Below are 288,358 nucleotides of genomic sequence, written 5' to 3'. Positions count from 1 at the left end.
GGGACAGTGGGGGGGGTGGGGGGAGGGCATCAGGCACAATTCTGGGAGCTGGAAGAGAGGGACTTAACCCTTGCCAATAAAAACTTGGGACACACCTCTTCATCCCTTCAGTGAATGCCTATGCTCCCAATTTAATAGACTCAATTTAGCAGGCTGTGTTGGTATAATGACCATGCACATCCCTCTTACTTCCACAGTTTGTTTTGAATATCTCAGACTTATTACCTGTATATCAAACACTGGAGGATACATGGGACGCCCTCCTCTGATAGGCATAAAATAACATGTCGTCAGACCAATGCACACACGCTAAATTACTTTGTCAGTTTTATTTTAAGGTTCTCTGAAGACAGTGCTATCAATCACCCACGATCAAAAACACAGTACCATAGAACCATAGAAAAGATACAGCACAGAAGGGGGCCGTTCGGCCCATCGTGTCCGCGCCGGCTCGAAGAACAACCTGGTGCCAATTCTAATCCCACCTTCCAGCACCCGTAGCCCTGCAGCTTACAGCACTTTAGGTGCAGGTCCAGGTACTTTTTATAAAAAGAGATTGTGTAGAATCATATTGAACAATTTATCACATATGGTCCCAGTGTCAAATATCCGCTAAGAACCCAAAACGCATAATTCAGTTTGTACCTACAACAGAGACCCCGTATCTTAAGTTCCAGTTAAATGAATATGGCCTTGTTCCCACTAGATAACCTGTTCCCCATCCTCCATTTTAAAACTTAAGGAAGACTAGTTATTTCAAAAACTGCACGAAATAAAGACTGACATTTCCCTACTTGTCGCACCAAGTTTGCTCCTCTCCTCATCCACCACCCATACATTTGCACTTTCAAGATCGGATCATTGGATAGCGATGAGGAGTGGGCAGCCTGGCTGATTTTTCCTTTTTGCCAGGGGCAATGAGGCCAATAGAAAGAAAGACTTGCATTTATATAGCGCCTTTCATGACTTCAGGATGCCCCAAAGCGCGTTACAGCCAATTAAATACTTTTGAAGTGTAGTCACTGCTGCAATGTAGGAAACGCGGCAGCCAATTTGCAAGATCCCACAAACAACAACGAGATAATGACCAGATAATCTGCTTTAGTGATGTTGGTTGAGAGATAGATGCTGGCCAGGACACAGTAAGTAGGGACGATTGTACCAGAGGCGAGAGTGGTGGGGATAAAAGGTGCAGCGACCCGAGGCCCGAGACAGGAGGCCCAAGGCTAGAGGCGGGACCCGAGGAGGGAGCGGGACCCGAGGAGGGAGCGGGACCCGAGGAGGGAGCGGGACCCGAGGAGGGAGCGGGACCGGAGGAGGGAGCGGGACAGGAGGAGAGAGCTGCGGGGGGAATGGGACCCGAGGAGAGAGCGGGGGGAGAGTGGGGGGAGAGTGGGACCGGAGGGGAGAGCGGGGGGGGAGAGCGGGACCGGAGGGGAGAGCGGGGGGGAGAGCGGGACCGGAGGGGAGAGCGGAGGGGAGAGCGGGACCGGAGGGGAGAGCGGAGGGGAGAGCGGGACCGGAGGGGAGAGCGGAGGGGAGAGCGGGACCGGAGGGGAGAGCGGAGGGGAGAGCGGGACCGGAGGGGAGAGCGGAGGGGAGAGCGGGACCGGAGGGGAGAGCGGAGGGGAGAGCGGGACCGGAGGGGAGAGCGGAGGGGAGAGCGGGACCGGAGGGGAGAGCGGAGGGGAGAGCGGGACCGGAGGGGAGAGCGGAGGGGAGAGCGGGACCGGAGGGGAGAGCGGAGGGGAGAGCGGAGGGGAGAGCGGGACAGGAGGGGAGAGCGGGGTGGAGAGCGGGACCGGAGGGGAGAGTGGTAAACAAACACCTAAAGTAATGTCAGCACAAGGGAAGGAGCTGATTCGTGAGTAGCTGGTGAGTGCTTTGGTTTTTTTCTGTCCAGTTCAGGGACAAGTCTTAAGTCCATTAGTAGTCTAATAAATAGAGGCATGGCAGGGCACCCCGGTCCCGTCAAATGCACACACTGTACCATGTGGGAACTCCAGGATGTTCTCGGAAGTGCAGGAAGTGTCGTCAGCTGGAGGAGCTCGAGCTCCGGGTTTCGGAGTTTAAGCAGCAGTTGACGTCACTGCAGTGCATCCGTGAGGCTGAGAGCTATGTGGATAGCACGTTTCTGGAGGTGGTCACCGCACAGCTTAAGAGAGTGCAGGCAGAGGGGGAATGGGTGACCGCCAGACAGACAAGGAGGATCAGGCAGGTTGTGCAGGAGTCCCCTGAGTGCAACTTGCTCTCTAACCGTATGTTGAGGGCAATGGTTCCTCTGGGGAGTGCAGCTAGAGCCATGTCCACGGCACCACGGGTGGCTCAGCTGTACGGGGGGGGGGGGGGGGGAGAAAGGTCAGGAAAGCAATATGGATTGGGGATACTATGGTTAGGGGAACAGATAGGCATTTCTGCAGCCACAGACGTGATTCCAGGGCGGTACGTTGCCTTCCTGGTGCTAGGGTCAAGGATGTCGCTGAATGGCTGCAGGACATTCTGAGGGTGAACAGCCAGAGGTCGTGGTCCATATCGCTACCAACGACATAGGTAGAAAAAGGGATGAGGTCCTGCAGGCAGATTTTAAGGAGATAGGAAAGTGATTAATAAGCAGGATCTCAAAGGTAGTAATCCTTGGATTAGTCCCGGTACCACGTGCTAGTGAATATAGAAATAGGAGGATAGTGCAGATGAAAGCATGGCTGGAGAGGTGGTGCAGGAGGGAGGGCTTTAGATTTCTGAAGCATTGGGACTGGTGTACAAGTCGGATGGGTTGCACCTCAATTTTGTCGTGGGGACGTTTGCTTGTGCTGTTGGGGAGGGTTTAAACAAGCTTGGCAGGTTGGTGGGAACCTGAGGGTAGATTCAGAAGGGAGAGAAGCAAAGCTGGAGATGGAAGACAAAAAAATTAGGAAGTGAGTTTGGAAAGCAGAGGAAACAAAAGCTAGAAAATAGACAACAAAGGAGTTTGGCAGTGCTTAATGCAAGGAGTCTGGTGAATAAGGTAGACGAGCTGAGGGCACAGATAGACACATGGAAGTATGATATCATAGGTATTACTGAAACATGGCTTAAAGAGAGGCAGGAGTGGCAGCTCAATGTTCCTGGTTACAGGGTTTTCAGACGAGATAAAGAGGGGGATAAAAAAGGAGGGGGGTGGGGGTCGCAATATTGATTAAAGAAACAATTACAGCTGTGGGGAGGGATGATATGTTAGAATGATCATCAAAGGAGGCCATAAGGGGCAATCACACTGCTGGGACTGTACCATAGACCAGTGTTTTTCAAACTTATTTTCTCGTGACCAGTTGAAGAAAGACACTTCCCCCAGGGACCCAAAACAATAATATCTTCTGACTAGAGTTTTCATAAAATCACAATAAAGGCCAATACATGCTCGCTTGAGCCACTTCACTTCAAGTAACAACTAAAATTAGACATCAACGTTACTTGAAAAACATTTTAAATACAGTATAAATCTTAGAATAAGGGGCTGCTCTTTCAAAACTGAGATGAGGAGAAACTTCTTCACTCAGAGGGTAGTAGGTCTGTGGAATTTGCTGCCCCAGGAAGCTGTGGAAGCTACATCATTAAATAAATTTAAAACAGAAATAGACAGTGTCCTCGAAGTAAAGGGAATTAGGGGTTACGGGGAGCGGGCAGGAAATTGGACATGAATTTAGATTTGAGGTTAGGATCAGATCAGCCATGATCTTATTGAATGGCGGAGCAGGCTCGAGGGGCCGATTGGCCTACTCCTGCTCCTATTTCTTATGTTCTTATGTAAATACAGTAAAAAATGAACAGGTTGAATTTCACTTACGTGATTTTTTCTTACTGTATTTATACTGTTTTTAAATGTGACGGGTGGGCCTGCCTGTTGTTCATGATCTCAATCCAATCTGGATCACAAGATGAAAGCGCTTCACGCATATCAGGTGCGCTGTTGAGGCGGTTTCTCTCTCTTGTTTTTAACCTTGTCAAAGTCGAAAATCCCAGTTCGCACATGTCGGTTGTTATGAACGGCAGCAAAAACAGAACACTAATCTTACTTAACAGTGGATATTCTTTGAAAGCACTGATCCAAGAAGATGACAAACTTAATGACTGGTGGTGTGTTTTCAGTGTGCTATCACAGGTGAGTTGCACCAGCTTATTTTATTGCTCAGGCATCTAGTTTAGCTTCACTATTGATTCAGGATTATCTTATTAAAGTATATATATTTTTTTAAATAATCCAGGCTTTCTTTGCTGCTGGATTGCATCTAAATTTCTCAGCTGATAAACATAGCTCTGTGCACCCATTTGGATCTATGCACAGGCAGAGCTCTGCTCTTCCCCAATTTGAGTGAAGCATGCAGAGCAATATAACTTGATACTACCAACTTGCTGCAGTCTCAAATCTACACCAGTGCAAAACAAATACAGGGTGGTAATAGTACAAATAAATTATAGTAGCTGAGACAACATTGATGCTGAAGACTTCAACAGTAAATTTCCAAATGCTTTTTTGGAGAGGTGGGGGTGAAGGATTGACGAGGTACCTTCACAATAGTTTCAACTTGTAAATGTCAGATATGCTCACGTTTGCCAGCTGTATGTGGAAGAACAAACTTTTAGGTTGTAAACTGCTACTGTTTCCCGTGGGGAAAAGAACAGGGCCACTTCTTAAAAAGAGGCCAACACTGCAGCACAAGGTGAAGCCAATTCAATCCCGTTTGTATCTGAGATCAGGTAGCTAGAATGTAAAATTGCCTTGAGGAGGATTATATTTTCAGTTCTTTGTGCACGCCTGACGAGGTGACTGGTAGCTCATTGGTTCAGGAAGAAACTTTTTAAGAGGAGTTGGAGTCAGAGTCAACCTCCGCCCTCCCCAAAAAAACTCCAGGATAAACAGACTGCCTGGAGTGTCCCTCTGGGTTGCTCAGTTGAAGGAGGAGCCGCCATGCTGCTCCCAGCTCACAGGCCAGGATGTGGTGGGTGTTTTCTTTTTAAAGAACAGCAGGACCAGGCCTGTTTTCTGAGCCCAACAAAAGGCGCGGGGGCGAGTGAATAAAACGGACTGTAATTAAACTCCCGATTGGAAACCCAGATTTCTCTTTACAAACGTGTTACTCCAGGTCCGCCTCCTATTTTAACCCGGAGGCTTCACAGCCGCCGGGATCAGGTCGAAAACGGTTTAAAATTTACCGAGAACATGAAGCACATCACCCACATAAAAAAAACTATTGTATTGTTTTCTCCTTCTGCGCCCCCCCATCCAGTGCCCCCTTCGTTTTTAAAAAAAATCGAACCTGCCCCCCCTCCGCCTTACATCTGCAGCTTTTCGCCCTCTATCTCCTTTATCTTCTTTACCACAAAAGAACAGAAGATCTCCTCGATGTTGGTTGCCATGGTTGCTGTCCAGCCTGCGGCCTACAGCACCCACAATGCACCTGCTCGTCATGTCCGCTCCCTGCCGCTGGGGGAACAGCGAGTAGCAGCAATAAGGGAGTGAGAGGGCTCAGCGCACGTCAGGGCAGCTCTTCATGATGAGCTTGACGGGGGTCAGAGGGAGCGCGATCGTGGCGGGTGGGGGAACTCGGCCTCGCAGGGAAGTGACCCAGTAATTAATATTCCGCGACCCAGTATTGGGTCACGACCCGAACTTTGAAAACCCCTTCTGTAGACCCCCAAACAGTCAGAGGGAGTTAGAAGAGCAAACATGTAGGCAAATTTCTGAGAAGTGCAAAAATAATAGGGCAGTAATAGTAGGGGATTTCCACTACCCTAATATGAACTGGGATAGAATAAGTGTAAGATGTATAGAGGGCACAGAATTCTTAAAATGCATTCAGGAGAACTTTTTTATCCAGTACGTAGCAAGGCCAACAAGAGAGGGGGCAGTTCTGGACTTAGTTTTAGGGAATGAAGCTGGGCAGGCAGAAGGGGAATCACTAGGAGAGCATTTTGGTGGTAGTAATCATAATTCAGTTAGATTTAGCGTAGTTATGGAAAAGGACAAAGATAGGCCAGGAGTAAAAGTTGTCAATTGAGGAAAGGCCAATTTTACTAAGCTGAGATGTCAGATACCGAGAGCTCAATACTGCCTAGAGGAATATAGAAAGTGCAGGGGTGAAATTAAAAAGGAAATTAGGAAAGCAAAAAGAGGGTATGAAAAAATATTGGCCAGTAAAATCAAGGAAAACCCAAAGATGTTTTATAAATATATAAAGAGCAAGAGGATAACTAAGGAAAGAGTAGGGTCTATTTGAGACCAAAAAGGTAACCTGTGTGTGGAGGCGGAAGACGTGGGTATGGTTCTGAATGAATACTTTGCATTTGTCTTCACAAAAGAGGGGGATGATGCAAAAATTCCAGTTAAGGAAGAGGATTATGAAATATTAGATGGGTAAACATGAGAGAGGAAATATTAAGGGGTTTAGCACCTTTGAAAGTAGATAAATTGCCAGGCCCGGATGAAATGTATCCCAGACTGTTAAGAGAAGCAAGGGAGGAAATAGTAGAGGCTCTGACTATCATTTTCAATCCTTTCTGGCTACAGGCATGGTGCCGGAGGATTGGAGGACTGCTAATGTTGTATCGTTGTTTAAAAAGGGAGAAAGGGATAGACCGAGTAATTGCAGGCCTGTCAGCCGAACCTTGGTGGTGGGCAAATTATTGGAAAAAATTCTGAGGGACAGTATTAATTGTCATTTAGAAAGACATGGATTAATGAAGGACAGTCAGCATGGATTTCTTAAGGGAAGGTCTTGCCTGACTAACTTGATTGAAGTTTTTGAGGAGGTAACAAGGAGGGCTGATGAGGGTAGTGTGTTTGATGTAGTCTTCAAATTTTAGCAAGGCTTTTGACAAGGTCCCACAAGGCAGACTGGTCAGAAAAGTAAAAGCCCATGGGATCCAAGGGAAAGTGGCAAGTTCGATCCAAAATTGGATCAGTGACAGGAAGCAAAGGGTAATGGTCGACGAGTGTTTTAGTGACTGGAAGTCTGTTTCCCGTGGGGTTCCCCAGGGTTCAGTATGAGGTCCCTTTCTTTTTGTGGTGAATATCAATGATTTAGACTTAAATGTAGGGGCATGATCAAGAAGTTTGCAGATGATACAATAATTGGCCGTGTGGTTGATAGTGAGGAAGAAAGCTGTAGACTGCAGGAAGCTATCAATGGACTGGTCAGGTGGGCAGAAAAGTGGCAAATGGAATTCAATCCAGAGAAGTGTGAGGTAATGCATTTAGGGAGGGCAAACAAGGCAAGGGAATACACAATAAATGGTAGGATACTGAGAAGTGTGGAGGAACAGAGGGACCTTGGAGTGCATGTCCACAGATCCCTGAAGGTAACAGGACAGGTAGATAAGGTGGTTAAGAAGGCATACGGGATACTTTCCTTTATTAGCCAAGGCATAGAATATAAGAACAGGGAGGTTATGCTAGAACTGTATAAAACTGTATATAGGCCATAGCTAGAGTACTGCGTACAGTTCTGGTCACTACATTACAGGAAAGATGTGATTGCACTAGAGAGGGTACAGAGGAGATTTACAAGGATGTTGCCAGGACTGAAGAATTTTAGCTATGAGGAAAGATTGGATAGGCTGGGGTTGTTTTCTTTGGAATAGAGGAGGCTGAGGGGAGATTTAATTGAGGTGTATAAAATTATGAGGGGCCTAGATAGAGTGGATAGGAAGGACCTATTTCCCTTAGCGGAGGTCTATCGCCAGGGGGCATAGATTGGTAGAAGGATTAGAGGTGAGTTGAGGAGAATTTTTTTCACCCAGAAGGCAGTGGGGGTCTGGAGCTCATTGTCTGAAAGGGTGGTAGAGGCAGAAACCCTCATCGCATTTAAAGGGTACTTAGATATGCACTTGAGGTGCTGTAACCTACAAGGCTAGGGACCAAGAGCTGGAAAGTGGGATTAGGTTGGATAGCTCTTTTTCGGCCGGTACAGACACGATGAGCCAAATGGCCTCCTTCTGTGCCGTAAATTTCTATGATTGTACAGAATCTTACTGAACAATTTATCACACGATAGTAGCACTCCAGTTGCTGCCACAGCAGAGATCAGCAAACGTAGCAGGGTTTGGTGAATGAATCTAGTCTATTTTCAGGCCAGTAGGAAGTGCCTGAACTGACCCAGGATGCCTGGATCTCTTAATTTCCCTCCTGTGGGGAAACATCTACTCAGTATTTCCCCACAATACCACAGCCGACCGACCAAGTGGGGAAATGCTGGCATGAACTCATGTTTTAAATGCTCCATGTCACATTGTTAGAGCTCCAAAGCTTTCTGCCACCTCATGGTGTTGTACCTGCAGCAACTTTCAACACATTTATCAGAATCCAAGTGTGGGAAAATCTCAGTGCTCAATAACAAAATCAAAAAGGAGGCAATGTTTCTAGGTGGATCCCAAATATTTAGATAAAACATAAAATGTCAATTTTAAAAGACAAATGGAAACAACACATAATTTTGTGCTGTAATTTGTGAACAGTTGCACAAAATGAGGGTTAAAACAGCCCTATTTAATTCATACTGAAATCTGGTCAATATAGTGGACCAGCCATTTGTTTTAGTCATCTATTGCTGTCAGTAGAGAATCATGTTGAAATCATATCATTCACACATTCAGGTTAATGGGGATTATATAAAAGAAAGAAGACACTCATTCTCTAATAGGATTTACAAAGTCATGCCAGAATGTCACACGCTGACCTGATGTTTTCAATAGAAGGCATGAGCCACTGTTGAAAATAGCCTCAATCTATCTGCCAAAACCAGCGTGAAGTCTGTTATTCTGCATTCAAGGGGCCTGCAGCACAATGGCTGCCCTAGGACCTGGAAGGTGAAAGATATGATGAACTTGCTGGTGGAACCAGCATACTCCAGCAGTTTTTCTATATGCCTGTAGTACACGACTGTACCGATGTGTGCTGCATCAAGGTTAGAAAGCTGATGAATAAAATGGGACTCAAGGGATTAGAGTACAATTTATTTTTATTCATTCATGGGATGTGGGCATTGCTGGCGAGGCCAGCATTTATTGCCCATGCCTAATTGCCCTAGAGAAGGTGGTGGTGAGCCGCTTTCTTGAACCGCTGCAGTCCATTTGGTGAAGGTTGCACACCACATGCAGCAGCAGATTCTTCTGGATGTGCATGATATTTGCTCACTTACCTTATTATTGGACTGTAGTTAATCACAAGTATCTAGTAATCACAATTATGTCACAGCAAGGGAGTGAAATGTAAATTTATCGAAAAGGGAACAAAACTATAGAAGAAGTACTTTCTACTCAAAGTATTCCCTCCCACTGTCTATGTGAAAACATAATCAAAAAAACATTGGTTACTGTTTTAAAAGATGCTCTAAGCTCTTAGCCCGATGGAGAACTGTCTTTCAGGTCTCCTTCCCCCGCTAGACTGCTCTTGCAGTATCACTGAGGAGGAGAAACCGTCCGGGTTCCCAGGAAAATAAGCTGCTGGCACTAAGGGAGTATATCTAACTGATAACATGTTTTCTCTGGGGTTGGGTGGGGTGGGAAGATCCATTTACTTTTCTCCAACAATGTGCCACAACCTCATCATCCCCGACTGTGCCGTTTTCCACATCAATCATCCTGTGACACTGCCAATTTAGGGGTCATTTTGTTCAATGGGCCCAAGCCATGAGGAAGTACTTTGCAACTACTCAATTCTACACAAGACTTTTACAGCCAACAGAGGAGATTATCCCATTGGTATAGGCTGGTCCCAGAGCTGAACAGCCAACATGTTATCTTGCTATTAAAATAAATGTAATTATTCCATAATCGTTACAAATTCCTTTGTGATTTGACGCTAATGTTTCGTAAGTCTTGTATTAAAGAATGGTTGAATGGCTCATGAACTTGCAGGCTTGTGACAAAGTTTTAATGGCATTTGGCCCCTAAAAATCCATGCTGGGGTAACACTGCTGGAGAACTAGGTGCACAATTTACAACAAGGAAGCTGTGGTTCACTGAGCCCAAATTAAAACCTATCGTTGTCAGGGTGTTCAGGAGGTAGGCTGCAGCTCTTGGCACATAAAGCAACACACCCTATCCAGAGGCTGTGGAGCTGCTTGGGAGGAGGTCATTGGGTGGTTAAATTTGATCTTGTGCAATTAGTAAAATTGGAAAGATGTCAAAAAAAGAGTTTAATTTCCAGGCTTGCACGGACATGGCAGAATGTCCCCAAAGCGCAAGAACCTCAAATTTTACCTACAAAATGGTTGTAGAACTATTTGAATTGGGATGAGTTGGTGGCTATCAAATTACTGCTCGAAATGCAGATTCTAGCAAAGTGACATATATGTTTCCTTACAAAGTGTTCATTAACCATTTCCATCTTCAAGTCATGCCATTGTATTTACAAACATGTAGTATACAGAAATTCCAATTGCATGCAACTATCTCATTTTATTTTGGCCAAGAATCCAAAGACAATGGTCCCTACATGTGCCATCATCAAACACACCACTAGCACAAGCACCGTGAACTTGACAAAATTACAATCATCACTGTAGGGGCTCTTACCAATGCCCGAGGAAGTGGCACACCCAGTCTAGGAAGGAGATACAAACCATTTTTTGGAATCAGGTGATAGAAGGCACCTGTTGGGATAGATAATACCAGCACAGGAACGACTAGCATCATCTTTTAGAAAGATTCCTGTGGAGACAGGAGGAAGGGAATGGTGATACAAGAGACTCAGTTCAGTGCAAGAATGACATGCATCAGATTGAAACAATAACATTGTCATGAGAAATTAATTAAATTTGGTGCTGCCATACATTCACATTTTAATTGTATACAGAAGTCTCTGTCCCCTCCCCCTCACTGATAGCACTAAGAAAATCTGGAAAGTATAGCCAACCCGAGTTAGACTTCCTCAGGATTTGGTACTTCACTGGGATTGAAATGCAACAAAAATGAAGCATTTTGCCTATGATGTACAGTGAAATCTGTACAAAGGGACACCTGCAAAATAGGGACACTCATTGACAGTCCCAAATAATTTACTGTACATACAATGACCATTTTGAAAAATAGGGACACCTGCAAAAAAGGGCACCTGATGTAAGTCTCTTAGGTGTCCCTAATTTACAGGTTTCACTGTATGTTGTTATTAGCTTCTGTCTTTCTCTCACTGCATTTGGCTTAGAAATCAGGTTCACTCATAGAAAATGACCCAGCCCATTTTGATATATAACAGGCCCAGAACAGATACTATGGGTGTAATTTTAACCTAATCGGCCCAATGGGAAACTGATAGGATCGGATCATATGCTGGTTTTACACTGCGCTCGATTTTACTCTTCGTTTAAGTCAATGATCGGGGTGTAAAACCAGCATTCGGGCAGGCGCGTTAGGATAAAATTACCCCCTATGCTTGTGACAACCATCCAAGGGAGGGGCAAAGGCATTCAATTCAAATACAAGCATCCCGTAGGGGGGGTTGTTTGATTATAATTGTTATTAGCAGCTCTAGCAGGAGTGATCTAATATGCTAAACCTGAGGAGAAAATTTAGAGTAAAAACCGAACAAATGTAACAATATAATCATGAAGGATCTAGTGTTACAACCAATTTAAAATAATAATACTTGCACTTCTATAATGCCTTATCAACTCGTGAAATGTCTCAAAGCACTTCACACAATGAATTACTTTTGAAGTTCAGTGATTGTTGTGACATAAAGAAAGAAAGAATTTGCATTTATATAGCACCTTTCACAACCTTAGGACATCCCAAAGCGCTTTACAGCCAATGAAGTACTTTTGAAGTGTAGTCACTGTTGTAATGTAGGAAAGGTGCCAGCCAATTTGTGCACAGCAAGGTCCCACAAATAGCAATGAGATAAATGACCAGATAATCTGTTTTAGGTATTGGTTGAGGGATAAATATTGGCCAGGACACTGTGGAGAACACCCCTGCTTTTCTTCGAAATAGTGCCATGGAGTTTTTTACTTCTACTTAAGAAGGCAGACGGAGCCTCAGTTTAACATCTCATCTGAAAGATGGCATCTCCGACAGTGCAGCACTCCCTCAGTACTGCACTGGAGTGTCAGCCTAGATTTTGAGTTCAAGTCCCTAGAGTGGGACTTGAACCCACAACCTTCTGACTCAGAGACGAGACTGCTAACACGGAGCCACAGCTGACACACATATAGGTAAACGTTGCAGCCACTATGCACCAGCAATTTCCCGTAGACAGCAATGAAATGAATGAGTAAGTAATCTATTTTTTGGTCCACTGGTTCAGGGTGGAATGTTGGCCAGAACACAGAGAACTCCCTGATCTTCTTCAAATAGTGTCATGGGATCTTTACGCCCACCTGAAGAGGGATGGGATCTTAGGGTGATGCATCTCTTCCGAAGGATGCCAGCTCTGACAGTGCAGCACATTAGTACACTTGAGTATTAAACTAGATAATGAACTCGATATGGTGTAGGATTTGAACCCATAACCTTCTGACCCCGAAGTGAAAGTGCTATTGACCGAGCCAAGCTTGACTTTTCAACTCCCTTCTCTTACAAGTGGTAGGGTTTAGAGAATGCTACCGTGGGTTTACTCCATCTGAAACTATAGCAGAAGTTCCCTACATAAAAATATAGACAAATTGCCTCCTGCAATAAGGATTCTTATGTACAATTTCTCACATATCAAGGAGAAACCTTATATCAGGTCATGAACTCTGTTATTCATAGTGACTAGAGCAGGTCAAAGCTGCCAAGTGGAAAAAAATTTCATATGGTGTATGGAATTTTCAAAACTTTCTGGCTACAGCACAGAAAGAAAAATTGTCAAGAAATTGAGATCATTGAACAAGGCACACAGTAACGACCAGAAAGATCAAAACTACATAGCAGAGTGATGCCATACAGGGCTTTGTCAGAGGAAAAAGGCAGATTTGCCATCGGCAAGATGGCAGAGAACAGCTTCACCAATATTGCCAACAAATATCACTCTTCAGCAGCCACAATGAGCCACGTACAGGGAAATGGAGGAGGAGAATAAGTTATGCCAGGTGGAAAACTATAATTCAGACGCTTGGTGAGCCTGTTACTGAACCTGATTGAAGATGGACTAGTTACAAGCTGACAGACAGATGGAAACTGTATGAAAAGCACCTTTGAATAAGGTACTGTTGTTAGTATTCTGTGTCTGGGTCTAATCCAAGAAATCCCTAATACAACAAAAAGCAGATCAGGGTAAAATGAATTCAGGAACAGCATTTCATAGTAGGCATGGGAACACAATTTAAGTGTTCAGTTAAAGAGTTAGACTGCCTAATATCAAATCCCTAAATATACTTAGAACAACCTAATGAAAATGAAAAACAATGAAGGGAAAGAGTTAAGCAATTCTCTTAAGCGGTGCCTTTCTAACACTCTCTCAAACTCATTGTGTTTTTCTTCCTTTCTTCTAGTTACCTGCTAGCTATAAGGGCAGTCACTGGAAAGACATCCTGATAGCTCAGTTCCAAACAGCAGACACTGTGACTCTGCCTTCCTATGGTCTCAGATATCCCAGAGAGTCTTACCATTGTCTACTGTTCCCCCAAGGTCATTTTAAGTATTACTCTGAGTTGACTTTTATTCTGTCAGTAATCTGATACTGAATAGAACCCAACTGCTTTGCATTGTCTCCAAATCTCATCAAGAATTTTACAACAATTACTTTATTAATGTAATCTGCACCCTTGAGATTCTTAAAGTGCTGTTTATACTAGCTACATATTATTAAGTCTTATATCTGTGTGCACTTCCTGTCTATAAAAACCTGTTGTCACATTTTTCCATCATAAATTCTTATGTCCACATTTATAATGGAAACTGCCTATGTCAACTTCTAATGTTGCAAATACACCCTTCTGCCAGCAGTGGCACTGTAGTGCCTTGGCTTTGTATCCCCCAGTTCTTCAGCCTGTACTGCGGAGAAACATCTATGCTCCCAACGAGTTTGCTTCTCTGCTTCCCAAATTGCCATTATTTTTCCATTTAATTATAAATAATAATAGATTAAAAATATTCTATAAAAATAAGGACAGAATGTATGGCTTTAAAATATATATTTTATATTACATATCTTTCTATATCTTATTAAAAGTCTTATGTATGAGCATCCTGGTCCAAAGAACCCTTGCTTTCTAATCCCACTTCACCTGAAGACTACATTTGATCTCGAGTCCCTTTCATGTTTTGGTATTGTTGCCTATGCCATCGTAGGAAGATCTTGGTGTAATCCATGTTAAAAATTCAAATGAATTTCTGGACCAGAGTACTTTAGGCAATGGAAGTTAGTGTATGCTCTCCTGGCTGGCCTCCCATCCTCCACCGTCTGTAAACTTCAGCTCATCCAAAACTCTGCTGCCTGTATCCTATCCCGCACCACCTGTACATCACACATTCTACCCCATTGTCTATTCCCTTACAAATCTTGAGTGATGTCTTCCTGAGCCTTCTCCTCTCCAGCGTGAACAATCCCAGACTTCAACCTCTCCTCATAGCTCAAATGCCTTAAGTTCAGTATCAGTTTGGTTGCCTTTTTCTGCACTGCCTCTGATGCTTTGATATCCTTGCAGTAGTACAACCAGAATTTAACACAGTGCTCCAGGTGTGGCTGTACCAGTGTCTTGCACAGATTCATCATCAGCTCCTGGGATTTGTACATCCCAAGAACAATTTCGCTTTCTTTGCAGCTGCCTTACGCTGTGCTGTTGGTTTCAATGAACTATTTACAAATACCCCCCAGTTCCTCTTGTGTTGTGTATTGTAGCCCAGAGCCACTTAGTTTATATGCCTATTATTAATTCCCTTGCCTTGTCTCATTACCTTGAATTTGTTCACATGAAGTTCCATTTGCCTCTCATCAGTCCACCTTCCCACCCCCACCAGTTCCCTTTGTGTTTGGATCACCTGTTCCCCATTGTTCAAAGCCCCAAACTCTACATTTAGTGTCATCTGCAAAATTGATTTCTGTTCCCAGTTCCAAATCATTTACAAACATTGTAAGCAACAATGGTGCCAGTACTGACTCCCCACTAGTAATCTCATCATATCAAAGCAGCTCCATTCACATCCACCCTTTCATTTCTCTGGCTTAGCCAATTTTCAATCCACCTCAGAAATTTGCCTTTTATTTCATAACTGTACCTTTTGGAGTAATCGCTTGTCTGGCACAGCCTGCTGAAAACTAAAGACATTGTATCCAACGAATTCCCATTGTCAACAAGATATGTCATTTACTTGAACTACACCAGCAAGTTTATTAAGCAAGACCTCCCTCCAATAAATCCATGTTGACTCTCTCTTAGCCTATCATACCTATCTAAGTATTTCATCATCCCCCTTTCATGATATCTGTGACACTTTGCCTACAACAGACATTTGGCTCACAGGGCTGTCATTTTCCTGGGTTGCCCTTTTTAAAAGATTTGGTGTATTGTTAGTTACTTTCCAATCTTCAGGTAGTTCTCCCATTTCTAATGGTTCTCTAAAAATAGTGGCAAGGGCATGCCTGTTGTCGTTAGCCACTACTTGAAGTACCCTTGGATGAATCAATCCGGACCTGATGCCTTTAACGTCTTCATTTACTCCTCATTATAAATTTAGATACGTGTTGCTACTTGGTGACATATTACTTTTGCATTTTGGCTGAGAGTGCGATCGGATACTGAATACGAAAGAATGCAGTACTATATACAGTACAGGTTTTCACCAGATGTGTTTAGACCAAGTTGAATTCCAAATTGGCAGGGAAATAAAGGACATATCGTGTAAGGAGAGTTACAGTGCATTAAACTGCAGGTTTTCAGAAGCTAAGTCTCTCTTCTTAAGGTAATAGAACTGGGCTAACCAGAGGATGTGGTGTTTCTCCTGCCTGAAGTGTGCAAGCTTGCATTCCTGTGGTCCATACTCACCACTAGCCACATTCAATAGCAAGCACATTAAACTTGTTGGCACTCATTTTGCTCATTTAACATCTTTTCAGCTCAGTTACTGATACAAAAAACCTTGTTGCAAGCAATAAAATAATTACCAATGCACAAACATATCTTTGAATCACCTTCATTTTCCATTAAAATTAATGGAAAACGGAACGTAATTCTGCTGCCCAGTTGGCACAGTGATATCAGAGATGTATTTCACAGTTGATGACAGCTATATTTTTTCTGGCCTGTTATGAGATGAGAGTAGGCCAACCTGGGGCTTAATAAATATTTGTACTTTCATCGCACAGCCTATGCTGTAATTTTCAATTTTATTTTCTACTTAACATATGCTTAATTGAGGATAAGCAAAAGGAATGAGTGGAACCAAATCAAAAACAGATCACTTCTGAAATGACCTGAATTGAGCCAGTTGAAACATCAAACATATAAATTTTGCCAATTTTGATCATTTCTGGTTCGCCAGTTCCTTAAACTAAAACAATATCGACACACAGTATCACGGTAGATACAGCACAGGAGGAGAACATTCGGTCCATCATGCCTGTGCTGGCTCTTTGAAATAGCTATCCAATTAATCCCATTTCCCTACTCTTTCCCCATAACCCTGTACATTTTTTCCCTTCAAGTATTTATCCAATTCCCTTTTGAAAGTTACCATTGTATCTGCTTCCACCACCCTTTCAGGGAATGCATTCCAGGTCATTACAACTCGCTGTGTAAAAATATGTTTCCTCATGTTGCCCTCTGGCTCTTTTGCTAATCACTTTAAATCTGTGCCCTCTGATTACTGGAAACAGTTTCTCCTTATTTACTCTATCAAAACCGGTCATGATCTTGAACACCTCTATCAAATCTCCCCTGAACCTTCTCTGTTCTAAGGAGAACAACCCCAGCTTCTCCACATAACTAAATTCCCTCATTCCTGGTAGCATTCTAGTAAATCTCTCCTGCACCCTCGCTAAGGCCTTGACATCCTTCCTAAAGTGTGGTGCCCAGAATTGAACACAATACTCCAGCTGAGGCCTAACCCAGTGTATCATAAAGGTTTGGCCTAACTTCCTTGCTTTTGTACTCTATGCCTCTATTAATAAAACCCAGGATCCCATCTGCTTTTTTAACAGCCTTCTTAACTTGTTCTGCTACCGTCAAAGATTTGTGTATGTGCAGCCCCAGGTCTCTCTGTTCCTGCACCCCCTTTAAAATTGTACCATTTAGTTTATGTTGTCTCTCCTCATCCTTCCTGCCAAATGCATCATTTCACATTTCTCTGCATTAAATTTCACCTGCCACATGTCTGCCCATTTCACCAGTTTGTCCGTGTCCTCCTGAAGTCTGTTACTAGCCTCCTCATTGTTTACTACATTTCCGAGTTTCATGTCATCTGCAAACTTTGAAATTATACCCTCTATACTCAAGTCCAAGTCATTAACAAACATCAAAAAGAGCAGTGGTCCTAATACTGGCCCCTGGGGAACACCACTGTATACTTCCCTTCAGTTTGAGAAACAACCATTCACCACTACTCTCTGCTTTCTGTCTCCTAGGCAATTTTGTATCCATGCTGCCACTGTCCTTTTAATCCCATAGGCTTTAATTTTGCTAACAGGTCTATTATGTAGTCCTTTATCAAACGACTTTTGAAAGTCCATATACGTAATATCAACTGCACTACCCTCATCAATGCTCTTCGATATTTCATCAAAGAACTCAATCAGGTTAGTCAAAACGATTTTCCTTTAACAAATCCATGCTGACTTTCATTTATTAGCCCATACTTTTCCAAGTGCCAATTAATTTTGTCCCAGATTATTGTCTCTAAAAGTTTCTCCATCACTGACCTTAGGCTGACTGTCCTGTAATTGCCGGGTTTATCCCTCTCCCCTTTTTTGAACAGGGGTGTAGCATTTTCAATCCTCCAGTCCTCCGGCACCGACCCCATATCTAAGGAGGATTGAAAGATTGTGGCCAGAGCCTCTGCAATTTCCACCCTTACTTCCCTCAGTAACCTAGGAAGCATCCCATCTGGATCGGGGGATTTTTCTACTTTGAGTACTGCCAATCTTTTAAGTACCTCCTCTTTATCTATTTTTATCATATCCAATATCACTATTACCTTTTCCTTTACTGCTACAATGGCAGCATCCTCTTCTCTAGTGAAGACAGATGCGAAGTATTCATTTAATACCTCAGCGTGCCCTCTGCCTCTACAAGAAGATCTCCTTTTTTGTCCCTAATTGGTCCCACTCTTCCTTCGACTATCCTTTTACTATTTATATGTTTATAAAAGACTTTTGGGTTTGCTTTTCTTTTAGCCACTAATACATTCTCACACTCTCTCTTTGTCACTTTTATTCCCTTTTTTAGATCCCCTCTGTACTTTCTGTATTCAGCCTGGTTCTCTACAGTACTATAAACCTTCGATTCGTCATAAGCCTTCTTTTTCTATTTCATTTTAATCTCTATCTCTTTAGTCATCCAGGGAGCTCTAGCTTTGGATGGCCTTCCTTTCCCCCTCTTAGGGACGTGTCTACTTTATACCTGAACAAGCTCCTCCTTGAAGATCTCCCGTTGTTCAATTGCTGGTTTGCCTACTAATTTTTGATTCCAATCCACCAGGGCAAGATCCTTTTTTAAAACTCACTGAAATTTTGCCCTCCTCCAGTTAAGCATTTTCACACTTGATTGTTCCTTGTCCTTTTCCATAATTATTCTAAACCTAATGATATTATGATCACTGTTCCCCAAATGCTCCCCCACTGAAACATGCACTGCCTACCCCACTTCATTCCCCACAACTAGATCCAGCACTGTTTCCTTCCTGGTTGGGCTGGAAACACACTGTTCCAGAAAGTTATCTTGAACACATTTCAGGAATTCCTCCCCCCCTTTTGCCCTTTACATTATTACTATCCAAGTCTTTATTGGGATAATTCATGTCTGCCATTATCACTACCCTATAGTTGTCACAGCTTTCTGTAATTTGCCTGCAAATTTACTGCTCTATCTCCTTCCCACTATTTGGTGGCCTATAGTATACACCCAGTAGTGTAATAGCTCCTCTATTGGTCTTCAATTCTAACCAAATAGATTCTGTCTTTGACCTCTCAACTACATTGTCCCTTTCCAGTTCTATAATAATTTCTTTGATCAATACTGCCACTGCCCCCCCAACCTACACACTTTCTTTCCTTCCCTTTCTTTCGTGAATACCTTGTAGCCGGGAATATTAAGTACCTAATCCTCCCCTTCTTTGAGCCAGATCTCTATTATTGCCACTATATCATAGTCCCATATAGCGACTTGAGCCTGCAGCTCACCAATCTTATTTACCACGTTATGTGCGTTTACCCACATGTACTCCAAACTCATCTTAGATTGCCTTGCATTTGCCCCCTGTCTGATCTCTCCTATATCTGAACTATTCTTTACTCTAGTGCTACTTGTCCCTCCCGGTCCTCTGTGCACTTTGTTTCTCCTCTCTAATGTTTCATCCTGATGCCCATCCCTCTGCCAAATTAGTTTAAACCCTCTGCCACAGCACTAGTTAACCTCCCCGCGAGAATATTGTCCCCAGCTCTGTTGAGGTGCAACCCGTCCATCTTGAACAGATCCCCCCCTGCCCCAGAACTGGCCCAATGCCCCAGGAATCTGAAGCTCTCCCTCGGGCACCTTTACTCCAGCCACGAATTATCCTACTATTCCTATACTCACTAGTGCGTGGCACTGGGAGTAATCCAGAGATTACTACCTTTGAGGTCCTGCTTTGTGAGCTCCTGAAACTCTGACTGCAGGACCCCGACCCTTTTCCTTCCTATGTTGTTGGTTCCCACATGGACCACAACTTCTAGCTGTTCCCCTTCTCCCCTCAAAATGTTCTGCACCCTCTCAGTGATGTCCTTCACCCCGGCACCAGGGAGGCAACACACCATGTGGGACTTACTTCGGCGGTTGCAGAAACGTCTGTCGATCCCCGACTATCAAATCCCCGATAACAACTGCATATCTTTTGCAGAAAGATGCAGGGTGCCCCTCTGACCATTCATGTTGCACATTCCTTATCCTGCCACACAATTCATTGCAGCAACGCAATAAGTAATTGCTTTAAAGTCATTAAAAATTGTTGTGCATCTAATGCCGGTGGAATGAGCATCACATTTCTGGAGATTCAGTGGTGGAGCATGGCTCTCTATTCCTTATTTGTTTTGGAATGTTGCTCAATTTTCCAGGGACTGTGTTTACTCATTGGCAATGTGCAGGCAAGTATGCATCCAGATTTCTTAATGATATAATTAGATGATTTATTCCCTGGTGGTCTATGGGAGTTTTATGCACCATCCAATGAGATTATTTTTGATTTGTTACTGTCCGAGATGTGTGTGTCCTGGATTAGTCTTAGCCTATTGAAAGAAAGAATGAACTTGCATTTATACAGCGCGTTTCATGTTCTCAGCATATTCCAAATTGCTTCACAGCCAATAAAGTACTTCTGAAGTGTAGCCACGGTTGTAATGTAGGCAAACGAGGCAGCTAATTTGGACACAATAAGGTCCTACAAACACCAATGAGATAAATGACTAGATCATTTGTGGCTGAGGGATAAATGTTGGCCAGGACACCAGGAGAACTCTCTGCTCTTCTTCAAATTGTGCCGTAGCATCTTTTATGTCCACCTGCGAGGGCAGATTGGTCCTCGGTTTATCATTTCATCCAAAAGACAGCACCTCTGACAGTGCAGTACTCACTCAGTACTGCGCCGAAGTGATAGCCCAGATTATGTGCTCATGTCTCTGGAGTGAGGCTTGAAACCATGACCTACTGACTCAAGAGATGGGAGGGCTATCACTGAGCAAAGGCTGACAATTGAGTTCTGGCCTGAGTCCGAACCACTCAATTTTCTGTCATAATCAATAGCATTGGTCTGGATTTCTTGATCCCTATATGTCCCGTTAGATATTGTAAACATTTAATGTACCACCTACAGCTTCAAATGAGCCATACTTAGGTCGCTTTGAATTTTTATTAGCAGTATTAAATAGATATGTTTATAATTCTTCCAAAAATAATATTCAGGCTTTTTTAATAGGATGTCCCAATAGAGATTGTAAACATTTAATGTACCACCTACAGCTTGGGTATGGTGGAATAGTGGTGACGTTACTGGACTAGTAATTCAGAGGCCTGGACTAATAATCCAGAGAACATGAGTTGAAATCCCACCATTGAGAATTTGAATTCAGTTTTTTTTTCAATCTGGAAAAGTACCAGCAAAAAAGTGACCATGAAGCTGTTGGATTGTCGTAAAAACCCAACTGGTCCAAAAATGCCATCCTTACCCGGTCTGGCCTGTATGTGACTCCAGTCCCACGCCAATGTGGTTAACTCTTAACTACCTTTTGAAGATGCCTAGGAAGTAACTCAGTTGTATCAAATTGCTAGAAAGAAAAACAACTATAAAAATCAAACAAACGGACCACTCGGCTGAGATCTTGGCATCAAATCAGAACGTGACAAAGGTACACCCAAGCCCAGTCAACGCTCCAAAGTCCTCCTCACCAACATCTGGGGACTGGTGCCAAAGTTGGGAGAGCTGTCCCACAGAATAGTCAAGCAACAGCCTGACATAATCATACTTACAGAATCATATCTGTCAGCCAATGTACTGGATTCCTCCATCACACTAGAGGTGGGGGCACAGTGGTATACAGGTGGAGGAGGGGGGGCAGACTCAAACATGAGCATGGAAATCTCCTACTGATTACCACCTACTGCCCGCATGCAGCAAGACCTGGACAACATCCAGGCTTGCACTGATAAGTGGCAAGCAGCATTTGCGCCACACAAGTGCCAGACAATCTCCAACAAAAAGAAAATAACCGCCTCCCCATGAAATCCAATGGCATTACCATCACCGATTCAACCACTTTCAACATCCTAGGGGTGCGTTCACCATTGACCAGAAACTTAAATGGACCAGTCACATCAATGCCGTGGCTATGAGAACAGCTCAAAGGTCGGGTATTCTGCCTCCTGACTCCCCAACATTTACAAGGTACAAATCAGGAATATTTTCCACTTGCCTGGATGGTGTAGTACTCAAGAAGTTCGATACCATCCAGGACAAAGCAACCTGTTCGATCAGCATTTAATCTGCCAACTTAAACATCCATTCTCTCCATCACCGGTGTGCAGTGTGTACTATCTGCAGGATGAACCGCAGCAAGTCACCAAGGCTTCTTCGCCAGCACCACCCAAATGCACGACCTCCACCACCTAAAAAGGACAAGGGCAGCAGGTACATGGGAACACCATCACCTCCAAGTTCTGCTCCAAGTCACACACCATCCTGACTTGGACATATATCGCCGTTCCTTCATCATCGCTGGAACTCTCTACCTTTCAGTACTGTGGGAGCATCTTCACCACACGGACTGCAGCGTTTCAAGGTGGCGTCTCACCACCACCTTCTCATGGGCAACTAGGGATGGGCAATAAATGCTGGCCTTGCCAATGATGCCCACATCCTGAGGATGAATTTTTAAAAATATATATGCTATTGTATGTGGTAGGTATAGTATGTGTATGAGCAGTACTTCTTTGTTGCACTGGGCAGCATATACAGAGGATCCACAGGGAGCATTAAGGGCTAGAGACTCTTGCTAACTGTGTAAACTGAAACATTCAGAAAAGACTGATCCAGAGCCATGCAATTGGGAGACACTCATCTTGTTTTGGCTCCCCCCCAGACCCACTCTCCTTTTCACAAGAAAGATATGAATGAGAATGGCAATTTGGTCCATGTTAGCCCACCTATCCTGAAAAACAAATACCCCTCCTTACAGCTTCCAACTATTTCTTAAATGATTCCAAGGCTTTGCTACCTTATGACAGTGACTTCATCAGCTGTAAAGCGCTTTGGGATGTCCTGAGGTCATGAAAGGCACTATATAAATGCAAATCAGTCTTTCTTTTGCTTTTACTACTATGCCTGTAAATAATGGATCAACGATACAGCCACACCATAAAGATCTCTACCACAAAACTCAGTAAGCCTGAAGTGCATTGGTTACAGGAAGGAAGCACTATATGAAAGACTTTTAATATATTGCAGATATGTACCACATTTGCTGGACTCAATATTTGTAGTTTTAACATTTTACGTGCACTCTTTAGTTTCTTGTAAAGGGGGTTGTTTCATTAAACTTACTTTCCGAACATTCTTTTGTGTCAGATCAACAAATAAATGTGAACAGAACTAGGATTTTAATTAACAGAGTTGTTCACTGCTAATAGAGATTCTGGGGAACAATTCAAGTTTCTGTAGATGTCTATTTAAGCTGCCTTGCAAGACACTTCAAAAGACGGCAGTGCTTGTTTAATATGTAATTAACTCTGAGAAAAACAGGAGCTTTGCATCCATGCTCCAACCTCTAAAAAAATTACAATTTTTAAATTTAGGCCATGACAATAATTTCACCAAGAGAATTTTCTAATTCTGTAGTAGTCATCATCTAGAAATTTACAGAAAATTTTTTGTAGTCGCCACTTTATAGCAAGTGTGCCCATTTTTAAATTTGCAAAATGTGAAATGCTGCCCCACATTTCCAACGTGATAGCACAGCAGTAGAAAAAGTCAACACACGACAAAATAAATTCGCAACTGAACTATAAATATTATTTTCAAAACTCTGCTAAGTAACATGTCCTTATTCAAACCAAGTCCCAATAAGTTCAAAATGTTTTAACCTACACCAACTCTATTTTTCCCAAATTCTGTTGCTCCCCCTTCTTTTGGTATGAGCTGTCCCAAGTGGATGATGATGATGTGAGTTGGGAATAATGCGGACATCGCTGAGATTAAACCCATCGCAGCAGTGGAACAGTCCACTGAGAACAGGGGAACTACTGTTGAGTTTATATAGGATATTGTCATACATCCTTTACCCAATACAATACTACATGGATTGATCAATGCCTTCCTGTGTTTGAGGTTGCAGCACATTGTTGAGGCAATACAGAGGAAGCTTTACTCTGCATCTCCTTGAGCTGTATCTGACCTGGGAATGCTTGATGTTGAAAAAGCACTTAAAAAAAAATTAACTCCACTGGTCTACCCGGACAGCAGTGTGAATTAGTTTGTGAAAGAGAAGTGAAGTAGCAAACCTCAACTCAAAACTAAAAGGTTTCAATTGTGTCCCTATTTTGTGCAAATTTCCTCACAGTCTTTTAGAAATAACCAAAAGAGAGCAATGAATGAACATTATGCTAAACAACTGAGACAGGAGACTGATCCTTTATTTCACTGAAGATTGTGTAATTGCATAAAATTCTCCAGCCGTGATGTTTTTGCAGGAAGAGAGCAGGAACTGAGTGCCAAAAACACAGTTTCAAGAGCGTTCATTTGATTTTTTTTAAATGGAAGAAAACGTCTTATAGAATAAAACAAAAACATTTGGTGGACGGCAAGGAAAATGTGGGTTACCAAAAATATTATATAAACAGGCGTACAAGCAGAGAGAGATTAGCACAATTATGTTGCAATTCTGAAACCCTTCAATCTGTTGACAAGAATAGCTCTCTTGTTCCTTTTATTTGGCACCGTTCATTTGCGTGACTGACAAAGACTGTATTTTCAGGATTTCAAGGACCGCTGAGTCTTGTTTGATGTCCAAAGAGGTGTACACTAGCGTGTGCATTGTCTGTAAATTGATCCATCGTCATAGTGACTCAGAGAAACAAAAAGCTTTTGGTGTCTTCAAATGCCTCACAGCGACAAATTATGAGAGATCGCTAAAAATTACTGTTATCCAAACACACAATTATAATGTCATGATGCTTTGCTCCCAATCCCATGAAACTGAGATTATGCTCACAATATGCTGTTCAATATGTCTGTAATTATAGCCATGATGTAACTAAGTCCATGAGAACGTTCCAGGAAAGCCAAATGTAAATATATTGAAAGCCCACTTTGCTGTAGTATGGACTCCTGTAAACCTGACCAGCTAGGTTGAAATGATGCAGTGTCTAACACCAAAAACAGATCCAAAAATATTTTGCAGAGATTGAATAAAACCAACAGTTCAAAATTAAAGTCCCCTCAGGTCTGAAACTTCAAACCATATGCAATTTGAGAGGCGTTTTGGTGAGTATAGGCTGATTGGAAAACAAAGTAGAAACTTTGGTGCTGGAAGTGTTAAACCACTACCTCTGTTTAGCCCCCTTTCCTCTGTGCTTTGCACCGTGCTGCTACTGTAACCCTGACAGGGTAGGAAGTGTAAACATTAGCTTGTTCTCTGCATCGCACTTCATGAATTTTATGTCTTCCTTGAAATCCAAACTTGGAATATTTAGCTTCAGTCAAAATGCATAGAGTTTTGGTCTCCATACTTAAGAAAAGACATACTTGCTCTCGAGGCAGTACAAAGAAGGTTCACTCGGTTAATCCCGGGGATGAGGGGGTGGACATATGAGGAGAGGTTGAGTAGATTGGGACACTACTCATTGGAGTTCAGAAGAATGAGAGGCGATCTTATTGAAACATATAAGATTGTGAAGGGGCTTGATCGGGTGGATGCGGTAAGGATGTTCCCAAGGATGGGTGAAACTAGAACTAGGGGGCATAATCTTACAATAAGGGGCTGCTCTTTCAAAACTGAGATGAGGAGAAACTTCTTCACTCAGAGGGTAGTAGGTCTGTGGAATTTGCTGCCCCAGAAAGCTGTGGAAGCTACATCATTAAATACATTTAAAACAGAAATAGACAGTTTCCTATTAGCAAAGGGAATTAGGGGGTACGGGGAGCGGGCAGGAAATTGGACATGAATTTAGATTTGAGGTTAGGATCAGATCAGCCATGATCTTATTGAATGGCGGAGCAGGCTCGAGGGACCGATTGGCCTACTCCTGCTCCTATTTCTTATGTTCTTATGTTCTTAAATAGGGCTTTCTTCCAATCCTTTAATTCAATTTGTAGCAAAGTGACTGGCTGGACTAAACGTACTTCATCGCTTCATTCCCCCAATGGAATGCTGGCTTATGCCCCATTCCACCACACATCCCATTGACAATCCATGCCCCATCTGCGGCAGGATGCCCTTACCTGACTGCTTCCCTTTTCTCCTCTCCCCGACCCCCATTGCTGGCTGATCGTGTGGCTCCCAAATGCTAACCCCAAACTACAGTCATCGATATCAGAAAGTGCCCAAAATCATCAGCAACTCCTGTGCAAAACCGAATGTCTCTTGATACACACGTACATGAACTAGTGAACCTATGGAACACATTTATGCACTTAAGTCAGTAGTTTAGCACCAAATCAGTGCCACTGACATTTCAGCCCTTCTGAATTCTGACTTTCCTTGCACAATCCTACAGCTGAACGCAAATGTTAGAAGAGAATAAGAATAAGTAAACTTCAACAAATTCAGAAAATGTTAAAATTCTGTGCAATAGTACAAGAGACATTAAACCTTACAGGAAATATCAGGCAGAAATCACTCATATCTTTAACAAAATACATCTCCTTTAATGAAACATAAACACAGACCCAGTGGAACCAGGTTTTCATTTCTCTCCAGATAACTGGGGCGTTCGAATCACTGAGGTAAAAATTAAACAAAGCACAACAGTAAAAATGTTTTAACTGGGCCGCATCCCTTCTTGTTGACAAACCATTGACACATTGGAGTGGATATAAACCACCTTTAAACTTGGTTCAAGTTACAAAAGAACTGCGGCAGCTTCTGAAACAGACACAGCAGGAGTACTCCGGAGTCACACTGTACCAAAACAAACCAAAATAAATACCATTGTCCTGTCCTGTCAGTAGCTTAGTACAAAATGCATTACATTTCAGGCAAATTCATGAGATTTTAAAAAGTATTCTGGATACCTGGGGCTAGATGCTTTTTAACATCAGTGTGTTTACAAGGCTAGCTTGACAATTTTGTAACAAACATAGCTGATAAATAAATTACAGCTTGCATTCTCTTATTTCTCCCTTCTTCACACACAGTAATATAATTACAGACTCAATGCATTGCACATACTTGGAGAAGGTTTCACAAGATTAATAACCATAAATGATTAATTTGGTGAAAACACTCTTTGCATGTGCAGAGTACAGTTTTTCCCAAAGTTCTATTATCTTCAGCGTTTCTTTCTTGGAACAATTTTTTTTTAGCTTACACTACAAGGGGTCACCAAGGGTCATGATTTTTGACCTCGGGCTGAACCCGTGGACCCTTTTCTTTTCCCACTGATGCTACGGCAGGGTCATTGATCCAAAGCCTATTATTGGTGTCCGTGGCTAAGAGGCATAACCTATCAAAAACAATCTTCAAATTATCAGTGGCATGAGAATGTCTGAGTTCTGAAGCAGAAACAGAAGGATGGTAGCTGAGACTGTCTAGACTCTGTGGTATGCCAAGACAAGCTCCCCTGTAGCTGACATGCTCTGAACTCAAGGGGGTCAGAGAAGCAGGCCAAAGTTTCTCTGGAACTCCCAGGCTGAAAGACAACCCTCCCAGAATGCAGTCTGATTGCTCCAGGGGTTCTACCACAGCAGAGTAAAAGAATAAAGAACAAAGACTTTACTAGTCCTACAGCAGCCTGTCACATCTTTTCTTTTTACTGCTTCATTGTCTATCACCTCTCCTGGGCCCTAATGCCCACATGTAGATTTTTACAGCCTCTTAAATCACACCATTTTAATCTGTACCTTTTTATTATATATCTGTACGATTTGAGGGTGTACAGTACAATATACAGGGCTGTATACGAGTTTGATAAAGGGTACAGCGCTTGTACTCTTATCGGAGGTGGTGGTGCACATTGGAATACATCTCTACATGTGATTTGTAGCTAAATATGATCAACCTCCCAAGTAAGAAGTTACATGTTATAAACGCAATGATGTCCTCCACAGTCACCAGTCTGTATTGAAACACTAACCAGAACTATTCCAGCACCTCTCACACTCAGTAAATGGCTGACAGGACAACTTGAGGGATTTAATTGTTTAACTCGCAACGAGGGTAATTTTCACCTTCACCGCTTGGGTGGAGTGGTTTGTCTTCTCGTTGTAGAACCTGCCCGATTTTAATTTCCATCGGGCGCGGTCTATAACGGGTGGGCGATCAGCTCTGCCAGTTTACCGGCCAATTAGTGAAGGTGAAAATTACCCCCAATATCTTCAACTCCCACTCGACATCACTTTACCTTATCCCATCTCTGTACCCTGAGGGAGGGAGGAGGGGGAAATGTAATATTTTGCTGATCATTAAATCTTTCCTTATTCATTTTTGTCCATTACAACAAAAGATCTTTTGTTGGGAATAGTTTAGGCATTTAAACTTATAAGATGAACCTGGATCAAAGTTAAACATTTTTGAGGTGCACCTCCTTTTCAGCTGGTTGGGAATGGGGCGGTGTGTGTCTGGAGCACGACTCAGGTGTTCCAGTCAAGTTTTGGGGAGGGGACCTTATTTGCATAATTTCTAGGACCTTAATGAGCTTGTGTACAGCTCATGACATACTCTGAGGTGACACTCTGTGCATTAGACATATGATAGGACTGAGGTCTCTGCGCCACATAACACAGGGCAGCTACCATTGCATTATCTACCCAATAATGAGTAGCAGTAGGATATCTTTGTTCTTTCCCCCTCCTCTCCTGAAGGTGTTGACTCTTACTTGGGTACAGTACCATAGGCATCATTCACCCTCTTGTGCCCTTTCCAAGTGACCATTCTTCGGGTGTGAGCTTAGACGATACGTGTTGTGAAGCTATTTCACCATCTTATCATCAATTGGCTGGATTACTGCATATCAAGGATGAGCAGGAACCCTGGATGATTTTCCCCTCTCTCTCCCAAGGGCACGGAGACAGAATATAGACAAAGAATTTCTTTTTGGTCATGTATGGATCAGTTATGTTCTGGGTTTACCAAATGAGTTACCAGAGGAACTGTGTGGGATATCATTAATATCGTGTATGTGAGCTGACCCAATAATGTTTGATGGATGATGATGCAACTGCATCACAAAGGTACGAGTAGGATAAAATGTATACCCTGTGGATCTTCACTGTGTTAGGCAAGTAATCAGATGGGGTAGAATTTCCTGGTAGTTCCCTGATTTCTATAACTTCAATGGAAGATTGGTAGAAACCTCAGAGAAATGGTGGAATCAACAGGAAATTGGGTGAACGGAAGTTGTGGAAGTTACTAGCTATGAACTTTAAACTCTACAGACTACATTACAGTGGTGCCACTGTCAACAACCTTTTCTCACAATCCCATCTGCTATGTACAATGGTGTCATCTCCATAATCTCTCAAATCCCAACCACATCATTACATGTGCTACAACATGGTGGCCTACCGTTACCTGAGACTGTAGCACTGTCATTTTCAAGTGTTGAATCAAGCTGCAGCTCAAATGCTGAACCTGCTGTGAAGCGTTCACTGTGGGTGGAGAGGTTCATGAAATGAGTTATATCTCATCAGCTCGACAATTTAGTAGGAGATAGGCAGAGGAAGAGGGACAATGCACCCAATTTGTGAAAGGTGTGTATGAGTGGATGTATGAGTTGAGGTGAGATGAGGTGAGTTGAGTGAACGAGTAAGTGAACGAGTGAGGGAATGAGAGAAATAATGAGCTGAAGCTCCACTTTCCACTAACAAAATGCCCACAGACAACAGGCTCTTGGCCATTATTGGCTACCTATGCACCTTTTTCCACTGGATAAGTGTAGCTTACACCAACATGGTTTCTCTTTCGTTTAGTGTTGCACAGACACAAAAAGGGTATTCACACCAGCTTCTCTATCTGTGTCATGAACAGGGGACATGTTGGTTCAACTTGGAGGGATTGGCACTCATTGTGCCTCAGCCAAGAATTTAGTCTTTTTTTTTTTAAAAGCCAAATCAAAAAAGGAAACAATCCAGTCCCAACCACCACCAAGGATGAGATGGAATATTATACTACAAAATACTTTTTCTTCCATTTTGTCAAAACATGAGTTCACAAACTATGCAAGATTTTTTTTTAGTAAGGAAATACAAAAGTTGGGTTGGCAAGCAGTTGATTGGCGCGGCTGGACAGCATTGTTCAGCTGAAGGTGCTCCAGCATTCATTCAGAATCAGTGGCAAAGAATGGTCAAAATAATCCACACTGAAAAGAAATTAATTTTACATGCTACAGATCAAAAAAAAAACTTTTCCAAACACTACCACCTTTTTATTTGTAGTTTAAAACCCAGCTCTTCACTTTTTAGCCTCTTCATTTCCTACTCAAGCTCATCACACGTGACTGGCGAGAAGTGCAATGCTATAGAGTTGTGAAGCAATTGCAGATAAAGCCATCTCCACTACTTAGTGATAGGAACTATCAGACATGTTACTGTTGGTGCTATGGCAGTGAGTATCAATAAGTCAGATATGATGTTCCACACATGAACCCGCAGCCCAAAAATGATGAGATGGAGTACCACTCCTTAAATAATATATTTAATACCTACATCTTTTCGGTTAACAATTAATACATTTTTTCACCTGCTTCATGCACAGTCAATAAAATTGGCACTAGGGGCTAACCTAACCGGCAGTGATGACTGATGCAAGGTCATATGATGTGATTCCACCATGTGATCCTTGACCCACGCAGAATATAAGCCTGTATCTGACATACTATGAACTTGCTGGTTATTTGCTACGAATATCCTGCAGTGGATGAAATAACAGCACTGATTGTCTTGCTTCCTCTGTAGGGATATGTGCCTCATCTTTCTTCATCTCTGTAAATATCTATTATTTTAAGGATCTGCTTTCTCAATTAGTGGGTTCCAAAAGCTCAGGTTTAGCGTGTTTATCTTACAGCTGATGTTGCATTGGAAGAAAAATAAACCCTTCAGTGTTGATTATTGTAAAGCAGACCTTGTTGTGGCTGGGACGAGCTTACAAATCAGCAAAGTTCATCAAGAAGACTGATGGTATTTACCTCAGAATGCTTATTTTGGAGGCAAATTCTATGGTTGCTATAGTAATTTCTCATTTAGCCGGCAGACTTGATTAGTTTGAAATATGGGTGACTAATAAGATCTGTCCATAGCTCCAATCATCTAATCACACATTCAGGAACTCAGTGCTGCATGGGGGTGATATAAAATATATTTTTTACTTCCACAGGTCCTGATGATGAAGAATGGTTCAAAACATAGCATTCCCTGAAGAATAAAATCCCTTTAGATGAGGTATCATTCTTTGATTAGAACGTTTCACAATAGAACAAAACAGTTACGATGCCATCAAGACTAAAGTAATCTTTGCCAACTAGTTTGAATCTAATTTGATAATTGCCTGTTTATTAGATTAAAAACCTAAGTTTGGTTGACAAATTTTTAGGTCAAAATCAGATTTAAAAACAGTTCTGAACTAGCTCAAGGATTTGAGGTCATTTGGGGCATATATGAAGCCAAAAAGCTGTCAACAAATGTCTGCCACAAGCAAAATTTGACAGTTTACTGATTAGTTGCCACTGTTTGCACAAACAGAAGCAGCTATTATTTTAGCTGGTGTTGCCAATCTTCCCAATTAAATAGGGAATAACCAACGTCTGCCAAGATATCATTTAATCCAATGTACTAAATGCCAGGGTACAAAAGTGACAAACCCATCATCGCTAAATTAGTTGTTTCTCAATGGTTCAATTTAAACTGCCATTCAATATATTGCTACACCTGATGGCGCATTAGCGAAACAAAGACAATGGGAACTGATAAAAGTTAACCTGTTATTAGACGTTCAGAGGATTTGAGGCAGGCTCCCCACTTAAACACACAGCACAACAATAATCATCGAGAAACCAAATCCTCAGACATCTTTAAAACATCCATTCAACTCAGGCACCAATAATGAAAGGAATCTGGGCCAAACAGATTATTAACTATGTATACATTAATTGTTAACTTGTTATATATGAACATGCCTTCTTCGACAGCACCTCCCAAACCCATGACCTCTACACACCTAGAAGGACAAGGGCAGCAGGCACATGGGAACAACACCACCTGCATGTTCCCCTCCAAGTCACACACCATCCCGACTTGGACATATATTGCCATTCCTTCATCGTCACTGGGTCAAAATCCTGGAACTCCCTACCGAACAGTACTGTGGGAGAACCTTCACCGCATGGACTGCAGCGGTTCAAGAAGGCGGCTCACCACCACCTTCTCAAGGGCAATTAGGGATGGGCAATAAATGCTGGCCTTCCCAGCAACACCCACATCCCATGAACGAATAAAAAAAAGTGTTTGGGGGGGAAAATTCCATGCATAAATCACGAGATGGCTCTTATGCTTCCTGCCTTTAAAAAAAATGTTTGCCCTGGTAGGATGCTTAAAACCCATTAGGCTCAACCAAGACTTGCCTAATCCCATGGAATCAAGTGAATGCATACAATGGAGCATTGCCAGATTTACTTTTCAGGGTCAAGTGAGCTGTCAGTAGAGTCCCTGGAACAAACTTTAAATCATTTAAGGACTGAAGGAGGACTTTAGCAATTTTTAATACAGTTTTCCAATGCATTCTTGTTCCAAGCACAATTTTGACCAAGTGGAGAATTTCGATGACCAAAACCATTCACTCTTATTGTACAGAATTCTTCATCCAAGGAGAAAAGTTCAATACAAAGATACTCATTCAAGTGTAAAAGATTCCTGACAATTTCAATGTTAAAGTAGTTGGTGCAGTACAAATCACACAAAGTTACAAAGCTTAATAAACTGACTGCTATTTTTCTGCAGGTCACAGGAATCCCCATCAAAGGGAAGAATTTATTGATGAACCATTTATAGCTGAATATCACAAATTGACTATTTCCAGAATACTACGAATTCGGAAATTTTTGTTTATTCCTTTCAATTTAGTGGATTGATTTTAATGGAAAAAACCATGGCAGTTATTTTTTTGCTTGCAGACAGAAGTTGCACTGAGTGCGACTGGGATGTTCAGTGCTCAGAAGGGTTTGAATCAGGGCTGTCAAGATGACCACATTCTTTCACACGGGTGGGATAAATAACATTTAAATAGCTTGCTGCACAGTGGTTACCATTTTACATTATAAAGATGATCTTCCTATAGCTATCTGCTGTGAAGATTTGCACCTTCTGCCAGGCTTCTCTCCTCACTACACTACAACGGAGCTAAAAAGGAGCAAAGCCTTTTACGTTGGCCCAGATAGAGAATTATGGAATCTTAGAATCATACAGCACAGGAGGAGGCCATTCGGCCCATCGAGTCTGTGACAGCTCTGTGAAAGAGCTATCCAATTAGTCCCACTCCCCTGTTCTTGCCCCATAGCCTTGCAGGCTTTTCCAATTCAAGTATTTAACCAATCCCCTTTTGAAAGTCACTATTGAGTCTGCTTTCACCACCCTTTCAGGCAGTGTATTCCAGATCATTACAACTCGCTGGGTAAAAGAATGTATCCTCATCTCCCTTCTGGTTATTTTGCCAATTATCGTAAATCTGTGTCCTCTGGTTACCGACCCTCCTGCCAGTAGAAACAGTTTCTCTTTATTTACTCGATCAAAACCCTTCATATTATTTGTTTTGTTTTCAAAAGAAAGTTTACACTATTTTCCTGTTGTTCTAGTTGCCAAACAGTAGACACAGAAATGTGTTCCGAGTTCATATAGTTCAGTTTCAGCAGCCAAGTTGCTCTTCACTTTGGAATTGAAAACCATTCATCAAGTTACCACTGATCTCCCCAACAACCCCCCTTGCGCCCCCTACCTTCCTTGCTGGTCAAACAAGTTGTAATTGATAGCAAAAGTAATGAGATGCATAGTGTTGAAATGTGCATCAAATTTTTAGCTTCAATCATCGTGACGAAAGGGTCAGTCACCCACCAGAAAGTACTTTGGAGTCGAACAATAAATGGTCTTGGCTCAGAAGTGGCTGCATTGCTCATGTGGAGCCAAAGCTGTTCCCTACTTGGCTCCAGCCAAGGTTCCATTTGCCCACCACGGGAATCCCACAATTTCTACAGCACCTCCCCTTCCCCATACCATCCATCATTTGCACTGAATTATAAACTGATTCTATACAAACCAGTCCCGTCCTTTTTTGGAGAGGGAACGCGAGTGACTCGGCCTGATCTTTACATTTTGTCGATTTCCTACAACATATTTGCATTCCCCATATGGCTTATGTAAAGAGAGAGTTCCAAGAAATATTGGTCTCTGAATGGGGGGGGGGGGGCGGGGAGGGAAGAGGTAACTGAAGCTTTTGTTTTACATCAAATTGTGTTGATACAATATGAAAATATTAGTGTTTTTCCAAGAAAGTTTTTTTTTTATTCGTTCATGGGATGTGGGCGTCGCTGGCAAGGCCAGCATTTATCGCCCATCCCTAATTGCCCTCGAGAAGGTGGTGGTGAGCCACCTTCTTGAACCGCTGCAGTCCGTGTGGTGAAGGTTCTCCCACAACAGTGCTGTTAGGTAGGGAGTTCCAGGATTTTGACCCAGCGACGATGAAGGAACGGCGATATATTTCCAAGTCGGGATGGTGTGTGACTTGGAGGGGAACGTGCAGGTGGTGTTCTTCCCATGTGCTTGCTGCCCTTGTCCTTCTAGGTGGTAGAGGTCGTGGGTTTGGGAGGTGCTGTCGAAGAAGCCTTGGCGAGTTGCTGCAGTGCATCCTGTGGATGGTACACACTGCAGCCACAGTGCGCTGGTGGTGAAGGGAGTGAATGTTTAGGGTGGTGGATAGGGTGCCAATCAAGTTAATGGACAATTATTAGAATTAATTTGTGAATGCTTTGACAAGAAGTGAGATTGGTTCTCAGTAGTTTACTCAGAATAATTAAAATATTTTTTGTGTTAAGATATTTGAATTATCCGATAAATTGAATTAAGCAACTTTGAATTAAGAAGAGTAGACTGCATTTTATAAAGTTGAGTTGGTAGGGTGATCTTTGAAAGGTAGACAGTCAATGGGGAGAGATTGTTTTGACAATGTCAGGTTATGGAAGAGCAAAAATGAAAAATCGTTGTCCCTCAGTACTTATAGGAGAAACAACGCTGGAAGTGTTCCCAGAACTGCTTGTGCACTTACTAACAGATTTTTGCAAGTTATAGCTCCCTTGTCGAATGCAGCCAGGTTTACACGATCAAGAATAGAGACTCCCCCTCAATGCACCATCAATTAATCTTGGAAATCCTTTCTACTGACTTCCTATCATGATGCTCTTATACTTTCTGGAGAGCTGTTCAAAGTATTAAGGTTTCAGATCTTGTGGTCGACTGTTTTCACTGCTGGCATCAATGACTGAAGGTGAAATGCCAAGATAGATTTTTAAAGAAATATAAACATTTCATATCTCGGGAATCTCATGATTTAAAAAGTATGAATGCTCTGTGGCTACAGCTATTCTATGCTCAATATTCTCAGCCTAAAGCCCTGTGGGCACCAATTTCCAAGGTGTTAAGCTGAGGAAAAAGAATGGGAGATTCAATATTCCTGCTTGATGTGCACTTCAGCTGATGTCACAGGCGGGAGTTTAGCATTCAGGGCCAGTGAAGAAATGCAGATCTGTGTTAATGACGCACAAAGCATCGTTTTGAGGCCTCTCGTGTCTTTTTGAAAGGTGAAGACCAGGTCAACGTCGAGTGACATTGGCACCCAATAGAACCCGACGTCCATGGTTGCCAAGAAATGAGCAGGCAAGTACATTTAAAGAAGCACAGAGAAAATTCATTTTGCCTTTTTGAGGCCATTTATGGCCTGTTTTGGTTTTATTTTCACATTGAAAGAAAGAAAGAAAGAACGAACGAATGAACTTGCATTTATATAGCGCCTTTCCTGACCCCCAAGTGATAATGAAGTACCTTTGGAGTGTAGTCACTGTTATAACGTAGCAGCAGTATTGAAACGTGGCAGCCAATTTGCAAACAGCAAGATCCCACAAACAACATTGAGATAAATGACCAGATAATCTGTTTTTGGTGGTGTTTGTTGAGGGATAAATATTGGCCGGAACACAGGGAAAATTCCGTGCTTCTCTTCGAGTACTGTCATGGGACCTTCTACATCCACCTGAGAGGGCAGATGGGGCCTTGGTTTAATGTCTTATCTGAAATATGGCACTTTAGGACAGAGCAACACTCCCTTACCACTGCACTGAAGTGTCAGCCCAGATTATGTCTTCTGGAGTGAGGCTTGAACCCACAACCCCTGACTCAGAAATGGGAGTGCTACCACTGAGCAAAATCTGACATCCATGGCACATAGATTCTCATGAATTGTTTTCCCCACAGCACCATCACAGCCATCAACAGGTTTCCCAATGGGGCTCCCCAACGTGAGGGATGGGGAAGAAGAGGAGTATCCCAGAAGGAATGGCAAGCAGATCACGATGCATAGAAAGTGCCCACCCACCAGTACTTGCACAGCCATTTCTGCATAGAGGTGACCAGACCTTGCTTTGGCAGATGATTAGTGCAGTTGAAGGCTCCAACCCTCAAAGCAAATCCTGACAGCAGGCATGATGGCATCGATACATGTGAAGGTCTGATTAACTGTCATGCTGGATAGTTCTTCGGATCACAGCATGTCATTCTCTGCATGAAAGAAGGCATGCCAGGATGATCAGCCAGCAAAGTCTGATTGGTGGCACGTTGGCAGAAACAACCAACCATGTTAGCAGGCATTGTCGCAACCACTGGGCAGTGACTGTGGGAAAGAGACTTCACAGGATGTAGATCGGCAGAGCAGATACAGAGCTACGTTATGCAAATGCCAGAACTGGTCAGCCCACCTCAAGCTTGCACACAAGCTTCCTTTACCTCCCCTTCTTCATTCTCTGCCCATTTAGCCTTGGCAAGGGCTGCTAACAAGTTGAGATCCTTTTTTGAGCTTTTTCAAAGGCTTTCAGAATTTTTGTCACACTCCGCACTGTGACGCTCTCCTTTAAATTGTCCCGATCCTTTAAATTTTGCTCATAGAAAGAACAAGAACTTGAATTTATATCGTGCTTTTCACATCCTCAGGATATCTAAAAGCACTTGGCAGTCAATGAATTACACAAATTTCCCCTCCTGCCACTAACACCCGCCCTACATATGGATCTGTGAGTAAAGGTGCAAATTAACTCACTCAGGAAATTTGAGTGCTATTAACACTTTACTACTCAGGTGGATTTAGCACTGGTTAATAACCTCTTAGGAACATAGGAACAGGAGTAGGCCATTCAGCCCCTCAAGCCTGCTCCGCCATTCAATGAGATCATGGCTGATCTGTACCTCAACTCCATTTACCCGTCTGAGCTCCATATCCCTCGATACCCATAACTAACAAATATCTTAGATATAACTTGTAGCATAAAAGGAAAATTGGCGTGACATGGAAATTTGTATATAGACAGATGTGATAGACAAAGCATGCTAGATGATATATAGATATATATATATATATGACTGAGGATTGCTCCCAACCCTTCTTCCTCATCCTCACTGCAAGTAGGAACTTCAATAGGTGAGCCTACACTCCCTCTGATCTGAAACATAACCCAATGCATTTAGCATATTAGTTATAGCATGCCACAGGGCAAAACAAAATACTCCTTTTTATTACAAGCTTGCTATTGAATAGTACATAGCATTCCACTACACCACAAATCACTTCATAAAACAGGTTTTCCCAGCCAGGTAACTACTAAACAGATTTATTCAGACATAGACTTAAGTATAGAAACAAGCAGAATAGATAAAATAGTAAATAATATAATACATTGTGAAATATTTCACAATGAGTTGGTCAAACAAACCAGACAGGACCATTTGAATTCTGCTTAGAAAACTGGAGATGAAGTACTTGTCAGAAGGAAGCAAGCTATCTTGTTCTTTAGCAAAAACAAAATGCAATCTTTTTAAGAAACATAAAAGCTAAAGCTTAAGGAGCCTAATTTATCTTTGTGCGCCACGGCAAGACAAACTGAACTCAAGTTACAGTAGGTATTTCTGTAATATTTATATCCAGGTTGCACTTGGATTTAAAAGCAGTTCCTTGTACAGTAAGATTCAGCAGCCTGTCCCAATGAGATTACAGGGCAAATATGATTATTTACAAAACAATTCAACAAGGTAATGAGCTACAGTGTGGCAAATTCAACTGATGGGTGACTCACAGGAGTAGTTAACAGTATCCATCTTCAGCCAGAAGTGCCAAGTGGATGATTCATCTTGGCCTCCTCCCGATATCCCCACCATCACAGAAGCCAGTCTTCAGCCAATTTGATTCACTCCACATGATATCAAGAAACGGCTGAGTGCACCGGATACAACAAAGGCTATGGGCCCCGACAACATCCCGGCTGTAGTGCTGAAGACTTGTGCTCCAGAACTAGCTGCGCCTGTAGCCAAGCTGTTCCAGTACAGCTACAACACTGGCATCTACCAGACAATGTGAAAAATTGCCCAGGTATGTCCTGTCCACAAAAAGCAGGACAAATCCAATCCGGCCAATTACCGCCCCATCAGTCTACTCTCAATCATCAGCAAAGTGATGGAAGGTGTCGTCGACAGTGCTATCAAGCGGCACTAATTCACCAAGAACCTGCTTACCGATGCTCAGTTTGGTTTCCGCCAGGTCCACTCGGCTCCAGACCTCATTACAGCCTTGGTCCAAACATGGACAAAAGAGCTGAATTCCAGGAGGTGAGGTGAGAGTGACTGCCCTTGACATCAAGGCAGCATTTGACTGAGTGTGGCACCAAGGAGCCCTAGTAAAATTGAAGCCAATGGGAACCAGGGGGAAAACTCTCCAGTGGCTGGAGTCATACCTAGCACAAAGGAAGATGGTAGTGGTTGTTGGAGGCCAATCATCTCAGCCCCAGGGCATTGCTGCAGGATTTCCTCAGGGCAGTGTCCTAGGCCCAACCATCTTCAGTTGCTTCATCAATGACTTCCCTCCATCATAAGGTCGGAAATGGGAATGTTCGCTGATGATTGCACAGTGTTCAGTTCCATTCGCAACCCCTCAAATAATGAAGCAGTGTGAGCCCGCATGCAGCAAGACCTGGACAACATCCAGGCTTGGGCTCATAAGTGGCAAGTAACATTCGCGCCAGATAAGTGCTAGGCAATGACCATCTCCAACAAGAGAGAGTTTAACCACCTCCCCTTGACATTCAACGGCATTACCATCGCCGAATCCCCCACCATCAACATCCTGGGGGTCACCATTGACCAGAAACTTAACTGGACCAGCCATATAAATACTGTGGCTACAAGAGCAGGTCAGAGGATGGGTATTCTGCGGCGAGTGACTCACCTCCTGACTCCCCAAAGCCTTTCCACCATCTACAAGGCACAAGTCAGGAGTGTGATGGAATACTCTCCACTTGCTTGGATGAGTGCAGCTCCAACAACACTCAAGAAGCTCAACACCATCCAGGACAAAGCAGCCTGCTTGATTGGCACCCCATCCACCACCCTAAACATTCACTCCCTTCACCACCGGTGCACTGTGGCTGCAGTGTGTACCATCCACAGGATGCACTGCAGCAACTCGCCAAGGCTTCTTCAACAGCACCTCCCAAACCTGCGACCTCTACCACCTAGTAGGACAAGAGCAGCAGGTACATGGGAACAACACCACCTGCACGTTCTCCTCCAAGTCACACACCATCCCGACTTGGAAATATATCGCCGTTCCCTCATCGTCACTGGGTCAAAATCCTGGAACTCCCTTCCTAACAGCACTGTGGGAGAATGTTCACCACACGGACTGCAGTAGTTCAAGAAGGCGGCTCACCACCACCTTCTCAAGGGCAATTAGGGATGGGCAATAAATGCCGGCCTCGCCAGCGACGCCCACATCCCACGAACGAATAAAAAAAATGCGCTTTGACATCAACCCTTAACAAATTTTCCAACAAAACGTTAGCATGTCAAAATACTTTGTCCCATTCAAAGAGGTACTGTGGCAGTAAAGCAGAGGCCTGGTCTAGGAGAAAACATGCTGACTTTCAATGAAGGTATAACCTCCATTTTGTGCGTGGTTCTCACAACTAAGCAAATAGCAGACAAACCATGGATGAAATTCCATTTTTGTCACAACAGGAAATCATTTCAAAAACATTTATTTCTGAATTACATAACAGATAAAGTATTAAGTACAGTTTTGAAAACTAAATATGCCAGGCTATTTTGTTAGAAAAATAATTAATAGGTAGTGGGTTGTTCGATGAAAATCCACCAGTAACTGATATCCTGTTTATTTCATGACTCGTATAAAATTAACATTTGCTTTGTAGTCCATAGAACTAATGGCATTTTCTGGGGTCACAGGTGCATCGCAACTAGCCTGATTATTGGTAGCACGTCATATTTGCAAAACTCAAGAACAACAGAGGCAGAAACAGGTACTTTAAAAGGACTTCTGTTGGCACACCAGTCTTACTCTGAACTGTTAATTCCATCTTCAGAGCAGTGTGAAAGTGGCGTGATCCTGACATTTATTAATTTCTGATACACGACGTACATGTCAACAAACTTCGACTTATCGGCCCTGCAATGGTGGCACACATATACGGTCGCTAAACAACAGAAGGAAGTGTTGTCAAATTTCGCTTTGTGCTGAATCTCGATCCAAGTTCTTTAATGCCAGTGAAACAGTCCCATTACTAGGTACTGCAAATGATGTGGAATCATACAGCAGTTTCACCTTTTCCAACAGGCCATGGGTAAGAAGACAACCACTTGGACCTTGGTATCAGAGGCCCTAAAGTCTCCAAGACCTCAGTCTGAATTTATCTGAATGCTGATCCAGAGTGCTGTCAGCAAGACTGATTTGCAACTGACTTGTGGAAGAACCACTGTTGCTTCTCACTTCCCTCAAAATCCTGGAAAATCTACAAGACCCCGGTTGAAAATATGCCACTATTCTTCTGCAAGTCCAGGAATTATCAGGCATTTCAAATGCCTTTGCAGAGCTGCGAATCTTTTGGCAAACAGCCTTGTAGCTTAAACCCTAGGTACTGTGCAATGTAACTGGGGTATGACTTGACTCTGACAATTGGGTTAAGTAATGTAGATTTCCCAGGTAACAGATACATTATTTGTTGTGTCAGCTTCTATTTTTCTTGGATTCATTTCACATTAATCCAGGTAAATCAGAGAAACCTAGCTTCCAAAAATGATGGCAGATAACAGGCACGATCGGAAAATTTGGGAGAGCCGTTTTATCTCTGAAATTCAAAAAAGGCCACCACAGACAGAACAAAAATGTAACTTCTCACAAGCTTTCCTGAAGACAGCGGGGAACTCAGAGAAGAGGTGATTGGGGAACTTAAGGAAAAAAGCACCAAGAGAAGATGTCAGAGAACACAATGCATTGGTTCAATGGCTGCTGATCAGAGTTACAAAATAAAGCCTGGGAAGAGAAAATAAGAGAAGGGTCGGACCTGAACTATTAACTGGTCTTTTCTCTTCCAGATGCTGATTAACTTGCTGTATATTTTCTAACATTTCCTCATTTTATTTCAATTTTTTTCCCCTTAAATCTCTATCTTGCTATGATCCGTTCACTGGACTGTTTTCTATCACATATTACATAGAATGTACAGCGCAGGATCAGGTCATTTGGCCAAACTGGTCTATGCTCCACACGTGCCTCTTCCCACCCTACTTCATCTAACCCTATCAGCAAATCCTGCTATTCCTTTTTCCTTCATGTGTTTATCTAGCTTCTGATTAAGTGCATCGGTGCTAATCGTCTCAACTACTCCATGTGGTAACGCAGTCACATTCTTACCACTCTTTGGATTCTTTCATCTTTAAGATACCCTGCCATGCTTAGAGTCCTTGCTGGAAAAGTGTTCATTCATTGATCTCTCTGCCCTCATATCAGACACTGGCGCTTTCTCTTAAGCGGTTTAGTTTTTCTGTTTAAAATTTCTTCACGAGTTGTGACTTTTTCCATCTCTTCAATTCTGTAAATAATTGGAGAATTCCTGTAATATTCTGCACATGACGGAAAAAGAAACTCTTGAAAGGCCAGTCGGAGGGCACTGGAACAAGGCTGAAAAATTCCAAGAACCCAGAGGCAATTCACCTTCCAGTACTGATGAGCATCTCCCAATATCAGTAGCACAGCTGTATTTGCTTTTCATCTCTTTGACTGCTTTCTGACTGCACCTGATTCTTCACAGCCTTTTGGAGCTCTTTCCTGCCCACCTGATCAGCTCCCTGTCTTTACCAAAAGGCTTTTCAATGAAAAAAAAATCTTCTCTGGTTTAATTTGAAGTAACACAGATTTTATGCAAGTTCAATTGCCAAATCAGGAGTAATTTTTCCCAACATTTGACACTGAAAAAAATTGGGAAACTGGTTACATTTTCTTTCATCGTCGCTGGGTCAACATCGCGGAACTCCCGACCTAATGGCACTGCGGGACAACCTTCACCACACGGACTGCAGGGGTTCAAGAAGGCGGCTCACCACCAGCTTCTCAAGGACAATAAATGCTGGCCTTGCCAGCGATGCCCACATCCCATGAACAAATAAAAAAAAACATTTTGCTCTTTAAACCTTCCCAATGCGGAATGTTTCTTGCAAGGAGCGAGAAAGTGTTGATGGTTGGGGGTCTTATGACCGTACTATTTGGTTTAACCACTTTGTTGGGAATAGGGTTGCCAACTCTGGTTGGACGTATTCCTGGAGGTTTCATCACATGCCCCACACTCTCGCCCATCATTCGCAGCACACTGCCTTCCCACGCCAACTATACAGCAAAAAGACTGTTTGTGACCTAATTGGATGATTCTTGACTGTCAGTCAAACAGCCCTTTTTTTTTCCATCTCCAATAATTTTATAACTAATAAACAAAAGTGTTCAAAGAAAATAGAAAAAAAAACTACCCTTTTTTTTAGTGCCCCTGTGATTTTTCTCCTGTTTTGTCCTGTTCGCAGCAGAGTCCAGGAGATTAACCTTTAATTCCTGGAGGGTTGGCAACCCTAGTTGGGAACAGGGCCACATCACTGCATGAGATGGATGTTTTTGGGTGGATTTTTAGATAGTTTGAAGGGGGGAGAAAAGTCTTCCCAACATTTTTACAATGAAGCATACCATCATTCTGCTGGTAATTATAGGACATCTGATGGCACAAGTAATCACAGGGAGGCATCACAATGAGGGGCCGTAATATGCAAGTCACTGTGGGGAAATTCTGGCAGCACTGCTAATCAGAATGCTGACATTCTCACACAGAAAAGCCTTTGAGGGAGATCCAGTAGCTTGGATTCAGGACAGGCAGAAATCTTCCAGCTCTGACCAACATTCCAAATTCAAAAAATGGTGTAGCCAACATGAAAATGCAAAATGGTTACTGCCAGGGATGAATGCAAGACGATCACCGCCGGTGTTCACCATGGGATGTGCGTCAGGTGACAAGCAAAGAGATGTCACACTTCAAGTCACAAAAGGGTATATTTTTCATTGTTTTCAGTTTATAGCAAAAAGTAGATGCAAATGTATCGAAGCAGTGAAAGGCCCAATGAAGTGATCAAATGTTCCTCAATTCAGACTCATGTGGGTTGTATTTGATGCAGTGTTACATGTAAAGCGAGGTTGGTTTCGTGATTTATCTCTATATATTTTATTACAAAGTTATCTTTTCAAAAATCCCAGTCATTGATGATCTAATTAATCACGAATGTAGATTTAGCACACTGCATATATGAGCTATGTAGTATTAGTGCAGCCTTTTACCACAAGCATACTGATTGTGAGGGTTAATCCTAAGGCTCATTGCAATGGATAGCCTGTTGCAACTCCATTGAAGTTTTACAAATAAAAAAATCAATTGGTTCAGGGCAAGAACTATTGTGACGATTCTTGCAAAGAGTAATCGAGATACCCCCAAAAAAGTGTTCATTCATCAAGCTGGGTGTAGAACAAGCATGAAGAGGGATTTGAAGGAGCTGTTATGGCGATACTCTATCCTGGTATATCAATGATGCTCTGGGTTTGAGCCTGCAATGTGTGCTGACCCCAGAGACCTATCCTGGTGTTTCTAGTTGTCCATGGGAAAGCATGATAAACTCATCTGCTTTTGCAAACATGGCATCAGTCACCTGTTTTATACAAGCATGAACTGCTGATTGACTGACATTGCTGATATCCACTGTTGCAGCCTGGAAGGAACTGGAGGCAAAGAATCTGAAGGTTGTAATAACTTTGATTGCAACATCCAATGCAGTGCTAGTTGTGGCAGAGGGGTTGCAGGTCTGGTTGTAGAAGGTGACACAGGTCTGTGACAGCTTCCTTGGAGAAGTGCAGACTTCTTATGTACTGTTCCTCTGAGAACTGCAGATATCCTGTTGTGAGGACAAGGATGTCTGCAAGCTCTCCTCCTCCTTCTCTGCGGTCTCGCTGCAGCTCAGTGAAGTCCTTCCACCTGTTACTGCTGCTTCTCTTCCCCTAGCCAAAATGGAATGGTCAAAAGCATTGCCATTTTCAGAATTCAACAAGCTCCCTCTTAAACTTACTGAAGGATGTCCAGCCACTACAAAATGGAGATTCTGCACCTTGAAATGATTGTGAACTAACACCAAGATGTCTGCCAAATGCTTAGAGCAATTTAAGTGAAAGCAAGTGAGTGTCCCTTTAAGTAGTACTGGAACTAGCTGCCTCCTGCCCAAAACAGCCCATGATTTGTGAGTAGGCTTAGGAAGTAATAGTAGCAGTACTGAATCAGACTAAAACAGCATTCGGCCCTAAGTACACCATAGAGCTTTCATTTTAACATATTAATTAGATCCCTACCGATTTCAGGCAGGAGCACTGGCTGCCTAAATCGAGGCTCACCGGAAAATCGCAATGTGAAGGCATCCAGTGGTAAGTTGGCAATTTTATTTTTACTATTTTTGTCTGCCTATCTTCCTCGTTTACACCAAAAAATAAGGAGTGTGGGGGGGGGGGGGTGGGGGGAGAAGGGGTAGGAGGGTTTCGGGGTGTAGGCAGAAGAAAACCGGTCCCAGTGTCTCCACCAAGCAGCACCCTGATGATGTCATTAAAAGCCAATTTTAACTCCTAGTGGGCGCCGTCCAGGAGGCCCAGGAGATTTCCCGGTTTGGACGGGAGACTGATGCAGCTGAGGCCCGGTATTTTCAAGTGTCAGGGACCGCCCATCAGGGATCTGAAGGAATGGTTCCCAGTCATTTGGGGGGGGGGGGGGGGGGGGGGAGGTGTTGGGACAGCATCACGGTCGTGGGAGAGGGCAAGGGGCGACCCAAGGGACGCAAGAAAACCAAAGAAGAAAATATTAAAATTAACTTTTCTTTCAGGGCCTCTTCTTGGCCCCATCTCCTTTTGCCACCAGGTTGGGTTGGTGGAGATGCCACAATAGCTTCCCTACCCAGACTCCGGGTTAAAATTGCAGTCGGGCCCCAATGATGTCACAGGAGCCCGATCTGCATTTTAAAGAAGGACTGGGCTGTCTTCCTGCAGGCGTCCCTCTCGCCATTGGAAGACAATGGGATCGATGGGGGTAAGTCGCTGCCTGTACACCTTTGAAAGAAACAAATCATTTGCTCCATCAAGTCTGTGCCAGTGTTTTTCTTCACACTTGGTCTAATTCCGTTTTTCTGATTGCTTCCCATGCCTTTTAAATTCCTCTTTTTCAAGCAACTGTGCAATTCCCTTGTAATACGATTTTTGGACTCCATTTTAACAATGGTTTTAACACTTTAACCAGCCTTTGTTTAAAGACATTTTTTCCATCTTCTCTTTAATTCCTTTCATTATTTTAACTGTATGCCCTTACATTACCATCTCAAACAGCAGAAACAGTCTCTCCCTATTTAATCTCAAAAACCTCCATCAAGTCACTCATTAATCTTCTGAGCTCTGGTGAAAAGTGTCATGACTCCTTAAGTCTTTCTTCATAACAGTAACCCCCCCACCCCACATCATCCATAGCGACATCATTGGTGAATTCTCTTGTGCTTCATCCCTTTCCCTCTCCTCTCCTGAAGGTATTGACTCAATCTCAGCTACAGTATGAGTGAAAAAACCAAAAACATCGGGGAGGTGACTTTTGTCAAGACCTCTCCCGCCTGGCTGCCATAACTACGAGGTAAAGCCCATTTCTGCAGAAGTTAGGGAGGTGTCCCGGGAAAATTCACCCCTGATGATTTAGTTCCGGATTCACGGTCATCATTTTATATTTAATAAGTGGTTCTGATGTGTTAAGAATAGTCTGTCTGCCTGAAATCTAGTGCAGCCATTAATCAGCATAAACCAACACAACAATGTACATTTACATAGCACCTTTTAATGTAGAAAAATCTAAGTGCATTGTTTGCTTGCTAGGGTATATTTAGAGCCCATGGGCTTTGCCGACTTTCTAATCTATGGTATAATAATTGCTTAACCTTTTTAAAAGTGTTTAATAGAATTCCATACACACATTGGCCCGAGTGACCAAGCAGCTAATCTTTCTCATGCCTATAACCAATATTGTACAAACAACATTTTCCAAACAAGATTTTATTTAATTGTGCAAGTCCAGGAACATATTTTCTCTTTCTACATTACTTCAGTCTATAGATCAGAATATTCCTGCGGGCAGAGATTACTAAGAATTCCGATCCAGTGTCTTGACTGCCCACTGGCAATAATATTTTGAAATGTAATCCAGGGTCTAGACAAAAGTTCTTATGAACAATCATGAGGCAAGTTTAAAGTTCAGAATGTAGATGGGAGAACTTGAATTTAAAATAAACAAGAGTTTAAAAATACATTTATATTAATTCCCTTATTACTAAAACCAGATTACACTGACTCTATGCAGGACAAAAAAAAACCCAACTCAAACTTCACCTGGACTATTGACGTCAGGGCCGACAGAGCAAGTTTGTTCCACACAGATTCCTCCCTGTTCATTGTTATGGCAGCACATTCCTATTACAGGCATACTGTTCCTCTTTTAAATGAGCTTCCTCCTCCTCCCCTCACCCACTCCACCCCCCTCCCAGGCTGCAGCTCACTTCAACAATCTAAAATGATTTTGGATCTTTTCTCCTGTAAGTCAAGTATGAATCATTTGTCTAAAGTTGTTTATTTTTAACCAATTTACTGCATGCTGTATTTAAAGGCAAAGGATTTAACAGTAGGGAATCTCACGAGCAGTATCCCATTTAGAAAGCAAACCGTTAAAGGATTCATTCATTTTAACGTCCATTTGTTCCTATTCTTGCACATTTTTTCATATATTTTTGTGTGGGTATTTAATGATGGCAAGTGGGTTTTAAGGACCAAAATACAGCCAAGTGCAGGTTAGCACCCACAATCCCACACATCACTGAGTTCAGCCAGACTGCTGTGGGAAGGCACTGAGTGGAGGTCGCAGGGCTGCTCTCCCAAGGCCAATTCAGAGCAGCATTGGTGGAGGGCTGTGAACAGGGCAGCCACTCACTTGCCACCTAAATTCCTGTTGCCACTCAACCTAGAGGCAACAGGAAAGAGAGAGAAAAACTGGAGAGGATAAGATTGGGAAATCTTACTCTCAAATAAATAATAAACAAAATGATTATTGACAACAGTCATGGAAGTAACCTGGATGAACTGATGAGCCTGGGTGTAAAGATGCTGAATTAATATCAGTAGAGATACAGTCGTAAACTCAGGGAGTTTTAGCAATCGCCGTTTAAACTGTGAACATTATTTCGCACATTGGGTACAGTAACTCCTTTAAGCCAGTTCCTTTTTACACCATCAGTACTCATTATTGAAACAAAGATATTTATTGAATCTGAATAAGGAGAAAGAAAACAGACAAATATGTTAGTTATTTGTTAAAAAGATACTTCTTGTCCCTATGCAATTCACCTCGTTTTTGGACCAATAATAATGGGAAAGGGAATTCCTGAGAGAAAATTATTTTTGGAGAAGCCTGTATGCATTTGATAATTATCAGGATTCAAGTCAACTGACCCGATGGCTAGTACATCACTAAAATGATAATGCCGTGTTTAATCAAAAAACATTTTCCATCGATTGTAAATCAATCAATAAATCAAAGGATGGAAATGCTACAATTCATCTCAAGTAACTGCAACCAAACCATTAACAAAATGATTAAAGGGTGCAAACTGATTCAGATGTAGTTCTTCCTTGAAATGGGGTCTGCTAACTGGCTGCAGTATCCTTCACTTCTGTTGAAATCTCAAGTTGTCACAAGGGACTCTTGAACTTTCACACAATCCAATCAGGAATTTGCTTTGATGGCTTTTTTATCTATTGAAATCTGTTACCAGGTACTTTTCCAAAATGGAATTATTTGCTCAAGATAACAATCCAGTCATTAATGTACTTCTGGGGAGAGATTTAGAAAATATCCCTATTGATCACATTTAAAACCAACACATTGATTAAGTCATATGCTTTAAAAAATGGACTTCAACGTGAACAAAAGATATGAGCTCTTTAAATTCAACTTTACTTTCTGCATCATGTAAAGGCAATTGTCTCCGTAGAAATAGGACATGAAAAAGCTATGACAAAGAGTACTAAGAAAGGTTGTAGAGGGCACAGTGTCACCATTCATACAGTAAATGTGTAGAAAGGAGAAGGAACAAATTTATCTGCACATAATTTACAGACCTGGCTTAAGTCTGGGTTGGCCCTCTTATTTTTAATGCTCTAATGGAACAATTCATCATAGTTAAAGGGGGTGAAACTGGTTTTCGCCAGTAACGTGAAATGGGCTCATGGCGAATCGGCAGCCCGTTTTACACCACGCTCGATGTTCTCTTTCATTGAAGTCTTCTTCAAAGCAAATCTGGTGTGAGATAGAATGGGCTGTCGATTTGCTGTGAGCCTGTTTCGTGCAACTGGCAAAGACCAATTTCATCCCATAGTCTTTAAAATCTTAACATGATTAAAAATACCAATGTTCATTGACATTTGATAAATATCGGTTCACAGGCGGCAGTACTGTAAAGTAACTGTTAACACTGTTCTGTGCACAGTACGATATGGAGATAAATGTTTGGATAAATCCTAACTTGAAATTCAGACCTGACTCCTTCAGGCTTCTCGATTTTTAGGTGTTGCTCTAGTTCTAACTTATGCCTGGTTAGTGTAAATTAAACCATTCAATAAAAAGGTCAGGGAGTGGCTTCATCTGCACAGAGGCTCTCTTTATGTTGCCCCCTGGTATGGGTGGATGTAGGATGGTTCCAGTTTCCTCCCAATATCACCTGAAGTAGCTTCAGAAAATTGCCATCGATCACAGACCTGTTCAAAAACACCATCGCGTGTAAACGGGGGCTTCCGTTGAACTTCCGCCAGTCAGGGTGGACGAGAAGGTGGAGCCTAGAGGAAATATGCTCCAACCAACCTTTAAGACAATCTCCGTAACATATTGAAAGGGGAGGGTTAGAATTGCATGGCTTCTGTCCACCAAAATTCTCATCTCCATTGGCTGGTGGCCACGAATATATTAGTGTCAATTTTAAACCTACTCGCCTGGCGGAAACTGGGCGAGTGGGCAGTTAAGTGAATGGGTTACTTAGCTGCTCAGATCCTGGCTGTTTGCGTTGTTTTGCAGGCGGATGAGGCACCCTCCTAAAGCAGGCAGAAGCAAATTGGAGTCCTGTTCCATCAATAGGATCCCAATGCAAATTAAACTGGTGCCCAAGTGGGGAGGCCATGGCTGCTTTCCCCACTAGGCAGCTGCTGGTCTGAAGACAGAAGAGGCCCTTCTGGTACATCTTAGACTTTCCTTTGTAAGGCCATGAGGAGCTTGATTGCTCCTCTGGACCTTATAAGGAAAGTCACCCCCCGCCCTCCGTTTCCCAATGAAACCTTCTCCCCGCCTCTTACCCAGCTTCCTTTCCGGTTCCCGCTGCTGACTTAACTCTCCTCTCCCACTACATACCCTGCTGGACTGGGTCTGATTTTAAATCAACACCTGGGAGGTGTTGGGAACTGGGAGGGAAAGTGGGAAAGTCGGCACTTAAGCATCACAGTGCTGGAGGATTGTAGTAAGAGCAGGTAGTAACAACTGACAAAACCAACAAGAGTTTGCATTTATAAAGCATCTTTAATGTAGAAAAACTTCCCGATGCTTCGAGGAGTCGAGTTTAAAAAATGGATACCAAGCCAAAGAAGGAGATATTAGGACGTGTGACCAGCAACATTGTCAAAGAAGTGGCTTTTGAGGAAGGAGAGGAAGGTAGAGAGGCAGAGGGGCTTAGGGAAGTAATTTCAGAGCTTGAGACATAGCTGGTTGAAGGCACAGCATCCAATAGTGGGGCAAAGAGAGGGGGGGGGGATGCACAAGAGGCCAAAGTCAGAGGAGCGGAGAGTTTTGGGTGAGCAGCAGAAATGGGTGGAGGTGGGGACAGAGGCAGGCAGTGTTATGGAGTTAGAAGTAGGCAGTCTTTTCGATGGACATGACTATGGGGTTGAAGGTTCAGCTCAAGGATGATTAGGATGCAGAGGAGGCGAAGAGTCTAGTTCAACCTGTGCAGCTGGGGAAGGGGATGCAATCGGTTGCAAGGGTGAGGAGTTTGTGGCGGGGGCCAAAGATGATGGCTTCAGCCTTCCCAATGTTTAACTGGAGGAAATTGCAAATCACAATGGTGGCAGGACAAGGAAAGCACAGATAGGGTACAGAAAGTAGAAACAACCTTATACAACACCTTCCACTGCCTTAGCCAGTTATCATCACCAGAAACACATCTGAATAGCGATAATGTACATAACCACATTTGATTTCTTTGCTCAGTTGTCTTAAAATTAAACATGCATGCACTTACAGTCATTGTAATGTATACTATTTTGATCTTTGACCCATAACTCGAATTAACTCTTACTTTGAAATAATACAGCATTTTTATAAATTGACACATTTTAGTGCAATAAATAATCCGAACTTGAACCATGTGGACTTTTGTGCATCAAAACCCATCTCCAATTGAACATCCCAGCTAATTATAAACTTTTATTTGGCTCCCCACAGTTGCCAGGCGAACAGGCACAGCGAGTTATTGTTTGAATGGGTCTTGTGATTATTTTTCACAACTGAAAGATTCAATTACAAAGTGACCCTTGAGTGGAACATTATTTTGCAAGAACCTTTATCAGGAAATAACTTTCATTCATGCTCAAATCTTCCAGCTGCTTTGAAAACCACAAGAGTAAAGTGGTGTCCTGCTGAAGGCAGTTTTCCCCCAACCTGGACAGGTAAGCCTCCCCTTGAATGGATGATGAGCATGTATCACATAGATAGAACACAAACCCACATTATTTTAAGTTTAAAAAAGTGACCAAAATCTAATGTCATCGAAGTAACCGACACTTGGGAATGTCTCCCTTTCCCGATTCATCCATTTACAAAATTGTCAAACATTGCAATATATATCGAAAAGAATATCTGCAACTCCATGAAGATGGTACTTGGAGCTTTATATACACTGAAGTAAATTTCATTATATGGAAAAAAACGATACTAAAATTTGTAATACTATGATCACACTGTGGTTTCTAATATTGTGATCTCACTGTAGTTTCTAATACTATGATCACACTGTGGTTTCTAATACTGTGATCACACTGTGGTTTCTAATACTATGATCACACTGTGGGTTCTAATACTATGATCGCTCTGTGGTTTATAATACTGTGACCACACTGTGGATTCTAATACTGTGATCACACTGTGGTTTATAATACTATGATCTCAATGTGGTTTCTAATACTGTGATCTCTAATACTGTGATCTCACTGTGGTTTATAATACTATGATCACACTGTGGTTTATAATACTGTGATCACACTGTGGTTTATAACACTGTGATCACACTGTGGTTTCTAACACTGTGATCACACTGTGGTTTCTAACACTGTGATCACACTGTGGTTTCTAACACTGTGATCACACTGTGGTTTCTAACACTGTGATCACACTGTGGTTTCTAACACTGTGATCACACTGTGGTTTCTAACACTGTGATCACACTGTGGTTTCTAACACTGTGATCACACTGTGGTTTCTAACACTGTGATCACACTGTGGTTTCTAACACTGTGATCACACTGTGGTTTCTAACACTGTGATCACACTGTGGTTTATAACACTGTGATCACACTGTGGTTTATAACACTGTGATCACACTGTGGTTTATAACACTGTGATCACACTGTGGTTTATAATACTGTGATCACACTGTGGTTTGTAATACTGTGATCACACTGTGGTTTGTAATACTGTGATCACACTGTAGTTTGTAATACTGTGATCACACTGTAGTTTGTAATACTGTGATCTCATTGTGGTTTATAATACTGTGCTCACACTGTGGTTTATAATACTGTGCTCACACTGTGGTTTATAATACTATGATCACACTGTGGTTTATAATACTATGATCACACTGTGGTTTATAATACTGTGATCACAATGTGGTTTATAATACTGTGATCACACTGTGGTTTATAATACTGTGATCTCACTGTGGATTCTAATACTATGATCTCACTGTGGTTTATAATACTGTGATCTCACTGTGGTTTATAATACTGTGATCTCACTGTGGTTTATAATACTGTGATCTCACTGTGGTTTATAATACTGTGATCTCACTGTGGTTTATAATACTGTGATCTCACTGTGATTTATAATACTACGATCACACTGTGGTTTATAATACTGTGCTCACACTGTGGATTATAATTCTATGATCACACTGTGGTTTATAATACTGTGCTCACACTGTGGTTTATAATTCTATGATCACACTGTGGATTATAATACTGTGATCTCACTGTGGTTTATAATACTGTGATCTCACTGTGGTTTATAATACTGTGATCTCACTGTGGTTTATAATACTGTGATCTCACTGTGGTTTATAATACTATGATCACACTGTAGTTTCTAATACTGTGATCACATTGTGTTTTCTAACACTGATCTCACTGTGGTTTATAATACTGTGATCACACTGGTTTATAATACTGTGCTCACACTGTGGTTTATAATTCTATGATCACACTGTGGTTTATAATTCTATGATCACACTGTAGTTTATAATACTATGATCACACTGTAGTTTATAATACTATGATCTCACTGTGGTTTATAATACTGTGCTCACACTGTGGTTTATAATTCTATGATCACACTGTAGTTTACAATACTATGATCACACTGTGGATTATAATACTGTGATCTCACTGTGGTTTATAATACTATGAGCACACTGTGGTTTATAATACTGTGATCACACTGTGGTTTATAATACTGTGATCTCACTGTGTTTTATAATTCTATGATCACACTGTAGTTTATAATACTATGATCACACTGTGGATTATAATACTGTGATCTCACTGTGGTTTATAATACTATGAGCACACTGTGGTTTATAATACTATGATCACACTGTGGTTTATAATACTGTGATCTCACTGTGGTTTATAATACTGTGATCTCACTGTGGTTTATAATACTGTGATCTCACTGTGGTTTATAATACTATGATCACACTGTGGTTTATAATACTGTGATCACACTGTGGATTATAATACTGTGATCACACTGTGGATTATAATACTGTGATCTCACTGTGGATTATAATACTATGATCACACTGTGGATTATAATACTATGATCACACTGTGGATTATAATACTGTGATCTCACTGTGGATTATAATACTGTGATCTCACTGTGGTTTATAATACTATGATCACACTGTGGATTATAATACTGTGATCTCACTGTGGATTATAATACTGTGATCTCACTGTGGCTTATAATTCTATGATCACACTGTAGTTTATAATACTATGATCACACTGTAGTTTCTAATAATGTGATCACACTGGATTATAATACTGTGATCTCACTGTGATTTATAATACTATGATCACACTGTAGTTTCCAATACTGTGATCACACTGTGGTTTATAATTCTATGATCACACTGTGGATTCTAATACTATGATCACACTGTGGTTTATAATACTATGATCACACTGTAGTTTCTAATACTGTGATCACATTATGTTTTCTAACACTGTGATCTCACTGTGGTTTATAATACTATGATCACACTGTGGTTTATAATACTATGATCACACTGTAGTTTATAATACTATGATCACACTGTGGATTATAATACTGTGATCTCACTGTGGTTCATAATACTATGATCACACTGTGGATTATAATACTGTGATCACACTGTGGATTATAATACTATGATCACACTGTAGTTTATAATACTATGATCACACTGTGGATTATAATACTGTGATCTCACTGTGGTTTATAATACTATGATCACACTGTGGATTATAATACTGTGATCACACTGTGGATTATAATACTATGATCACACTGTAGTTTATAATACTATGATCACACTGTGGATTATAATACTGTGATCTCACTGTGGTTTATAATACTATGATCACACTGTGGTTTATAATACTGTGATCTCACTGTGGTTTATAATACTGTGATCTCACTGTAGTTTCTAATACTGTGATCACATTGTGTTTTCTAACACTGTGATCTCACTGTGGTTTATAATACTATGATCACACTGTGGTTTATAATACTGTGCTCACACTGTGGTTTATAATTCTATGATCACACTGTAGTTTATAATACTATGATCACACTGTGGATTATAATACTGTGATCTCACTGTGGTTAAAAATACTATGATCACACTGTGGTTTCTAATACTATGATCACACTGTAGTTTATAATACTATGATAACACTGTAGTTTATAATACTATGATCACACTGTGGTTTATAATACTGTGATCTCACTGTGGTTTATAATACTGTGATCTCACTGTGGTTTATAATACTATGATCACACTGTGGATTATAATACTGTGATCTCACTGTGGTTTATAATACTGTGATCTCACTGTGGTTTATAATACTATGATCACACTGTGGATTATAATACTGTGATCTCACTGTGGTTTATAATACTGTGATCTCACTGTGGTTTATAATACTATGATCACACTGTGGTTTATAATACTATGATCACACTGTGGATTATAATACTGTGATCTCACTGTGGTTTATAATACGGTGATCACACTGTGGTTTATAATACTATGATCACACTGTGGATTATAATACTGTGATCTCACTGTGGATTATAATACTATGATCACACTGTGGATTATAATACTATGATCACACTGTGGATTATAATACTGTGATCTCACTGTGGTTTATAATACGGTGATCACACTGTGGTTTATAATACTATGATCACACTGTGGATTATAATACTATGATCACACTGTAGTTTCTAATAATGTGATCACACTGTGGATTATAATACTGTGATCTCACTGTGATTTATAATACTATGATCACACTGTAGTTTCCAATACTGTGATCACACTGTGGTTTATAATACTATGATCACACTGTGGTTTATAATACTATGATCACACTGTGGTTTATAATACTATGATCACACTGTAGTTTATAATACTGTGATCTCACTGTGGTTTATAATACTATGATCACACTGTCGTTTCTAATACTGTGATCACATTGTGTTTTCTAACACTGATCTCACTGTGGTTTATAATACTGTGATCACACTGGTTTATAATACTGTGCTCACACTGTGGTTTATAATTCTATGATCACACTGTGGTTTATAATTCTATGATCACACTGTAGTTTATAATACTATGATCACACTGTGGATTATAATACTGTGATCTCACTGTGGTTTATAATACTGTGCTCACACTGTGGTTTATAATTCTATGATCACACTGGAGTTTACAATACTATGATCACACTGTGGATTATAATACTGTGATCTCACTGTGGTTTATAATACTATGAGCACACTGTGGTTTATAATACTGTGATCACACTGTGGTTTATAATACTGTGATCTCACTGTGTTTTATAATTCTATGATCACACTGTAGTTTATAATACTATGATCACACTGTGGATTATAATACTGTGATCTCACTATGGTTTATAATACTATGAGCACACTGTGGTTTATAATACTATGATCACACTGTGGTTTATAATACTATGATCACACTGTAGTTTATAATACTATGATCACACTGTAGTTTATAATACTATGATCACACTGTGGATTATAATACTATGATCACACTGTGGTTTATAATACTGTGATCTCACTGTGGTTTATAATACTGTGATCTCACTGTGGTTTATAATACTGTGATCTCACTGTGGTTTATAATACTATGATCACACTGTGGTTTATAATACTATGATCACACTGTGGATTATAATACTGTGATCACACTGTGGATTATAATACTATGATCACACTGTGGTTTATAATACTGTGATCTCACTGTGGTTTATAATACTGTGATCTCACTGTGGTTTATAATACTGTGATCTCACTGTGGTTTATAATACTGTGATCTCACTGTGGTTTATAATACTGTGATCTCACTGTGGTTTATAATACTATGATCACACTGTGGTTTATAATACTATGATCACACTGTGGATTATAATACTGTGATCACACTGTGGATTATAATACTATGATCACACTGTGGTTTATAATACTGTGATCTCACTGTGGTTTATAATACTGTGATCTCACTGTGGTTTATAAAAGTGTGATCTCACTGTGGTTTATAATACTATGATCACACTGTAGTTTATAATACTATGATCACACTGTGGTTTATAATACTGTGATCACACTGTGGATTATAATACTGTGATCTCACTGTGGTTTATAATACGATGATCACACTGTAGTTTCTAATACTATGATCTCACTGTGGATTCTAATACTATGATCACACTGTGGTTTATAATACTGTAATCACACTGTGGTTTATAATACTGTGATCACACTGTGGTTTATAATACTGTGATCTCACTGTGGTTTATAATACTATGATCACACTGTGGTTTATAATACTGTGATCACACTGTGGTTTATAATACTATGATCACACTGTGGTTTATAATACTATGATCACACTGTGGTTTATAATACTATGATCACACTGTGGTTTATAATACTGTGATCTCACTGTGGATTCTAATACTATGATCACACTGTGGTTTATAAAACTGTGATCACACTGTAGTTTATAATACTGTGATCACACTGTGGTTTCTAATACTATGATCACACTGTGGTTTATAATACTGTGATCTCATTGTGGTTTATAATACTGTGATCTCACTGTGGTTTATAATACTGTGATCTCACTGTGGTTTATAATACTGTGATCTCACTGTGGTTTATAATACTGTGATCTCACTGTGGTTTATAATACTATGATCACACTGTGGATTATAATACTGTGATCTCACTGTGGTTTATAATACTGTGATCTCACTGTGGTTTATAATACTATGATCACACTGTGGTTTATAATACTATGATCACACTGTGGATTATAATACGGTGATCACACTGTGGTTTATAATACTATGATCACACTGTGGATTATAATACTGTGATCTCACTGTGGCTTATAATTCTATGATCACACTGTAGTTTATAATACTATGATCACACTGTAGTTTCTAATAATGTGATCACACTGTGGATTATAATACTGTGATCTCACTGTGATTTATAATACTATGATCACACTGTAGTTTCCAATACTGTGATCACACTGTGGTTTATAATACTATGATCACACTGTGGTTTATAATACTATGATCACACTGTGGTTTATAATACTATGATCACACTGTAGTTTATAATACTATGATCACACTGTAGTTTATAATACTGTGATCACACTGTAGTTTATAATACTGTGATCTCACTGTGGTTTATAATACTGTGATCTCACTGTGGTTTATAATACTATGATCACACTGTAGTTTCTAATACTGTGATCTCACTGTGGTTTATAATACTGTGATCTCACTGTGGTTTATAATACTGTGATCACACTGTAGTTTATAATACTGTGATCACACTGTAGTTTATAATACTGTGATCACACTGTAGTTTCTAATACTATGATCACACTGTGGTTTATAATACTGTGATCTCACAGTAGTTTATAATACTATGATCACACTGTGGTTTATAATACTGTGATCTCACTGTGATTTATAATACTGTGATCTCACAGTAGTTTATAATACTATGATCACACTGTGGTTTATAATTCTATGATCACACTGCGGTTTGTAATACTATGATCACACTGTGGATTATAATACTGTGATCACACTGTGGATTATAATACTGTGATCTCACTGTGGTTTATAATACTATGATCACACTGTGGATTATAATACTGTGATCTCACTGTGGTTTATAATACTATGATCACACTGTGGATTATAATACTGTGATCACACTGTGGTTTATAATACTGTGATCACACTGTGGTTTATAATACTGTGATCACACTGTGGTTTCTCATACTATGATCACACTGTGGTTTATAATACTGTGATCTCATTGTGGTTTGTAATACTATGATCACACTGTGGATTATAATACTGTGATCTCACTGTGGTTTATAATACTATGATCACACTGTGGATTATAATACTGTGATCTCACTGTGGTTTATAATACTACGATCACACTGTGGTTTATAATACTGTGATCTCACTGTGGTTTATAATACTGTGATCTCACTGTGGTTTATAATACTGTGATCTCACTGTGGTTTATAATACTACGATCACACTGTGGATTCTAATACTATGATCACACTGTGGTTTATAATACTATGATCACACTGTAGTTTCTAATACTGTGATCACATTATGTTTTCTAACACTGTGATCTCACTGTGGTTTATAATACTATGATCACACTGTGGTTTATAATACTATGATCACACTGTAGTTTATAATACTATGATCACACTGTGGATTATAATACTGTGATCTCACTGTGGTTTATAATACTATGATCACACTGTGGATTATAATACTGTGATCACACTGTGGATTATAATACTATGATCACACTGTAGTTTATAATACCGTGATCACACTGTGGATTATAATACTGTGATCTCACTGTGGTTTATAATACTATGATCACACTGTGGTTTATAATACTGTGATCTCACTGTGGTTTATAATACTGTGATCTCACTGTAGTTTCTAATACTGTGATCACATTGTGTTTTCTAACACTGTGATCTCACTGTGGTTTATAATACTATGATCACACTGTGGTTTATAATACTGTGCTCACACTGTGGTTTATAATTCTATGATCACACTGTAGTTTATAATACTATGATCACACTGTGGATTATAATACTGTGATCTCACTGTGGTTTATAATACTATGATCACACTGTGGTTTCTAATACTATGATCACACTGTAGTTTATAATACTATGATCACACTGTAGTTTATAATACTATGATCACACTGTGGATTATAATACTGTGATCACACTGTGGATTATAATACTATGATCACACTGTAGTTTATAATACCATGATCACACTGTGGATTATAATACTGTGATCTCACTGTGGTTTATAATACTATGATCACACTGTGGTTTATAATACTATGATAACACTGTGGTTTATAATACTGTGATCTCACTGTGGTTTATAATACTGTGATCTCACTGTGGTTTATAATACTGTGATCTCACTGTGGTTTATAATACTATGATCACACTGTGGATTATAATACTGTGATCTCACTGTGGTTTATAATACTGTGATCTCACTGTGGTTTATAATACTATGATCACACTGTGGATTATAATACTGTGATCTCACTGTGGTTTATAATACTGTGATCTCACTGTGGATTATAATACTATGATCACACTGTGGTTTATAATACTATGATCACACTGTGGATTATAATACTGTGATCACACTGTGGTTTATAATACTATGATCACACTGTGGTTTATAATACTATGATCACACTGTGGTTTATAATACTATGATCACACTGTGGTTTATAATACTATGATCACACTGTAGTTTATAATACTGTGATCTCACTGTGGTTTATAATACTATGATCACACTGTCGTTTCTAATACTGTGATCACATTGTGTTTTCTAACACTGATCTCACTGTGGTTTATAATACTGTGATCACACTGGTTTATAATACTGTGCTCACACTGTGGTTTATAATTCTATGATCACACTGTGGTTTATAATTCTATGATCACACTGTAGTTTATAATACTATGATCACACTGTGGATTATAATACTGTGATCTCACTGTGGTTTATAATACTGTGCTCACACTGTGGTTTATAATTCTATGATCACACTGTAGTTTACAATACTATGATCACACTGTGGATTATAATACTGTGATCTCACTGTGGTTTATAATACTATGAGCACACTGTGGTTTATAATACTGTGATCACACTGTGGTTTATAATACTGTGATCTCACTGTGTTTTATAATTCTATGATCACACTGTAGTTTATAATACTATGATCACACTGTGGATTATAATACTGTGATCTCACTATGGTTTATAATACTATGAGCACACTGTGGTTTATAATACTATGATCACACTGTGGTTTATAATACTATGATCACACTGTAGTTTATAATACTATGATCACACTGTAGTTTATAATACTATGATCACACTGTGGATTATAATACTATGATCACACTGTGGTTTATAATACTGTGATCTCACTGTGGTTTATAATACTGTGATCTCACTGTGGTTTATAATACTGTGATCTCACTGTGGTTTATAATACTATGATCACACTGTAGTTTATAATACTATGATCACACTGTGGTTTATAATACTATGATCACACTGTGGATTATAATACTGTGATCACACTGTGGATTATAATACTATGATCACACTGTGGTTTATAATACTGTGATCTCACTGTGGTTTATAATACTGTGATCTCACTGTGGTTTATAATACTGTGATCACACTGTGCATTATAATACTGTGATCTCACTGTGCTTTATAATACTATGATCACACTGTAGTTTCTAATACTGTGATCTCACTGTGGTTTATAATACTGTGATCTCACTGTGGTTTATAATACTGTGATCACACTGTAGTTTATAATACTGTGATCACACTGTAGTTTATAATACTGTGATCACACTGTAGTTTCTAATACTATGATCACACTGTGGTTTATAATACTGTGATCTCACAGTAGTTTATAATACTATGATCACACTGTGGTTTATAATACTGTGATCTCACTGTGATTTATAATACTGTGATCTCACAGTAGTTTATAATACTATGATCACACTGTGGTTTATAATTCTATGATCACACTGCGGTTTGTAATACTATGATCACACTGTGGATTATAATACTGTGATCACACTGTGGATTATAATACTGTGATCTCACTGTGGTTTATAATACTATGATCACACTGTGGATTATAATACTGTGATCTCACTGTGGTTTATAATACTACGATCACACTGTGGATTATAATACTGTGATCTCACTGTGGTTTATAATACTATGATCACACTGTGGATTATAATACTGTGATCACACTGTGGTTTATAATACTGTGATCACACTGTGGTTTATAATACTGTGATCACACTGTGGTTTCTCATACTATGATCACACTGTGGTTTATAATACTGTGATCTCATTGTGGTTTGTAATACTATGATCACACTGTGGATTATAATACTGTGATCTCACTGTGGTTTATAATACTATGATCACACTGTGGATTATAATACTGTGATCTCACTGTGGTTTATAATACTACGATCACACTGTGGTTTATAATACTGTGATCTCACTGTGGTTTATAATACTGTGATCTCACTGTGGTTTATAATACTGTGATCTCACTGTGGTTTATAATACTACGATCACACTGTGGATTCTAATACTATGATCACACTGTGGTTTATAATACTATGATCACACTGTAGTTTCTAATACTGTGATCACATTATGTTTTCTAACACTGTGATCTCACTGTGGTTTATAATACTATGATCACACTGTGGTTTATAATACTATGATCACACTGTAGTTTATAATACTATGATCACACTGTGGATTATAATACTGTGATCTCACTGTGGTTTATAATACTATGATCACACTGTGGATTATAATACTGTGATCACACTGTGGATTATAATACTATGATCACACTGTAGTTTATAATACCGTGATCACACTGTGGATTATAATACTGTGATCTCACTGTGGTTTATAATACTATGATCACACTGTGGTTTATAATACTGTGATCTCACTGTGGTTTATAATACTGTGATCTCACTGTAGTTTCTAATACTGTGATCACATTGTGTTTTCTAACACTGTGATCTCACTGTGGTTTATAATACTATGATCACACTGTGGTTTATAATACTGTGCTCACACTGTGGTTTATAATTCTATGATCACACTGTAGTTTATAATACTATGATCACACTGTGGATTATAATACTGTGATCTCACTGTGGTTTATAATACTATGATCACACTGTGGTTTCTAATACTATGATCACACTGTAGTTTATAATACTATGATCACACTGTAGTTTATAATACTATGATCACACTGTGGATTATAATACTGTGATCACACTGTGGATTATAATACTATGATCACACTGTAGTTTATAATACCATGATCACACTGTGGATTATAATACTGTGATCTCACTGTGGTTTATAATACTATGATCACACTGTGGTTTATAATACTATGATAACACTGTGGTTTATAATACTGTGATCTCACTGTGGTTTATAATACTGTGATCTCACTGTGGTTTATAATACTGTGATCTCACTGTGGTTTATAATACTGTGATCTCACTGTGGTTTATAATACTATGATCACACTGTGGTTTATAATACTGTGATCTCACTGTGGTTTATAATACTGTGATCTCACTGTGGTTTATAATACTATGATCACACTGTGGATTATAATACTGTGATCTCACTGTGGTTTATAATACTGTGATCTCACTGTGGTTTATAATACTATGATCACACTGTGGTTTATAATACTATGATCACACTGTGGATTATAATACTGTGATCTCACTGTGGTTTATAATACGGTGATCACACTGTGGTTTATAATACTATGATCACACTGTGGATTATAATACTGTGATCTCACTGTGGATTATAATACTATGATCACACTGTGGATTATAATACTATGATCACACTGTGGATTATAATACTGTGATCTCACTGTGGTTTATAATACGGTGATCACACTGTGGTTTATAATACTATGATCACACTGTGGTTTATAATACTATGATCACACTGTGGTTTATAATACTATGATCACACTGTGGTTTATAATACTATGATCACACTGTAGTTTATAATACTGTGATCTCACTGTGGTTTATAATACTATGATCACACTGTCGTTTCTAATACTGTGATCACATTGTGTTTTCTAACACTGATCTCACTGTGGTTTATAATACTGTGATCACACTGGTTTATAATACTGTGCTCACACTGTGGTTTATAATTCTATGATCACACTGTGGTTTATAATTCTATGATCACACTGTGGTTTATAATACTATGATCACACTGTGGATTATAATACTGTGATCTCACTGTGGTTTATAATACTGTGCTCACACTGTGGTTTATAATTCTATGATCACACTGTAGTTTACAATACTATGATCACACTGTGGATTATAATACTGTGATCTCACTGTGGTTTATAATACTATGAGCACACTGTGGTTTATAATACTGTGATCACACTGTGGTTTATAATACTGTGATCTCACTGTGTTTTATAATTCTATGATCACACTGTAGTTTATAATACTATGATCACACTGTGGATTATAATACTGTGATCTCACTATGGTTTATAATACTATGAGCACACTGTGGTTTATAATACTATGATCACACTGTGGTTTATAATACTATGATCACACTGTAGTTTATAATACTATGATCACACTGTAGTTTATAATACTATGATCACACTGTGGATTATAATACTATGATCACACTGTGGTTTATAATACTGTGATCTCACTGTGGTTTATAATACTGTGATCTCACTGTGGTTTATAATACTGTGATCTCACTGTGGTTTATAATACTATGATCACACTGTAGTTTATAATACTATGATCACACTGTGGTTTATAATACTATGATCACACTGTGGATTATAATACTGTGATCACACTGTGGATTATAATACTATGATCACACTGTGGTTTATAATACTGTGATCTCACTGTGGTTTATAATACTGTGATCTCACTGTGGTTTATAATACTGTGATCACACTGTGCATTATAATACTGTGACCTCACTGTGCTTTATAATACTATGATCACACAGTAGTTTATAATACTATGATCACACTGTGGTTTATAATACTGTGATCTCACTGTGGTTTATAATACTGTGATCTCACTGTGGTTTATAATACTGTGATCTCACTGTGGTTTATAATACTGTGATCTCACTGTGGTTTATAATACTGTGATCTCACTGTGGTTTATAATACTATGATCACACTGTGGTTTATAATACTATGATCACACTGTGGATTATAATACTGTGATCTCACTGTGGTTTATAATACTGTGATCTCACTGTGGTTTATAATACTATGATCACACTGTGGTTTATAATACTATGATCACACTGTGGATTATAATACGGTGATCACACTGTGGTTTATAATACTATGATCACACTGTGGATTATAATACTGTGATCTCACTGTGGCTTATAATTCTATGATCACACTGTAGTTTATAATACTATGATCACACTGTAGTTTCTAATAATGTGATCACACTGTGGATTATAATACTGTGATCTCACTGTGATTTATAATACTATGATCACACTGTAGTTTCCAATACTGTGATCACACTGTGGTTTATAATACTATGATCACACTGTGGTTTATAATACTATGATCACACTGTGGTTTATAATACTATGATCACACTGTGGTTTATAATACTATGATCACACTGTAGTTTATAATACTATGATCACACTGTAGTTTATAATACTGTGATCACACTGTGGTTTATAATACTGTGATCTCACTGTGGTTTATAATACTGTGATCTCACTGTGGTTTATAATACTATGATCACACTGTAGTTTCTAATACTGTGATCTCACTGTGGTTTATAATACTGTGATCTCACTGTGGTTTATAATACTGTGATCACACTGTAGTTTATAATACTGTGATCACACTGTAGTTTATAATACTGTGATCACACTGTAGTTTATAATACTGTGATCACACTGTAGTTTATAATACTGTGATCACACTGTAGTTTCTAATACTATGATCACACTGTGGTTTATAATACTGTGATCTCACAGTAGTTTATAATACTATGATCACACTGTGGTTTATAATACTGTGATCTCACTGTGGTTTATAATACTGTGATCTCACAGTAGTTTATAATACTATGATCACACTGTGGTTTATAATTCTATGATCACACTGCGGTTTGTAATACTATGATCACACTGTGGATTATAATACTGTGATCACACTGTGGATTATAATACTGTGATCTCACTGTGGTTTATAATACTATGATCACACTGTGGATTATAATACTGTGATCTCACTGTGGTTTATAATACTACGATCACACTGTGGATTATAAAACTGTGATCTCACTGTGGTTTCTAATACTATGATCACACTGTGGTTTATAATACTGTGATCACACTGTGGTTTATAATACTGTGATCACACTGTGGTTTATAATACTGTGATCACACTGTGGTTTCTCATACTATGATCACACTGTGGTTTATAATACTGTGATCTCATTGTGGTTTGTAATACTATGATCACACTGTGGATTATAATACTGTGATCTCACTGTGGTTTATAATACTATGATCACACTGTGGATTATAATACTGTGATCTCACTGTGGTTTATAATACTACGATCACACTGTGGTTTATAATACTGTGATCTCACTGTGGTTTATAATACTGTGATCTCACTGTGGTTTATAATACTGTGATCTCACTGTGGTTTATAATACTGTGATCTCACTGTGGTTTATAATACTGTGATCTCACTGTGGTTTATAATACTACGATCACACTGTGGTTTCTAATACTGTGCTCACACTGTGGTTTATAATTCTATGATCACACTGTGGTTTATAATACTGTGCTCACTGAGTTTTATATCTATGATCACACTGTGGATTATAATACTGTGATCTCACTGTGGTTTATAATACTGTGATCTCACTGTGGTTTATAATACTACGATCACACTGTGGATTCTAATACTATGATCACACTTTTTTTTATAATACTATGATCACACTGTATTTTCTAATACTGTGATCACATTGTGTTTTCTAACACTGTGATCTCACTGTGGTTTATAATACTATGATCACACTGTGGTTTATAATACTATGATCACACTGTAGTTTATAATACTATGATCACACTGTGGATTATAATACTGTGATCTCACTGTGGTTTATAATACTATGATCACACTGTAGTTTATAATACTATGATCACACTGTAGTTTATAATACTATGATCACACTGTAGTTTATAATACTATGATCACACTGTGGATTATAATACTGTGATCACACTGTGGATTATAATACTATGATCACACTGTAGTTTTTATACCATGATCACACTGTGGATTATAATACTGTGATCTCACTGTGGTTTATAATACTATGATCACACTGTGGTTTATAATACTGTGATCTCACTGTGGTTTATAATACTGTGATCTCACTGTAGTTTCTAATACTGTGATCACATTGTGTTTTCTAACACTGTGATCTCACTGTGGTTTATAATACTATGATCACACTGTGGTTTATAATACTGTGCTCACACTGTGGTTTATAATTCTATGATCACACTGTAGTTTATAATACTATGATCACACTGTGGATTATAATACTGTGATCTCACTGTGGTTTATAATACTATGATCACACTGTAGTTTATAATACTATGATCACACTGTAGTTTATAATACTATGATCACACTGTGGATTATAATACTGTGATCACACTGTGGATTATAATACTGTGATCTCACTGTGGTTTATAATACTATGATCACACTGTGGTTTATAATACTATGATAACACTGTGGTTTATAATACTGTGATCTCACTGTGGTTTATAATACTGTGATCTCACTGTGGTTTATAATACTGTGATCTCACTGTGGTTTATAATACTATGATCACACTGTGGATTATGATACTGTGATCTCACTGTGGTTTATAATACTGTGATCTCACTGTGGTTTATAATACTATGATCACACTGTGGATTATAATACTGTGATCTCACTGTGGTTTATAATACTGTGATCTCACTGTGGTTTATAATACTATGATCACACTGTGGTTTATAATACTATGATCACACTGTGGATTATAATACTGTGATCTCACTGTGGTTTATAATACGGTGATCACACTGTGGTTTATAATACTATGATCACACTGTGGATTATAATACTGTGATCTCACTGTGGATTATAATACTATGATCACACTGTGGATTATAATACTATGATCACACTGTGGATTATAATACGGTGATCACACTGTGGTTTATAATACGGTGATCACACTGTGGTTTATAATACTGTGATCACACTGTGGATTATAATACTGTGATCTCACTGTGGCTTATAATTCTATGATCACACTGTAGTTTATAATACTATGATCACACTGTAGTTTCTAATAATGTGATCACACTGTGGATTATAATACTGTGATCTCACTGTGATTTATAATACTATGATCACACTGTAGTTTCCAATACTGTGATCACACTGTGGTTTATAATACTATGATCACACTGTGGTTTATAATACTATGATCACACTGTGGTTTATAATACTATGATCACACTGTGGTTTATAATACTATGATCACACTGTAGTTTCTAATAATGTGATCACACTGTGGATTATAATACTGTGATCTCACTGTGATTTATAATACTATGATCACACTGTAGTTTCCAATACTGTGATCACACTGTGGTTTATAATACTATGATCACACTGTGGTTTATAATACTATGATCACACTGTGGTTTATAATACTATGATCACACTGTGGTTTATAATACTATGATCACACTGTGGTTTATAATACTATGATCACACTGTGGTTTATAATACTATGATCACACTGTAGTTTATAATACTATGATCACACTGTGGTTTATAATACTATGATCACACTGTGGTTTATAATACTGTGATCTCACTGTGGTTTATAATACTATGATCACACTGTGGTTTATAATACTGTGATCACACTGTGGTTTATAATACTGTGATCACACTGTGGTTTATAATACTGTGATCACACTGTGGTTTATAATACTGTGATCACACTGTGGTTTATAATACTGTGATCACACTGTGGTTTATAATACTGTGATCACACTGTGGTTTATAATACTGTGATCACACTGTGGTTTATAATACTGTGATCACACTGTGGTTTATAATACTGTGATCACACTGTGGTTTATAATACTATGATCACACTGTGGTTTCTAATACTGTGATCTCATTGTGGTTTGTCATACTATGATCACACTGTGGATTATAATACTGTGATCTCACTGTGGTTTATAATACTATGATCACACTGTGGATTATAATACTGTGATCTCACTGTGGTTTATAATACTGTGATCTCACTGTGGTTTATAATACTGTGATCTCACTGTGGTTTATAATACTACGATCACACTGTGGTTTCTAATACTGTGCTCACACTGTGGTTTATAATTCTATGATCACACTGTGGTTTATAATATTGTGCTCACTGTGTTTTATATCTATGATCACACTGTGGATTATAATACTGTGATCTCACTGTGGTTTATAATACTATGATCACACTGTGGTTTATCATACTGTGCTCACACTGTGGTTTATAATTCTATGATCACACTGTGGATTATAATACTGTGATCTCACTGTGGTTTATAATACTATGATCACACTGTGGTTTCTAATACTATGATCACACTGTAGTTTATAATACTATGATCACACTGTAGTTTATAATACTATGATCACACTGTAGTTTATAATACTGTGATCACACTGTGGATTATAATACTGTGATCACACTGTGGATTATAATACTGTGATCACACTGTGGATTATAATACTATGATCACACTGTAGTTTATAATACCATGATCACACTGTGGATTATAATACCGTGATCTCACTGTGGTTTATAATACCATGATCACACTGTGGTTTATAATACTATGATAACACTGTGGTTTATAATACTGTGATCACAGTGGGATCACAGTATTATAAACCACAGTGTGATCACAGTATGAGAAACTACAATGTAATCACAGTATTATAAACCACAGTGAGGTTTATAATACTGTGATTACATTGTAGTTTCTCATACTGTGATCACACTGTGGTTTATAATACTGTGATCTCACTGTGGTTTATAATACTGTGATCACACTGTGGTTTCTAATACTGTGATCACACTGTGGTTTCTAATACTGTGATCACACTGTGGTTTCTAATACTGTGATCACACTGTGGTTTCTAATACTGTGATCACACTGTGGTTTCTAATACTGTGATCACACTGTGGTTTCTAATACTGTGATCACACTGTGGTTTCTAATACTGTGATCACACTGTGGTTTCTAATACTGTGATCACACTGTGGTTTCTAATACTGTGATCACACTGTGGTTTCTAATACTGTGATCACACTGTGGTTTCTAATACTGTGATCACACTGTGGTTTCTAATACTGTGATCACACTGTGGTTTCTAATACTGTGATCACACTGTGGTTTCTAATACTGTGATCACACTGTGGTTTCTAATACTGTGATCACACTGTGGTTTCTAATACTGTGATCACACTGTGGTTTCTAATACTGTGATCACACTGTGGTTTCTAATACTGTGATCACACTGTGGTTTCTAATACTGTGATCACACTGTGGTTTCTAATACTGTGATCACACTGTGGTTTCTAATACTGTGATCACACTGTGGTTTCTAATACTGTGATCACACTGTGGTTTCTAATACTGTGATCACACTGTGGTTTCTAATACTGTGATCACACTGTGGTTTCTAATACTGTGATCACACTGTGGTTTCTAATACTGTGATCACACTGTGGTTTCTAATACTGTGATCACACTGTGGTTTCTAATACTGTGATCACACTGTGGTTTCTAATACTGTGATCACACTGTGGTTTCTAATACTGTGATCACACTGTGGTTTCTAATACTATGAGGACACTAGTTTATAATACTATGATCACACTGTGGTTTATAATACTAAGATCACACTGTGGTTTATAATACTAAGATCACACTGTGGTTTATAATACTGTGATCACACTGTGGTTTATAATACTATGATCACACTGTGGTTTATAATACTGTGATCTCAGTGGTTTATAATACTATGATCACACTGTGGTTTATAATACTATGATCACACTGTGGTTTATAATACTATGATCACACTGTGGTTTATAATACTGTGATCACACTGTGGTTTATAATACTGTGATCTCAGTAGTTTATAATACTATGATCACACTGTGGTTTATAATACTATGATCACACTGTGGTTTATAATACTATGATCACACTGTGGTTTATAATACTGTGATCACACTGTGGTTTATAATACTGTGATCTCACAGTAGTTTATAATACTATGATCACACTGCCATTTATAATACTGTGATTTTACAGTAGTTTATAACACTGTGATCTCACTGTGGTTTCTAATGCTATGATCACATTGTGGTTTATAATACTATGATCACACTGTAGTTTCTAATACTATGATCACACTGTGGGAACTGCTGTCTCGTCTTGAACGCAGGGGCTATGGGCATGCTTAATTTGTTGTAATTGGTGAAGCTCTACTTCTGTGATACTGAGATTTCAGTACCACATTCGCAATACTCTGTGGGAGTAAGACCTTTGGCAAATTCGAAGTCTTGCTCCAGTGGATGATCATTGAGCAGAACTATCAACCACTGCCATTCTTGATTCTCCATCTAGTTACTGACATGAGCTGCATTCCTCAGCGTGACTCTGTTGACACAATCAATATCTGCTCTGAGCCTCATGATATCAGCGGTCACATACGTACATATGGTACATGGTATATATGGTAGGTTAAGAGCAAGGCAGATTTGTCACGCAGTTTGATTTTACTTTTGGGTCATATAATTTCATCCTGGTAGAAAGATAGCAGTGTTTTTTTCCCAAATGTAGCTGGAACATAGTATTAGCAAAGTCATAACGAAATTCTACACATAATGGGCCAGATTTCATTGCAAGTGGCGAATGAATGGCACCATCCGTTCGTTGGACTTACACTTGCCCATAGACTTTCTACGGGGTTTTGCAAGGCAAGTTCCTGTAATTTCGTGATCCATTCAGCACAAAGCCCTCTACAGGGCATCTGGGACCTGTGTGAACAGGGCAAGCAACTGTGTATCTCCTTAACCAATCAGATTGAAGCATAGTTAATGAGCAGCACAGAATCTGAACCAGGAAGTTTAAGTGAGAATAGTGAATTCAATGTCAAATCAGATACAGTGAGCAAAATAAAGAGAGGGAGAGAAAGATTGGATTGAGAGACGGAGCTAAAAGAGTCAGAAAGAAAAAGTTTTTAAAAAATATTTTTTTAAATATCCAACAATAATTAAAAGCTGAAGGAATGAGACTTATAAAAGTTAATTTTCACTGCCAGAGGGGTTATCAGGCAGTAATTAAGACTTACCACACCGTTAAAAGGGTACTTACATTGGAATGGACAAGCCCTAACTTTTTTCGGTGAGTTTAGTCCGTTTCGATGAGGTAAGTACAGGAACTTCACACTGTTCCATTGATTTGAATGGTGAGTCAGACAGTGAGCTTTTGGAAGAGCAGGGCGTCTGGGAGAGCAACTTCCGGATTTCCGCGTTTAACTGCGCACGTAAGTTCACCAGAAGGTGACGTCCGATTTGCACATAAATAACGGTGAACGCTGTTGACCTCACCGTCATTTTTACAGCAAAATCCATTATTAAAATGAAATACTCTCTTTACCCCATTTTGTAATTATTTTATTTTTTAAGCTCCTGGCACCATTCCTTGGCTCAATGTCTGGGCAGGTCGGCACCCCAATGTGGAGCAGTCACTGCGCGAGACCATTGCAGCCTTAGCTGCCATTTGATTTTCTCACTGCACTGAAGTTCCTTGTATCTGCTTGACCCTTTTTAGCCAAGATCAGGAACTGGCTAATGTGGCCGAGCCCACTCAGTCCTGTAGTGTAGTAGGAAGCAAGTATGGAACTAGCCACCCTTTAACGCGTTAACAGCATTTATGAAGTGTAAGAAAAGTAGTAAAACTGACACAATGAAAATGTTTTTTTCTCTAAATAAGGGAGTGGTGCTCTTCCACCAAGTCACTGTACTTTGAGACCACTCAACTATCACGTTCCATAATAAAAATAATGCCCTATTGTGTCTAACGTTAAAACAACGATTATTAAAGGAGTTCGGTCAGGCTACAAGAAGCCGAGGCATTCTTTCAATGATGTTGCCAAAGGCATGTTCAGGGGAGTGCAACATCATTGAAAGGATTATTTAATGCAATTTTCCCCCCAAGATTGGTTGGCTTCAAATGACAATGCGCTACTTTTAAAATGATTTGATTTTTTTTCCCAAATTGGTGAACTTAATAATATGATTAAACAAATTTTTAATGTCGTTTCTTAAAAAAAACAGTAAGAATTCCCCTTTTTGTAAAAAAGGAAGCTTGAAACTGCACAAAAAAGGGATTTGGGAAGAGCAAGTTGTAGAAAAAAATACAGTGCACGTAGTAAATTAAAGCAAAATAAAAGTAAATTTTGGTACTTGTCACAGGACACATAACTACTAGATCAATACAAGTCATTGGAGTACATCACATCTTGTTTATAAGATAATCAGCACAACCTGACCAGGATTTTTCTACCAGTGAAATGAATGGGTCTTTGGTGAAGTTGGGTGGGGGGGCGGGGGGGGGGGGGGGGGGGGGGGGAAGAGGAGGGAGGAATTAGACCCCTTCTAAAGTAGGTTTCATTTCTACGGTTTATGCTATCTGGATTTTGCTTGAATGACAGTTGATGGTCCATGGTAATTACAAACAGGATCCATGTTGAATGTGACCACTCGAATCAAATGTCCTGTTATCAGAGTCCCTGTAGTCTCTGTCAATTTGTACTTTACTGACACGGAGGGGAAAAAAACTAAGGACATCTATATAACGTCTTGTGAAGTGTTTCAGTATATCCTCAGGATGTCTCAAAGCCCTTCACAACCAATGAATTACTATTTAAGTGCAGTCACTGTTGATATGTAGGCAAACTATTGTTGTGTGTGGGGGGAGATTTCCCCTGTGTGCTCAGTGCAGTGAAGCCATAAACACATTCTTTATAAACTGGTTTACAGTTTTGCTAAACCGAGCACGCAGGGAATTACTCCTGCTCATGTGCTATAATTCGGCAGTTAAAATCTAAATACATCTCTGTTCCATTTAGCAGCTTTAGTTAAATCCATTCATCCTGTTCAATATCAGAGAGATGTAGGGGTGTAAAATTCAACTTCAGCAAAATAAGCAGTTCGCAGATCGGCTGCCCGTTATACACCCCGTCAGACAAATGTACACCCCAACCGGCCGATCCGCTACTGCTCATTTTGCACCCCTGCCGAAGTTGAACTTTACCCCCCCCCCCCTGGTCAACTTGTCACTTCAGCAAACCCAAGACTGGAGTAACACCAGAAGAGTTCCTTACATTCAAGCCAAACCTCCCTGTTTAGGTCAGGGACGCAACGACTGCAGAATCTCAACACTATGAAACAATCTGAGAGACCTCGACAGCAAACCAGCAGCAAAGCGTCCACACTCTTCTGCCTGTAAAGATCTCTTCCAGACTGCTCTAACCTGGAACGTTGTCCCTTATAAGCACAAGTTCAAAATGTACATCTGGCTGTAACTTGCTTTACCAGTGGTGTTGGATCATACGTTAATCCATGGGAAGGCTGTGGACTTGCCTCTTGGAACGACAGTACAAGCTCTTCAGGCTTTTTAGTGGTCTCAGCCCTGATTACAGTTGCTGTTAGCTACACCTTATTCTGTCACAAGATATTGAAAAGAAACCAACCTATATCTGGTCCTTGGCCTGGATGAGGTTACAGTCTCCTCAAATGTATAACCATTTTCTTGCCTGATGGGAGACCCATGACACCAGTCCAAAAACTCAACATCAAATATTCCCAATAATGCCAGTTTCGGATCCTATGGTGTTGATCTTCCGTAGATACCATCCAAACAAGCGGGGATTTTAATCACAAAACACAGGGACGACTGGAAACTCCTACAGCACATGGACAAGTTTAAACCTATCTTTCCTCACGCCCCTCGCCATAAGTCGGACTGGTTTTAAATGCACTTTACAAAGAGCTGGATTCATTTCAGTCTTCATTGGTCCATACAATATGACCATTGACCCAAGTCACCTTCCAAAGGAATCCATCAATCGTTTAATTGAATATTTTTCTCCCTACAGCTAAGCAACTTGCTCTTGAAGGAATCAATAGCAATAAAAATGCTCGAATATTGGGATCAGGCTTAATTATAGGGAATGTTATTGCAGTTAAAAATATCCTGATGTTTTCAGTTACTTGATTGTGAATGTAGAGAAACGTTGAATGTGATCTCCGAGCCACAGTGACAGCAGCTTCAATAAACAGCACATCAGCGTGGCAACTCCCTCATTCCTTGCATTAAAAGCGCAAAACAACATAGAAAATATAACCGACAATGGAGCAAAATAACAGGAATTTCCATTTGGGATAGAGGAGGGGCTATATAGCGTCCTGTGATATTTGAAACCATTAAGTTAGTTTAAAAAAATCTTACTGTTTAATAAGTCAAAATTATAACATTATAACATATCAAAATTATAACATTATATCAAAAATAAATGTTACTAAGGTGCAATTTTAATGATGACATTTGGTAATTTTAAAATTAAAGTACCTACATTTGTTCTCCTTATGTTATGACAGTCTACTCTTAATGTAGTCACTTTATTCAAGTTATCTGATATTTCATTTTTTTAAAGCACTAAATTCCCATTTTGCTGTCTTACTTGTGCTACTTAATTCATATTATCTGTTAATTTTTTTATGTTGTAAAACATGACTTTCAATTATCAGGAGTAGGTTGTATATCTAATGGCACTGCACTGTTTGAGGAAATATTATGTCTCATTTAATAAAGCCAAAAAACATAGTTTATAATTATTTTTTCACATGCTTCTATTTTAAATGCATGCAGTGTGGTCCCAGAACTCTCAAAAAGCATTTGCTCCCAATGACCACAAGGTGGCTACATGCTCTGTGTGAAGTGGGGCAAGGTCTGGGGCAGAGACTGGAGTTCCACACACATGGAGATAATAAGGATATACTTCTGGTTTCTAAAAAAGGACCTTCTATTCTTAGCGAACCATTACTTGAAAGTTAGAATGATGTACTCACTAATGAAACTGCCCCTTGTTGGACCAGTTCTGAATCATTCAGAAGAGTGCCCCGACTACTTTCTGTTACATAATCCTACACTAATAAAAAAAAAGTTAAAAATATATTTTCTATCGAAGAATTGCTTACAACACCTGGAAGAAACCACAGCCGAACTTTGGGGGGGGGGGAATGTGGGGGAGGCAGGAAATATACAAGTGTATTTTACATATAAAGTATTCCACACAGTTGTCCTCTTAAAATATATAAGTTTTCCATTCTACTTCTTTACAAACTTATAATTGAAGATCAGTTTCAGAGAGCCTAATGATGCACGTTCTGTTTATGAAGTTAGGCAGTTGTGCTGCAGTGATAAGGGGAACCCTGTGGAGCTGGTCTGCTACCCAGCAATATCACCAGTCTAGTTGGTCCAGACCAACCAGGAGACATCTTTTATGTTTTAAAGAAAAATAAATGAGGACACAGAAGCACTTAGACTATATCGTGTGTGGTAAATTCAAAGACTTGGCAGAGCTGAGGTGAAAATAAATAGGCTGTCAGTCCGGAAACGCAATAACTACAGTAGTAATCATGCAGAGTAATGGATGTGCTTTAGTGGGATCCCCCTTGACTGACATCACTGGGACGGCAATGTCACTTCATAAATGAAATGCACATTTTACTGAACCCCACAGAGAAAGCTTCGAGCGAGCAATTTAAAGAAAAAAAAAGCCAATTTAAAATGAATAATTAAGGGGAAAGTAAACAGCTTATTTGGTTCAGAATACAAAGTATTTATCTAATGGTTATTGTATACTTCCAAAATTACAAAGGAGATGAAAATAAAAATCAGCACACTAAACACTTCCTTCTCAGCCGTCTTTAGAGCCAGTTAAGAGAGGGACCTTTAACACCGGAGAAGGATACATGAACAATGCAAGTTAAATCAGAGAAATGTTCCAATGAAGAAGAGCGAGTGTATTGTCCACCAACTGCAGCAAGAAATTATCACCGAGAAACCCAAAGGCTGGATCAGTTCTTAGAATAGTTTACAATAATGCAAAAAAAATGGATCACAAAATGTGGCAAGTTTGAAAGAAGCGACAAACAAAATGAATGAGTTGGATATTAAATGGCATCAAAGGTAGAATGCTCAGATGTGGAAAGTACACAATGACGTACACACACGCATGTACACACACGCATGTACACACACGCATGTACACACACGCATGTACACACACGCATGTACACACACGCATGTACACACACGCATGTACACACACGCATGTACACACACGCATGTACACACACGCATGTACACACAGTGGCTGCATTATCATGAGTAAAGGAGTGCTATTTCAGAGTGAAACCTGAAAAAAAATAAACCACAGGGGAGGTCCAATTTGGCCATTTTACAATAAAAACAGTGGCACACATGCAAAGGGACGATGTGTCCCACTGTTCATACATAGTCACTTTCTATTGCCGATCACAAGTTGCCCACCAAAGCAGTGGTTGCAGGTGGCAGTGTCTAGTTCATGTTGCTGACCCAGCAATTTAATCGTATGATGTGGTGATGTAAATTACATCACCAGGCATCATTGGCTCACTTGCCTTTGAGTTCATCATCCTGAAAACACTTAATTCTATTCTTTGGTTGAGATCTTTTACCAGTCTCACACCACTTCAGAGCTGCACCAATTTCAGTGTAACTTCAACTGGCACAAAAACAAACTTTAAAAAATTTAACCTTGTTATAATGTCATCAAGAAAGCCCACTTGCTTTTTGATAACATTAAGTTTTAACTGGCAATTGGACACTGGGGAGCAAGAGGGTTCAGCATGCAAGCAAATACTATCATTCAGAGCCTTGCCAGAAAGCAAAGTGTGATTGGCATTATAGCTCAGGTCTGCTGGCTTTTCATCAACGTAATCAGGTACAGATTGGTCTTAACCAGGCTGTAGCATAATGGTATCTGCATATTTCATACAGAAATATGGACACTGGCATTTGGTTCCTTATTATTGCACCTTGTTCTCACCAGCAGGTTTGTCAGAGTATACGTAGGTAACTAAAGTCAATCACTGGGAACATATCCCAGTGTAATTTTTAAAAGTCTGAGTTCAAATCAAAAGCAAAGGCCTTTGGCTTTGGTGTCCTGGGTATGTGATGATATCACCAATGGTTTTTCAGTTAGTTACAACACCATTACAATCTTAGCGAACACTGCTGTACCAAACCAGGCCTAGAAATACCTGGAACCATGACTAGCTGCATAAATAAAATAATTATTCTAGGGCTTAAGAATATCAGAACCTTAATAGAAAATTCTTTATTAATGTATTCTTCTCCTGTCAAAGGTGGTTACAAAAGTATTTATAAAGTGAAAGCAAGGGGATGGGCAACAGCAATGATGTCCATAAACTGCTCAGAGGTCTTTGTGATAGAGAGGTAACCTGTCACACATGATCCCCAAACTGGGACTGAGGCTAATACATCAATATTTTAAAACGGTATTAAAATGGCAAACTGTTTCAGCTGGTCAGAAAAATAAGTAATGCAAAACAGTTGGCAACTACTTAAATGAAATATTAAATCCATAGGCCACTGTCATCTTTAAACACCATTGCTGGAACAAATCACTCAGAAATATCGCTCCAGGCTTGATTTTCTATTTTCCTAAACACACATCGATGCTGTAGAACTGGTGAAGAGTAGAAAAAGTGGAAGAGCTTTGTTAGGTAAGAGTATTAAGGGTTACAGAACCAAGGCAGGTAGATCAGCCATGATCTAAATGAATGGTGGAACTGGCTCAAGGGGCTGAATGGCCTACTCCTACTCCCATGTTCCCAAGAAAGGCATCAGGCACAATTGCAAAATAGACTTTTACTTTGATATTTAATTGAATTTCTACACAACAAATAGCAACACAATGAACAACATTGTGGAGGGAGTCAGAACCACAGGGCATGGATAGCCCAGCAGTATGCAGTGGTTAACCTGCAGTGAGCAGGTGATGTCTCCTGAAGACTGTTACTTGACTGATGTTACTGTTTATTTATTGATTCATGGTTTGGAAGTTAGACACAGAAGAATAATTGACAATTCATTTACATGTTTTTGAAAACAATAAGGATACATTTTTTTGAATCCTTGAAAGTTTTTTTTCCCCAAAATCACAAAGCAACCATCACACTAGATGACACTGCAATACACAGGTCATCAGCAACACACCATCCCTGTAAATCTACTGTCCATTCAGGACAGGGGTAGCAACTCCCTCACCCAGGCTATGAAAAGAATGCTTTTTTACCTAATGCAAGCTTTTGGAGTTTCATTTCATGGATCAGGGCAGTAATCTTTGTAATAAACTGGAAAGCCAGATGGTGACGGATCGAATACTTGAGCCCAGTCTTCAATTGCCTCCAAGCCTTTATTCACAGAGCTCCATATTACACCCACACCACACCCTCGATCAGCTCTCTTATAAATGGATACAAGAGTTCCCAATTGATACTCACCACCTGAATACAATTAACACTAATTGATATAAATCACATGGATACAATTAACAATCTGGTCAACTGATGGGAAAGGACACTGCAATAATATCAACATCAATAGTGTCTATCTGCCTTCAGTCTTTGTGTTCTTCTTTTCATGTACTTTCTCCTATTCCTTCTAGGTCTTAAATCACTTATTAAACTCTATCTTATTTCAACAGTTTCCCCCCCTTCAGCTTCAGAACTTTATTTTATGATGTTTGCCACCAATAGTAAACTCTCCTTATTGTACAGTGCCAGCCATGGCATAAAGCTCTGCCCATTGTACAGTCTACCCAGGATATAATGCTCTGCCCTTTGTACAGTCTACCCAGGGTGTAAATCTCTGCCCTTTGTACAGTCTACCCAGGGTGTAAATCTCTGCCCATTGTACAGTCTACCCAGAGTGTAAATCTCTGCCCATTGTACAGTCTACCCAGGGTGTAAATCTCTGCCCATTGTACAGTCTACCCAGGGTGTAAATCTCTGCCCATTGTACAGTCTACCCAGGATATAATGCTCTGCCTTTTGTACAGTCTACTCAGGGTGTAAATCTCTGCCCATTGTACAGTCTACCCAGAGTGTAAATCTCTGCCCATTGTACAGTCTACCCAGGGTGTAAATCTCTGCCCATTGTACAGTCTACCCAGAGTGTAAATCTCTGCCCATTGTACAGTCTACCCAGGGTGTAAATCTCTGCCCATTGTACAGTCTACCCAGGATATAATGCTCTGCCTTTTGTACAGTCTACTCAGGGTGTAAATCTCTGCCCATTGTACAGTCTACCCAGGGTGTAAAGCTTTGCCCATTGTACAGTGTTACCCTGGGTGTAAAGTACTGCCCATTGCACAGTATTAGCCAGGGTGTAAAGTGCTGCCCATTGTACAGTCTACCCATAGTCTACAGCTCTGCCCATTGCACAGTGTTAACCAGGGTGTAAAGTGCTACCAGCTAAAACATGACATTCCAAGGATGTGGCTGGGAATCCGAGTGCCTTGGATAGGCTCTGCAATCCTAGTCGTATCCAGGCAACCAGTGTGGGTTGGCTGGTGTGTGCAAATACACAGCGGACAAGACGACAGTAAACCTCCTTTATCCAGACCTCATTAATCTGAATACTTTGGCTAACTAAATATCACGCAGAGAGCCTTTCTTCTGTTGTTCCAATCTGCTTATTCATTTTTTTAATCTTTTCATTTTCAGAAAAATTAACTCACCATCCTGAACAGGGGCTTTGTGTTAAAAAAAAAGCTTGAAGCAGGCTTTAATTCAATACAGACTAGCGAGTGAATTTTTCAATGATTCACATACTTAAAGTTCGCAGATTCAAAAAGTTTAAATCAATGAAAGGAGCTGTGTAATATATTCGAGAATGCTGTTTTCATCAAGTAACACGAAGTTTGTATTCTTAAATCGGCAGTAACTTCATTTAAGTTTTATTGTGAGGGCTGATGCTTTCTCTTGGACATTGTCAGTGCATGGATACAAGAATGAGATACCTTGCTTCGAAAAAGTCATTTCACTCTAATAAGATTTAAAAGTTGTTCTGAACTGAAGTGTGCCATCTACAAGAGCAAGATTGGCCTGCTCCATACTTCCCTGGTTCTACTTAGGACATGATGTTAATTTCATCTTGGATTTCAGCCAGGGAATGAACTTTCTGAAGCAACAACATTGCTCAGTGTTCAATTTTGCCAATGCAGAAACAATAAGCATATCTGCTGCAGTTCCTCCAATCGTGCGCTTCCATGGTATTTGAATGAAATTCACCAATACACTGAAGCAGACTATTGCTTAAACTGAGAAACTGTCAAACTGGACAGATTCCATTGAATTTCAAGGAATTTTATAATCAGTGTAAATTGCGCATGTATGTCAAGCTGCTGTGACATGTATTTTCAGCAGGGTGGCTAGGCTGCACTTCAGGGCACACACTGAGAACTCCATTCCTGCGTACTATACAATATTGGCTTCAAATACTAGTAACGAGGGCCAAACCTCTAGGTAGAACACTGATTAGCTTGTTTTAAAGCCATTTTCCTGTAGCCGTCATTAGTTAAGAGACATGAGGGAAATGCTTCTGTTACAGGGCGACATGACCTGAAAGGCAGATTCACCCATACAGAGCAAATATTAACCTGTCTGCGAAACTCCAGGATATCATCATCTGTAGCGATGCAGTGTCAGTTGGAAATAAATGTTACTTGGGATTTGAGAAAGTGACACCTGCTCTGTTCAATCAATAAAGTAACATTTGTTAAAAACACAGTAGATTTATTCCCAAAGGCGAGACCATCTTTTGACTTTGCTCAGTTTCTAATGCAAAGTTTAACAGCAGGTTTCGTAGCAGGGGTAAAATATTGCATTCAGTTTAGAGTTTGGTTTGATCTATTAAGGCTCATTTGTTGCTTGTTTTGTGTTGCACAGTTCACAGGGTTTTGTTGGGTTCTCTGAAGGATGAACCTTGATTGATGTTTATAGTGCCTTCCTTTGGTTCAAAGCAGAGCACACAGGATTGAATTCATGGTTGCTGGGGATTTATCCTCAAAAAGTGGTTTAGAACTTCACTGGAATAAGGATTATTTATACCATCTCAAAGTCCATTTAAAAGGGAGGAAGAGGAGGAGTTTACAAGTGCTTTGCTTTTAGACCAGGTTGCGATTGATTGGCAAGTGGTTAACCCATATAACATCACAGTTCAGTTAGTTAGATTATGGCCAAATTTTGTTATACTGATTGATTCCCTGTGGCATTATTGATGGGCTGACCAGGAGTTTAGAGCTCTCTTATGATGCCTAGGTGCTAAGGTGGAGCTGTGTTTGCATGCCCCTTTAAGGTCAATGCTCAGATACTTCCTGCAAGGATGCAGTTTAAATAGGCACATTCTGAGCTCAATTAGAAGTAAATTGATGTGAGAAGTTTCAGTAAGTAGGCAGCTCCTTGTAAACCCCTAGCTCCATTCCTTGGGCCATGGGCAGTTATCATGATCAGAAAATCAGTAGGCAAATGACTGGCTTTCTTTTTTAAGAAGTGTTTTCAGTATTTTGAAATGTGATTGACAGTACTGGATGCAACCGTAGTAGGAGAATCTTGCTTTCTTTTTCCACCAATCCATCTATAGCTCAACTGCAACTAAGAGTACAGATGGGCAACCTGTGTCTCGACCTTTGCCCGCTAATGAGACTCTAGGCTAGCTGTTCGAACGTGTGTGACGATGAGCTGGCGGTGATACTCCCTTCTCTCACTGCCTCTCCTCAGCGAGAAGATACCTGCTGTCACCCAGTGCCTCTACATAACAAAGCAACCAAGAGCAACAAATCATGTGCAGGACAGAAATCAAGCCCATGTCCTCCAACACTATAGCAGAGGTTGTTAGTGTTCCAAAGTATTAACACTATTCTGCCCTGGTCCACAGTTATTTGTTTGGTTCTTAAGCTAACTTTGCCTTGTGTGGTTCATTTAACCTGCCTTATACTATTCCAACATTTGTTTCAGTGCAGTGCAACCAAATTCACTTATAATATTATACACAACCGAAGGAGTTTATGCTGGAAAACCTGGCTTTGGATAAACTGCGTTAAAGTTAGATCATCAATTTACAAAATAAATTGGCGAAGATACAATTTTTGAAGTGGAACCAATTGGGTATTACAAAGTGCACATTACAAGCACAGCAGGCCTTGAATGTATTCCAGTTGCATCTCTCCAAACGCAACACCTTAAAAGCTTCCCTTAATAGGTAATTTTTAAATTCACAGGCCTTTCAGTTCCAAATGCTATTATAAGAAACATGGAATTGGTGTAAGTGAGACTATACAAAGGCAACAAAAATATAATGACAAGTTGGTCATTGTGCAGAAAGGTCACTCTTGCTTCTAAAGTTCTGTACAACCGGCTAGAAGTGTGGTCCTGAAATCATAAAGCATCAGGGAACAGCAGATTTATCACTGTGATCAGAGGGAGTTGTAGTTCCCAGCGTAACTTTATCGCACTGAAATGTGATGAAGCAACATTCTCAACATCAGTTATACAAATATACTGTACTCCAAATAAAAGTTAGCATTAGTATCCCTTTTAAAAAAAAATACAGGGGAACATCTCATGGCATAAGTGAGTATGAGGATTGAACACAGCAGTGTCAGGGAACTGAGTGAAGTCGCTTTTACATTTAAGGAGTGCAGTCAATGGCACTCTTGCATAAAAGGATGCAATGCCCAGAGATCCAGATTTCCAGAGCAGCTGTAGAGACTCTGCCTATAACTAGTCACACAGAGCTGAGCTCCCTCCCTATAAGCTGTGGGGATCACATTCCTCTGGTTTCCAGTGGGGCTTGATTGGAACTGCAGCAGGAAGTAAGAAAAATAAAGGGGGCAGCAGTGCACAAAGGGTCTCGGGGACCCCTCATAACAATTTAGAAATGCCTTTAAAACATCCACAGTAAAGTGGCAAGATCATCACAACACCCTGAGGCCAGATCAGCTTCTTCACCCTGCTGGGCTCAGTAGCTCCTTCAAGCCAGTTACCAGAATGATAGTGGGCTTTAATTGCCGTGACTGGATCCCACACAGGGGCACTTAACAGCAGTGTGATGCCATTTTTCATACCGTTCCTCAAGTTGCTTTTTTTTTCATAAAATGGAACAAAGAGGCAAAAATCTCATGAAAATACTGAAACCCTCAGGAGTAGATTTTCGCCTCCCTCCACTCTCAAAATAATAATTCTCTCATGGTTTAGCTAAGGTTGTCCCATTAACAGTTGCTGGTCCACTAACAGCAGAATCCAGCCATGGTAATGTTGCAATTTACATTGTTCCCATAACTTCCATAAAAGAGAGTTCTACATGTGTACTTTACAGGGGATTAATAACTTGCTCACTGACACAGTGCTCTGCCAAGAGCTCTGAACCATATGCTGTTCTGGGCAGTGAAATTTAGCTCGTAACAGAGCACCAGGAGACTGCTCTGCTTTCCTCTTCCTGTGGTGCACTCTGGGTAGAATGACACAGCTGTGAATTGATTGCTTTTATCTAAGTGCTGCTGGGTCAAAAATTCCGAGCAATTTAAAGACTTCTGTTTCAAGCAATGGTGATTATTCTTTTTGAACAGCAAAACATTACACTAAAAGATTTGTCCTTTTAAATACAAATATTTGTCTGATAATTTAACTTTCTCTTGCGAGGTATAACTTAATTTTTTCCAAATGCCGATTAATTTTTCTCTTTGGCTAAGTTCCTAGGCCGACAGGCACCTCTTCCTCAGGGCCCGTCATCAATTCTGTATTCAGCTTGTGTGTCCAAATTTGCAAACTCTTATCTGAAATCTGTATAATGACCTGGGAGTTCCTCTTCACCTTAGCTCTGCTTAGTTTGTCAATCATTTGTCGACTTTCTTAAAGTAATACATGTTCTCGGTGCAGTCAAATAATCTAGCAGTTCTTATTTAGCTATCATTTCTGGCTAAATTGGGAATACATTGCAGGTTTCATCATCTATTTGCTGTCCTGTGTTTATCTGTTGTCGGCCCTGCCACAGTTTCTGTTTAGCTATTCCAATGTAATAATGCAGCTGCATTGGAAGTTCCACTCTGTATAATATAAACTAGATCATTTAATCCAATGGTATTTCCATTTTGGAGAGTTTTCAGGCATGATGATGTCCTGGAATGACCCAGAATGGTCTGCTCTAAAGACCATGCCACGAAGGCCATTGGGGATGAATTCAGCTGACGGCAGTTGCTGTAACTGGTGCAGCACGATTTTATAATTGTGATATGTTTTTCGTATTGGTTAGGAATTGAAATTTACAACACATACAATGGGTGACATGGCTACATAACAGTTATATAGCTCAAAAAGTATAATGGTTATTCTTGATGTCAAGGGGTTAGAAATGGGTATGTGGTGCCCAGGGCCCAGACTAATTTCTACGCTAAGGTGTCAGCCTTGGCTTCGTGGTAGCACCCTTGTCTTGGAGTCAGAAGGTCACAGATTCAAGCTCCAATTTAGAGACTTGAGACATAATCTAGGATCACACTTCAGTGCTGGACTGGCAGAGGTGCTGTCTTTTGGATGGGTTATTAAACTGAGGCCCTGTTTGTTCTCTCATGTGGATGTTAAAGAGCCCCTGGCACTATTCAAAGAAGAACAGGGGTGTTCTCGGGTGTACTGGCCAACATTAACCCCCCAACTAACACCACCAAAACAGATTATCTGGTCATTTATCTCATTGCTGCTTGTGGGACCTTGCAGTGTGCAAATAACCCTAACCCTAACCCTAATGCAGCAATGACTGCACTTCAAAAGTACTTTATAGAAACATAGAAAATAGGAGCAGGAGTAGGCCATTCGGCCCGTAGAGCCTGCTCCTCCATTCAATATGATCATGGCTGATCCTCTAACTCAATACCATATTCCCATCTCTCCCCATACCGCTTGATGCCTTTTGTGTCTAGAATCTATCCAGCTCCTTCTTAAATATATTCAGTGACTTGGCCTCCACAGCCTTCTGTGGGAGAGAATTCCACAGGTTCTTTTTTTTTTATTATTCGTTCACGGGATGTGGGCGTCGCTGGCAAGACCGGCATTTATTGCCCATCCCTAATTGCCCTCTGAGTGAAGAAATTTCTCCTCATCTCAGTCCTAAATGTCCTACCCCGTATTATTGGTTGTGAAGTACTTTGGGATGCCTTGAGCTTGGAAAAGGTGCTATATAAATGTCAGTCCTTCTTCTTCATCTTGCCCACCGACTATCCCCACATGTGGGGATCATGATCTTAGTCACATCATAGGAGGTGCTAAGTAGAGGGCTGGTGCTTCCTCCCAAGGAGAGAAATATTTTTAAAAAAGGAAGAGTTTCTTCTGGCAACACCCTCAAATCTGCTAGTGGGTGATTTCAGAGCAGCTGGTAGAAGCCCAAGAGTAAGCTGACTATGAATCCTCTTTTCCAATGATGATACAGGGAGATAGAGAGGAATAGGGGGGAAAATAACCTAAAGGATCAAAAAACAAAAATGCATGGCTTAGTTTTGAAACCCAGGAATGTATGATGCCAGATGCATTACATTGCCCCTTTAAAACTGCTGTTTCTAAAATCGGTGTCAGTTTTCATTGTAATAGCAAGTTAATTCTGATTTACCAGCTATAAAGCTGAATTTCTTGATTGGGTGCATCAATGGAGGTTGGGTGTCAGAGAATCAGGCGAGCAGGCCTTATGTAAATACATTTAAACTATCGGTTGGCATCATTTCCCTGATTTTTTTGCCAGGCCAACAGTGAAGTCATTGAGCACAATGCTTTGAAGGCATGTTCAGCCATTTTGGAGATTGCACTCTTAATGATGAGTGCCATTTTTGTTCAAGAGAAATTAATTTTGTTTGGTATTCGTTTTTGTTGCTGGTTGGGTTTTTGGCCAAGTTTTTTTTGATTATTGATGTCGTGCATGTGGCCATGCAGGCCCTTACCTGCAATCCCACAGCCTTAATGAATAGAACCTAGGCCCAGATTTCCCTGGGGAATTCTGCCAATGTAACGGTGCGTCTATGGTGAAGGCACCCGTGATGGCACAACAGAACGTGGAAATTATGGAGCAAGTGACTTGCGCCATTAGTTATGTCACTCCATAGTTTCCTGGGACTATTGAGCAGCTCTGCCGTTACCCCACGCTGAGAATGGTGGGAAGGTAATTATCATAGTTCTGTCCTCATTAAAATCAATGATGATGTACATGTACCTCAAAAACATTTCAAGCCCATCTACTCAGAGGAAAGTCAGCACATTATGTAAATTTTTGCTGTCCACAAAGACTTGCAATCTTTAGTCTCATTCTGTAATTAACTAAGATCTTGAATATGTGTCGACCCAATGCACAAACGGTCCCACCTGTGTGTTTCCCATTTATGACAATGTACTGGGTGTAACATCTACCATCTAACCATGTGGGACTTTTCAGTGGGGGGAGGAAGTGGGAAGTCTGATGGCAGGCGGCTGGGTTTCAGTTTGTGCATCTTGGGAAGGAATTAGTCTTGTACCTCCTTGTGCTGTGGTATGAGATGGTCCTTCCACTACTGGTACCATGTCTACTGCTGCAGTGGCTGGCTGCTACTGCACGCTGTTGGGTATACCTGGAGTCTTTTCACCTGGGTGAAATGGATATGGCGCACCCTAAGACACAGGTTAACATCTGCACTAACTTCTGCCATGCCTCTGCTACTGAGCAGATCGTTGGGCAGCAGCAAAGTCACTGAATCCTTGCAAAAATCATGAACGGTCAGTTGGGCAAGCAAAACCTGTGCACTGCAACGTGGCCAGGAAATTTCCCCTAGGGATCCACAAATTTGATCACTTATAACATCTACACCAAATCAGGAGGGGGAAGAAGTTCAGACAAGTCCTATCTTATCCCCACCTGATCCCAGCAGCGGTCATTGGGGAGTCCTGGCTGATTTGCCACCTCTCTAGTCCAGGAATGCTGAATTGCAGTGCTCCTAATGCTGCCTCAGTTGAAGTCAACTAACAACATAGACCTGAGCCTTCCTGTAGTGCATGACTCATTACCAAACGAGAAAAGTCCATTTACTGAGCCAGCCTTTTGCTTTCGTCCTGCTTTGGCAACCACATTATTTGAAGGCTGCACAGCAGTCCAGCCCAGTTTAAATCCTTTGCCTGCTTGAAACCGTGATGCGGCTCAGCGTTCGGATTCCACGCTGTGGTGCAGCCCACGGGTGCGGCGCGGTGCGGTCGTAGCACTGACGTGCAACACGATGGAATACCTGGACATGCCTTCCGCCCATAATTGAGTCACAACACAGAGCTGCGCCGCTGCAGGGAAACACCAGGCAGAGGCCGAGAAACCTCCTCACCCGGAGAGGGGGCAGGGGGAAAGGGAAAAACAAATGAAACAAAAAATAAATTGACCTTTGGCCCCGCTCCCAAATTCCTCGCTGCTTATTTCCGGGAGGTGTTGACAGAGGCCTGGGAGCAGGTTGCTCACCTGCTCACTTTGCTGGGGACAGTGTCTCAAGACCAAACATTACAAAGAGAGAGAAAGTTTTCTCTGCACACACAAATAAAGTTCCGTGCTGTGCTTTTCCCCTTAAAATGATGTTGCCGTCATATGAAATTCTCCTTTTGAGCTTTTTAACTTATTTCTCAGATGTATCAGCACTGTGTAGAGCAGCCCATTGTTTTAAAAATATGACAGTTTCTACCTTGGTTGATACACATTCTAGTTCAACACAGTTTCATATAATAAATGCCTTTAAAAGGGAGAGTAAATGTACATACAAGATGTTAGACTGTCACATATTATAGTAGTGTCCACTTGCAACTGAGCACTCAACACACATTCAATCATTAATTTCTTCCACATCTACTTTATTCAGTTAGCTGGAAATTGTCTGTTTATGTGTGTTGAGTAGGCAATCATAATACCTTAAAGTCCCCAGTTATGTTCTACAGTCAATGGCTTCTAGCTTGTGAATGAGAGTCAGAGGTCAGGAACATTAGAACTCCCAAGTTAGTCCATATAGCCAGAGGCTCTCACAAAGTAACCACAAGCTTGAGTGGGAGTAATCTTCATTCCTTGGGGACTATGAGCAGTGGTGCAGGTGCAGAGAGTGAACACTGTGCCTGTGACTGGGAGCTTGGATCTTATGTTAGAGACTTTTGCAAAGTAACCATTAATATAAGCAGGGAGAACACTAGAAATCCTTGAGTTAGTGCAATGTGTGGGCAGGCATGGAATAAATATTCCGACTGTGACCAATGGTCTAGATTCTGAGTGAGTTGAGAAGGGCAAGTTGCACCCCTTTGTGGTGTCAAATATTATAGCCATTGGTTGCTGCAGCACATCAGTCAGTCACCCTTTTGCTTTCCACTATATCCTAGATTGCAAAATATCACATTGAATAAAGTCTATCCTCTAGCAGTTGGATTGTTTTAATCATTTCCTCTAACACTAAAACTTTTACTCCAATATCAAACATTTTTGAGCAAGCTCAGCTTTATTCTCCAAATTTTATCTATCTATCTGTATCTGTCGGTGCACTATAATCATAGATCTTATATAAAGGAAATGGCTTCAATGATGATTGTTTGAATTGTTTCCATAGAACTGTTGTGTACAGTTGGTCTTTTGTTATCAGTTTTCCACGACTGCATTCGTCAAAGAGTTTGTCTCCAAGCCAATATAATTGTAGTTGTCTTAAGGTGCACTGGGGAATATCTTCTCTTAGTCCAGCACAGTTAACATTGTTTGCACCAGCACTATTGCAACCTCAGGCTCAGCACTTGGAAGAAATCCGGAAGGCAAACGGAATATTGGCCTTTAATTTCTAGGGGGATGGAGTATAAAAGCAGAGAAGTCATGCTACAACTGTACAGGGTGCTGGTGAGACAACACCTAGAGTACTGCATACAGTTCTGGTGCCCTTATTTAAGGAAGGACATACTTGCATTGGAGGCAGTTCAGAGAAGGTTCTCTAGGTTGATTCCGGGTACGGAAGGGTTGTCTTATGAGGAAAGATTGAACAGGTTGAGCCTATACTCATTGGAGTTTAGAAGAATGAGAGGAGATCTTATTGAAACATACAAGATTCTGAGGGGACTCGATAGGATAGATGCTGAGAGGATGTTACTCCTCATGGGGGAATCTAAAACTAGGGGGCATAGTCTCAGAATAAGGGCTCGCCCGTTTAAGATGGAAATGAGGAGGAATTTCTTCTCCGAGAGGGTCGTGAATCTTTGGAATTCTTTACTCAAAAAAGCTGTGGAGGCTGAGTCATTGATTACATTCAAGGCTGAGTTAGACAAATTTTTGATCAGCAAGGGAGTCAAAGGATATGGGGAAAGGGCGGGAAAGTGGAGTTGAGGTAAAAATCAGATCAGCCATGATCTCATTAAATGGCGGAGCAGGCTCGAGGGGCCGAACAGCCTACTCCTGCTCCTATCCCATATGGCCTCTTATGGTCTAAATAAAGGGTTTGTGCCAACAGAGGCCAAATGTCATTTTTAACCTCCCTTGCAGTAGCAATAGTGAGAGGTCAGCATTTGAGATTGATAGGGGGTGGAGCAGTCAGAATAGGTCTGATTTGATCTGAACTTCCCAGTTCTTACCAAACGATGCACAACATTTTTACTAGATCCAGATGTGGGTCAGCTTAATAAAGTAGCAGTAACATTTTGATTGGAAGCAAAAATAGTCTCAATTCACATCCTGGTAAGACAGGGATGAAAAATGACCTTTTTAACTCCCACATTTACTTTGTGTGAAAACAACACAGGTGTGTGGCTGATAATCCTTTAGTTCAGTGGTTGACATTTAAGGTATTTGCACAGACTGAAAATATTGACACTTAAATGACAAAAATACAGTTTCTTTGTACGTCACTGCCAACAGTGTCATCGTAAAAGTGGAATTCTGCCGACTAATGTCACAATCAGTCATTTCTTTCCTTCCAGGGTCGTTGTTGATAGATTAGCTGATCCAGCTGCCTTGGGCTATGGTGTTCACTTTCAGAGCTAATTTCGGTGATTGTCTATTGTTTGTGCTTAGCTATTGTTATTAGCTCCGTCCTTGGAGCTGCACTCACCTGTTGCAGGTGCAAAGTAAACATTCAGTCTCACCTCCGTCAATCGGTCATTTGCCACTTGTCCATATTTGTATTAATATGTTATGCTTTAATTTGGTGCTTGCTTTACTATTGGGCAGTTAATTCACGAGTGTTGAAATGGTCACAAAATGGAGCAGCATTCATTCACAGAAATCAATTAATATACTTTTCTCGTTTTCCAAATGCCGTGTCATCCAACTGATGCAGTTTGAGTGTCGAGGGTTACAGGTACTTGAGCACCACTGACCAGTTCAGTTTAGCTTTGTTGTGACCATCTACCTAGGCAAGTGTTAAAATGTTCCATCTGATTGGGGAGTACACACAGTTAAGTCATTCTAGTCAATCCTTATTTCTCCTAAAAGTGTCTTCTCTTCAATTATGATTTGTACATTTAAAAGAAAACACACATTAAAACAAAAAGGAAGTGATACTCTTACTTGGGACTATTAGACCATTTAAGATACTACCCTGGTGGCAAGACCATTGTGTGAGCACCATCACAATGATGGTAGCAGTTCAAGATGAAGGTTCACCACCACCTTCTCACGACAACTAGGAATGGGCCAACATCGCCCATATCCTAAGAACAAATAAAACAAAAAAAGTTAGTTCACAAGTGGTAAGGAAATCTTTTTCACAGCATCAGCGTAAATCACTGCCAGTAGTTAATTTATGACACACAATAAGAATTCAGTGCCATTGTTCAAATCTACCATTATTCAATTACCTGTTACAATGTCAGCTAATATGTGATACCATGCACTACTGGCAGTAAAAGGGACAAAATAAAGTCTACATAGAGACAATAGTCACCACATTGTGCCTAGCTTGAGTAACTAATTTTCATCAAACACCAAGGCAAATCCTTAGAAACACTCATATTGCTACTAACACCTAACGAAGAGTCACTCACAAGGACAATAATAGCTAAAAAGTTAAAGTCTCCAAGCTTCATCAAACACAGGATCATCATAAAAAAAAAATTGAAAAGATTGATGAGAAAAAAAGCAGCACAATGCTCAAAAGGTCAAAAGAATATTGTCAAGTTGCTATGCCAGGAGTCCAATTTGGTTAGAGGAGAAGATTGCAAAGATCTTCAAAATTATTCCTGAGGGTGAAATACTTTCTCCAAAGTGCCATAGGTCTAGTAAATTTCTTTCTCTACTTCTGTGCAATCTCCCTGTAAAAGTAATTGGAAAAGCTCTGTGCATAAATGTAACTTAAGCACTATGCCAATAACAGTCTTTAACGTCTCCAAGGTCTTTCGTATAATATTGCATTACTGAACTCTGGAATTCTCTTCCGAATCCCATCTACCTTGCTATACCTGTGCCACCTTCAAAGATGTCTCAAAACCTATTTCTTTGACCACATTTTGGTCACCTCCCTTAACTCTGATCTTAAATCTTATGACAAAAACAGGGCTTTGTCCAGTTTAAGAATATTAAAATTTTAATATTTTAGGATAGATTTTCTGATTTGACATAACCTATTGGAAAAATAGATGGAGATCCTCAGACGTGCCCCCATTTGGCGCCCTAACACGTTTCTAGTCAGGTTTTGTATTAGTGCCAGGGTACCTGCTAGCCTGTGGTTAGTCATATTAGAATTAGGCCGTAAAAGATCCAGTATAGTGTTGACACATGTACTCACTGCTATAAAAGGGGCATCCAGGGTTGCTAGCGTGTGTTGTTTATGGAAGTGTATTAAACAAACCTTTTAGTAAAACTTTTAGCCAACTTTCAGGCTTTTTTTCCTTGGGTTATTTTTATTTTGCTCCTGCTTCCAATTAGTCTACAAGAGACCTTGTGCCAAGTCTTCTGGCCCTGCCATTTTTTGGCACACCCGTGCCACCTCATATGGCCTGGTGCAGCGAGCAGAGCCACTTTCCATCACTTTTATCTAGCCAGCAATCAAACAGGGGTTGGATTGTTGTGCGCTCCATCACTTGGCCACAGACTTCATGTTTTGCCTTCATATTTATTGTGCCAAAAATTGGGTTATGCTGGGCATTTTTGTTACCCAAACAACCTTTGTAAAAGCTGAAAAATACATTAAAAATAGGAGCAACCTGTTCAGGGGCTACCATCATTACCTCAAAGTGGCTACATCCCTTTCATGGCTGCTTGCAGGCGAGTTCCCATTGGAAGAGTGTAGTGTCGACTCTGTCAAAGGCTGCAGAGAGGACGAGGAGGGATCATGCACTACGATCACACTAGCTGCCAATGCAAGTTGCCCAAAATCATCTATATGCACGGTTTTCAGAGACTGTACAAATTACAGCCATGTGAATTATTGTGCTCAAAACTTTTTCTCCAAGTCTGTTTTTAAATTGAGCAACTTCAAAAAGAATACTCCCTTCTTTTTTTAACCCACTGCAGTCCACTTCTGAGTTTGAGCAGGTAACTTGCTCTGTAGGTCTGTCAGTGCTGTTCTGTGACTAATTACTCGGAGGTGCACAAGGACAACTCAAGAGAGTAAAGTGCCTTCTGATTTGCTCCTCCTTCCCATGGGGAAATATTGAGCCATTGCTTGCTGTTTCGCTCCTAGTGGCTCAGCCATTACACATCTTCCCACTTCCTCCTTGTGGGAATTTCTAGATGTGGGCCTGTGCCCTGCAGCATTGTGGTACAGAGCCACGATACCGAAAAGGTACTAATACGCCAAGTCTTAGCTAATTAGAGCTCTGAAAAACTGGTCAGCACAGGTGCAAGAGGGATTTACCACAGTCTGCCCAATTAATACTCTGAAGAACTCATACTCAGACTCAAACTAATAACATATCTGAACAAAGTTCCACTCTAAAAAGGAAGTGAAGAACAGCATTAGGATGAGCAAATTAATTAGGTGATGCAACTCGACTATTCCGAAATTCTATGTGTTGAAACAAAATCTTTCAAAAACCACAAAATAAAACCATGCCGCATAGTCACAATTATATGCCCCAGCAGCTGAATTTACTCTGCAAAAATGGCTCCCGCCACAGGCCTCATTATTTATTCAGTATGCAGGAGTCATTTATTGCCTCGTAAACTCTGCAGCTCCAGTGTATTTCTCTGAACTATCAGCCTGTAGCACAGTCTGCAGCTGGCTTGTTTAACATCACTGTTATGAAAACATTTAGATTTTTTTTTTAAAAAGTCAGCTCCAGTCTCCTTCCTCTTGTCAGTGGGGAAGGTGAAACAGATGAGACTGTGGGCATCTCCAGGGGTGGCATGAGAGCTGTCAATATTGACCCACCAGGAGATGGACTGGAGCGGAGTGAGAGTTGACCCACCCGCTCAGTTTTATTTGCTTCCCCCGAGCAGCCCGGCAGAAACGAAAAGAAAGTCACACTCTAGCAAATAAGAGTGAAGTCATGCCTCTTAAAAGAGAGTTCACCACACAAGGAGTGCAGTTACCAGACTTAAAATCATTTCAACCAGTCTCTTTCGACCTGATGCTTCCAGTGAACAAGTCTTACTCAAAATAACGGGACGCTGTTTCTATATTGGCGGATGTTCTCGGGCAGTTCTGATGAAAATCAGCCAACTTGATCACAAAGTGAGATCAAGAAAACTTCCATTTTTTTGTTGTTGAAAGAAAATGAGATGGGGATGTGGTTGGAGAAACTCAATGGTTGACAATATGTAACTGAAATGATCCTTGCTCCCGGCTTCAATATGAAACTTCTTCGAATACCATGCTAATCACTGTACTCGACTGAAAACACCCCTTCAAAGTTTTATTGGGATTCTAGAGGTTTCAACTTTTAAAAGTGGTACTGATAAATGAAAGGAAATTCTAAAAAAAATCTATTTGTAAAATCATTTGTTCCATTTCAAATTTGGTAAAAAAAATCAGCTGTAATTTGAATTTAAAAAACCAGGAACATGAAATTGAGACATTTTTTGAAATAAGCTGTTCAGAATTAATCCTTCAAATTTTCTACATTAAGCTACTTTCTCTAAAGTAGTATTCCACCATCGTTGTGTCTGAACTGTACTTCCTCTTTCAAAATCAAAACTTCTAAAATGTTATTCTTCTCTCAGGAAGCTTTCCAAGTCCACTTCAACCAAAGTATGGCTTGTTGTATATAATTTCAGTCAGCGCACTCCACTCTATAATCACACACATGCTGTGTTTATTTTCTAGCTGTTTGTGGCTTCTGTGTTCTAAATGCGAGCCAAAAGCAGGAATTACAGAATTTCCTACTTGCGAGAGGGTCTTATGAAGTAACTGTTCCTTCCTTGTGAGGGAGTTTCAGGATTTCTCAGTTTGGGTAGTCAGTGGTCCAGGTGCAGAGAAATTGTTTCATTTGTAATCAGGGTAGAGAGAGGGGAGGTTTAGATCCTCAGCTCGAATCTGTCAAGTGGTTTCTTCATGGGATAAGAACGAACAAGCAATGAGTAAGCAATTCCAGATTCACAATGGTTTGGCATTTGAAACAGATAATTAAAGTAGAGGTTGCTTAGTGTCATCGCCCCACGGAGCTCTCCTTTTGATCCCACCAAACAAAATGGCTACTAAGTACCCAGAAATAATTTGTGCATTGAAGTTACTGCACTGCAGTCCTGTGCAGTTCATGTAAAACTATACTTAAAAATTTGAAAACTTGGTACAAAAAAAAGCTTGGTTTAAAAGTATTTTAAAAGCCAAGCTCCGTTGGACACAGAAAGCAAGATTTAACTTCTCAATTATACAGCAAGGTGTGGTAAATGTAAATTATTCAATGACTGAGCACAGCAACTGAATTCAGAGGCAGCGGTGAGCACATTAAATGAGGGAACTGGGAATTCCCTTGGGGGTTCTCCCAATCAACCGCTGTAACTTCAGGAGAGGAGCAGCAGAGACCCCAGGTTTCGGGTTTTCGCCGATCTTCTGAAGTTGTGGCGGCCGAGGATGTATCAGTTGCCCATCACAGGCTTCAGAGGTAGCTGCCTCAGGAGTCATGGGACTCAGATTACATGGGTACTCGTTTGAAAAGGAGGATGTTTGTGTAATATCTCATCTACGTGCAGGCGAGTGTCCAAGGATTTGCATTAAATGTCGGGAGTAACATTTAGAGGTGTGCATCTCTCATTTGCAGCAACATCATGGAGGATCTTATTTCTTGCAGGCAACAATGGAGCATGTTGCAGCTTCATCAGAACCTGCCACATTTCCCCACCAAACAAGTGGCCCAGGACCTGTCGGTGCCTCCTCCATCACAGACTGCTGGCCTGGAGGCAGTGGGGGACAAGATAGACAGGCACTTAGGACTGGGATACAGGCAGCTGTCCCTCAGGGCTTTCAAGATATGACAGCAGCCATTAAACTAGCCATTCCACCAGTCGGTGGACAAACAGATCTATGGCCGTGTATAATGGCGCCAGGTAGGGTCCATCTGCACGAGGATCGCATTTCTCAGGACAGCAGCACATGCTAGGCACCGTGCCTATCTCCTCTGAACATCATTCAAGTGGCACGTTGGGTGAGAAAGCAGGTTGTCCAAGCAGTAGCTCCAGAGATGCAGTCTGCAACGGGTCCTCTTCAGGTCCATGCTGTTGTAAAGAGAGCTACCTCAGTCCATGAACCTTTAAACAAGTGCAGCCACACCACCTCTTACAATATTGGCCCTTGGGTTTCACCTAGGAGAAGTAGACGTGCAATTTGCATTTGGAAAGTGTGGGGTCTGAAATGCGATGGGTTAAATGCATGTGGGGATAAGACCTTTTTAATATTTAGCAGAGCGGTTGTGGCTTTGCTTGTGGTAAGAAAGAATGAACTTTCGAGCATGCCTTTCAAGTCCTCATGACATAAGGGGCTCGATTTTGGGATCGTGTTTCCGGCGGGTTCCCAGCAGGGTGGCCCCGAAAATCCCGATATCCGGTCACGTGACCGGATCGCGACGAAATCCCGGCCACTTCCGGGTACCGCGCTGACGTGCGGGGCTGCGCGCGCAAGCCCCGCTGGTAGGAATCCCGCAGGCAATTAAAGCCAGCGGGGTTCCACTTGAGAGTACTTACCTTGCTCGTTGTGGTCAGTTAATGAGCTGAAGCAGCTGTCAAAAGAGGAAGTGTGGGATTTTCGGTTCAAGGCAGTGAGTTTCCCACACTGGGGGAAACAGTCCCTCCTCAACCAGGCGTGTTGCAGCCAGCAGCCTGTGGCAGGTGCCAAGGTGCGCTCCACGGGGGAGAGCCCTCACCCACGCAGGAGGCCACCGCGTCACATAGGGCAACCCCTGCCCTCCACCACCCCCCGCCAAGCCAGAGGACAGACCGACACGAAACAGCAGCCCCAGTCCGAGGAACCACCCACCTACCCTGCACAACCCCTCAGACCAACACCTGCCAGATGGGTGGTGTGTGGACACCCTCGGAGGACGAAGAGCATGACCAGCCCCAGCAGCCTCGCAGTCCACGCCGTCCGCCGCAGAGACGTGGATCCCCCCAACACGGTGTTGTTGCACGCCCACCTGCACAGCAGGAGGGAGGGCTACCGCAGAGAGAGACGCATCGCAGAGGGCACTACCCTCGCCACAGGGTCCACAGACCGAGGCGCAGCTCCCCGGACCTCTCCGAGCAGCAGTGCACAGGGAGGCGCAGATTCGCTCGACATGTAGTCGTGGAGATCTGCAGCCTCTTTCATGCCGAGCTGCTCCTGGCTGGCCCCAGCACGAACTGCTTACCTGTCGCTGTCAAAGTCACCACTGCCCTCCACACCGTCTCCTCCGCATCCTTCCAGGGTGCAGCCGGCTACACCGCCGATGTCTCTCAGTCGTCTGCGCGGACGAGCCCTGCAAATACACCTGCACCTACTCTGCAGTAACACGATGGGTGGCATCAGTGGTGGGTCCTCATAGTGATACCCAGGAGCGGCCATTATTGGACACAACGGACAGGATTCGCGGAGACATGGCAGTGGTGGTGTCAATATAATGTGTGCTGTTTGTTGCTCTGAAATTCAATATAGGTAACACCCATGACAAACCCTCAGACACCCTTGTGCACCCCCTTCATGCTGACGACACGTTTGCCTTACGCTGCCTACTGCACATATGTGATGCATGCCCTGTGGCTGCAGCACAGGTGGTGGCAGGTTGAGTGAGGCTGGCCGTGAGGGAGATGCACGGGAGGGTAAGTATGGGATGGAGCAATGAGATTGTATGAGGATTGGGTTGCGTGTTAGTGGCAGGATGAGTACTGGCGAGGTGAGTAGGTGGAGGTAAGATGAGGATGGGGTTTGAGTGGTTATGAAGGGTGATGTGACAGAATAGTGTTGGCGGTGCCGAAGGATATGTGGGGTGGGGGCAGTGTTGTGGCAGACGGAGTGTAGGGGAAAGACTTCATGTTCTCACTGCGGCTGACCTACTGCGGTCATTGCAGCGCCTCCTGCACTGTATGCAGGTGGGCCATATGTTGGTGGCGCAGGTGACCCCCTCTGCCACCTCGAGCCAGGCCTTCTTGGTGGCAGAGGCAGGCCGCTTCCTCCCGCCCGCCGGGGGGAAGATCTGTGTCCTCCCCCTCCTCCTCACCCCATCTGATGATACCTGGGGTGAGGCATCATTAAACTGGGAGCAGCCTTCCCCCTGGGCTGTTCCATGCTGCAATTTGTTCCATTGGTTGCAGCATCTGTCAGTGGAGGACTGCCCCTTTAACTAGAGAGCCTCCAGCTGACAGATCGTACTGCGCATGCGCAGCCCGACCGACGCGCAGGCCAGCGCCGTGGACCCCGGAGGAGCAGGTAATTGATTCCTATTAGTGGGTTGCCTGCTACGATCGCGTGGGCAACCCACTAATTTCGCCGTCCGCGTTTTCGACGCTCCCGGAGGACCACCCGCTGGGAACCCGCAGGCCTGCTAAATTCGAGCCCAAGATGTTTTTGAAGTGTAGTCACTGTTTTGTAAACAAATATGACAACCAATTTGCACACAGGAAAGTCCTACAAACAGAAACTCAATAACTAACCAGTGGTTTTAGTTTGCTAGGAGACCAAGAGAAATGGTATCTTTTACATCGAACTGAATAGGCAGATGGACGCGATTGTAAACTGCGGCTCCAAGAGACAGCACATCCAGCAATGCAGTACTCCCGCAGTACTATACTCCAAGTGGCAGCCTGGATTATGTGTTCAAGTCCTGGAGTGGAGCTAGAACCCACAACTTTCTGACTCCGGTAACAAGCCAAGCTGACATTCAAATTGAGTGAGATACTATTTTATAAGCGTATGACTGTTATACATTTAATGCACAATTATTACTCTACTGCTGTGGTGGACCTGTGCCCCCTTTGAAGCCACAAAGTCGATTAAACAAAGCTTTAAGTCAGCCAGAATATAATTGTTTGACAGTGCAGAATGAGCACAAGAGTTTCGTTTCTCTTCAGACTGCAAGTCAGAACCCAGGACTGTGTTGCTCTGCAGATCACAGCCCTTGCTTTCTTTCTCCAAAATCTGATTGGTAAGGTCAGTCGGGGGTTACGTACATTCTAGCTCTTGTATCAGTTAAGGTATTTAAAACTGCTGGATGACATTGTACATTCCAAATGACTGCCTTTGTTTCATTTGATTTTTTCAAGATTACATGGAGGGATTGAAAAAAAATCATGTTTATTTTAGCAATTTTATGCTACGAAAACCTGAATGTTATTGAATACAATTAATTGGACATTTAAATCTTAAAAGTATCAGCTTGGCTGGGTTAGTAGCACTCTCACCTCGAGTCATAAAGGTATGGGTTCAAACACCATTCCAGGACTTGAGCATTTATCTCGGCTTACATCTCTACAGTACTGAGGGAGTGCTGTATTGTTGGGTGGGATGTTAAAATGAGACCCTATTCTGGTGGTTCAAGTGGACATTAAAAGATCTCATGGCACACTTTGATGAAGATTGGAGAATTCTCCTGATGTCTTGGCCAACATTCCACCTTCAACCAACACAACCAAAAACTGAGCTACTCTTCACACAGCAGTCACTTTGCCTATGTAACAGTCACTGTCAAAGTAATTGATTCAATGCAAACTACTGTAGATACTTCGGAGAGACACGATAAGGCGCTGAATAAATGCAAATCTTTCTTTTACAATTTATCTAGTGTGATTTTTTTAATGTAAAATAACTTCTTTTTTACAGCTCTACATAATGTTTAATTATCTAAATAGAAACCAGGCCTCATCTAGTCCCAAAATCCCATTGATTTCTGTAGAAATACTTCAAAGAACAGATTCCCTGTATAATATTAATGTTATGCAGCCAGAGTGGAAAAGATGCTGGTAGATGAAGAATATCCATCTTCATGTGGTTTGTGTAACCTACAATTTACATTCAACATTTTTTCCCCCTTCTGGTCCAATGCCACAAAGCTTTGCAGAAGTCTACCACAACACACAGTTTTAGCAGCTTCCTAGAACGCAGTATCATGACTCACTGCTGGCTTCAGTAGACAAAAATCATGCCAACACAGGATCAATACCCGATGTATCCAGATCTATGGAACTGCACCATTATGATCTACTCATAATTCTCACAGCTCATCTCAAATCTTTTTCCATTAGAAGGCTGTGTGAGTGAATGATAACTGCTTGCGTGAGCTGTTGCCAATAAATTGGACACATTTTGAAAATGCGAGAGCAGAATTTCACTGAAACATAATAGACCATAAAATGTTATACCCAACTGTTGGCATTATAGGAACCCTAGAAGAACCAGCTGAGTTTATACAGTTCAGAGTACTCCCGAGTATATAATTCACTTTTATGTGGACTTCTGAAGTGGATAAAGTGTGCTAAAGTACAAAAATTACATATTTCTAACATGTTTACCTAAAGGACCAATTGATTCGATTGCAGTAAACCAAGTGATCCAGATGCATGGGGATGCTCCTGGTGAGTAAAGTGACTGGAATGTTAAAGCAGGGAGGAAGATCCAACTTGAAGATCTCCATGCAGGTGATAAAATTGATGTTAAAATAATAAAATATTGTTAAATCTATTCATTTTCTATATATAGGAAAGAATGCCGGCTGGGCGGGGGGGGGGAGTGAACACTTCAAACAAGAAGTATTTCCGCTAGACTTTCCTTCCCATTCTGTGTGTGCTGCTGAATGTTAGAAATTTGTACATCTTATAATAGGCCCTTTCAGCTCGCAAAGAATGTATGTTTAGCCACAAGATGGTCTGGAACAGTTGTAGAACGTATACCTGCCAACCCTGTGGTATTTTGCGGAGTCTCCAGCATTTAACTGCTCCTTTAGTGTGCCAGCATCGAGGACAAAACTGCCAGGTTTCCTCCCCCTTCCCTGCACATTTTTGACAACCGAGAAGATGAACATATAAAAAGGAAAGATCGACTTAATGCTGACGAACCTTTTCGAAAGTCAGCCTGTCTCCTTGTTGTGGCGGTACCCTTGTCGAATGGTACCGACTGCAGCGGGAATTGAGACGTCCACAGCCCAGACAGTCACATCCTCCTGGTCAAAAGTGTGGTGAGCGGTAGGAAGCAACCAGACGAGAAGGAGAAAGAAACTTAAGTCAAACTGAAATTGTCAGAGCTAATCTACATCAATATCATATGGGACTAATCGATTCTCCTTTCCACCCTCAACCCTTTTTGAAAAATATTTTCTGATTGCTGGTAACTATTATGCAGCTCTTTAAAACTGTGTACATGAGATTATTCAAAAACGATGGCTGTTTTTCAGCACAGCAGGCCCGATGGTTTTAATTGCCTTCTGTTTGGTGACACCACTGCAATTTTGCACATGAAATGCTGCAAAAGAAACAGCAACTTAAAAATTACCCTCTAAAAGAAGTGCGCCTCATTGCTGGCTCTTTAAAAAGGGAAGAAAATGAAAATCTAGTTATTCCTCTCCACTGCATTTATTATAATCAACGGGGAAAAAAATCAAAAAGTTACATAAATTGCAATTTAAATATCTGCTAATTTTGAATGCACAAATCTTTGTGTGTTGCTAAAAGTTAAAGCCCAAGCATTTTGAAGATGTTCGTAGTATTAAAACTAGAATTTAAATCAAAAAGGATGAAAGCCATCACTGTACTTAATTTATATCCACACTACTGTGTTGCAAGCATTACTTCCAACAAGTAACAATTGTTACATTAAGTACATGGGAATGTGTAGGCAGGCTATTTGACAGTCTTGGTGTACTCAGGTTAAGCGTTGGAAAGGCAGTACTTTAACTATCTGTGCCCAACATGAGCTAAACTAAGTACTGGTGGGAATACTCAGTTTAAATAATTAAGTGGTCAACAGATTGGTTATTTTGCCTTTCATTGCTGTATTGATTATAGGGCAGTTAATCCTTTCAAGCAGTCATGTCAAACAAGGTCAGGTGACTCTCTGTAGGGCACTAATGTACTGCAAGCTACATTATTTGACATCAAGTGCTATTCCATAACAAATAAATCTTTCACGTTTGTTAATCCGAGAAGAAAAGTTACCACACGGTAAGGTTTTTTTTCCCAACTCTTGGTTTGAGTTATTGACTGAAGTGGAAGTCATATCCCGAGTATATTCAGGGCTTGTTTAGGGAAGCATGCCTGAACCTTTTGCAAGCATATTCCTGCACCTCAACTCAACCTATAGACAAGGATAGATTGGAACAAAATAGGTTGACATAAAGCTGATGTGACATTTGCTAGATTAAACAAAAATATCCCATGAGATTTATGCATGAACAAAATACTCCCGCATGTATGTATTTCCACAAGTTACAAACTGGATCGCAGAAGAGCCCTAATTTTTGAGGCCTTCACTCGCCCATATTAAAGCCATGATGTGGAGATGCCGGTGATGGACTGGGGTGGACAAATGTAAGGAATCTTACAACACCAGGTTATAGTCCAACAGTTTTATTTGAAAATCACAAGCTTTGGGAGTTTACCTCCTTCGACGAAAGAGGTAAACTCCGAAAGCTTGTAATTTTCAAATAAAACTGTTGGACTATAACCTGGTGTTGTAAGATTCCCTATATTAAAACAATAGCATATTTCTCTTTGTGCTGATATTAACTAACCAGAAGCCTTAACTTGTTGATTTTCACCTGTAAAAGACAAACTTACATGCTGGTTTGATGAATAAGTTCCATGGGAAAGAAAGAATCTGTTTTTGGTGCGTATGGAGTCAAATTATGGATCACGGCTGTAATATTTCAAACAGCAGCGGAATATGTTGGGATTTGTTAATCTCAAGTGGAATACACAGTGTTTGAAAGAGAATGGCAAATTTTAATTGGACTGCGTAATTGTAGGCGGAAAAATCTTTCAAGGTTGTTTGTTTCTAGCCTACAGTTATTTTTAGAGAAATCCTTAACGGAGCAGCATTTCAATCAAAGCACACAGAAGCAAATAATCTGCTGAGTAAATCCAGATGGCAACCATGTTAACAGAAAAGATTGTATTTTGATTGGTCTGTAACCAAGCAAAAAAAAAGAATATTTCCGGATGATGGATGTGGCTGGGAGGAGTCGTCCATGGCAACAGTGGAGCGGGTCCATTTTGCTTAATGCTTAATTGAAATAATATCCCCTACGAGCACCTTCTCCCTCAAAAGGCATAATAGGTAAAGAACAGAGATTGAACTTGTCCTGGAACTTCAATATTAAATTCCAGAGTTGGGTTCTGCCCCGATACCAAAAAGCAGCGTTGGACCACTGGAAGAAATAATCTCGCATCACGTAGGTTTGGCACTGATTGAAGTACAATTCCAGCGCAGTCTCAGAGTTTAGAAAGAGCACAGGGAGCTGTTGGACGTTTCTTAAAAACTTCCCCAGGAGCTTATTTAAAATGTTCAGAGACCACAGACACCTTCAATATATTTAAATTTTAGTGGCTGCGTGCGGAGCCGTCTCCTGGATCGACCGATCTGAGATCAGCAGCTACAGTAAAACCTCGAGAAGACCTGTTGCTTCTGAGGCGGGCATTTTAACAGAGAAGCAGATTCGAGGCCAGGCACTTAAGCCCTGATTTTAACTCGGGGCGGGAATGAGATGGGCGGGCGGGAAGCCCACGTGATGTCATCAGAGTGAGGCCTGGGTGATTTTTAATGCCCGGGAGTCATTTTAATATGATTGACAGACTGATCACCCAATCGCGTCGGGAAATGGGCAGGTGGTGCGATTTCTGGCGGGACTTTAGAGTTCTATTTAAAGCAGGGTTGCATCTCCTGATGTGAGATCATACTGCTGTGAGGGGGGATTCTCAAATGATTGGATAGCTGCCCTCAGGTTTTAGATGCCTTCCTGGAGGTCCTGTGAGGGGTGGGGGGTGGGGGAGGTACTGTTTCTCCAGCACCCACAGGAGCATCCCCAGGGCCACTATCCAGCATCCTCAGGGTGGGCTGAGAGGGTCAGTGCCAGCAGCATCATCCCCAGGGCCTGGCTGCAATATAGGAAGAGGTTCAATGATCTCACAAGAGCGAGTACATCTCTTCATTGCTCTCAATAACAACACCTGCCAACATTTCTTTCACCCCCTCCTCCACCACTCTCAACAATTCCATCCCGTCCTTCAGCCTACAATCACAAGGGCACACCAACACCTCGTTTTCTCATTCCAAAAATCTCACCAATTCCTCTTCAAACCACACTAATAACGTTCCCTTCCCACAGCCCAGCACTTGCACAACCAACTCCTCACAGGACTCCTTCCTCACTTCACATTCATCATCTCCCCGTCTTACTTCTTCTCCGGCTCTCAGCACATGTACTATATGTACAAGCCCTACACGTTTCCACTTATCTTTTCAACAGCCACTCACTAACTCTCACCCTCTCTTTCCGCAGGTCAAAGCAGCACGTAATGCCAGGGAGAGGACCAAGACTTGGGTGGGGGGGAGTGGGCGTGGAGTAGGCGAACCCACTATCAGGACACCCTGGAGATTAGTGAACTGGGCAAAACCATGAGCATCAGGGAAGGCTTGTCTGAGATGGGAGTTTGCATATTACTTGTAATCCTTCATTCACGTCAAAAAATATTCTGCAAGCTTCACATCTTCAAGTTGCATTCTCAATACTGTCACCTGCTAATGTCCAGCCTCATCATGCAATCCTAACTCTTGTCCCTTTTCTCTTTCTTTTGTCCTTCTCAGCACCTGGACCCTGCAGAATAATACACCTTAGAGGGGGACTGTCTTCGAGGATGCATCTTCAAATGCTCCATTCTTCCCCTGCAACAGCAGACATTGGTTCACTATCTCCGCATGGGTTAAACAGTGAGCCAGAGGGGTTTGTGTGTGGTGCAACACCCAGCACGAATTAGCAGCAATTTTCTCGTTGTGGATGAACACATTGCGAAGAATAATTGACCACTCTGCACCAATAGCTTTGCCATGATGGAGATTGCACATTGTATCATGTATAAAAAAAGCCAAATGGACAGTTTAACTGTATACTTATGAAGGGGATGGATTTATTTTCAGTATTGCCACTATTAGATAACAACTATTCTGTGCTGATACATTTATTTTAATTTGACAAAAATATTCCATTTTTGTTTCCGATTTTCAGCATTTGTAGTTTTTTTTAAATACACACATTGTTTGCAGTTTTTTGACATTGGGTACTGACTGTCCAGCACTGTGATATTTTAAAACTCTTACTACAGAAGGACGTCCACTTTCTCTCTAAGGCAAAACCATAGAATGAGATTTGCTTGTTAGAAGTATTAATTTATTTGTGGTTGGTACACTCGCCTTTGAGTAGGAAGGTTGTGGGTTCCAGCCCCACTCCAGGGACTTAAGCACATAATCTAGGCTGACATTTCAGTGCAGTACTGAGAGAATGCTGCATTGTCAGAGGTGCTGCCTTTCAGATGAGATGTTAAACCAAGACCTCTTTTAACTTTAATGTGGATATAAAAGATGCCATAGCACTATTTGGAGAAGAGCAGAGAGTTACCCCAGTGTGCTGGCCAACATTTATCTCTCAACAAACACCACCAAAACAAATAGATTGGTCATCTGTCACATTGCTGTTTATGAGGCTTTACTATGTGCAAATTAGCTGCTGTGTTTGCCTACGTAACAGTGACTACACTTCAAAAGTAATTCATTGGCTATGAAGCACTTTAGGATATTCTGAGGATGTGGAAGGCACTATGTAAGTATGATTTCTTTCTTTAAGCTATACAAAGATAAAGTAAAATAGGTGTCTCTTTCAAAGTAACAAAAACAGGCTTGATTTCACAACCAGACATATATATGTGGCCCATAAACAGAAAATGCTGGTAAAGCACATCTGATCAGTCAGCATTTGTAAAGGGAAAAGATAAGTAATGTTTATGAGGTGTATGACCTTTGTCAGAACTGAAAGATGTTTCAGCTTTCCCAAAAAGAATATTAACGTGTCTTTTACAGATGCTGACGGATCTACTGTGCATTTCCAGCATATTCCATTTTTGTTTCAGATCGCCTACATTTGCAATTTAAAAAAAATTACATATACATCACCATCCGTTGAGTCAGACGCTACACGTGCGCAGGAGATTACACCTTAATCCCATTTCCCCCAATCTTTCACTCAAATCAGCACCTATGCCCTTGAATGCAAGCTTCCGATTCCCCATATCAGTCGTCTATGGCCTCCCCGTGGTTGGTTGTCGCATGGATTAAGAGCAGCTTTGGGCTGTGGATTTGGACTCACTAGCAGTTGGGCCAAGATCCTTACACCTATGTGAGTAGGGGGGGATGGGTGAGGGAAAGAGAAATATCGCCCATTATTCTGGACTGGATTCAATTCTTGGCTGCAGAAGTGGCACCATCCAATCACCTAAAGTCGCAATGTTAAATTTACAGTGCATACCACTGTTTGGTTTAATCCACATTTCAAAAAAAAATTCCAGACAAGGATGTGGCAAGGCCACAACTTTTCCCCAATTGTGGTACTCTTGTACAGTACCTCCCTTGCAGTTGGAAGTATTTGAATATTACATGTACATTAAGAACTGGAAATTCACACTAGTCGGGCACTTGTGTTCTGAGTTGCTTGCATTCTGTGAAAATACCCCTCCCCTCACAAACACTTCCACTCCTTTTGAATGAGCCTTCTAGATGTCACCACGTCACTGCTTTTTCTAATAAGCCTAAATAACTGTTAGAAGTGGTTACTCTTGAAAGAGAAGCTTAGAGAATCAGAAGACTAGTACAACATAACAATGCAGCAGATTATGTGAGATACTCTTGGCTGGTTCTTTTGATAATCTCTCCATCTGCCCCTCCCAATCTTCCAGGGCTCCTCATCGTGTGATCTCCTAGGCAACCAGTCCTGCCATCTTTCATGTGGTCAAAAACCAGTGGTCTATTTCCAGTTTCCAAACGTTTTCAAATCCTCCTTCCTCCACCAGTAAAGAATACACAAACACTAAAGAAATAACACATGATTTTTCCCAGTCATCAATCTGTTAAGGTCCACATTTACTTCATTAAAAATGTAACATGTAAAGGATGTTTGATGGCAAGCTGCTGAATCAAGAATTTGTCTCTTGAGCAAGGACAACCAACTAACTCAGGAGCGTCACACGAAGAAGTCCCACTCAAGAGCGCAATAAAATATTTTGTCCACAAGTGTGGGGAAAATGTAATTACCATATTACAATTTTAGTGTAGGTTACATGAAGGGTGATTTGATCCAAACCATCACAAAAATGTTTTCTATACACCATCTTAAAATCTTAACAGGAATTAAAGTTAAAAATTGTGGGCAACTGCAACCTTAACCACAGCATAATTAATAACTGGTCATAGTGAGCTCAATGGGCTAATTATTCTAATACTTATGAATGGTGGCAAAGTGGCTCTGGAAATTCATTGGTCCAAAATCAGGGGTGTAAATCCAGAGTCAGATTGGCCGTCTGACTGCATCCATCCAGAAAGTAGTGTCACACATTACGGGCTTCACACCACCTGCACAAGTCTGATGCAAAGCCCATTTCAAAAAGTTCCAACACTGTCCATTAGGCTGCCCGAGAACTCTTAAAAATTTGACCCTTGTTCAAATGTTAGAGTAGAATCACCTTCCTCGTCATCTCTCTCCCGACATTGAAATTGAACCAGCGTTCGGGAACTGTGTACGTGCATGAAAGCAAACACACACAAACACACCCTGAGAGCTCTGGTGTTTCTGGGCAGAGAGTAATGCGAGAGCCAGCAGCATAACCCATGTTCACTGGTTGCATTTCGTACTCTGTAGTTACAAGCTTGGGACCCGTGGAATAGCGAACACCTTGAGTCTTTTTGACACTGTTACAAGAATAGAAATAAATATTACCAGCCTTAGTTACAAGGCAGGTGGCCCTGGTTTAGTAGTTCAGGTAGATGCTAAAGATGGAATGGAACCACTTGAAGAGGAACAGGGTGCTCCCCTGACCAAAATTCCTCTCGGAACCAACACGATAAACAGATGAACACATTCATTCAAAAATAATGCAGTATGTGGGATCTTGCTGTGTGGGAAATGGCTGCTGTGTTTGCCGACATAACAGTCAAAGTACTGCATTGTGCATGAAACATTTCAAAATGAGAGGTGTGACAAAGCACTAGATAAATGCAACTGGCTTCTTTATTAAAACAAAGTCCACATGCTTTTTCACGGTGTATCACAGACCAGTGCGAGTCAGCCTTCTATAGCTGGGAAGATCTAGGAATGGTCCCAATACTGTATTCACACACACCTTAGGCCAGAATTAAACCAAACCCTGTGGTAGAACCTCAAGTGAAAAGCTACATGTGCTCTCAAAATCATGATAGACTTGACCACACAAGAAGATTGACAAGTTGGCCCCGATATTAGCAGGGAGGCGGGATGGTAACCCGCCCAATAAAATCTGAACGTTCCCCACATGACCGCGGGTAAATTGAAGGCACTTAACGTGGCTTCCGGGTTTGCCGCCCGAAAGCTGCGCAGCGGGCAGACTGCGCACCCGCATCACAGGCTGTCAGCTGGAGGAGCTCTATTTAAATGGGCAGTCCTCCAATGGCTGTTCCTGGAGCAAAAACCCAAACAGCACAATGGAGCAGCACAGGGGAAAGGCTGCTCTTAGATTTAGTGATGCCTCACTCCAGGTGCTACTGGATGGGGTGAGGAGGAGGAGGGATGTGTTCTACCCGACATAAGGGTAGAACACATCCCCCCCCTCCTCCTCACCCCATCCAGTTGCTGCTGCCGGTGACCTCCTCTGCCACCAAGAAGGCCTGGCTCGAGGTGGCAGAAGAGGTAGCCAGTAGGAGCACCTTCCGCACCTGGATCCAGTGCAGGAAGCGCTTCAATGATCTAACTAGGTCAACCAAAGTGGGTACACTTACTCATTCTCCTACATTCTGTCTTCCACATCACCGCCCCCACCCCACAACTCATTCTGCACTGTCAACACTACTCTATCACATCACTCCTCACAACCACTCGAAGCTCATCCTCAATTTACCTGCACTTCCTCAACACTTCCTCACCTCCCCATTAGTCACCCCACTGCTACCACTCAACCCAATCCTCATACAATGTCATGGCTCTGTCTCATACTCACCCTCTGATGCATCTCTTTCACTGTCAGCCGCACCCAAACCAATGCATTCATCGGTTGGCCACGTCACCATCACTCACTCACGCGTCTGTACTTTCTACCCTTATCGGAGAAGAGAGCCCAGAATGCATGGGAGAGGGCGAGGACTGGAGCAGGGCTGCAACAGATAGTTGTCCTCACAGACGCGGAGCAGGAGGCACTGAAGCTGAGCCGCACCCTCGAGTGCCTGTCCGTCGGGGACGCCATGACTGGCACCCGACAAATGTCTGGTGACAGAACTTTAACATTCAGCACACACAATGTGAATTGATGTTAACATGCCTTGTCATATTCAGCACCTCAGTATGCTCATCGCAACATGACACATCTGTGATCATGCTTAATATTGCCTTCTGTTCTCTTACAGGGCCTTCAGAGACCACTGTGATGGCAGAGGGCGATTCCTCAGAGGACCTGCCGGCCTCTGAGGGGGCACCGTCACATCTGAGCGAACCATCCACCAGCGCAGATACACACACCTCGGTGGGTCCCAGTCCACAGTTAGTTGGGGTTACACATGGTGAGTTACCACACACGTGAGCACGAGCAGACACTGGTGGCAGGGGCAGCTGTGGAGAGTCCCCGTCGGTGGGAGCACTCCTCTCCAGGCTCTGCTCAGCTGGACACAGATACTGAACCCTGGGGGCCATCCTTTAAAAGGAGAATGATCGAGGGACAGCAGCACATTTGCGAGGTGCTGGAACAAGTGCCACGTGCACTCTGCACAATCGCACAGAGGATGGAGGAGTCCAACTCCTGCATGAGTGGAATGGTGGCACAGGTGCGGGAGGGAATCTCTGAGGTACTGTCACAGGAACGTGAGGGCATCTCTGAGATAGTGTCGTGGGTAAGTGCAGGAATGTCTGCGATGGAGGGAAGGCTAGCCTCCATGGAGCTTCAAGCACAGCTCACCAATGAGTCCATTCAGGCCCTGACAACGGCCGTTTGGAATCAGGGTGAACAATATTCGACCGCCTTAAACAGGCAGGCAGATACACTAGCACTGGCCTTACAAGGCTTCACACATGTCCTCCAAACTGTCGTCCAGCAGAGTGGTAGGAGTTGTGTGGGCCTGGCCCAGGGAGGGATGATGGCAAAAGGGGAAATGGAAGTGGGGACACTACTCATAGCGCCCCCACGTCTCACCCGTTGCCCGTCTCTCAACCAGTACCCGCAATGGTGTCTCATCTCCAGGTGGCCGAGTCTACCCCTGCACAGGTGCAGGTGGATCAGTCTTTGGAGGAGCCCTCACAGGCACCAAAACTCAGAGGGCATAGGCCGAATGCATCTAATCGGTCAGGGCATGAACAAGAGCAACCTGCACTACCTCTGCTGCAGCCACAGGGGATGCACCACGTCGGAGTAGTCGTAAGTGAAAGGCGAAGGTTTTGTAAGCACGAAGGGGATGCACAAAGCTGTTTGATGATTGGTCATGTTTTTTAATTTATGTTTGCTTTTTGTTAAACTCACATTAAATAGTATTATTGTCACCACTACTGCCATGTCTTGGCCATGCTTGACTGGCTTCTATAATATGGCCCTTTCATGAGGTCCACCATGAACACCCACATTTGATGCCACCCATTGGGTCACTCTACAGTGGGCATAAGTGTAGTTGCAGGACTGTTTTGTGCAGGGCAGGGGGGCTGGTTTGGGCGCTGCTCTATCCAGGTGGTGAGGACTGGACTCTTCACACTGTCTGATGTTAGGAGAACTGTTCACATATCAGTGACTCCCTGGCCTCACAAGCAGCCAGGTGAGCTGCTGCTCTGCCAATGGGCTCCTCCAGCTCCTCCTCCTTCTCAATGTGGGTGGCAGATGTGGATGGGGCCTCCTCAAGCGGCACCCCTCTGTTACACCACACGACTACAATGCTTCCCACTCTGTCTGGTGCGTATTGAAGCGATCTCCCAGAACGATCAAGGCACCTGAACCGCATCTTGAGCAGCCCTATGGCTGCTCAATGGTAGCAATGTGGCTGTCGTTATATCGATGCTGTTGCTTGGTGGTTGGGTTCCTCAGAGGTGTCATGAGCCACGTGTGCAGGGGGTATCCCTTGTCCCCCAGGAGCCAGCCCTCACGGGTGCTTGGTGCGTGGAAGAGGAGCAGGATGTTGGACTCCCGGAGGATGAAGGAATTGTGGCAGCTGCCAGGGTATCTGGCACACATGTGTAGGAATCTCTTGTGGTGGTCACAAACCAGCTGAGAGTTGATGAAGTGATAGCCCTTTCTGTTGATGAACAGTCCTGGCTCATGTGGAGGTGCTCGTATTGCTATATGGGTGCAATCGATTACACCCTGCACCCTTGGGAAACCAGCCAGAGCGTGGAATTCCACTGCCCTCCCCATCTGGCTGAGGTAGTCCACGGGGAAGTTGACGTAGTGCGAGGCCCTGCGAAACAAGCTGTCGGTGACCTGCCCTATGCACTTGTGTGCAGACGACTGAGAGACACCGGAGATGTCCCTGGTGGCACCCTGGAATGATCCGGAGGTGAAGAAGTTGAGGGCAGTGGTGACTTTGACAGCGACAGGTAAGGAGATGTTGCTCGGCCCAGCCGGGAGCAGCTCGGCATGAAGGAGACTGCAGATGTCTGCGACTAACTGGCGACTGACTCTGAGCCTTCATATGCACTGCTCCTCAGAGAGGTCCAGGAAGCTGAGCCTTGGTCTGTAGACCCCGTTGTGAGGGTAGTGCCTCCTGCGACAGTGCTTTCTCTGTTGTTGCCCTCCGTGCTCTTGTGCAGGTGCCTGTGGCGCAGACACTGTGTTGTGGAGCTCCACGTGGCGAAGGTGGACGGTCTGCCTGGCGAGGCTGGTGATGTTGCTTGTCCTCTGATGAAGTGGTGAATGAAGCCATGGCACCCCCTATGCTGACGGTGTGAGCTTGAGGGGGTCCGTAAAGTAGGTAAATATGTTTGCACAGCAGAGTTTTGGGTGGAAAGTAAGGATTTTAAGTGAAATCACAAAGGTCTGGCAGCCAAAACTTTGTCTGAGGTGACAGAGTACCCTGCTGCAATAAATGAGGTGCAGCAGGTGATCAAGAAGGCCAACGGAATGTTGGCGTTTATTGCTAGGGGGATAGAATATAAAAACAGGGAGGTATTGCTGCAGTTATATAATGATGTGGAGATGCCGGTGATGGACTGGGGTTGACAATTGTAAACAATTTTACAACACCAAGTTATAGTCCAGCAATTTTATTTTAAATTCACAAGCTTTCGGAGATTTTCTCCTTCCTCAGGCAAACATTTGCCTGAGGAAGGAGAAAATCTCCGAAAGCTTGTGAATTTAAAATAAAATTGCTGGACTATAACTTGGTGTTGTAAAATTGTTTACAGCAGTTATATAAGGTATTGGTGAGACCGCACCTGGAATACTGCATACAGTTTTGGTCTCCATACTTAAGAAAAGACATACTTGCTCTCGAGGCAGTACAAAGAAGGTTCACTCGGTTAATCCCGGGGATGAGGGAGCGGACATGAGGAGAGGTTGAGTAGATTGGGACTCTACTCATTGGAGTTCAGAAGAATGAAAGGCGATCTTATTGAAACATATAAGATTGTGAAGGGGCTTGATCGGGTGGATGCGGTAAGGATGTTCCCAAGGATGGGTGAAACTAGAACTAGGGGGCATAATCTTAGAATAAGGGGCTGCTCTTTCAAAACTGAGATGAGGAGAAACTTCTTCACTCAGAGGGTAGTAGGTCTGTGGAATTTGCTGCCCCAGGAAGCTGTGGAAACTACATCATTAAATACATTTAAAACAGAAATAGACAGTTTCCTGGAAGTAAAGGGAATTATGGGTTACGGGGAGTGGGCAGGAAATTGGACATGAATTTAGATTTGAGGTTAGGATCAGATCAGCCATGATCTTATTGAATGGCGGAGCAGGCTCGAGGGGCCGATTGGCCTACTCCTGCTCCTATTTCTTATGTTCTTATGTTCTCCCCACCTGTCAAATAATTATTTGCATCTCCCACTGGCTGCTGGCTGAAACACGTCTGTTGCAACAGGGAGTGTTTCCCACAGCACGGGTCTCCTTCAAAATTGCACCCCTGCCAAAATGTCTCGTCAATCAAGTAGTTCAAGTACTTCAACTATCTATCAAACCATGCAAATGATCATCGCGCCGGCTTTAATTGACGGTGGCACTCCCGCATTCGGGAGGCGCGCGCGCCTGGACACATCACTGGGGAACCTGGAAGTCAGCGGGTTGGAGCCGAGCTCCGAACCTGCTCCAGATTTTAGCGATTTTCAGAGCCCCCCCCCACCCGCAATGCACCCGCTCTGTCACCTGAAAAATCGGCCCCACTGCCTCTTTTAGGTGTAAAATGCACTGAGTGTATCATGGTATGCTTTCAAAGCAGACCAGAGAGAAATGTGTATGTGCAAAAACAGGAAGTAACACTGTCATAGTTGAAGAGGCCCCGCTGTGAAATTATAGTGTGAACAGGGGGAGGAATGCTTTAGATAATCCACATGAACTGCATCATCAGGATAGATAATCAGTACAAACGTGCCACAATTATAACCTTTTCCTGCTAGGATAAATAAAAGGTCAGTAACTTGCACAAATCTTAACAAATGTAAGGAATCTTACAACACCAGGTTATAGTCCAACTGTTTAATTTGAAAATCACAAGCTTTCGGAGGCTTTCTCCTTCGTCAGGTGAGTGTGGGATTCCATGGAAGGTTACCGCATTTATAGCCAGAGAACAATACCTGCTGATTACAGATAATCTTTCCAACTGCCTGTTGTCAAGGCAATCAAAGTGTTCAGACAGAGAGATGTTACCTACAGGACCACCGAATATACAAACGGCCAGAACAGAAGACAGAGAGAGAGAGAGAGAGAGAAACATCCGAAAGGAAGAGAAAGACAGAGAATGACCCGTTGTATTAAAAACAGATAACTTTTTTTCGCTGGTGGGGTTACGTGTTGCGTGACATGAACCCAAGATCCCGGTTGAGGCCGTCCTCATGGGTGCGGAACTTGGCTATCAATTTCTGCTCAACGATTTTGCGTTGTCGTGTGTCTCAAAGGCTGCCTTGGAGAACGCTTACCCGAAGATCGGTGGCTGAATGTCCTTGACTGCTGAAGTGTTCCCCGACTGGGAGGGAACCCTCCTGTCTGGCGATTGTTGCATGGTGTCTGTTCATCCGTTGTCGCAGTGTCTGCATGGTCTCGCCAATGTACCATGCTCCGGGGCATCCTTTCCTGCAATGAGGTAGACAACGTTGGCCGAGTCACAGGAGTATGAACCATGTACCTGGTGGGTGGTGTCCTCTCGTGTGATGGTGGTATCTGTGTCGATGATCTGGCATGTCTTGCAGAGGTTACCGTGGCAGGGTTGTGTGGTGTCGTGGACGCTCTTCTCCTGAAAGCTGGGTAATTTGCTGCGAACGATGGTCTGTTTGAGGTTGGGTGGCTGTTTGAAGGAGAGTAGTGGAGGTGTAGGGATGGCCTTAGCGAGGTGTTCGTCGTCATCGATGACATGTTGAAGGCTGTGGAGAACATGGCGTAGTTTCTCCGCTCCGGGGAAGTACTGGACGACGAAGGGTACTCTGTTGGTTGCGTCCCGTGTTAGTCTTCTGAGGAGGTCTATGCGATTTTTCGCTGTGGCCCGTCGGAACTGTCGATCGACGAGTCGAGCGTCATATCCCGTTCTTACGAGGGCATCTTTCAGCGTCTGTAGGTGTCCATCGCGTTCCTCCTCGTCTGAGCAGATCCTGTGTATTCGCAGGGCCTGTCCATAGGGGATGGCCTCTTTGACGTGGTTAGGGTGGGAGCTGGAAAAGTGGAGCATCGTGAGGTTATGCATGGGCTTGCGGTAGAGTGAGGTGCTGAGGTGCCCGTCTTGGATGGAGATTCATGTGTCCAAGAAAGAAACCGATTCTGAGGAGTAGTCCATGGTGAGCTTGATGGTGGGATGGAACTTGTTGATGTTATCGTGCAGTCTCTTCAGTGATTCTTCACCATGGGTCCATAGGAAGAAAATGTCGTCGATGTATCTGGTGTATAGCGTTGGTTGGAGGTCCTGTGCAGTGAAGAAGTCCTGCTCGAACTTGTGCATGAAAATGTTGGCATATTGGGGTGCGAATTTGGTCCCCATGGCTGTTCCGTGTGTTTGGGTAAAGAACTGGTTATCGAAGGTGAAGACATTGTGATCCAGGATGAAGCGGATGAGTTGTAGGATGGCTTCTGAGGATTGGCCGTTGTTGGTGTTGAGTATTGATGCTGTTGCAGCGATGCCGTCATCGTGGGGGATACTGGTGTAGAGTGCCGAGACGTCCATTGTGGTGAGAAGTGTTCCTGGTTCAACTGGTCCGTGGGTGCTGAGTTTTTGTAGGAAGTCTGTAGTGTCGCGACAGAAGCTGGGGGTTCCCTGTACGATGGGTTTCAGGATGCCCTCGACGTATCCAGAGAGGTTCTCACACAGGGTTCCGTTGCCTGATACGATAGGACGTCCGGGTGTGTTGGCTTTGTGTATCTTTGGGAGGCAGTAGAAGCCTCCCACGCGGGGAGTACGTGGGATGAGAGCGCGTAGGATGCTTTGAAGGTCTGGATCGAAGGTCTTGATCAGTTTGTTGAGCTGGTGGGTGTGTTCTTTGGTCGGATCTGCGGGTAACCGTCTGTAGTGTTCCTGGTTGTCCAGTTGTCAGTATGCTTCTTTGCAATAGTCCGTTCTGTTCTGTATGACGATGGCTCCTCCTTTTTCCGCTGGTTTGATGACGATGTTTCGGTTGGTCTTGAGAGCGTCAATGGCGCTGCATTGTGCTCGGGTGACATTCTGGACTATCTTGTGAGTGCGGCTGATGAATCTGGCATTGACGCATTGACGCATTTCCTGACATTTCCTGAAGATTATCTGTAATCACCAGGTATTGTTCTCTGACTATAAATGCGGTAACCTTCCATGGAATCCCACACTCACCTGACGAAGGAGAAAGCCTCCGAAAGCTTGTGATTTTCAAATAAAACAGTTGGACTATAAACTGGTGTTGTAAGATTCCTTACATTTGTTAACTCCAGTCCATCACCGGCATCTCCACATCATGACAAATCTTAACAGATCAATTGGATTGATCAGTAGATAAAACCACACCTGAAGGTCCACTGGTGTCTGTTTTTAAAAATAATTTTTAACAAAAAAATACTCCAGTTCAGTGAACTTCAAATAAACCCAAGAATGTGAGCCTGGATCTCGGGTCAGATATTTCTGCATTTTGGCAATTGAGGGATGAAGGTCTTTGGGTCGAATGATGACGAGGCCCATTTTCATTCATCGCGCACATGGAGTGACTGGTGGACCGAGCGATTGCACCACACACCCGGCAGCTCCAGCGAGAGGCCCGAACCTCTTTCATCGTCGGGCCTCATTTCATAGAGTCTTAAGCATAGAAGGAGGCCATTCGGCCCATAATTCCTGTGCTGGATCTTTGAAAGAGCTATCCAACTAATCTCACTCCCCTGCTCTTTCCCCATAGCCCTGCAAATTTTTCCTTTTCAAGTCTAAATCCAATTCCCTTTTGAAAGTTACTATTGAATCTGATTCCACCACCCTTTCAGGCAGTGCATTCCAGGTCATAACAACTTCCAGATAAAAAAAAATTCTTCTCATATCTCCACTGGTTCTTTTGCCAATTACCTTAAACCTGTGTCCTCTGGTTGTTGACGCTTCCGCCATTGGAAATAGTTTCTCCCTATCTACTCTTATCAAAACGCTTCATAATTTTGAACACCTCTGCTAATTCTCCCCTTAACCTTCTCTGCTCTAAAGAGAACAACTCCATTTGAATGCTCAACGACTGGTGACAGGCAACTCACCAAATTGGGGAAGGGGGTGGAAAATCCAGGGGGGGGGGTGCGGAGGTTCCTTCGCAGAGGCAAACTGGAAGTATTCACCTCACCTGGGGGGGGGGGGGCGGCGGGGAGCATGGGAGGACCAGATGCTCCTCCTGACCCCACAAAAGGTCATTTTGAAAAACTTACCCGCAATGTTTTCGGAGCAGCCTCCAGCAGTCCCTTTAAGGGCCTTTGGTTAGGCCGCTCTACATCTAGTACTAAAGAGCATAGCGTGCGCAGCACATGCTCTGCCTGTTGGTACCTGAAAATTGCATTGCGTGGAGGGGTTCAGACAACCAGCCTAGACCCCCGATTTAAAAGACCCCTGCCTCTTTTGGATATCTTGGACACCTATTTCAAACCCTATTTGAAAAATCAAGTCAAGCGCCCCTCACACCACCAGTGTGAGGTAGGTTTTTGCTTCAATTTTCATCTGCCTCCTGCGACTTTCAGTGTGAATGGGGTGGTAGGGAGATGAAAATTGCACAATTCATAATAATCCATTTTAATATCTAAAACGAATGTAGAAAATGCCCATGATAATCTAAACCTTTGGTCTACAATGGAGATGAATATAGAATAAGTATATAAACATATAAAGTTTTGACGTTTCTTGTCCTTCCATAGAGTTTACTCATTTCTTTTCCCCAACTCTTACCTGTACAGAATGCAGATTTTTCCTTTTTTTAAAAAAGAAAAAAATAGTAACTGCACATAAAGAATAAAAATATATTTAATTGGTTGGGAGCATAAATCCAGCATTATTTCTTTCCCCTAAAGATACTGTAAATATATCTTTATGTCCAGAAGAGTGGTACCTCTTGAATATACAAGTATGGGTTAGTCCATGGAGATGCCGAGTGATTATTAAAATGCTGCAGTTGATTCAGATTTACAAAAAGTTATGACGTCAGGCACTAATTATGGGAAAAACATCTAAAAACGAAAAAAAAAACTGGACCAGATATAAAGCCAATTCCTATGCAACAAGCCACCAAGTAGGAGGAAAGAGAACTTCATAAACTAACCACATTTCCACTTAGCTGGTCAAAATGAGTGTCTTTCAGTGTCTAGAGGTTCTAATACGTCATCTAAATGCACATTCCTCACCAGCCTAGGTCAGTCTACAGAATATCACCATCTACCTATCGCTGAAAGCAAATGCTGCCTAATCCTACTCATCACATAGGTAATAATAGTCAATTTACAAACATATATATCTGATATTCTATCTTCTCCCCTACAGAAATATCTTTAATGAATTTTCAGGGGAAAGAAAAACTCTTTAAATTAGCTTTAAACATTCAATTTTTTTTTGCAAAACAACACAATAACATTGGTAAAGAAAGTACATTAACAAAATTAATAAGGACATTTTCTTAAAATCTGCTGCATGCTAGTTTGTGTATCTAATTCAGTAATATGAGAGAGAGAGAGAAAAATAGATTGAGAGAGAGATCTCCCATGATGTTTCTTACAGCTATTATAACAATAGGGGTGTTATGCTTTGTACTATCAAGGCCATTAACTTATGGTGAGCAAACAGATAAAATTTCATTTTTATTAAGTGGTGTAATAGGATTTTTACCAACGATTTGGGATCAAATTCTACGACTGTCCTTTTTTCTGAGAGAATCGTAAATGAATGGCCTTAATTATTATGTGCTCCTTTAGCTATGCGTTTAAATTATCTATAACCTTTTTCAAAAGCTCAGGATTCAAAGGATAAAGTAATAGGCAACATATAGCAGATTGGAGGTAGCTGTGTAGTATTTAGCAACAGTGGAGAGGAGCTCGTTGTGGGGTTTAGCAGCAATTGTGAGGGGGAAAAAAGAATAAGTGCTGCGCTCTGGTAGCATGAGGAAACCTGGGTCTAGGGAGCTCCCAGGTACTGGCACAATATATATTTTTGAACTTTATCTGAAATAACTTTAATATGAAAAATTATGTAACTGTAAACAAGGAGGTTGTTTATTTATGCAACTATAGCACACGATATGGAAAGATTTATTACTTATATAACTGTGGGATGTGAGGGGGAACAAACCTATTTATTGATCCACGTGTGGTGGGGGGGGGAAAACACAACTTATGTACTTCGTTCATTTGATTTTTTTTCATAAAATATACTTTATTGTATGTTTTGCTGCAAATTTTATGAATACAATTGTCATATCACATTCCAAACGTACACAATACAGATTATACAATTTGCAGGTTACATCAAGTACAGTTCAATTAACACATTGTACATAATTACAGTTCATGAGGTGTCTCATTGCATTATATTCAATACAGATTATTGATTACAGATTCATTACAGGTACATTACAGATTCATTACAGGTATATTACATCAATTTGAATTTTACATTCTGCCCCGGGGGGGTTTTCCCTGATTGCAGCCCCTCGGTATACAATGGCTGGAAGGCTCTTAATGGTTGCCTTTCCCCACAGAGCCTTTGCGGCGGCCGCAACCAGCTTCAGTGCGTCCCTCAGCACGTAGTCCTGGACCTTGGAATGTGCCAGTCTGCAACACTCGGTCGAGGACAGCTCCGTGCACTGGAAGACCAGCAGGTTTCGGGCAGACCAAAGGACGTCTTTCACCGAGTTGATGGTCTTCCAGCAGCAGTTGATGTCACTCCGTTCATTTGATATTTTCTCCTCGATCAATGCCGCAGCAGATTTATGGAGAGCATCCCTCTTTCAGAGGCAATTGACCACACCACACACATGCACACTTTTAGGTCCAACTTTCCGTCAAGCCTGTTGTTAGCAAAGGATTCCACTTTCCCCATCCTACCCACCATAGGGAGCAATTTTCCGACTCGAAAAGAATAAAACTTAGCTTACACTATTACAACTACCCTCTAATACTTGAAGGTCTCCCTAAGGTTACCCTTGTGTAGCCCAATAATTTACATTTGAAATTATTAGGCCAGTTATCTCAAGATACTGATCGGATAAACAATTATTGGCAGAAATACAAGAGAAAGTATGTATGCTCTTCCATAGTTATAAATATCTTAATCTAATTTATAATTCAGATGATTTTCAGGAGTTAAAGTGCTTCGAGTCTCACCTTAAAAACTGTAATTGGAGTTTGAGAGCAAGGCCTCACTGGGTCTTCCATACTTTGAAAGACTTCAGTTGGTGATTTAGAAAGTCTGATATGGTACATTCTTTAGCTTGGTTTGGCAGGCTACACTGCACGTGCACCAGCTATTTTAAAACACAATCCTACCAGGAATCTTTGCTGCACTACTCCCAGAATTTAGAATGCATGTGGCCCACATGTCTCCCAACTCGTCTTCCTATTCACTGCAGCACTCTCCTCCAAAATCAATCAGATCGCCCTGGGTCGCCACAATGTACACTGTCAGATTTCCCCATCCCCCCCATGATCTTCAGTGTCCGATCATTCTACGGTATTGATAGGATATTATTCATCATAGACACAATTGCGTGCGTCTCCAAATCCCATATTTTCAATTCATTCATAGACAAGAAAATGTAATGTTTCAATAAGGTTTTCTCCTTGTAATTCAGTCTTAAGAAGGATTTCCCCTCCCCCCAACTCCTCCTGACTCAGGGAAGCACTGAAGGTAGTTCATACATGTTCCAAAACACCAGCTAGGTTTAGGGCTAACACCTGGGATACTTATCCTGAAATTCTTCTCCATGAATACAGCCGACTTTTGTGGTACACGAGTAAAGTATTAGGTTCCTGGTTTGGTTATTTCTTTTAAAATATAGTAGAGTGGTTTGTACCAAACTAACAGTTCTGAACATGCATGAAGAAAGAAAAAGAAGAAAAAGGAAGAAGAGAACACTTCACAACCAATAGATTGCTTTTGAAGTGTAGCCACTGTCATTTTATAGGCTGACAGCAGCCAATTTGCCCACAGCAAGGCCCCACAGACATCAACAAGATAAATGAGGTAATTTTTTTTTTTAAAAAGGAGCTGTTGATTGAGAGATAAATGTTGACTAAGTCACTGAGGACTTCCCTGCTCTTCGAATAGTGCCATGGGACCTTTTACGTTCACCCGAACAGGCAGACGGGGCTTGGCTTGGTTTAACGTCTCATCCAAAAGAAAGCAGCACTCCCTCCGTACTGCACTGAAGAGTAGGATTTGAACCCACAAGCGTCTGACTCAAAGACGAGAGTGCTACCACTAGGCCGAGCTGACGGTGGATAAACTGAGTTTATTTCCTAAAATCCAGAGCTATAAAACAAAAATGTTCTTCATTTCAAGCTGACTGAGAATGTTCTTTCGTTTTAGGGGGGGTTGGGTGGGGGAAGAAAGAGAGACAAGAAAATAAGCCTTAACACAGCTGCTGCTAATAGGACACTGATAAACGGTGTAACTTGAAGCTTTTCTTAAATTGCAGCTCAACCACTTTTGCTATTATTTTTTGAAGAAATTAAGCCAGATTTGTTGCCACAATCCCCTCTGGTATTATTTAACAATTGCTGTTCCTCTGGTATTGTTTAACAATAGCTGTTCCTCTGGTCATCAAGCACCCTGTCATATTTCCCACCATGTTACGATTGCAATACCATTTTCAAGAAAATATAATCTCCTAAATTATACATTTGGTGTTATACTTCTCCAGTTTAACTTCGCATATTTAGTCTTTAAACAAATGACTTTTGAAGCTAGAAAACGGGAGTAGAGAGATTATTCAGATCTCCTGTCATACCTTCAGCTTCAGGCACAGTGCCAATCCTGTGTTTTGTCAGGTCATCGACCAAAGCACTTCAAGCTTTGTTTTTATAAACAGATTCCACCACCCCCCCCCGCTCGCCTTTATGAAGACAGCACTTCCTTTAGGTGGCGACCCACTCACTTTAGGTGACTACCTACTCCCGCTCAAGTTACTATTTCATTGTCAGCGGTTTTGGCATTCATGGTTCCTGGCATGTCACAATCTGTAGGAGACAGTCTTGAAAGTGATCCCGGCAATAACAGGCACAGGTGCAGGGGCAAATGACCAGTCGTTGCTGGCAAAGTTGAAGAGCATCTACATATTTGTGAACAGTGCATCAGCTCGTTTATCACATACAAGCTATTCGATCAAAGACAAAAGGGAACTTTGCTTAAATCAGCTCACAAATACCGCTATCTAAGCCCTCAGTGAGAAAACCCATTTACCAATCAACCTGCATGTCTAAAAAAAATGACGTGGTAATAAGAAAGTCCAGAGAGTTCTGTTAATGGGATGTAGACGTGCCTATCACGTGTGCCAGCTAGGCTCAGTTGGTAACACTTACCTCAGAGTCAAAAGGTTGTTGGTTCAAACTTCACTTGAAGACTCAAAGCACATAATCTAGTTTGGCACTTTTCAGTACAGTGCAGAGGGATCATCACTGAGTCAGAATTACCATCCTTTAGATAAAATGTTAAGATAGATTTTCTAAGTCTTTGCATTGGAAAACCACAAGCTCATGCAAAGTACCTCAACAGGTGAGGACTTGGGGAATCTACCTTGTTAAACCAAGATCCTGTCTGCCTCTTCCAGCGGTTCAGCTGAAGGTTATAGATCCCACAATACTATTTGATCAACAGGAATTTCTAATGTACTGGCCAACATTTGCCCTCAGCCAACAACAAATTAACTGGACATTCACCTCATTGGTAGTTCTGGGATCTTGCTATGTGTAAAAATGGCTGCCACAGTTGCCTACATAGCAGTTGCTACACTTCAAAAGTAATTCAATTTATGTGAAGTTCATTGAGAGATTTGAGAGATGTGTTAAGGTCCTATATAAATACAAAGCTGTCTCTTTACTCTATTTTCCAGTAGTAGTCAATAGTCACAGCAACATCAGCCGATTAGGAACATAAGAACAGGAGTAGGCCATTCAGCCCCTCGTGCCTGCTCCGCCATTTGATAAGATCATGGCTGATCTGTGGTCTAACTCCATATACCTGCTTTTGGCCCATATCCCTTAATACCTTTGGTTGCCAAAAAGCTATCTATCTCACATTTAAATTTAGCAATTGAGCTAGTATCAATTGCCGTTTGCGGAAGAGAGTTCCAAACTTCTACCACCCTTTGTGTGTAGAAATGTTTTCTAATCTCGCTCCTGAAAGGTCTGGCTCTAATTTTTAGACTGTGCCCCCTACTCCTAGAATCCCCAACCAGCGGAAATAGTTTCTCTCTATCCACCCCATCCGTTCTCCTTAATATCTTATAAACTTCGATCAGATCACCCCTTAACCTGCGAAACTCTAGAGAATACAACCCCAATTTGTGTAATCTCTCCTCGTAACTTAATCCTTGAAGTCCGGGTATCATTCTAGTAAACCTACGCTGCACTCCCTCCAAGGCCAATATGTCCTTCCGAAGGTGCGGTGCCCAGAACTGCTCACAGTACTCCAGGTGCGGTCTAACCAGGGTTTTGTATAGCTGCAGCATAACTTCTGCCCCCTTGTACTCCCGTCCTCTAGATATAAAGGCCAGCATTCCATTAGCCTTATTGATTATTTTCTGCACCTGTTCATGACACTTCAATGATCTATGTACCTGAACCCCTAAGTCCCTTTGGATATCCACTGTTTTTAACTTTTTACCATTTAGAAATTACCCTGTTTTATCCTTTTTTGATCCAAAGTGGATGACCTCACATTTGTCTACATTGAATTCCATCTGCCACAGTTTTGCCCATTCACCTAATCTATCAATATCCCTGAGGAGAGATGAGTGAGCATTAACCAGAATTAAAGAGAACCATCTTGTTCCAAGAATTACATCACCCCCTCTCTTCCTCCCTCCTCCCCCCCACCCCTCCCCAAGGTCCGAGCTAGGGCACTATGATTGACTGCAGTGTCCCTGGGCTGGGGGCAGGGTGCAGGGAAATCAGGCAGCATTCCTACACAGTGGTTCCCACTAGAGAGAGAGTATGTTACAGATACTGGTTGACAAATAGGGACAAATTCAGTTATGATTCTTCTATTGGTCCTTCCCATTGTTACAGTCAACACTGATTGAGGAAAGGGCATTTGGGTAAGGCTATCAGTGCCTATGAAATTGTATCCCAACATGATACATAATAGGGAGGATAAGGGGAGAAAATTGGAAAAAAAGGGAAAAAAATGGTTATCATATCTCTCTGCAGGGGGAGGGATCAAGGCCCCGATATTAGCGGGGAGGCGATTAGGCGCGTGGGTAACCCGCCCAATAAAATCCGTCCGTTACCCACACGATCGCGGGAAAATTAGAGCCACTTAACGTGGCTTCCGGGTTTGCCGTCAGAAAGCAGCGCAACGGGCGGACTGCGCACCCGCATCACAGGCTGTCAGCTGGAGGAGCTCTATTTAAAGGGGCAGTCCTCCAATGGCTGCTCCTGGAGCAAAAACTCAAACAGCACAATGGAGCAGCACATGGGAAAGGCTGCTCCTAGATTTAGTGATGCCTCACTCCAGGTGGGGTGGGAGGAGGAGGGATGTGTTCTACCCGGCGAACGGGAGGAAGTGACCTGCCTCTGCCACCTAGAAGGCCTGGCTCGAGGTGGCAGAGAAGGTCACCAGCAACAGCAACATCTCCCACACCTGGATCCAGTGCAGGAAGCGCTTCAATGACCTAACTAGGTCAGCCAAAGTGAGACACTTACTCATTCTCCTACATTCTGTCTTCCACATCACCGCCCCCTCCCCAACTCATTCTGCATTGCAAACACTACTCTATCACATCACTCCTCACATCCACTCAAACCTCATCCTCAACTTACCTGCACTTCCTCACCTCCCCATTACTCACCCCACCGCTACCACTCAACCCAATCCTCATGCAATGTCATGGCTCTGTCTCATACTCACCCTCTGATGCTTCTGCTTCACGGTCAGCCGCACCCAAACCAATGCCCATATCACCATCACTCACTCACGCGTCTGTACTTTCTCCCCTTATAGGAGAAGAGAGCCCAGAATGCACGGGAGAGGGTGAAGACCAGAGGGGGTCCGCAACAGATAGCTGTCCTCACAGACGTGGAGCAGGAGGCGCTGGAGCTGAGCCGCACCTCGAGTGCCTGTCCGTCAGGGACGCCGAGACTGGCACCCAACAAACGTCTGGTGCCAGAACTTTAACATTCAGCACACATAATATGAATTGATGTTAACATGCCTTGCCATCTTCATCACCTCAACATCTGTGATCATGCTTAACATTGCCTTCTGTTCTCTTACAGGGCCTTCAGTGACAGTGGAAGGCGATTCCTCAGAGGACCTGCCGGCCTCTGAGGGGGCACTGTCACATCTGAGCGAGCCACCCACCAGCGCAGATACACACAGCTCGGTGGGTCCCAGTCCGCAGTTAGTTGGGGTTGCACATGGTGAGTTACCACACATGTGAGCACGTGCAGACACTGGTGGCAGGGGCAGCTGTGGAGAGTCCCCGTCGGTGGGAGCACTCCTCTCTAGGCTCTGCTCAGCTGGACACAGATACTGAACCCTGGGGGCCATCCTTTAAAAGGAGAATGATCGAGGGGCAGCAGCACATTTGCGAGGTGCAGGAACAAGTGCCACTCGCACTCTCCACAACTGCGCAGAGGATGGAGGAGTCCAACTCCTGCATGAGTGGAATGGTGGCACAGGTACGGGAGGGAATCTCTGAGGTGCTGTCACAGGGACGTGAGGACATCTCTGAGATAGTGTCGCGGGTAAGTGCGGGAATGTCTGCGATGGAGGGAAGGCTAGCCTCCATTGAGCTTCAAGCACAGCTCACAAATGAGTCCATTCAGGCCCTGACAATGGCAGTTCAGACTCAGGGTGAACAACATTCTGCCACCTTAAACAGGCAGGCAGATACACTAGCACTGGCCTTACAAGGCTTCACACATGTCCTCCAAACTGACGTTCAGCAGAGTGGTAGGAGCTGCGTGGGCCTGACCCAGGGGAGGGATGATGGCGATAGGGGACATGGAAGTGGGGACACCATTCAAAGAAGTAGTCGGAAGCGAAAGGCGAAGGTTTTGTAAGCACGAAGGGGATGCACATGGGTGTTTGATAGTTGGCGGTGTTTTTTTAAAATTTATATTTGCTTTTTGTTAAACGCAAATTAAATATTATTGTCACCACTATTGCCACATCTTGGCCATGCTTGACTGGCTACTGTAATAAGGCCCTTTCATGAGGTTCACCATGAACACCCACACTTGATGCCACCCATTGGGTCACTCTACAGTGGGCATAAGTGTAGTTGCAGGACTGTTTTGTGCGGGGGTGGGGGGGAGGAGGTGTGCTGGTTTGGGCGCTGCTCTATCCAGGTGATGAGGACTGGACTCTTCACACTTTCTGATGTTTGGAGAACCATTCACAGATCAGTGACTTCCTGGCCTCACGAGCAGCAGGTGAGCCGCTGCTCTGCCCATGGTTTCCTCCTCCTCCTCCTCAATGTGGGTGGCAGATGTGGATGGAGCCTCCTCAAGCGGCACCCCTCTCTGTTGTGCCACACGACTATCATGCATCCCACTCTGTCTGGTGCGCATTGAAGCGATCCCCCAGAACGATCAAGGCACCTGAAGCACATCTTGAGCAGCCCTATAGCATGCTCAATTTTAGACCTGGTAGTGATGTGGCTGTCCTTATATCGGCTCTATTGCTTGGTGGTGGGGTTCCTCACAGGTGTCATGAGCCACGTGTGCAGGGGGTATCCCTTGTCCCCGAGGAGCCAGCCCTTACGGGCGATCGGTGCGAGGAAGAGGGTCAGGATGTTGGACTCCCGGGGGATGAAGGAATCGGGAATCGTGGCAGCTGCCAGGGTATCTGGCGCACACTTGAAGGAATCTCTTGCGATGGTCACAAACGAGTTGAGTGTTGATGAAGTGATAGCCCTTCCTGTTGATGAACAGTCCTGGCTCATGTGGAGGTGCTCGTATTGCTATATGGGTGCAATCGATTACACCCTGCACCCATGGGAAGCCAGCCACAGCGTGGAATCCCATTGCCCTCTCCATCTGGCTGAGGTCGTCCATGGGGAAGTTGACGTAGTGTGAGGCCCTGTGAAACAAGCCGTCGGTGACCTGCCTCATGCACTTGTGTGAGAGACCCTGGCGATGTCCCCGGTGGCACCCTGGAATGATCCGGAGGCGAAGTAGTTGAGGGCAGTGGTGACTTTGACAGCGACAGGTAAGGAAATGCTGCTCAGCCCAGCCGGGAGCAGCTCGGCGTGAAGGTGGCTGCAGATGTCTGTGACTACCTGGCAACTGACTCTGAGCCTCCGTATGCACTGCTCCTCAGAGAGGTCCAGGAAGCTGAGCCTCGGTCTGTAGACCCTGTTGCGAGGGTAGTGCCTCCTGCAATGGTGCTCTCTCTATTGTTGCCCTCCGTGCTCTTGTGCAGGTGCCTGTGGCGCAGCACTGTGTTGTGGAGCTCCATGTGGCGTAGGTAAATGGCGTTCCTGGCGAGGCTGGTGATGTTGCTCGTCCTCGGATGAAGTGGTGAATGAAGCCATGGCACCCCCCATCCTGACGGTGTGAGTTTGAGAGGTCCGCAAAGTAAGTAAATATGTTTGCACAGCAGAGTTTTGGGTGAAAAGTAAGAATTTTGAGTGAAAACACAAAGGTCTTGCAACCAAAACTTTGTCTGACGTGACAGAGTGCTTTTCTGTAATAAATGAGGTTTTCTCCCCACCTGTCAAATAATTATTTGCATCTCCCACTGGCTGCTGGCTGAAACACGTCTGTTGCAACAGGGAGTGTTTCCCACAGCACAGGAAACAGCTGAGGATCCTTCAAAATCGCACCCCTGCTAAAATGTCTTGTCAATCAAGTAGTTCAAGTACTTCAACTATCCGTCAAACTATGCAAACGATCATCCCGCCGGCTTTAATTGACGGTAGGACTCCCGCATTCAGGAGGCGCGCGCACACCCGGACGCGTCACTGGGGATCCTGGAAGTCAGCAGGTTGAAGCCGCGCTTCGAACCCGCTCTGGATTTTAGCGATTTTCGGAGCCCCCGCCCCCAACACACTCGCTCCGTCACCTGAAAATCGGCCCCCAAGAGTCTGAGCTGGGCGGTCCCACCTGCCTCCAAGTGGCCAGCTACAGTAGGTATTATTGGCCGTCTGTGAAGAGGACACAGTCCTGCTCTCTTCACCTTGAGGCAAGGTGGCCAAAAAAAGGGAATTAATTGCTGAGAAGAAAAAAGGGGGAACTTACCAAATACGAAAGCAGGAAGTCAAAAAGATAAACCATCAGATAAGGGATGAGTGATAGAACATACCCCCACTGTTGTACTCAGTATCAACATCAACCCAGTATCATTATCAGCTTCAAGCTTCCCTGGCACAGGGCTGTGTAAGGAGATCTTTGCTGTAACGAGTGTCTCAATGCCAAATTTGGAAATGGCCAACTTACAACAGAAAAATAAACTATATCTACACAATCTAAAATGTGCGATAGCACACAAAGTGCCTCAAATTAAATTCTCAATAGAAAATGAATAAAATGCATGATACACCGGCATTGCTCAATGCAATTCCACTTTGAGTCAGCTGGGAATTCTAGAAACAAGGCTAACATTATGGAGTTGAAATAGGAGAACGAGGGCAGCTCTGTAATTATCGGATCTGTGTCACTGTGTATTTTACAGATACTCATAGATGGTCTTAAGAGTCGCTAAGGGTTTCTGGAATTACTTGCTTCTGTTCTGCATAACCCAGTATTGCAGGATCTTTTATCAGTTGGCAGATAAACCATTAATCAAAATCTATCATTGTTTCAATAGCGCATTTAAATGCAATACCTTTGAAACCATTGTTTTCAAAGATCCCTTCAACAGTACCTGGTTGTCAGTTTTATTTCTGTGTAACCGATAGTTCAAAGCTTCAATGTAGTTTTACGCCAACATTCAGTCACCTTTGTGTACAGGTTTTTAACAACATAATAATGGAGACAGTCTGTCAGCAGTGAAATGGACAACAGCTAAGAGGAACATTCCAGAAACATTACCATTGTTTGAGAAACTGAGACTGCCTTACATCATTGTGCCTTGAGGTAAAACTTTATCTGTGAACGCATAAGGCGGCTCTGTGCAATTGGAGACATTGGTTTTGATTTTCATTTCTTCGTGTTATAATTGCCTATTGGTACATGGTTTAACAATGTCCACCAATCCTTTTGAGCTTTGCAACAGCACAATGTGATGAGCACTTCTCTAAAGTCAATTTCCACTTAACCAAGGATTCCATGGCTTCGACTGCCTTTTATTCAAGGCTACAGTTAAAGAGACATCTGTCAGCAGAGAAGTGGAGTAATGATATCTTTTAAACTCTGTTAGCTGTTCTTTTGGCCTTTTGAAAGAACTACTTGAAGGCTTCTTAAAAACATAAATATTCCATTTTAAAGTATTTTGCAAATCCCTTGGTATAAAAGTCAGCTATTCACCAGCCATTCTTATTAAAAGTGGAGGAAATTGTTGGTGCTTTTTGAGGTCAGAAAGACTGGAACAGCTCTGTTGTGATCACATCAAGCATTAGCGATACCATTACACTTTTGCACCATTTTCTCATTCAACACCCTGGTGATAGACACAGTCTGCATGCAGAAACTCTTATGATCTGAAATTTACACTTTTCACCTAATCTAGGCTTCCATTTGTGTGCAGTACTGAGGCACGGAGGTGCAGTCTTTTGGATGAGATATCAAACCAAGATCTTATCTGTTGGCCATTGTCAGGAGTCGGCCATTCAAGACTGGGATGAGGAGGAATTTCTTCACACAGAGGGTCGTGAAACTTTGGAATTCTCTACCCCAGAGGGCTGTGAATACTGAATCATTGACTATACTTCAAAGCTGAGATGGATAGATTTTTGGACTCTGGGGTAATCAAAGGATATGGGGATCGGGTGGGAAAGTGGAGTTGAGATCGAAGATCAGCCATGATCTGATTGAATGGCGGAGCAGGCTCGAGGGGCTGTATGGCCTACTCCTGCTCCTATTTCTCATGTTCGTTCAAGTGGATGTAGAAAGTCCCCGTGGTACTTTTTCAAAAGAAAAAGCAGGGAGCATTTTGATCCTGGCCAACACTCATCTCTCAACTAAGATCATCGAAACAGATTAACTGGTATTCATCTCATTTGCTTTATGTGCAACCTTGCTGTTTCCCTGCTAAATGGAATGTGGACCCAGAGATTCACATTCGTCCCAATGTGGTATTGATAATGGATTAAGCATCGTCTAGGTGTTGTGGTTCCACAGTCAGTTTGGATAGACAGAAATATCGTATGCAGATTAGATTTTGACAGGGAAAATACTAATTGAGTTCATTTACAAAATATGGTATAACCAATTACATTAATACCAGAGTACAAAACAACTACAATTTACAGCAAAGTTTATCAGAGCTCATGCCAGCCCTTCTGCAACAGTTTGAATAATCTATTGTAATAGAAAGACGGAGCCCTGTAAATTGGTGCACAGCATGAACAATCCAGTTGTCCCCTGAACAAAAAAGTCAGCAACCTCCCTTGAAGTGAACACACACCTGCATTTAACCCTTTTTTGACATTAGGAATAAAACAGCACAACTCTCATGATTCAGGACAGATGCTTTTGTGATGTGAATGATGCAACTGCATTGTATGTTTCTCAACAGACAAAAAAAAATGCACAACAAATAAACGAGAAGCAAATCCTCTTTTAGGCCGCAGTGTTTCTCTGGGCCTTTTTGAAAAGTCAAAATGCAAAAACAGCCCATTTCACTGATCAATGGACAAATTTCCCAGGAATCCCAGAAAACTGGATGCACTTCCTCTCCTCACCTACTAGGGAAGATGATGGGCACATAGTTCGCTGGCATCCTTGCAACAGATTCAGAAACACCAGTCCTTCCCGAAAAATTGATCATCCCACCTATACCAGGGAAAGTCGAAGCATACTCTCACTTTGTAACAGTAGAAAAAAATCAGAAAACCCCACTGGAATAGCTCTGTTGTGGCTCTGGATGTAAATTTCATTATCCTCCCTAATGATCAGACACTTAGTGTACCTAGGGTTGCCAACTCTGGTTGGACATATTCCTGGAGGTTTCATCACATGACCTCCCACTTCCAACTACCCTAGCTAGTCAAAACAGCCTATTTTCCTATTTCCAATATCTTTTATATCTAACAAACAAAAAAGTGTTCAATAAATAAACACTCTTTTAATGCCCCTATGATATTGCTCCCTGGTTTGCTCACAGCAGTGCCCAGGAGATTAATCTTCAATTCCTGGAGACTCCAGGACAATCCTGGAGAGTTGGCAATACCACCTGGGATTGCCTCTAAACGAAAAAATATTCTGCATGGAGATACTGAGAACATCCACTTCCCAGACCAGTTATCAAAATGATAAAAATTGAATTGAATTCAACTCCCTGTGGCACTACACAGACAAAAATAAAATGTCTCTCTTCATGCAACTCTTGTTATGCTCGTCTCCTATGTTCTGTCTTTTTGTTGTCTTCCACACTTTCATGTATGTGTATATTGCCAAGTCTTTGTCACTCTAGGTCAGTCGATTTCCTCTTTTCTGTACGTCAACCATTCTATGGATGCTTGTCATACAATGAGTTTTTCTCTACATCTATCTTTGTCTCTCATTGTGTTTGTATATAATGTGGTTCTCTTTCTGTACTTCCTTCATTAAGTGTGTTTGGGACCTGTTGAATTTGAAGTTTTTTTTCTTTCTGATCTTTTGCTCCTTTGACTCTCATAAATAGATATCAAGCTGTGGTGTTGTTGTTCAAACCATGTATGTTACTGTCTTGCTGGATTAAAGTTTACTGTGGGTTATCTAAAATGGCAACACATATATACAGATGGGCATTTTGTCCCATCATTTTTCCTTATTTTAAAATAAAAAAGGGATAGTCGAACTTGGAAAGTTTTGAACTTAAAGTGTTTCCAAGTTAAGCTTGTGAATGTGATTTACTGCTTGTCCTTACAAATCATCAATTTTGACTTCTAAGCTCCCTCACTTTGAAATGAAGTTCGGTGAATGCAACCTTCTGAAATAATTGCAAATGCACAAGCGCATTCACTCTGAGCTGATGAGTATGTATCGATATTAAATATGTTAATGATACCATTTGATTTTTAGCCTGGTGTCACGCAAAATGCTCCCTCAATGCAGTTGAATCCTGTGCTTCCTCCTTGCCCGGCAGAACGACTGCCTGCCTGTGTACTGGAGCACGGTGTGTTTGGAGAACAAGGGACACACAGCAACCTTGGAGCTGGCTGGCTGGCTGATCATCTTCTCCTTTGCCAGCATTTGCTGGGTCTGTATTTCACTATTTTGTGATTGACAGTGAAATGTGGATCCTGTCGTAAGTAAATCTAAAAGTTCAGATTTTATCCTCCTCCCAGAGGAATAGTCAGTATACACAGATGTCATGCAATTGTTGAAATCTTAGGCAGCTTGCAAAAAGCTGCAGCGCTGTGGCTATTAATATTCCTGCAGACAGCTTTCACAGCTCTGAAGCAAGACATTGCTTTAAATTTTTAAAAAGGTAATGAAGACAGTCCAAGCCGTCACACCTTAGCACACCAACACTCTCTTTCTCACACCCAGGTTAAAAGCTAACTGCTGCAGCGCTACAAGCTCTTGGAAGCTAAAAAATATTAGCGGGATTCAGAGCTAAGGGAAAGCAGAAGTGGAAAAGAAAACAGATGAATGAATCAAGTAGCTAATGGAACAAAAAAATATATAAATACAGAGAGAATATGAGAGAAAATACTTATAGTCTAGATTAGAAAACAGTGAAATAAATGGACGGATGGCGGGGCAAACAGGCATAGCAAGAGTTCCAATTAGGGTCGTCAACCCTCCCTGCCCTGGAGTCCCCAAGAATTAAAGATTAATCTCCTTAGACACTGCTACGAGCAACCCGGGAGAGAAAAAATCATTAAAAAAGTGTTTTTTGTTCATTTTCTTTCAATATTTTCGTTTATTAGTTCTAAAAATATTGATGATAAGGGAGGAAAAAAAGACTGCTTTGACTGACAGCCAAGAATCATCCAATTGGGTAACGAAGACTCAGTTTGCTTTCCGCGTGGTGTGGGACGGCGGTGCACCGAGAGAACGGACGTTTCAGACCAGTGGTGGGGCCATGGAGTCACGTGACGAATCCTCCCAGGTTACGCGCAGCCAGATTTGCCGACCTTAGTTTCAATACAGATGGGTCGAGAGAAAGGAAACGGAAAGAAAGGGGGGAAAGAAAAAAGAAACAGCACAGGAAAACAAACGTAGAGAAGAAGGAATAGCAAAAACTGAAATGATCAGGGACAAAATACTACGATGTAAGATTTTACATAAACACGGGCCTGTGCCCAGCCTGACATAGTAACGCCATAGTAACAGTTGTCTCTCACCATATCCCAGGTCTGTTGGGTGTCACACCGTCTCTGCAGGAGAAATTGCCCTCACTTTAAGTGGAATGTAAAACTTTTATTGGAGCAAAGAAAGAATCGTATTGAGCATCATGAAAATGCTTTACAGTTTTTCTTTCGCAGTACTCTTGCTGTTCAAATAGTTTAATAAATACAACTTCCTCACATTGGTGTGGTGGGGGTAGGGGGAATTACCTCAGAGTCCTATATGTAACCAAACTGCAAACCTGTTGGAAGATGTTTTTGATTTGCTACACAGTGAATGGAAAAAAAAAAAATTCTCCATCCCCCCCCCGACTCAACCACAAAACAGTACAGCAACCTTTGTAACACAGTGAGTGCTTACAAATCCCGGCTTTAGCACACAAATCCATAACAATCAAAATGCTTCATAATCACATCTTGATTCACTGTCATCCAGCTGTCCTCACGTCGATTATGCTTTGTAAAGAAAATTTAAAATATATGCCTGCCACCTCCTGCTTGCAGAGACCACACGGATAGCCAAAGCTGCCTGAATTGGGCTGGTTTGATTGAAAGGCGATCACACTGGTTGGGATTTATTTGAAGAGCTCCAGGGAGGTGGAGCTCTGCTTCAGCACATTCTTCCTGTGCACGATGAAATCCCCAACATTTGCTAACCAACCACAGTTGTATGACAGAGAGCATGAGCCCTGCAGTGGACATCCTGTGTCTCAGCACTTTTCAGAATGTTCCCAGAGCGAATGCAGACAAAATGAACTGGCCACAATTTTAACTGTGGCCTGAGTGGGGAAGCTGTTGTAGGTTAAAATTCCTCCTTTTACAAAAAAGTGCTACAAACATGAGCCATGTGCCTAACCAGAACAATATACAGTTTCAGTATGATGGTTTTAGATGTATCCTCTAATTTGCTTGTTGATTTGTTACTCACAATGTCTGGACATGGTCCAATATCAGTCTCAGATCTCTTTCAGCCTCTCCCCTAACCAATGTGACATCATTCATTGAACAAATATGTCTCCTATTCTCCCTCCCCACCACCACCCCCCCACCAAATATGTAACATCTTCACTTATCTGTACTTTCACCTGCCATAATTCTGTCCACTTGCAAATTTTAATCTAGGTCCTACAGAAGATCCTTCAAAGCTTGATCAGACTCATCTCCCCTTCCCACTCCTCCCACTAGTACAGTCTGCAAATCTGGCCAAATTGCATTGTGTTTCTGAATCCAAGTCATTAGAAACCGTTGGTGGACCAGTACGGATTCCTGGAGCACCCCACTCAACATCTTGCCCAACATCACTCCCTTAATTAGTATCTGTTGATTCCTGTCTTTGAGACAATATCCTCATCCACCTCCAAATCTTACCCAAGGTACCCACTACCTCAAACAGCCTCTTACGTGGAATTTTATCAAAAGCTTTCTGGAGGTCTCGGTGCACTGCATCATAGAGCTTTCCGAAGTCAAATTGGGATATCATTACCTGGGGGGAAAAAAATCCAAAGAGGTTGGCCAGCTGGATTGTCCTTCCTGAAACCATGTTGACTGCATATACTACTTTATTTTCACGTGTTTTTCCAAATTATCTTCCTCCCAAGTAACATAAAATGTTTGTTGTACTATCTTGGACTTGGAGAAAATCCTTAAAATATAATGCATTTATTTTTCATTTTTGGTATTGCCTGCTGCTTGGGCTATGGGCTGCAATCAGGCTGACTTCAAACAGAGTACAGAAAGTTACTTATTCATGAATGTTTATTATATTTCCAACAGACCAACCAGTAAACAGCGAGAGTTGTGCTCAAACTTTAAAACAGATGATAATCAAGTGAAATTATTGTCTCTGCATGGATTTGCTATGTGGTGCCAGAATTCAGCATGTATTGTAATTTTTGGGGACTCCCACAGAAGTATGTTTTTGTCCTACAAGTATAGTGTCAGATTTCCAACCCGATTGTTAAATTTTCCAGTTAAGATTGAGCGTCCCATTAAAAATTCCATAGACGCCAATAAATTGTCCAAACTGCAACACAAATTAACTTTAACACATTAGATTTTGAAATTACTCTAGCTTTTGCTAATTTACTTCCTCTTTTTTAAAAACAAGGTGCCACTCTGCATTTTCCAAAGCACTAAAAAAGGTTTCTGCTATGGCCTATAAAAATAATAAATTTCTTCTCTTGGAACTTTTCTTTCCTTTCCATCTTGCTACTGACAAGTAGTTTATTAATAAACAGGGTACAACACCTTTAACCTTGCGAAGCATTGTTGCTAACTTATGGTACAAAATTCACATTGATATTGTAATATAAAACTGCAGAACCCAAAATTATTGCATCATAAAAACCCAACAGGTTCACTAATGTCTTTCAGGGAAGGAAACCTGCTGTCCTTACCCGATCTGACCTCTACGTGACTCCAATCCCACACCAATATAGACGACTCTTAACTGCCCTCTGAAGTGGCCTAGCAAGCCACTCGGTTGTATCAAAACGCTATAAAGAATAACATTATGGGAGCACCTTCAACACACGGACTGCAGTGGTTCCATAAGACCCACCACCACCTTCTCCGCGAATCTAGGGATGGGCAATAAATGCCGGCCTTGCCAGTGACGCTCATATGCCAAGAATGAATTTTAAAAATGACAAGTAGATCTGGATTCAGTGGGGGGAATAAGCCCCCAACAGTCATTTCTTTCAGATAAACGGTGTGTTATGCACATGGGTAGGGTTAATGCCAAGCTTGTGTATATCATGCAAGGTTGCAACCTTAAGACCGTTGAGCGTGACACAGGCTTAGGTGTTATCGTACATGAATTTCTTAAGGTTTACAACCAGTGTCACGAGGCTCTGGCAAAAGAGAGTACTAAGATGTATCGTTAGGACAATCCAGTACAAAACAAAAAACACTCCTTGTGTAAGACCTTGGTCAGGTGTCATGTAGAATATGGAGTCCAATTTTGGTCCCCCCACATGGTGGGTTAGAGAGTCCCTGGAAAAGATTCAAAGGAGAGCCACTAGATTGATAGCTTGTTTATTTACCATGATAAGCTTAGAGAGCTGGGGCTTTTTACTCTAGAAATATGTAGACTTCAAGCAGATTTGATGGAGATCTTTGAACTATTGAAAGGAATAGGTTCGGTCCACATGGATAGGCCTTTTGAATGAGTTAGGTTAGGGAGGACCAGGGGACAAGCATTCAAGTTACGCAAGCATAAATCGAGGTTAGATGTCAGATTTTTCTTTTCATGGAGAATCGTTAAGCTTTGGAACAAGTTGCTGGCTCATACAGTGAGTGCAGAATCACTGCAAGCATTCAAAAGGGAGTTGGATGAGTTCCTAATTGTAGTTGGCATCAAAAGGTAGGTGGGGGTCTCGGACTCTGGAACTTATTTGATTACCTTTGTGGGGAGGGGGGGGTCCAAGATTTTTTTCCCTGAATTTGCCCAAGATTTTTTTTAAAATCTGATTTGTTTGCCTCTCCCAGGAGTGCCTGGGGTGAATTGGGGGTCATGTTGTTAACTTACACCATGATTGTTTTGGACAGGCTCGATGGATCAGCTGTCATATTCGTATGAAAATGAGGATCATCGTGCATACTTGCACAAGTGTAGTGGCGCTTTAGGAGTTTCAAAGAAAACTTGAGCACTCCACTCCAGAGACTGGAGTACAAAACTTGGGCTGGCACTCCAGTGAAGTACTGCACTGTCGGAGGTGCCACCTTTCAGATGAGATGTTAAACCGAGGGCCCGTCTGCCCTCTCAGGTGGGCATAAAAATTCCCATGGCATTATTCGAAGAAGAGCAGGGAAGTTCTCCCCGGTGTCCTGGCCAATATTCATCCTTCAACTAACATCACTAAAAACAGATTATCTGGTCATTATCACATTTGTGGGCCCTTGCTGTGCGCAAAATTGGCTGCCGGGTTTCCAACATTGCAACAGCATCTACACTTCAAAAGTACTTCATTGACTGTGAAGTGCTTTGGGACATCCTGAGGTCGTGAAAGGCGCTATATAAATCCAAGTTCTTTCTTTTACAAACAAGTGCCAAGTTGTGTGAGGTGGTATTGTTTAAATGCAGCTCATTCACCTTGCCTCCTAAATATAACCACATTACATGGTGTGCACTGTTTTCTGTCACAAGCAATGAATAATTCATTAATATTGACCAGCAACAGTCTTTGCTGTTCCACAGAGCAACAGTGCAGGAGGACTGCATTCCTTCAATTGCAAGGGAAAGTCTCAAAGCTCGGTCTGTAGTGCTTTAGCAGTTATTAATCACACTTCTTTCAGCACGAAGGATCTGACATTGCAGGTGTGAGAGCATTTGTCAAGCAAATCATTATTCTGTCAGGGCTCTATATTATTGATGTAATAACCAAAGAACTAAAGGCTACAAAAATCCAGCATTGATGGGTGATTGTATTAACTGCGGAACTAACATCATTCATTCTTGTTGAGACAACCTGCCTGGTTAAAATTACAATCCAGAATTAGAGATTTTGCAAATATAGCAACTTAAAATATACAAAGACTAATTTTGATATAGCTAGTGTCCTAATCTATGCAACTTGTTATCAGGCCCTAGATATGCAGTCCATCCTATAAGGAAGCTATTAACCCTGTCTGGCCTTATTGCACAGGACAGCATTCTACTGTAGTTTTAATTAATTCATGCACCTGTTCATCAAAATAGATGAATGTCTCATCATATTTCACACATTTTCCTGGCCAAATATTATTATTTTGGAAACCTCTGAATCCCATCATTTATAAAAGATACTTCATATAGAAAAAGGTACTTGACGGATGGAGATTATATTACACGAAGGAACATAGTGCCTGCCCTCGATTACAATCCAAACAGCCCTGCTGAAAGTGCATGTGTGTGAATGCTGAGTGGCAGGTATCACATGTGAATGTGGCTATGTGGACCAGGTATCAAAGAGTGATCACCACCCAAAGAACTGAAGCCCATCAAATGTCACTAATTTCAGTAGTAGAGGGGTAAGGGTAGAGGGGTAAGAAATGAGTTTCACACTATCTTTAAAAAAAAGTGTGATTTCAAGGCTTCAATCTTATCTCAGAGTTCATTTAATGGTTACAAACATCTCGCACTTTACTCTTTGACGCCCACCCAATAAGATTACTGCCTTTATTTACTCCCAACCGTTCTTCACAACCTACATATCCCACAGACAATAACTAATTATCAAAAATAAACCACAAGGCCCCATATTGAACACATTACGGTTATGGTGTGTACCAGAGCTGACCTCACTGAAGGCAGAATAAAGAATTTCCATCACCAAAAAGTAAAAGAAGTTTTTTAAAAAGTTAATCATGCGCCATATAACAGATGGACTTCAGGGGATTACAGGTATGGTTCAGCCAACCCAATCACATTTTGACCAAATTCCTATCTCATAACATGCAGACATTTAATACCCGCTATTGCAAGTTGGGTTACTGGGATTTATTTACTCAGTATCTGATATTATGTATCCTATATATCCTAACTAAGCATTATGGCCCTGAATTTCCTGGATCGCACTCACACAGAAAATACACCAAAACTTACACCTGTTTCCGTGCCAATCTTGCCGACACGACCTTATACCAAAATTTCCTGCGGAGCTTAATTGCCTATGGCAAAATGTAAAAGCCAACGTAAAACAAGTGCAAATGCAACATCACCAATTGTTGCTCATTTGAGTTGCAACTTTGTAAGTTATTTTTAAAATGATGTATTTCCCATAGAAAATGAAGACTTACTACGTGTGTTTGAAATGCTGTTTTGTGGACTCTGTAAAAATCAGGAAACTTGCATGTGTGGAGTGTGAAATAGAGCACTTTGATGCTTCACCGCAGCAGCGCTGCATCATTTCGTGGTCTGATAAGAATCACTAAAACCTGCATAATGAGGGGAAGGAAGTGTGAATCTCAGTTAAATCTTGGTTTGAACTCACAGTTGTCCAGTTGAGGAAATTATTTCTGGTTTAGCCTCTCAGTTCTACATGCAACTGAAAAGGCAGCATCTCTATTGCTAGGTCCAGTAATAAGATTAACTGACACACTTTCACCATGGTGTCAATTTGGGACGCATCCAATACTTGTTTCCAAAAGCCATTGTTAAAGTCTGAATAATTCAGAATTACCTTTTGACGCCAACATCCCTATCAGGTGTAGTTCCATTTTTGAGTGATGTTGTGTTGCTGTGCAAGTGGCCTGGGATTTCTTAGCCCCGCAAAATTGGACCTTTTTTTGCAGCAGAGAAACAGCTGAAACGAGCTACAATTTTGCCTCCGATTTGTTTAATCTGAGACTTTTTAGGTATCTTACATTACTGATGTCATCTTCTAAATACATGGTAAGCAGTAAACAAAAAATAAATTGGTAATTTAGAATGCTCCTGAAAACTGAATTAAGCAGCTGAGTGTCCATAATGCAAACAATTTCTAGAAAGTGAGCAAGATCAGCATCATGACGATTAATTCAGAATTCTATGACTCGGGTCGCGCCAATATTGATCTGCTTAATTAGTTCATTGATGCACATGGGGAAAGCCATTGGCTGAGCCACTTCTGAGGACCCAGATTCATCATTATGCTTGCTGGAGCGTATTCAAAATTACTTTTCCAGGAAATTTTGAAGTAACTTTGCGACGGGAAGTTGGGACATGAAATGGCGTAATTAATGGTGCACATCGCCATTTGCGCTGTTCCAGGAAATTGCAGGCTAGTGACTTCATTCTGTCAGTTCCTTCTGTAATGGTGCCTCACTGAGAGCATCTTGCCTCTACTGCTCACCGTCCAATATTATGCAGGACAAGGGCATGTTCATTAGGAAGGCCATTCCAGCTGCTTAGTCCTTCCAAACGAATGGGGGAGATCTGAAACATTTTGGGTGGACGGAGACTGACAGCACATTTGTTAAAGTATAGTGCAGGCCTCGGTAAGAAATTTTTTTTTAAAACCCATGAAGAAAATCACAGCCAAACTGCAGAAATCGCAACCATGTTGACATTTGGGTGTAAATTATTTGGGTGTAAATCTACACCAGCACATTATTTGCATAAATCCAGGAAACTCTTACGAGCTGGTCTCTTGTATGGGGAGCAGCAGTATGCAAATAGGTGGCAGAGTTTTTTAGAAGGTGCGCAGTCGAGGAAATTCAAGCATAGCGGCGTTTCACCATAAAACCAGCATAAATCCTTGAATTTTCTCAGAAAATAAATGGCACAATACCATTCTTACGCCAAAATTTCCAGGAAATTCCAGGCTATTTATATGTTGCAGTGTCACTTATTAATTATATCACAGGTCATTCATTGGATCTGTTAAGTCAAAGTGGGTTCCACCACATGTAGATCATCAATTAAAAAAATCATTAATAAACAAACTAATTTTCTCTAATGGCAACACAAATCTTGATTAAAATCTATAACAGCTTCAAACACAAAGAACAGCTGTGAAGGAAAATTACTGGGCTGAAGACTTCACCGCCATCCATTTATACGACTGGTAACCTCCTCTAGTCCTACAATTCCCCTTCCCCCAAACTCTCCATTCCGCAGATTCCAGTCTCTTTTGAATCTCCCTTTGTCCCACCATTGGCAGCCGTGCCTTCAGCCACCTAGATCCCACACTCTGGAATAGCCATCCTAAACTCATCCACCTCACTTTCCGCCTCTAATCACACCATTTTGACCCTACCAATCTCTCCTTTTTTGTTCTCCTCATGCCTCTTTGAAATGACTTAGAATGTGTTTCTCCATAAACGCAAGTTGTTGTTATTTTAAAAATTAGTTTGGGCGGACCAGACGCTCCCTGAATTTAAATGGTTTCTCCTCCCCTCTCGAATAAAAAAGTTACTTGATTGTGTCCCTGTGAAACCATACATGTGCAGGAGAGAAGGGCCAGGGGGTTTAAAAGGGAAAGAAAATTGGCAAAAAAAACCCCACACAGTACAGAAATTCTGCTCTGTCTCAAAAGTTAATACCATATGTTGAATAGTTAAGGGTAGAAACATGCATCTCAATCAATAACCCACAGTCTCAAAGGATTATTCTTATGGTTTTGTCAAGGAAACAAAATGCTTACTATTTAACACGTCTTCCTGTGGATGACTTGGACACCCAGTAAAAGCTGGGTCTGTAGCCTAAGTGAAATATATAATTGAATCAACTGGACAAACTACTCAATGATTAAATATCACCAGTGCCAAATTGATGCCACTCTGCTGATAATTAGAAACTGATGTTGTTTAACTTTGTATTTGTTCCTAATAAGGAAATAGCATAATAGGTTCTATGAATAGATGCCAGAAGGATCTATAACTTCAAGTGGTCCACCAAAGTCTAATTAGTACTCAGTTAGAATCCACTAAAGCTATGAGCAGTTATGGATGAAGTTACTGGTCGAAGACTAATTTGATTGTAATAAATTTAGTTCAGTCATATCAGACAAGACAATGCTTTGCCTTTACACACACATTCAGTGTTTAAACAGACAGTGGATTCAGTGGAATTTGCATACAAATCTGATTTCCAGCACTTAAAAACCACCGATGGGAAGTTTATGAGCCAAAAAAGTAGAGGGGAAAAATAATGACTATTGTTGCTTGACCACTCCCTGCCTTCCTGACTCCAATGTCCATTTGAAACATCAGATATTTCAAATACTGGCAGGACAGAGAATTGGCCTTCACCCAACTTAGGAAAAAAAAGACTTCATGCCTGCAAGCATTATGCCTGGTCACGTGAAAGGAGATATTTCATCCTCCCACGTTTTAATTTTATTAAGGCACATTTCTTCAGGGGCCAAGGGGAGGGGGGGTAAGTTCAGTACAAAATAATGTAGCAGTTTCCAGGATATTTAATGTTCTAAACCAGACATCGAATTCAGAGAATTAACATGTTAATTCAATCTCAGGAAGATGCAGGTGCAAGATCTCAAGTTTGTTTGTCAAAACTTTATGCAGATAAAAAGCTGTGATAAGAATCTGAACATTTTTAAAACGTCATTTGCAAGAAGTGTTATAAATGTTAAATATGACACATTTATTGTATCTCAAATAAACTACTGAAACTTTTATTATGCCCAATGTCAATTGCCACTTCCTTTGAAAACAATGGGAGGATTGAAATTTTTATCCATCTGTTAACCGTGTATTTCTTTTGCTTACAAGATTGCTACTATAAAGCTGTAATGTTTATCTAATACTTGGGATATTCTCTTTCTGTTCTATGTTGACAGTTGGACAGTCCCCACAGGTAGGATATAATGGTTTGACCATAAGAAAAGTCATTATTTTTCGATGGAATGGTCTAGATCCAGGAGCATCACTCCTGGATCTAGACCATTTACCAAGGATGCTAAGATCATGTTGAATCAAAACAGGGAAACACATCATTCCTTTTGATTACTGCAGGTAAAAAATTAGCAAATAAATTCCTCTGATTAATCACTGAAGATGAGGGAAGTCACAATGAAGTTGGAGGCTCCATGTCATATTAAGCAGACTAACAAGGAACACATAATTCTTTCCTAGAGTAGACAAGGTTATGGGCTGGAGCATTCTGTGCAATTTCCAAAATTCCCAATGTTATTTAAATTAGTTAAAAACAACTTAAACTTTTTTTTTGCTGAGATTTAAGATCTTTCTGAAAATGCCACACGCCATTAATAGAACTAATTGCAGCACTTCATGTAACAGTCAAATGTTTGCAGAATTAATTACAAATTAATTCTTCTTAATGAAAATAATGTATATGAGGAAATTAATTCATATCCAGCATCACATGGAGAAGAACTTATTGGCTTAAGGTAGCTTGTAATTACAACATTTATGATATAACTTCTTGGAAACAAGGTGAGTGGTATCAGGTTGAAGGAAGACAGCTCAACAGATAATGAAGGCTATTCTATTACTTTAGTGTGAGTCAACCTTCATTGAAAGGCCAGGAGTACCTAGACAACAAAAACAATGTGGTTGCAAAAACGCCTTTTCTGTAGGGTTCAAATGTCATTGTGTAATTCCAAGTCCATTAACCAGGTCCAAGGAGACTGATACAACCTTCATTTCTACCATCGTAACATTGCAATGCTGCCAGAGTCACCGGGCCCTACCTCTCATCATTCCACCCACAGAACTTGAAAGACCCTTAGGAGAAAATCTAAAGGGGACCTCACAGGTATTTTTGGATGGTTGAATTTATACATGCTGAATGGCACACCCTCACCCACAATTATTTTGCAACCTTGTGAAGAGGGCATTGTCTTTTTTGCAAAGTCCATTCAGTAATACTGTGCCATCTGTCGTATTGTAGGATGATCCCTAAAACAACATATTTTTAATAGGAAAAAAATAGCATGGGAGAGAGTAGTTTGAATATGAAGTATTTCCCCCTATTGGAAAGTAAATAAACATTGTCTAAAAAGTACCTGACGTTGCAGGCGTTATTTTAAATTCAATGTTATTTCCCTTAATCTACACTGACCTGACATTCCAGGTTTGCAAATTCATCAGGTTTCTGCTCACCTGATGTCAGCTGTAGCCTCTGTCATCAAGGGGCTGTATAAGGTCCAGTGCAGATCAGCATCCTCTCTAGGCCTGGATGCTGATCTAGAGGATGACTAAGCCTGAAAACATCAGTATCACTAAACACTGTTGTGTAAAGAACCAGTACTGACGTTTTCAATCTTGGTTGATAGGTTAACAATCTGTGCTAGGTCTTGGTAAGCACTTCCACCGGGTAAATATTATTCTAGTTGCCTTTCTGACTGGAAGCGTTGACCCACAATATGTCTCTTTGCTGAAGCAGCTGTATCCCAGGTCCAGCACAGAGCTCATTCACATACCGTGCCCGTGAGAAAAAAAAAAGCAGAGGTTACTTTCCGAAAAAAAAAAGCCTAGTCTGACTATGCAATTGGCAATAGTCAGACCGATATTTCTCACATCTGGGAGTGGCTAGGTAGAACACATTCAGCCTGTGGGTTGTACATTGTGCACCACAGACCTACAACTAGATTCTTTATTCAGCTCCCAATCGTTAGAAGAAGTGGAACAAAACCAAGAGATTGGCCGTTCCTATTTCTGCTATTTGTTTATCCCCGGAAAAAAATGGTGAGGCTTTATATGCATCATGTATGTCCAAACTGCACGCAATCTCCTCAAAAAAAGAACATTTAATAATCACACAACTGACTAACATCTAGATAGCGTGTATAAGAGATTGACTGAAAGCAATAGACCTAAAAGAGGTATACTGCATAATAATCAAGGACTGCCATGAAATTTTCTACGGTTCCAGGTGGTGGGCACATGCTACCAATACAGAGTAATGCTCTTTGGTCTAGCCTCAGCCCCCAGGGTCTTTACAAAGTGTCTGTCAATAATAGCCACACATCTGAGCATCAAAGGACTTGTAATGAGCCCTGACTGCTGCATCTCTTTCTGGCTAGTCAATCTTCTAAACTAAAAGAAAACCAGGACTCAGCACTCAGGTTCATGACATTTATTGTAGATTCATTATTCTGATTTTTGGAGTCTCAACCTGCATCAATCCTCCTGGCTTCAGCTTACTCCAATGCAAAGAACATCTTCTTGCAGCCTACCAGGTGGCTGCTTCCTCCCTCTGAACAGAATACATTTGATTTTAGTGTAAGAGAAAGTAGAGCATTCTGCGTAACCTTCAAATAAGACCTGATAGGAAACATTTTTATTCAAATGGCTCCTGACAGGCGACATGTCTATTCTTACTTAGACAACTCATTCTTAAGGAGGAGTCAGGAGAGCTGTGCTTCAGACAGTCTCAGCATCGAGCCAGATGGTCCTTATGGTAAGCCTGGAGAAACCCCCTTTGGATGCTTCCCAGGACATCATTTTTATAGGAGCCAGGTTTCAAAGATGAGAGGCTCTGGTCTCATTCATTGGAAGACCATATCCTACATTGCTACCAGCTGGCAGGAAGAGATCACCCGGAAAATTTAAGATACATTTTACATGAGTAGTAACCATCACTGGGGCTAATTGCACTCGTGTTGCATTAGAGGTAGTGGTGAAAATGGGTGTGTACTGCTCCCCAACTGTATGAAATTGTCTTTGCACCTCTGTGAGTTCTCAATGTCCTAACTTGTAGTATAACTTTTCACAATTTGTACATTCTGAGCAAAATAACCCCCAGCGGGGAGGAGAGGAAGCGATCCCCAGCCCAGTTAAATACAGGCTTTCATTTTCTTCAAGAATAGTACATTGAAACTATTCCTTTCTTGCTGTGAGCTCATTTGGCTCATGTTCAGCTGGAGACCCACTCAACGAAGGATGTGAGGATAAATGGCTAATGAGGAAAATTACAAAATAATTTGAATTTTTTGAAAATGTGTTCTTGTCAGCGCCAGATTTATTGCTGTTCTATTTGGATGGGGTGGTGGGGTAGAGAATGAGCTCTCGGGGATTGAGTGAGCACTCGGCGGGGGGGAAGAGAGCACTCTGGGGGGGAGTGAGCACTCGGGGAGAGGGTGAGTACTCGGGGGGGAGTGAGCACTCGGGGGGGAGTGAGTACTCGGGGAGAGGGTGAGCACTCGGGGACAGGGTGAGTACTCGGGGGGGAGTGAGCATTCGGGGAGCGAGCACTTGGGGAGAGAGTGAGTACTCGGAGGGGGGAAGAGAGCACTCGGGGGGGAGTGAGCACTCGGGGAGAGGGTGAGTACTCGGGGGGGAGTGAGCACTCGGGGGGGAGTGAGCACTCGGGGAGAGGGTGAGTACTCGGAGGGGGGAAGAGAGCACTCGGGGGGGAGTGAGCACTCGGGGAGAGGGTGAGTACTCAGGGGGGAGTGAGCATTCGGGGAGGGAGAACTTGGGGAGAGAGTAAGCACTTGGGGAGAGAGTGAGCACTCAGGGATGGGTGTGCACTTGGGGAGTGAGCACTCGGGGAGAGAGTGAGCACTCCGGGGGGGGGAGTGGGCACTCGGGGAGAGAGTGAGCACTCCGGGGGGGGGGAGTGGGCACTCGGGGAGAGAGTGAGCACTTGGGAGAGAATGAGTACTCGGGAGGGGAGTGAACACTTCGGAGGGGGCACTCGGGGAGAGAGTGAGCACTCGGGGAGAGGGTGAGCACTTGGAGAGAGAGTGAGCACTCGGGGAGAGGGTGAGCACTCGGGGAGAGGGTGAGCACTCGGGGAGAGGGTGAGCACTCGGGGAGAGAGTGAGCACTCGGGGGGGAGTGAGCACTTGGGAGGGAGCACTCGGGGAGAGAGTGAGCACTCGGGGAGAGGGTGAGCACTCGGGGAGAGGGTGAGCACTCGGGGAGAGAGTGAGCACTTGGCGAGAGGGTGAGCACTCGGGGAGAGGGTGAGCACTCGGGGAGAGGGTGAGCACTCGGGGAGAGGGTGAGCACTCGGGGGGGGAGTGAGCACTTGGGAGGGGGCACTCGGGGAGAGGGTAAGCACTTGGGGAGAGAGTGAGTACTCGGTTGGGGAGTGAGCACTTGGGAGGGGGCACTCGGGGAGAGAGTGAGCACTCGGGGAGAGGGTGAGCACGAGGGGAGAGGGTGAGCACGAGGGGAGAGGGTGAGTACTTGGGGAGAGGGTGAGTACTCGGGGAGAGGGTGAGTACTCGGGGAGAGGGTGAGTACTCGGGGAGAGGGTAAGCATTGGAGAGAGGGTGAGCACTTGGAGAGAGGGTGAGTACTCGGGGAGAGGGTGAGTACTCGGGGGCAGTGAGCACTTGGGAGGGGTCACTCAGGGAGAGGGTGAGCACTCGGGGAGAGGGTGAGCACTCGGGGAGAGGGTGAGCACTCGGGGAGAGGGTGAGCACTCGGGGAGAGGGTGAGCACTCGGGGAGAGGGTGAGTACTCGGGGGGAGTGAGCCATTGGGAGGGGGCACTCGTGGACAGGGTGAACACATGGGGGGAGCAATGATCATTCAGGGGAGCAGTGAGTATTTGGGGGGTGCAGTGAACATGGAGAGAGCAATGAGTAGCTGGGGATAGTGTGCAATCGGGGCGAGAGTAGTGGACACTGGGTGAAGACTGCGAGTGGCTAGGAGTTCAGTGCAGGATTTGACCAAGAAGCATAGAACAGATCTCCAATTGTTTGAGGGTTTTTAAAATTCTTTCTCACTGGCAAGGCTGGCATTTATTGCCCATCCCTAGTTGCCCTGAGTTTGATATAACTGAGTGGCTTGCTAGGTCACTTCAGTCAACTATGTTGATGTGGGACTGGAGTCACATATAGGCTAGACCAGGTGAGGATGCAGGTTTCCTTCCCTAAAGGACATCAGTGAACCAGTTGGGTTTTTACAACAATCCGACAGCTTTGTGGTCACTTTTACTAATACCAGCGTTTTGCCTCGGAGTCAAAAGGTTGTGGTTTCAAGTCCTACTCCGGAGACTTGAGCACAAAATCTAGGCTGACACTCCTACACAGAACTGAAGGAGTGCTGCACTGTTAGAATTGCCATCTATGGGAAGAGGCGTTAAACCAGGTCCCGTTTGCCCTCTCAGATGGACGTAAAAGATCCCATGGCCCTATTTCAAAGAAGAGCAGGGGAGTTCTCCCCCGGTGTCCTGGCCAATATTTATCAACAACAAACGACAACTTGCATTTATATAGCGCCTTTAACATAGTAAAACGTCCCAAGGCGCTTCACAAGAGCGTTAACAAACAAAATTTGACACCGAGCCACATAAGGAGATATTAGGACAGGTGACCTAAAGCTTGGCCAAAGAGGTAGGTTTTAAGGAGCATCTTAAAGGAGGAGAGAGAGGTAGAGAGATGAAGAGGTTTAGGGTGGGAATTCCAGAGCTTGGGATCGAGGCAACTGAAGGCATGGCCGCCAATGGTGGAGCGATTAAAATTGGGGATGAGGAAGAGGCCAGAATTGGAGGAGTGCAGAGATATCGTAGGGTTACAACTAGGCTGGAGGAGGTCACAGAGATAGGGAGGGGCGAGGCTATGGAGGGAATTGAAAACAAGGATGAGAATTTTAAAATTGAGCCAATGTAGGTCAGCGAGCACAGGGGTGATGGGTGAACGGGACTTGGTGCGAGTTAGGATACAGGTAGCAGAGTTTTGGATGAGCTCAAGTTTATGGAGGGTGCAAGATGGGAGGCCGGCCAGGAGAGCATTGGAATAGTCAAGACTAGTGTAACAAAGTGGTATGCAGAAAGAGCGGGAATATGGTATTGAGATAGAGGATCAGCCATGATCATATTGAATGGGCGGAGCAGGCTCGAAGGGCCGAATGGCCTACTCCTGCTCCTATTTTCTATGTTTCTATGCAACAAAGGCATGGATGAGGGTTTCAGCAGCAAACTGAGGTTTCTTCCCCTCAACCAACATTGCTAAAACAGATTATCTGGTCATTATCACATTGCTGTTTGTGGGACTTTGCTGTGCACAAATTGGCTGCCACGGTTCCTACATTACAACAGTGACTACACTTCAAAAATACTTCATTGATTTTGAAGTGTTTTGGGGCATCCTGGGGTTGTGGAAAGCGCAATAGAAATGCAAGTTCTTTCTTTTCAATTTCCAGATTTTTAAAAAACTGAATTCAAATTCCCCTGGTGGTATTTGAACTCACGTTCTCTGGACCATTGCTCCCGGCTTCTGTATTACTAGTCCAGTAACAAATCCACTATACTACCAAACCCCAAAGAGAGCAGTGGAAAGAGATACAGCAGAAATGGCCAAAGAGAGCTGTGAGGTTGGGGACTTTCTCTCGTTATCAGGAGGAAGGGAGAGGGTGTCGTCAGGGGCTTGTGGTTGCTTTCAGGGGGTAGAGAGGGAGAGGTGCAGGGGTTGGTGCTGATATCTGGAGGGAGTGGAAGAAATCTAGGGCTGGGGAGGGGGGCAGGAGAAGTGTGGAGCTTTGTCCCTGTAAGAGGAGGGAATGTGGTGCTTAGTCTTGATATGGGAGTGAGGGTGCAGGGGAAGAGATGCAATGCTTAGTGCTAGTATCAGGAAGCTGAGCAGGCGCTGCAAAGTCATGCAGCCATTGAAAGCCATTGGGTCCCAAGATCTAGTTGAACAATATGAGTTCCAGGGAGGGATTTGATAAAGTTGATTGGTTGCTTTTGCATGGGTTGGTGATTTGTCCCACCAATGTACTGGTTTGTGATTTGTAGGTTTTCTTACCTGTCTATATTTAAGCCAATCAACATAGTGTAACAGATAGTAGTTATTTGGACCAATCAGACACTTTCACATGTGCAAGTGTGCTGTATATTCTCCACATGATATACACTTGCTAGATGCAAGACTTTTAACTATATAGAAAATAGACAGGATTAAACAAGGTGATTTTTGTAGGTTATGTTACAAAAAATCTGCATGTTCACTTGTGGTGGACTATTTCTGAGTTTATTACTGCATTGGGTTATACATCTGCTTCTTTGGTAACGAGGATTCACTTTAAGTGGTAACCCACAGGCTTTGTATATTTTCTGTAATCACGTGTTGTGCACTAACACCTACCTCAAACAGACAGCTCAAGGCGCATGTTGTGAAATTGCTCGATAGATTTTTTTTAGGCAAGGGTATTAAGGGTTACAGAACCAAGGTGGTAAAATGGAGTTAAGATACAGATCAACCATGATCTAATTGAATGGCGGAACAGGCTTGAGGAGGTGAATGACCTACTCCTGTTCCTGGGTTCCTATGATTCCTAATAGTACCTTATTTTAATGCCACCTCGTGTGTTCATCTCCAATTCCAAGACGAAGCATCACATTTCGCCTGCTCCCACCCTCCAGATACAAGCACCTCTCCCTCTTCCTCTCCCTCCCTCCGTCCTGTTGGTAGTGTAAAGCCCCCAACTTCCCTTCAGCCACCTCTGCTGCTTTTCTTCCCGCTGCTGTCTTTAGTGGGCAGCTCCACTGCCTGGACACACTCAAACATTTGACAAGTTAAGCTTGACTTTCAAATTCTAGTTGAAGATTTCAAATTGTGTCATGCTGCTAATTTACTTAAGAGTTACTCAATCCAAAAACAAAGTGAATGATATATTAGACTAAACTGTCTTGTTATTTTTAACTGGAAGCTACCTCCTCCAATCGCAAATCACACACTGAAGTGGGCCATCACATTTCTCAAATTTATTGTACAGTTTTGTGATTGATTCCTTTTTGAAATTTTTGTTATTCCATCAATCAGCTAATTTATTTTTCTTTAAAAACTGTATGGGACTCTGTAGCACGCAAAAAAGCTAACATATTATTAAATGATCAGATAGTAAATAAAATGGCTTACAAGGAACAATTATTTTTATGTGATGCATATAAAATCCATACAGGCTTCTTCTTGAATCGTTTCATAACCTACGTTTGACTTTGACCCCTTATGGGGTCTTCTTCGCTCATGGAACAATTTGTATTTCCCACTGTTATATGCACGCTGTGATTCAGATGGTTATACAGCCCGGTATAAAGCCATTTATGTAAAGGGCAGGTATTAACCAGCTCCACGAGACATCAGTTTGGAATGCAGATTGATATATCACACTGTTCACATGGTAAAGATTTATTGGAACTCAAATAAATAAGGAAACACATCCATAGGTGCGCCCAAAGTGAGTTATGGTCTACCAAACATTGGTACTAGTGTTGATGCTACTGTTCAATTATCATTGGCCAAAAGGAGATATGTGAGAACACGATGAGATAGGCAGGGGGGTCAGTTCTCCCCTGTGGTTGAGGACTGGTAAAACTCATCCATTGTGGTCGTGAAAGGTTAAATCTGATTTAATCACGAGCAGCATTAGTTGAGTTCTTACATAAGGCGTTTTTACACTGACCGGTGCTGACATCAGGTGCCCAGCACTCCTGCTGTCAACTGTACTCTCTAATATAAAGCCACAAACCTCCAGAGACCCAATGGCATTGGAGACCCACATCGTCCATGAGCTGTTGGCAGGGTCCCTCATTATCTTGAATTAACAAAGCCAGATCACATTCCAATGTACCATCAACCGTGGGTTTCTGGCACCCGAAGAACCTTGATTGGGAATGGTAGCAGGGAGGACGGCAAGCAAGGGAGATTGGTGCAAGGATTTCTGGTCTGTTCTCCCAGTAACTCTACTCAAATGTAAGAGCACTTAAACATACGCACCTGAATCAGGTACACGGTGCACGATGAGAAACCTCAGTGGTGGTTAGTTCATCTCTCGCAGACTTGATCATAATAGTTTTGTCAATGTTTGATTTTTGCATGTCACAAATAAAACCAGAAGATGCTGGTAATCAGGTCTGTTAGCTTCTGAAGACAAACTGCTTCCTATTTTGAGTGGAGACCCTCTGTTTGCTTTACATTCTATTGATGCATTCTCCTATAAGCAAATCTTCAGCCACATTGTTTTTCAAATTAAGGGTGAGGCAAACAGAGGCATGATGTAATTGTAGCAATAAGCTCAAAGCATACCTTATAAAAGAAGAGTGGGCTTCCACGTAAATCCTGCTCAGTTCCAGCGTGCTATCTTCAGTAGCAAATACAAGACAGTTCTGTAACAATTTCAGCTCAGCGTATTTTGGAGACACAATCAGTGTTTTGGAATTTATCTATATAATCAACAGATATGTAGTCAAATCTCATAATTCTAAGAAAAGTACAATATAACTAAGGATGGTCTCAGGACAGTGATGTACAATACAGTGGAACGGTGTATTCTCTCTATTGGAAAATAGTAACATTTGTATTTTTTAAAAATATGATGAATGCTCAGTTTAGCAAAATATAACCATCTGGCAGAAGCTCCCAGCCAGATGATTCCATCTTACCTTTGGTTACTCAGCTTCTCCTTCTACTCTCGGGACAGGCAGGGAGGTAAGCAGGCCCTGGCCTAAATTTCAAATCCAAATTGGTTGATATAGATTTAACAAAATGTTCTTCAGACCCTAGATTCAAACTCTGGAGCTCTGAGTTTAAGGAAGGGGGCAGGTAGATGGCGGGGGGCTGGGGGTGGGGTGGGGAAGAGTCCAAATCAATGTCCGAATTACTCTGTGTACTCACTCTCAGAGATAAAATAGAACAAGCAAAGACCATTTGGCTCAAGGAGCCCACTCCTTGCACAGTTAAATTGCAATCCATCCTACCATGGACCTTGCCTCTCATATTTAATCTTTTGAGGGAATGTTCTCCATTAAAACGTTTTTGCCAGTTCTTGGTTGAGCCAACAGGTGGAATGACTTGTGATAGCAGAGCCTTTGCTTGTCTGCTTCAATATACTTGTGGCTCGAATCATGTATCTATGAGTGGGATTGCTGACAATCGGTGTAAAATCCATCACTTGGAGATGCACAACCTACTCTCCCACCAGCTGAAAACAAATGCATACGGGGAAGATGCCCAATTGGCAGAAAAATTCAGGGGGTAGAAAAGCTGTGAAAGAGTGCGATAAGATTGACAAGTCATTATCAAAAGGATCAGCCCCACAGCAGCAGTATTATAGATAAATCAGGAATTAAGATAAGACAGTGATCATTAAAACAAATCTTTTGAAGAGCTGTTTGAACTCATCTGTTGAGCAGATAATCAGATTTACAACTTACTGAAAGGGTTGTGGAGCGTGTGAGTTGCTGCTTTGAATGCTAAGCTGTCTGACCCATTATAAACAACCCAGGTGCACACCGTCGGTGCCTGTAGCCTTTGCAGAGGCATTTTTACCTGCAGTCAAATTTCCTTGTTCCACTCCTTTTGTTTTGCACAGCTGTGTTAGATAAATCAATCTCTAGTTTCCAATCCTGACACCTTCAAAACGGCAATGCAAACAATATCAGCGCAACGACAGTTCGATATTAACTCATTTTCAACGAAGGTTTAATTTGTGCTGTTTTATGCATTGTACTTTTCCTGTTAAACACATAATTCTGTACACAGTGTAAACTTTTTCTTTATTATACAACATTTCCATAGTTCAGACACTATGATGATGAAACTAATTTTAATTGTTTTTATAAATACATTTCAATCTCTTTGTTTCACTATGGTAATTTGTAAATGAGGGCATCTATAAAATTACCAGGAAGTGAGCTATATAGACAGACAAACTACTGGAGAATGCAGTGTTACATACGCCAAAACAATGTGAGGTGGTTATTGTAAAGCAAGAGGCTGTACAAAAAAAACCTCTTTTTTTACAATGCCATAAAAATGAACTTGGGAAACACTAATAAATAATTTAAAAATAACAAGTAATTTAAATAATAAAATATGTTCTACACACAATGAAAGGTCTCATGCCTGACATAGGTGGGGGTAAGAGAGGCGTGGGGTCAAAAACCCAGAGCTGTCGCTAAATAATGTTGCAAAAAAAAAGTCAGAGATGCTACATATTATAGCACAGGTTTGTTTACAAGTTGGTGACAAATATAACAGACACAACTATAAAAATTCTACACTCAGTCTAACATAAATACAGAATATATAAATTTACAATACATACAGCCATACTGAAATCATGGACGTGATCTTTAATAAAGGAGACAGAGGTTTGCTTGTCTTTTGTTCTAAGCTACTTGCACACCAAAAAGTAAGAAAATTTGCTGTACATAACTTTATACAGAATTTATATTATACCCATTTTCATGAATTTATAATAAGGAAAACATATTTGGACAATGCCATTCCAGGTATGCTTTCACTTCAAAGTTCAGCCATTAGAATAAACGCATCAGTTATATCCAATATTCCACACAGTTCTATACACCAATTAATAAAGAGCGAAGAAAATATCCTTCAATGAAATTATAGTGATCATTTTCATTCACGGTTGCCTTGAATGGATTTATACACCACAAGTGACTTTGTTGATTTTGCTTTGTGACTAATACAGTATTTTAGGACACGTTCGGTACCTTATACAACCGTAAATAGTAAGCAATTTTATAATCTCCAAAAAATACTTGTATGGCACTGGTAACAATTAAAATATGAGCATACTCAAGTGAGGGAGATTAACAGGGAAAACATTTGACAGTTCACATGTTGGTAATTAACTCTGTTTACTATTCCTGACAACTGATCTGGAACTAGATCTCCTAAACTGCTTAATATTGAACGGGTTCAGCTTCAGCGATACAATCTGAAGTATAATATTGCAGATGCAAAGAGTCGGCAGCATATTCTTTAAACAAGGATGCTTTTAAAACCAGCTTATGATACTAAACGGAATCACAAAGGTGGCACCCAAAAATATTAGTATTTAAGTTTGTATGAACATAGCCATCACTGCAGCACTAACGGAACTCTCAACATATTGGCGTAATCAATCATCATTCTGTAAACTGTTCCTTCTGCTTTCCTCAATAGAAAATTCATTTTGAATGACAATGGAATTACTATATAATTTGATGCATGCATACAGTAAAGAGGCTGATTTCCTCCCCAGATACCTATAGAAAGCAATCATTATATGGGAAGACTAATAAACTGCAGTTGCCTTGACCCACAACCTTCCAAGTCCCAATCGCATAATCAATGGCATGCTGTCTGAGTGAACACATCAAATGCTAAGGGTGTCTGACAGGAGTTTGTCAATTTACTTTTTACTTTAAAGTATTGCTTCAGTAAAGCGTATTATACTCACTTGAGCAATCATACTGTCCCATGGCAGTTCCAAAGTGAGGTGAACAAAATCAGAAAGGTCAAAGGCTACTTTCAGGCTTAATCTTTTACTGGAACTCTCAGGTCAAAGCACAGAGATTACCATTAGATGGGATGAATCATGATACAAATGATGGCAACACTACTTTTACTTTTACTTTGATACCCTTTGACCTTTATCAGTGGAATATGTTTTTGCTTCTGGGGCACACACGTTGTCGTAATTAACCATTAGAAGGTGGGTTGCTCCCGGTTGAGTTATAGGCCAAGTTTTGAATTAAAAAGATGAGGTTAGTTTTTAACAATTACCTTTGGTTTTAAAATCTCTTGGCATTTATCACAGAGATGCTGTGGATAAATGCACACAGTAATATAAAACAATAACACTGCAGAGCTGGATGTTGATACATTTCTCACACTTCCTCTGTCATCCCAATTATTTTACTACATACGATGGATATGAGGGAGGGACGGGGAGGGGTTTCATGTTTCCGTTTGTGCTCAATTCGTTAATTACTCTTCTCAATGCTGCAAAGTATCTCCCTGTTTTATTGACGACTTCATCCCTGCTGAGCACTGAGCTATATTTTTGATGAAAGATGTAACTGTGATCAGGAAGTACATTTTGCCACAATATTACTTCATTCATTGCACATTTTCTGAGGCAGAACTTTGGTTTATTGGGTGGGAGTGGGGTGATGTTATGCCACATGCCTGACCTGACTTTGGTATTTTAATAACTTCCACTATCAAGACTGTGACTTCACACGTAATATCATACAGAGTATGGGGCTCCATATTTGAAGCCACTTCAGTCTAAAAACAGAATAAGTAGTCATTTAAACAATCTAAAAGTAAAAACGTGTCTGACTTGCTAATTGCATGAAGTAATACCTTTTAATGTTTTGAAATAGCAAGGTGAAAACTAATTCTGGATTTCAATTTGACAAATTATCAACAACCATCTTTGCAAACATATTTTCCATTTATTGGCACTCGGCTGACACCACTGACAACTCTGCAGGTCACGCACCATTCCCTACTGGAGACTATGAGCGAGGAAACCGTGCGACAGCTATAAGCAGGAAATACTGTGAAATGAAGAGAAAGTCCAAACCTGAGCACTACATTTATATCTTAATAAAGTGCTGGCTGTTACCTCACGAGAGAGATGATTCATGCAAAACGCAAGGGAGCTCAGACCAAATCAGTCTACTCGCTATTTTATACATAGTATCTGACTGAATAAGGTGAAAATGGAATACAACATTTTCTAAACCTCTTTTACATTGAGCGTTGGAGAATTGGGGTGTAAAATATTATTTGATCTTTGAGATCCAGCTACGTCCAAAAAGGTATGAAACATAAGATAGCAGAAGGGCAGGAAAGAGGCTGAGTTTCCCAAATTTATATGTATATAATTAAGAACAATAAGTTCTGGAGTATTTGTATAAAAACGTTGAAACAATGGTATGCAGCTGCAGATTCTATGTCCCATGCTCCTATTGTTGTGCTGATTTGAATTCTATTGAATTTGTCTTTTTGTATGTCACTTTCATTATCTTCTTGCTGTCAGTTTCTCTGCCACATGGGAAATAGTGGATGAGTTCATTATGAGGCAAGAATAAGGTAATATATGGCTGTACAGTTTTCTTTTCTTTAGTTGTTTCTCCCCCCCCGCCCCCTCCATTTAAAGTCACCATAATACATCAGATGTTTTTCTAAGTCTTGTGGTGCTCATGAAGCAAAATATGAGTTCTGCATGGAGTAGAGCCTGTCGATAGGGTTCCCCACCCTAGCTTGCATGGGGTTAACTTCTGATGAGGCAAGAAAACAGTCGCTCAAGCTGGTGAGGGAGGTGTCGCTGTCGATGTCGTGGAAGAGGGAGTCGTTTCCTGGAATCACAAAATGAGAGCACTTAATTGACAGCATTAAATCACTTAAAGGACATTATGATGAGTTTTCATTTTTAATGAGGCTTCATGACTTCTTTGTGGTCCCTTGGATGCTCATAAAATACAGAAATCCAAAAAGCAATTGATAAATAATAAATATTGTATGAAAATGAGAAAAGAAATCTAGGGAAATTTCAACAGTGTCAGTATGGGCATACAGAGGAGCACAAAATGATACATTCTTTAAGAGACTCTTTTTTGCGTGGGCACAATAATAAAATACCACATCCAGAAACTAGTCATTTTTTTCTAAACCCTATATTGTCACAAAGCTTATTATTGATACTGATTTTAAATTTAAATTGCTTGGGGGTATTCCATCCACCTATTACAGCGGGAAGATTTTTTCTGTGTAACATGCGAGTGCATTCATTATAAATAGGTTACGGTTTTTGTTGCACATCAGGCACAGAGGAAATTGTCCCCAACTCTTGATTTTAAAATAATTAAATTTTGCAGTGCTGCCCCTTACCAAGGCACTGGAAAGGAGGTATAAGGTGAGAAAATTAGATTTAAAATACTAGCAAACAATACAAGAAAGGCTATCGTGAATGGGACTGCCCCACGATTTAACAAAGTCCCAAAGAATGAACTGACGTACAGTTGGACTCGGCTTCAGCTAAACACTATTTTTTCCGTCATTACCAGAACAGTACCCAGGATGCGGGAATTCAGTTACGTGGAGAGACTCGAGAGGCTGGGATTGCTCTTAGAGCAAAGAAGGTTAATGGGAGATTTGATAGCAGTGTTCAAAATTATGAAGGGTTTTGATAGGGTAGACAGGGAGAAACCGTTTTCATTGGCAGGAGGGTCGGTAACCAGAGGTCACAGATTTAAGATAATTGGCAAAAAAGCCAGGGGGAGATGAGGAGATTATTTTTTAAACTCAGCGAGTTGTTATGATCTGGAATACACTGCCTGAAAGGGTGGTGGAAGCAGTTTGAACAGTAACTTTCAAAAGGGAATTGTATAAATACCTAAAAAGAACAATTTGCAGGGCTATGGGCAAAGAGCAGGGGAATGGGACTAATTTCAGAGACCCGGCACAGGCACGATGGGCTGAATGGCCTCCTTCTGTGCTGTATGATGTTATATGGTTTAAATTTAAATTAAAAGCAAATGGGCACAATTTTCCACTCGCCTCAGTTCTACTGAGCGCTGTGGCCAGCTATAGAGCAAAATGTTATTTTCTTTCCTACATGATACTTTCCACATCCATCTAGCAACAGTGGCAGTACAATGATATCAGCAGGGACTGGGAGAGAGGGAGCCTAACTATATGTGTGCGTATAGTAAGATTGAATTCCTAGCATATCATTTCAATCCTTTGTGCCATCATGGATATGATGTGGAGATGCCGGTGATGGACTGGGGTTGACAATTGTAAACAATTTTACAACACCAAGTTATAGTCCAGCAATTTTATTTTAAATTTTCGAAATAAGATTTCACTATGAGTAACAGGCCCACTGAAAAAATTCAGCTCATCAACTGAAATATGCAATTAAGAATTGACATTTATAGCATGGGAGAAATCTAATAGGTGCACACCAGATCATGTTTAACTTGCAGTCAACTTTGTGATTGGGATACCAGCGGATACTATTCATACTTCAATTACAACAAAATAGAATAAAGGGTCAGGACGTCACAATGTACCAACATATCTATTCCCTGTAAACACTTCCTATTAGGTCTTGGTTGGGAATGGAGGGAAGAGCATTTTGAGATGAACTAAAGTTTCTACAACATATGAGATTGATGTATTTCCAAAATCATGAGATTTGGAAGGAACCTTAAGTCCCAGGCAGAAATATCTGTACTTTTCAAAAAGCTAAAACTTTCTGAAGATCCTTATATAGAATTACATTGCATAGAATTTACAGCACAGAAATAGACCATTCGGCCCAACTGGTCTGTGCTGGTGCTTATGCTCAACATAAGCCTCCTCCCACTCTATTTACCCGATCAACATATCCTATTCCTTTCTCCCTCGTGTACTTACCCAGCTTCCCCTTAAATGCATCTATGCTATCCGTCTCAGCCTCTCTATGTGGTAGCAAGTTCCACATTCTCATCACTCTCTGAATAAAGAAGTTTCTCCTGAATTCCTCATTGGATTTATTAGCGACTATCTTATATTTATGGCCCTTAGTTTTGGACTCCCCCACAAGTGGAAACACCTTCTCTTTATCTACCCTACTGAACCCCTTCACAATTTTAAAGGCCTCTATCAGGTCACCTCTCAGTCTTCTCTTTTCTAGAGAAAAGAACCCCAACCTGTTCAATCTTTCCTGACAGTTGTAGTTAAAAAGTGAAAAGCGATGTTTTGAAACGGTTGTAGGAAATGAAACTATCAGCATGAAAGTCGACGAAAGTAACTAAATACAAGCAGCCACCAACCATATGGATTCATGTGGTCCCCTGGCATTTGGGGCGGGGTGAGTCCTTGCTGAAATGGATCGGAGTTGTAACCATTCTGGTCCATGGACACAAGTTGTTGCTGCGGAGGTGCAAGTGGTGCGTATGAATTTATCATCCCATCCATTCTATTTGACATCACTTCTGCCAATGAAAAGAAGACCAATCAGAAATTTGCCTCGTTTTTGTGCCTTAAACAAAACTAGTTTCAACGGAACCAGTTTGTTTCTTTGTCGGAAAGTAACAAGCTTTCTGTCTGAATGAAACGTTTTAATCTTTCACGGATACATGACACGAATTACAATTAATCAAGGCAGAGAACGCAGTGATGAGGAGCCATGGCAGATGACTAAGCTGGTCTAATAACTCACAAGCAACTCTAGTAGTGAGTCATCCTCAGCAAGTGCCACAATGTGGGGTATCAACCGTATCCTATGGCTGTTCATTATGTGGTCTGTTTATACCACAGGCTAGATAAGTAATCTAAGTTAAAATGATGAAAGCGAGATGCAGATTTTAATTTTAAAGGAAATTAAACTGACAAACTGACTGCACAATGGTTGGGGTGACATCACCCTGAAAGATTTTTTTTTTTACAATTTCTTCATTTGGTTCGTGGCACTATGTTGATGGATGTTGACGTTTGTGGTACAACGCTTAACGCTTATTGCGACTAGATTTCAATCTTCTTCTATTCACGCACCTTATTTTCAATGGTAATGCAATTTAAAACCTTGATACAGAACATTCAGAAATCACATAACACTTTCAGATCAGTTTTCTATTGAAGGTTTTTATTCCCGCCTCTCCCCCCAACCCCGGATGTTTACCTTGCCCAAGTCGTTGGCCGTTTTGTTGTTCTTGCTGCTGCTGTTGTCTTCGTGCCAGTTTTTTCATCTTAAAAATTGCAAAGAAATGAGCTCACGGTGAAAAAAGCAAGCTTTGAAAATGCCCCAATTTAATAAAACCTCTAAAAATGTAACTCATAAAAAAATGATCTAAACAGATCCCGCACTCGAGCACACAGTATTTTATCAGGTATGGGGGTATGACTTTGTCCTGCGTATCTGAGACGTGAAGTATGAAAGAATAGAAATGACAGTTACAATATGAAAACTGCATTATTAATGAAATAATATTACAAATTGCGGCAGCTATGACTGCTATGAATGGAAGGGCACCATTAGAACTGTGATTAATTTGTCCAAATCAACTGTAAAACAAGAACCTTTTTCCCCAATCAAGTAAACAACACATTATACCAGTGTTTCTCACATAAATGTGATTTTCATGTTTTCATCTACATTAATTGTAATATAGCAATGAAAGGTTAATTCAAGAAACATGGATGATTACGTCCATTCGGACTCTGAATGAGATTTGAGTCCAAATTGGAGCCCAGTATCTGCTGCAGGCAACTAAGAATAGGGTAGAGAATGTTACAGCTCATTCCACTTACAACTTTAATGCTAGTAGATACAGGCCTCCATTCTACTGGCTTGAGCTGGTTTCGAATCTAGATTTACAACATGATGGGGGGGGGGGGGGGGGGAGGGAATTCACCTTGAGCAGTGTAGTGCAAAACGGGTGATAGCAAATCAACAGCCCGTTTTACGCCCCGCCCAAATATGGAAATAAATATCGGGTGGAGTGTAGAACGGGCTAGCAATTCATTATCGCCCATTTTGCACTATTGGCCGAGACAAATTTATACCCTGCTTTGATTTTGTGCATCTTACTACCCCTCTTCCATTTTTAAAATATTTGCTGTCAGGATGTGGGTGCCAGTGGCAAGGCGGCATTTGTTGCCCATCCCTAGTTGCCTAGAAACGGGTGATGGGTCTCTTAACTGTTCTATTTTACAGCAGTTGATTTACAACTGAGTTGGCCACCAAGAGGGCAATAAGAGTCAACATAAAGCCAAACCAGATAGGGGTGGCAAGTTCCATGAAGGACATTAGTGACCCAATTGTATTTTTATGACAATTTGGTAGCTTTCACATTCATTTTTTGGTGCTAGCCCACAAATTTATTGAATTCAACTTCACAACTTGCCATGGTGGGATTCGAACTCTCAATCTCTGTGTTGCTCGTCCAGTACCGTAACCACCTGACCACTGATCCTTACTGCATGACAAATAATACTCCAAAAACCATTGTAAGCAAAAGGGTTAGAAATTCGATGTGACAAAAATAAAGTTACCTTGGCTCTTTGATTTTGGAACCAAACTTGAACTACTCTGACACTAAGCCCCGTTTCTGCTGCGAGGGTTTCTCTGACCTGTTGAGAAAAATAATTTATATGCCACCTTTACAAAGGAAACACAGAGTCAGGTGCTTTTATTTAAAACAGCCTTCCTAAACTGCAGTAGATTTTCTGAATGCAAAATTTGACCATTCAGCATCAATAATATTTAAACGCTCCGAAAAATAAAATGGCCGATTTGAACCCTGCTCGCCTGGCCGAAATCAGGCTGGCAGGCAGTTGAAATGGCTGCAGCAACTCACACCCACACCGATCCCGCTGCCAGTTGCAATTTTAACCTGCTCTATTTGAGCAGCCCAAAGGCAGTGGGGCTCTTCTTTAAATATGCAAATTGCGCTCTGGTGACACCAGAGCCAGATATGAAATTTTAACTCAAGGCCTATGCAGGGAAGCTGCCGTGGCTTCCCCACCAGGCCAACCTGGTGGCAAGTGGAGTCGGGACCAGAAGAGGCCCAGAAAGGTGAGTTCATTTTATTTTTTTGCTGTTTCCCTGCAGGAGCAGGATTACTCCTCCAGGCTCCAGAAAGGAACCTTGGGCCTCCCCTGCCCTGGGTCCCTCCTCCCTCCCCCAACCACGATGCAGCCCTGATCTCCATCCCAACCACACCTGGTTGCTAGGCACCATTCCTTCAGATCCCAGGCGGTGGCCGCCTGCCACTTGAAATCCCGCTCCCGCCCACCAGACAGCTAGCTCTTCCCACGGTTTTGGGCGGGAGACTGACAGGACCTATGCAGCTGAGGCCCAAGGGCTCAAATCTCCCGGGCCTCACCCTGCGAAGGGCCAGATGGTTTTGCAACCGCCTCGGCCCCTCCTGCACCACTCCCACCGGGAATTAAAATCGGCTCTGAACAGTAATGAGGCTAAATCAGATCACATTGGTTTACCTTTGCACTGAGTATTTTTTGCTTTTGTGTGCAAATCCAACAGGTTAGAACAAGTAAATAACATAACTACCTGCACCTAGCAATAATTGAAAACCCTTACCTTTCTGCACGGTTTGGAAGAAACTTCAAATGATGCTTTAAATGCTCTCCTCTGCTGTGTTGTAAGGATTGTCCTAGGACGCTTTGGCCTTCTCTGATCCTTGCCGTCTTCGCAAGCCTTTCCCTGGTTTCCCTGAATTTTATTTGGCTTAATGTCAATATCTTCGTCATCACTTTTCACTGCAAATGCATCAAATGCAATACAATTCATTTTCAGTTCAAACTAGTAAATAATTGCTCACGGGTAAAATGTAAAAAAAAATATTTGACTGTCTTTTGTAGGGAAAACTTTTGGGCCATTTCCTGCTCATCCAGTTGAGAGATGTCTGGCCTAGGAAATGCGACACTTATTATTTTCAAGAATCACTGTGAACATCAAGCACCCAAAGGTCAAGTATTGTACCATTAGGTGTAAAGTAAAGCCCCTTCCAATTTTTTCACCCCAATGATATGCTTTAATCCCCAACCTCAGAAGAGTACTTTTACTGCACCAATGTGGCATTCTCCATTTCCTGCATCTGTGTCCCTCTGAGTGAGATCGCGAACTTATTGCCAAATTAGAGGTAGTTATTTTCAGTGTAGGCTCATGCCCACCAGGAACCTGGTTGAGACTGTGCAAACCTATTTCATAGTGGACCCTTACAGCACCAGCTAATAATTAACGTTAATATTGCGGGCAATCACAAAAATTGAGTAGTACTTCTTAAGTTGCTGTTAAATCCAGTATAAAGGTTTAGCAAATGTGCGTATAATAGTTTCCTAACTGACACTGTACCATTTAATAATATTTGTGCACCCTGAAATTCTCTTCACAAATTACCTTACAATTGCCACTACTTCAGAGAGAGAGAGAGAGAGAGAGAGAAAATGTGTTGGAGAAACCATTTGTAATTTGATGATCAGTATCTTTGAGAGACCTGCTTTTCGTGGTGTATTGCACGGGATTGCACGAGGCTTTTGACATTTCCAGGTTGAGATTGACATGCGCCAAATCCCAGTTAGAACAGTTCCCTCCGCCACACTGTGGCCTAATTTGTGAAGAAAAGGGATTACCGCACACAAATGGGGCTCCCTGTCGGTGATTGGCCTGCTGTTGTCTTTATACTTTGTTTGATGTTGTATTTATATTGTGGTACTGCTTCCACTGGGAGGTGGTACTCGTATCTCAATGCTGTTCTTAAGGGGCTGTGGAAGCAAATTCTTAACTTTGATGGTTTCATGGTCAATAAGTACCAACTTTTGCAACTTGCAACCTTGTTTTTAGATTCCTTGCGTTTATTTTTCTTCTGTAGTTGCTGGGATCTTCACTATCTGTGTTACTTACATCAGGGGGGTGATTTTAAACCCCAAGAAAGGGCGAGTTGGGGATGGGTGGGAGTTGAAAATAGTTGTTTTTCGGGTCGCGACCGCAACCCGGCTTTAACGTCGATGCGTAAAAGTACAGGCTTCCCACCGGGAACGCAAAGTCCGAAAATTTTGCGGTCGCGACCCAAAAAACAACTATTTTCAACTCCCACCCGCCCCCAACCCACCCGTTCTTGGGGTTTGAAATCACTCCCCCAGATGTCTACAATAACGAGTTACAGAGATGGCAATTGGTGAATATTTGTCAGACCACAATGAAAGTGCAATTAAAATGGGATACTTTAAAGAAATGAAAAATGGGGTTATTAATTTCAAAGATGACTTATTCTGGTCAAGGGAGCTTTCGGGGATAGGTTTAAAAGCAATGGGTCTGAAAGATATAGAATTTTGAATTTAAAGGTTGTTAATTCAGAAGGTATTGTTTGCAACACTATAAAGTGGATCAACAGGTTTTTTTTGCAAAGTTCTGAAAAAGTAAACCAGCTGGAAAGTGATTTATTTTAGTGCAGTTCACCATTTATTTTGTCCAGGAGTGGCCCTGCAGGATCATCTTCCTTTATTTCGATTCAATATATTTATGTAATGATCAAACGTTGGCTGACTCACTTTAATAGCTGTGTCATTATTAACTTCCTGAAATGCCATTTAAATTTAATGGCTTGCTAAACCTGATAACTCCTAGTCTTTGGAGAGTTACTGCAGGTCTGGCAGCCACCGACTGACATCAGAGTTTCGTATTGTTTCAAATTATATTAAAAAGCTAACGCTTTCAAACAACAAAAGAAGCAAATCAGTGCTGCAATAAACAGTGCTCCATTTCCCCCCCCCCCCACCACACTCCCCCCACACACTCATGACATTCTCTCCCTCTCTCTGCCGATATGAGTCTTTCTTTGATCATCTGTTTTTGATAATTCAAAAATGGTGGGCATTTTGTACTTTTCCATCTGAATGTTATAAAAGTTAGTTAACTATTGGTGTTCCTTGGTGCCATATTTGCATCTGGGCTGTTAATCAAACATGGAATTTGCCCTAGTCCACTTTGAGTTAAGAAGGAATGTTCCAGAAAACAAAAACAGGCACACAGAGATGCTTTGACAAATTCTTTGACAGTTGTCTGCAAGAAAATAAGAAACAGCTGTAGCTAATACTGCAAATTGAGTAATGGGTGTGGATGTTTAGTGGGTGCATTGAATTGAGTGAGGTGCTGTTCCTCATAAAATCAAAACAAAACAAACCTAGCTATTTACACACAGAGCAACTTCATCTATAATGATTCAAAATGTCATGCATCTCACTGAACTCAAGTATTAACAACTGGAATAAAATGCCACCAATAGAATTGAAACACAAATTCTGACAGTCATGCTAGAAGTTCATCTAGTATATAAATAAATTTATAATCAATGTTTTTAGAAGCAGTTGGAAGAAATGTAGGAGAGGAAATCTTTTGGAACATCCGATTCTCAACCTGTACTCAAACAAAAAGAGAAACAAAACTTCAAATGCTGAAGATACGCAGATCAGTAGGCGTCTGTGAAGAGAAAAGATAGATTAACTTGGACCCAAATGCTGAGGATAAGGCCTACATTATTTCATTCACTATTGAAGATGCCATTTGGTATCATTTCTGATCCACCCACTGATCTCAGAAAGATGCCAGGTGGTATGACCACTGCAGTTGGGCAGAGTGGATTTTGGTAACGGAAAACAAAGACAGGGTTAGACTGGGCAGTAAATCACTGCTTGAGCCTCAGTTAGAGTAGTGTCCAATACTGAGCACCACACGTTAGACAGAATGTCAAGGCCTTGGAGAGGGTGCAGAGGAGATTTACTAGAATGGTACCAGGGATGAGGGACTTCAGTTATGTGGAAAGACTGGAGAAGATGGGATTGTTCACCTTAGAGCAGAGAAGGTTCAGGGGAGATTTAATGGAGGTGTTCAAAATTATGAAGGGTTTTGATAGGGTACAAAGGGAGAAACTGTTTCCACTAACAGGAGGGTCAGTAATGAGAGGACACAGATTTAAGGTAATTGGCAAAAGAACCAGAGGGGAGTAGAGGAGATTTTTTTTTACTCAGTGAGTTGTCGTAATCTGGAATGCACTGCCTGAAAGGGTGGTGGAAGCAGATTCAATAGTAACTTTCATAAGGGAATTGGATAAATACTTGAAAAGGAAAAAAAATTGCAGGGCTATGGGGAAAGATCAGGTGAGTGGGACTAATTGGATAGCTCTTTCAAAGAGCCGGCACAGGTACGATGGGCCAAATAGCCTCCTTCTGTGCTGTAAGATTCTGTGACACTAAATTAGTGTCATAGTGTTAAATTCCTAAAACACAAGAAAAAGAATCATCCACAAGGTACCGATGTCTTAAAAATGTCCGTGGAAATTGTTCTTCAAAAGATCCCGTTCCATCTAGTTGGCTATTTTGGTGTGAACACAACCATCAAAGTATCCGCAGCAGTGCAGGACATTGTCATGACAACAGATGGCTACCATATGACATCACATGCTAGTAAAATGATGCGTTTTTCAATTAAAAACTCCAGGCAAGACTGGACCTTTAGATCTGAGTTAGTTATTTACAGGAGGATAACAAATTTGATTTATGTAGTGATATAATATTCTTTGTGAACACTGCAAGCATTTATGAGCAAGAGCAAAGTCAGACATAACGGCGAACTTTTCACTATAGGAAATGCTTCGGATGATGAATCTTTACCTGAGTCAGAATCGTCAGGGCTAACAGAACTCAGCAGCTCTTTTTCTTTTTCATAGTCGCTTTTGCAAAGCAGCTGTCCCTCTTTCAAAACATACTCGTCGCCTTTCCTCAGCTGTCTTTCGCAAACACAGCAACAGAAACAGCTCAGATGGTAAACGCATTCTAAAGCTCGCATCACAAATTCTGTAGGTGCTATCTTCTCCATACAGCCATTGCATTTAGTGGAAAACAATCTGGAACAGACAAGATAGACAGTCTATGACATGACGGTTTTCAATATTGCTTGTGCATTGGGTGTTGTAAGGCAACATCGAGTTGTGATAATATTTGTGCCTTAATTGCATAGAAGTTCAGGGAATAGCTGTTAATGTATGTAATTGTTTTATCTAGATTTTGATTTGGAATACTAGGTGAGCTTTGTATGACCTACCACATCATGTAAAGTGGCTTACATGAACACTTTGTGTTATTATGTGTCAGCTCGAGTCAGATGGTTGTGGGTTAAAGCCGCGTTTCAGGACTTGAGCACATTATCAAGGCCAACGCTTCAGCGCAGTACCGAGAAAGAGCTGCATGTGAGAGGTCCTTTCTTTCAGATGAGATGGTAAACGGATGTAAAAGATCCCGTGGCACTATTTGAAGAGTTGTCCTGATCAACATTCCTCCCTCAACCAACACCACAAAAAGCAGATGAACTGGTTATTCAACTCATCTGCTGTTTGTAGGATCATGTTGTATGCAAATTGCCTGCTGCATTTGTTGACATAACACGAAAGCAATTACACTTCAAAGGTAATTCGCTGGATGTGAAGCACTTTGTAATACCCTGAGGATGCGATATGATGCTACATACATGTAAATTCTTCTTGTTTTCATAAAAAACCAATGCACCTAATTTGGCCTTGGATATGCCTAAGTAAATGAAAAATTTAAAAGTTACTTTTCTGTACATTTTATGGATGTGATAGTCTTATTTTTACAGCCTACTGATTGTGGCAATTTGTTTAAAAGCATCCAGTATTAAATCAATGTGTATTCTTTTAAGTTTCCGGTAAATTTAGTTCTTTTTTCTTCATGATTTACTTAGTCTTCATGCTTACTTTTCGATATGGAAATAACGCCAACAATCCATGTTAGTTAGGCATTGGCTTTTTAAAAAGTTTTTCTACTGCACAACACAAAACAAATATTATGCAAACAAATTCAATTGAACAATTACTCTGAGAAAATGGTACTGTATAAAGTGAAAAAAGTAAGTTAAAGTTGAGGAGTAAATTAAATTAATTCATCTTTCACAGTTTATTGGATGTGACTTTGGCTATTTGTCAATTCGAGTAAGAATTGAAGGAGCTCGATTGTATAGTTATTTTTTTGGGGAATAAATATTTCCGTGTTCTCCAAAGTCACCTGGGCCACACACTATCTGCAGTACAAACAGTGGCCAGGAGGCCTGCTCACAGGATTTCATCAGTCACTCTCTTCAGCCACATGCCATGAGGTATAGGACAATGCTTCTGGATTTTGCTCCATCTGTGGGAAGCCCTTGACCTTCCCACAGCAGCAAGGCCGAGAACGGAAACTCAGCAGCATTGGGGAAATCAAATCTGTATCCCCCCCTGGCCCCACTGCTGAGGTGCCACCAATGGATAATTCAACACACTATGCCCCCTATACAATGAGCGTTCTTAACATCTCTGTTAATATTCATTTATGACCATCTTAAGCCATTCTACAACCTCGTGTAGTTCAAAGGAGCAGACTGGTGAGGAAGCTTTACCAGCAGATACAACAGTATGCTTGTTGATGAGATAATGTTGATAAAGAAATCCCAACTAAAATGAAAAGCTGAAAGTGGCAGCTTAAACTCCAAAAGTTGTGCAAATTCTTCTGAAAGGAAACAAACCAGAACTACTATATTATTCATTTTGCTCACAAATAAAAAAAAGATCAAGTACAGTGAAGAGAAAGGCATGACAATCTATGCATTGAGTCTTATGTTATCTGGTAAGCTACAATACTTGCCCATTGCTTTGCTCGAGCATTTGGTGATATAATTTAGAGATAGCTGTAATGCAGTGAGATCTGGACTGTTCCTCAGGGCACCCCTGGCCATTGGCAAGATCACATGCAGCCTTTATCAGAGAAACTTGTTGAAGAGTTTGATACCTTGCATTGGCATCATCTTCAAAGAAAAGAAAGAAGTTGCATTTATATAGCGCCTTTCACGACCTCAGGATGTCCCAAAGTGCTTTACAGCTAATGAAATACTTTTGAAGGGTAGTCACTGTTGTAATAAAGGAAACACGGCAGCCAATTTGCGCACAGCAAGCTCCCACAAACAGCAATGAGATAAATGACCGTTTTTTTTTAAGCGTTGGTTGAGGGATAAATATCGGCCAGGACACCGGGGGAACTCCCCTGCCCTTCTTCTAATAGGACCGTGGGATCTTTTACGTCCCACTGAGAAAGCAGATGGGGCCTCAGTTCAACGTTTCATCCAAAAGCTCCAAAGATAGCTTTCCTAGATGATTCCACCAATTCAGCAGTTTTACGAGTTAACATTAGCTCATTCTGAAGGAGTTCCCCTGTAACAATTGGTTGCCCTCTTGAAGCCTTTCTTCTAGATAGCTGTGATTTCTTTATAGGTAAATTTCACTGACAAGTTTACTCATTATATCTACTATTAAAGAAGCCTTGTCATGAAAAGCCTAAAGGATTACATTAGGAAACTTTAAGCCTCCTGCCTGTATTGTAAATGAACCACCTGTGACTTTCTACTCACAATAAGCTGTAAACTAACCTCTTTGCTCAATTTAATTAAGCCTCAGGCTGTTGTCTAAATACTGGTGTTGTTATGGTGGAAAGTTAAGTGATTTTTTTTTAAGCTCTGTGGGTTTGGTTTAACGGAATTCAATCTTTCCTCTTTGACAGCAAATCAGCTGTAACACCACGACAGATAACCTGAAAAACCTTTGGCAAAAGTCATTTGCAATAACGGGGAGTGAAGATGAGTTCTTTAGTACAGACATTAGGAACGATAGTAAATCTAGTCCAGAGATCCAAGCTAATCTGTGTTTGCCCACATTGATTGGCCTTGGCAAGGACCCATTTTCCTGGTTCCAACACTGATTATTGGTTTTTCACTGAGCTGAAACTAAAGTTCTGCCATTTTCCAAGCATGAAAAAAAATGGTGTTTCTTCCTCGCTCCCCAGTTTTGTTCTAGTACAATCAGGTTGGGCTACATCTGACTTACCCAACTATCTTAAGTAAGGCAGATTCAGCCATTCCCAGCAGACAGACTGCGTAGACAATCACTCACCCCAAAAGCCTTTTATTTTTTCTTATTGTGCTTGTATATCTACAGAGTGACGTTTTACAAGATTCAGTAATATGTAAACTTATGAGCCAATCATTTTATTTTATCCCACTGACTACCTGATAAACTTTTATGCATTTTGTCAGGGTTTATCTCAGAAATGGGACTTGGAACTTAACACCATTTTGCTTCAGAACCATTTGAAATACAATCATTTACATAAAGTAACAATTGTGGAATACTTTGTTTCTTGCAAATGCGGAATGTGTGATGGATATTTCATGGTTGAGGATAAAATCACATTCACTGATAGTCTTTTATGTGATTAATGATGGTACATTGACCATTATTCTCATGCTTTATATATAGGAATTCACACAATAAACTTATCTGGTACCTATGTTTAGTGTGTAGTTTTAGCTGTGCGACATTCAGTTTTCCATTGAAAATGAAGTTGGTTGGAGACCTAATTGAGAAGAATTCACAAACTAAGTAAGTGTTTTGTACTTTTCAAGAAAGTATATCAGCAAGTCATTACTGTGAAATGATTTGTATTTGCACTGTAGCTAATCTAACTGCTGACTGGAGTAAATCTCATAACCTGTCAGCAATAAAGCCAGTTTAAGACCTGAGATGACGATAATATTGCACAGGACACCTATTATGAGTGGACACTATGTAGGCTTCACTGCACAATTTCAGATCATGGCCATAAACCTTTAAAGAGTAGGCAGATGTTTTGAGCTTAAATCAGAAGGCTGATCTGTGTTAGTTAAAGGAAGTGACTATAAAGATTTTATATAGTAGGATATTCCTCTGAAGTGAAGTCTGATTCAGTAATCCTTACAAACATAACTGCTGTTATACGATCCATTGTGTCTTCCTGCTTAGGTCAGAAACATCTGTTGTTTAATATGTACAGCTGATTTATTATCTATAGGGTGCTTATCTTGCTTTGGATTTGACCCTGTTCTTCTTGCTGCAAATCAATACTTCACTGTTTACTTTTACATTGTCCTAACAACCCACTCTTTACCTCTGTATTGCTTTGTCCTGCCCTTCATTTCCTTTGTTGTGCGCAAACATAGTTTAATTGTTTTATTATAACTAATTAATTATGATCAGATAGGTTTCAGTGCGGTTCGTACAATTTGCTGTTCACATTAAGTGCGCTTCAAGAGCTCCGATAAATGAATGATAGTTATAAAAATTTACTCATTCAGCTATGTTGCTTGTTTACTGAATTATCTCTTGCACTGAATGGGGCACAGCAATAAGCTGGGATTTATTAACTCTTTGTTTGAATTTGACTATGAAACAGATGCCACCGACCTGCTCATATTTAAATTGTGCTCTTATGTGTTTCACTGGATTAATGGTGACAGTGTTTTTTGACAGTTTATGACAAGAAAGACTGTGCTGTACAATTTTGACACCGTTAAAATAATAACACTGTAGGAATAATTTTATTACTTCTTTATGCTTTTCAAAACTGAGCAAATAACAGCGTGCTTAAATAATCAAAATATCATTACATTATAGATATTACTATTATCATTTTTATCCAGAATTTTAGTTAGGTTTTTTTCCACGAGTCTATTTTCTCCTTGTCTCAATTACCTAGTTTATTCCCTTGTATCTGTTCATTATATGAAAGATGCAGTTTGTGTCAATTTTTGTTTCATGACATTTTGATGAAAGAATTTATGAAAAATCAAATTATTGCTTCTGGCAGGGAATTAAAACAATTTTTCATTTATAAAGCAAAGAATATTACTACCTTTGGGAATCCCATAATTCTTTTTGTATTCCCTTCCCTCTTTACAGCATTAAACTGCACAGCACATATAATGGCTTCAATTTTTCCTAATCTGTGCTGAAACACAGAAATCAGTATCATAAATTATTGAGGCTTGGAGCAGAAACCCATGGCACTGCCATCTGAATTTCAAAACCCAAAAAGTAGAATCAATGATGAAAATACATCTCTCTATCTTAAATGGTGTACAGTGCATTAAGTGAACTACTATTCAAGATGATTCTACAAGGTTCGAGATTTACAGCAACACACTACAGGAGTGGATACCTTGGTGCTCTCATTTTCTCGTATACTGCCATTTGTGTGTTCAGTCTCTTTCAATGTTTGCTTAATTGTTTACTAAAAAAGTATCATAACTGCCTGTGAAAAATGTTGCGTGAGCAGATCAAGTCGGCATGGAACCTGATGGCAGCCAGAGTCACTTTGAAGATTGTACTGCAAAGCTGTCACCTACATGAAGACAATGATGTACCGTACAACATTAAATTAAACTCTAATCCATTTCAGCAGGCATTTCAAAAATAGTCAATGAGATAGCACATCAAAGTCTCTGATTTATATGTAGCCACTGTGCACCTATTATGAAAAAAAATGATAAATTTGTTGATTGTGAACATTAATTTGTTGACTGTCCATCCATCACTGACAACGCAACTACAAACAATATGCAACTCTGATGAAATCTCATAAAATTCCGGCAAAAATCCTGCATGATTTTACCGCCATTTGAGGAGTAAAATATCTGGTTGAATCAGATTTTCCTGCACAAAAGCACAGACTCTGGCGACTATAAATAATGGAGAGTGCTATTGTTTGACATACATTTTTGTAAAAATATCTACACTCAGTCACAACACTTGTTAAATAGAACCACTTTTTGCTCCTTGCATAAATTGTTATTGAAATGATCGCTTCCCCCCCCGCCCATTTAGTTTTTTAATCACAGAGTACGTGATCAACCACAGCTGTAATTGCTGAGTATAGAGGTGATTATTTCATTTTTGTCAACTAGCCACTGTAATGTGAACAATTTATGTTAAATGGTAACGCCTCCAATCTACTTCTCTCACCAGCAATTACCTCACTTCTCATGTTCTTTCTGGATACAGGTACTTGTGATTTATTGCTGAATGTGTCAGGCTGCAGTAACAGATCACTCCTCCCCCAGTCATGTAAAAAAAAACACAGCCTGGCATGACGGATCATGTGCGGCGTGCAAGGGACGATGGTGCACCTTCTCCTCCTGGTGTCTGAGCAGCTTCTTTTCCACTGGCTTATGTGTGGCATCTTTCTCTTCCACCTATCGTCCTTTTTAATAATGTGTACTAGATTATGACTGATTACTGCTGCAGCAAGCAGGTAATATCCAACAGCACATTAAGCACAGTGAGCATAAAGAAGGAAACCATCCAAAACACTTGAGTTAGCTAAACTATATGCTGCTTTCACGCAAATATATGTAACAAATATATTTCCAAACTAAATTACTGTAAGATTTAGTTAAGTTCATGGACTGTGAAAGTTTGTTGTACTTTTCCCTCGACCTTAAATGTGTATTGTTTTCTTTCCCTAGTTTCTGTTTTTTCCCTCTTATTTAACCCGACTTTCCCTCCCCCCTTCTCATTGTTGTTATCTATTATATTCCATTTCCTCTTATTTCACATTTGATTATTTTTTTTGTTGTAATACCCATTTGGTCTGTCTCCTATCTTCCTGTTTTTTCTATTGTCACGTTTTCTAATCCTGAGTTTTGCTCTTTAGCTCTTATACCAATGAACACTGCCATTTGTAAGAAAATCCAGGCATGACACTCTACTATAGCAACCACACCTCCCCAGGAAAGCAAGGACAATCTCTTATGTACCAAGAAAGCCTTTCACAGCCTGGCAGGAAAAGTAAATCCTCCTTTATGGAACAAGAGGGATTAGTGGGGTGCACTGGACTGAGGACTTAACCCTACCCCCAGCGTTTTTTTTCCAACACTAGTCATTCAGACCCCTGCTGTTGTGTGCAATCAAACAGAGCAGAAAAAGTTCTGAATGATACAAGAGCTGTGTTGTGGAAGAGTCTAATCTCACTTTAATACTTTTCCAAGTTCAGAACCCAATGGAAAAGCGACTTAACCCATTAATTGCCATGTCCATGTTAGAACAAGGAAAAGAATCATTGCGTAAAACAAAAAAAGTAATAATATTACAAGAAATTAAGATATATTGTCACTGCACAATTCCATTGTTTATATTAGTTAAAAGCTGGTTGATAGAGGTGGTTAAAGTTTAATATTTAATTAAATTAGCACTTTTGTTATAATTACAGATTAATTGAAGCTGGTATATCACTGAGTATCCATTGAAATGTTCGTACTCCAACAATTCTCTTATTCAATTATTTTCTTACTCAATAAATTTATATCAAATGCAGCACAAGTCTAATGTCATACCTTTATACAGCCAGAGTTCAGGTGATAAGTATTTCTTCTAGTGATCTGTAATGTTAGTATACTTTTAAAAACACAATTAGTAAAACTTGCTTCATTTCATTTCTGGGACAAAAAAAAGCTGTTTTTTTTTGGTTTTCTTTTAAAAACACACGTTTAATTTTCACAGCAAAAGTGGTGTATATTGATTAAACAGAATTACTTTAAACAATGCAGTCAAAATGGTCCCTCGTCACTGTTGGGTAAATGACCCAGTAAGTAGCCTGTTGGGATACGATTAGATAAGACTGATAAGACAACCACTAGCTTAGCTCCTGGCATGTCATTTGTGCATCTGTGTTTGTGGTAAGGATCGTGTGGACCATCCTCTTCACACCTGTATCCACAGATTTCCAGATAAGCTGCACATGGTAAACTACCCAGTGTGGCCTTTCACCAAGAACACTAATGTTGACTCTGTGCTTTCCCACAGGTTTACATGGGCTGAGCATTTCTGCAAGGAATGAAAGGTGTGCAAAGTCAATCTTGCCAAACAATCAAAACAAGATCTGAAAGGCAGATTTAACATTCTGCAGTTTATCCTGTGCTTTCAATGCGGTGCTAAGCATCAGGCTGACTGAATCCATTCCTATACCTGTTTATAGAGAGTCACAATAAATGTGAAACTACTAGAACAGTTGAACCTGTTTGAAAGGCATGTGAATTCAATACTCACCACTGGTTTTATTTCCCTGAAGTTAATATTTTGAATATGAAAAGCAATGTTAAGAAGCTTTAGGGGAATCATATTGCCCTCAAAACTCTAATTTTATGGCATCTCTGCTTCATCGTTACATCTTGGATACTTTTTCTGCTTTATTTATGCTTCAAAATATAAGCTACATAACCTACTAAAAGATATATACATATATATAAATTAGATTCCTGTTCCCTTTTTCCAGGTAAATTGTTTATCCACTGCAGTTTAACTGAGAACTAAAACCTTTTTCCGTACATGGCAGGTAGCTTGGAATACTCTTCCATAGGAATTAGTCACAAGAGGTGTGAAGTGAGCGTCAGCACTGTGTGCTACTTTGCTCACAACAAGTTTAAGTACCTCGTTGTCTTGCTTGCTGACTGTTCAGGAAGCAACACCTACTACAACTGCCACGGACACCGTCATGGCACTGACCTTCATGTGGCGGTACCTGCAATTGCCTACAGTCCACACGTTTGTAAGACAGCACAGTAATAACACAGCTCAGTTTGATACCATTGTGCTGAATTGTTTTATAAATTAAAATTGCTTGCTTGCAAATTAAAAATCTCCCAATGGTACAAGGCTTTCAAAAGTGCTGGTAATTACCAATCTTAAATCTGGTTTTATTACTTTTTTATTGAATTAAAAGGACAGAAGCATTTGTCAACCTATAACAAACTATTGATACCAATAATACAGCCAATGGGAAGGTCACTGTGTATTTAAATATACTGAATGTTTTAGAAAATCTGAACAAACATTTGAAAGTCCTCAAAAGATTCCTATCTTCAGCTGTATTTACAATAATAAACATTGCCCAATATGCTTTCAAGGCAGGACTTGTAAAATAAAGCTAAAAGGCACAACTGCAAGTTCATTTATGCAATGAAATGCATTAGTGGTGACTGCAGACACTGTGAAGCTGCTTCACTGCTCGTAGTGAATCTAAAAAGGATAACACAGTCTTTTTTAAAACAAAAAACTTTACTGCTCGGTAATGTTTTTACCTGCTGAGGACTTTCTTAAAAACAGTAAGATGAGACTCTGACCTTATTAAGAGCAAGTTAAAGTATAACAACATATTAAGCTTTCACCACATGACATCAATGATTCTGAACTAAAGACTTATCATTTCTGCTACACTTCTCCTTCTGATAGGAATCTACACTCCAATCACTTGGAGATAAAAGCTGTTAAAGGCTTGAAGTACAGGGTATTTTGACTAGATAATGTACCTTGTTTTCATCTTTGTCTGTGTGTCTTATTGGTTGAATTTTCACTGTCTCCAAGCACACAATCTACATCATTAGAGACTTAAGTGCTTCATATTTTGGGCAAAAAGAATACTGTTTATTAGTATGAAAGTAGAAACAGCTGTAAACATTTGCTTTGATGAAGAGGACTATGGCTTCTCTGTGCCTCAAGGCACATACCCACTGTGTGTCAATCATTAAAAGAAGAATGTAAGGTGTATACAGGGTCAGTAGAAGGCCATTGGACATTTCAAAGGCCTTGGGGGTTCTAGCAAGCCCAGCATGGCTTGTGGGACTGAAAATTTACAGGCTATATCGCCTCCTGACCTTTGGCCTGCACAGGCACCTCTCTGGCTAGCCTTAAGCCCGAGTCTGTCTCGTGGACACACAAGGTGGCACTGCTTGAGACCTCAGGACTCTCACATATTTCTGGCTGCCATGTGAGGTTGCCTGCTTTTACAAAGAGTAAGTCAATTCATCCCAATGTTCTAAAAATGAGAGTTAAAGGCACGAAATAGATGATCCTGCTGGTTTTTATGAACATTTGACTTCCATATGTGCAAAATAGAGTATTATAGTTAGCTGAAATCAATAATGGAAATTAAAAAATATATTTACACTGCCCCATTATAAAATTATAGATTAATAACATTCATTTTTTTTTACATTGAAATAATATTTGGAAGTCGAGCAACATACATTTTTCCCAACATCGGTGATGTTTTTGTTACTTTGTTATAGTAAGCCTCTTAAATTAGTGGATATGTACTGTTGTGCTTTTCCTCACTTTATTTCATAATTACAATTTTCCAACAAAATTTCATTGAAACCTTCATAGATGCTGCAAGCTACTAAAAAGTTAATATCCAAGAAATGCAGCACAGTTTGCCAACTATTTAGCAGTGTGAATTCAGTTGGCTGTAAATGCCAACACTCTAGGGGATGCAGCTCAAGCCCAGCTGAATAGGAATTACCTCTCATTCCTAATGGTATTCAGAATTAACTAGACCAAATTATTTGTGCCAAACTATTACAAAGGAAGGCAAAATATGTGGAACTATTTGCAATAACTTGTTACTTTTCTCAGGGGACTGATAAAATACTTATTTATCTTCATTGAGATGCCAGAGTGGTTGTAGGTCTTTGTACAAAGAAAGGTACAAGCAACCTCAAACAATTTAATTTAGTTGCCAATGTGTGAAAATGAATACAAGTCCGAACACTCGCTCTTGGACAGAAGTTTGTATTATGAAGCCAGTTTGATGCAAATGGCTGCACAGACCTTATCAAAAGGGAAATAAGAGCATAATTGAAAGAGTTTCTACGATGATTTTATCATATGCAATGGTAGAGGCGCACATTTTTACTTCGAGCAAGCTTTGAATCAACTGAAAAGGCTATTGTGCCCCTCTCTTCCTGGGAAAAAAAAGCAAACAGGTGCCAACGACTGAAAAATTGTAATCAGAGGGTTTGTGGCCGCTGGTTTAAGCACAGAGTATGATGGAAGCAATTTATGATTATGTAGTCTCAGCAAGTTGAGACTGCATTTCTACATTATGGTGTCTAAGTGCTAAAGTATACTTCCATTAAAGAGTGATTAAATGAGAAGCCTTCTCGAGCAAAATAACCTTCATATTTGTGAACTTATGAAAAACATCTCTTATTAAAACAAAACCCCAGAATATCAGTAGTCCTGCTCATAGAACTGTTTCCATTTAATCCGTTAAAAATTACATTTCTGCTATTTCTATCATTTGAAAAACGCCACTGCAAGATAATGAACTGGCACTGGGAAACTCCTACTCTTCGGTTCCCCAGGCACTTTAAACCTCCTTTTTAAAAAGATGCATTATACTTAATCACCGCCTGATTCTTACTAAATTAACATACGTTTACATAGTAATGAGCTTTAAATTGAGGCTCTTTCTTTTTTAATTAAGCTCCCAGCAGGTGCAAATATAACAGATTACTTAAGAATATTCAGATATCAATGGCCAAAAGCGATTTATAAAAAAAACAAATTTAAAATCTGCAGGCATCATGGGCTCAATTTTGAAATGGTGGTGGGTTGGCAGTGGGGGTGGGGGGTGAAGGTGAGCGTGGCAAACCCGAATAAACAAAACTTACCGTTTCCGACGTGATCGCATCGTAATTGATGATGATTAACGTGCTCTCCGGGTTTCGCGCCCGGCAGCCATCCTGATTGACAGGCTGGCTGCCATCAGGAGCTGCAATGTGAAGTTGGGGGGTGGAGAGAGAAAGAGAGAGAGCGAGGCATCATCCAGCGCTGGAACGGAAGATCGGGGGGGGGTGTGAAGAGGGGGAGATCGGGGGGGGGGAGAAGAGGGGGAGATCGGGGGGGGGGAGAAGAGGGGGAGATCGGGGGGGGGGGGGAGAACAGGGGGAGATCGGGGAGGGAGAAGAGGGGGACATCGGGGGGGGGGAGAAGAGGGGGACATCGGGGGTGGGGGGAGAAGAGGGGGACATCGGGGGGGGGAGAAGAGGGGGACATCGGGGGGGGGAGAAGAGGGGGAGATCGGGGAGGGAGAAGAGGGGGAGATCGGGGGGGGGAGAAGAGGGGGACATCGGGGGGACATCGGGTGGGTGAAGAAGGGGAGATCGGAGAGGGAGACATCAGACATCGGAGCAGGGTGGAAAGGTAGGTTGGTTTTGTGTTTTAACTTCGTGCAGTGGTTTTTTATTTAATTTATTTTGTTTCTTTTTGCCTGGGCTCCAAACCCGAACGGGATTTCCCCGATTTTTGAAGGCCCCCTGCCCCCAATGCACCCGCAATTTCCCGGGAAAATCAAACCCTATATATCTAATCACCCTTCTGTATTATATCTGAAAATTATATATGTAATTTGTTTTACCTATTATATAATAAAATACAATGTGTTTAAATTGTACACAAAGTGTAGCAAATTTTCAAATATTTTTAAGACGGCACAGGCACGATGGGCTGAATGGCCTCCTTCTGTGCTTTAAGATTCTATGATTCTATGGTTGGGGGATATTGTTCCTCTGGTTAAAGGCTATGAATGAGCAACTGGTGCAGCATTCTGCAGCTACGGCGACACATTGAAAGGTGAGCATTTTGCATCCATTCAGAAGTTAACAAGTGTGAAGAGCTGAGAGAGCAATGAAAGCAGTGATTAATACCAGAGTTTTCTGATTATAAGCATGATAACACAGCCATTGCCAGGCAAATTGTGGTAGATTAGGAGAGGGAGGTCTGGGAATGCAGAAGGCACGGAAGATTCGTGAGGCACAAGTAGGCACTGCCTCCAGCCAGTGGGTCTACCAAAATAGAACCAAGTATCTGGGCCCAACAGAAAAGCAATGCCCGAGGAGGTCAGACTCACCATGGACATTGTGACTGATGTGTGCAATGCAGTCCACAAAGACCTGCAAGGGCAGTCAATCATTTAGAAAACACTACCTGTGGCAGTGAAGATTACTGCTGCCCTTAACTTTAACGCCATAGGGACCATCAATGGACCCATTGGTCACAAGTCAGGAGTTGGGGGTTTGTGGGGGCAGGGGGTAGAAATTGGTCTCCGTTGTGCCCATTTTATGGGCTGAAAATTCGGGCGCGATCTCCTGCAATCAACCCACCCCCCCTCGTAAGTGCATCGGCTGCCAAATTGGAGTGGTCCTCCTGGTTCCACTCTAGTACTGTGGGCCGCTGCCGGCCTTCCATTTACCACCCCCCCCTCCCCCCCCCGCCCCCACAAGACTTACCTGCTGGCTGCTCAATATTTGACCTGGCTGATTTTGAGAAGGCCCCGACCGGCAACCTCCATCAGGCCAATTACTCACCAGTTTTATGGAAATAAGGCCCGACACCCAATGTGGAACGAGCCTCAGGCCTCCGTCTTTGGGCATGCGTTCCAGACGAGTAACTCAAGCTCGACATTTCCTTGCGCTTCACTACTATGTTCAGCAAGAACCAGCAGCATTTGAGCCAAGCAGATCGGGACACAGCAGCATGAGGAACTCATTGCCCCAATCATCTGGTAAGCTTGGCACTATTGTTTTCTTTTGGACTTGGTCACAATTATGGTACTGCCTTTTTCCATTGCTGCTTTATTGTTTTGCTGCATACTGCATATATTTTAATTCATCAGCTTTTGGACTTCTATTTTCTGCAAAATGGACGAATGATGGGCTGCAAGAGGTAGGAACGGTGAATTAATTTTATTCAATGGTGCAGTGCTGTATGCGTTTGCTCTTTGTGTGCTAGGAACTTCCATGAGCAGTTAGTGCTCCTCTAGTTGAAGGACTAGCGCAGTTGGATGGCTGTATAGAGAAGGCTTGCTAACTGTGTCATTGGAGCACCATCACCAAGTTCCCCTCCAAGTTGGACACCATCTGCATTTGGACATATATCACCGTTTCTTCATTGTCACTGGATCAATATTCTAGAATTCCCTACCGAACTCCATTGTAGGAGCACCATCATCGCAAGGATTGCAGTAGTTGAAGAAGATCTGCCATCACCTTCTCACGGCAACTAGGGATGGGCAAGAAATGCAGCCTTACCAGCATCGCCCATATCCTGGTGCTGTAGGCCCAGTGCTTTCTCAGGCAACTCTAGTGAGGTCTACGTGATGGCACAGAACTGCCGCTGACGGCTGCCAATTGGCACCTGTGCTACTTCATGTCCGCCATTGATGGAGGGCATCTCCTAATAACGACCATTGATGCCCAATAATACAAGAACAGAACTGTGGGCATCTATGAGGTGTCAGAATGTTCCGTAAGGGTTTCCAGTAACCATTCTTGAAATTTGTTGAAGTTAGTCACTACTGCATCTTGGAGTTTTGACCCCAAAGTCAGCATTCACGATAGACTTCTACCATGTCTGTGGCCTGTGCAACTGAGGTTGTCAGAGCAAATACCACTAGTATTGCCATGTTCTTAATGGTAGACTAGAGTGCAGTTAACCTTTGTTCCATGGCATCACTGATTGGAAATGACTGTACATCCCATTGCCAGACTTTCTCAAACTAGCCAGACCACCTTCCATTGTTGTGTGCAAGGAGGCAAGTGACGTCTCAATATACTCAAGCTGCTGCTAACAGCCTTCATTTGAAAGCAGGCCTACTAAGGACTGTATCCCCAAATACCTCAGGTGGGGTACTTCTGCCCTGTATCAGCTAACATACTATTAATGACCACCATCCCTGATAACCCTTAATTATCAGCACTAAGTGTTTCACCTGTATATTTGCTCTGATGGGTATCAACGTAGTGTGTGTATCTGTGCTAGTGCCTGCTTCCAGTCGGGACGGTGACAATTGATGCCCAGATGTGTGCAGCTGTTATTGTGACTGGGTTGTCCTTGATCTGTACAGAGAGCAGATGGTATATTATGAGTACGTAAACACACTTCACACTTACCCATTTGGGTCATGCAGTGTTATTGTATGCACTATTATGCAGGGCGTAAGGAACATGTCATGCAAATCATAGAATATCTCAATAATATTGCACTTACTATGGGCTTTTTGTCATTCCCAAATTGCCACAAACCCAATCACTTCCAGGTTCTACTTTTTGAACAAATCCACCATTTCTTCTTCATATGGTGGAAATATGTTTGGGTCTGGCGAACTACCACTTGTTGCATGTTATACGCTCCTATTATGGAAGAGTTTTCCTTTAAACATAAAAGCAGTGCGATTTGAGACACAATGAATTGGCAAGTGCAATTTCCCTCCTGCGGTACATTCATGCTCCCATTATGGCATGTATGTAATGCAATTTCCATAATCCTGTTATTTATACATTGAATGCCTTAGGCGCTCTATTCTTGTTACCGTTTCTCCATTGGTAGAGTTCATTTTGCATGTAGCTTTTATGACTTTAACTTTCCTTCATGCCCTGTGTTTCTATTTCACAGCAATATTCATTGCCTCATTTGTATTCTCTTTAAATTGTGACTCTCTTCCAGATGTCCTGACAGGTGCTCCGAGTGGAGGAGACAACACTGACACGGCTATTGCTACACTAGGCACCTTGCTTTGCGTGTTAAACGACTCTCCTCCTCCTATCAAATATATGTTCCTGTTTCTCCATAACAGCGTTTGCCAGCACTTGCAGAGCCTGATGACTGAAACTGGCTTTGTGCTGCTATTGTTGAGGAGCCATCTCTCACCACTTCTTCACACTCCACAGTTAGATTCTTGGACTTTTCAAACTTTATAGGGGTCAAGTGGCTCGTTAGCTGCTCCAGAACATAATTGCAGGTGTGTTGCGGTTGGCTGCTACTTTTTCATTGCTCCTCACACATTTGTATGTCTCACAGACACCACTTAACAATTCAGTGCCCAACAGCAACTTCATTAGCAGATTTGTGCCTTTTTTTAAAATGAACCGATGAATGCAATGGCTCGAGATGTGAAGAAATGTGAACTTTTATGTTCTTGCAGAAATTTCTAAAACACTTGCTACTCTGCGTGGAGTAAATCATGTTATTGTCACTGTTATTCATTGTATTTTTATTACGTGTGACATGTTTCGTGTAGTTGACCAAATGATGCCATTATTGTGATAAAAAGTTTTGCAGTGATGTTAGATTCACTCCCCAATCCATCTACCAATTGAGTTTTAATTGCTATCCTAATGTGTTGCAACAGAATAAATAGAGAGGACCCATGGGGTATGATCTATATTCCACTCACAGCTCAGACCATAACTTACTCCCAACTTTGTCGTTTGTCGATCCATTTATGGGATATAAGTGGTATCCCACAGATCCTCATCATTACCCTGCATACAATATTTTCCTCAACCCATTGGAACCTTTTTCTAAAAAAAACTTCTAGCCGAATGCCAATGTTTGCATCCATGGAAAACATTTTAGCTTCTGACCCTCAGTTGCAGGACCTGTCGAGGAGTTAGAAAACAGAGTAGCAGAAACATACCAGGATAGAGATACTATTTTTACAGCCCACTGCCTAGCAACATACTGTGACCTAAAATTCTCCTTCATGGCAAAGGTAAATTTTCCTGAAATGAATCAGTTCCTGTCAACCTTTTTTTTTCTCTGTGAGAAAGACTACTTGTCTATAAGCTGCTGACAAGTCCTTTTTGCACAGAGCCTATTTATTCAAGTGAACAATAATGCAACACCGTTGGTATATCACAATGATCCTTCATATTCAACATGAGCAGTGTCAGTTGTGAGCTGAATCATATACACAGGGTGTTATTGCAGCAAATACCCTGCATATTTTTGTGAACTTGGTTTCAAAACTCGGCCACTGTAGTGTATACAGAAAGCAACAGAAACGCTTTAAAAATGACTAATTACATAGACACCTGCAGGAATAGAGTGTAGTATAAACCGGACCAACCTAAAGAAATTGGATGAAGTTAAACAATGGCATGCAATTTCAATGGCAAATAGCATCCCAGGTATTTCTGAACACATATTCTGATTCTTGCATGGAGATTTTCTCCATTTTGGATAAGGAAGGTAAATCTCTTAGTTCTTAAGGAACGAGCAGTGATTATTCACACTGCACATTATGTTTTTGCAGAGCAGATGATGTCATTGCAACATGGATGATCATGTTTTGTTTTGCTATATGATTAAAAACAGAGTTTTAATTCTCTTCCAATACTTCCTTGTAACCAAGATAGCCTATCGTAATCTAGGCAGACACTTCAGTGTAGTATTGAGGAACTGCTGCATTGTCAGAGGTGCATTCCTTGGATGAGATGTTAAACTGATGCCCTGTCTCTCTGTTCTGGTGGTTCAGAGAGAGACAGGTCATCAGTTTAACATCTCATCCAAAGAATGCACCTCTGGTGCATTCTTTGGATGAGATGTTAAACTGATGCACTATTCAAAGAAGCACAGAGAGTTCTTCCAATGTCTTATTTCCCTCTATCACTACCACCAAAACTAGATTAACTGGCCATTCATCTCATTGCTGTTTGCAGGACCTTGCAAACTGATTCTCACCGTTTAGGAAAAGAACTATCAAAATAAAAAGCTCCAGTGATAAAAATTGGACATTTTAAAAATGTTTAGTGGAAGTGTAGCATACTGGGTAGGGGTGAAATACAGGCACGAACCAATCGGCAGCCGTTCATGACTTGACTGGAAAAGGAAATGGGGCGGAGTGTAAAACGAGCGGCCGGTTCGCTCTCAATCGTTCTAAGCTACTGCCCGAGACAAGTTTCACCCCCACTCAATCTATTTCACAATTAGTTTCACTAGCTAGTGACATGGTTACAACAGCAAAATGCAAACAATGTAAAATGATTAGGTGACCCTAGTCAGACCACAGGGTAACACCTTTAGACTTGTGCAGTATGGTCAGTGGAGGGCAAGAAAATACCATTTTTATGTTTGGCATTATAGTTTTGAAAACATGAAAAATTTTTCAAGAACTATCTGCCAATCCTGAAACTGTTGTAAAGTACTTTTTCCATCTGAGGACCTATCATAGATCAAAGAAAATGTTCCAGCAAATTGACTTTTTCCTTCTATAAACTCTGGTCTTCCTCCTTGCCCATATACCAGGTGCCTTCTCCCTCTGCACCAGAAGACAATAATTTACTACAGTGAATTGCCACTCAATGGTACACACCATGTGTGGTGTTCTACAACTGCTTTCTAAAATGCAACAGTACCTTAGAATATAAACAAATATGATAGTACATATTTCAAAAGTTCTTTCACAGTGGTGTTCAAAGCCCACCCGTGTGATGATGATAATAGACCTTCGTTGGTTGTACATCCTTTATTCCTGTTGTGGATGCATTCAAAGATGCAACAGACTGTGTAAACTGGCTTCAAAACTAGAAACTCCTGTCAACAAACCACTATATTGTAACATCTGTAGTTTGACACTGCAGCTGTCTAAACACTGGATGTGTACCTGGTCTCCAGATAACCAACTGTTTATTCTTGGTTAGCCAAAGTACACAGAGCTATTCTCATACATTTCATCACCCTCTTTTTCTTTCCATCCCATTGCCTTTCTCATCAGGAAGTGCAAAAAGGAATCACTTTTAAAAATACTAAACATCTTTCATCTCATAAACATTTGGAGCTGAGCCTTCCTTTTGCATATGTTCACCAGAAATGATGATGAAGCTACGAGACATGATGAAACTATAAGACTGAGATGTCATAAGGACACCTTCTGCGTATGTAAAAAGAACTGTGATGTTTCTTGTCCCAACGGATGAGATTGAACAAATGAATAATGATACGGCAGATTAGATCATTAGGAGCAAGACAGCAGCTGATTTGAACTCTAATTGCTGGCACATTCTGAATATTGCTGTTCTAACTCACTTCAAACACTCTGGACAACATTTTGGCAAAGCATAAAAACTGCCGAACGCTCTGTGGTTGTGTGCAAGCTTGATCCAAATACAATAGACAGCGGCCATGCCTATCTCTTATCTTTATCAAAGGTCAAGTGATGTCACATAAATATTGGACACCTCAAAGATTAAGCACAGAATCCTACTGGAGTTAAAGTGGGTTTTTTTTGCAATACTTCTTATAGAAATAAAGATTTCCTTATGTATGTACATTTAATGCTTTGATTGTCATTCTTGTACTCAATTAAATAAAGTCACATGGTCGCATCATTTATACGAAGAATTATGAAATGTGCTTCACTTATTTACATTTTTTCCATTTGTACTTTTATGACACTTGTCTTCAGAAATTTGCAGAAAATAGTTTTATATGAAAATGAGGCACCCATTATGAGAACTTAAACTTGGTGTAAAACGGATGATAGTGAATTGGCAGCCCATTTTACATCTCTCCCCGTTTTTATTTCCATTGAAGTAGGGAGAGATGTAAAATGGGCTGCCGATTCGCTATCACCCATTTTACACTATCGCACAAAGTCAAAATCTACCCCATTTAACTTTAAAAGTAGAAGAAACAGGGGTCGAAACAAACTCCCCGTTTTTGTTTTTCTTTCATGGACTTACAGTGCTTATTGCTATCAGTGAGTCCCGGACCTCTCTAATCATGTTTCATCTCAAGTAGAACTGGTATCCCTTTTCCACATGGAAGCAAAAAGAAAATAGCAAAAAATATATTTGTAATATTTCAGCAAAACATAATAATCTTACAGCATCCTTGAAATTTTACAAACTCTATCAGCTACAAGTACAGCATCAAAAATATTGCTTCAAAAATAATTCTGTGCATTTGGCCCATTATTTGCAGAATTACTTTATTGAATTATATTAAAGGCCCTGGTTTTCTTAAGTTGAGTATTATACGTTATTTTAAATAGTAATAAAGAGGTTTAAAAATAGTAAAATGCAGACATAAAAATCATTGCAACTGTTTCAATCACATCATTTTCCAAGTAACGCAACTTAAAACTACTTTTGTGAAACATCCTAAACTTCTCGCCTGCTGGAAAGTTTGACATCTTTGGGTGTCAGCCGTGTCTCAGCGGTAGCTTTCTCACCTCTAAGTCAGAAGGTTGTGGGTTCAAGGCCCACTCCAGAGGCCTGAGCACAAAATGTAGGCTGACACTCCAATGCCGTACTGAGGGAGTGCTGCACTGTCGGAGGTGCCATCTTCCAGCTGAAACATTAAACCGAGGCCTCGTCTGCCCTCTCAGGTGGACGTAAAAGATCCCATGGCACTATTTCGAAGAAGAGCAAGGGAGTTCTTCCTGATGTCCTGGCCAACATTTATCCCTCAATCAAAATCACTAAAAAACAGATGATCTGTCATTATCACATTGCTGTTTGTGGGACCTGACTGTCGGCAAATTGGCTGCTGCATTTCCTACATTACAACAGTGACTACATTTCAAAAGTACTACATTGGCTGTAAAATGCTTTGGGACACCCTGAGGTCATGGAAGGCGCTAAATAAATGCAAGTCTTTCTATCTTTATAGCACACGCTTAGCAAATAAAGGCGCAATGAGGAATAGAGACACCGTGTCTCTCCTGTATATGATTATAAATTTCTGGGTACCATTTCTATATTCTTATTAAGTTTCAAATTAGTTTTTCTGTGTCAGTTAAATCTAATGCAAACACTATATATGAGAGTCATAAGTTCAGTTTATACTCATGTTTCAAGTCACAGTCTTGCTCCTTGACAGAAATATCAAAATAGAAATATCAAAATAAGAATATATAGAAATTCAGTAACTGTTGGGCATCAGAATTATATTGTAAATGTCATTGTTGGAATTTATAATTAGAATGCTTGAAGGCAAGTTGTCACAATGTCTGTTATTTTTGTGATGTGTATGGGGCGTTCCATCAACTGTTACTTGTGCTTTTTAAGAATTTAAGAAGGTGTGAAGGTACGGGAGTGAAAATAACCCACTGCGGCACATCTGGTCAGTCCCAAAATCTGACATAACCACCACATCTGGGGGCGATTTTCAGAGCCTGCGTCAGGCGGGATCGGGGAGGTCCGGGAATTGTGCTGCAGCACGTACCGCCCCGTTGCCGCTGCTGTTCCAGCCCCTGTTATTTTCGACCCGTCCTGGAAATGGCCAGCTGGAACGCCTGCCTGTCTCAGGTGGCAGGCTATTTTTAATACGCTAATCGGGGTCCTACACCGTTTGTAGGCATCAAACGCCCAGAAACGCTATGACAATGATTTTTTTGTGGGACCAGGAGGTGCGTCAATGCCCCGCAAATATCTTACCACCCACTGCTGGCCCATCCGTGCTCCCCCACAAGCAAGTGCCTCCTCCCCCACCCCATTTCACCCTTTTATGGATGAGCAGTAGGATCACCATGAGCTGTGTTTTACAAACAGGCTTACAATTTGACTACACCTGACGCACATTGGAAACTCCCACCCCATGTTTTATATATGGAGCAGAGAAGGAATCATTTGCAAAAACGTATGGCTTGGTGTGCACTGCACCAGAAGAAAATAGGTTCTTTGTTTTTCTTTCCCCAATGAGAAGCAGAACTGAGCTGTGATTTTGGTGAGTTGGCATCATTGAGTCATCTCTCACACGTTTGTACAGTAGTGGAACGTGACAAAAACTGGTCACCTTCTAATACTGACATTGTAAAAGGCATTCATTTCTCTTTTGATGGTGCCTGTCTTGCACCAGATTATAATTTACACATAGTCTATTCAACTGCCATGAAAAAAAAATATATGGAGACAGATTCCTTCATAAGATATCACTTGTAGCTTGGACACTTGAACTCAGCTGGAGACTCTGCGGCAGGGGCTATTCACGTTATTGCAAACGTTTGAAGTTCCGAATTTGAAAATAAACAGGAAATCCTGTTTTTCAAATGGAAGATATTTCATTTTGTTTCGCAGGCTCTGTGGTCAGGTACGAGCGCTACGTCAAATGCCACATAAATAGTGTTGCCATGGCAATGTGCTCAACCATGTTCGAGGCTTATTATAACAATTGTGTTTCTATCCTCCCAAGCTGCCACGGGATGACACAGAACCTTTAAACTTCAGAATGGCATTCTACCTGGAAATATTTCCAACACTGTTGCAAAATAACCCTTTTAAAGCTATACTTTTATAAATGGGACATCAATTTAATGCAGTAAAAAAAACTCAATATTTATCACAGTACTTCCTAAATTAAAAAAAACCCTTTTATGATTAAGAGCTAAGCTTGCTTCTAGGATATCTTAAAGGATGCCTTAAAGGATTAGAATTTTTTTAAAAAAGAAACACTCACATGGCTATAAAGTTGTCTGACTAAATATTCAAAGACTGGTGCTTCTTGTGAACATCACGATTTGGTTTTTTTTTTGTTTTGCTCTGTAAGCCTACAGGATATTACAGCAGCTTTTGTATTACCGAATCTCACTGTGACCCAGCTGCTCTTTATTGAAAAATTCCAATGCTGGATACTGAGGGCAAGAAAACCTGACCTCCTGGTACTGAAAAGGTTACAATCTCTAAGAAACTGCTGGATTAGACAGACAAGGAAAATCTGGAGAAAAGCCATGTCTGGTGTTCTCTGTTTCGGTTGTCTTTGGGATCCTGGCCTAGAGAGGGATGTTTGCGCAGGATTTAATTAGCAGGTATCAGGCCCAGATGATTGTTGAGACTATTTGCTCAGCAAACCTACGGGTCTGAGTCAGTCTTCAAAATGAGCCTGAATCAGAAACTGAACGTTGGTTCTATTTCAAGTTTCAGATAATAAGAACATCACCAAAGAGGAGGCTACTGGCTTTGGAATACTAACATCTTGCATAATTTATTTTCAAAATGTCTACTATTGTACCAGTAACAAAAGATGGAACGTAGCTAAGTATAAATTTCAACTCGAAAAGTATCCATATCATTCTTGTTGCAAATAAAAACTGCAAAAGTAAGATGTACGGCAAAGCATTTGGATTCCAGTTGGGATAGAAAATATTAAAAGATTGTAATGTCATCAAGGGATGCCACTGGTGTTGTGAACCATGGGAACAACTTGACAGTGATTTCAATATGGCAACAGCACCCTAAGACTGAAATAAAGTCTTCAACTCAGTCCAACCCTTCTAGTTGTGGGCTTCTAATTATTTTTTGAACTTGGCTCCTGTCGCTCTCACTGGACTCTTTCTGGAACTAGATCTGATTGCTGCACTCTGATTATTACACACAAACAACAACAACTTGCATTTATATAGCGCCTTTAACAGGAGCATTGTCAAACAAAATTTGACACTGAGCCACATTCGGAGATATTAGGACAAGTGACGAATAGCTTGGTCAAAGAGGTAGATTTTAAGGAGCGTCTTAAAGGAGAAGAGAGATAGGGAGAGGTTTAGGGAGGGAATTCCAGAGCACAGAAGACAGGAAATAAATGTCTCATAAATAAAGATTCAGATATTTTCAAATTGTAACAATCTAATTTTTTAACTTGATTCTCATTTTCTATTTTGCACCCATCATTATAACTTATTTGAATCCCTTTACATACAGGATAAACCATTCTCACTTACTCGTTCCTGTCGGCAATATACATTCTGTCTTTAGCCTGGTTCTGTGACGACCATAATGGACCTTCAGAGCAGTTTCAGCTGTTTGTTCAGATTCTCATAGATTTTTTTTAAAAGATCTTTTTTTCTTCTAAAAGAGAATTGTGTTTGAAGTTTGACTTTTTACATAGCATTACGGGAAAAGGGACGATATACAGGATTGATGAAGAAAGCGCTCAGCTATGTTGAGTCACATAACAGGAAGGACCAGAGGTCTGGATACAAAATGATTCACTGGGCAAAACTGAGAAATAGCCTTTGTATGTACGGTACAGATAGAAAGGAAACCCACAATTTCTGGAAAGAAAATAAGGACAGAAAATGCTTGAAACGCACAATAGGTCAGTCAGCATTTGAAAGATTATGTGCAACCTTCATAGGAAAATCAAACTCTGATGTTCAAATGTTCACTTTTAGTTATTATTGATCTGCTCTTCCTTTGCAGCACTTTCAGTTTTTATTTCACATTATATGTTACAACGATACGTTTTAATCGGCTTGGGGATAATGCACAGTGCCTTTGAGAAACATATTTTTCTTATATATACTTTCATTAATAATTTGTGGAGACTATATGAATTATTTTCCATTTCCATTGTAACATGCCGCAATATAATGGTCACAGCTCATATTCCACACTATGTGGAGCAGTTAGCATGTCTCGTTTGATAATGAAGGGCCTCTGGTGTCAAACTATTGTAAATGTTTTTTACCCCTCAGTGTACCTCAACATTTACATTTCTCTACGAGGTTTGTTTAATTACAGTCTGAGCCTTTCTCCATTTCTTCAACAAATATCTGCTTTTCACGGTCTGCCGATAAGTTTGAAACTCTTTTTGCAGGCAAATAAAACTCATAACCTGCTTCACTGGCACCAGCTATCTAAGCAGTGTTAAATGAACTCAAAGCAAATGCAACGCCGATCTACCAAAAGTAAAAATAAACTAGAGATTACTTCAGAGTCAAAGCAATTTAAACAAAAGGGCTTCTTGACGCTTTTTGCAGATTTGCTTTTCACAAGTAGACACTGGTAATTCAAGCAGGCTGGCGATTGGTTCTTTCCAGTTAGACATGATGGTGCACGTGTAGCAATGATATGAAGGCTCACAGCTGTTACTATGTACTGAGGGGACTGCTTGGGAAAGTGGTAGTGCCAGCACTTGGCAACACAGCACAGGGTGTGTAGCTCAGGAGCATGGCAGAGAGTCAGAGTGCAAGATTAAAAGAGCCTCTTTACGCTAACTGCCACAGTCCTTTAGAGTCTCAACGTTACATTGTGTTTCTTTTTAAAACATTGTACATGTACGATATCTTTTAAATGCAACATTTGCATACATTTCTTTTTCTCTGCCAAGTGGAGAGAATTTAATTAACGGATTTGTTTGAAAAGGCAAGATATTAAAATTCATTGATGAATATGTAAGTGGCAGTGGTGCTGTAGTAATTATTGCATGCCATTTTTCATGTATTAATACCATTTCACTAAACCCATTGAGGTTGTGTATTGAAACTTTCAACATGTATTGGTGATAATAAAAAGACTTGTGCTTCACAACTTCTGCTGATGAACAGTGCTTCATTCTAATACACTAACAAGCAGGTGAAGCTGACAATAAATTAAAATATTAATAGTGGAATTATTCCCTTAGATTTAAACTGAAAATTATGATCGAGTTGTGCAGAAAATAGTTTTTAACATTTCCCACGATTTGATGTCAATGAACAGGCTTCAATGAATAATGTTACTGGGCTAACAATCAGGGCAATATAGTGTGGACACTGCGGTCAATATACGAACAAAAAAAAATGTATCTGCTCGTTTTAGAAGAAAAGACAACTGTCCCATCATTTATTTCTGTTGCGTATTTTAAAACTGAGAGGTAATGTTATGTCCTGGAACTTTAATTTACAAACTCAAAATGGCTCGTTCCCATTGATTCAACAAAATATCTGACTCTGAGTGTGCTTAGTGGGTTTGCTTGAAGAAGCTCTTGTATTTTCCTTGGAAAACAATATTTAAAAGGCAGACGTGTAGAAGGATTTTTAGTGGAAAATATCATTTGTGTAGCAACTTTGCTTGCCAGGTTTTCTTATCACCTATTTAGGTACTTTGATGAATGTCCTGGAATACTGTAGTATTAACTTGCCAATCAATGTGGTTGCAGACATTCCTTTATACAAGCTATGTAGGTTCAAAAGCAACTATTAAAGAATTCACAATACTGTCTCAGAGTGCGTAAAAGTTACAGCAGCTACATAGAATTACATAGATTACATAGAATGTACAGAACAGAAACAGACTATTTTGCCCCACTGATCTATGCCGGTGTTCATGCTCCACACGAGCCTCCTCCCACCCTTCTTCATCTAACCCCATAATATAAGACTTCAACCCCTTTGTCGTAACTCATCTTGGCATGCCATAACCTTATTTGAAAGAATGAATCAGTTCCCAAGAACAATGACTTTTTATTAAATATCCCCACCCTTCTAATGCACATACCCTTCATATTCTAAATGTCTCCCAATGTTGTCATTCAACATACTCCTTAAAATAGGCTGCTACTTCCCCTCGGCTGTCAAGTGATGAATGTCACACTGCAGCTTGGCCAACAAGAGGCGTCTTTCTGCAAATTAGCAGTGCGCACTAGTTGATAACGTTCTTGTCTGAATGTTATGTAAACAGGAGTTTCTGGTTTGCAGTAGCCTTCAGATCCAATGATAACACTATGGCTTTACACAAAATTCACTTATAAACATAAGGGGCCCTGAAGTCAAACAAAAATTATATCATGTTTGGTGAATTACTAAAAATGTTAAAAGTCGGGTGAAAATAACAAATTACAAATTCAAACCACATCGATGAGCAGATTGGTTCTGGTGACATCTCTGTGAAATTTCTTTTTTCAAAGTGCCTTCTGTTCTCAATTATGAGTTAATTTCCATGAAATGTAAGCAATATAATAAAGAATTAAAGATGGACAATTTTCTCTCAAATTATTTCTGTATTTTCGTTAAACCATCTTTTTTTTTCTGGTTTGGGGGCAGAACATGGAGACCACCAGTTAATGCTTCAATCTGAAAGCATCTGGGCACCATGGATCAGCTGCATTTCTGCTGCTCGCATCTGCCTGAAATAGTCTTTATATCTGTTCTCCATCCAAAAACCAGCAATCTATCAAAATGAAAGTTTTTGAAGGTGAAGTGCGACTTCCCCTTTGCTTTCACTCTTTGCAGAACTGCAGGCAGGCTTTGCCGTGGTGATTTATAGAGAAAACTATTTTCCCTGACAGGATGTGAATGAACCAAAGGCCAGGGATTACTGCTGAGATTAGCATGAAACATTTATTTGAATTTCTGATCAGCAGGGTTCTTCAAAAGGACCAGGGAGAGATTAGCAGGTGTTATGCAAAAAAGCTTTTGTGTTACAAAGTTACGCTAGCAAAACAAATATGTCTTTCACTTTGATGAGCTAGATAGGAATTTGTGAATGTTGCTATAGAAACTCAACAGGCCTCAAGCTATGTAGCTAGGCCTTTTCACAAGCAGTGTAAAATTGGAACTATTAGATCCAATCTATCTCATTTTATTCTGTTACAACCCAATGTAAGCTACCATGGAGGGTTCATCAAATCGAAATGTTATGCTATTATAAATACTAAAGGACATTTTTACCATCTATATTGTTCTACCTTAAATAGATCATAATTGATAAAAAAAATTCTCAAAAAAATCTCCATTGTATGACCTCTTCTGATGTAGCCTATTACATAATTGTAGTGATTCAAGTCGGCAACCACATAGTGCAAGCACCAGTAATAATTGATCTAAGAACGGATGAGTAATATCAAACACATTGGAAATACGATTAACAGCACCAAAATACTTTTCTCTGTAACTCAAGCCCACACGAGCAGTGGTACAAGCTTGTTTCAGGGTGATAAATATACTACATCACCAATTAAGTGTTTTCTAAATAGTAATTAGTACCATAAAAGTAATGTTACTTCTCCAGCAGCGGCCTCTGTAAGCAATAAAAAAAACTCCTGCCTTCTAATATGTTTTTACGTCTAGGTGATTAAAACCTGTATTTTCTTTAACCGTTTTATGAAGGAATTACTATTCCCACAAGCATGCATAAATTAGTGTAGCAAATCAGGTTGCTCATCCAATAGATAAAGTACAAGATTATGTGGTGCTTTTCAATATTCAATGTAAATGTTTAACTGTTGTAGCCTTTCTATGAAGCAGACCTCAGAAATGATGAAATTATACAGGCTGATCATGTGGCATAAACTGTCCATACATAATGCTTGTATATTCTGGTAAATGTTGGGAGTGCAGCAGGAGATTGCCCTATCACCAGCCAATATAACAGCTTAGTGCATCCACCAGACAGCTAAAAAGACATTTACCTGCAATTTAGTAAATATTCAAGTGTCTTTCAGACGTGTTGCTGTGATTACAGCTTGCTATATGGAAAAGTAGTGGACTTTCTTTCTACATAGCACCCGATGAAGTTGAGAAGATTTTCAAATTGTTCTTTCAAAATATTTTTTTTTCTCGGTGTTATAAAGAGTTTTTGGAGATAAGTATTTATGGTACCCTATGATTCACTGTCAAGATAGACTTGGGGTCAATGCAACTCTAAGAATTTAATACTTGATCCCTATGAAGGGAGGTCGGTGATAGGCAGCTCACGTGATATAATGGGGAGGATTAAAGTGTTCTTCATGTTTGCAATAATCTCCATGCATAGATTACGAAGTAGTGGGTAATTTGGCTGTTTCCTTTTTTATTTACTAACAATGATAAATAAACTTTCTTATCCTTAAGATGATTGAATCATTGGCTGCATGCTATGCTTTAATCACCACTTAATCCCCCAATTCCAGTATAAAACCAGTTGGAACATTCATTAAAACATTTTTTAAAAACTTAAATGAATATCAAAATTATTTAATTGCAAGAACATATTTCACAATAAATACAATATGGCCACAAAGGGCAATGAAATATGATTTTTTTGTTTTCTCTTGTGAGATCGGCCATAATCCATTTACTTGGTCATGAATTACTGATGGCCTCACTGCTAGAAATAAATATTATTTTCAATGTTCTCGGTAGCAGATTTTCTCTACTGTTCATTCCATTTCTACTACAGGTGTAATTTTGGACAGAAAACTAGTCTTCAGTTCAGTAGAAGGGGAGCATTTTCTCTACAAAGTACTCCTTATATGTTATTTGAAAAATGGACGTACCTGTGACCAATTTTATTCCCTTTACTTGCCTTCTCTCTAAAAAGCAGTGATGAAACGACAAGGTGTTGTTCCATGAGGCATCCTCTGTCAGTACCTCAGTAATTCTTTAAGTATCAGCTCACAATTATTGTCCGCAGGCTATCAAACCACTTAAAAGGCCTGATGCTGCCCGCATCAAATATCTACATATATATATATTTTGCAGCATGCATCATTAGACAATAATTATGGCTGAACCTGGATCCTTTCTGGTTTGATGGTAGGCAGTGCATTTAGCCACTGAAAAATGAAGAAACTGCAAGATACTTTGGTTTTAATGCCTCATTTTCTTTCCTGCCATAGCAACTTACTATTTCAAGCCTTCACTCATTCTAGTGATGTATATCAGGAATGTGGCCAGCTTTTATTCCAGAGTGGCTCAATCATTTCAATGGGAGGCAAAACTTCACACTGGCTTGGAGACCAATCTACAGACACCCAAGCAGGGACATAACTGTATTCATTGGTTACTGCTGTATATTCAGCCAATACGAGCTTTTGGGAACTCCAGCTCCAAGCTAGTCTGGTGCTTGCGCACATTGAAATGAATGAGGCCAATCCGAGATGTATGTAGGTTGCCCTCATGATATATATCATTGGAGGAGGACAAGGTATGAGCAAAGAACCAAAATGGAGGATCTAAATGGCAGATCAAAGTATTTCCTATCATTTTCTTTTCAAAAGTGCCAATGGGGAGTACTTTGTGCAGAAAGTAATCTTGCCTTTCCTGTTCCTTTGAGTTGTTGAAGCAATTAAACACCAAAGATAATTAAAATGCTTTACAATGTTATGAAAATGCAGCCTTAACACCAGAGTGTTATACACCACACAAAATTTCTATTTTGACTGGAGAATGTACAGTTACTTTTCGGCTGCCTAGGCCCTAAGCTCTGGAATTCCCTCCCTAAACCTCTCCGCCTCTCTACCTCTTTCTCCTCCTTTAAAATGCTCCTTAAAACCTACCTCTTTGACCAAGCTCTTGGGCACCTGTCCTAATATCTCCCTATGTGGCTCGGTGTCAAATTTGGTTTGATAACGCTCCTGTGAAACGCCTTGGGACGTTTTACTACGTTAAAGGCGCTATATAAATGCAAGTTGTTATTGTTGTATATGAGTTATACGTTCTCAGACACATGATATAAGCTATTTATATGATATGTTTCCACATTGAATAATTTAACTAGATGCAGTGCCTTTCTGACTGATGGACCAACAGCAGGAACCAAAGCCCCATGTATAAAATCTACAGTAAAATGCTTTAAGTAGAAGTATTACAGAGTTATTTATTCTGATTGCAGTTTGGTATGAAGACTCCCCTTTTGATTGTTGAGTTTTCCTTGGCTACCAAGGCAACTTACATAGACCTGGTATGAAGGCCAGAGTATGAATCTCCGGTTCTTTTTGTAAGGGATAAGAACTCAGCATATTCACCAGACTAGTAATATATCACTCAGTAAATTAACTGAATTAAGGTGGCTAGAAGTACTAAAGCTGGAAGGACACATTCAGTTTAGATCACACTGATCTGAACAGAATCTAGTCTTTATGGGCTACATTATAAACATGAAAAATGAAGAGTCAGAGATATGGATGGCAGATAGCTGGATGTGCACAAACAAATATATGGAATACTCGTCAGTGAAAATATAAGTCTAGAAACTGGTAACTTCATTTGTGACCCACCATTTTTTTAGGCGGCCAAATATAATTGGTTAATTGGCATACAAAATCCATGCACCTGCATTCCATTTTAAAACCACCTTTCACAGAAGATTTTGAAGAGTTGGAGATTGTTAACTTACAAAGCAATGACATCTGTCTCACTTATTGATCAAACTGATCCTACTCTGCTGCTTCCACTCGCCAGCTTATAAAGGTACCTTTGTCAATTTCTCCACTTTGGGCTTGTTAGAAAGGGATATTCACACAACAATGTCAATTTGGCATCATAATCTTCCAGAAGAATATGAAGCTGTGCCGGGTACAGAGGGCTACTGACCCCTCAGCGTCGTGGTAAACAAAAGCCCACAGAGATATTCAACAATACAATAGGTTAAAGCTATATAAAACATTACTTTTGATCCCAGGAAGCTTAAGCATTGTGCAGCAAATTTAGGAACATGACACAGTGCAGACGTGCTGCTGAGTGATTCTAGCCTTCCACACTTGTCATCATGCAAGCTGCAAAACACACTGTATAGAAATACGAGATAGATGAATGAATGAAGGAAGGAAGGAATAGCCAGGTAAATAAATACACAACTGATTGAAATCATTTTTACCAGTTCAGTGCATAAAATACACTTAAATGAGAAGGAGAGACTAGGGTGAGCACTTTTGAATTAAGCATGTACATCTCAAATTGTGATCTTTATTTCCTTATTTTCTCAGCAAATTTCCCCCCCACTCCTTTAAAGATACAGTCTCCTTACTGGAATGGGGATCCGCAGGCACCAATCGCCCTCCAGTGCCTTTCCCACTTGGTCATTATTAATCATGTGTGAAAGATGATGGTGAGTGCTGGCGGGCTATTCTACTGGGGAGGGGTTTACTGCTGAGCCCAATCCTGTCCTCGTCCAATATTCGGACAAAAGCAGTTGGAACAGGGGTCCCTGGGTAATGGTCAGGAGTGAGAACCATGGCCAATTACGCCTTCACTAACCCAGGGACACCGGGGGCAATTGTAAAGCCCTACCACTGCACAGATGAGCTCAGCATAGACCAGATCACAACTAGGACCTTCCTGACCTGTATGACTCAGCTCTCACCAGATAAACTAACTGAGCTTTACAGACCAAGAGCTCGTTTTTATCCTGCTATTTTAACTAACAGGAACTGTGCATTTTGCCTCAAGGCACTAAATGATACGAGCACGCTGTCTTTGTAAGTGATAAAGTGCATCAAAAGTATAAAGCATTAACCTTGTAGTTTTACAACAATTTTGACATTTGTGATATTTTTATAGTTTCAACTCCTGCAATTAAAAGCTTAGGTGTACCCTGAGTTCGAGTTATCATAATGAAGAAAGCAAAGACTTCTGCCTGCATTAAATAAATGTTACCTATTTCAACTTCAATGCCACTCTATTGAACATTGCTAAAATGTATTTGCCTTGTAATCTTTGCTTTCAGTGTTTCAAAATATAGTGAAAATTACACATGGTCTAACCTCCATTGTCTGCCACAACAGAAAAGCCCCTCTCCCCAACCAGGCAATGGAAATTGTTGGATAGTCAAAGACTGGTTTTGCAAATCAGTGCAATGTATTGAGCAAATGAATGAAGACAAATACAATACAAACAACAACAAAAATATTATGTAGTTTTATTCACTAAAAAAAGTGGAACACGGCAAAAGAAGTCGTACAATGAGGTAATGAATGGCCTGTGCAAGGCTTTGCCCTGGCAGGTAACAGTACAAATAATGAAGGCGCAACTGTACAACCAAAATCCTTTAGATTAAATAAATCACTCTTGTACCGTATTTGAAAAGTCACAATCCCATGAAATTGTGGTTTACATCGGCACTCTATTAAATCTTGAAAACTACAGTCAATTCTTTTGCATCGCAGATAAAATATAGGCTGAGATTTTCTGCTTCTGTCCTTGTCAGCCCAGTTTTCCACCCAATGGGTAGAGAAGTACAGAATAGTGAATGCAGACGCGGAAAACCCCGGCAGCAATATGTACAGCTTATGTTCAGTCTGGTTAGAAATGATAACAAATGAGGAAATGTTCTTTTCTTTTACAAACTACTCCAAATCCATTCCATAATAATATTTACAATTAATGGACTGAGTATACTAGTTGCAGGTGTTATACACTAGCAAATGCCTCTGCATTTTAAAAGCTGCACAAGAACTTCTTTCAGGTCGAGTTTTTGCAACTTGGCTTCAGGTTCAGTTAAATTTGAGTGGCTTGAATCCAATGCCTAATTTCAGTTTCTCGTGACTGGATCAACTCCAAAGCTGAAGGTCAGGCCCTTAAAAAATGACAAGAACTTGTATCCTCAGCCACTCAGACTGCGAGCTGAATATATAAGTCTTCGATCCTAAAAATCGGTACTGTGCAGGTTAAACCAGTCACTTACAACCACTGCAAAGACCAATCATTCATAGATAGTTCACATAAAAATTAGTTTATTTCAACTCTTCAATTAGGAGACAATAGTATTTCTGCATTAAAATAAGATTTTATCTTATTTATATAAATACAAGCCCCACTCCAAGGCTTCAGCACATAATCTAGGCCGACACTTCAGTGCAGTACCGACGGAGTGTAGCATTGTCAGAGGTGCCATCTTTCAGATGAAGCTTTAAACCTGCCTGTTCAGGTGGGTGTAAATGATCCCATCGCACTATTTGAAGAAGAGCTGGGATGTTCTCCTGGTGTCCTGACCAACATTTATTCTGAATCAGCACCATCAAAACAAGTTAACTGGTCATTTACCTCTGCTGTTAGTGGGACCTCCCTTTGCAATAAGTGGCTGCCACCTTTCTCGAAATAACAACAGTGAAACTTAAAGAGCAATTTGTGGGCTGTGAAGCAGTTTGGGATGTCCTGAGGATATGAAAGGTTATAAATTCTTTCTTTCGTTATCAATCAGTTTATTCGAAGAACAATTTGCACAAAAAAAAATCAATTAATATATTTGAAGAAATCTGTGCATTTCTTTCATTTTTTAAATTATGTTCATATAGAGAAATCTACAGAAAATATTCTCCACTAATGTAAAAGATTGGATTAAAACATCTTTTTTGGTCTAGTTTTTTAACACACAGTTGAAAGTGCTGAATTAACATTTAGAACTGTAATTGAAAGTTCTAATAGAATGGCAGTTTAAACAAGCATGCCTCCCCCAATGTTCTATACTATATATCATAATGGGTCTTTGTTTCTAATTTAAGTGTTTTTTAACTCTCACTGGTTATTTAAAATAAATAATATCTAGGGAGGGAGAGCAATTAATTAAAATTCACACACAGGTTTAGCTCTCTAACATTTTTATAATTTGCTAATCATTAGGAAATAAGTATTATCGGATCTTACTTAAATAATTGCTTGTGTCTTACAATCAATCATTTGCTAATCCTGTAATAACTGCTTCCATAATAATCAACCAGTTAATTAAATAACTTTTGTCTATTTTAATGGTAACTTAATTGATTTGGGCTAGCTTTGAAATTCTGTGTAAATTATATTGTTAAAATTTTAAGTAAAATCTATCTGATTATTCATACTTGTGCACTTATTTTACAAGGATGGAGCTTAGCGTATACAAAACAATTTAACACAAAAAATGCCTTGAAAGCAATTGAAGCTAAATGTGGATAATGAGCTCTTGGCTTGCGAACTGCGTGCGCACTAAAAATGTCCTGCAGGGATTTTTTTTCAACATGTAATCTAATTATGGCCTTTAAACTATTAACAACCTGGATTTAGGCATATTGAAACCAATGATACACTAGATAAAATAACCCAGATTTAGTACCAATTGATGGAAATATTTTGCATTGATATATTAGTGGTGGGAAATGATACTTACACAGCCAAACTGATACAATGTGAAATTCATTCAGTATCGTTTTTTAAAAAAAATAGCTGTTTGACTGTTTTGTGTAGGTTCAAAAGACAATCAGAGGTCACTCATAATTGAAAAGTGATTCTTGATGACTTTAAAATAAAATCAGCATGCAATGAGTTGGAATACATAGAGATCTGAGATACCACAACAATGATTCAGCAAACTAACGCAGATGATCCCTCTTCAGAAGCAATTTTGGTTTGCCAACTTAATCAGCTCCTAGAGAGAGAATTGTCTATTGAGACGTACTATGCGTGAACTTCAGCCAAAAAGCTTCTCTACATGCTGCAAGCAAGCTACTCTCTCAGTCATCAGGAAATAAGGACTGTGTTCACTCTCCACGTGCTCTTCTTTAGGCAAGAGTTTCAGGCAAGTGAATTATATTTTAAAAAATTAACAATTGTTTCGGATTTCCAATGCCCACTGCCAAACATATGATTCATTGTACATGACCACTTTGAAACTTAAGTCACAGATCTATATCCCCCAGGAACTAATGTACTTTAATGGACTGTTGTGATTCACCTTTGAGTATATGCATTCAAAACAGTGCTTAGCACCCACATGTACAAGTTTATATGTTGAGAGTGGGTAACAGGCATTATCATGTGGAGGATTGTTTTCAAATCTACTGTTTAAAAAATGGAAATGCTACAGTTTCTCCCAAAAAGTTCAATGGGGTGGGGGTTTTGAAAGTTCAGTTTGAATTCATCAAAATAATTTTGTTGAGAATCTTTTCAGTTGTTTTTGTTCCATTTAAGATGAGCAAAGCTTTGTGAGAAATAAATCAAACTAAACATTATTTCATGTTTTAGAATTTCAAATGATAATTCAGCAAAATATATTTCCTCAAAGAAACCAACAGCTTTATAGCACATCGTCATGTCCCAGGTTAGCTAGTCCATATATCGCCTTTAAACAACCCTATTTTTATTTTTTTCTTTCAACTGAGCCACATAGACTTCATATTTATCATTGTGGCTTTTGGAAATAGAGAGTAAATGTAAGAAATTTGTGAGGAGAGTTAAATAAATCAGTGTTGCTAGATCAGGACAGGCAGTGTGCTACTGTTGTCTAGCAAATGAGTGGACAGCTCTGAATTCAGCTGCACATTATGGTGCATAGAGAACCAAATGAACAATGTGGAACATGGCTAAACTCAGCAGTCTATTATGCCACGCATTATGTTAGCAGCCACCGGGATCTGCAGCTGCAAATGGCAGCAAACAAGACGCAGACAATCCTTGTCAATCTTTTGAAAGCATTAATTAATCTGAAAATTTCACGCCCCTGCAATAATCTATTGTTGATTCACTGGCTAATTTACCTTGTGAAACAGCTGTTTCTGTATGTGTGAGGATGAGCAATGGGAGGTTCGCTACCCAGGCCGCAAATGATCTGCACAAGGGGTGGTCCTATCTCCACCAGCTCCATATTGTCCAGGGCACCAGTGACGTGCCCCAGGGTACAGACCTTATTCTACCCAGGTGTCGGTTGCTTTTAATGGGCGTTGCCAGCAATGGCAACACTTTCAGTTGAATTCTGAATCTATGAAGTGTGTCCCCAAAAATAGGCTGCAGCATTTGTGTCACCTAGAATTTAACTGACATGCCCTCTGGCTAGATGTTTTCTTCTGCCCAGCATGCTTACCAACTATAGTGCTTTTTAGGTGGTCCAAGCGTCAATGCCATTTCCACTACAATTCAGGGTCCCAAATGTGATGCCTAAGGGCAGGACCTATCAGCAGATCCCCAAAGCAAATTGGCAAAGGGATCAGACTCCTACTTGTACTCTCGAGATCCCTGTTGTTCAATTCAAATAACTGGTGTTTGTATAAACTAAGGTTAGGCATAATTCTCTGTACAAACTATACATCCAGATATTTTCTCTATTTGAATGTTTAAGAATGCACGCTTTTTTGAGTAAATTACTATCATTTCTGGGTTTGGAAAATATACTTCTTTTACAAGGCAAAAGTACAATAGAAAACATTTGACTGTTGTAGCTGCAAATTTTAGAAACAGCACTTGAGTGGTTCAGCTGCTCTATTCAGCTCCTGCTCTGTTGAACAGGTACTGTGAATGGTTAGCAGAATAAATGTGATGACCAGTGCCTTAACAGTTAACGAAATGCAAAAAATGCCCATACAATAGAGTTTTATCCTTTACATTATAGAGTTTAAAGGACACAGACTTATTTGTACCTTTTTTTTTACTCTAATGCCTAGTACTTTGTTTCTCTGTCACAGGCCATGTCACCGATTTAAAAGCTGTGTTGAAGCAATAAAAACTATTCCAATAAAAATGCAGTAAATACTCAAGTAAAAAGAATTCTTCAATACTGCAGTGTTCACAGATAAATTAAAATATCAGGGAAAGTTGAAAAATGTAGGCATCCTGGTGATGCATTGATTTACCAATGCACTATGCCACAAACTAGTAAAATACAGTTGTGTATCCACAATTCTCTACCAAGGGAGAGAATCTTGGCTGAAATATTGAGGGAGATGCCAACTACAGGCTAGACGACTCCTCCACTGAGAGAGAAAGGAAAATGTGAGGGCATGTCACTTGGAGCCACTTTGAATCCCCTTGTAAGAACATAGTTATAGAGCAGCATTGGCAGAGGAGTGCTTGCTGAGCAACTCGCCGTACCGCAGCTTAAGGATCAATGTGTGGGAGGGTCTACTGGATAGGGGGAAGAAGATTAAAACTGGGATGGATGTAAAAATAAAGAAATGATCTGCACTCGCTCATACATATAAAATGGTAACATTCTATCTCTTGTGGGTCTAGACCAGTTAAATGGATTGATACTACTGTGACATCTTCAGTAACAGTTGTGTTCATATTAGGATTTGCTTTCTAGGTAACAACTGAAGTTTTACCCTGGGATACTGGTAAGATGCACTCTAATGTGAATGAGACTATAGAAATGGCTTTAACAGCTACAATAAGCATCCCACACCACTGCTTTGATCCAGTAGTATAATAAAGTAGACAACCAAGCAGATTCAAGTGCTACTACAAGATCTTCAAAAAAAAATTCTAGACCCTAGATAAAATAATTGATTACTTAATGTGGACTATATAAAAGACTAAAAAAAAGTACAAATACTTCTGTTGAAACACCAATGATTTACAAGCAAATAGTAACTTTTTGCAACAAAATATAGCCACAAAAGGATATTATGGGGTTGGCATATATTATAATTTTGACAAGACATAATCAAGAATGCTTTTCACAACCGTCTACCATCATACGTGTGGAGAATTCAATCAGCGATCCCTGTACGCCAAAGCACAGCCAGTGACAGAAGGCATGAAATTGTAATTTCAGCTTGAAAAGCACCAACCAACACACCAGCAGCAGCCGGCAGGCTTTGCTCTATAAAATGGCCATCCTTCCCTTTAATGACAATATGGTATCAGTTAACAGTCGCTGCATTATAAGCCGTGCTATTTTTCCCGAGATGACAATATATTAAAACAACTTATTTGTGCACTAATGTACTAAATATTCTTGCTGTCAGGTACTAAAAAGTTATACAAGTAAATCATTTTCTTCCTATTTGGAAAACACATTTAAAGCACATTAGCTGAAATATATTAGGATAAAGCTAAAGATTGTAACCACTTTTTAAAAATACAAAAATAGCAGAACTTTTTGGCCTTATATTTCTTGTTACCCTTCCATGGTTTTTATTTGTTACCATTTCAGAGATTGCTACCACATTACATTAAAAAGGCTAACTTAACATACATTTAATAATAAATAGAAAATAATGCCAAATGTTGCTGAGGCATTGCACGTTATGGTTCAAATTTTCAGCCTAATAATTAGATCTAGGTCCCACTAATTAAATATCATTCATTATACGTAGAAATGAGATTTAAAAAAATCAAGAGCTGCTTTTTGAAATAAGGTTATAGTTGGCCTCATCCATCATGTTTTTAACAAACCAATTTATAGTCAAGCGTATCTGCAAGCCAGTGTTATTACCTTGTCATCACTAGTTAAGGGTAAGATGCCTGGGCAAACCTGTGATACGTATAGCTTTTATCTCATTAGTTTGCAGTTATTTGTCAGTCTCTTTGCTTAAGATAAAGTGTAGGCAAATAATCAGATTACTGAGGTTAACTGCTGCCAAATATCCAGCTGGTATGATCATAGCACACAAAAAATATAAATAAAATGAACATAATTGCAGACACAACATGTTGTTTAATCATACAGCTTCAACTGAAGCTACTTTGTCACATTCTAATTATCACTTTATGCCAAGCTCCTTACGAAGGCTCACAGGTGAATTCAAAAGGTATTTCTATTTCCAGCTAATAGAGGGCAAATGTGATCTCATTCCAATATTATAAAAATCATCACACGCACAGCAAAATAGGGATAAGTAGGAATGATCTCATGTTAAACAGAATGCAGAATTACCGATATCAATTAAAACTGAATTATCTGAAACATTATATTTTACCAACTGAATGAACTAGCATACTTGAATATGATAATTTGATGCAACAACAAAAATGACCACACATGCTGTCAAAAGAGGCAGAATTGAAACATTTTGACAAAAATCACTTCCTGATCAAACAAGTAAGTTGAAAATTTTAAGGGGACAATTAGATTTACACCATGGGAAACAAGCTTTAAGTTATTTATTTGAATGCCAACTCTATCAGAATTTAATTTCTTCAATCTCTTTTCGATTGTTGGCAGAGTACATCGTAGAGAAGTTACTTTTGGTCTATTGTAACTTAGAATCTTCACATAAACAAAATTCTTTCAACTATGATGCACTTGCAAGACATTTTTATCCAAAAGACCCACCAGTATCTGATCACTAAGAGAAGTTTATCTCCATAAAATGTATTAGCTAAAATTGTAAATATTTCTAAAATGGTTGTTATTGGCTTTCATCCATTCAGTGGGTACCCACTTTGTAAGAGCTCCTAAGGGCACATTTAATATTAAACACAAGTTTACAGCAAGATCAGAGTCTGTCCTAAGTGGTTCATTCATGCACGGTCTCAGTTTGCTTGCCTGCCAGTCTCTCATTTTCTTCATCTATTTCCTTTGTCTCTTTACCTAATATTCAAAACTTGTTAAACTAGCCCTCTATTTATGCTGTGTTCGTTGCTCTTCTGATTTTCTTGGTTGCAGCAGGAAGACCTTATCAAACTACTTTAACTGAATTCCATTCATAAAAGTATGAATTATCCTCTGTGATTCACATCAATCTCTCTCATAATGTCACTGCATATTGGGTAATACCATATTATGCATATTAATCTCTAACATTTCAAAATCCTAATTTTTTAGTTTCGCATCCTCAAAAATGATGCTATTTTACATGGACACATAGCAAACATAAGCTTTCTACATTACAACAGAGACAACACTTCAACAGTACTTCATTGGCTGTAAAGCGTTTTGGACGTCCTGAGATTGTGAAAGGCGCTACAGATAAAAGCAAATCTTTCTTTATAACACACATCTCAAAGTGGTCTCTCAAGTAAGTTAGCTTAACAAAATTAATCCAAAACTATTACACAGAACAGAATGCAGAATGCTTCGCTCATACTGGCAAATGTTAACCAGACAATGTGGTGGTTTCTGATAGGCAATAAAGATACTATTGAATTGCTCAATAATGTATTACAGCAGAGTCCTCCAGAGCTCTGTTGGTAGCTGATCTCTTCCCCAATTGTGGATAAACCAATTGCAATGAAATTGCAGGCCACATTCACCACATTGGTCCGCACCCTCTGGACCTTTCGTAAGGTCATCAATACAATCTCATTATATTGGGCAGTGGGAGGAAGTCGCATATATCTCTACATTTCTATTTCTCTCAATTGTTTTAAAATTTGGAAATAATTTAGCATTGAAATCACAACTGTTCTAATGACAGGATCCAAGCTGCGAAATGTGAACATCAAAACTGCAATAGATAAAGAGAAATTTGTCTACAAACCATTAAAATATGCAAATAAAAAGTGAGCAGCCTTGCATCATTATCATATTAAATCTGACCACTCTATCAAAATAGTCAGAATTCAAACACTCTTGTTTCCTTGGGCAGTCATAGAACAAGATAAAACAACCGGTTCAGAAGATGTTAAAACACCTTGGTCATGAAATTCGACTTGGGCGGAATTGCGAAACGGGTGGTATTGCATCTGCTGCCTGATATACGTCCCGTCTGATGACTTCAATGGAACTGGATATCGAGCGGAGCGTATAAACTGGTGGCAGATGCGATACGACCCATTTTATATCCCCGCCCAAGTTGATTTTCACCCCCCCCCACTTTACATTTGAGTGGAAGAACTGTAACAATGTCTCACCAAAAACCAAAGATTAAAAATCACCTTTAGTCAACTTCACCAGGCACAGCTCTTAAGAAATAAAATTGTCCCTTTGCAGACTTTTTGTAAATTTCCTTGCCTTCACTTCACTCTGTTAAACCCGGCTGGGGCACAGTTCCATAAGTGGTGCTCATCGTTTACTATCTTCCCCAAGTGGCAATTCTTCATGTGGACATCTAGACAGTTAGTGTTCGCAGGCTATTTGACATGGTGGCCATCACAGCTAAGCACTATCCTGTTGCCCCCCTCCCCGACATCTACAGTAAGGGTCATTGGATAATGGTCAGGAGCAGTACCCCAGGTGATGTTTCTCCCCCTCCCTCGCCCAGTGATAATGGGGGCAATTGTAGCATCTCTACTGTCAGCGTGGTGGGGATCAGCTAATTCTGCAGCGATCAGAGAATCAAACCAGGGAATCTACTGGTCCGTATAGCTCAGCTGCACACTGCCGTTACCAACTGAATCATTGGGGGACCTAAGTAAAACAAACATTTTGCACCACAAAATCATACAGGAAGTCCTGTGAGGATGGTCTGAGAAAACCCAAAGAGAACTAGGAAAACTGGATGGTCAGCTACCTCTGACTACTCACACAGATGTTCAGCTGGCAGCTGTAAAGAAACTTGGGAGCAGTCCATCCTGTCCCCTTGTCCAGGAAAAATGCATAAGAGAAGACTAAGTAAATTAGGAAGGAGTGATCAATGGATGTCAAGCTGTATAACCCACGCTTTGCATCACTTAATCGCTACATCCTAATTTACCTTTTTTATCGTTACCCGTTTCAGTCTGCATGTTAGTCTACACAATGAGCCTTAGTTACTTGATTTCTCCATTTAGAAAAGGGGAAAATGCTTAAACAAAGAATCCATGACAGTGGACCATGTATATCTGTTGCACTTTGAGATGCGAGACCCCTTTACAGGAGGTTACCTCACACTGGTCTGAGTTTGCACTGAGCGTTGTTCAACTCCATCCAAAATGACCTGTCGTAAAACCAAATATTGAAGTACGCATGCCTTTCACAAATCTTTGTGGCTCAGCTAATGATGGTGCGATATTGCTGAAATATTGTAGTACATTTCAAAGCTCCATAAAACTAGCTTGCAACGGTTGAAATACTTCTTGGGAAAAAGCCTTATATTCACTCTTTCATGTACTCATTCTACACCTCAGGCAGTATTTCTTTTTCAGTCATATACAAATATCAGCAGTTAAACTTCAGGTTCCACAGCACTGGGAATATTCTGATGTACTTCAAGAGCCCCCAGAGGTTCCAACACATCAATAGAAAGTAATTTATGTGTGAGCCTCTAATACTGAGCACCTGAAAACATGTGAAGGTGAGGCACATGTTGGAGAATCTGGATTTTTTTTTGGTTCTAAATTTCACAAATGTAGACTGCTGCAAAAATCAGCAAAATGCAAATGATCGAGATCATTTTCTTCTTCAGTGTTTATCCTGCCATTCCATTATACACCAGCCTGGTTATGATAAATATCTTTGTCTTTTCTGAGCTGTTGCAAAGAAAAGGATTCCACTGTGTGTCAAGGATATTACAGCAGTGAAAATGCACTACAAAACTCGTATGAAACACTCATAAATCACAAGCAGTGTGGCACCCATGTCAGTTATGTTAATACCTCCCAGTATAGAACAAAGTGTTACTACATTGCACCTTTTCTATGGGTTTGATCATGCTTCGGAACAGACTTCAACGTGAAGTAATAACTGTGGTGATTACCATTTTTAATCTAATTCTATTGAATTATTATTCAGAGATGTCGAATAAATTTTGGCTCTGCTCAAATAAAAGATTATATCATCAAGTAACCAACCTGGTAAATAAATGAAACATATGTTTCCTTAAGATATATTCCTCCTTTATGTCTAAGAGATTTGGGAACTTCCATTCATTTTCAATTAAAATAGATGTTTTAAGCTTGATTCATTAGAAAAGATTTTATATTTTCCATGTTACATTTCCTACATTACAACAGTGACTACACTTCAAAAATATTTCATTGGTTGTGAAAGGCACTGTATAAATGAGAGTCTTTCTTTCTTTTTACATTGCATCCATTTGTGGCTTGCTTTGTCAAACCATGGAAACAAGGTAGAAAAAAGACAACTTGTCTTGGAAAAGTTGAGAGCCACAAAAATCTGCTGGACAGTGAATCTCAGGTTAAGTGCCAAGATGAGCCCACCCTGGACCTCTGCCACTGACCCCATCAAAGATTGTGGGGCCAGGAGGAGGTATGCCTTTATTATGTTACAAATCATAGTTTCAATAATATGTCCTCAGCTTAATGGCGAACCAAGATGCCATTTTGAGCGATTTAATCAGTTCACCTTCATTTCTTTTGTATATATACTGTTAGGAGTTACTAACAATGCAAATTTGATTCTTGGATTTTCTTGGTGGCTTTCATTACGACTTTCTGATTGGTATGTTCTTCATCTGTTCAGCTGAGAGTTGTCACAGTTTCATGAATACCAAATTTGAACTAATCAGATGCAAGTCTGTCATGGACCTTTGCATCTAGACAACATGGGACCAAAAGTGCAACATCCCAAGTGTGATTGACAGAATGTATGATATACAACATTTATATGTACTAGCAGGTCTTCCAAGACATTGCTCATAATGAGTCAGAGGTTACGGTGTTACAAGGTGGGGAGGGTAGGAGTGCACATTTCCAATGAAAGAATTTCTAAAGAGATTTGTGACAGATCTTCCTGGAGATAGTGAAGTATTTTTTTGATTGGTTCTTGGAAAATACTTTCCATCCCCGCTGTAGGTAGACAAATAAAAAAAATACCACAGATACACACACACATATATATATATATATATATATATCCATGTGTAATATCAGGGAGCAAATCTTTGATATTCATTTATTTGCAGAGCTTTTACAGCAAATGTGAAAAAATATGTTAAACTTAAGAAATAATTAAACCAATTTCATAAACTTTCTTTTCATCTTCATTAAATATCTTTTGTACAGTGCTTAATGTAATTAAATGTCTCTGTTTTAATCATGATTAATTCCAAGACTTTAATTCAAAACTTCCCTCTGCATTTGAATAATGGTGCAATTCTTCAAGAATTTCTGCTTTATATATATTAGTCATTTGGTATTGCTGTTTGTTTTGAAGTCTGACATAAATAGAAATAAATGAACTGATGTAAGCAATTGTAATACAAAGACTGAACAAATTTCAAATGGAAAGTTTAATTGTCACACATATAACAATGTGTAAACTACTTAAATATAATAATATTTTGTATTCAGGAAAATTGCCTCTGAAAAAGTTGAAGAGTTCATGATTTACCTTGTTTGGATATTTTATCCAAAAGAGAAAGTTCCTGCTCCTAAAAATGTTTGCCCTTGCTCTTAGCCCAGTCAGTGCTTCTCAATTACTGAATTTTTTTCTTTCCTTTTCTCAATTACTGGACATTGGAGGAAGGGCAGGGCTTACAAATTGCATGTCTTGGCATGCTCTGTGAATGGCTGGTCTTGCTGTGAATTACAAAAGTTTTTAAAAGTTGTATGCAAGGATACTTGTTGGGACCTGTACCCTGCTCTCCTGTTGATTATTTTCTGTGATACATCCAAGGGCTTGCAAAAACTGAAAGCTCAGTCTTCTTACATAGGTATCGGCCCTTAATGGAAAATACTGTTCAATGCATTTCTAACACAGAAAATGTTATTGTTTATTTAATAATCTTCTTATAAAGTATGTATTTCTTATAGTTTAGGTTACAGATTTTATTTCTGGCAAGTGTTTAGCTTGGTGAAGAATCCAAGATGGCAGCCAAAAGGATTTGCGAACAACAATATTGGAACAATTTTTTTTAAAATTGGTAGCTGGTCATTTTTAATTCAGAGTTTTTTGAATCCTTGACTTCCATTCCTGCTTGTTGATTAGTACATTCCCTGCCTATTTAATTGTGATTTATTCTGGCTTTATGACTATAACGTTTGAGCTAATCAAGTGTAAGTATGACACAAAATTTGTATGTTAAAAGGTGTGACATCCATGCAGTGACAGACACGGGCATGTGCGCAATATAGAATTTTTTTTCTGTATATAGATCTAGATAAAGCATACATAAAAATAAAAAGAATATGCAATTAAAGTGCCAGTGCACGGCAGAGTCCTTGTAAACAGTTCACAAGAGGACAGAATGCAACTCTCCAGCTCCAAACCATCTTACTGTGTGAAACTTTACTACTTTCATGAATTAGTCACACTGTGTACTTTCTCAAAGTTACATCAATTTTAGGCTGAGTGCAATGGAATTCCCAACGCCATAGGGGAAATGTTCATCTTCTCTCCCCTGGGCAGTGTTGTGCTGGAACAAAACACCTGTCCTTTAGAGAACCTGCCTGAATTTCATTCCACTGAAATCAATGGAATGCAAATCAGGAGGGTTTTATAAACGGCGTGCGATGCTCTCCACCAAATTACTGCCCAGGCGTAGGAAGATGAAAATCTACCCACCTCCACCCCACCGCAAATATGAAAATATCGGAATGCAAATGTAGGGCAGTAACTTTATATCCAATAATAACGAGCCCTGATTTAGTACAGATAAAAATGTCAAAATGCCACCCACGGTGATTTTGTTGAAACAAGTGGTGGCATGAATTTTTGTGTTTTATAAGGGGAGGATGAAAAGTTCTGGAGAATACAATTCTTTCCACTCAGTCTCACGATCAAGCATCCAACAGTGCCACAGCAATTGGCCTAAATGCCAAACTGTGAAGAACAACCCTTACTGCACCAGCTGTCTCTCTGAGTCCTCTGTGTCAGATTGTCCAATTGATGCCAAACTGAGGTCAGCTTTATGCTTTGGACTTACCTCCACTGGGAGTCAAAGTAAGACTAACCCAACTGGCATCACTTAAGAATTTTAACAGCCATCAAAGGGACAAAACAAAGTGCATTTATAAACTGTTTCACCTTTTAAAGTAATTATTTTTTGAATGGAAAGGGGTTGGAAAACAAGACAAAGATATGAATCTGACATCTAACCTTCTCACCCTCAAAATTTAAATTAATGGCACTATGTATGTATATAGTTTCTTTAATGCAGGAATGATGGCACAACGATCATCACAAGTGTAAGTTGGACCCATGCAGGAATCGGGTGAAAGATTGGAGAGGTGGTTGAAGCTGCAGTCAATGAAGTACTTTTTAAGGAGGATTTTTGATGGCTGGGAGAAATTAGCAAGGTGGAATAATTCAGGAAGAAAATGCCAGAGTGTGGGGGCAAGATGACCAAAGGATAAGCCACCAAAGATTGAACAGGGAGGGGATAGACTGCATAATAGTCCCGAATCAGAATCAGCAATGGGTGAAAGTAGAGGCAAATACTGCAAAGGTATTCATGGTTCAAACAAAATTCTTTTTTTTTTAATCGTTCATGGGATGTGGCCGTCGTTGGCGAGGCCGGCATTTATTGCCCATCCCGAATTGCCCTTGAGAAGGTGGTGGTGAGCCGCCTTCTTGAACCGCTGCAGTCCGTGTGGTGACGGTTCTCCCACAGTGCTGTTAGGAAGGGAGTTCCAGGATTTTGACCCAGCGACAATGAAGGAACGGCGATATATTTCCAAGTCGGGATGGTGTGTGACTTGGAGGGGAACGTGCAGGTGGTGTTGTTCCCATGTGCCTGCCGCTCTTGTCCTTCTAGGTGGTAGAGGTCGCGGGCTTGGGAGGAGCTGTCGAAGAAGCCTTGGTGAGTTGCTGCAGTGCATCCTGTGGATGGTACACACTGCAGCCACAGTGCGCCGGTGGTGAAGGGAGTGAATGTTTAGTGTGGTAGATGGGGTGCCAATCAAGCGGGCTGCTTTGTCCTGGATGGTGTCGAGCTTCTTGAGTGTTGTTGGAGCTGCACTCATCCAGGCAAGTGGAGGGTATTCCATCACACTCCTGACTTGTGCCTTGTAAATGGTGGAAAGGTTTTGGGGAGTCAGGAGGTGAGTCACTCGCCGCAGAATACCCAGCCTCTGACCTGCTCTTGTAGCCACAGTATTTATATGGCTGGTCCAGTTAAGTTTCTGGTCATTGACGACCCCCAGGATGTTGATGGTGGGGGATTCGGTGATGGTAATGCCGTTGAATGTCAAGGGGAGGTGGTTAGACTCTCTCTTGTTGGAGATAGTCATTGCCTGGCACTTATCTGGTGTGAATGTTACTTGCCACTTATGAGCCCAAGCCTGGATGTTGTCCAAGTCTTGCTGCATGCAGGCTCGGACTGCTTCATTATTTGAGGGGTTGCGAATGGAACTGAACACTGTGCAATCATCAGCGAACATCCCCATTTCTGACCTTATGATGGAGGGAAGGTCACCTTTATGTATTTGATATTTTGAAGTTCTGCGACACCTTCTTTATGAGTCAATGACCTTTTCCATCTATGTTCCATTCTAAGTGTTGAAACAACATAAAACATTCCCTATTGATAATAACACACATTTTAAAAATAAAATCGCACTATTATTTCAGTTTGATACTATTATCTGCAAATTTGTTCTAAACAAATTTTCACAAGTGTGATATGTGATGGATAAATAGATCACAACTTATCAAGAAATAACTCTGTGGGAAGCTTCACAAGGATATCCCAGAACACAAAGTTGTCTATTTTTGGTAGTTCCCAGCATAGACATTCATGTGTATCTAAGATATGTGTGTATGTGTACATTATTAAATTACAGTTAACCATGCTTAATTTGAATTTAGTATGTACTCTGCATGAAAATATTTTACTTATTCAAAATTTTGAGACACAACAGTAGCATGCACTGTTCTCCTTTATTCCTTAATCTTTGTCATGGATGTATCACCAGCCACAGTACCAGAATCCCTATTATCTGTGTTTGGCCTCAGTCAATCTGTCTTCATAGTGAACAGTAAATTCACCCAACAGCAAAAAAAACGCAAAGCCATTAATTTGGTTGCCCAGGGATTTTTGCACCTAACGCCCTTCACACTGCTCATTTCGAGGCAAACTAATCTTAGTGTGAAGATGGGCAGCTCAAGCTGAAGGCTGCAATTAAATGATAATTAGGGGGTTACTTCATGAAGTGATTGATAGAAGCTCACTAGGCCCAAACTGCATCTTGTTACATCCTAATAGGCCAGACACGATTCTCCACTTGAGACAGTAGGCTTTCATCTTATCTCTAGAGAGATAATCTACTATGGGAGTGATCTAACGTCTTTGGTATAGTGCTGTGGTGCTTGAGGTGAAGTCTTTTTCTGGAAACTGTGAATCTTCCCGAGGCATTGTCTGACAGGGTTCATTTTTCTTTTGCGTTTTTCAGGCTTTGGGAGGGCTCTGTTGGCAGCTACATCTAACATAAAGCTGGTAGTTGTCAGGTAAGGTTTTATTAACTGATTTATGTACAGGTTCTGGAAAGCTACACAAAGATGGTTTTGGGGATATGGCAGTGACTCGGCAAGTTCTAAAAATTTTTGTTAATCTTATTAAACCCAATTCTAATAACTAGGATGTCATTTTTTTACTTTTACTTTTTTTTGGAGGTGGGCAGGGAGGAAGCCTTTAAAGCCACAAAGATGACATTTCTGCAGTTACCACTGTCACACAATATTTGGTTCTCACATTCAAAAATGCTGAAGAAATTTTATTTTAGGACTGTACTACTTCAGATCTACAAGGAAAATATTTTAGGTTACTTTTTGTCCCATCTCCAATTACAAATGTCATCTTTTAAGAGAAATAAGATGTTGGAAAGACAACATCTTTTGTCCTAACTCAAACATACCATGATTCACATACTTCACTTCCCCCTTTACCACTTATTTAACTATTAGAAATGCCAACGATATTTCAATAGTCTGCCTCAGCATTTAGACTCCAATTATCTATAGTACACATTTCAGTTTATCAGAATCATTACCTAAATTGCCTGCAAGACATCAGAGTATATATATTACCCTGCTCTTAAATGAACCCTCGAGACAATAGAATGTAAACTGGTTGGCGATCCTACGTTTGATAATTAACCCTCTAAGGCTACTCAAAGCTTTCCTCCAGTGTTCAAATTACGTTAAGGTTAGCACTTTTCATTTACTATTTTATATGCTGCTGTTAACCCTATTTTTAAATCTTAATGTCATAAAAACATATATTGCGTTGCAATACAAATTACTAAGTTAATATTGGATGTTACACATCAATGTGTTAAAACAGCTTGCGAGACGAAAATATATAGCATTAGAATAGCAATACTGTTGTCAATAATAATAGCATTTTCCTCCCTTCAAAATTAATTTCCTATCACCCAAAATCCTCCACATTTCCTGTTGTGAAATGAATTGAAATTCTTGACTGTTGCTGACTCTTGTTTTCCTTCTGTGTTTTGAGAAAAAGCCAGCCCTATGTTCGTATTTGCAAACAAAAAAAGATTAGTGGCTGCCAAGCTAGCAGCTCTCCCTTTGATTAAAACATAATACTTGCTCTGATGAGAGCAAAGACCTAACCTCCCATCTTGCACAACATGACACATCCTTTGCCTTCCTTTTTAGCTGACTCTGCTTACTCATTTGCTTTCAGAAGTCCAGTAAATGGCAGCAAGGGGTCATCTTTGCCCCCAAGTTGTTGCTTTTTATGCTTGACATGTTTTTCTACTGTCCAGTCCCTCAGCTGCAGGAGGGTCACAAGGACAAAATAAAGAAGGGGGCAACAGAAAGAAGATCAGGTTACATGAACCCTAAGTGCTTTTGGTTACAGTGTATATCGTCCATGACTATCAGGACTGTGGAGGAGTATCAAGTTCACATCATTTTTGTCTCCAGGTCTTTGATCCTGTCAAGTAAAGAAAGCAGCTCAGTGTTATTCTTTTCATCACAGAAATGAATCATTTGCACCCAATCATCCAGCACTAAACACCTTACATTTTTTTTTTGGCATTCTTTGCTACCCATCCTTGAAGGAAACATCTTTCAACCCCTGGCAGCAAATAACGCAGCTCGTACTTATCAGTGAACAAACTGTCACAGTACAGCAGCTCACTTAACAGTTAACATTTCACTTGTAGATAACATTTAGATGAGAAAGCCAGAGTATGTAAGATATGACACTAAATCCAAACAAGACAGCGCCACAGAAAATAAATCAGTCACTTAATACAACTAAAAATGTGAGTTTTTAAGTCAGGTCCCAAAACATACATGAATAACATGGAAGAAAAAAAAGTTAATTGATACCTCTCGACCAGTCATGCTGCTTATAACATTCATTTGTCCTCATCACGGAGTTTTGAATTTGCACGCACTGACATCACAACAGAAGTGATTGTGGAATGCTTACATTAATTTAGCAGAGATTTGAGGCTTTCATGTACAAGGCCAATGCATACAATATATATGAAAGTAACAGATTATAGGAGTGGGCTACCACAGACCTCACACTGAGGTTCACGTAACATTTATGCACAAAGTCAGTCATCTGAACTCCACTTGCTCCTCCCCACTATTAAATGTACATTTCTTCAGAAGCAAACAGCTTTCTAAATTATGCTTTAACAATGGCAGAGTAGATACATACTGCAATGAATTATACTATTTGGACTATATTTTTCACTGATGAACAATTACTATCACCACCATTCTCCCCCCAAGATCATTTTTGTACCCATCCCAGATTTTTGTGAAAACTGACAAACAATTCAACTGTAACATGGCCATAAGGGTTTGTGAACACCAGTTTCAGATTTTCTTGTTTTACATGCATACCCTGATTATACGAGTCATTAACAATAATGTAATAATGCACATCTTGCCAGAACTTAATTTTAAGATGAGTTTGTAATGCAAGTGTTAGCTTCTTTATTTCCCAAGAGCTTCTGTCCATTCTTTGGGAATGAAGGGATCAGTGACTGCTGCTTGTTTGTTGGCAGATGACAGGGTGACCCAGAAACCCCATGAGTAATTCCACCTGGCATCATCACATGTAATTTGTTAAAAGCAACTGAATGATAACAGATCAGGAACATTTTTCCAAAAGTTTTCCTCAATAAAACAATGGTTTACATAAAAGCACCCAAAAAAATCTCCAACACATTACGACACAATTCCTCCAAAAGGAGAAATTCTCTAAAAGTATAAAAAAGAAACGTATAATAGAACTGAGAGTGCTGATTGGTAACAGACAATTCTTTGTTAAGTGTAAAAGGGCCCAGGTTTTGATCTTAGTCAGTCAGTGGCGAGCAGGGGCTCTTCTTTATTGTGGGAAACACTCACCCCACAAAAGAACTAATTTAACGCTGAGGTTTCAGGAATAAAAACTATTAATTAAACTTTGCAAAGATACAATGTTTGACTGTGGCAAACAGACGGATCAAAACCATTGATATTGGGGTTTGAAACATCATGGGCTCAATTTTAAAACGAAGCTGGGAAGGGGGTGGAGGGGTCAGTTTGAGGTCGGGAAACCCATTAGTGCGGGTTTCCCGGATGTCCTTACGATTTTGACGTAAGGACATCTTTTTTTTGTTGCTTTCCCGACCGACTGACCGGCTGATTGACAGGCTGGTCTCAGTCGGACAGGAGACCAGCCAGGGAGAGAACGTCTTCAGGTAAGTCTGCAGCTAAGTCTTTGTTTGCATGGATGCGGGGGGGCCATAGGTGGGCACGGGGTCGCAAGTCATGGGGTTGGGATCGGGGGTCAGTCACGGGGTGGGGGGGATCGGGGATCATCGTGGGGGTCTACGATCGTTGAGGGGAGGGTCGGAGGTCAGAGGATTGGGGTCAGGGTTGGAGGATCGGGGTCGAGGTCGAAGGATTGGGGTCAGAGGGGGAGGATCGGGGTTGGGAGTCCGCGATTGGGGGTCAGGGGTCCACAATGTGGGGGGGGGGTAAATCGTGCTGGTTGGTTTGTTGGGCCTGGGGGAAGCACTCCTGCTCCTCCCGGGCCACAAGCTGTGCCTTTCTAGGCACCTACCTGTTAGTCTCGGGTCTTCTCGCCTCCTTTCATGAAGCGTAAAACAGAAGGCCTGGGAATCCTGGCTCCCCGGGGTTGAAATCAAGAATTAGTGAAAAATGGAGGCCTGAAGCCGCCTTGAAAGGTTTTAAGGCCCAACCCGCCCCCGTGAAAACTGGAAATGGGTGGGTTGGAGGCGGGTTGGGGACTGATCTGAAATGGTGGCAATTTTGAATGTCCCCCCGCCCCCAACCTACCCGTTTTTTACTTTTAAAATCGAGCCCATTATTTTTGTGTCTTAACTTATTGAATATTTTTATTTCAATGCAATGTTGAACTGGTTTGAAAGTGACACTTTATCACTCACATGACTACCACACTAAAAGAATGTTGCATGATTCAGATTGGCATCCATGATAATGGCTTATCCATGCTTTCTGCTTTCTTGCTTCATAAGAGACATGTTCCATGGAACCATTTCCTCACTGCCACTAGCACGCAGGGATCCAATTTCAGGAGTACCCATGATACCCTCCTTCAGTGTGCATGGTTCCCCCATTTGTCTGCTTCTATTGATCAGCTATCCAATTGTGCTAAGATTCAGCAATATTCACTCCCAGTGAAAAAAAGCAACAGAACACTATACTGTATTAAAAGGTCCTATGCCAGCTTCCATAGATGTGGAGATGCCGGTGATGGACTGGGGTTGACAATTGTAAACAATTTTACAACACCAAGTTATAGTCCAGCAATTTTATTTTAAATTCACAAGCTTTCGGAGGCTACCTCCTTCCTCAGGTGAACGATGTGGAAGGAGGAAGAAGCCTCCGAAAGCTTGTGAATTTAAAATAAAATTGCTGGACTATAACTTGGTGTTGTAAAATTGTTTACAAGCTTCCATAGAGGAAGTGAAAGGATTCTACTAATAATATAGTAATACAAATCTTTCAGCCACAGTCATAGCACAATGGTGGAACTCTCACATCTGAGTCAGAAGGTCGCGGATTGAAGTCCCACTTGAGAGACTTGAGCACAAAATCTAGGCTGACACTCCAGAGCAGTACGGAAGGAATGCTACACTGTCTTTTGGATGAGACGTTAAACTGAGGCCCTGTTTACCCTCTCAGGTGGACGAAAAAGATCCCATGGCACTATTCGAAGAAGAGTTGGGGAGTTTGCCCAGTGTCCTGGTCAATATATATCCCTCAACTAACATCCCTAAAACAGATGATCTGGTCATTTATTTCATTGCTATTTGTGGGAGCTTGCTGTGTGCAAATTGGCTGCCGTATTTCCTACATTACAACAGTGACTGCACTTCAAAAGTACTTCATTGGCTCTAAAGCACTTTGGATATTCGGAGTTCGTGAAAGGCGTTAAAGTCTTTCTTTTTTTTTCTTTCACATAATAGAAGCTGGTTTAGTGCTCCCTCTTTGTCCAATTCCCTTCTTTCCTCTCAATGCACCAAGGAAAATAGAGGCACAAAGAGACATAGAAAGGGTTGGAAAATTGAGGCAGACACATGGAGGGAGTAGTTTAGTGTCACAGGATGTAGTTGTCATTTGGCCAGATCTGCGTTATCAGCCTTTACTATTTAAACAAAAATATTTTTTATAACAGAAAGGGACAGAAAAAGATAAAAAGAATGTTAATCGTAATTTCTTCCCTTTGATTTATAAAAAAGGGGTCTCGATTGTGAGATTCCTTTTTTAAATATATAACAGTTATACAGACAGAGCACATAATAAGAAAATGTGGAATACGGCTTTTGTTGTTACATGAAAACTTTCTCTAGCAAAATAACATATATGGTCTTATTGGATAGAACGATATTAAGAAAGTAACTGTGTTTTATCATTCTTTAAAGGATTAACTGGAGTTGCACTAATTGTTACACAACAAATTTACAAAACAGCTGCACTTCAGGGATGGGCTGTTCTGGTTAAAATGATCTGCACTACAGACTTCAGTCTTACACAAAATAGAGATGTTGTACGTTTCTGGCATTGACCATGGTTCTTACAGCAGTGAGCTCACATCTGTTTCGAGTTTGGTGACTGCACATTCAAACAGTGAACCCTTTGCCAAGGGGAATTTCAACCCTTTGATTCTTATTCCCTTGGCTTACTTTAATTGTCATTCCTCATTATTTACTATAAGGTGCAAAAATAAAACATATAATGTTAAGTACAAGAGAAGCAATTTTGATCAAGGGAGAAAGGGACTGGCGTTCAGGTTTTTTTGTTCTAAAACCTAATAAAATATAGTGTCACATTCATGAAAAAGGCCTGAATCATCTTCACTACTCGAACAACGGCAGTGCCATAAAAAAGTTACAAGTAATTTAGTCACTTTTTTAAAACAAAAATGAACTGTTTTGTAATAATTTGAGTATAAATCCATTTGAAATATATATTCATAATGCTAAATATTAGAAAAAATTGAGACAAATTTATGGAATTGGCATACTTCTTGCTCTTAGAATCATAGAAGGGGGCCATTTGTCCCATCATGCCTGTGCCTCTTTAAAAGAGCTATCCAATTAGTCCCATTACCCTGCCCTTTCCCCATAGCCATGCAATTTTTTCCCCTTGTTCTTGGAATAAACTGTTCAGAATCTGTAATCGTGTTTCTGTTTTCATCTGATACAGAGATGTCACTGCAGTTCTCCAATAGTCAAGATATTCACAGAAGATAAAAGGTAAAACCACAGTTTACTGAGCACCCCATCTGCAGCAACAAAATCCTGGGAATAAAAGTAAATCAAGGTTCTGCAAAACTTCTAATTGGTCAATTACAAATAATTCTGATGCACAAAGACACATGCACATCTTTTTTAAGTGTGCAATTTTATGCATAAAAATCTCATGTTAAAATTACATACTTGTCTAAAGTCCAGAGATAATGACCATTAAAAAATGGTATGTTAGAGCAACACTAGCATTAACTTTCCAAATTTCTACAAAGCAGAACTTTTTAATTGCATATTTTGATATTTTAAACAATTTGAAAACAAAGTAAAAATTCAAAACAAACATTTATTTCAGCAAATCAATGATTAAAGGCATCCCATAGTTAAAATGACTATAAATCCTACATAAACAGACCTTCACTTATTCTTAGTCTCTAAGCTTTGAGAGTTGTGTTTCTTCAAAGATTAAACCTGAGCCTTTTTTGAATCATTTTGGAAAAGAAAATGTCCATTTTATGTTCCTAGTCTTCCATACTGTATCAATGTCAAATATGGAATGTAACCTTGCAGAATTTGAAGTGACATAAACCTTGATGTTGGCAATAAGTACGCCCAGAACAAGCACTTTTCGACTGCTGATGCAGAATGATTTTCCGCACTTAGATGGCTCTGGGTTGGCCCGCATCCTGAAATGAGTTACTGGCTCACATTAAGATCAGTGGAGCCTCTTTGCAATGTATGTGGGCTCCCTTAATAATCTGCACCACCACAGCAAATCGGGAAGGGACTGGAGTCACGAAGTGGGGGACTCCACCAGCCTGAAAATATGCTGTAAAAAATGAAAATATGATAGGCAAGAGACACCAGCCCTAAAATTATGCCATGATTTAGCAGCAGACAAATGGTTTAATGAATTCGGCTGAACTCGCTATTTCTGTTATGATGTGGAGATGCCGGTGATGGACAAATGTAAGGAGTCGTACAACACCAGGTTTATAGTCCAACAGCTTTATTTGAAATCACAAGCTTTCGGAGCTTTCCTGCTTCGTCAGGTCACTCACCTAACGAAGGAGGAAAGCTCCGAAAGCTTGTGATTTCAAATAAAGCTGTTGGACTATAACCTGGTGTTGTACGACTCCTTACATATTTCTGTTATGTTAGTGAAAGTGTCTTACTAGAGACAGGAATTTCAGATGAATGTATTAATCTTTCATTCGCTGGTATCTTACAACATAATTTCAGGGCCATGTGTGTCTTTTTAAGAAAGCATTCTTTCTTAGCCTTCACTTCACCTTTTAAGCTCAAGATTTTTTTTTAAAAATGTGATCAACAGAAGTTATATATCTGGTTGAATCATGATATATGCGAGTGTACTTGGGAAACACAGCCATATATAAAAAAAAACTGGTTCCTTTAAGTAGATCACCCCCTCTCCCCAAAGCAAAAAGAGGCGCACATTTTAAAAATTAATACCAGGAACTCAAACTTTCACAGTATTATTGTTATGACTATCCCTTTTTTGTCTAAAGTATGTAATCAGTGTGAAACGCACCATGTACAACAGATGAATATAATCACAAGCATTTGGCGAATATTTGACACTTGTAATGGGATTTCTCTAATCGTTGAGAAAAGGAAGAAAGGAAACATGGATCCTTACCATGGTAATATTTTCTGAATAGCCAAGTTTGATTGCAGTGTTACATTTCACAATGAAATTATGGGAACTAAAGTTGGATTTGAAGATAGGAAAACTCTTAATAAATGGCAATAGTATGCCTGGTAAAGGTCAGGTGTATGCTAACTCTTCACACGCCTACCAGTCAACCATGAGACTATATCAAAGTTGACACAACTGTGACTCAAGCAGTATCATATGCACACCCACACAGGTTTGCATCAAAAATGCAAAATAATGTCACTGGAGAATTAAGATTCTTGCACGCTAATGCAGAGTCACAAGTAAAACGTGCTTTTGGTAGTTTTTCTGCAATATCACTCAACAATGTATTTGCCCTAATATAATTATCTTTATAGAAATTGCAAATGTTTACGATACTCAGAAATTATCTTATGGAGAGAGTCAATAGTTAATGACTTCAAAGTTAAATGCTATTTGTTTTTATATCATATTCGAATCAGTGCTTGCTGTGTGGTGCCTTTCTATCATATATATTATTATTAGCTGTTACTTTACAATTTCACAGACATCAAATTCTGAAGGCTTTAACTTCTGCTGCGCATCAGATGTACCTTTGACAGTATAATAGTATAATCTCTTAAACTTATTTTAATATCCATGCATAAATAACTTGAAAAGTGCACAAAAATGAAGCTACCTAATAGAAACAGTATGAAAAATGTTTGCTTTTTAAACAAAGAAAGCCAAAAACAAACTTTGATTTTTTTTTTGTAGTTATATTGAATTATGTCAAGGAATTCAGTGTGTCCAATGAAAAGCCTCTGTGCATGCGTGTGGTTAACCTCAGGCCTTTGCATTCTTGGCCTCAGTCTCTGGTATTGTAAAGCTGTGTCGTAGCTCTAATGAGGCCAAGGGTGCATGCTGGTTGACTTTTGCCGTCCCCCCCACCTCCTTGAAAATCATGCAGGGCATTCAATTACAGGCTACTAATCCTTCATGAAATGCAAACTATGAATTAGAAGTGTGTCAGGTGGGAACAGGTTAGGCCGCAAGTGGGCGAGGAGGAATCTCTGGACAGAGACTTTGATCTTTTGAGTTTGTTTTGAAAACCAATCAGGTGTGAAATAAAGGTGTTGCGCCTTACATTAAGTGTTTTTTAAAAAAAGAGAGACTTGTTCAACACTTTTCTTCTGGCCTTGGTCTCGATTCACAATGTATCGCTCATTCATATTGCTTATTCAGGCACCTTATCTTACATTTCACTCTTGCAGATTTACCATGGAGAACTTTAAGTTATAAAAGGTACATACATGGATTATAGTACAAAATGTTTAACGGAACAGAACATTATGTTTGCAGGTGCTTTTGAAAATAACTATTCAAATAAAGACTTAAAACTAAACTAGATTTGTAGTGTGGTAGCAGCTGGCCGTATATGCATTACATTTCATAATGAGGTGTAAAGATTTTATCAAGCTTCTACACCGCTCGTTGAATGCGGTTTTTGTGTTGACCATGCTGTCGTCCCATATTAAGTGGCAGGAATTTTGTTTTCTTTTCTAAGTGGAACATCAGATTACAGAGGTCTTATTTCACTGGTGATTGTGGCAGGCCACTTAACGTCTTGACAGATATTCAAGATTGGGACAAGGTTGGTCACAGTGTAGGGTGAGAAAGCACTCATCTATCATCTGCAAATAGATCACTAGGTGGTTGAGAACAAATGCCATTAATGAGTTGGGCTCGATACTTTTCTTGCCTTAACTCTTTACTGAATATCAAGAGACCTGGGGCAGGTTATTGGCCCTGGCATTTCATGATTTATGGCAGCTAATAACCTAATGTTCACACCTCAAATTTGTACAACAAACAAATTTGTGCACAGGAATTTCTAGCTAAGCAGATTTGCTTGTCAACCTGTCACAGCAACAGATTTCCTTTTTTAGCTATGCAAGTCGGGAAAAAAATAGTTGTGCATTGCCAAACAAAAAATATTTCAGTCACAAATTAAATTAAAATGCACGGTTGGAGATTATAAGGTCAGAATGCTTCAATTGTTCTGATACTCAGATCATGTATCTCAATGATTCTGAAAGTCAAAAAAAGTGAAAATGTATGTCAGCATAACACTAAATATGAGTCAGATCTGTTCATCACAATGGACCCCTTAAATGGCACCTATCACTGGTCTCAAATATAAATGAATTGTGTTTGTTTGAATAAATTTTAAACACTATATGTATCTATACTATTTCAATAGCCAGTTTTATCAATGAATGCTATCAGACTCGGTGATGTAGAACACAGAAGTCAGACAACACCACCACTGATGATGTCTGTTTACTGCCACTAGCACACATTGTGTCCTCATGCATCTCTGAAACTATCCAAGAAACGGAAAAGTGCTGAAAAGCAACACCACACCACACAGTTTTAGCTATTTGGAGAGTTCAAGAAAAAAATAAGACGGACAAAAATGTCATTCTGTAGATGCCAACACAGGACAAAAGAGGATAATCTTGGATTACAGCATCTTAATTTTTAGTATTCACTGTTGAAGGCTAAAGAAAATAACACAATTGTTCCATATCATTTATAAGCAAGAAGTTTAAACAAAAACTATTACATTTAAGTTCTGCAATTCACAAATTTTCACTGTACCTAATCTTTAAGTTATTGCTATGCACTATTAGATATAATGCATAATTCTCTGATGAAATATGTATTTTACCTTGAGTTGTTAACATCTCAACACTTTAAACTGAGTTCCAAAATGTGTCCATTGAGGTGGATTTTTTAATATTTAAGTTTTCTTGTAAAAAGGAAACAAAAGATTTTTGCTTAATCACTTTGATCAAAAAAAGTACTGAAATTATTGCAGTCTAAAATTAGATTGCAATCTGTATGCTTATCCAATAAAAAGCTAATTGCACCCCATCAGAAATTACCAAAACTAAAGTGGCTTGAGAAAGGGCAATTGCATCACAGAAGCCACTTGTTATTTTGAGAATGAGAATTATATAATAAAGGATCATGTTCATAAGTTCATTCACAGCAGCAAAGAGTTAAAGCAGCACTTAAGACATTCAATTTTGTTCAGTTTGTTTCAATTAACAGTTTGTTTACCAGAATGTGGTTTTTGGGACTAGAGCTCATATTTTAGTCACCTCAATTTTTCTGGCAAAGGATGGTTCTTAACTATAGGCTTTAAATACTTTGCATTGCTGTGGTAGACAACAATTTGGGATGATACTGAAGAACAAGCAGCCAGATTCACAGCTTGTTCATATGTTAACTTCAACCTTAAAACTACATCTCAGTATCCTTTCCAGTCAATGTACAATTTTGGTCCATAAAACTTCTGGCAAATTGGTACCAAAGCACTGCAAAGTTGCAAATACAGTATGAGGAATCAATAATTTTCCCCCCAAAAGTTTCACGAACATTCCTGATAAATCTTTGTCTGAAAATTGGATAATTTTAGGTTGAGGGAGCTATACTTGAAAGATTATTTGAAATGTGCTACAATGTAACAGAATATTTGTGTTGAATCGCAGTGCAGCATATTCCTAATAAACTGCATAAATGGGCATAAGCACATGAATGTTCCGTGTATGTATCCTATAATTTGCTCCGGTAGGGTCCATTTTTATTACGTATTTATTTGTGATAAATGTAGCTTTGGAAAAGACAGTGACACTGTAAGTGTTCGTGGCTGGCACAACTTTTGGGCAGCAAGAGATGTCAAATTTTGAACTACATTGGTTAAATATTAGGGACATCCATGGTTAGAAAACATCTATGTTAGACAGGACAGCAGTTAAATACAGTGATGAGGCGTATATGCCTGATACTTTCAGTGCAAATCTAGAGACGACCGATGCTCATTGTAATATTAGTAATGCAAAGACACTAAAAGAGAAGCTTCCGTTTGATGGATTATTAAATTGTTTAAATGCGTCTTACACAGTGTCTTGTGCAATAAAGAAATATAACAAACTGCTGAAAAATGGTAGAAATGTGTTACTCTAAGATTGGGTCTTACAGATGTTAATTAGTTTCACAGAAATAACCTCACATTTCTAATAACCTATCATTTGAGAATGTCTGAATTATTGTATTTGTTCATTAAACAGATACTCTTACAAATGCGAATAAATTAAGTTTTAGTTTGAACATCAATATAAAACTCAAATGGATCCCAGCAATCTTTAATATTGTGTTAAAGAGAGAGAGGAAATTATGATGATTCTTAATAATTATTGCATCCATAACATGGGGAAATAAAATATCTTGTTTATAGGCTCATCCGTGGTTTATAAAAACCAAGCCCAATGTGCTAAGAACATTAATGATGTTATAAAGAATTATGAGAGGAAATCAAATTTTCTTGCCACTTGAGCTGCTCTAAAATGCCAAACAATAAACTACCATATTGCAAATTAGATCAAGAGAAATATCAAACACATTGCAGTATAAATTCCATAATTGCATTTAGGGGCTCAGCTCCTTGGGGATGTGCTGCTAAAGATCATCACCACACCACATATGAGCAACTATTGACAGAACGATAAAAATCGACAGCCTAACCAAATAAACACTGTGGGCTTCATTAAATATTCAACAGCTGAAATTTGACTAAGGTGCCTACATTTCCCCTTGACACCCCCTCCAGCAGCGTTGAGAATGTTTATTGTGACAGCAATAAGTAATGCTGTACCCTGCAGGTCCTTGTTGCTCAGCACTGGGACAAAGAAGTGGATGACCAGTACCTGTCAATCCACATTGTGGCCTCTGCATTCGACTGACAGCTCCATCCTTTAATGCAACTAATAAAATTGCTCGATTTATATTTTATTCTGTTTGAGTGTGCACTTCAAAGCTTCTCTTTTCTTTCAAAAATCCATCCTTTGCTGGGCTAGGTGCACGTGGGATCAAGGATAAAAGAAAACAGATGCTAAAAAGCAAATAACCAAGCATCATTAGTCGAATCTTTTTCCGACTGAGTTATTAGTGAAAAAAATACACAGCAAAAACTTGAGTTTTATTTTTGGCTGGAGAACTAATGAAAACAGGCTCATTCACCCAGATATTACCAAAAGGACACTTCTCTCTGTAAACAATGGCACAATTTAAAGAACAACATTTCTGTCCAAAGAATCAAATAGGATAAAATTACTTTCCAAACATACACACAATGCGATTAATGATCCGTCTCTTTTTTTTAAGTTATTACATTTAATATGTTCAGTTTTAATGCTGTGCATTCTTAAATATGTACTTCAAAGCAGTATGACACAACTGTGAAACAGAATAGGAAGGATAATACCAGTCGTATAATACATGACTGACAAAGAAACATTTATTGTTATGCTTTTACCATTAATGCATGGTATTAAGTTTTAAACTTTTTGATTGGCTTGCATCAAACAAATATTTCCACAATTAAATTTGACCTGATTGAGCATACAGAATAGTGTGTCTGGAATATGGAATAAATAAATAATACATGCACTGTAAGATTATAAGCAGTCATATGCTTTTCATGCAAGAAAGTTTATGTAAATGACTGATGACAGTATTATTGTGTGAAGAATATCAATGGAGTAATTACAGTTGCATCATTTGCTGCTGCACTGGTGCTATAGCCTGTGTTAATTTTTCACACTGCTCCCTTGGGGAAGATCTGAGTGTGCTCCTAAGAGCAGAGCTAATAATCCGAGCTCTGAGCTACAGCCGCTTAAACTAGCCCTGAGGTCTTCACGGCAGACTGCTAAACACTGACTGTCTCCCACGAGAGGGAACAAGAGAGATAAAATGATTAAAAACTGCCAAATCGGACTGGCAATCACAGGACGGTGCTGTCAGAGGATGCAAAGGGAAAAAAAAATCACAGTGATTTTTCTTTCTGCTCCATTCCCTGAATACTGAGGGTAAGACCTGACACCGTTCCTATGCTTAATGCATGAAATAGTGGCGTTGAATGGACTTTGCCAACTTCTTTTACTGCTTGAGGTATTCATAAAAGCAATTAAATAAACTATAGTAGCTTGAGACTATATGATTTTCATTAGACTTTCATTTAATAAAACATAGAAGAAAACCAATAATGAAAAATTAACACAAGTAATTACTGTATGTGCTCTCCATGTCACTTTGCAGTGCTAAAGGCATTATTACCTGCAATTCTCTCGTTATGTATCACACATTGGTGTATATTATTAACCACAGCCAAATTAATTGTATACAATTTTGGGATATGGAAGACCAAAACAAAACAACATAACTTTTTGTTATTTGTACACTTCAGCACAAGACAGAAATGCTATGTTTAAACCATTACTTGACGCCATTAAATTATACCAAGAGATATGAAAAGTAATCGTCAGATTTGAGACAATGCAGTGGTTTTGCTGCTGCCATTGTAACACACTCAAAATGTGAATGCAGCTGAAATATGATGCCATTGGAATGAAATTGTGATCATCTTATGTCCTAAATCCACGTTGTAAAATGGACAGTACCTCCCTTCAACACTAGAGTCCTAATTTAAGGTACAATTAACATTGTAAAAATACCTTCTTCATAAATATTTACACAATTTCACCCAAAGTGAAATTTCACCCAATTTCGCCCAGATAACATCAAAGTATTATTTTTAGAGTGAGACTCATGCAAAAACCTTCAGCCAGTTTAAAATAATATCACCTTGATCCTGTTACAACTATGCATTCTTTTAAAATTGAAAACAAATGTCAAAGTCTATATTTAAAGCACTAATTATGCTGCATTCTGTTCACGGCCCACTGTATAACTAATAATAACTACCCATTGGACTCCCATGATACATCTGGAACAATTTGGAGCTTTAATATGATAACTGGGATATGAGAAAGTGACAACCATTTAACATCTTAATGCTGGTATGTGGGTTCTTCCCCAATTTCAGACACAGTATCAGAATAATTTTGATTCGACAAGCTTAGGCTTTTACCTCATGGGCTAATATAAGTCCTTAATTTGATAAGATTCCTTTTGTGAAGATAATCCTATTGAATTATCCCCTAGATAGCTTGGAGTATTACAGCATATTAGTGGTTCTGAAATCCTATAATAAAACTAGTACATATATGCCTAATAATTTCAGTGTATTATGAATGCCATCTGTATTTATGCTGATCAGCAGAGGTTAAAAAACAACAGTAACGCTCAGGGCCCATTCCCATAAATCATGCATCTATGAACATGCTTTAACTGAAATCTGAAAATGCCTGAGGAGCATAAACATTATGAAGGTGTGGTATGTGGAGAGAGAAACTAGTGAGAAAATATAGTTTGCCCTCTATGTATAGCAACCTTATTGGACTCAGAACGCCAAAACGATGCTTGCTGTAAAAGATCTTGCACTGAAAACCAGAAGGAAAGGGCCAAGCAGTACAACAGAGGACAAAATGGTCAATTGTTGTCAGCAAAGATTGAGAACAACTTAACAGTATGCTGTGGCCAGATTTGAAAAATGTAGCTTGTAATGTTAGAGTGAAAAATTCAGGATATCAATCTGTTATCTTAGAGAAGATGTGGGAAGAACATAACAGGGGTCATTTTAACTTTGGGCGATAGTGGAAAATGGGCAAATACCTGGAGAAATACCAGGCAGTCTGTGACACATTCTCAGAGGCCCACTCAACACAGATCACCCGTCACTGCAACAACCCACCCACTGGTCATGAGGGGCACCAACTCCAATCAACGTGACCATCAGTGTGCAGGGCCCCTTCTCACCATCCCCAAACCCAACCAACCCTCCGAACTTAGGGCCAAACAAGCTACCTCAGCCTCTGACCAAAATTAACCCCAGTCCTAGCAGCCTGATGTGTTGATACATTCCTCCCATAGGCACTGTGCAGTCAGGATGCAGTGATTTCATAAACTAGCTATGGGAATATACAGTTTCATAAAGTGTTAGTGGATATTTAGATGTACAATGACTTCATAAAATATCTGTATGAATGTACCCTTAACCGTACAACAGCTTCATAGAATGTATGAGAATCTACATCTATTTGTACAATAGCTTGATAAAGTGTGAATGTATTTTCTTGATAACCCAATAAAAAAGAGTAAATGTTTACAGTACAAACTATTCATCTACTGCAGGGAGCAGCTTCAATGGCTGAATGTTTTTTTCTCCAGCCTTATTTTCTCCTGTAACTGGTCAGTAGATAGAGTAATTTTGGTACCCAAAGCCATAGGAGTAGAAAGCATTGTTCGAGGTCTTGTATGCTGATCCGATACAAATGACATGATAAAGACAATGATGATGATGATGACAATGACTGTGTACTAACTACACAGCAACTTATAATACACTGAAATTATTAGGCAAACATGTACTAGTTTTATTATAGGATTTTGGAACCATTAATACGCTGTAATACGTCAAGCTAGGGAATAATTCAATAGGATTATCTTCACAAAAGGAATCTTATCAAGTAAAATAGGTTATTGGAATAAAATGGTTTAAAGGGTAGTGGGGTGTGAGAATTACATACTACACGTTCATTGAAAGATATGCAGATTAGATTAGTAATATCTTCATCCTTAAAAAATAAAATGGATTAAAATGTTATGAATCAGAGCAAACTATAACATTTTAACACCAATTGCACAAATTGATGACATCACAAAGATATTGGTTTCATTTTCTGGTGAATTGCTATGTTCCTCAAGACAAGGGATCTCAGCACTAGGAAATGGAAAACTTTCCCTTTTCAGGCACCCAATGTCAACATCATGCACTTCCTGTTCAGGTCGAGCAAGAACAGCTACAAGGTGAAGCTCCCTCTACTCTGGCCTAACAATGTATCTTTGCCCAACTTCAAAGAAATGGCCCCATACTGCAGTCGTGTGACATTTCCATTTCCCACGCAAGCTACCTTTATGGTCATTTGGAAGGAGATTTCTAATTTACAAGCAGTTTTGCGCCATTGGCACAGAACCAGTAAAAACTGAGTTGAGACTGCTCAAATTAATTTCTAAACCAGTGGAGAGAGGAAACCATCATTTCATCAGTCTGTGCTGGATTTGAAATAATGGCCTAGCGGTGAAAGGACAGTTGAATCCACTATTCAATCCAATCTTCCCACCCAAATATTTTATATTTGCATTTTAAGTCAATTGTAGTAAATTTACCTAAAGTAGCTATTTAAATCCATAAAACATTGAGTACATAGCAACATAATCTCCTAAGCACAACTGCACAGTAATCTACATATACAGCTATTGATTTCCTTTCCGTTATTTGATGGCAAGGCTGAGATACAACATTAATTATGCATAGCAAACATTTAAAGTCTGTTTTGTCTTTAACTAGCTTTGGTTTTTTAATGAACAGAAGAAATCAAAGGTTATTTATCCTGAGGTCATACTTGAGGCAGTCATACAATTATCTATAGAAGGCCTGAGGTAAACAAATAATTCAAAACCCGGAACACAACCAAATCACAATTTGTAATTATGTCTTACACATTCATTGCACTCATGAAACTAATATTGCCTTTTTTTTCCATTTATAAAGACATAATCCCACTTCTCAATTACATAAAATGGATTAAAAAGTATTCAATTAAAAACTAATCTAATTTCCCTTTTCAAGGCTGTTGTAGAAATCAATTGGTGCAAAGTCAGTCCAGCCCATCTACTGCCATAGCCCTTTGTTTAAGTTGCATCAAGATGCTCTTCAGATGCCATTAGTTGACACTACTTTCCAGTTGCTACTGCTACCTTATTTTGGTCATTAAAATCTAACACCTAGAAATTAACCTATGATGGAAAAATATGGAAAATAGATTCAATTCTGTAGAATGTTGATCAAATTCAAAGACAACTATAGTAAATAACATTCAGAAGTTAACACTATCTCGGGAGCTTCTGCAGAATCCCAAATTCCCAGTGAAAAGCTGAAGCAAAGAATACAATGCAACGAGATCAGACATTTGTTAGCTCACTAAAATTATTCTGCATTGTTTCCTATATTCCTTCTCCCCCGAGCACCCCTAAAGGCAGTGACTCATGCTAGGTTTAAATCATTTAGAAAAACAAACTGGGATTCTCTCCACTGAGAAAAAAAAAATTCATCCTCACTGAAATTTTTTTCTAACTTGTCAACAAAAGAAACTACATGTGATTGTTAAGCACAGGTGTTGTCTCCCTATCTGTAAGCTAAAATTAAACGGTTCATAAAAGAAAATGAACTATTAATACTTTAAATATGAAACTTACATGAAATAAAGCTTTGAGAACTCAATCTCCAGTTCGTATCAAAGTCTTTCAGAAAAAGCAAAAAAATCCATAAATAGAAGAGGTGAGACTGCCTCTTCTTCAAATCAGAGAAACCTGCTGATGCATGCTGGCAAATTTTGCAAACTGTACATGATCATAATTTACGGATGTGGTTAGTAACTCCCTTCAACTGTTCTGAAGAAAAAATATGCAGGCATAGCCTACGCTTTTGAGGCAAGCTGAGGCCATGAAGAAAAACTTAAATGAAGGTATTGAAAGACAAAGGAAATCTCAGTTTATTTTATTGTGCAATATTAATTTTTGATGTTTTTATTTTGATTAAAGCCTTAATATATATATATCAGAAAATACAGTTTCTGGGTGGAAAATGTCATGTGAATTTTTTGCTCCAAAAAGTGTTTTGAGTGATTTGACTTGTTCACCTACTCCTTTCCTTTTATTGGTAGGTTCTCCTGACTACTTATTCGGGATTAGTTGTTTTATAAGTACTCTGCAATTTGATACTTTTCTAAGATACTTACATTTTATTTATACATCTTTATACCTCTTCAGTTCCAATTTGCTGGTGATTTACTTTGAGCCAACTAACTAAGTGTGACAGGAAAGTGAAAGAAAGAAACATGACAAGTTACAGGAAGCAAGCTTTACACAACAGGACGTGTGCGCAGATGTAGAAACACTTACTATATAATAAATATAATAAAATTAAATTTGCTTGGAAATATTGAAAGAAATCAATAAAAAGCCTATATTAAAATACTTTACTGTCAAAAATATTAAATTACATGCAGTTTCTGCAACCACCAATATTGAGTAAACAAAGAATATGTTCACTTTATACACAATAAGGAATAAGAGTTATTCTTAAGTGATATTTTTAGTTATAAATTTCTGTTATTGGAGCATTTTCTTACTTAGATTACATTCTCCATTATGGTTTCATTTGCTGTCAAAAAACATTTCCTCCATGGCTATTTATATAAGTATTTCTGCCTTGCCGATGTAATAAGCAAGTTAAAATTATACTAAATATACACTGTAGTTTGTTTATAACCATTTTGGTTAGGGTTAAAGTAAGAGGAATTTTGCTGTGAAACAATATTCTGTAAATTCTGGCTGTATAATCTCACCATAACTGCAATTCCAGTCTTAAGTACCTGAGATGAGATACCAAAACCATGGAAATAGCTTTGGCTTCAAATGAAATTTCCGTTGGTTCCAAAAGCTAATCAAAAAGATTGTCAAATTGTTGCCAGAATGGCTGAACCAAGCTCTATTTCAGTTCAGAAATCAAAACCACTCTTCAGACTCATGACCATCTCCCCAGTATTTCTGCATTCCCATGAAACTCAAAGAGGGACTAAATTCAACCACTTTCAATGCTAATGAACATATTCTATCACATGTGGTGTTAAGCTATTTGTTCAATCATACACCTATAGTAAAGTGATTAACAGTCCATTGGAAAACCTTTAGGATTATAAAAGTTCATATCGTAAGGTTGTATACAATTTTTTGTGACAGAGCAGATACAGTATAGCACATATGCATTGGTAAAATAAACTATCCATCTCCCATTTATTTTTCTTGTGCGCAATTGTTTAAGATGCATCCTCAAACCATTTTAATCTTTCCACTGTTGAAGCAGCAGATGTAACTACCAGGACATTAAAAGGAAATTGTGATGATAAATACTTTTTACAACTCCCTGTAAGTCAGCAAACTGAAAGGGCTCCTTTAACTATTTCAATTCTAAATATCTTTTACAGCTTTCAAAATATGCACGTGTTCCATCATATAATAACTCAAGGTTCCTGCTGATTAAGGGAATGAATATAACCACAAAACATTTCATTATTCACAAAAATAATCTTTATATATGTTTATTTTGCTGCAGAAATATTAGCCACCTAGAATAAAAGAATGGGAGTCTACATTCATTGGAAAGATGCTGAACGGTGTAGATAAGAAGGTTCAAATACATAATTCCTTGAAAATAGATAAAGCCATAAAAAAGCCAATAGCATTTTGGGTTTTCTAATGGGGGCAAGAACAAAGAGGTGATGATAAATTTGTACAAAGCAATGATTAGGCCACAGTCATAATATTGTGCACAATTTTGGGCAGCCCATAATAGAAAGGATGTTAAAACCATAGAAAGGCTACAGTGTAAATTCATCAGGATGAAACTGTGGAAGAGATACTCTAGGTATGAGGAAAGATTTGAGATACTGGAGTTATTTCCACTGGAGCAAAGAAGGCAAAAAGGAGATTTGATGGAGGATTTTAAAATTATGAAAGATTTTCATAATGAATAGAGAAAAACTATTGTCTCTGGTTGGGAATCAGTGATGAGGGCTCATTACTTTAAAATTGTCACAGAGAGTGAGGAGAGAGTCTAGGAGAAATTTCTTTACACAGAAAATTGTTGAGCCATAGAATGCTTTCCAGCAGGGAGTGGTTGAGTTAGAGACCATTGCAACTTTTAATGGAAAAGAGGGTAAACTCTTGAACAGAAGGTAGAAGGCCATGGGGAGAGAGTGAGGCAGTGTGATTAGTTTCGAATGGCTCTAGCAAGGATTCAACACAATCACACCGGGCCTAATGGTCTCCTTCTATGCAGTAAGGTTCTAAATCTGATACAACACTAACTGACTTTGCACCATGTATTTTGTAGTTTGAACCTTCTGTGCTGTTCCGCTAGTCATTTTCAGTAAGCGTCAAATCTCCTAGCAGCCCAGCCAGCTTCCAACAGCAGCAATTTCTAAACTACATCTCGTAAGTGTTCTTCTAGGCATGGAAAGGAGCCAACATTATAATAGCATTCAACAATGACCAATTACATCTTCATGCTGGATGGCTTACGCTCTGCTTTCTTGCTTACAAACCATTCTACCAGAGTGTATTCCTTTTACTGTCACTTTCAATGTACAAACCAAAAATTGAACTGACAAACACTGTAAAGAATTAAGGAAGTTGCCTTGTTTTGGACATATGATTAGAATTCTACTTTCTTAAATTTGTAAGTTTTGTTTTCCCGACAGCATTTTAGGTCTAACATCAAAGAAAATGTAATCATTCTTAAATACAGGACCAGTTTCAACATTAGGACCATTATCACAGCATAATTCATAGAGATCTGTTATGAAAATAGGACTTTAGAAATAAAATCCAACAGGTAGTGATAATGGAGAATATTTGAAGCTCTGTTGTGCAATTATAATTATTCTGAATTGTGTTTAACTGTCGTGTTGAGTCTGGCCGAGGGTTCTGTTTAACACAGCAATACTAAAGCTTTGGATCTTCACAGGCGGAAACGTTCTGTCTGCATCTGGTGTCCTACATGCTTCATGCCGATACCCCCAACCTCCTTCAAAGCATGTCGCCATAAATCTACAGCAACAGATAAGCCAGTACAAAGATAAATGGGAATCCTCAGCTTAGTATTATATTTCAACAACCTTCACGACTTCTGTCTAACTTGTTTAGGAAAAATAGCAATAAAAGCACCCAGAACACCAGGCACTCAAACGCCTGATGGCGGGCACTGACTCAGTTTATGAAATAAGAAAAAAGTCACAGTCAAAAATGGATCAAATATTAACAGTATTCATAAGCTACTTTTGACTCTAATTCATGGAGGTCCTTTTTGTAATGCAATTCTTACTCCATTAAGGTTTTCTGAGTAATGTAGCACTCAGTCCATTGAGCTGCCCTGTATAAAAATACTGCTCTTTCTTTTCCAGAATGAAACCAGCACTCAATTGCACATTCTGAGTATTTGCAGGAATAACCCCAAAGGATGCATCAATGATCCTGACAAACACCATGAAATACTGAGCAATGCCATGAAAATAGTTGCATCATGTGGGCAATCAATAAATGGCCTCATTGAGGTAAGCAGCCAATAACTTAAAGATCTACTCCCCAATGATTAAAGGCAATGCCTGGTGTAATACTGAGCCACACCAACTCAAGTTTGATTCCTGGTCGGTGCTAAGTTTGCTAATCTCAGCCACAACTGCTGAGAAGTACAGCTGGGCTTAGCGCCCTGGTTAGGGAGAAGGGGGATGGAAGAGTGGTGGGGGGAGAAATGTAAGGGGCCTGCACCAGATCACTATCTAGTGACTCCTGCTGGAAAATGTGCATGTATAGATGTTAACAACGAAGAGGGGATGGGTTCAGCTGTGATGCCCTCTATGGTAGAATAACCTGAAAATAATAGGTGAAGAATAGCCATTTGGACAACGTTGGTGCCTATGGAATCGTACCCTTACAAGAGTAGGTACTTTCAAGAGAGGAATGGATAAAGAGATTAAATTGGGGGGGGGGTGGGGGGTGGGGGGTGAGAAAAATTTAAAGTCCCATATCCACAATGAAATACCAACATTTGGGGTTTCATGTCACAATTATTAGCTTTTATTCTCCAAATGCTACAACAAGATTCTTAAAGTTTGAATGAAGGTACAGTTGTACAGCAGGAAAGGTAACAATCCAATCGTGCCTTCTATCTAACTAAATGATTGTAGGTACATGAGGAAAGCCTTGCAGTTATATAGTGACTTATCACACCACTCACAAATATCCCAAAGTGATTTGCATACAATTAATTACTTTCGAAGTCCAGTCACTGTTGTTCTGTAGGCGAACAAGTCACACAGGAGCATGCCACTTGAATTCTCCCAGATTAATTTGTTGACTTAGGAGTTTTTGGTTGGCTCACTAAATGAAGGACTATGGATCAATGAGGCATTCCACTGGGGAAGCCGACATATCCCGGCTCAGCCCAGCATGGTGACCATTCATAGACTGATATTGTACACCAATTAAAGGCACCACTTTCATCATTACATACTTACTGTTTAGTTTGGATCTTAACTTAAACTACCAAACTTTCTATTAGCAGACAGCAGGTATTTTCAGTATTAATTAATTATAATTGTATTTTAAGGGCCATTTACAATGATCACTTTACAACAGTGCAAAATAAGTTTTTTTTATATAGTATTTGTATACAGAACAAAATCCTTTCATAAATTACTCTATCTAATAACTACATTTTCATTTTCAGCTTTATTTACTTTTACAGTATTTTTTCTAATGGAAGGAAGTAAATCATTGACTCAACATCATGAAAGATAATATTTACAAATAAATATTGTCAGCACCATGATGAATGATAACCACTTCAGTTATTATTCAACATATGTTGAGTGCATCCCTGGGATTTTCAAGTAACTCAAGAAAGGTTTCCATTCTTACAGTAACTGTCATTGTTTTCAACTCCTCTCCTTGCCAGGATTCCCAATATTAAATCTTCTGAGTTGGCGAGCGAGTGAGGTAGGTGGGGTTGCAGCGAGAGCTGCTCTCTTCCCTGTTTACAGAACCTCTGTCCCGCTTGTTGCTCTTTGTCCAAGTGGCACAACTTGACAAGAAATTGGTAACTCAGTGCTGGTCACATTCTCTCTCCTAAATGTTCCTTTTTCTTTTCCTTTACTTCCCACCACCCCCCCCCCCCCCCCAACCCTCACTGCACTCTACCTGCACAGACCTTGTTCCCCACCCACACTCTGAGAACCACTTACGATGGGCCATTCTCATCTTTGCAAATTTAGAACATGCTAGGAACGAGAAAGGGCCTTTCAATCCATACAGCCATCATTTAAGAACATTTTAAGAATCTGTAGGGCGCTTTCATCTTACTCACACCACGTTCCCAATTCCTTCTTCCTCTGCTCCCTATTGAATCTGACATCTGCCCACTTCCCACATCAAACAAGTCCGCTGGAGTAGATGGTCATCTACTTCAGAAGCTACTGATAATTATGAAGAAACTAAGTAATGTTTAACTTGTAGCTTCCATAGATTACAAACACCTCCCTTAATTTGTTAGTGTTCTTCCCAATTGATTAGTTTATCTCTCAACTCCCTTCGTGAGTGTTTGTTAACTAAATCTAGCCAAAACAGTTGATCTTAAGCTAACCAAATGGCTTAATTGCCAATAAATCGCTATTCTCCTGAACAACTTCATATGTATTCCTTTTCAACTGTGCATCCTAGAGAAGTGTAGAAACAGCCTTGGCCATGTCACTCACATCATAAGAACAAATAAGAAAAAAAAAATTTTAATTTAACAGTTTTGAGGAATAACTACACCAGCCCTTCATGGTCCTAAATGTTAGCCTTTCCTTAAATCAAAAGGCAACATTTATGTCCCAATAAGAACTGCCAAATTTCACCCCTTTGGCAGCTTTTTTCATCTCTGTGGAGTGTCTATTACACATGTGCAGACAGACAGATATATATTAGTGAGCACTTTTACGCCTCACTGAAACACTTCTATGCTTGCACTGAAATGCAGCCTATAGAATGTTTTTAAACTCTCCGCAGATTTATAGATCTATGCAGAAAATGTGAACAGTTTACAAAGTTAGACTTTGTTTTAACATTGTTGCAAAAAGTATGATGCAGCAATGTGCTGTTATTGTTATTTACTCTGGAGTGACACTCAGAAGATTTAGCATCTTGCCGAATATAGTAACTTCGCAAAAGATTGTAAGGAGCACATTTTCATGAACGAGCGAGTTTACAAATAGTTCCAGTGCTACTGCTTCGGTGACAAAAATTACATCCACGATAAGTGACAATATACCAACGGAAACAGTCTGGTCATCACAGAGATAGTCAAGCACCATGCAGTTACTTTTAGATTTGAGACCACAGGAATTGTTTATCACTGGGAATCTGACTGACTAATTGAAACCAGCCATGACTTTTCAACCTGCAAGTAACTACAAAAACTCTTTAAGTATTTTCACCCTGAGAGACACAGCCCAGTGAGACTCCTCCCCCTCTACTTCCTACTACAGAGCCCACATGCATTTGTAGGGAATATAGTGTTGGAAGTTATTTTTAAATACTTCAATGCTGAATTCTCAAATACATAAATTCTGCAAAGTATAAATAGCAGATATCACGCTTAAACAAGCTCTCATGATAGCTGCAAACATAATTTTTGTTGGGCACAATCAGAAGAAATATGTTTGAAAAATGTTCCCATCTCTAAAGTATAAATTTTGTGAAAGGAAATGTAGTTCTCGATAGAGTACAAATTAACGTGTAACAATCATTGGCATGAAGTGGAATTAACTACAAGCAACACTGTTGGAAATTCAGAATCTTATAAGAAAGCTATAAATTCTTTAAAATATGTGACTAATTCTCATATATATATTGAATAGTTAGCTTTACAGTAGTTATTATGCGATTCTTAAAAAAGACAAACATAATTTATATAATGACTTTATCCAACTCAAATATTAGATTATAGTTGATATTGGGACTAACTAATCTTCTTTGCCTTTTGGTCATGGTGGAAACAATTTGACCAAAAACGTTTGGAGGATGAATGGAATTTCATATGAAAGGTCATCATAGCCAATTTTCCTGGCACTGTACAGAATTTGTGGCTTGTGGGTGCATCAGTTATTTGCAAAGTGGTGCTCAAACAGCAGCCTTCTTATACTGACTCACAGAAACATACACAAGGATTTCTTGTTAACTTGAAAAGACGTATGGTTCCTTAATAAATGTTACAAAAACCATAACAGCATGAAATGTTATTCTCCTTGTTATCTCGTTTAGTTGTAACTTCAAAATGTATAGACATCTCTGTGGAACGATCACCAAATCATCCAAACATAAATCAGTAAAACGTTGAGGTCACTGAATAAATAGGTACCCCTTCTGTGAAAGCTGGAAGAAATGCTGGGACTTAAAAACAACTTCATAGCACCGCTCCCCGCCCCCCAAAAATAAGGTCCTTTTATGTAATATACATAATGAAATTCAAAGGGTTCAAGTTTAACTTTATATTTTATATCATACCACCAGCTTGACTACAGCAATATTTGTGGCTGTGGTGTTTGACACACATGTAAGTGGAGCTCTCTCTAAAGCACTCTGCCTTTCCACTTCTCTCACTCCCTTCAAAAGCCTCTTAACCTCTCTTGTCAATTGTGCTTTCAGTCCCTCACTTCCCCCAGTCCTTTCTCATTGCTGCTTGGTGTCCTCATTGTTAAGCACCTTGAGAGAGTTTCCAATATGAGGAACGCTATAAAAATTTAAGTTATTGTCTCAGTTGATTTGTTTTCATTTTCACACAGATCACAAGTCAGAAGCTATATATATATATATAACATAGGGAGAGTGAGAAAGAGACAGATAGAGAGAGAGTAATACTATATTTATTAAAAGAAAGATTTAAGTTAAATTCTGAAAATAGTGACTTACTTAACCACATAGGCCAGCAATGATTTTCACTTTGAAAAGCTAGCTAATTTTTCAATATTTGAGTTCCGTGCTTCCTAAGTAAAGGATTTGATTTCAAGAACAACCCAAATTTTAAAAGGGGTTCATCAGTTCATCTATCCCTCCAAATTCAAAGTGCTGGCTCCGAACGCTTGCTGGTGTTTAAACACGTTGAGTTCATGTGGCAGATATTTGATCTTTACTGATAAGTCTGTACTTCCACTTATCAGACTCCCATCTCACAGTAGGGCTACCTGACCAGACCCACTCACTGGCTCCAAGGCTCTCAGACTGGAACCAGATCCCTGCCCGCTGAGGTAGGGAGGAGAGGAGGTGGTCATCTCCATGGGACATTCAACTATAGTTCAAAGTGACAGATTCAAACAATCCCTCACTATGCTGCGTATTCTGTTCAAAGTATAGAACCTTTAAAGCTCCACCCAGTCCCCACTTGAACTGAAGTCTAAAGTAATGTTTAGTTCATTGAAATAGGCCAATGTATCTTTGTAGCTTCTGCGTTTAAGCTGGCCAAAAAGGGATTTTAAACAGCTTTCAGCTCCTGAGAACCAAAAATCAGCAGCTTGAAAGCTGTTCCATTTTCTAGCTGTATACTTTGCAAAATTTAGAGTGTCTAGCTGTATGTAGACTATTGATGTAATGGCTGAAAAAATGTTTTCCAAGGAAAGATGACTTTGTGCTGTGGTTGCTGAACGAGACGTCTATTTTACTAGAAACAGGTTTGACAGTAATTTTGTGGTGGTAATAACTATTTTCACTACATACAGCTACAGAATGAAGTCTTTTTTAACTTAATTGAAGACACTATTGAAAAAAATATATTACGTCTTGTAATAAAAGCAGTATGGAGAAAACATTCAAAGCTAAAATAATCAGAAGCAATTTGTGTTCACGAGCAGAATGATGTACTGTTTTTTCTTGCATGCTCTGCACTGAATCAGTTTTGACATTGTGGGGAAACTTAAAACCTATAACAAAATAATGAACAACAGTTAGAGTAGCAAACTTTTAAATAAAAACTTAAAAAAGAGATAGCATACATTCTGATAAAAAAAAGTTGAGGAGAATCTTAATAAGTTGTATAAATATACATCAGAAATTAACCAATGATTATGAAGAGGAAGTTAAATCCAATCCATTTGTTAACTTAATTATCCCTTATGCGAATAGAGAGACCGTTATGTAAGTCCATAATGTCTCCTCCCATTCGGATAATTCCTTTACTACTTCTACTGGTGTCTGCCAATATATGGTTTGGCACTATGCGAGAGCCCAGTAAAACTGCAAAACCATTACATTTTTATTTGAAGTGGGCATCGCTGTACATTTCTCCATATCTTTATATGACTTGTTTTAGGATGACCTTTTCTCTCATTTTCCGATATAAAAAATTCCAAGTTCAGTAATACCACCTTTGCGTAAGGTTTCAGTCACAAGTGAAGGAAAAATATACACAAAGCATGTATTTATCCATATGGAAAGCAGATGTTTTGTAAATTTACATATGAGCAACATCAAACTGGTAAAAGAATCAGCTGATTCACAAGGGATAGTTTTCGCAGAAAGCCACATCAGCTTTCCTACATGCTTGCTCAGCATCATCATAAGCCTGAGTGTCTCACTTCTTTCAAATTCACAAAAATCAAATGTGGTGCCGAGCAAATCACGTTAAAACAGAGAAAAACGCTACATCTTGCAGGACTAACCCTATAAACTCCAGCATTGGCACTTGGACAGGTTGGCAAGGTACCAATTAAGACCAGAGAGATTATACTTGGGATTAATCTTGGGAAGAAATGCAATCTATTTATTTATTAATATTTTATAATTTATTATTGAGATGATGCAAAGAAAAGAAAAATAGATTGAAGCCAGAACACAGATCCAACTGTACACTTGGCGTCTCAGGTCTGTAGGACTCGAGGTCTCACGTGAAGCGCTGTCACCCAGCAACTGCAGAATAATTAAACTTCCTCGAGGACTGCTTCTGATGGCAATCTGCACCAGGAATAAGACGTCTGCCATTCCACCAAAACAGTAATCTACTCGTCTGCAATCATGTATTGATTAATAATGTTTCATAATATGTGTCACGTTGGGTAAAACGATCTACTTTGGATATATTGGATAAAATAATAGTTGACGCCACCTTTTCTGGTAGAGGTCAGTATGCTCAGTAGTTCTTGTGATATTCATGATATTAAATTTTTCAGGTTCTGTCCAGTTAGTACATAAAAGGTCCAGAAACAATCTAGGAATAGCACAATTATGTAACACATCAACAAAAAGTCTGTTTATATTAAATCTTGATTTCTGCTAGAGTAATGCATAATCAGGAGGGAAGGGTATAACATATATTTGTAATTTAATCAACAGGTTCGGAAGACACCACAAACCATGTATTGTTGCCATATTTGGATCTCATCTGAACCAGAGATTAGATTACAGCCCTGTACTTCAATACGAACTGCTGTTATTTTGCATAATATGCACTAAACTGGACTTATTTTTTTTACGAATAAACAGAGGAGACTTCATTGATTGAGAAACGATCGTGACATTGTCACTGCGGAATCATCATGTCACTTAATTCACAGGAGGGTCTAAATCAGAGAATTACTTTACAGCTGCGACACTAAATTAGAAGGAAATTAAAAGCCTAATATGCTTGTGTACGTAATCCATAACATGTATTCAAACTGCCTTCCCCAGGCCTACTGCTTTATGCAAACAATGAAGAAATAAGTAAGGAGCATAGCGATTTGCCCCCACTTGCCAATTTTCGGGGGACCAGCAATTTCTTCTGAAGCAAAATCCAAAGCATTGCTTGCACGAACAGCTAGGATATAGCGGCCATTTGCAAAGTATAACATGGAGAATGTGCAAATAAAAGCACTGATGAAACATATTTGATGCTTTCATGACATGCAACGTGGAGTGTTTCAAGTGTATTAGGGAATCTGCTGTTAAGGTCATCATTAATCTAATCAGAACTGCTGGCTTCTGAACCTGACCTCGTTCTCCAGGACACACTAGAATCACAGCCATGAGGCTCAAGTAAAATAGTACAGTGCATTATAAAATAGCATCATTGTAATTGACCTACATTTCACTGTGAATTTCAGATTACTATATGAATTACAGTGATTGAGGTACTTAATGTTCTTCCATTATTTACCATTTTTCTCTATAAAATTTCATAAAGGTAATAAAAACAATTTGGCTAACATTCTGAAAGTACATTTTGCAATTGGCACATAAGTTGATTAAACCACTTTAGACTGGATTTTATTGTGCGTACTACTTTTACTGCCCAATTTTCAAATGGTTTTATATTATGATAATAACACTGCAGGGTAAAACTCTATACCCAATGGAATCCACTCTGATTGAGATAGTTTAATGCCAGTGTGGGTGGAATAAACTAATGGGGACCGAGGGGGTTGGTGGGGGGATGTCACTGAGATTACTGTCCTGCACCTGATTTATCAACTGTTTTGGAAACAGAAGGACTATTTCTATTTGCCATTATCAATGCAAAACTGCTTCCAGCCATGTTTTTATGTGACATGGGGGAAAAGGAGAAATTGTGAATAACATTTAATCATTTGCACTTTCCTATTGAATGAGATGCTGCTCCCTTTCCCTTCTCCCAATGGTCATTCACTTTGCCTTACATTTAAATGGCAGAATAGCATCAGCAGAATATTTTAGCAGTTAAAATGGGGACTAACTGTCTGCAGTGCAAAGTACATGGGATAACTGTGTACTGCGTGTGGTGAGATCTTACAAAAATCCAGGCAATCATTTTTAGCTTCACACATTTGGATTACAAGAGCCTATTTTGTCTTTAAAGAATAGTTCTCATACTGTATGGAATTAAATAACACGATGCATATTTGTGTACAGATTTTAACCCTTTGAGATCTAGCACATCGCAACCAAAATCAATTTTTTTTAAATTTCAAGAAAGCTAGGCATTAAGAAATAGTCTGTAGATTTTTATAAATGCCATTTGTAACATACAGCAAAAGGAAAACAATAGCAAATATTTGGGATACATTAGAATGGAAATCATGTACACATTTGTGTAAGGCTGGAAAAACTTTAAAAATATTTTTTAAAAGTCCAAAACTACAATTTTGTATATGGCATTTAACAGATTGGAATCATGTTGACTAATTAAGATATCATGTGATAAAAACATTAAATAGAATTTAGTGGATTAAAATCTATATGGAAGTAAAGATACATTGTACTTTTAAATAAATATCATATTTTATAAAAGTATGTGATGTCAAAGTACAGCTCAGGAACGGGAACATTTAATTGAGGATTTTTTAAATGATTAATCCATTGATCTGATTACAAACATTAAGAAAAAATAATATTCTGGTAAATTAGCTCGATGTCCTGACTTGAAATGTGCTTCCAAGCTACACATAAACAAATAGTAAAGATATAGCAAAGCATCCAGCTTTTTGTTTTCAGATACTGCATATTTTAGTTTATGCTAGGAAGCACAAGGAAAACTGAAGGAGTTCCAGACACAAGCTAGATATATAGCAAACTACAAGTAAAATGCCTAGCCAAATCTAAGACAACAGCTAGCTTCAATCAACCATCAAGGTTTTTAACCTGAGAGCAGATGGAAAGTAATAGTGCAACAGTGTAACCAGTTAGCAGGAGGCTCATCATCCACAATCAGGTAATTTGACAAACTATTAAAACCTACTGATATTCTGTAGCTTTTATCAGCATGTCCAGTCTTTGGAAAATTTGGATTTTCCATTTTTAGAAAGGTTTCACTTTCTGGAGTGAAATCAGACGAATATTTAAACACATCAGTGGGATGAGTTTTGGATTGGTCTAGCAAAGAGCCAGACATGGGAATTAATGGCCTTCTTCTCTGCTGTAAACTTCTGTGAAGTATTTTTTATTTGTTATGTACTTATAAAGATGTGCACAAATATCTAAACCAAAGCTTAAAATACAAAGCAAATGGATGAATAAGAATTTATACACATTAGGGCTAATTTTCCAGGTACAGCAGTGAGACTAGGTCACCACCCATGCAGATCAGGAAATCGTGGATGTACTGCCCGTGTATTCCTGATATGTGCAGCCAGTCGATGAGGTTCCTCACTACAGCAGGTACTCAGAAAGTGGGCTGTAATATCTATACCCTGCCTCCATTATAGAATTACTCTCATTACTATCACATTGTTCAGTGGAATAGACCTCCTCCACAGTTATTTATCTCATTAAATTTGAAGCCTGTAGCTGAGGAGTGCAAGGTGTAGCCAGCAAAACGCAAGTTATACCGCAGCCTGTGCCTGGATGTAACTTGCGCTCTGCCCACCAGAAGAGAGTTCTGCACAACCACCAACCTCCACTCCTCTAACAGCTATCTTCTAATGTTAGGAAAATGTGGGAACATGACCTTCGCTATCAGGGCCCGTTCATGGCACCTGCGTATCCAGTCGTCACAAGGAGCGTCCTCAGTGCCAAGGCATACAAGTCTTCCAAAGGCTCAGATTTATCTATTCAATCTTGCTGAGCTGCTAACTAAAAGTTGCTAACATATAATTCCAAGTGCTCCTGTTGGCTCAGACACTCTCACTCAGACTCCTGTCTCACAACATTTAAAGGACTCTGCCGGATGTTTTTTGTAGAATCTGGCTGCACATTGTATTGGCGTTATACTCCACATGGCATGAGATGGCCTCTTGGAGGGATCGCACAGCTCTTGGCTTTAATGCATTCCAGAATCAGATTAGGTGTTGACTCCAGGGTTATGCTGCCACCTTCACATCGAAAAGCACGCAAAACTTCATATTGATGCACGGTATCAGTATAACTGCAGTCCAAAAACCACCACCTTCGCGATCAGGGCCAGTTCATGCCACCTACGTATCCTGCCATCACAAGGAGCGTCCTCAATGCCAAGGCATACAAGTCTTCCAAAGGCTCAGATTTATCTATTCAATCTTGCTGAGTTGCTAACTAAAAGTTGCTAACATATAATTCCAAGTGCTCCTGTTAGCTCAGACACTCTCACTCCTGTCTCCTGATTGCCAGACCGGGAACAAGTTGTCACTTGAATAAGTTTAACGGCAACATTAAACGATATTAGATTATCTAATATTGATGGGAGTCCACCACCTTATAAAGGGAAGTTGTGACTGCAGTGCAGGTCTACCTGCTCCCACCTTACATCGCAATCAATGCTGTTATGTGCTGTGTGTGACCGGTGAGAATTTTTTTGGTTTACAGGCAAGTTGCATGGGATCATGTATTTATCACGCAGCATTTACAAAATTTGAATGAAGGATAAAATAAAAAATATGGATATCACAGAATTTACAGTATTTTTGGAAGACATCAAAAGCTCTCCTTTGTGCTTTTCGGGGGGGAAATGCAAACACTCAGAGGCTCTCTAACTTTTATTCTCCACTTTAGTTACGACACTGGTGTATAACCCTTTTTGAAACACAGGGGTGTAGTAATTCAAACAGTTGTAAATGTTTCTTTCAAGCCTGGAATGCTGACCCTTCCAAGAAATATGCATACAAGAATAATGCAGCATTCACAATTTTTTTTTTACATTCAATTTGTTCGTATGCATCTAAAAACAAGAAGCAAAAACACTAACCCATTGGCACCTAGAAGAGAAAGATGAACTTTCCTGGTGGGACCCTTCATCAGAACCCAGCCAAAATGTCAACTGATCTTATCCTTTCAGTTACTGACTGACCCACCATGCATCTCACAGTATTTTCTCTCTCAGATTTCCTGCTTTGGAGTTTCTCTTTTCATCTAGGTTTTGTTATCATAGTTGCTGCAAGTAATACCACAAACATGTGCCAAACAGACCTGTTTGAACCACATAGGTGATGTGTGAGCAGGTATTGCCCCTACAGCTAAACAACATCGCTACTCACTTTGGTTTCAAAATTCACATTTTTTCACATGACTAACCCCACCAGATACAAGTAATTGCACACAAAATAAATGACAAAAGTTCATAAAAAGCAAGCTGTACAAAAAAAAGCTTGATTTTTAAACCAGTTTTACAAGTTTTATAGGATTCATTACACACTCAGGGATGTACTGGTGACAACATAAAAACCTAATCCAACAAATGCACCAGTAGCATGGTACGTCGTTAGTAAGAACTCACTGGGACCAACAAAGTTTATAATCTAAGGTCTTTATTAGTAAGGTTTCATCATAATTCACTAACATACACAGAGATTCTGCTGGGACTGGCAAAGTGAGTTTTCTTAACAAGGCCGTTGTAATATCATAGTTCTCATTAACAAGCTTGAACTTTATATTCATTAATTCCTAAGTGATTTGTTTTAATAAAATATTAAAAATTTATGAGCGCAGTTATTTGTTGAACAAAAAACCTGTGCAGTGGGGCATTTGCTGAAATGTAAAACTCTTCACCATCTTCTAAAGCACAGCACAGTGTCCTCTGCCATACCTACCAGTGTGTCAGTGTGCCTCAGTTGGTGCTATTCTCTCCTCTGGGACAAAAGGGTGTGGGCTAGCATGAGCTAGGTTTATACTTCAGTGTCGGAGCCACTGTCTTTCAGAGGGGACATTAAACTGTTAAGGCGGGCATTAAAGTGGCACTATTCAAAGAGCAGTGACTTGGCCAACAATTCTTCTCAAATACCATCTAAAAAAAAAACAGATTGACTGGACATTCATCTCACTGCTGTTTCTGGGACATTGCTGGTACAGAATGGCTGTTGTGTTTGGCTACACAGCAACAGTCACAGCCCTTTCAAAAAGTAATTAATTATGTTAGACGCTTTGAGCTGCTGAGATATAAAAATGGAACTATATAAATTCAAGTATTATTAAGTGATGAAGATAGAAGTTTGCACAGTGAGGCTAATCTTTACTCAAAAAAATGTTTGCATAGGACTAAAAAAAACATGAATCACTGTTGGGTGTGTAGATGTCTCAAGTTGTGATGATTTTGACATTAATTGTACCTAAATGGATAGGCAGAAGCAAGTGGTAGTGGATTTGTGATCTTGGGGAGCAGGTAAGGGAATGTTGAACTCATAGATGAAATTCCAGCCGGATATGGGGCATTGCATCAGATGATTCCACAGTTTTATCCAATTAGAGATAACTTTTTAAAAAAGTATTAGCAGTCATCACTACCGATAATTCCCACTAAAGTTGGCAGTAAATAGGAAGTGCTTAGTTCTCTCCTTATAATATTACAATTAACCATTAATGTATGGGTAGATCAGGCTAACATTTCATAACAGCTTTAACCCCACAGAAGCAGAACTCGTTGAATTGTGATTCCCTACCCACACTCTTGGCTATTAATAATATACTAATAAAAAATCTAAACCCTATCTATTTTAGTTGTCTTGATGGGAAATGTCATCAGGCATAAGATTGATTTGTTGAACTTTGCATGATCATTTTTTTAGGCAGAGGGTATTACCTTTAATAATGGACTGTGACAACCCCCAAATAGCTGGAGCTGAAATAGAACCACTTACTGCATCTAAAAACTGGTTGAGAATCAAAGTAGTATGTCTGGTGCAGTGGCTTTTCCTGTCATTGGTGGGCAGTTCTGATCAGAAACATCTGCATTGTCTTACATTGGTCAGTTACACCCACCGTTCCTCTGAACCTCCAAATGTTTCCCCTCTTCTCTGTTTGATGCTTCCCTGGGTCACAGACCTCTGAGCACAAATCATCTTGGCTAATAGTGGGGGGTTGGGGACAGAGAACAGAAGGCTCTGAAATTCAATCTGAAAACGTTTGCTCACGTTATTTTTCTTTCCAAGAGAGCAAGTTGCCGTCAGCTGCGACACCACAACAAAGTGCAAGGGAATGGGCTCCGATATAAATGTTGTTCTTTCAGTTTACAAAACCTCTTGTTCAGGGAGCACAGGATATCGAGTGTGCTGCACACCCTGCTGTGCAAAGGTTCATGACTTACCCTGGATTTTGTTCACTTTGATAGATGCAGTACATACAACATTGTCTAGTTTCCAATAAAACAGAGCAGTTAGTTTTTACTGTGTAACACTCAGCTTGCGGCACTTTTTATGAATTACTGCCACTGTGGTAAACAGGTCAAGAAGTATTGAAGCACAGTCATTTTTATCACTCAAGCAAAAATGCTTTAAAGTTTACCTAATGAAAACCTGATTTTTTTTCCACGAGCCCAGAACATTGCATTGTAGAAGATGGGCACTCTGTACCCATTTCGGATACACCAGGAACATCCAAAATAAGCTTGCTTAACTTTGGATAAGCATTTGTAATGAATCCAGGCACTAACGTTCTGCACATTGTCTGTGTGTGAATGAGCACTGATTCCGTACATAGGAGAATAATTTGCAAATCTGTGACCACTACCTCTTCCTGTTGTTATTCTACTCTGGACTACAAAAGGGACCAAAGTACACAAGCCAAGGTTGGATGGTACAGTGTAATTCAATAGTGATAATATACTTGTGAGGGATCATTTGTGTGCTGATGCCTTATTTTTTTCATATTATAGTGAATCTTCTGAAAAGGCAGAAATTCACCCACAATAACTGATCGTCTAATGTTGAAAGATTGCTGACAGACAGATTATAAGGTATGGATTTTCTAAAAATTGCAAGGTCCTATTTGTGTCAGGAATATTATTCTTCATGTCTGTGCTGTAGTTTCAATGTAACTCGATGAAACAGAAAATACACACACAAATGCCCCAATGTTTAGTGCACCAGTTTTCAAAAAATGCCTGTGGTTTAGCTTGTTTTCCAAGAAAAACTACATGATTTACAGCAGCTCATGTTAAATTTGAGAGTCTAAACTGAGGCAGACATACTTGCCCACCTGCCGTACGTGTATTAGTTCTAGCTGAAGAGAAGTCAATAAAGAAAGGATAGAAAAGAATTTGCTGGGCTGGTTAAAGTAATAAGATTTGTTTCAGTGCATCTGATCTTTACTCTAACAGACTTCCAAACAGTTGGACAAGTAAATAAAGCACCCCAGGGAATAACCATTTCAAATGGTTTACCACAGGGATATGAACAAAGGAATTTAAGTTAGTCAAAGGCTACAGCTATGAAAGTATAATAATGGCCACAGAGAAAAATTCTGGTGTTATACTAGCCCACAAGCAGTGTATATTTTTTATCTCCTTTCCAACCATTATAGTGACATCTCTCAGCATACCTGCCTATGAGTCATACAGGGAAAATTATCATTTTTAACACTACTGACGTGGCACTTTCCTGAAGCTTCTGCGCTCATTGTAACTTCAAAACAATAGAGAGCTTGAAAATCTTTTCCTATCTTTGTTAGACTGAAATTCACTAAATTATGCATTCTATACCAATTGTGCTCTCTAAATAAAATATCCGATATTAAAATTAACAGCATGTCTGACCCTTTCTTTAAATATTGGAGCGCCAAACTACATTTGCGTTAGCTTTTTTTTAGGCTATGTACAAAGTGTATAATTAAAACAAATGAATAAAACTGTCGTATTTTGCCATTAACAGTTTTTCCAATTTTCTCTCCTCAACTGTTAAATGGAGATTCAAAGCTGAAATATAGTTCTGTACACGTCGATAGCCCTAATGTTGGATTGTTTCCTACATTACAACAGTGACTACACTTCACAAGTACTTAATTGGCTGTAAAGCACTTTGGGGGCATCCTGAGGTTGTGAAAGGTGCTGTATAAATGCAAGTCTTTTTCTTTCCCTAGTACCTCACCCTAAGTCCTGTGCTTCATGTATAAGTCTGGACAGGCAATGTTGGCAGGTCGTCACAATTCGGACCAACCTTGTCTTGCTCCGACATGCACACACGCCATATTTCCTGGATAGCGATCCAGAGCAGGTTCCCTGGCCAAACTTCCCTTCAGACACAGCACACACCTAACATCAAGCCTGGGACTTACATTGTCTGTGCGATGGCTCAGTACCAAACCACACAGAGTATTTATACACTGAGCCATCGTGGCGAGTGTGCCAAATGTTCCTCTCCTTAAAAAGGGTGCATGTAGCTCAGAATAAGATACTGTGTTCATGAAAGAAGTTCGTAAACTTAGTTTATTGCATTAAAAAAATAACAATTTAAAAGGAGAATCAGATAGAAATTGGTATTAACAATTCTCTACCGACAATATTCAGCATACACATGCAGATCAGTGACACTTCTTTCCATTTTAAATTTAAACAGTCACTATCGGTTATTTTAACTTGCGGAGTATGATTCTTACAGCACAGTAAAGCTTTCTCACTATAAGTATCTACAAACAGCTGCACAGCCGGTATTGCAAACAATAGAAATCATGGTCAATCCAGGATGAGAAAGGGTTAAACATGCCCATCATGATTAGAGAGACACAAGATTCACCCTACAATGTAGGGTGAAATCTGTCCACTGTTCATTTGGCTGTTGGGTGTAACAGTATTGTCTGATGCCATCCAAATGTGAGTCAGACTTCTTTTCTTTGCCTGACACGAATAAGGGGATTAGGGTGGCATGCTTCCGTCAGCTCACCATATTGGACAAAGAGCCTAGGGGTTTAGTGTCACAGTTACTGATAAAAGTACAGGGGCCTGTCAATCAGGTTTCTCTTAGGTACTTGTGTTTGTGACATAATCTTATTAGGGGATAAAAGAGTAAAGTCCCTTTTATATGGAAAAGTTAAGTTTAATTGCTCTCATCCTATTATTTCCCCCTTTCCATCCATATGCTGTTTTGCTTTCTACATTAAAGAGAGACACCTGTTCTGTTTTCTGCACAGATAGCTTTAAAATCAGAGTTTTGTGGCTGCAGCAAATTAGAAGAGAACAGATTAAAAAAAGGAAATCCTTTTTTCTGTCATGCTGCAAACATCTTACGATGAACATACAGCAATGGAAGACACTTCAAAAATTCAGATATTTCAAAAATTCAGATATTATCATTTACAATTATCATACATCCACTTCCATGGAAAAATTGTTTGTATTTAAATTAATTATTGTGCATTTTCAAATGAGAATTAACAGGGTAAAAATAATTTTCTAAAGACAATTTTCAAAACTTGCTACACCGCATTTTGCATACAAAAAGAGGCAAATGCGTTTCCCCTCCCCAAAATAAAAGTACATAAAAGTTAAATAATATCATGTGAATTAAAAGTACAAAGACAGCCATTCTTTGGGTATTTACTCTGAAAACTGTAATATTACTGCTCTGTATTATACAGCAAGAATGTAACATCTGATTTACTTAAAGGGTACTGTGAGTTAAGAAATGTAATGCTGCTCAATACATTTCTCTAATTCATTGCTGCAACATTCAGTGTAAGAATTTATAAAATCTTTCGCTAATGCTGCAAAATATATTAATGCTCAAAGGGTCATCCTTAAACCAGTATAGTACAGAAGCCAGGAGAATAAAATGAAAACCTGTTTATTGAACAACTATAAAAGGTCTATAAAAATGATAAATCAATTTCATACAAAAAGAACAAATGAACTGAATACAAGTTAATCTCAACGGTTCATTTTAAACCAAAGCAATTGCACACAGATCCAGGAAACTATTAAGAAGTTCTGTCAATGTCAGCTCTATTCCTTCTAAAATTTACAAAAGTAGCCACTCATGGGACAACAGGGCCTTATAAAGAGTTAAATAATAATGCAGTATAACATAAGCATGGTAGCTGTTGTACGTGGCAGTAGTTTAAGCAAACACACTACATTTACTGCCTATCAGCTGCCTCTTTCCATGAACATCTAACCAAACTTGTAGGATTTTTCCAAGAGAAGATGGATTCTTTTGGTGACTTGAGGTCAGGACTCAGCTCTTTAAAGTATATTATTAATAAATAAACATTCATCGCAAAAAAACCCTAAAGGTCTTTGGGGAGGAAGATAGTGTTGTTTTTGGCATCGAATGACACAGGACACTTATGACATATAGGGATACGTCCAGTAGGCTGATGAAATGGCAAATGTCTACCAGTCAACTTTCTTTGGCTTCCTGAGTACACTTTTTTCCTGACTTAAAATATATTTTGTTTTGCTTTTCCGCCGGTTTCAGTTATTTATAAAAGGAAGAATTGAAGAACTCATTCCAGTTCCAACTGAACCTTTACGACTCCCTAAAGACCCTGAGGTGATGAAAATCAAATGGTTAGGATTGGGCTCTTATATGCAGCCATTGTTTATAAGCATTGTTACTTGACTGACATGTTACAATTGGTCTCCAGTTTAATCAGTTGAAGAAGCCATACAGGATCTAGCATAGGTTTAAGCTACTATGAAATTATATGTTATTTTCATCCAGTCTACATTTTCTGAGGCAAGATAAGCTTTGATTGTTCATGCACTTCACAGTCAGTTACTTTTTTACAACATGCAGCAAACGGACTGTGGTTGTGGTCTGCCATGAATTACTTAGAAAACAAACTCTGAACTGGGAGGCTTATAAAAATATCTGTGACCAATGCCATGGGAGGCAAAATAATATTTTTATAAAAATGCATTTTTATATTTACGTTGCATTTGGAACTTTTTTCATGAATTTACATAATTGTAATGCATATTTAGGGAACGGCAACAGACTGCATACCAAATGCTTTAACAACTGTTCAGAAATCAATGCCTTAGTGCATTAGACATCATCTTGATGAACTCATTTTGACATGCATAACTGTTAAATGTCATGGAAATAACCCACAAATGCTTGCATTTACTGAATTCTTTCTCTTTTATTCAATCTTACATTAGAAGGCTGACCCATGAGGGACGAGTAGGCATAAGGCCAACTTTGTGTTGATGGAGTACCTAGGGAAGCAATTCAAGGTTGAAGACAGTTAGCCATTGGTTTCTGAATTAGAATGAGTTTAACATTCTGTGCAAATAGTGAAAGGCTCCAGTTCAAACACAGGACCCAGAGATATGTGCTGTATATTTGGACAAGTTGTGCCCGCAGCTCACTGTTGTCAGGTGGCATTTTGATGCACTACCCCAACGATTGTTTCCTCTGCAACTTTGATGGAGAAGGAAATAAGTTGCTGCAAATAATAGAATTAAAAGAATATTTTCATGTAAATATTTGGACACAGGTTTTCTTAATAAAACCAAAATAAATTTAAATTTTTTTTAAAAAGTTGGTTTCAAGAGCTGAGAAAGATCTCAAAAGTCTTCAGACACTAGAGTGGAGTTTAAATGAATTGGAGAGTTAACATTTAACATGACACAACAACAACAACAACAACACCTTGCATTCATAAAGTGCCGATAACATAATAAAACATCCCAAGGCATTTCACAGATGTGTTGTCAAACAAAATTTGACACCGAGCCACATAATGAGACATTAGGACGGATGCTAGGTCAAAGAGGTAGGTTTTAAGGAGCGTTGGAAAGGAGAAGAGAGAGCTCGAGAGGCGGAGAGGTTTAGGGAGGGAATTCCAGAACTTAGGGCCTAGGCAGCTGAAGGCACAACCGCCAATGGTGGGGTGATGGAAATCAGGGATTCACAAGAGGCCAGAATTGGAGGAGCGCAGGCATCTTGGAGGGTTGTAGGGCTGGAGGAGGTTACAGAAATAGGGAGGGGCGAGGTCTTGGAGGGATTTGAACACAAGGATAAGAATTTTAAATTCGAGGTGTTGCCGAACTGGGAGCTAATATAGGTCAGTGAACACAGGGGTGAACGGGACATGGTGCAAGTTAGGATACAGGCAGCGGAGTTTTAGATGAGTTTAAGTTTACGGAGGGTGGAAGGTGGGAGGACAGCCAAGAGAGCATTAGAATAGTCGATCTGGAGGGAACAAAGGCATGGATGAGGATTTCAGCAGCCGTTGGGCTGAGGCAGGGGCAGAGATGGGCGATATTACGAAGGTGGAAGTAGGTGGTCTTGGCAATGGACAGGATATGGGGTTGGAAGACCAGTTCAGGGTCAAATAAAATGCCGAGCTTGCGGACACTCTGGTTCAGCATCAGATGGTGACTGGGGAGAGGGATGGAGTCGGTAGCTAGGAAACAGAATTTGTGGCGGAGTCTTCCCAATCTTTAATTGGAGGAAATTTCTGCTCATCCAATACTGGATGTCAGGCAAGCAGCGTGACAAATCAGGGGCAGTGGAGGGGTCGAGAGAGGTGGTGGTGAGGTAGAGCTGGGTGTCATCAGCATACATGTGGAATCTGACATTGTGTTTTCAGGTTATGTCGTCAAGGGGCAGCACGTAGATGAGAAATAGGAGAGGGCCAAGGATAGATCCTTGGGGGACTCCAGAGGTAATGGTGTGGAAGTGGGAAGAAAAGCCATATAGGAGTAAAGAGGACTACACTATGACAACAGTCCACCTCTGCGGTTTCTTACACCCCCATTATACTGTCATTAGCGCACTGGCATAATTTAGGCAGCGGTGCAAATGGAAAACAGCCAGTCATACTGCTCATTTGCATTGGTCTTGGATGAGGGTGGAGGGTGACAAAGCTCCATGGTTGTGTGGTCAAATACATGGATGGGGTGTAGTCGGCCTCCTGGCCACCTTCTACTATTTGAAAACAGCTGATAGATATTCAGATCTTTTTAGTCAGTAGAAAGTAGAATGACAGCACAGCAGGCAGCTTAAATAAAATAAATCTATACATAAAGAAAAGAAAGGAAGGGCTGGCACTGTCCATCTGAAGTGCAAAGAAAGAGAGATAACTATTCTTGGTGATTATGGTGGCTTCTCCAGGGTTGTCAAGGTTGATGTTAGGTAAACTGTATTATGCCGCAATTTTTAGGGTTAGTGTGAGGAAATAATCACAGCATGACACCATCCTCAAACATACAGTACTAATGGATCATTAGTGAATGTCCAACCATATAACACAACAGAGTTCAGCACCTTATTGTGATTACAATTATAAATCATTTCTGCTCTCTGCAACAAAAAAAACGTTCCCACTACAAGAATCTATGATGTTAGCTAAACATTCTCACACATGTCCCCATCTCTACTTTATTGGCCCTTTTGATATAGGTAGAATATTTATGACGAAAGGGCAGTCTATGTTGCTCCTACTACGACGTAGTACTTGTAAAGCAGAGCTACATAACCCACTGGCAACTTGATCACTCATAGAATACAAATGTAAACACACTGCACCGTTCCTCTTAAGTACCTAATTTTCCAACAATAAAGTGAACTTAAACCAAGTACTCAGGTGTGAGTTAATTTATGTTGGAAAATAAAACTCAGTTGTGCATTAAACATAGTTGAGATTAAAGTAGCATCACAAGCCCTCCTTCTTTGTGAAGGACTAGACCCAACCATGAAGGTAACTATACATTTATCACATTTCTTCCTGTATTCTGTTTTTTGGTGTCCCAACTACAAGTGATTCTGCTAGTTAGGTATTACAAATATAGGTAAGGAAATGTTGTGTTTATGGTACGAGACCAGCAATGCTGTGGCCATGTGTTAAAATCCCACCATGTCAAACTGTAAAATTGAATTCAATAAATCTACTAATTTGTGGATTGCATCGGGCAAAATGAAAGCTTTCTGATATCCCAACCCAATCGGTTCACTAATGTCCGTCAGGAAATGGAACCTGCCACCCTTACCTGATCTGGCTGATATGTGACTCAAATCCACACTATGCAGTTGACTCTCAATGCTCTCTAAAGTGGCCACTCAGTTGTTTTAAATAAAAAAAACACTACGGAATACAATGATAAGAAACACTACATTGGGAGCAACATTACCACAAGAACTGTAGCAAGCATCCAGCACCACTTTCTCAGGGCAACTGGAAATGGGCAATAAATAAAGCCTTACCAGTATTGCCCTCATCCCAAGAGCAAAAAAAAAAGATAGTTATTGATACGGTTTCTATCAAATACTGTAAGAAAAGGTATTGTGAAAAAATTAAACCTCTATTACAAGAATTAAAATTTCACATTTGTAACAATTAGGTGTGTGTTTTGTGCAGAATTGTTTTATTGTCCCAATTTTCTCCCCTCTATTCCTGAAGGTGCTGACTCTTGTTTAGATATAGTCCTTCTGGTAATTGCTCAAGTGGCTATTCTTCAGATGTGAACCTTGACAATGAAAGTCTATTCCTGTTCAATCTCCTGTTTGAGTTTCACGGCCTAAATCTAGTCCATCATCAAGACTGCCTACTCTCAACTACATAATATTCCCAGCCTTTAATTGTAACACACTCCCCCTGTTGCTGACACTTTCAGCCATGCTTTCATCATCTCAAGGCTTAATTTCTTCAACGCTCTCATTGCCAGCTTCCTGAGCACCACCATATGAAAATTACAACTCATCCAGAACTCTACTACTTGTCCCTATCCTGCACTTAGTCCCTAACATCTATCATCACTGCCCTTGCCAATCTCCATCAGTTCTCCAACATCCCAGCACATCAATTTTAAAATCCTCACTCCTATTTTGAAATTCCTTTCTGGCCTCTCTCCACCTTCCCCAGCCCCACATCTCAGTACATATCTCCTATTCCTCTGACTCTGACCTACTGTACCCCATTCCTCCTCCCCCAGTGGTGTCAGTGGCAAAGCCTTCAACCACTTTGCCCTCTCACTCTGGAATTCTCCTCCTGAAGCCATCCACCTCTCCACTTTTCCCCCCACCTGCCGGTCTGTATTACTTAACACCACACTGCATAGCACATTTATCATCTAAGTGATCAGGGGAACTTGGGAAAATGCTTCATATTCTAAAATGTCATTCACACAAGAACCATAAGAGTTCACTGTGTATCTACTTAAGATGTCAGCCGTAGCTCAGTGGTAGCATTCTTGTCTCTTTGTCAGAAGGTTGCGGGTTCAAGTCCCACTCCAGGTGGAGCTTGCTATGTGCAAATGGGCTGCCGTGTTTCCTACATTACAACAGTGACTACACGTCAAAAAAAAAGTATTCAATCGCCTGTGAGGTGCTTTGGGACCTCTGGAGGTCGTAAAAGGTGCTATATAAATGCAAGTTCTTTCATTACCTGGTGACCATTCTCAAAATAATAACAACTTCAGTCTTCAAAAGTAGTTTGCCAGAATGTCTATCCCACCATTAATCAGAATGTCCCGGTGTGATTAGTTATCTGAAGCTGGGCTCTCAGTAGGGTGAGACAATTCTACCAGGTTTTCTTCTTCTCACCTCCAGCCATAAATGGAGGTGCTCAGCCAGAGCAAAGTGCTTTATATTTCAAACTTGCATTCAATCCGAGAGCCGCCAAATCCTGCTCCCAGCCGCTAGGTAGATTAACTCAAGCAACTAGTGGCCCTGGGTCTCAAACCTCAATAACTGGTTCGCAGACTCGACCGTTTAAACTAATGTGACCTAAACACCTGAAGGGAAAGGATCAAAATTTAGCGAGTTACATTTTTAATAACATTTAATTTGGCCCATTATTTGCCTATAAACAACATAGCAGAAAATAATTGTACACATGTGCTCCTTTTACAAAAAGGCTGCTAACATCTGGAAAGCCTGTGACTTGTGTGCAAGGGAAGGCAATACAAATGAATTTTCTCATTTAAGGGTACTCACACTGCACCGCAGGCTACAAATAGATGCATCTTATATTAATTAATGTTACAAAACATAATATTAACGGACCAAAAAATGTAGTCAATTACTTCACTTTCGGATGATTGTACAGAAAAATCATGCTTTATTCCATAAAACCTTGCAAACAGGTAAATAATAGTAACATTATAGACTCCAAAGAACTGAAAGCACATTTTTGGCAGAATGCCGCACATATAGTTCACAGAAAGGGCATTACGATCATTAACTGATGGATATCCTCTTCGCATAAAAGGCTTTTGGCCTGAGTTTGATCATTCTGTCATTCTGATACTGCACTTTATTAATACCAACAGGCAACTATTATAAACCAAGACGGGTGAAGCATCTTAAAATGGCACAAACCGCCTCAATCTCTGCCTCCTCCAAAAATAAAAGTTAATTTAAAACAAATATTATTTCTGCTGATTTTTTTTTAAATGAAAAGTCAACAAAACAGCTGTTTGGTTTCAAATTTCTCCCACACTACAAGCAACATTAAACCTAACAAGCATGCTATCCCCTTCAAACTGAGCAGTGGTGATAATGAGAAAACGAGAGTGTAAAAAAAATATTTGTTCCGCTCTTTTAGAGCACATCAGTATAAATATCCCAGACCTGTGACCAGTAAACAAGCAGCAACTCATGAAATACATCGCACAACTGCGTTTTATTCCCTCGTAAAAGAGAGAAAAATAAATGAAAGAAATGATACCACATCAAAATCAGGCACTGGAGCATATTACAGCCAAGCCTGCAGAATCTTAATGTGCTTAACATTCACCTTAACAGCTTTTAATTTTTAATTTTTCCACATGTTTTTTTCTTTACACAAAGGGTCATATAGGGCAACAGATACTGTATTTAAAAGCGTGTTACAAGACAGGATATGTTAAGGGGTTCGGAAGACCTTAGAAATTGTTAAAACTAAAAATGTCACCTGATCCCAAAGACACGTTACAGCCTTGAAATACGCACCGCTCATCACGCAGAATAAATATCTACGTGTTTTGTTGCGGTCCTAATGTTAGTGAATTTGGCTGAGAACTTGATAATAGCAAGGGAGAGGTGAATGGAGGGAGCCAGAATTGGCAGCAACCCCAAATGATAGCGTGAGAGCAAATGACATTGAATTGTGACATCCTCACTAAAGTGACAGGTCATGTGATTCAACTTAGGGCAGTATGAAGTTTTGTTTCACTATTTGATACAGAGCAATTCAATAACTTGCATATATTGTGACAATAGAATCCTTTATGAATTATACTTCTCCCCCTGTTCCTCTATTTTGAGGGAGTTTACATTTCTCATCTAACTCCTGTACAGCCCCTACAAACTCTTGCCTCCTCCCAACAGTGTGCCTCTGTTCCTCATTCCATTCCACTAATATGTTTGCTCTACACATCTCAGTGCCTCCTGCCAATACATGAATTTAGCACTGCTCTCTCTACCTCTCCAATGAGAGAAAAAAAGAAACAAGAAGGATGAGCTATTGCAGTCTTCGTAAAAGGAATGAAAAGGTTTTGTCCACACATACTGGCACCATGGTATTAACAGAGCTGTAGTGTGGATAGAGTATGGATGGGTGAGGGGGGGAGGGAACCATGAGGACTGGAGGGAGAAAGGAAGGCCAATACATGGGAGAAATCTGAGGTAGAGACATAGAGCAGAGGTAGGAAAGAAAGCAAAGACGACACACAGAGACTGACATTATTAGGAACATTGCTGAGAAAAAAATTAAGTGGAAGAAATAATCACTGACAAAAATGAAGTAAGTGCCACAGTTTTTTAAAAACATGAATTATTGAGGTCAAATTCCTACCTTGCTGGAGAAAGTAATTTTTTCTGGCTTTACTCCTCCTCTTCTGAAGGCAGAGAATCAGCCTGAGTATACAATAGTTGTCTAAAGCACCAACAGCCCTCGAGCACATCACCCAAGTGCCCGTTCTTTAAGCATGAGCCTGGACGGTGAGTATTACTGAAGAGGGGAAAAGCAGGGTCAAACTCTACCCTGCCCCAACCTGACAGCTCCCTATGCTTATTTCTAACAGGGGCTTCTGGGCAGAAGCCAGGAGTAAGAACGGACTTACAAAGAATATACAGTACAGAAACAGGCCATTCAACCCAACTGGTCCATGCCGTTTTTATGCTTCACATGAGTCTCCTCCCACCCTTCTTCATCTAACCCTATCAACATATCCTTCCAGTCCCCTCTCCCTCATTTGTTTATTTAGCTTCCCTTTAAATGCATCTATGCTAGTCGCCTCAACTGCTCCTTGTGGTAGCGAGTTCCACATTCTTACCATTCTCTGGACTTAATTTCCCTTCTTAGCCTATGGACAGAGTAAAGCCAATTGTGGCACCTCGCTGCTGGGACCAGCTGAGATGAACTAACTCCATGCAGATCCAGGATCAAAGTTGGGACCCTCCTGATTGATATGGCCGAATCACACAAAACCACTCTGTGTCTTTAATTACTGAGTTATAAGGGGAGCTCAGCTCACAAGTACTTGATTTTGTTTTTCTTTGTAACTTCTGTTTATTATTTCCATTCTCATGTTGTCTTGAGACCCACAACGTCATTTCAATAGAAGGTTGCAAGAGTGACATTATACAAGTCATTTTTCAAGTATGGATAGAATTTCTTTTACTAGATTGGAAATAAAGAATATTTATTGCCCTGCATTTAACTGCTCCTTTAAGCTATTTTGCCATTTTTATATTTTCTAGATGCATTCATGCAGGCTTTTATACACACACAAAAAAAATCAACCAAAGATAGTAAAACATTAGCCTAAAATTTGGTTGACGCCCCGCCCATTTTACAGGCGTAAAACAGACGCCAAACCATCCAATATGGCGGGCGGCATGCACATGCACATTCTGCACCGTCCATGTTGGTAGAGGCAGAAAAAGAGGCATTGAGGGCCCATGCCTGAAACAGATGTTATACATTTATGCAAATAGGGGGCCTAAGACCTGTTTGAGGCCCCATTTGCAAAATTGGGCTGCCCTAAACACAGCCGGTGCCGGACTGGCTGCGTTCAGGAAAATGTGGTCTATGGGCGGCCTGAATGGCAGTCCTTAAAGGGACCACTGTAAGCTGCCACCATAAAGGTAAATTTGTTAAAAAAATACTTGCCTGAATGTGGAGTTGGGAGGAGCAGCATTGCCAATGACCATTGCCAGCCCCGCTCAGCCCCCTCCCGATTGCTCCCCTCTCCCGACCGCTTCCCCCCGTCCCCTGTGCCCAGTTCGTGCCGGCCTGCTACCAATTTCTAGGCCATTATGTTTTCTTATCAAAAATGTTCCATTACAGTTACTCCTCCATCCACAATTAGTGTCTTGCCCCCAGTCACTGCCCCGCCCCCAGTCACTGCTCCACCCCTCATCACTCACTATCGTTCCCAGTGGCTACCCTGCTCCCTTCAAATATTTCCTTTAAAAAGTTGACAGGTATGTAAATTGGTGTATAAAATTCACCAATGTTATATAAAATATTCGCCCTTCAGGCACTCTACTTATGCAGCAGAGTTAGTTCTGTCGCTTTCTACAAATTCTCAGAACGAGCATTCTGACTTTTTACTGTAACCCAGAAAGTAAAAGTAAATAATTACAGAATTTTTAAAAAAACCTACAGAGAGAAGACTTAGTTCAGTTATATCTTTAATTACCAGCAGTAAATGAATGTAATAAACCGTGATTTAATGCAAATATGGCATAGGCCTTCATTAAAACTGTACCGAAATTTCTTTCCTTGCAAGATACCATCACTATGAATATCAGATTACACAGAGACACTACTTCCTTTTGTCAGCCTTTACAGGCTGCACTTGAATGTTTTATACACGGGTACAACCATCAGCACACCCAAGTCTTCCATCAATTCTTTTTTGTACAAAATATATCTATTTACAAGCAGATCAATAAAGACAATTTAACTACTGACTGTTTGCTTTCTCTATTACAGCAAGTGTTACATTTTAAGTAATAAAACCAGCGTGAAAATGTGCAGGAACCTGCAATATGTTAAATCTGGTGTTATATTACAATTCAGTTTCAGCAGCAAAGACGGTCCCAGATCACATCTGCTGCAGCTTTGGGAAAGCTTTTACGGTGGGTTATCTGTTAGGTTGAGGGGTGTATGATTGTTTGCACCAGTTGGATTTCCACATGTTCTTGTGTAACCATCAGAAATATACCTCTTTTAAAAAAAGGTAAAGATAAAGGGTGCTGCAGGTCACAACTTAATTTGGAAGATGCTATGTAAAACATAGAATCAAATGATAGTTGTGATGAATTGCAGACATGCACATGCCTGCAGCCCCTTGTTGACTTATGTGCATTAGTGGCAACGCCAGTCATGCACATACAAGCACAAAGATAGCAAGGGACCCCACACATATCTGTAGTTCAGCCCGACTGCCTCATTTATTATAATTATATCAGGAGTATTTCCCTCCCCTTTTATCTCAGTTATGAAAAATGTTGGATGCAGCATCAAGGCGAGCAAACTGTACAGGTGAGGAGGCCACTGATAACTGACAACCGGTGTAAGACAACATGGATACCAGAGAGTAATATGGGTGGGAGGAGCATAAACACCGGCATGGATCTGTTGGACCCAATGGCCTGTTTCTGTGTTGTACATACTATGTAAATTGGAGGTGTGAAACTTAAGAGGAACAATTTGAATATTCTAACGAGTATGCGAAAAGAAAAAACTTACATTTATATAGCGCCTTTCACGGCCGCAGGACGTCCCAAAGCATTTCACAGCCAATGAAGTACTTCTTTGAAGTGTAGTCACTGTTGTGATGTAGGAAATGCAGTAGCTAATTTGCGTACAGCTAGGTTCCACAAACAGCAATGTGATAATGACCAGATAATCTGTTTTATAGTGATGTTGTTTGAAGGATAAATATTGGCCAGGACGCCGGGGAGAACTCCCCTAGTCTTCTTTGAAATAGTGCCATGGGATCTTTTACGTTCACCTGAGAGAGCAAACAGGGCCTTGGTTAAACTTCTCGTCCGAAAGACGGCACCTCCGACAGTGCAGCACTCCCTCAGTACTGCACTGGAGTTGCAAGAGTATAATTTCCTGTCTTATACAACGGTTTCCAGTAGTGTGATGCACAAGTTCATAGCCACATGTTTGTTTATATATTACTGCACAATAAATTTCACTTTGATACAATTCAGATCTTTTCAAACATTTTTTTTTGCCAATGTTATTCCAGCTCATTTTGGTACAAGCATCTGTATGTTAATTCTGGATGCATACAAAAATTAAAAGCAAGACTAATATGCACTCACTTCATTTTCTGTGTATATACAAATCAAACTATTTCAATAGCCTGTTTAAATTTAACGAGGAAGCCAAACTTAAATGAAATAGATTTGAATTTCCTGACCTAGCTTCAAAGGCCTCACAAGATATTTACAGATGAGGAAGGCCATTTGGCCCATCTTAATTCATTCATTAAGAAAAATTCTACAATCCTCCCATTCAGAATCTAATTGTTTCTGAAATGATTTTAGGGTTTTTGCCTCTATTGAAAGTTAATTCCAAGTGTTGAAAACTCTTTGCACAAAAAAGTACTTCTTGATATCAGTCTTAAATTTGCCGCTTACTAAATTGAACCCGCGTCCCCTAGTTCTACAGTCACATTTTAAAGTAATCCACATTTACCATTTCCATTCTCTTAACTATCATATACTTCTATAATATTACCTCTCATATATCTCCTTTCTAGGCTAAAAGCCCAAATTTCTCCAATCTTTCATCATAACTCAGTCCTCTAACACTAAAAATCACCCTTGTGCCTCTTTGCACTGCCTCCAATACCTGAATGTCTCCTTTGTTTCTCAGTGACCAGAACTGAAAACAGTACTAAAGCTGCAGTCTGACCGGAACACTGTACAGTTTGAGCATGACTTTCTCTGCCTTATACTCTACTATTTAGTCACTGTATTTCATATATGCAAACCCGACAGAAGCTAACATCTACCCTATACCTCAAAGAGAGGAGTTCCTTGAAAAGCTAGGGGACATGTATCCACCAAATCTGGACTTGACAAAGTTATTAGCAGATGCTACTAAGTGCAAGAGTCCAGTCATGCTCCATATGTGCCTATGTCAAGGCTGTATGAGTTTACAGTCACACCATTTGGAATGAATAATATATCACATAGAACTTACAGCACAGAATCAGGTCATTCGGCCCAACTGGTCTATGTCGGTGTTTATGTTCCACACAAGTCTTCTCCCACCCTATTTCATCTAACCCTAGCAACAGATCCTTCTATTCCTTTCTCCCTCATGTACTTATCTAGCTTCCACTTAAATGCATCTATGCTATTTGGCCTACATCCTAGGTTTCTAAAAATGGTGACTGCAGAGATAGTGGATGAACTGGTTGTGATCTTCCAAAATTCCCTAGATTCTCGAATGGTCTCAGTGGATTGGAAGGTAGCAAATGTAATACCGCTATTCAAGAAAGGAGGGAAAGAGAAAACAGGGAACTACAGGCCAGTTAGCCTGACATCAGTCATCAGGAAAATGCTGAAATCCATTATTAAGGACCTGGTAAGAGGGCACTTAGCAAATCATAAGATGATTAGGCAGAGTCAACATGTTCTTATGAAAGGGAAATAGTGGATGACAAATCTATTAGAGTTTTTTGAGGATGTAACTAGCAGGGTAGATAAAGGGGAACCAGTGGATATAGTATATTTGGATTTTAAAAAAGCATTTGATAAGATGCCACATAAAAGGTTGTTACACAAGATAAGGGGTCATAGGGTTGGGGGGTAATATATTAGCATGGATAGAGAATTGGTTAACAGACAGAAAACAGGGAGTAGGAATAAACGGATCATTTTCAGGTTGGCAGGCTGTAACTAGTGGGGCGCCACAAGGATCGGTGCTGGGGCCTCAGCTATTTACAATCTATATCAATGATTTAGATGAACGGACCGAATGTAATGAATCCAAGTTTGCTGATGATACAAAGCTAGGTGGGAAAGTAAACTGTGAGGAGGACACAAAGAATCTGCAAAGGGATATAGACAAGTTAAGTGATTGGGCTAGAAGGTGGCAGATGGAGTATAATGTGGGGAAATGTGAGGTTATTCACTTTGGTAGGAAGAAGAGAAAAACAGAATATTTTTTAAATGTTGAGAAACTATTAAATGGTGGTGTTCAGAGGGATTTGGGTGTCCTTGTACATGAAACACAGAAAGTTAACAAGCAGGTACAGCAAGCAATTAGGAAGGCAAATGTTATGTTGGTCTTCATTGGGATTAGAGTACAAGACTAAGAAAGCCTTGCTGCAATTGTGAAGGTCTTTGGTGAGACCACACCTGAAGTACTATGTACAGTTTTGGTCTCCTTACCTAAGGAAGGATATATTTGCCTCAGAGGCGGTGCAACAAAGGTTCACTAGATTGATTCCTGGGATGAGAGGGTTGTCCTATGAGGAGAGATTGAGAAGAATGGGCCTATACTCTCTGGAGTTTAGAAGAAGGAGAGGTGATCTCATTGAAACATGTAAGATTCTAAGAGGGCTTGACAGGGTAGATGCTGAGATGCTGTTTCCCCTGGCTGGAGAATCTAGAACTAAGGGAAATAGTCTCAGGATAAGGGGTCGGCCATTTAGAACTGAGAGAAATTTCTTCATTCGAAGGGTTGCGAATCTTTGGCATTCTCCACCCCGGAGGGCTGTGAATACTCAGTCGTTGAGTATATTCAAGACTGAGATCGATAGATTTTTGGGCTCTAAGAGAATCAAGGGATATGGAGATCGGGTGGGAAAGTGGAGTTGAGGTCGAAGATCAACCATGATCTTATTGAATGGCAGAGCAGGCTCGAGGGGCTGTAAGGACTACTCCTGCTCCTATTTCTTATGTTCTTATTTTCTTGTGTATGATTTGTTCAAATATATTTTGATTGGCAGCTGTTTTTGAATTTAACACAGTTGTTTAGATTCATCGGTAATTGTCATTTCTTTGAAGGTATTTATATCTTACATAGAATTACAGTCTGCAGCACAGAAACAGGCCATTCGGCCCAACTAGTCTATGCCACCATTTATACTCTACACGAGCCTCCCCCCACCCCTCTTCATCTAACCCCATCAACATATCCTTCTATTCCTTTCTCCCTCATGTGCTTATCTAACTTCCCCTTAAATGCATCTATGCTATTCGCCTCAACTATTCTTTGTGGTAGCAAGTTCAACATTCTTACAACTCTTTGGGTAAAGAAGTTTCTCCTGAATTCCTCATTGCATTTATTGGTGACTATCTTACATTTATCTGTATTTTTTGCCTCTCCCAGGAGATTACATGGCTGCTGCTGGATGGTGAATGTTGGGGATCATGATGCTCAATGCAACATGACTGTATGGAACAGGCTTGATGGGCCAGCTGGTCATTTCCTGCCATTTGTGAAGGTTGGTATATGGGGACAGAGGCTCAAAGTAAACTTAACGTCCTTATTTTCAACCGCACTCATGTTTTAAGAATGGAACAATAAATTCTCCAAATTGCAGCATTGCCCATACGTTTCCCCAATTTAACAAAGGGACATGACATCAACACAAATGTAAACAGAAAACTTCGCTAATTTAAGAATTCTGTGATGCTATTTATTCCTCCCGCTTGTCAGGATGACTGACGAAATTCTCAGAAATTTTCTCAATCGATCTTGAAATTATTATTGTTTCTTCTGTAGCAAACATGAAAGAGACAGGAGAAGAGACCCAGAGAAGCACAGAGCTAGGAAAGAGAAAAGTGAGTATGAAGTATATTTTTCATTGGCTGTTTCTTTTATGACCTTTCTGCAAATTACCCTAAACCTGAGGCATTCAAATGTTTCAGTGTGGGGTAACCTCTCTCAAATATTGGTTCACTCCTTACAACCCCACTGGCAACTTTCACACATCAGTTTTCAAACATAAACAGTGCTATTATTGCAGAAAACACTTTTATTAGTATAAGGCAAAAGAAATAACTTGCATGTAAGTGAACAAATACGGGGAAAAATATGGGGCGGATAGAAATCTCATGGACCTCCAGGGACCCCAGTTTGAAAACCTGAGCTTTATGCATACGTACCTTGCATCAAAATATCACAACCATTTCATTGTTTCTGTAATGTTTTGTGCAACTTCCAGACTTTTGAATCATCTGTGTATTCAGAAAAACTGCAGGTAAAATGGGTAGTCCAGAAGGAAAATTCTGGCTATGATGTAGCAAACCTGAAATTGGGCTAGATGGTCACATTTTGACTTTAAGTGCAAGGGAAGAGGCACCCACAACATAACTGACAGGATAGGGTAGCAGTTAAAAGACTACCTTTGCAAGCAGACTAACATTTGTGAAGTCCCTAAATGATTTCAGTTTCCAGCTTACAAATTAATCCAAAACATATATTTTGTTTTTGTCTGCTTTTAATCCCCCATTTTTAGATCACAGCCCAGGAACTATTCCCTGCAGGCGGGCAGGTGACCTGATCTGTGTATGCAGCTTGCGTTAAGTGCTTGGTTGTGCATAGAAGTGGGCCAGAATGATATGTTTGCCAATTTTCCTTCGCCCTCAAATGGAGACGTAAGTAGCCTCTCCTTAGCACCTCCCTTGACAGCACTGCTGAGATCAGGAACTCATTTTATGGCAAATCACAGAGGTGAATCCGTACCCTACCACTCAGTGATACAGTAACTGCAGTACCTACAAATTTCACCATCACACCAAACAGACCAATGCCATTTTGAGCTGTTTAGGTATTTGTCAATATATTTGTAGCAGCAAATAGAGGTCAGATCTGGCCTGGGACATGCCGAAATTTGAGCTTCACGCACCACTGTAAGTTTCCCTGAATTGCAATTTCAAAATTGAGACAGCATAGAAAGGAAGGAAGGAATATAGGAACAGGAGTAGGCCATTCAGCCCCTCGAGCCTGTTCCACCATTCAATTAGATCATGGCTGCTCTGTACCTCAACTCCATTTACCTGCCTTTGCTCCATATCCTTTAATACCAACTCCGAACAAAAATCTATCCATCTCAGTTTTGAACTTTTCAATTGACCTAGCCTCAATAGCTTTTTGAGGGAGAGAGAGCGTCAATCATACCCATTTTCAGAGGTACCTCTTACCAGAATGATTCAGACAGCTACGAGTCCAAAAGTTGGCGTCTGGCTTACAATCAAATCCCTAACATGTTTGTGCCCCTCTACTTGCACCTTTTCCCTCCCACTGCCATTCTGCTCTGCTGCATCACCCATTGATGAAAAATGAATGATCGTTATTCTGGTCATTCATGTTTTAGTATATTTATAATATAATTGTGTAGTCAATTATACTAATATGGGTTTGAATACTGTACCTGGATTAAAACGTCAGACCGCATTATAAATATGAGATTTATAAGAAAAAAATGTTTTAAATACTGAAAGGAAGAACACCTACAAAACTGTACAGAAATGTTGTGGCACTCTTTCATCACAATGGATGATAATTATCACTAAATTGCAACTAATAAAATACTATAGTTGCAAACCAAACAAACTGTAACAAGAATAAAAGTCACACAATGCACTTTTGATGTCGCATCAGTTTAAAAGTCATTCCCAGAGTATTGCGGTCTGTAACATAGACCTTGCAATATAGTTTACAGCCATTATGAGCAAAAATAAATAAATGTTACAGGGAGATAGCTCCATTACATAAAGTTTATGAAGTGGTTTTCTTTTTCCAGTGGAACTATAAATAAGCTTCCTACTAAGCCACAAAAGGGGCCAGTGAGACACATCCTGTAGATGGATCAAACTAATCAGAGAACTCCCCCTGCTTTAGATATTAGAACTCTTGGTTAACACTGAAGAAAGGACATACGTATCTTCCAGTGTGATTATTAAGTATAGCATCAGGCAATCTTGATCTTGTCCTAGTGAACATAAATCAATGGCACAAAAGTACCCCAACTACACTACTCAAGCGTCTTAGCGCTAAGTTCTAAAATTAAGAGAGGATGGAAAAGCACCATTTGCTCCAATTTAGTTCTGAAGACCCTAGAATAGGAATGATGGAAATTATAAGGCACTGTGGAAGGGGCTCACAGCCATTGATGGCATAGGACCAACTAGCAAGATCTTTATTACTATGTACAACTCAACAGCTTTAACTCTTTAACATAGTCATCACGTGCAATAACATTTTGAATGTGGGTAACAGGTCTACTCATTGATTATTTCAAGGTCCACTTTGATACAAGAAGAAAAGGTTATATTTTTCCCTTTCATTTATTCCTATTATACAGTCTACTGCCGATAATTCAGTCATTATTTGCACTAAAAGATGTTGAATTATCCAGTAATTTGAATTAAGCAATGGAAATGACATGGGGAAGCTGAAATTTAGCACTAAAAAAAAAATCAAATCATCAGATAATTGACTTTGAATTAATCGGAGTAGACTGTACTCTTCTGTTCCTGAAAAGGGGGTGGGCGGTGTTACTGGATACTCATCAGAAATACGAAATCTGGTCATTTTTCTCCTCCCCTAACTTTAAAATTAGGAGCTCAATTGTACCAGCTTCCTTCTCCTCCAACCAACAATGGACAAACTCAGCACAGACGGGGAATTGAACTGGAGACCTTTCAGGTCTGTATGGCTCACCACCAAACCACATGGTGCATTTCTGCACTGAAATATCTGGGACATGAGAACCAGGAGAGCAAAGAGATTCAGAACCATTTCATCTTTTAAAAAAAAATAGAAATTATTGGCAATTTTTACAGATGCCTACATCCACCTTTTACGAAAAAAGGTTAATATCAAACTTAAAACTATTATGGAAACTCTTATCTCCTCAAGCAGCTCAGCTATATAAAGTGAAGCTTCTCCCCTTCCATCACAAGAGGTTTGCAAAATTAAAACTCAGTCACACAAATAACAGTCATAAACACCACAGGCAGCAATTTTAAGTGTTTTCATAAAGGCGGACATTATTGTACACACAATGCTAAAACTCTTAAGAGGCTATAAGAGTTTTTAATGTTGTAGTATTTTGTGTTAGAAATGTAGTAAAGCAATCCCTTCCCTTTTTATATTGCTTCTTTAGGAGAATAACAACCGATTTCTGGGCAACAGCTAGCAAACAGAATCTGGTTTTGTCTGACTAATCAGAGCATTTTTACTACAGTAAATAGATTGCTAGAAGGCAACAATGGCAATTCAAAAAGTCAATATTGTATTCACGCATTGTCTTTAATCTTAATATTGTCTTCTGACATCTATTCCTATAACCACCTGCAAGTTAGAATTGTTGAAATAATTTGGCGGGGTCTGAAGATTTTCACCATGTAAAGAATATAAAAGTAAATAAGAAAGTTTAGGCAAAAGGATTAACATGTGTAGCTTAAAGCAAATCTCATGTGTCCACAATTCTTGGAATAGGGATGTCATAACATGCATTGGACTAAAGGATTAGTGAATAGCACACAAGTTTATCATAGATCTATGCCAATTTTACCAAATGCCCTGGCATTCAGAGGTCAATTTAAGAACTATGCTAGTAATTTTAACTTGGGTAAATAAGATTATGCCCTTAATTTTTACCTGTAATATAGCTAAACTATATATTAAACTAGGCATATGTGTCATAGTGTCAAATACTTCTAAAATCGTTAAATATATACAAAGATTAAAATTGCTTGCTGTATAAGTTTCCAACTGAAGTTCCATTACCCTGCATTTTGGAAAGGTGTGGTAATCAGATTATTTTCAGACAGAAAATTTCTATGTCCACACAAGCCTACTGCGGTGGCAGAGGAGAAATTTTCTACCTTATTTTTCTCCCCCTCTTTTGGTCCACCAAGCTGGAAAGTCCTGCCTCATGCCTTTAACAAAGAAAAGAAAAACTCACATATATATAGCGCCTTTCATGTCCTCAGCACATCCCATAGCACTTCAAGCCAATAAATTACTTTTGAAGTATAATCACTGATTTTGTAGGCAAATGCAGCAGCCAAATTGCACACAGCAAGGTTTCATAGACAGCAATGAGTTAAATGACCAGTTGGTCTGTTTTTGCAGGCGTTGATTGAGAGATAAGTGTTGGCCAGAAATTGTTGTAGAATTCCTTTGCTGTTCTTCAAATAGTGCCATTGAATCTTTTAGATTCACCTGAACAGGTAGACAGGGCCTTGGTCTAATGTCTCATCCAAAAGAAACATAGGAATCTGCAGGACTAAAAAGACCATGGAAAAGGTCCATCTACTCTCTCCCAGTGTCTAAGAAATATCATATTCTATGAAACTTCACATATCCATCTATCATTTTTTTCTCTAGGAACTTATCTAATTCTCTCTTGAATTTGTTGATGCAATCAGTCCCCATGGTTTCCCCCAAGCAGTCCATCCCATACATTCATCACTCTGAGTAAAGTAGTTTGTCAACACTACTCTATAACCAGTTACTAGAAAGTGCACCAAACAAGCCAGGCTCAAGTCACTTTCTGATTTAACCCCTGCCCCACTTCACCTCCAACCCTTTTTTTTATTCATTGGCTGTGGGCGTTACTGGCAAGGCCAGCATTTATTGCCCATCCCTAATTGCCCTTGAGAAGGTGGTAGTGAGCCACCTTCTTGAACTGTTGCAGTCTGTGTGGTGCTTTTTTGTAGCAGGATTGTACAACTGACTGGCTTGCTAGGCCATTTCAGAGGGCAGTTAAGAATCAACAACATTGCTGTGGGTCTGGAGTCACGTATAGGCCAAACCTGGTAAGGACGGCAGGTTTCCTTCCCTAAAGGACATTAGTGAACCCGATGGGTTTTACGGCAATCCAGTAATTTCACGGTCACCATTAATGATACAAGCTTTTTTTTAAATTCCAGATTTTATTTAATTTTAATTAATTGACTTTAAATTTCCCAGCTGCCATGGCGGGATTTAAACTTATACCTCCAGATTATTAGTCCAGGCCTCTGGATTACTAGTCCAGTAACACAACCACTATGCTACTGTACCCAGTTCAACATCTTCTCCAATGGTTATCTAGGATCAAAAACTCACTAAGTAGGGAATTGTGAATATGAAATAACAACTGAGCCCACCAGTATGCTCCACCACCAGATAATCCCATAAAAGATCCAAACCTTTTTTGTTTCCATAACAGTGAGATGGGAGGATGCAATTCACATCACTGCATAACTTGCACATGATGTAAATAATGTGTGGGTGTTCCAAGTGCTATCTCTCCCACAATAGTGCCTCTTTAAAATGAAAATATCACATAAAAAGATTTGGTTTTATTATTTTAACCCCATAATGCCACTTCTGAAACTTTCTTCCATTAGAGACAGTATTAAAACATATAATGCATTATTGATAAGAATCTTGTAAAACAGTAAATACTGCAGCATCTATGATCTTCTTCCAATGGCTTTTTCCAGCAGTAAAAATAACCTGTTTTTCTGGAAAGATAAAAATTTAAAAAAGGAAAAGGCCCTTCCCCACCATGGCTCAATATTCGTGAATTGTGGTACTGAGTCATACAGATCAGAAGAGTTACAGGTTCAATTCCTGCTGTGTGCTTAGATAACCAGTCTTTGCTGGAGAGATGTGGGGGTTTCACAAATGGTCTCACTACTCCCCCCAACCCCCTCCATAGCTAAGGAAGAATAAACGAACAATAGATTAAGATCCTGCTCCTGGTCATCATTTAGCAACCCCTAATGGAAGTGTGCGTAACTGGACATTGCGTGAGAACAGGATCAGGCTTATCTGTGATGGCTCTCACGGTTAAACAAGTCTCCGAGACTCACCGTCCAGGCTCACACTTGGAAAATGTCAAGGGTCCCCTGCTGGCTACCAAACTGTGTCCCATCATGAGTTACTGTTGTCAGGGGAAAAGGGACAAACGAGCACATTGGAGATAAAATTGGAAGAAAAGAAGAGATTAATGCAAGCAATATGTATCTATAGATATTAAAAAGTTGATAGCCATGTTAGTCGACTCAAGTAGCGAACTTCACCGCTTCTTACCTGGGCCACTAAATAATGGTGATGTAAGGGGTGATCTAATTGAGGTGTTTAAGATGATTAAAGGATTTGATAGGCTAGGTAGAGAGAAACTATTTCCTCTGGTGGGGGAGCCCAAAACAAGGGGGCATAACCTTAAAATTAGAGCTCGGCCGTTCAGGGGTGATGTCAGGAAGCACTTCTTCACACAAAGGGTAGTGGAAATCTGGAAATCTCTCCCCAAAAAGCTGTTGAGGCTGGGTCAATTGAACATTTTAAAACTAAGATTGATGGTTTTTGTTAGACAAGGGTATTAAGGATTACGGAACCAAGGCAGGTAGATGGAGTAAAGAGACAGATCATCCATGATCTAACTGAATGGCGGAACAGGCTGAATGGTCTACGCCTGTTCCTATGTTCTATTTTCCTAACAGAACAATGCTTCACAACACTCCAGCTCAGGAGAGGTAAAAATCAGCAGGAGACCTATCTGACCTGCAATATTTTTTCCTCATACAGAACGCAGGTGGCTACAGCCAAAGACCAGGCAGATTGACACTCTTGTCTGAAGGAAGACATCATGGAGGCAGGAAAATGGCAACTGAATATATAACAGGAATCAAACTGCTGGTTGCTAAAGGTGTAAAATAGTTTTCTGTTTTAACCGCGCACAGCAGCCAATAGTGGAACTCGCTGTGATACAAACCACACTGCATGCCCCTCAACGATTTCTTTAGTTGTTGTCCTAACTCTAATTTCTTCAGCTGCTGAGGTTATGGAAAGACTAAGCTAAGCCCCTCGCCTCCATATTGTTTCCTTCAATTTGCTGATGGGAGAATTAATTTTCCTAGAAAATAGGAGGCCTCTATTTGTTCAGTAAACTGAGAAATAGTTTTTAAGTACCAGCAATCTAAACATGGAGAGAATGAGGGTGTATTCTGATCCTGCCAACCTTAACACAATTCCCTAAAGACGTGCTCTCCCCAAAAATTCTTCACAACGCTGAACTAGCTCCTCCACAGCTGTTGTGCAAGGAGGAGGATGACTGGAGGGAAAAAAAAAGCGAATGAAGGTTAATCGAAATCTGGTTAAGAAAATCTGCAAATGTTTAGGAACTTTCAAAGCAGATGCTGCTGCCACTCAACGTTGAGTGGCACTGATTCTAAAGAGGCTGTTGCCATTCGAATGTGTTTAAGGCAGTTAAAACATTCCACGCTTAATGCTAGATTCTGATTCTTCAACAAATGCTGGAATCCTTTGTTTGAAGAATTTAAGAATGGGATAAAATTTGAAACACAGGAATCCAAAGCATATAATGCTTAATTACATTTGCAAATACTGAGCTGAATTTAACTGATTGAGCAAATTTGAGGTGTGATTAGAATCGTAAATGCAGTTATGAAATAAAGGCTAATCTCAGTTAGCCACAAAAAGACAATTATGTGATCACAGCACAAAAATGCACAGAGATCCACAAACCAGCACTCTTAAATTCTGAGACCTCATTTGTTACTATTCCAATTATTGTTCTAATTATTTTGCAAACATTTTTTACATTTCCTTTTTTGAACTTTATTTCACATTTCATTCATTCCATGTCGAATGTCCCACAAGGAATTTAGAGCATTAGCTTGCAAAATAAAAAGAATGGCACATGCACTTTTGAAATGGGGATGATTTTGACCTTTGGTCACCCATATCCACGGCAAAGAGATGGCCATGACTTTGAGGAACCAGCCTCATTTAAATCAGGCCAAACGAGAATCGATACGCAGCTTTCCAATATCGGGCTGCCTCGACCGCTATCAAGGAGGGCCATGATCCACTGTGGGAGTCTTGGGACAATAGCAGCCAAGATTATTTTTATGGGGTCTGGAGGAGATCTCCTGCTCCACCAGGCCTCACAAAAATATCAAACTTACCTTGGCTGGACCTCTTCTCCTCTATTGCCCGTGGAAATGATCAGAGCGTTGCATGTGCATGCTCCGACTATTTCCAACCTAAAATGGCAACACTGTTTTGAATATTGAGATGGGTCAACTGGCTGAAACAGGTATGCGCTTTGTGTGCCCTGCGGTAGGTCCCTTGGTCAGTATTAATGGGGCAATATGACTACCGACCCCATTTGGAAGTTGTTAACGCCAGCAGAAGCAAGTAAAATCAGCCCCAAAATGTTACTCAAGATTAAGTGGCAGAATCTAGTAGTTTTTTTTACATAATGTCTATATTTGCTTTCTTTTTCCAATTTCCTCGCCCTTTATTTGCCCTCCTCTCCTGAGGGTGGTGATTTATGCTGGGGCAGAGTAACATGGCAGGCTGTGGCACCTTGTCTTCTTTATGTGCAAGTGTAGAGAGGGAATGTCAACAGGCTATTCTCCATGGGGTGAGCATCACAGCTGAGTCCATTGTTGTCCTCACCAGATAGCTACATGTGCAGATATTTCCAGCAGTGTTCATTGGATAGCGATCAGAAGTGGGATCCCTGATTGATTGTCCCCATCCCTGGCCCAGGTACCATGAGGATAACTGTACCACCCCTATCAGCAAACTCAGTACCAACCAGGGATTAAACCTTCCTTGGAACTATCTGATCATTAAGTGCCTTACGGTTAGTGCAGCAACCACTGAGCCATCAGAGCAACTCAATATTTACTTTTCCAACAAAGCTTGGAATCCAAATGGTAGCAGGGCAAATAGGGAAAGATAATAAATGCAGCTTTTCCAGCACCACCCATATCCCGAGACCAAACGTGTACAAAAAAAATTGCTAGCTGCCTAAAACAGAATTTCCTAATTGTTCTATTTCTTAATTCATAGAAAATAACTGCACTGATAAGTAAAACCACTTCTAGAAATTAACTAAGGCTACAATTATGTTATGGCTACTGATTTCCTCTAGCAGGCTCCTTGAGCATTTTTTAAACTAGGCATCAGACTGAATTGGAGCTAAAATAATGAGCAAGTGATGGCCTCCTGGATGTGACACATCGCTCCCCTCCAGGATCATGTCCAGACCTGACTTCACAATTACACAGTCACTTTTGTGTCACAGTGAAGTGAAAACTATTCTACAACAAAGTAGAGATAGCAGTATAACTGTAACCTTAGATTACGACATAAATTATAATCTGGGTCAGATGGTCGACATGCTGGGATATCGCATACATACTATTACTGAATCCCATCAGTCAGCTCAGCAATGATGATGGGGCCGAATCGTGTTCATACATAGTATGATTTCTTTATTTTTTACACAGAGAGTCCTATTTATAAACAAAGGTAAATGTGTACAGTTTGATTCACTGGAAAAAAATCCAAAGAAATTTAGGGTTAAATAATTGTTCCATATTTTGTTCATTTAAAAAAAATAACAGATAATGTAAAATACACTGCACGTACCAAAATAATCATCTTTTCATAAAATCAGATGACCTCCAGCTTGGATTATTCTCTTTAAGAAGATTTTTTGTGGGCAGGTCCATCGATACAATAGCAACGAGTTGGACTCCCAGTTTGGGAAGCGCAAGATTTAATCTCAATCTTCAAATGAAAACGGTTTAAAAACTATGATTGCACAGTTGTGTAAACTTTTTTTTCTTGCAGCCTGAATTGATACTTTATCATAGAAAGTATCAGCTTCTTTGGAATGTAAAAAAAAGTTAATGTGATCCACTATTGCAATTTGTGGGCTGCCTATCATATTTAAGTACGTCCAATAAAAAGACACAGAAAAAAAAACTGTGGGTTACCATGCTGAAGATGCCTACTTGTAAAAGCATTTCAAACTAGTGCTCTTCCAAAGAACTGTTGATTTATGCGGCTGCATCCCGTCTCATTAAATGTTTGTCGCTGTCAGTCTGAGGTGGTGTTCACAGCAGGCTGCCATGTCATGTCACATCAGGTACCATGATTCAACAGAGGTTAATAAGTATAAACTATTCTGCTACAGAACAGTTTACAGATCTCAGCTTCACCGCTTAACATGTCAGGTCAATGTGTAACTTATTTGTACATTTAAATAATTTTACGTCGGATCAGTAGGATATAGCAAGACTCCTGAGTTAGGTAAACCAAGTTGAATTTTATTACAGTATCTTGAACTTTGCGCTATAGACAGATCACAGCCCTCAGCCAATGTTAAGGAAACACAATGTTCGACCAGTTTGCATTAAAAGAAAATCTTCCAGAAACACAATAACCTCAACAAGATTTCCCTATGTAAGCATTTACTGCCAGTATCCATGGTGATGGATTTTCATGCTGTAGCTATGAAATTCACATTGTTGCCACTAACCACTTAAGGCCCTGTTGGGAAGCCTAGTGAATGCCTGACAAAAGTTGATGCAAAGCAATAGTTGTTGTCTTTTGTTTGTTGCCAGGCTTCTAGCAGAGTACTATTATGCCCCTGTGATTGAAGTGGCCATGTTAAAACCCTATATATAAAAAGGGCCTAAATTTTAGTGACAGGCATGAAGTGTGATAATGCAGTGGACAGCTATGTGGAGTAGACCCTTTATTTTTTAAGAATGACATCACACTGATTCTTTCTGGAAAGCCCAAATTTGGTGAAACAAAATCTTACTGAAATAACTAAGAGCGAGGCTTAAGTCAGAAACTCACACAAAAAAAATAAGAAGTGAAACAAATTGAGCCTTTGTGTTGTGAATGCACAGAATCAGTCACAGAATAAATATGTTGGTGACTTTCGATCAGAAAATCCAGACTAAGCACTCTACCATGCATCAGTCAATCTCATTACAGCCTACACAATGTGGAGCATATTTGTGCAAGCAAGTGTTTGCAAATAGTTACCAAACTGAGGTGTTCTGCTGTGTTAATAATTCAAATGCTGCATTACCAGAGAAATTCTAACAAGTGACAAAATACATATAAAGCTTTTAAATTGTATGGTGTGTAATGAATTCCTCGATACAGCAGAATATAATTATATTAGAACTTTCCACGTCCAAGTAATTATATTTTATTATAATTACATGGAAGGGGATGATTTTTGTTCTGATTATGTCAATCAACTATCAGTAGCAACTATTAAAGTGCTGGCAGACTTGATAGTTTTCCATCACTCGCCAGAGCAATGGTAATGTAGCAACCAATGATATATTTTAAAATTATCAGTATATGTAGCATATACAATAGCATAAATAGCAATTCAACCTTGGGGTTCTGTTCTCCATTGAACATTCACTCTGGTGATTTGCAGTCCCTAAGAACCCTTTGATTAAATTACAGCGGTACAAATTTTCCCAATCATATTAACCCTATATCATCGATGATGCATTTTATTACAATTTTGATATGTTTACGACAACACAGTTTCCATTGACGATACAGTTATGAGCATAAACCCCTTGATAGGGCAGGACAATGAGCACGTTCCAAAGACGAATAATAATTCAAAGATCAGAGCAACTATTGTTTAAAAAATATCTGCTGACCTTATTTTTATGATTTTGATGTGCTAGATTTTTCTGTGTGGCACTTATTATAAAAAGAGTCACACAACAATTTATATCAACTGCCTGGGAAGAATATAATAATAATTCCCAGTAGATAAAATCGTTTTAAATCATGCTCAGTTTGAATTCAATTTAGGGAGTAGGAATGTACAATTAAAAGTCGGAGTATCTAAACCTCCCGTAGCGCATTGCTTTATTCAGATATCCTATCGAGCTTACATGTAATGCTTTCCCTTTAATAGTTAATGATATGCTCCTTCTTATCCGCAGTTATATTTATTCTTTTATTCCACAGACATGTCTCGTATTATTTTAAATCGTTCATTGCATTTTCATTTCTGTTCTCGCAAATTTAAACTGAGTTTAATCCTTCTAGTTTAAATACCTGTTGAAAACGGCTGCACTTTTTGATATTTAAGTAAAACGCACAACAACAACTGCAATTGGACTTCATGAATTGAAGGACCTTATATATATTTCGAGTCTAAGCGTTATGTTAAATTGGCTCCAGCGCACTAACGGACACACACACACACACACACACAGTCTCTGGCTTAAACCTTTATGTTCAAATTCGACCATGTTAACCCTCTTCTTAACACGTCGCATTAATTGCAGAAGTGAAACAATTGCATTGAACTTGTTCTCTCGAGGTTTAGCCCTCCGGTTCTCAATGTAACCTATCTAATTCCTATACATTAAAAAGTCATCAGCCACATAAAAATGAACTGAAAGTACCATATGTGTTCAAAACTCACTGTACAGTATTTAAATACGGAGTAGCAGTTCTCGCCCTTAGGAATGCTAATTGAAAAGATATCTGCGGGTTTAACAATCTTGGTTAAGAGCTTCCAAGTTTAGTTGAACTGTTCAAATTCACAAGCTCCAGACGGCGTCCAAACTCTCAAATGAGTTGAAAATGGAAATCCCCCTACAAGTAATTAAAGGTTAGCTTTTGGCCCCATTTAAACACAAATGGGGTAGCTGATATTACTGGATTTTCCCTGGCGTGTTACTTGTTACTTTACCACCTGCTATTGTGAAGCTCTTATATATCATACCCGATCTTGAAACTTTTTAAAAGTTAAAAAAGAATAAATCATGTCACTCTTGAAGGGACTGACGGTATTTCTGTCATAACGCGAAATAAATCAGCGAGCTGGAATGAAGTGTGCTTTGTTTTTTTGCAGTATTAATATCAGAATTTCTGACTCGGTTTAAAGGCACCGCCTCTGTACATCAACTTGACACATGAACTCTGAGAAACATTTAAAACAAAAGTCCTGCGGCAGTTCTCAGCCCTGCGCCGGAAAGTTTCGCTTTGAGAAAACGAATATGGACCGCGTCATGCAATTGGTCTACACCTTTCTCCTTCCACCTCCCCTCCTCCGTCTTCCCTCCTCTCACCTCGCACCAACCTCCGGCCACCTTCCTCCTCACACCTCACATCTCCTTCCTTACATCTCCCTCCTCCCCGAAAACACTTTGGACTTATTTTGTTACAATTGAATACAAAGGAGAAATCCAATTTCGTTTATATTCCGGAGACAGTTTTTACGTCCATAGAAGAGAATGCTTTCTCCAAAAGGAAAATATAACTCTTTAGTAACTAGAGAATTTGGGTAAAATTATAATTAACAATTCATAATGTAAACCAAGATGTCAACATAATGCACAGGATTGTAGAAACTCCAACGTTTATGCAGTATTGCAAAAAAATGGACCTCCCTCGCAGCTTTATCTTAAAATGCATGTTTTATGAATATGAATTTCAAATCATACAACAAAGCCCACTTATTATCCTGTCACGTCTTCAGATTTACATTAAACTTTTTCTTGTGTTATCGCTGCTCTCTTCCCCCTCTAATTATTTCCCCAAAACTGTCCATCTTGGGCAAGTCTGTAATATTCAAAACTGCATTTGTATTTTTAAAGTCTTTGGAAGCATTTTGTAGCTAGTCAAATGACAAAAGAAGAAATTATAAACGATTGTTTTCGTCTACAGTCCGTTTGACGCACTTGTTGAATGAGCGAGCTCAAACTGTACCCCAAAAACACTCAAAGCAACTTTCACCAAAACATTATTAAACGTAAATTTATCTAATGATCTAAACTACATCAAACGTCTTTTCATGAGATGACTGTGTGTTACAGTCCTGACTACAAGGATGGGAAATAACGGATGGCGAAAATATGGAGGAAGAACTTATTTTTTTTTAAAAATGTAACATTAAAAAAAAGCAGAACTATTATTTTCTCTCATGTATGGAACTTACAGACATATGCAGATCAGAGCATATTGACGGATATGCAAATTTAGAAACAGACTACGGAATAAAATGCGGAAACCACACGACGGATTTAACAGAAAATTGTAACTCTCCTCAGGCAAGTGACACCCTTGTCCAGAAAAACAGATAAATTATACAAATCCGCCGTGATGTCTTAAAACAAGATCTAACCCTTTGGAATATCTAGAAATGTATCCACAGTGAGGGAAATCCCATACTGCCCGATTTATGGGAACCTCGCTAACTCTCATCAGAGAACTGATGCCAACTCAATCCTTGAAGCAACATAAGTGGGAGCTGCATGATTTGTACTGTCAGAGGCGTCTGGTTATGTAAGGGCTACTTTTGTGCTAAAACTGCCCGAGGCGATCGGTTTGAAACGTGTTTAACTTACCCGTGGTTTCGCGATTCGGGGCTGTGTGTATTATTTTGCCTGTGTGTTTGGTTCTCGATGCTCAAAGTTTACACTGTATAAAGAGATGTGGTTAACGAGGGCCGGGCAGCTCTTCTAGCCCAGGTGATCATACAGCGAGTCTACCTGATAATTCACCATAAGCATTCAGAATAATAATACAACTCGTCGGGCGAAAGGCAGGTACACCTGAGAAATGTGAATGAAAACGCAAACACGCTTTGTATTCCATTCTGTTTTAACTCTTAACAGAGCCGACTACTTTATAATAAACGAACGATACCGCCGTTTCTCAGCTGTTTCTTATTAAGGTAATTATGGAGAGGGGAAATACTGAAGGCATCATTTGGGGTTTGTGGTGTGATTTTATTTCCAAAGCTCAGTCACTCCTTTTCATACATAAATATAGTTATTTTTAAAAAAAAAGATGCAACACGTCATCTTCATTTGTTACGAGAATTATTCTCCTACTACACAAATGTACCGCGTGTGATGTATATAATCCACACAGTGTAGTGTAAATACATCTGTCCACTGTAAATATCGGTAACGTGGCTAATATTGAAATAATTCTAGCCACATTATAGATCCATTATCAAGGGGAAAGTATTGCTCGGTATGTAAAAGCCACCGACCTCGGCTTGCTGAGAGATTGTACAATAATAATAATACAATCGTTGTATTTTAGACAGCCAAACTGCAACAAATAGGTGATGGGTTCGAACTGGAAGGACCAGAGTAATCCCACAACACGACCAAAACACCCCCACATCCAAGTGAAGTGAAAACATTTCAAACAAATCCATTACAGTTCCATACAATCTAAGTAAGACACACGCCGATATTACAGGCCCCAAATTTGTCATCCGCAAATCTATCTGCTATAAGCGGTTAAAAAAAAGGCCGGGACACACACATTAAATATTCTGGGAGGATTGAATTTGTGGCATTTATAAATGCTACGGGGAAACAATGAGAAACATTTGCAGGCCCAATTGCTTTTTGCAACGATTATTTTTTTTCATTCCACGCATCCTGTTAAAGAAAAAATCCCTAGTTTTTAAAAAAGCTACAGTAAAATCTCCGTCAATGACACGGAATAGATAGCAAGAGTTACCATGGAAACAATATTTTGGAAAAAGCATTCCCACTGTATTTCAAAAATATCGAGAAATCTGCGGCTTTATATCGAACCAGGCCCCAAACATCTTGGTCCCCCCAAAAAATGAAACTATAGTCTCCTTGCGTTCTTTAAATGAGAAGTGTACAGACTTACTGTTCATAGTCGTGTTTGCAGTAAAGTTTCCTGTCTCGGAAATAACAGCTCCTGGTGAGGGGCTGTTGACACACAGTACACTGCAAACAATGTTCGTGCCAGGAAGCTTCGTTGACTCTCATCAGAAAGCGATCTTCTATAGGTCTTTGGCAACCGTCACAAAGTTCTTTGTGTTTACAATCAGATCCTGCAGGAAGAAAAAACGAGTATTAGAAATAAAACAAAAAAAATTGCCGGATTGTGATTATTCTTTTGGCTATTAATAGTATAAATCGAAGCGACCGGTTCCCAAACAAAGCATCGATCTGTCTCCCCCCCTCATTCGGGTTCATTGCCCCTAGTTTTCTGTTTTAAATCAGAAGATCTGTTCAGTGACAGTTCTGCAGAATGTGTCACTCATTAAAATGATTTTAGGAAGCAATGCAATTTAGAGAAGAACAAAACAAAGTTATTTACGATACTACTTGCAGTAATGTTATATTCATCAAATGTAGTTTCATAAAGAAATCACATTATACATATTGCTGCTTTCTCAAACCATCTTAAATAAATCAAATATTTGCAATTGGCCCGCGTGTCATTGAATCTATTTATTTACCGCACTCGGTTACTGATAAAAGTCAGCAATGGTTTGAATCGCGATATGACTGCAATAAATGACTGGCGAGTACTGTAGTCCTTCTTTTTTGTTTTTTAAGTTTATAAACACTTTATTTACCCAGTAGCATTCCCAGGGTAGCAGGACCCGAACGTAACGGGTGCTCCTCCATTTTTATGCCGTCCAGCATCTTTGGACACTCGGATTCTCTTCTGCTGAAGCACCTATCCAAGGACTCGGGACCTGTTGCGAGAGCCATCCTTAGGATCACTATACAAGCACAAAACGGCGACCCCCAACACTCTCAGCTCCAACTTTAATGCCAACGTTAGCACAATCGATACAAACTATTTCCTATATAGGTTCACATGCACGGGAGGGGAGGGGGGAAGAGGAGAAGCGGAGGGGGGGGGGGGGGAAGAAAAAGCCTTTTAACTTGGTATTCGTGGATAATTGATCGCTGCACTACAAATAAATCAGCACTTGCATCGGTTAAAAAGGCTTCTCTTAAATAAACACGTACTTATTAGCACCTGAGGGAACACAGTGAGGAAGGAAAGGCACAGGCTGAAACTCACTAGGACAGAGTTGCAATCCAACCTTGTCGGGGTTTGTTTTTAAAAAGGAAATGAACTAGGGGTAAATCCCAAGTAGCGAGCTGAAGGTTTTCCCTGGGTGCTCGGATGGGAATGTGCCATGGAGCGTTCTCTGGAGCGGGTTGGTATAGAGCCTGGGAGTGAAAGGAGGAGGAGGAGGAGGGGAGGGAGGGGAGGGAGGAGGGGAGGGGGGGGTGGAAGGGAGGGTGGGGGGAAGGGAGGGGGCGTGGGTTAGCCCAGCGCAGGGATACATACGCCAGCACGCTGGCGCTGCGTTCCCCTCTTGACATTTCGACGTGTCCCCGCCCGCTGTAGCAGTGCGCTGAGGTGACGGGGCCGCCTCCAGAGTGACAGCTCCAGCCGATAAATAGGGCGCCAGCTCCATACTCTGACCAGGTGGGAAGAATTTCACTTTTATTTCCATTGTTTTCATATATAAAAAAAAACATTTTACATGTTCCTGGTTCAAGTTAAAAGAAAATGAAAACGAAAAATGAGAGCAAAATGCAGCATGATTTAAAAAATTCATATATATATTAATAAGATATTAGGTAACATTTCAGGATAAATATGGCGAAATACACATTTCTTTCCTGGAAATGTGAACCGGCGTAAGTGACGAGTTAATCGTTTCGGAAATACTGTGTTTTTGTTTATGTTAAAGTGACAGGGAAGGAAATCGTTAAACGTGACCAATTGCTGCCCAGAGACTTACTGCAGATGTGAAAGGTGAGAGCTTTCAAATATTGAGAAAATGTAACACGTCTTATTTTGGCCATACAATTGTTCTGTTACTAATATGGTGGGTCCTTGATGTGACTTTATTTAACTTAACTTAAGAAAAGTGTATTTAGTGTTTATTTTAAAATACACACGTTTAAAGACTTCATTAAAGTCTAACGCCACAATTCTCGGTGTTCTCCGCAGCCATTAAGGACGATTGCGTCCCATAGCACCGAGTGAATCCCTCTTGTTGCTTTGGACAACTTGATGTACTTTGAAACAAATGTACCTTCAGTTCTAACGAGTCTCTGGTACTTTTTAAAACTTCTGCACATTTGACCTGATTTTTAATTATTACTTTTCAGGGATGTTAGCTGACATTAACCAAACGTTGTTAACGCACATAAAAGGTCTCTAACGGGGCTCTTTCTATGTGAACCCAACGCCAGGAAAATACGAATCCTGAAGCCCATTGACCCCCTTCACATTGCACCTGGCGATTGCCAGCGATAATCTCATACAGAACCCAGTGCCATTAGCTCAGGGAAGCGAGAACGATTACACCCAGGATCCTGTTACCACACACAAGAATCACAGAGCAGCCAGTATCTCTGGTTAAAATATGCATAGATGGATTTTCAGATAATATTCAGCACCGAGCGGGGGATCGTTTGTCATTTTCTGACTGCAACGGGGGATTTGAGATAATATTTAACCACGTCATTAAGAAACAAGCAGCTGTAGAAACCCCCCCACCCACCCCACCTCCGTTTTATTTTTGGTTCATACATTTCATATTCTTATCAATAATCTGTACTCAGAGGCCTACTTTTAGTAGGTTCATCGCAAATTATAAAACAAGATGACAGTATATTTTCAGCAACTGCCAGGAAGGCCTGTAAGATATAATAGTAATAAAAAGGACAACGCCTTTCAAATTTATTAGCGATCGGGATGATCATTTTTGGGATTCCTCTCTTTTTCCCCTCTAGCTGAGCCTTTGGCATTTGAAGGTCGTAATATCTCAATTAAAATCTTATTTTGTCTTTCTTTAATACATCTGAATTTCATCAATTGCACGTGTCTCTGGGTGTTTGTGAATCACCAGTGTACGATCAGTCTTGACTGCCTGGTGATTATGCAGCAGAAATGGCCCCTTTCCAAGGTAATGGAAGGGTCTATATTATTTTTAAAAAATCTTTAAATAAATAATGTTTACACTTAAATATTGTGTTTAATTTTCGTGCACATTGTTCCAGCAATACGCTTAGAAAGTTCAATTGTGCACTATTTTAAAATGACTTAGTTGCTCCATTGCCCAAGGAAGCTTGATGTGGCAAAGGTGTAGCATGGGTGAGTTGAGGTGGCTGCTCTTCTTTCACTTCATTAGTGCTCAAGCGTTAAATAATAGGGGCTTTTTTTTACATCACTGTGCCGCTTTCACGCTTTAAATTCAGCTGAAAGTGGCCGCTGGTTTTTTTTTATCCGTAGTGTAGGTGAATTCGACTGCGGTACTAATGCTACTTTAGAACAGGAGCTGATCGGGCAGAAAATCAGCGGCACAGTCAGAGGTGATTGTTAACCGAGAGCTGACTGACTCTCTTCAGCCACTAAACAATTGGTTTTATTTAATTAAAAATTACTTACTTTCCATTAGATGTTTATAATCGAAGCTACACGAGTGAGACGCCAGGAGCAAACTGAACAAAATTGGTGTCGTTTTCACAGCAACATTTTCATACAAAGAGGGGGGATATACTGAATTAGAAAATATCTAA

At 40.3% G+C, this 288,358-nt stretch overlaps 1 protein-coding gene across 2 annotated transcripts; it reads right to left on the bottom strand.

The window, feature by feature from the left end:
* Positions 1–153,477: 153,477 nt before the first annotated feature.
* LOC137300422 (LIM/homeobox protein LMX-1.2) lies at positions 153,478–285,526 on the bottom strand. 2 transcript variants are annotated; one of them, XM_067969490.1, is made up of 8 exons: positions 285,382–285,526; positions 284,664–284,850; positions 166,868–167,100; positions 162,780–162,958; positions 161,732–161,809; positions 160,359–160,425; positions 159,511–159,672; positions 153,478–157,047 (listed from the first exon to the last, which is right to left on the bottom strand). In XM_067969490.1, exons 1-8 carry the CDS (start codon positions 285,518–285,520, stop codon positions 156,890–156,892), a joined length of 1,203 nt encoding a protein of 400 aa, XP_067825591.1. In that variant the 5' UTR covers positions 285,521–285,526; the 3' UTR covers positions 153,478–156,889. The 2 variants fall into 2 exon arrangements, with proteins under 2 accessions (XP_067825591.1, XP_067825592.1); XM_067969491.1 differs by having other exon boundaries at positions 159,511–159,669.
* Between the last annotated feature and the right edge of the window lie 2,832 nt (positions 285,527–288,358).

This window comes from Heptranchias perlo, chromosome 31, assembly GCF_035084215.1.
Source record: "Heptranchias perlo isolate sHepPer1 chromosome 31, sHepPer1.hap1, whole genome shotgun sequence".
NCBI classification, from domain to species: domain Eukaryota; kingdom Metazoa; phylum Chordata; class Chondrichthyes; order Hexanchiformes; family Hexanchidae; genus Heptranchias; species Heptranchias perlo.
Note: the sequence above shows the minus strand (reverse complement) of the source record. Positions and strands in the feature narration are given on the sequence as shown.

Coding starts and splice junctions, on each gene's coding strand:
- LOC137300422 (XM_067969490.1), bottom strand. CDS start 285,520: ATGGCTCTCGCAACAGGTCCCGAGTCCTTGGATAGGTGCTTCAGCAGA. Junction 284,851..285,381: donor TACCCTGGGAATGCTACTGG/GTAAATAAAGTG, acceptor TTCTTCCTGCAG/GATCTGATTGTAAACACAAA. Junction 159,673..160,358: donor CGGCCAACGACTTGGGCAAG/GTAAACATCCGG, acceptor TTTCATTGGCAG/AAGTGATGTCAAATAGAATG.